The sequence below is a fragment of the Somniosus microcephalus genome, chromosome 22, assembly GCF_052327205.1.
Source record: "Somniosus microcephalus isolate GS21.2 chromosome 22, FLI_Smic_1.0, whole genome shotgun sequence".
In the NCBI taxonomy this organism is placed as follows: Eukaryota; Metazoa; Chordata; class Chondrichthyes; order Squaliformes; family Somniosidae; genus Somniosus; species Somniosus microcephalus.
In genome coordinates this window covers 4,614,710-4,872,056 of record NC_141008.1, presented here as the reverse complement: position 1 = coordinate 4,872,056, position 257,347 = coordinate 4,614,710, and the positions used below count along the sequence as shown (strand labels likewise).

General features: G+C 47.7%; 3 protein-coding genes, 1 long non-coding RNA gene and 1 pseudogene across 4 annotated transcripts; 1 reads left to right on the top strand and 4 right to left on the bottom strand.

The window, feature by feature from the left end:
* Positions 1 to 26,293: 26,293 nt before the first annotated feature.
* LOC147102000 (uncharacterized) lies at positions 26,294 to 28,350 on the bottom strand. Its single transcript, XR_015073194.1, has 3 exons — positions 27,519 to 28,350; positions 27,274 to 27,372; positions 26,294 to 26,490 (listed from the first exon to the last, which is right to left on the bottom strand). It is a non-coding gene; the product is annotated as an uncharacterized LOC147102000 (long non-coding RNA).
* A 27,303-nt stretch (positions 28,351 to 55,653) lies between these two features.
* Positions 55,654 to 60,517, bottom strand: LOC147101999 (uncharacterized). Its single transcript, XM_085964128.1, has 2 exons — positions 60,441 to 60,517; positions 55,654 to 60,281 (listed from the first exon to the last, which is right to left on the bottom strand). The coding sequence occupies exons 1-2, from the start codon at positions 60,502 to 60,504 to the stop codon at positions 59,311 to 59,313; spliced, it is 1,035 nt and encodes a 344-aa protein (XP_085820254.1). The 5' UTR covers positions 60,505 to 60,517; the 3' UTR covers positions 55,654 to 59,310.
* Positions 60,518 to 64,999: 4,482 nt separating this feature from the next.
* LOC147101998 (5S ribosomal RNA) lies at positions 65,000 to 65,118 on the bottom strand (annotated as a pseudogene).
* A 471-nt stretch (positions 65,119 to 65,589) lies between these two features.
* LOC147101997 (aurora kinase C-like) lies at positions 65,590 to 94,599 on the top strand. Its single transcript, XM_085964130.1, has 8 exons — positions 65,590 to 65,732; positions 66,555 to 66,696; positions 78,525 to 78,582; positions 79,740 to 79,928; positions 81,239 to 81,377; positions 82,568 to 82,716; positions 92,964 to 93,138; positions 94,114 to 94,599. The coding sequence occupies exons 1-8, from the start codon at positions 65,682 to 65,684 to the stop codon at positions 94,303 to 94,305; spliced, it is 1,095 nt and encodes a 364-aa protein (XP_085820256.1). The 5' UTR covers positions 65,590 to 65,681; the 3' UTR covers positions 94,306 to 94,599.
* A 20,220-nt stretch (positions 94,600 to 114,819) lies between these two features.
* On the bottom strand, positions 114,820 to 234,201 carry rabep1 (rabaptin, RAB GTPase binding effector protein 1). Its single transcript, XM_085964129.1, has 17 exons — positions 234,046 to 234,201; positions 224,878 to 225,081; positions 222,198 to 222,358; positions 221,772 to 221,891; positions 220,610 to 220,745; positions 217,275 to 217,453; positions 210,690 to 210,827; positions 209,433 to 209,891; positions 206,345 to 206,449; positions 191,714 to 191,830; positions 172,379 to 172,477; positions 171,283 to 171,423; positions 169,507 to 169,696; positions 137,504 to 137,559; positions 133,292 to 133,390; positions 125,867 to 125,983; positions 114,820 to 117,301 (listed from the first exon to the last, which is right to left on the bottom strand). Exons 2-17 carry the CDS (start codon positions 225,008 to 225,010, stop codon positions 117,200 to 117,202), a joined length of 2,352 nt encoding a protein of 783 aa, XP_085820255.1. The 5' UTR covers positions 225,011 to 225,081; positions 234,046 to 234,201; the 3' UTR covers positions 114,820 to 117,199.
* Positions 234,202 to 257,347: the final 23,146 nt, after the last annotated feature.

The following is a 257,347-nucleotide window of genomic DNA, read 5'->3' as shown; positions in this document are numbered from 1 at the left end:
CACCCTCTCGACCAGGGGGTCCGTTTTATGGGCCCTCACGTGTTTCCGCAGCCAGACCGGCCCCGGGGCGGTCAGCCAGGTTGGTAGAGTGGTTCCTGTAGTCGACTTCCTGGGGAAAACGAACATTCGTTCATGGGGGGTGGTGTTAGTGGCCGTGCAAAGTAATGACCGGATGGAGTGCAGCGCTGTCGGGAGGACTTCTTGCCAGCGGGAGGTTGGGAGGCCCTTAGACTTTAAGGCTAAGAGGACGGCCTTCCATACCGTCGCGTTCTCTCTTTCCACCTGACCATTACCTCTGGGGTTGTAGCTGGTGGTCCTGCTTGCTGCAATACCTCTCTCTAGGAGGAATTGCCGGAGTTCCTCGCTCATGAAGGAGGAGCCCCGGTCGCTGTGTATATAGTTCGGGAACCCGAACAAGGCGAAGAGGGCATTCAGGCACTTAATGACCGTGCTACTGGTCATGTCGGGGCAGGGGAAGGCAAAGGGGAAACGGGAGTACTCATCAACGATGTTGAGGAAGTACACATTACGGTCAGAGGACGGGAGGGGCCCCTTAAAGTCGATGCTCAGGCGCTCGAAGGGGCGGGTGGCCTTGATCAGGCTTGCTCGGTCCAGCCTATAGAAGTGCGGTTTGCACTCCGCACAGGTCTGGCAGTTCCTGGTCATGGTCCTGACCTCCTCGATGGAGTAGGTCAGGTTGCGGGCCTTAATGAAATGGTAGAGTCTGGTGACTCCGGGGTGGCAGAGCTGGTCGTGGAGGGTCTGAAGCCTATCGATGGTGGCATAGTGTAACCACTATTGCCTCACAGCGCCAGGGACCCGGGTTCGAATCCGGCCTCGGGCGACTGTCTGTGTGGAGTTTGCACATTCTCCCCGTGTTTGCGTGGGTTTACTCCGGGTGCTCCGGTTTCCTCCCACAGTCCAAAGATGTGCAGGTTAGGTTGATTGGCTATGATAAATTGACCCTTAGTGTTAGGGGGATTAAATACGTGGGGTTACGGGGATAGGGTGGGATATGTGTTGGTGTAGGGGTTATGGGGATCGGGTGGGATATGTGTCGGTGCAGGCTCGATGGGCCAAAATGGCCTCTATCTGCACTGTGGGGTTTCTGTGATTCTGTGATATGCACGCTGGCGCATGTCATTCGTGAAAGGGCATCAGGGGATTCGTTCAGCTTGCCTGGCCGGTACAAGATCTCATAATCGTAGGTGGAGAGCTCGATTCTCCATCTCAAAATCTTGTCATTCTTGATTTTGCCCTTCAGCTTGTTATTAAACATGAAAGCCACCGAACGCTGGTCGGTGAGGAGGGTAAATCGTTTGCCTGCCAGGTAGTGCCTCCAGCGCCGTACTGCCTCCACGATCGCCTGGGCCTCTTTCTCGACCGACGAATGTCGGATCTCGGGGCCCTGTAGGGTCCTTGAGAAGAAGGCCACTGGCCTCCCCTCCTGGTTTAGGGTGGCGGCTAAGGCGAAGTCGGATGCGTCGCTCTCCACCTGGAAGGGGATGGACTCGTCCACTGCGTGCATCGTGGCCTTGGCTATGTCTCCCTTAATGAGGGAGAAGGCCACGCACGCCTCCTCCGTGAGGGGGAAGGAAGTGGCTTTCAGGAGGGGTCTGGCTTTGTCCGCGTAATTGGGTACCCATTGGGCATAGTAGGCGAAAAGCCCCAGGGTTCTCCTAAGTGCTTTAGGGCAGTGGGGGAGGGGTAGCTCCATGAGGGGGCGCATTCTTTCTGGGTCGGGGCCGATGATTCCGTTCTCCACTACGCAGCCGAGGATGGCAAGGCGCGTGGTGTTAAACACACATTTCTCCTTATTGTAGGTGAGGTTCAGCCGTTGGGCCGTACGGAGGAATTTCTCCAGATTCGCGTCATGTTCCTGCCGGTCGCGGCCGCAGATAGTGACGTTATCTAGGTAGGGGAATGTAGCCTGCAGTTCGTTCTGGTCAACCATCTGGTCCATCTCCCTTTGGAAGACCGAAACCCCATTAGTGACACCGAAGGGGACCCTAAGGAAGTGGTATAGGCGCCCATTCGCCTCGAAGGCGGTATACTGGCGGTCCTCAGGGTGGATAGGGAGTTGGTGGTAGGCCGACTTCAGGTCGATGGTCGAGAATACTTTATACTGTGCAATCTGATTGACCATGTCAGATATGCGGGGGAGGGGGTATGCGTCCAGCTGGGTATATCTGTTTATGGTCTGGCTGTAGTCGATGACCAGGCGGTTTTTATCGCCAGTCTTTACGACTACGACCTGGGCACGCCAGGGGCTGCTGCTCCCCTCGATAATGCCCTCTTTCAGGAGGCGCCGCACCTCAGAGCTAATGAAGGATCTGTCCCCGGCGCTATACCGCCTGCTCTTGGTAGCGACGGGTTTGCAGTCAGGGGTAAGGTTAGCAAACAGAGAGGGTGGCGGGACCTTGAGGGTGGAGAGGCTGCAGGTGTTACGCGGTGGGCGGTTTAACGTTTGCTGGTTGTTGACTGTGAGTGGGGGGAGGGGTCCACCGTATGCTAGGGTTACGCTTTGGAGGTGGGATTGGAAGTCCAGCCCTAGTAGGACGGCAGCGCAGAGATGGGGGAGGACGAGGAGTTTAAAGTTTTTACACTCCGTGCCCTTAACCGACAGGGTCACGACACAGTAGCCGCTGATGTCCGTGGCGTGGGACCTCGATGCCATCGAGATTCGGCTGCGCGTTGGTAGGACAGAGAGGGAGTAGTGGCTCACCGTGTCTGGGTGGATGAAGCTCTCCGTGCTTCCGCTGTCGAACGGGCAGGTCGTGGCGTGGCCGTTCACTTTGATGTCCATCATTGACTTGGACAGATGGTGCGGGCGGGCTTGGTCCAGGGTGACGGAAGCTAGTGTGTAGCTGAGTGAGTCGTTGTCATCTGCGGGCGAGGCGGTCGGGCGTGGTGAGTAAAATGGCGTCTCCCACGAGGTAGGGCAAAATGACGGAGAAGATGGCTGCCCCCGTAGCTCACATGAGGCACTATTGGGGTCGGTTGCCTTAATCAAAGATGGCCGCCCCATGACTCATGTGTGGGGATGCTGGCCTCAGTTGCCCTAAACAAAGATGGCCGCCCCCATGACTCATGTGTGGGGATGCTGGCCTCAGTTGCCCTAAACGAAGATGGCCGCCCCCATAGTTCGCATGCGGCACTGCTGGCCTCTGAGGATCCGCTCCTGCAGGCCTTGGAGAAGTGGCCTTTCTTCAGGCAGGTTTTGCATATGGAGTTCTTGGCTAGGCAGCGCGACCTCGGATGCTTCTCCTGGCCACAAAAAAAACAGCCGGCGGCCCGATCGCGGATGCCCGATGTCGGGGCCGGTGCCGGGGGTGGCGGGGCCGGTCGGGTCCGGGACGCCGACGCAGAGGTAGGTCCCGGGGGTGGCGCTGGGAAGGGTGCTGTGGTAGGGGTCGGGCCCGAGTCCCAGGGTCGCGAGCAGTACCTGGTGAATGCTTCCTGATCTTGGTGGGCCACTTCCAGGGAGATAGCGAGGGCTTCAGCTTTTTCCATGCTGAGGTCTTTAGCTTCCAGCAGTCTTTGCCGTGAGTACTCGGACCGTAGGCCTTTCAGGAATGCGTCGCGGATATTATCTTCAGTATTTTCGGCTGCCGACACCGATTTAAAGTCACAGTTCCTGGCGAGTGCATATAGCGCCTGTGAGAATTCGGCTACTGATTCTCCTGGCTGTTGCGGCCGTGATCTTAGGAGGTGCCTAGCGTACATGTAGTTTACCGGGGTCCGGTACTTCTGTTTCAGCAGGTTGATGGCGGTCTCGTAGGTAGTCATGTCCTCGATGAGAGTGTATACTCTCGGGCTCAGTTGTGCCTGCAGGACACTTAGTTTGGATGCCTGAGGGACGCTGGATTCTCTCAGGTATGATTCGAAGCAGACCAGCCAGTGTTTAAAGTCTGCGGCTGAGTTTGCTGCTCGTGGGTTCAGGTCCAGGTACGGCGGTCTGAGGGCTCGCAGCCAAGCTGGCTGGTGTGGCTGTGCTCCTGGGAGCTGCGCTGGTGGCTCCTCCGCCGGTTGTGACTCGTTGTCGGACATCATTAAATTTAGTCAATAAAATTGATATACCTATCAATTCCTCCAATAAAAGGCGAAGAGTTACGAAGGTGACTAAAGGTTTTTATTGACTAAATAACAGAGCCCACTCTCGTGGGTGATCCGATCCAAGCAGGAGGAACACCAGCCAGTCGCTCACCTTTATACCTGGCCTGGTGGGTGGAGCCAAGGCGGAGTCGGCAGTGGTCATCCCAGGTATAGCAGTGTGGCAAGAGGCGACCTCGTACCGTGATACAATAGTGGTCAGTGATACAGTTATAACGAACAGTGGTGAACAGTGCTAACTACTAACAGTGATACGATAGTGAACGTGGTTTACCACACCCCCCCAGTTTGCTCAAAGTAGTGTCCAGATTAATCTTTAATTCCTGCAGACTCCAGGACCCGATTTGACTTTCACTACATCTCCTCAAAGCATCTCTTCCCTCTCCAGCCAACAACTTCTCACCGACGCCACTGCGCAGACCAAAAGCCTAGACGTGCGCATGCGTGCTGGCGTCACGGGGGCTGCGCAACTGGGGGCCTCTTCTCTCCGAGCCGCGCCCCCCCCCCGGCCGAGAGCCCCGCTCTCCGGGCCCCGCCCCCCCCGGCCGAGAGCCCCGCTCTCCGAGCCCCGCCCCCCCCCCGGCCGAGAGCCCCGCTCTCCGAGCCCCGCCCCCCCCCCGGCCGCCCCGCCCCCCCATGTCGAGAGCCCCGCTCTCCAAGCACCAGCCGCCCCACCCCGCTCTCCGAGCCCCGCCCCCTCCCCCCCCGCCACCCCGGCCGAGCCGGCTTGAATTCCGCTGATTGCGGCTCTGGTTGCCGGGGTAACCCTTCCCGCTCACCAAGGCCAAGATCCGACGCCGCGTCTCACCTGCTCCTGCTGCGCGCGCACCCTGACCCTCGTGGCTGACGCCGTTGCCCCGGGTAACGTGACGGGGGGTGGGGGGTGAGGAGCTTAGCAGAAGCCCTAGCTCGGGCCTGGCTGGGCAAGAAAGTCCCAGGCTTTCAGGCCTAACAAAAAAACGGGAAAAGGTAGGAAAAAGAATGTTCAGTTTACAAAAAATATTTACAAATGAATGAAGTTTTTTTTAAAACAATTTAATAAATTCAATTTTATTTTGCTGGAAATGTATATTTGAAAAGAAAGACGCAGAAAGCAGGAAAAAGAATGGAAGCAAGATGGCGGCCACTCACCTCGGTTCAGAAGGATAAGGCCCGCCCACACACGCACCGATTGGTCGACCGGTCAGGTCACCGAAGCGTAGGATTGGTGAATCGTCGAGTCACTCGACACTCAACTGTAGGATGGCACGCGCCAGGAACCCGCCGTCCTCGACGTCACACGGTCGCTAATGAGATGCTAATGAGCGGAACGCTGAACGTTTTTCGGATACCGCGGGCGCGATTTTTGTCCGGCCGAAACGTAAATACGCCTATGACCGGTCCGGAATCGCAAGCTTTCTTTTGAGGCGACGCGCGCGTCGGTACGCTCTATAACTTTCAAACGTATAGAACACGGACAGACAGACAGACAGACAGATAGAAGAGCCGCTTTATATATATAAAGGGCAAGAGGGTAACCAGGGAAAGAGTAGGGCCCATTCGGGACCAAAGTGGCAATCTGTGTGTAGAGCCGGAAGATGTGGGTGAGGTTTTAAATGAATATTTTGCATCTGTGTTCACTATGGAGAAGGACAATGTAGGCATAGAAATCAGGCAGGGGGATTGTGATATACTTGAACAAATTAGTATTGAGAGGGAGGAGGTACTAGTGGTTTTAGTGGGCTTAAAAGTGGATAAATCCCCAGGCCCAGACGAGATGTATCCCAGGCTGCTGTGTGAGGCAAGGAAGGAGATTGCAGGGGTTCTGACACAAATTTTCAGTTCCTCTCTGGCCACAGTGGAGGTGCCAGAGGACTGGAGGACAGCTAACGTCGTACCATTATTCCAGAAGGGTAGTAGGGATAAACCAGGGAATTACAGGCCAGTGCGCCTAACATCAGTGGTAGGGAAATTATTGGAAAAAATTCTGAGGGACAGAATTAGTCTCCACTTGGAGAGGAAAGGATTAATCAAGGATAATCAGCATGGCTTTGTCAGGGGGAGATCATGTCTAACCAATTTGATTGAATTTTTCGAGGGGGTGACTAGGTGCATGGATGAGGGTAGTGCAGTTGATGTAGTCTACATGGACTTCAGTAAGACTTTTGACAAAGTCCCACATGGGGGACTGGTCAAGAAGGTAAGAGCCCATGGGATCCAGGGCAATTTGGCACATTGGATCCAAAATTGGCTTAGTGGCAGGAGGCAGAGGGTGATGGTCGAAGGTTCTTTTTGTGACTGGAAGCCTGGGCCCAGTGGTGTACTGCAGGGATCCGAGACCGAGACCGGAGAAGCAGCGGACCTGCGCGGGAGCAGCCCGAGGCGGCTGAGTATAAGAGGGAGCAATCAGAGGCACCGAGGCCCACAGCCCCAAGACCGGAGAAGCAGCGGACCTGCGCGGGAGCAGCCCGAGGCGGCGGAGTATAAGAGGGAGCAACCAGAGGCACCGAGGCCCACAGCCCCAAGACCGGAGAAGCAGCGGACCTGCGCGGGAGGAGCCCGAGGCGGCTGAGTATAAGAGGGAGCAGTCAGAGGCACCGAGACCCACAGCCCCGAGACCAGAGAAGCAGCGGACCTGCGCGGGAGCAGCCCGAGGCGGCTGAGTATAAGAGGGAGCAGTCAGAGGCACCGAGGCCCACAGCCCCGAGACCGGAGAAGCAGCGGACCTGCGCGGGAGCAGCCCGAGGCGGCTGAGTATAAGAGGGAGCAGTCAGAGGCACCGAGGCCCACAGCCCCGAGACCGGAAAAGCAGCGGACCTGCACGGGAGCAGCCCGAGGCGGCTGAGTATAAGAGGGAGCAGTCAGAGGCATACCAATCCAGGTTGCGGGAGAGAGGTAAAAAGTAATCCAAGTGTGATGTCAGCAGGAAGCAGGTAAGTGATTGGTTGGTGAGTATTTCTCTCTTTTCAAGACAAGCTTGAATTCTGTGGTGTTAAATTTCTAGGGTCTCTGTGTTGTAGTGGGGACAGTTGTTAATAAAGCGCCCTAGAGTATACCTGTAACTGGGGTGTTGAATAAATTTTTTAATTAATTAAAGGAGTAAGTAATGGCAGGAGAGCTCAGACCCATGTTCTGCTCCTCTTGCTCCATGTGGGAAGTCAGGGACGCTGCCAGTGTCCCTGACGACCATGTGTGCGGGAAATGCATCCAGCTGCAGCTACTTGTAGACCGCATTGCGGCGCTCGAGCTGCGGGTGGATGAGTTTTGGAGCATGCGCGATGCTGAGAGGGTCGTGGATAGCACGTTTAGCGAGTTGTTCACGCCTCAGGGTAGGGCTGCACAGGCAGAAAGAAAGTGGGTGACCATCAGGCGGAGCAACAGAGGCAGGCAGGAAGTGCAGGGAACCCCTGCGGACATCCCCCTTTCAAACAGGTATACCAAGCTGGATACTGTTGAGGGGGATGACTCACCAGGGGAAGGCAGCAGCGGCCAGCTTCCTGGCACCAGGGACGCGTCTGCTGCTCAGAAAGGGGGGAAAAAGAGTGGGAGAGCAATAGTGGTAGGGGATTCTATCGTAAGGGGAACAGATAGGCGTTTCTGTGGCCGCAAACGTGACTCCAGGATGGTTTGTTGCCTCCCTGGGGCCAGGGTCATGGATGTCACTGAGCGGCTACAGGGCATTCTTAAGGGGGAGGGTGAGCAGGCAGAGGTCGTGGTCCACATTGGGACCAACGAAATAGGCAGGAAGGGGGATGAGGTCCTGCATCAAGAATTTAGGGAGCTAGGTAACAGATTAAAGAGCAGGACCTCAAAGGTTGTAATCTCTGGATTACTCCCAGTGCCACGTGCTAGTGAGTATAGGAATAGGAGGATAGAGCAGATGAATGCGTGGCTAAAGAGTTGGTGTAGGAGGGAGGGTTCTACTTTCCTGGATCACTGGGCCTGCTTCTGGGAAAGGTGGGACTTGTACAAGTCGGACGGGTTGCACCTGAACCAGAGCGGGACAAATATCCTTGCGGGGAGGTTTGCTAGCACTGTTAGGGGGGGGGGGGGGTTTAAACTAACTTGGCAGGGGGATGGGATACAGAGGGGAGCTGAAATAGGGGGTGATGTGCTGCCAATTATAGAGAAAAAAACAAGTCAGCTTGGTAGACAGGGCAAATATATAAGGGCAAGGCTGGATGGCATCTATTTTAATGAAAGGAGTCTTGCAAATAAGGTGGATGAACTGAAGGTGTTGATAAACACATGGGAGTATGATATTGTTGCTATCACGGAGACATGGTTGAGGGAGGGGCAAGACTGGCAGCTCAATATTCCGGGGTACAGAATCTTCAGGCGAGACAGAGGGGGAGGTATAAGAGGAGGGGGTGTCGCAATATTAATTAAGGAGTCAATTACTGCAGTAAGGAGGGATGATATATTAGCAGGTTCCTCTAATGAGGCCATATGGGTGGAGCTTAAAAACAAAAAGGGGGCAAGCAATTTGCTGGGAGTGTACTATAGGCCTCCAAACAGTCAGGGGGAGATAGAGGAACAGATATGTAGGCAAATCTCAGAGAAATGTGCAAATAATAGGGTAATAATAATGGGGGATTTCAACTTCCCCAATATTAACTGGGATAGTCAGAGTGTGAAAGGCTCAGAGGGTGTAGAATTCTTAACGTGCATCCAGGAGAGCTTTTTGAGCCAGCATGTAGAAAGTCCTACAAGAGAGAGGGCGGTACTGGACCTAATTCTAGGGAATGTGGCCGGCCAAGTGGAAAAAGTGCTAGTAGGTGAGCACTTTGGTGACAGTGACCATAATAGAATCATAGAGTCATAGAGTAATACAGCACGGATAGAGGCCCTTCGGCCCATCGTGTCCGCGCCGGCCATCAAGCCCTGTCTAATCTAATCCCATATTCCAGCATTTGGTCCGTAGCCTTGTATGCTATGGCATTTCAAGTGCTCATCCAAATGCTTCTTATATGTTGTGAGGGTTCCTGCCTCCACAACCCTTTCAGGCAGTGAGTTCCAGACTCCAACCACCCTCTGGGTGAGAAAGTTCTTTCTCAAATCCCCTCTAAACCTCCCGCCCTTTACCTTGAATCTATGCCCCCTAGTTATTGACCCCTCTACTAAGGGAAAAAGCTCCTCAGCATCCATCCTATCTATGCCCCTCATAATTTTGTACACCTCAATCATGTCCCCCCTCAGCCTCCTCTGCTCCAAGGAAAACAAACCCAATCTGCCCAGTCTCTCATCATAGCTGAAGCGCTCCAGCCCTGGTAACATCCTGGTGAACCTCCTCTGCACCCTCTCTAACGCGATCACATCCTTCCTGTAGTGTGGCGACCAGAACTGCACACAGTATTCCAGCTGTGGCCTAACCAGTGTTTTATACAGCTCCATCATAACCTACTACCCTTCTTGAATAATGGTACTACATTAGCGGTTCTCCAGTCCTCTGGCACATCCCCTGTGGCCAGAGAGGTCCTGAATATATGTGTTAGAGACCCCGCAATCTCTTCCTTTGCCTCACACAGCAGCCTGGGATACATTTCATCCGGGCCTGGGGATTTATCCATTTTTAGGCCAGCTAAAACCGCCAATACCTCCTCCCTCTCGATGTTAATATGTTCGAGCATATCACAGTCCCCCCGCCCTATTTCTATGTCTACATCGTCCTTCTCCATAGTGAAAACAGATGCAAAAAATTCATTTAGAACCCCTCCTACATCTTCCGGCTCCACACACAGATTGCCACTTTTGTCCCTAATGGGCCCTATTTTTTCCCTAGTTATCCTCTTACCCTTAATATACTTATAAAACATCTTAGGATTTTCCTTTATTTTGCTCGCCAGTGTTATTTCATGGCCCTTCCTTGATCTCCTAATTTCTTTTTTAAGTATCCCCCTGCACTTTTTGTACTCCTCTAGGGCTTCCTCCATCTTTAGCCTTTTGTATCTACCAAAAGCCCTCCTTTTTTTCCTAATCCATTCTCGTATATCCCCTGACATCCAAGGTTCCCTGTGGTTTTTGGAACCACCCTTGACCTTTACGGGAACATGTTGCCATTGTATGATCTCAATCTCCCTTCTGAAAGCCTCCCATTGCTCCGATGCGGATTTTCCGACAAGTAGCTGATCCCAGTCCATTATGGCCAGATCCTGCCTTATCCTATTAAAATCGGCCTTCCCCCAATTTAGAACCTTTATTTCCGGCCCATCCCTGTCCTTTTCCATGACCACCTTAAATCTTACCATATTATGGTCACTATCACCAAAGTGCTCACCTACTAGCACTTTTTCCACTTGGCCGGCCACATTCCCTAGAATTAGGTCCAGTACCGCCCCCTCTCTTGTAGGACTTTCTACATGCTGGCTCAAAAAGCTCTCCTGGATGCACTTTAAGAATTCTACACCCTCTGAGCCTTTCACTCTCTGACTATCCCAGTTAATATTGGGGAAGTTGAAATCCCCCATTATTATTACCCTATTATTTGCACATTTCTCTGAGATTTGCCTACATATCTGTTCCTCTATCTCCCCCTGACTGTTTGGAGGCCTATAGTACACTCCCAGCAAAGTGCTTGCCCCCTTTTTGTTTTTAAGCTCCACCCATATGGCCTCATTAGAGGAACCTGCTAATATATCATCCCTCCTTACTGCAGTAATTGACTCCTTAATTAATATTGCGACACCCCCTCCTCTTATACCTCCCCCTCTGTCTCGCCTGAAGGTTCTGTACCCCGGAATATTGAGCTGCCAGTCTTGCCCCTCCCTCAACCATGTCTCCGTGACAGCAACAATATCATACTCCCATGTGTTTATCAACACCTTCAGTTCATCCACCTTATTTGCAAGACTCCTTGCATTAAAATAGATGCCATCCAGCCTTGCCCTTATATATTTGCCCTGTCTACCAAGCTGACTTGTTTTTTTTCTCTATAATTGGCAGCACATCACCCCCTATTTCAGCTCCCCTCTGTATCCCATCCCCCTGCCAAGTTAGTTTAAACCCCCCCCAACAGTGCTAGCAAACCTCCCCGCAAGGATATTTGTCCCGCTCTGGTTCAGGTGCAACCCGTCCAACTTGTACAAGTCCCACCTTTCCCAGAAGCAGGCCCAGTGATCCAGGAAAGTAAAACCCTCCCCCCTACACCAACTCTTTAGCCACGCATTCATCTGCTCTATCCTCCCATTCCTATACTTACTTGCACGTGGCACTGGGAGTAATCCAGAGATTACAACCTTCGAGGTCCTGCTCTTTAATCTGTTACCTAGCTCCCTAAATTCTTGATGCAGGACCTCATCCCCCTTCCTTCCTATGTCGTTGGTCCCAATGTGGACCACGACCTCTGCCTGCTCACCCTCCCCCTTAAGAATGCCCTGTAGCCGCTCAGTGACATCCCAGACCCTGGCCCCAGGGAGGCAACAAACCATCCTGGAGTCACGTTTGCGGCCACAGAAACGCCTATCTGTTCCCCTTACGATAGAATCCCCTACCACTATTGCTCTCCCACTCTTTTTCCTCCCTTTCTGAGCAGCAGAAGCGTCCCTGGTGCCAGGAAGCTGGCAGCTGCTGCCTTCCCCTGGTGAGTCATCCCCCTCAACAGTATCCAACTTGGTATCCTTGTTTGAAAGGGGGATGTCCACAGGGGTTCCCTGCACTTCCTGCCTGCCTCTGTTGCTCCGCCTGATGGTCACCCCCTGTCACCATAATATGGCGAGATTTAAGGTGGTCATGGAAAAGGACAGGGATGCGCCGGAAATAAAGGTTCTAAATTGGGGGAAGGCCGATTTTAATAGGATAAGGCAGGATCTGGCCAAAATGGACTGGGATCAGCTACTTGTAGGAAAATCCGCATCAGAGCAATGGGAGGCTTTCAGAAGGGAGATTGAGATCATACAATGGTAACATGTTCCCGTAAAGGTCAAGGGTGGTTCCAAAAACCACAGGGAACCATGGATGTCAGGGGACATAAGAGAATGGATTAGGAAAAAAGGGAGGGCTTTTGGCAGATACAAAAGGCTAAAGACGGAGGAAGCCCTAGAGGAGTACAAAAAGTGCAGGGGGATACTTAAAAAAGAAATTAGGAGATCAAGGAGGGGCCATGAAATAACACTGGCGAGCAAAATAAAGGAAAATCCTAAGATGTTTTATAAGTATATTAAGGGTAAGAGGATAACTAGGGAAAAAATAGGGCCCATTAGGGACAAAAGTGGCAATCTGTGTGTGGAGCCGGAAGATGTAGGAGGGGTTCTAAATGAATTTTTTGCATCTGTTTTCACTATGGAGAAGGACGATGTAGACATAGAAATAGGGCGGGGGGACTGTGATATGCTCGAACATATTAACATCGAGAGGGAGGAGGTATTGGCGGTTTTAGCAGGCCTAAAAATGGATAAATCCCCGTGCCCGGACGAAATGAATCCCAGGCTGCTGTGTGAGGCAAAGGAAGAGATTGCGGGGGCTCTAACACATATATTCAGGACCTCTCTGGCCACAGGGGATGTGCCAGAGGACTGGAGAACCGCTAATGTAGTACCATTATTCAAGAAGGGAAGTAGGGAAAAACTGGTGAACTACAGGCCAGTGAGCCTAACATCAGTGGTAGGAAAATTATTGGAAAAAATTCTGAAGGACAAAATTAGTCTCCACTTGGAGAGGCAAGGATTAATCAGGGATAGTCAACATGGCTTTGTCAAGGGAAGATCATGTCTGACTAATTTGATTGAATTTTTTGAGGGGGTGGCTAGGTGTGTGGATGAGGGTAACGCAGTGGATGTGGTATACATGGATTTCAGTAAGGCCTTCGATAAAGTCCCGCACAGGAGACTGGTCAAGAAGGTAAGAGCCCATGGAATCCAGGGTGCCTTGGCACATTGGATACAAAACTGGCTTAGTGGCAGAAGGCAGAGGGTGATGGTCGAAGGTTGTTTTTGTGACTGGAAGCCTGTGGCCAGTGGGGTGCCACAGGGATCGGTGCTGGGTCCCTTGCTGTTTGTGGTCTACATTAATGACTTGGATATGAATGTAAAAGGTATGATCATTAAGTTCGCGGATGATACAAAAATTGGTAGGGTGGTAAATAGCGAGGAGGGTAGCCTCAGTCTGCAGGACGATGTAGATGGGTTGGTCAGAACAGTGGCAAATGGAATTTAACTCGGAAAAGTGCGAGGTGATGCACTTTGGGGGGACTAACAAGGCAAGGGAATACACAATGAATGGTAAGACCCTAGGCAAGACGGAGGGTCAGAGGGATCTGGGTGTGCAAGTACACAGATCCCTGAAGCCGGCGGAACAGGTGGATAAGGTGGTAAAAAAGGCATATGGGATACTTGCCTTCATTAGCTGAGGCATAGAATATAAGAGCAAGGAGGTTATGATGGAGCTGTATAAAACACTGGTTAGGCCACAGCTGGAATACTGTGTGCAGTTCTGGTCGCCACACTACAGGAAGAATGTGATCGCTTTGGAGAGGGTGCAGAGGAGATTCACCAGGATGTTACCAGGGCTGGAGCGCTTCAGCTATGAAGAGAGACTGGGCAGATTGGGTTTGTTTTCCTTGGAGCAGAGGAGGCTGAGGGGGGACATGATTGAGGTGTACAAAATTATGAGGGGCATGGATAGGATGGATACTGAGGAGCTTTTTCCCTTAGTAGAAGGGTCAATAACTAGGGGGCATAGATTCAAGGTAAAGGGCGGGAGGTTTAGAGGGGATTTGAGAAAGAACTTTTTCACCCAGAGGGTGGCTGGAGTCTGGAACTCACTGCCTGAAAGGGTTGTGGGGGCAGGAACCCTCACAACATTTAAGAAGCATTTGGATGAGCACTTGAAATGCCATAGCATACAAGGCTACGGACCAAATGCTGGAATATGGGATTAGATTAGACAGGGATTGATGGCCGGCGCGGACACGATGGGCCGAAGGGCCTCTATCCGTGCTGTTTAACTCTATGACTCTGTGACTCTATGGGTCCTTTGCTCTTTGTAGTGTATATTAATGATTTAGATATGAATGTAGGAGGTATGATCAGTAAGTTCGCAGATGACACGAAAATTGTTGGAGTGGTAAATAGCGAGGAGGGAAGCCTCAGGCTACAGGACAATATAGACGGGTTGGTCAGATGAGCAGAACAGTGGCAAATGGAATTTAACCCTGAAAAGTGTGAGGTGATGCATTTTGGCAGGACTAACAAGGCAAGGGAATACACAATGAATGGTCGGACCCTAGGAAGGACAGAGGATCAGAGGGACCTATGTACATACATAGATCCCTGAAGGCAGCAGGACAGGTAGATAAGGTGGTTAAGAAGGCATATGGGATACTTGCCTTCATTAGCAAGTAAGAGCAGGGAGGTTATGATGGAGCTGTACAAACGCTAGTTAGGCCACAGCTGGAATACTGTGCAGTTTTGGTCGCCACACTATAGGAGGGATGTGATTGCATTGGAGAGGGTGCAGAGGAGATTCACCAGGATGTTACCTGGGCTGGAGCGCTTCAGCTATGAAGAGAGACTGAACAGGCTGGGGTTGTTTTCCTTAGAGCAGAGAAGGCTGAGGGAGGACCTGATTGAGGTGTACCAAATTATGAGGGGCATAGATAGGGTAGATAGAAAGGAACTTTTCCCCTTAGTAAAGGGGTCAATAACCAGGGGGCATTGTTTCAAGGTAAGGGGCAGGAGGTTTAGAGGGGATTTGAGGAAAAACTTTTTCACCCAGAGGGTGGTTGGAATCTGAAACTCACTGCCTGAAAGGATGGAAGAGGCAGGAACCCTCACAACATTCAAGAAGCATTTAGATTAGCACTTGAAATGCCATAGCATACAAGGCTACGGACCAAGTGCTGGAAAATGGGATTAGAATAGATAGTGCTTGATGGCTGGCGCAGACTCGATGGGCCGAAGGGCCTCTTTCTGTGCTGTATAACTCTATGACTCTATGCCTTTGCATGGATGAGGGTTTCAGCAGCAGATGAGCTGAGGCAGGGGCAGAGTCGGGCAATGTTATGGAGATGGAAATAGGTGGTCTTGGTGTTGGCGCGGATATATGGCTGGAAACTCATCTTGGGCTCAAATATAACATCAAGGTTACAAACAGTCTGGTTGAGCCTCACAGTTGCCAGGGGGAGGGATGGAGTCGGTGGGGAGAGAACGGAGTTTGTGGCGACCTCCTAGTTCACCATAGCTTTGGCAAAGTTCTTGGTAAACACCGAGGCAACGTACTCAGATTGAAGCGAGAAAACAAGAACATAAGAACTCGGAGCAGGAGTCAGCCATGTGGACATTCGAGCCTGCTCCGCCATTCAGTAAGATCATGGCTGATCTTCGACCTCAACTCCACTTTCCTGCCCGATCTCCATAGCCCTTGATTCCCCTAGAGTCCAAAAAGCTATCTATCTCCGCCTTGAATCTTATATATATATAAAGCGATGCTTCTGTCTGCCTGTCCTTCTGTCCTTCTGTCTGTCTATCCTCACGTGTGCGTCTGTCAGGCTATGCGCTCGAAAGTTACAGAGCGTACCTACGCGTGCGTTACGTCGAAAGAAAGCTTACCTTTCCAAAACGGTCTTAAGCGTATTTACGTTTCGGCCGGGCTAAAATCGCGCCCGCGGTATCCGAAAAACCTTCAACATTCCGCTCATTAGCATCTCATTATCCACTCATTAGCAACAGAGTGACCTCGAGGTCGACCAGCGTGCGGCCGGGCCCTCCTACGGTCGAGTGACGGGACGATTGACCAATCCTACGCTTTGGTCACCCGACGGTCGACCAATCGGTGCGTGTGTGGGCGGGCCTTATCGTTCTGAACCGAGGTGAGTCGCCGCCATCTTGATTCCAAACTTTTCCTTTCTTTTTCCCGCTTTCTGCGTCTTTAAAAAAAACGTTGCTTTTAAAACACATATTGTTTTAAAAAAAAAAGATTTACAAAGTAATTAACTTATCTAATCTCATTAATTTTCCTATCTTTCCCCGTTTTTCCAGGTAGGCTGGCGGGGCTGGGCTCTCGGGAGTGCTGATCTCGGGTGGGGCTTGGAGAGCGGGAAGGGTTACCCCGGCAACCGGGCCCGCCGGCCGTCTCTCAGCCGCAATCGGCGCTCTTCAAGCCAGCTCGGGAGGGCGGGGCCATGTCAGTGCGTGGGGGGGCACGGAGCTCCGTGGAGACATCGCCGGCGCTGGGCTCGGGTGCTTTGTGGCCTGCGGACGAACAGCGGCTGCGGACCTCCAGTTGACCGGGGCGCTGGACTCGGCTGGGCCATGTCTTTGCCTCACGGCCAACGGCATCAGGGTGATGGCCGAGGGAACGCGTTCATCCAGGTGCCGAGGCCCGGGCCCCGGGGCGGAAAGAGGGATTGGAGCGGGGGATGAGGGCTCGGGCAGGGGAGGGGGAGGAAGGGGGGAGGAGAGGGAGGAAGGGGGTGTGGGGGGGAGGAGAGGGAGGAGGAGGGTGTAGGGAGGTGGTGAGAGGGAGGAGAGAGAGGAGGGGAGAGGGAGGAGAGAGAGGAGGGGAGGGGGAGGAGAGAGGGTGAGGGGAGGGGGAGGAGAGAGAGGAGGGGAGGGGGAGGAGCGAGAGAGGGTGGGGGAGCGAGAGAGGGTGGGGGGAGTGAGAGAGGGTGGGGGGAGCGAGAGAGGGTGGGGGGAGCGAGAGAGGGTGGGGAGAGGGGGGGAGCGAGAGAGGGTGGGGAGAGGGGGGGAGCGAGAGAGGGTGGGGAGAGGGGGGGAGCGAGAGAGGGTGGGGAGAGGGGGGGAGCGAGAGAGGGTGGGGAGAGGGGGGGAGCGAGAGAGGGTTGGGGAGAGGGGGGGAGGGCAGGGAGAGGGAGAGAGGGGGGGAGAGGGAGAGAAGGGAGGGGAGAGGGAGAGAGTGTAAAGCAGGGAGAGACAGGGGGAGGGAGAGAGAGAGGGTGAGGAAGGGAGAGAGTGAAGGGGTGGGACACGGAGGGAAAGAGTGAGGGGGTGGGAGAGCTTACAGGGGTCCATCGGGCCACCTTCCACCCCCGTCGCGCTCTCTCTCTTTCCCCCCCCCAGTCGCGCTCTCTCTTCCCCCCCCAGTCGCGCTCTCTCTTCCCCCCCCCAGTCGCGCTCTCTCTTCTCCCCCCCGCCAGTCACTCTCTCTCTTCCCCCCCCCGCCAGTCGCTCTCTCTCTTCCCCCCCCGCCAGCCGCTCTCTCTCTTCCAACAACAACATGCCCTCGAAAAAGCCGCAACACCGCCGGGCACTTCAGCTAGTATCTATATATATAACTCGGTCCTTCTGTCTGTCCTTCTGTCTGTCCTTCTGTCTGTCCTTCTGTCCTTCTGTCTGTCCTTCTGTCTGTCTGTCTGCAGGTGTGCGTCTGGGCGGCTATGCGCTCGAAAGTTACAGGGCGTACCTACGCGTGCGTTACGTCGAAAGAAAGCTTACCTTTCCAAAACGGTTTTAAGCGTATTTACGTTTCGGCCGGCCTAAAATTGCGCCCGCGGTATCCGAAAAACCTTAACATTCCACTCATTAGCATCTCATTATCCGCTCATTAGCGACAGAGTGACCTCGAGAGCTCGACCAATCGTACGCCGGGTTGCTGGCGTGTGCCGGGCTCGCAGCCGAGAAGCATCTGTTCCGCGGGGGGGTGGTGGGGGAGTCCGGGGAGGGAGGTGCGGGCAGGCGGCCGGCGGGAAAGCGGCCGGCCGCCGCTCCACCTTTATGCGCCGGCGCAAAGTCGTGTAAGACTCTGTTGCCAGAGTCTTAGTTGCGGCTGCCACGGGCGAGGCGGCCGCAACTGAATTTCGGCGCTGGGGCCCGTCACCACGGCAACCGGGATGCTGCGCACACCGATGACGTCATCGGTGCCGGCGCAGCGCCACCGGTGTAATGCCGATGTTGGGCCCTAGTCAATTTCAAAACCAGCTGTAAGTCCAGCGCAATGCCCTCTAGCGCCGCAAAATGGGCGCTAAGCCCACTCAATTTCTAGGCCATATTGTTTTAAAAAAAAATGATTTAGAAAGTAATTAACTTATCTAATCTCATTAATTTTCCTACCTTTCCCCGTTTTTCCAGGTAGGCCTCGAAGCCTCGGCCTCACCTCCGCACCCACGCCCGAGCTAGGCACCTCCCGGCCCCACTCAAAGGCTGGAGGGGCGGGCCTCAGCCCAGCGCCGCTACCTTACTAAAGGGTGCGCGCACAGCAGGAGCAGCTGAGACGCGGCGTCTCTCTCTCTGGCTCGGCCGGGGGGTGGGGCTTGGTGAGCGTCAAGGGTTACCCTGGCAACCGGGCCCGCCGGCCGTCTCGCACAGCCACAATCTTGAAGCCAGCTCGGGAGGCTGGTGCTCGGAAGATCGCGCCTCCGGAGTTCGGTGCTTGGTTGGTGGGGGGGGCGAGCCTCGGGGGTGGGGGGCGAGTCTCGGGGGGGCCAACCAGGGGGCTCGGGAGTTTGGGGGGACGGGGATCAGGGGGCTCGGGGACTCTTCCCCTCCCCTCCCCCCCTCCATCCTCTCTCCCCCCCTCTCCTCCTCTCTCCTCCCCTCCCTCCCCCCGCCCATCCCTCCCCCCCCTGCTCTCTCCTCCTCCCTCCTCCCCTCCCTCCCCCCGCCCCTCCCTCCCCTCCCCCGCCCTCCCCTCCCCTCCCCCTCCCTCTCTCTCTTCCCTCCCCTCCCCTCCCTCCCCTCCCCTCCCTCTCTTCCCTCCCCTCCCCTCCCTCTCTTCCCTCCCCTCCCCTCCCCTCTCTTCCCCCCAGTCGCTCTCTCTCTTCCCCCCAGTCGCTCTCTCTCTTCCCCCCAGTCGCTCTCTCTCTTCCCCCCAGTCGCTCTCTCTCTTCCCCCCAGTCGCTCTCTCTCTTCCCCCCAGTCGCTCTCTCTCTCTCTCTCTCTCTCTCTCCCCCCCCCCCAGTCGCTCTCTCTCTCTCTCTCTTCCAACAGCAACATGCCCTCGAAAAAGCCTCGGCACCGCCGGGCACTTCAGCTAGTCTATCTATATATATAAAGCGATGCTTCTGTCTGTCCTTCTGTCCTTCTGTCTGTCTATCCTCACGTGTGCATCTGTCGGGCTATGCGCTCGAAAGTTACAGAGCGTACCTACGCGTGCGTTACGTCGAAAGAAAGCTTACCTTTTCAAAACGGTCTTAAGCGTATTTACGTTTCGGCCGGGCTAAAATCACGCCCGCGGTATCCGAAAAACCTTCAAAATTCCACTCATTACCATCTCATTATCCGCTCATAGCGACAGAGTGACCTCGAGGTCGACCAATCGTACGCCGGCTTGCTGCCACGTGCGGCCGGGCCCTCCTACGGTCGAGTGACGGGACGATTGACCAATCCTACGCTTTGGTCACCTGACGGTGTGTGGGCGGGCCTTATTGTTCTGAACTGAGGTGAGTAGCCGCCATCTTGCTTCCATTCTTTTTCCTGCTTTCTGCGTCTTTCTTTTCAAATATACATTTCCAGCAAAATAAAATTGAATTTATTAAATTGTTTTAAAAAAAATCACTCATTTGTAAATATTTTCTCTAACCTGAAGATTCTTTTTCCTACCTTTCCCCGTTTTTTGCTTAGGCCTGAAAGCCTGGGCCTTTCTTGCCCAGCCAGGCCCGAGCTAGGTAATTGGGCTTCTGCTAAGCTCCTCACCCCCCCCCCGTGTCACATTACCCGGGGCAACGGCGTCAGCCACGAGGGTCAGGGTGCGCGCGCAGCAGGAGCAGGTGAGACACGGCGTCTCTCTCTGTTCCGCGCTCGGCTCGGGCAGGCGGGGGCGGGGCTCTCGAGAGTGCGGATCTCGGCCTTGGTGAGCGGGAAGGGTTACCCCGGCAACCGGGCCCGCCGGCCGTCTCTCAAAGCCGCAATCGGCGGACTTCAAGCCGGCTCGGCCGGGGGGGCGGGGCTCGGAGCTCTCGGGAGTGCGGGGCGGGGCGGCTGGGGCTTGGAGAGCGGGGCTCTTGGCCAGGGGGGGCGGGTCTCGGAGAGCGGGGCGGCTGGGGCTTGGATAGCGGGGCTCTCGGGAGTGCGGGGCTCGGAGAGCGGGGCTCTCGGGAGTGCGGGGCGGGGCGGCACGGCAGGGTTACCCCGGCAACCGGGCGTGACCGTGGCCGTCTCTCAGCCTCAAGCCCTCCCTTCCTCCCTCCCCCCTGCCCTCCTTCCCCTCCCCCTTCCCCTTCCCCCCCTTCCCCCCTTACCGCCCTCCCTCCCCCCCCGCCCTCCCTTCCCCCCCACCCGCCCTCTCTTCCCCCCAACCGCGCTCTCTTCCCCCCGCCCGCGCGCTCTCTTTCTCTCTCTCTCTCTCTCTTCTCTTTCCCCCCCCCGCCCCCGCCGCAGTCGCTCTCTCTCTCTCTCTCTCTTCCAACAACAACATGCCCTCAAAAAAGCCTCGGCACCGCCGGGCACTTCAGCTAGTACTCAATAACTGAGCATCCACAGCTGTTTGGGGCAGAGAATTACAAAGATTCACAACTCTGTGAAAAAATTCCTCATCTCAGTCTTAAATGGCCTACTCCTTATCCTGAGACTATGCCACCAAGTCCTAGACTCTCCAGCCAGGGGAAACAACCTCTCAGCATCTACCCTGTCAATCCCCCTCAATCTTACATGTTTCAATGAGGTCACCTCTCACTCATCTAATCGCGATCTACTCAATCTCTCCTCGTAGGACAACCCTCTCATCCCAGGGATCAACCTCGTGACCCTTTGTTGCACCGCCTCGAAGGCATATATGTCCTTTCTCAGATAAGGAGACCAAAACTGTGCACAGTACTCCAGGCATGGTCTCACCAAAGCTCTATACAACTGTAGCAAGACTTACTCTTCAACCCCCTTGCAATAAAGGCCAAGACACCATTTGCCTTCCTAATTGCTTGCTGTCCCTGCATGCTAACCTTGTGTTTCTTGTACGAGGACACCTACATCTCTCGGAACACCAACATTTAGTCGTTTCTCACCATTTAAAAAATATTCTGTTTTTCTATTCTTCCTACCAAAGTGAATAACCTCACATTTCCTCACGTGATACTCCTTCTTCCACCTTACTGCCCACTCACTTAACCGGTCTATTTCCTTTTGCAGGCTCTTTGTCCTCTTGGCAGCTTACTGTCCCACCTAGCTTTGTATCATCAGCAAACCTGGATCCATTGCACTCGGTCCCTTCATCTAAGTCATTAATATGGATTATAAATAGCTGAGGCCTAAGCACTGATCCTTGAGGCACCCCGCTAGTTACAGCCTGCCAACCTGAAAGTGACCTGTTTATCCCTACTCTCTGTTTTCTGTCCATTAATTAATTCTCTATCTATGCTAATATATTACCCCCAACGCCATGAGCCCTTATCTTGCATAGTAACCTTTTACGTGGCACCTTATCGAATGTCTTTTGGAAATCCAAATATACTACATCCACTGGTTCCCCTTTCATAAAACCATGTTGACTCTGTCTAATTATTGTATGATTTTCTAAGTGCTCCGTTACCACTTCCTTAACAATGGATTCCAGCATTTTCCCCATGACTGATATCAGGTTAACTGGGCTGTAGTTCTGATTTCTCTCGTCCTTCTTTCTTGAATAGCGGAGTTACATTTGTTACCTTCCAATCTGCTGGGACCATTAGAGAAACTAGGGAATTTTGGAAGATCACAACCAATGCACCCACTATCTCTGCAGCCACCTCTTTTAGAACCCTAGGATGTAGGCCATCAGGTCCAGGGGGATTTGTTGGCTTTTAGTTCCATTAGTTTCTCAGTACTTTTTCTCTACTGATATTAATTACTTTAAGATCCTCACTCTTATTAGATCCTTGGTTCTCCACCATTTTTAGTATGCTTTTTGTGTCTTCTACTGTGAAGACAGATACAAAATATTTGTTTAAAGTCTCTGCCATTTCCTTATTCCCCATTATAATTTCCCCTGTCTCAGCCTCTAAGGGACCAACGCTTACTTTTGCTACTCTCTTCCTTTTTACATACATGTAGAAGCTCTGACAATCTGTTTTTATATTTCTTGCTAGTTTACTCATTCTATTTTTTCCCTTATCAATTTTTTGGTCATCCTTTGCTGGTTCCCAAAGCTCTCCCAATCCTCAGGCTTACTACTATTCTTTAACATTAGAAGCCTCTTCTTTTAATCTAATGCTATCCTTAACTTCTTTAGTGAGCCACGGATGGATCACTTTTCCTGTGGAGTTTTTGTTTCTCAATGGAATGTATATTCGTTGAGAATTTTGGAATATTTCTTTAAATGTTTGCCATTGTTTATCTACTGTCATACTTTTTAATCTAATTTCCCAATCTACCTTTGCTAACTTGCCCCTCATATTTATGTAATTGGCTTTATTCAAGTTTAAGACTCTTGTTTCCGACTGAAGCATTTCACTTTCAAACTCAATGTGAAATTTTATCATATGATCATTCTTCCCCAGAGGATCCTTTACTATGAGATTACTAATTAACCCCGTCTCATTACACAATACAAGATCTAAAATAGCCTGTTCCCTGGTTGGTTCCACAGTTCTCGGAAACTGTCCCGAATGCATTCCATGAATGGGTCCTCCAGACTACCTTTGCCGATTTGATTTGCCCAGTCTATATGAAGATTAAAGTCCCCCATGATTATTGCATTACCTTTGTTACAGTTATAGCACCTTTCATGACCTCAGGACGCCCCAAAGTGCTTTTCGAAGTGTAGTCACTGTTGTAATGTAGAAAATGCAGCAGCCAACTTGCGCACAGCAAGCTCCCACAAACAGCAATATGATAATGACCTGATCATCTGTTTTTTTTAGTGATGTTGGTTGAGAGATAATTACTGCTGTGCTAAACGAGGATGCGTAATGTTTTTACATCGCGGTTCCATTCCTTTTTTCACAGCCTATTGACATTTATCTCCTCTGAAAACAGGATGTGCTTCTGTGCTGTAAACCGCTTAGTCTGGGCTCAGTGGGTAGCACGCTCGCCTCCGAGTCAGAAGCTTGGTGGTTCCCAGACCCAGTCCTGAGACTTGAGCCCAGAACCCAAGCTGAAACTCCAGTGCAGTAGTGAGGGTGTGCTGCACTGTTGGAGGTGTCGATTGCCAGGGCCCTGTCTGCCTGATCAGGTGGATGCACTATTTGAAGAGGAGCAGGGGAGTTCTCCTGGTGTCCTGGCCAATATTTATCCTTCAACCAACACTATTCAAACATGGTGGGAGAGGAAATATTAAGGGGTTTAGCACCTTTGAAAGTTGATAAATCGCCAGGCTCGGATGAAATGTATCCCAGGCTGTTAAGAGAAGCAAGGGAGGAAATGGTGGAGGTGCCGACCATCATTTTTCAAACCTCTCTGGCTACAGGTGCTGGAAGATTGAGGACTGCTAATGTGGTACCGTTGTTTAAAAAGGGAAAAAGGGATAGACCAAGTAATTACAGGCCAGTCAGCCTAACCTCAGTGGTGGCAAATTATTGGAAAAAATTCTGAGGGACAGTATTAATCGTCATTTAGAAAGACACAGATTAATCAAGGACAGTCAGCATGGATTTGTTAAAGGAAGGTCGTGTCTGACTAACTTGACTGAATTTTTTGAGGAGGTGACAGGGAAGGTCGATGAGGGTAGCACATTTGATGTAGTCTACATGGATTTTAGCTCATGGTAGACTGGTCAGAAAAGTGAAAGCCCAAGGGATCCAAGGGAAAGTGGCAAGTTGGATCCAAAATTGGCACAGTGGCAGGAAGCAAAGGGTAATAGTCAACTGAAAGGCTGTTTCCAGTGGATTTCGCAGGGTCAGTATGAGGGCGCTTGCTTTTTGTGGTGGATATCAATGATACAAAAATCCGCTGTGTGGTTGACAGTGAGGAAGATAGCTGTAGACTGCAGGAAGATATCAATGGGTGGGCTGAAAAGTGGCAAATGGAATTCAATCTGGAGAAGTGTGAGGTAATGCATTTGGGGAGGGCTAACAAGGCAAGGGAATACACAATAAATGGTAGGATACTGTGAAGTGTAGAGGAACAGAGGGACCTTGGGGAGCATGTCCACAGATCCCTGAAGGTAGCAGGACAGGTAGATAAGGTGGTTAAGAAGACATACGGAATGCTTACCTTTATTAGCCGAGGCATAGAATATAAGAGCAGAGAGGTTATGCTTGAACTGTATAAAACACTAGTTAGGCCACAGCTAGAATACTGTGTACAGTTCTGGTCACCACATTACAGGAAAGGTGTGATTGCACTAGAAGGACAAGGGCAGCAGGCGCATGGGAACACCATCACCTCCAAGTTCCCCTCCAAGTCACACACCATCCTGACTTGGAAATATATCGCCGTTCCTTCATCGTCGCTGGGTCAAAATCCTGGAGCTCCCTCCCTAACAGCACTATGGGAGTACCTTCACCGCACAGACTGCAACAGTTCAAGGTGGCGGCTCACCACCACCTTCTCGAGGGCAATTAGGGATGGACAATAAATGCTGGCCTTGCCGGCGACGCCCACATCCCATGAACAAATAATTAAAAAAATTATGAGGGGCCGAGATAGAGTGGATAGGAAGGTCCTATTTTCCTTAGCAGAGAGGTCAATAACCAGGGGGCATAGATTTAAAGTAATTGGTAGAAGGATTTGAGGGGAGTTGAGGAGAACTTTTTTCACCCAGAAAGGGTGGTAGAGGCAGAGACCCTTATCACATTTAAAAAGTACTTGGATATGCACTTGAGGTGCCATAACCTGCAGGGCTACGGACCAAGAGCTGGAAAGCTCTTTCTCGGCTGGTACAGAGATGATGGGCCGAATGGCCTCTTTCTGTGCTGTAAATTTCTAGAATCCTAGAATGGTTACAGCACAGAAGGAAGCCATTTGGCCCATTGAGCCCGTGCTGGCTCTCTGCAAGAGCGCTTCAGCTCGTCCCACTCCCCTGTCCTTTCCCCGTAACCCTGCACATTGTTTTCCTTCAGGTAATTATCCAATTCCCTTTTGAAAGCCACGATTGAATCTGCCTCCACCGCCCTTGCAGGCAGTAAGTTCCAGATCATAACCACTGGCTGAGTAAAAAAGATTTTCCTCATGTCGACTTTGGTTCTTCTGCCAATCACCTTGTGATTCTATGAAAATCTTGCGTACCAATTGGCTGCCACACTTGAACATTGGAACAGTAATGACTCCACTGCAACTGGCTGTGAAGCAGTCGGGATGTCTGGAGGATCTGCGAAGCACTATATAAAGTAAAGCTCTCTTCTCGTTCAAACTTCTTCCTCCCCCTCATAGCATGCTTTGTAATTGATTAGGTGCAGCCCATCTGCTGCTGGTTCATTTAAGTTTCAGGCCCCATGGACACTCAAATCTGTGCCCAGCCAATCAGAAACAGGTCGAGTGCTTCCTTAGCTTGTCTGAGGTTCACAGCTGAGAGACAGCAGGATTAACCCTTTCCTTCCCCGTCATTCTTCATGTGGGAGTGTTTATATCTACAATTCTTCGAGGTTCTATGATCACACAGAATTTGGTTTAACTGAATCCTAGGATCTACTTTACACAAAACTCAGTCAAACTTACAACTAAATCATGATTACCCACCATAAGGTAGGATTGCCCAGCCTTATTACCACCCCCTCACCGAGTCAGGGTCGGTGCGTGGCAGAGACCAACCATGTAAAAGGAACAAACTTGCATTTCCAAAGCACCTTTCACGGCCTCAGGACGTCTCAAAGCGCTTTACAGCCAATGAAGTACTTTTTGAAGTGTAGTGACTGTTGTAATGTAGGAAACGCGGCAGCCAATGTGCGCACAGCAAGCTCCCACAAACAGCAAGGAGATAATGACCAGATAATCTGTTTCAGTGGATGTTGGTTGAGGGATAAATATCGGCCAGAGAGAACTCCTTTGCTCTTTGAATTGTTCCACGGGATCTTTTACGTTCACCTTAGAGGGAAGCCTAGGTTTAACGTCTCATCTGAAAGACGGCACCTCAGACAGTGCAGAACTCCCTCAGTATTGCACTTGAGTGTCAGCCTGGATTTTGTGCTCAAGTCTCTGGAGTAGCCCAATCTACACAATCTCTCATCATAGGACAGCCCTCTCACCCCAGGATCCCACTATCTATTTTACTTGCTGTGAAGAGCAGGCAGCTGGTTAAAGGCACAGTCTGCAACACTCAATATCAGCAAACAGTTGTATACTTAACGCAAGATGTTTACTCGTTAATATGCGCAGTACCGGTTTCCTACCAACAAATGGCGCTCATTCATCTTTAAAATACCAACATTTTCAGATTGCTGCAATATGTTTGAATGCAAAAGATTAAACCGGCACTTTAAACTATTCCCAATCATGCTTATGGGTTGGATTGAACAATCCTGGTAACTAAGGGATGGCAGTCAATTACAGAGCACATTACTGAACTGAGCAGCCAGCTGGTAGGAATCGACTCACCAACATTATTCAGGCAGCCAGAACTCAGCCCGATTCTACAAGTACAAGAATGTTCCCGGGTAATACACTGGAGAATGAAATAAAGGATTGGATTGAAGGGTGAACTGGATCCAATTGGCTCATACAAAGCTTCACTACAAACTAACTTCTTCTGCCCGCTAATTGCAGAGACTTTGGAAAAGACAAGATGACTAGATTCAACAGGCCAGGATCATTGGAAGTGGCAGCTCAATTTTACACTGAGCATGGAAGTTGGAAACTATTTTGCCAGGACACTGGGAAAACTCCCCTGCTCTTCCTCGAATAGCAGCATGAGATCTTTATGTTTACCGACAGGGAAGACAGGGCCTTGGTTTAATGTCTCATCTGAAAGACGGCACCTCAGACAGTGCAGCGCTCCCTCAGTACTGCACTGCAGTGTCAGCCTGGATTACCTGTTCAAGATTCTGGCGTGAGACTTGAACCTGTGGCCTGACAGAATGAAGTGCTGGCAATGTTGATATCACTTTTATTCTTTCCTAGTTTTAACCGCTGCAGAAGAGTTGCAGGGGATTCACAGAGGTTCTAACTGGTCCCAGATTGGCAGGATTAAGGTCAGTTGTTCTGAAAACTGAGCGGATAATCAGATCTAGCCACCAGAAGAAAAGCCTTTAAACACCCACACACAGAAAGAGGTTGTCTGGTGTCCAGGCCATCAATGAAAGGTGTGCCATGGGTAAACACACATCCACCTTAAACAGATTGCTGTATTGGGCAGTGGCAGCCAGAAAGAACCGTGGCCCAGGAAGGGAGTCACCAGCTCAACCCCAACATTGGGCTCCTTTTGGATTGACGGAGCTCGAGTTCTCACCTTTGCAGTACCCTCTATCTTCAGTTGTTCTTGCAAGCTGTTCTTCACTTCTTCAAGGTTCTCCAGATGCTTGGTCTGCTCTTGCAATCTGACCTCCAGCTGAAAACAAAAGCTTTTTTCTTTAAACGGGCTCAGAATATTGTGTGTGTGAAATTTCCTCCTGTACTTTCCACCAGTAAAGAACTAGTAGTGAAGAGGGAGATAAAAAGGGAATTGAAAATAAAAGTACCAACAGCAAGTTGTACCTGTGGTTTAGTGTCTGGAGTGAGGTTTCTCCCCACTGGATGAAGAGACGAGGTTAAAACACGCTTTGAAGAGCGCGCCGTCCCCGTGACATCCTTCCAACTGTGGATCTGTGAACAGCTGCAGGTCACATTGAGGACAATAGCCAGTGGAGCGTGTGCTGCTTAACTGGGCTTTGGAGCTGGTGTTGGCAAACCAGCCGTCTCCCGTGCACCATTCAAATTGCTGGAAAGCACCATTTACACTATTTGAGCCACAGAAGTGTGCATCATGTGCTAACCTGTCTGTGTGCTGTGCATTTAATGAGAAACACACTCACAATATGAATCCAAGTCATTTGCCAAAGTCATAATGTTTCAAACACACTGCTGGTGAGTGGAGAGATTCACAATAGCTTCTTAAATTACATTTTATAGTAAGGTGGTAACAGTTTCGGGAGGAGAAGCCCTTCAGCCCATCAAGCCCACCTATCCACAGTGTTCTCGGTGCATTTCTAATAATCCTCAAACCCCTTTGGTTGACAAGAACCAGCCTGGCTTCTTCTTGAAACCCATGAAGGTTTCCTGTTCCACCACCCGTGCCAGTAATGTGTTCCACATGCCACAAAAGTTTACTTGGATGCAAACCCTGCTTGATGTTAATAGCTTATACCCTCAGCCTCCTGCACAGGGTGAGCCGCATTCTCAGCTAGGAACCCCCGCCCAGGGGCTGCTCCATGAACAGGGCAAAGGCTCAGAATGAGTCAAGACCAACAACACCAGCTTTCCTAGTTCCAAGGCCATTTTAGTGAGAAGCATTCACACGACAGTTACCAGTCTAAACTCAGCAGTAGAGGAACATTGAACAAAAAGAATCCCACCTGATGATCTTCACCTTTCACTCGCTCCAATTCTGTTTTTAAACTAGAAAAATATACTGAAAGACAAAAGAATAAAGAGATCATTTAATATTTACAAAGATTTTGCACTGAGGAATGGCACATTTTACTTTGAGTGTTGGACAGCAGCAAACATTTCATGCTAAGCAGTGTGAACATAATGGAGGAAGAATGCAATTCAAATGGTAGCTCAGGTTTGTGGGAGCTTGCTGTGCACGAATTGGCTGCCGTGTTTCCTACATTACAACAGTGACCACACTTCAAAAGTACTTCATTGGCTGTGAAGCGCTTTGGGACGACCTGAGGTTGCGAAAGACGCTATAGAAATGCAAGTTATTTTTCCAGGTGTCTTAGTGTAATATGACTAATGACGATGAAGTGGCCCATCAGCAGGTTTTACTGTCTCAACCCATCAGCAGGCTGAGGGAAAACCTGAAACACTGACTGCGTTATTCTCTTCAGATACCGACGGAGCTTGCTTTTATTTTAGATTACCAGCATTCAGAGGTTCTTATTTGATTAATATCATTCTTGTATGATTTTGATAAATGCAAACCAACTTAAGTACAGAATGACTGAGGTTACGTTGTCTGGATGGAGACGGGGGTGGGGGAGCAAGGTCACCTTTTGGCCAGTGGCCGAGCTGTGTTTGGCCGACTTGGCCAGAAGAGGACGGAGCCAGCTAGGATTAACTTGAATTGAGACCAGCTTCCTGTGAGGAATCAGGACAACATTCATAGTTTAGAATTCGTGGATCTTTTGGGAACTAGTGACTATGATTCAAACTTGGGATATCTCGCAACTGGGTTCCTGTAAAGAACAGGACAAAAATATATGACTTTCGAAAGGCAGAAAGCGAAGAAAGAAGGGCCAAAATAGGAACGGCAGCAGAGGAAAGACAGCAACATACAAAGTAAGTATATAACAGAGAAAAATAAACACTAATTAAACAGGGCAATTAAAGTGGAAATAGGACAAAACAAAACAATATCAAAATACATCAGAAAAAAGGAGGGGCTAGTGTTAAATTATATTAAAACAGGCTGAAAGAGATCAGGGATGCAAAAAGGACTCTAGTGCTGAAAATAGCTAAAGACATTAAGGCCTAGAAATTCAGTTGCGTTCGCCAGCCGTTAACGCCATAAGAGGGGTATATTTCCAGCGCTAGGCACTTAGCGCCCGGGCGCAGACCGATCTGCGCCTACGCCCAAATTCAGTTGACATTTAGCGCCGGCGCAAAGTGTTTGTGCCCGCTCAGCTGCGCGCGCAGCTTACGATGTCATTTCGTCGTGCAATGCTGTTTGTGCGCCCCAAACCGGAAATTCAGTGGCGCCCGCCCAATGTGGGCGTGGCGCTGTTAAGAACTGTGAAGTGGAACGCAACAGAGGCCCTGTGGGCCTCGGGGAGCGCTAATTAAAGGGCACTTACACTGACCTATAAAGCCCAGCCATTTTGCTGCAATGACTTTACTGCTTTGGATTTCTGGACAGAGACCAAGGAACAGAGCTTACTGATTTGGGACAACATAGGAGAGGTATTTTTGGCTTCTGGCCAGAGCTTTGACATTTGAATCATTGTGATTTCACTGTTTGCAAGTTTATTATGGGGGCTGTATGGGGTTCCAACCCTCAGTTGCAGCATTATGTGTGAAGGGCTCGCAGACGCTGTGTGAGAGGGCCAGCCATGCCTAGACGCAGAGGGGCCATCAGGCGTCGGCAACGTAGGCCTTACCCACTCAGGCAATACCGGCAGCAGGTGTCCTATCTCACCATGACTGCGGCGCATTGTGTTAAGAGGCTGCGCTTCAGAAGGGAGGTGGTTGCAGAGATCTGCCAGCTGCTTCACAGAGATCTGCGTCCACAGCTGATGTGCAGGACGTCTCTCTCGGTGGAAGTGAAGGTCACGGTGGCTCTGAACTTTTATGCAAGCGGCTCCTTCCAAGCCGCTGCTGGGGACATAGCGAACATCTCCCAGTTCGCCGCACATCGCTGCATCCGGCAGGTCACCGATGCACTTTTCGCGAGGAGACGCCAATTCATCTCCTTCCCCATGACCCTAGAGAGGCAGGAGCAGTGTGCAGTCGGATTTGGCAGGATCGCGGACTTCCCCATGGTGCAGGGCGCCATTGACTGCACGCATGTGGCTATGCGGGCACCTATCGACAATGCCGAGGATTACCACAACCGGAAGGGCTACCATTCCCTCAATGTACAGCTGGTGTGTGACCACAGGCAGCGCATCCTAGCTGTCAATGCCCGCTTTCCAGGAAGCAGCCACGATGCATTTATCCTGCGCCAGACTACTGTGGCTGACATGTTCGAGGCACAGCCTCCACCAAGGGGATGGCTTATTGGGGACAAGGGCTACCCTTTGTGTACATGGCTCATGACCCCGCTCCGCGCGCCCAGGACCCCAGCGGAGGAGGCATACAACGAAAGCCATCAAGCCACAAGGAACATCATAGAGCAAACGATTGGCGTCCTCAAGCAACGGTTCCGCTGCCTGGATCGTTCCGGCGGATCTCTACAGTATTCGCCGGATAGAGTCTCCCAGTTTGTCGTCGTGTGCTGCATGCTGCACAACCTGGCTATCCGCAGGACTCAGGCACTGCCACCTGACGTTGCACCACCACCTCAGGAGGACGAGCATGAGGACCTTGAGGAGGAGGAGGAGGAGGAGGAGGAGGAGTACCAGCCCAGAAGGGAGCCATAAGGTCCAAGGGCCGTCCGCCGGCGGCTTATTGAACGCCACTTCTAGGCCCCCTGTCAGGGAATGGCCTGTGGCAATGAACGCACCTGAATGCAGCCACTCCGCAAGCCCTCAGCCGGTTAACGCAACAACCACTTGAAACATGACACCTGGACATGCTGAATAAATAAAAAGCTTTATTTTACAAACTCAGGGCCCTTCCCACATGAAACAGAAAAACAGACAAGACCCCCAAAAAACAGTCAAAAACATCTGTCACTCCCACAACCTGGGGAGGAATAACAAAACTTGCCCACCCAATTGGCCTTCATCATCGGCCTTACAAAAATAAGCCCCCCCTCCACAACACAAACACCCCCATATAAAAAAAACCGCTATCACCACACTCTACTGGGTGTGCCGAGAGGGCGAGTCCTTATGCAGGCTTCTCCGGCCCCTGCCCGACCTGTTGCTCCGCCTCAACCTGGGCCCTGTGGGTGTGGCAAGGCTGGGGGAAGGCTCATGAGGGCCACAATGCGTGACGGCAGATGCCCTTGGGGGTCGGCCTAGACGAGGCCCGGCCCGGGAGGGGCCGGCTGCTGACTGCTGCAGCTGTGGCTGGCCAGCATCAGTCTCAGCAGCAGCTCGTCGCACCTTGGCTGGGGGAGTGGCAGTGTCGGCTGCACCAATGGGGGCAAGCTGGCTGATGCCAGGCGCGCGCTGTTCACCAGAGACACTGGCACTCGGCCGGGCTGGCAGTGCAGCAAGCACAGCAATCTGGTGGAGGCCAGACCGCTGTGCTGCAGCAGGGCGGCGGGTGCCCTGGCGATGCTTCCGCGCCACAGCGAGTGTGGCAGAAGTGAGTGCCCGAACTGCCCTGGTATGTGCCCGCATCAGATCTGCCAGTGTCTGGACGGCACCACTCATGGACTCGCGACTCGCGTCCTGCGCTGCCGCGAGTTGCTGGACACCCCTGTCCTGCGCTGCCGCGAGTTGCTGGACACCCCTGTCCTGCGCTGCCGCGAGTTGCTGGACACCCCTGTCGTGTGCTGCCGCGAGTTGCTCGACCCCCCTGGCCTGTGATTCCCCGAAAGCGACCACACTATGAGCCAGGGACTCAATGGCCTGAGGCAACTGTCCCACAACCCCCATGAACTCCTTGTGGCGCCGCTCCGACGCCGCGGACATCTCATCAAGGAGGCGCACCTCCTGGGCGAGGACCGTCTCCGGACTGGAGGGTGGACTCTCCCTCAGGGGAGAAGGCCGCCGAGCTGCCCGACCCTTCCCGCGTGCCTCGACCCCACTGGGCCCAGGAACTGCCCTCCCCTGCAACACTTCCCCCCTCTGGGGAGAAGGCCGCCGTGCTGCCCGACCCTTCCCGCGTGCCTTGACCCCACTGGGCCCAGGAGCTACACCCCCCTGCAACACTTCCCCCTGGCTCTCCTCCAGGCCAGACGTCTCCCCTCCATTGCCATCCCCTGGCGTGGATGAGGGTTCCCCCGATGTGCCGCCTTCCTCCTGGTCCTCGTCGTCCTCCTCCTCCAAGGGCCTGGCACTCTGAGCTTCAGGGACCACCTCCTCCTCACCAGCTGAAAGCAGGAAGGCACAAGAGTAGCTTTAGAGTGAGGATAGGGCGTCAGCGAGGGAGGCATGAGTGGTGGCATTATGCGCATTGGTCGGACAGTGGGAAAGGATGTAGATCTGAAGCGCAAGGGCAACGAGAGAGGTCCAACCGGTCATGTCCTTACCAGTGGGTCCCAGTACAGGGTCCGCATCTCCAATGGCAACAGGGCCAGTCACCCGGCCACGCATGAGTCGAGCCACGCTCTCCTCCAGCTCACTGAGCGCCTGGTACTGGGACGGCCTCCCCCGGTGGCAGACTGGCTCCTCAAATTCTGCGCCAGCTTGGCCTGCAAGAGAAAGGACGGCCTCTAAGTACAGTGTGGTGCCCTGCTGCTGTGTGCACTGCCTCCCATGGTCGAATAGCTTGGCCAGTGTGGTGCCCTGTTGCTGTGTGCACTGCCTCCCATGGTCGAATAGCTTGGCCAGTGTGGTGCCCTGTTGCTGTGTGCACTGCCTCCCATGGTCGAATAGCTTGGCCAGTGTGTTAAGTGCAGAAAGTGCTATTGATGATCATGCCAGTGCCATAGCTGCGGGAGGAGGGCTGCCCATTAGGCCTTTGAGGTCCCTTTGCCCATAATGTGAGGTGCACATGCAAGGATGAGGAGGACACTGGAAAGGGTACTCACCCTGACCAACCGAGTGAGGTCGTTGTACTTCTTGCGGCATTGGTCACCAGTCCTGGGGACATCGCTGTGGGCGATTTTCTTCCAGGCTCTCCTGTACTGCCTCCTGGGAGCCTTCTTGCCACTGTCCGGGCACAAGATCTCTCTTTTCTTTTCCACACCATTAACCAGCACCCTCAAAGCATGCTCTGAGAAGCGCTGCGCTCGTTCACGGGCCTTCTCCATGGCTTCAGGCGCTATTTGGGTCCACCAGCAGTGTTGAGGCCTAGCTGCAGGGCTCCACTATGCAGGGCGTGGCAGCAGTCAAAGTCGACCCTTCCCCCTTTAAGAGCTGGCCGGCGTCAGGGTGTCTGCTGTCAATCAAAACATGACCGCACCTGCGCTGCGCCCGGCCTCGGCGTTATCAGACCGCATCGCCGGCTTAGCAACGCCAGTTTCAGCGCTCGCCCAAACTCTTGGCCAAATCTACTGAATTTCGGCGAAGTGGCCTACACTTTCCGGCGGGCGCTAACTTTAGCGAACGCCCGACTTTACCGCCCCAAAAGTGGCCAGACTGAATTTCTAGGCCTAAATGTTAAAACACTCCGCCAGCACTGTGACAGAAAGAGGAAGTTGGAGTTTAAAAAAATCAAAGTTACAGCAAAGTTGAAGATAAAAAATCATCGAATGTTAAATATTTTCTTTAATTATTCACTAAAGAGGTCAGTACTAATTTGATAATCAGTTAATCCGGCACATCAAATATTCCAGAGGACTGAAATATCAGTGAGGCAGGGATTTTTAAAAATTCATTCTTAGGATGTATTGTCCATCCCTAATTGCCCTCGAGAAGGTGAGCCGCTTTCTTGAACCACTGCAGTCCGTGTGGTGAAGGTACTTGACGTAATAAAACTCACTACGCACTTGGTTCGAGTATAAAGCAAGGCTTTAATCAACTTGTTTCTAAACATGGAGGTATAGTTGTACTTCACTAGTTCCTGTCTTACAAAAAGTCCCAGGGCAAGCTGGGCCCACGCCCGAGTATTTATACTCCTTGGACGGCGCCACCAGCTGGCCGTCCAGTGTTATTTAATGAGTCGTTTCTTCATGATGATGAGATTTATAACATTCTTCCTACCTAAAAGATTTGGGCATCCGACAACTTCCTCCTAACGGATTAGGCAGACCACGAATAGCCGCAGTCTTTTAGATCTTTGTTTATAGCTGGAAGGTACGTCTCCCCGGACCGTGTCTTGGTCCCTGGGCCGCTTGATCCATACTGGTAGATCGACAGGGCCCGTGTCGCCTTGATCGACCTGAGGGAGACTGGGGAGATCGTGACTCCGGGTGCGGGTCCCCACAGGCGCAGAGCTGGCTTCATCTTGTTTGATAGCTGGGGATTGACCGGCGTTCTGGCTTCAGGCAGCCATCCCACGGGGAGCGCTCAGCTCCCTGAGTGGATCTGGTGGGGTAGCCGGTAGATCTCTTGATGTCCCAGGTAGGGCATCATCTTCAAAGGAGCGCAGAGTGTCAGCATCATTACTATGGGTCCCTCTATCAGTTAGGTCCATGCGACCAGCTGGACAGGGAGCCAGATCTCGGAGCGAAACGGTGGACTCCCGGCCATCAGGGTACCGCACGTGCGCGTACGTGGGATTAACGTCCGTGAGTTCCACCTCGTCGACGAGGGGATTGTTTTTGGAAGATTGGACGAATCTTCGGAACAGCACGGGGCCGGGAGCTGCCAACCATGACGGTAGGGATGTCCCATGAGTGGAGCGACGCTGAAACCTGAAGAATCGCTCGTGAGGCGTGACATTGGTGGACGTAGAAAGAAGAGACCTGATGGAATGCAACACATCAGGGAGCATAGTTCCCACTGCTGGTCTGGTAGGTTGCGTGACCTCAGTGCAAGACGAAGAGCATTCCAAATGATAGCGTTGTATCTCTCAACCTGTCCGTTACCGATGGGGTGGTACAGTGTCGTTTTACTTGTGGCGATTCCCCGTTGGGAAAGATAACTTTTGAGTTTGTGTGATAAATCCATGTAGGGAGACAAGGAACTCAAAGAGGCAAGGTATGAGTTTTAATATGAGTGCTTTATTGAATGACTGCGAGACAACCAGGCAGGCCTGCTTCCAGGCATTGCACCTTTGCTGACCTTAGCAGGAAGCTAACCCCTGACCTTAACAGGAAGCAACCCCTGACCTTAGCAGCAGCATTGGCTACAGCACCACCTGGTGGATAACCTTAATCATAACATCCCAGATTACTATATCCCTCCCCCCTTAAGATTTCAGTATGAATTTCTTAACAAACAACCATTCCTAAGGGTCACATAAGAAGTCTTCATTCACCATGTTCCATCCTTGACGAATCTAACAGGTCAGTATCAATCTCTCTGGTGGCTTGCGAGGCCTTTGTGAACATCTGACAGTAAAGTCCCTGCTTGTTTGTGGTGAAGCCACCAGCTGCTCCTGAGCAGTGCTCGGAGTATCTGACTCTGCAACGATGGTTTCCTCTTGACGAATGGGTTCCTGTGGAATGGTCTCTGTCCCTGGTGGTGGTACCACAGATGCACTTGGATAACTGGGGGCAAACCTGTCCTCAGCCATTGCATCTGGAACCTTCATTTCAATTTCCCCTTGTCTGGTAAGTATCTGATCTACATGTCTGCGTACTACCCTACCATCACCCAACATGACCTTGTATGATACGGGACCGGTCATTGAGTCTATGAAGCCAGGAATCCACTTGGGTCCATAACTGAAATTCCTGGTAAGGACCGCATCTCCTTCTCCAAAACTTCGGCTCTTTGTTCTTTTGTCATGGTTCTCTTTTTGTTTGTTTTGTCTGTTTTCCATTTTCCTTTTTAGGTCTGGGTGGACAAGGTCAAGAGTGGAGCGTAGTCTACGACCTAATAACATCTCAGCAGGAGAGAGTCCTGTGGTGGATTGAGGTGTTATTCTGTAGCTGTGTGTAACCTGTGACACTTTGGCTGCTAAACTCCCTTCACAGAATCACAGAATCACAGAAACCCCACAGTGCAGATAGAGGCCATTTCGGCCCATCGAGCCTGCACCGACACATATCCCACCCGATCCCCGTAACCCCACGTATTTAATCCCCCTAACACTAAGGGTCAATTTTATCATAGCCAATCAACCTAACCCGCACATCTTTGGACTGTGGGAGGAAACCGGAGCACCCGGAGAAAACCCACGCAAACACGGGGAGAATGTGCAAACTCCACACAGACAGTCACCCGAGGCCGGATTCGAACCCGGGTCCCTGGCGCTGTGAGGCAACAGTGCTAACCACTATGCCACCGTGCTGCACTTTTTTTCATCATCTCTTTAAATGTTTGTATGGCTCTCTCCGCAAGTCCATTTGAGGACGGATGATATGGGGCCGAGGTCACCTGCACTATGCCATTTTTTCTCAAGAACTCTTTTGTCTCTGTACTCACAAAACAAGTGGCATTGTCAATTACCATGATCTCCGGTAGCCTTTGATTACTGAAGCTCTGATGCAGGCAGTCTATAGTAGTAGTGGTGGAAGCAGAATTTACAGGATAAACATCCATCCATTTGGAATGTGCATCAATGATTATGAGGAACATCTTCCTCATGAATGGTCCCGCATAATCACAGAATCACAGAATCACAGAAACCCCACATTGCAGATAGAGGCCATTTCGGCCCATCGAGCCTGCACCGACACATATCCCACCCGATCCCCGTAACCCCTACACCAACACATATCCCACCCTATCCCTGTAACCCCACGTATTTAATCCCCCTAACACTAAGGGTCAATTTATCATAGCCAATCAACCTAACCCACACATCTTTGGACGGGTCTAAGTGCAATCTTCTCCATGGTTTATCCGGCCACTCCCAGGGGTGGAGAGGAGCCGCTGCTGGTGCCTTCCGGTGTTCCTGACAAGTGCTGCATGTCTTGACTAGATTTTCTATCTCCTCATCTAGCTTTGGCCACCACAAGTAACTCCTAGCCAAGGCTTTCATACGCGAGACCCCAGGATGACACTGATGTAGTTGCTCTAGGATAGACTGTCATGCTGGCTGTGGAATAATCACTCATGCTCCCCACAACATGCAACCATCCTGCACACTCAGCTCTGTTTTCCTGACACTGTAGGGTGTGAAGTCAGCCCCTTCTGGATGCTGTGGCCATCCCCTCACCACATATTCTCGATCTCTAGACAGTACTGGATCTTTACCTGTCCATGTTCTTACTTGCTCTGCAGTCACAAGTGCTGTGTCAGTGTCCTCCAACATCAACACTCTGTCCTCTGGAGCTGCACGGATTGGTGTGCCTGGCAGTGGAAGACAGCTCAAGGCATCTGCGTTCCCATGGTACTTGCCCGCCTTGTAGACGATGACATACTCATATGCCCTCAACGTCATGGCCCACCTCTGGATCCGGGGTGACACCATCTGTGGAACTGCTTTCATTTCATTGAAAAGAGAGATAAGAGGTTTAAGATCGGTGCATATGGTGAACTTCCTGCCATATATGTACTTGTGGAACCTCTGTAACCCAAACATTACTGCTAACCCCTCTTTGTCTAACTGGGAATAGTTTTTTCTGCTGGTGTTAGAGTTCGGGACATAAACCCTATTGGTCTTTCAGTTCCATCTTCCATGCAGTGTGAAAGAACTGTCCCCACCCCGTAAGGTGAAGCGTCACAAGAGAGAATGATGTCTTTCTCTGCATTGTAGTGAACCAGCACATCCGACGACAGCATCAGTTTCTTGGACTGTTCAAATGAAACCCCCTGCTCCTCTCCCCACTGCCACTGTGTCTCCTTGCGCAGTAGTTTGTGAAGAGGTGCTAACACAGTTGACAAGTTTGGTAAAAACCTGTTATAATAGTTCAGCCATCCCAGGTAAGCTTTTAACTCAGCCACATTTGTAGGAGCAGGGGCGTCCTGCAGTGCTTGTACCTTCTCCTTGAGTGGATGGAGCCCAGTGGAGTCCACTCTGTGTCCCAGGAACACTGCCTCATTCCCCAGGAAAGTACACTTACTGCTCTTGAGCCGGAACCCTGCCCTCTCCAATCTCTGTAGTACCTTTCTCAGAGTGCTCAGATGCTCCTGGTCGGTTCTTCCCATCACCAGAATGTCATCCAGATAGATGGAAACATGTGGAATCCCTTGCAGTACACCTTCGATTGTCCTCTGGAAGATAGCTGGACTAGATGAGACACCTAACGGTAAGCGGTTATATGTAAACAAGCCCTTGTGTGTATTTATGGTGACATACTTCTTTGATTCGTCATCCAGTGTAATCTGCAAGTAGGCATGACTCATATCCAACTTTGTGAATTTCTTTCCTCCAGCCAGGTTTGCAGAGAGATCCTTTGTTTTGGGAATAGGACACTGCTCTAGTTTGGACACCCGATTGACTGTCAATTTATAGTCTCCACAGAGTCTTACCAAATTGTCCAGTTTTAAAACAGGTACTATGGGAGCTGCCCATTCCGAACATTTCACTGGCTCCAGTATGTTCTCTCTCAATAGACGGTCAAGCTCAGCCTCTACCTTTGGCTTCATGGCATAAGGCACAGGTCGTTGTTTAAAAAACCTTGGTGGTGCCTCCTTGTCTACATAAATCTTAGCTGGGGGGCCATTAAATGTGCCAAGTTCCTCCTTGAACACACTCTCATGTTCACTCAACACTTCTTGCAAAGTCAACTGTTTGCCCGCATCTATTTTATGTACTGCTCCCCAGTCTAATTTAAGTTCTTTTATCCAGCCCCGACCTAACAGGTTTGGTCCGGTACCCGATACTATAACTACAGGTAGCTGTTCCACTGTGTTGCACAGTTACCTTAGCTGTACCTAATGTCACTACTCATTCACCTGTATATGTTTTAAGATGCAGGGAGCAAGGCTTTAACTCTGGAACTTTTGCACGGTTCCACAATTTTGAGTACTCTGCCTTGTTCATTATGGTTACGCCGCACCCTGTATCCACTTCAAAGTTCACCTTAGAGTCATTTACTGTCAGTTGCAATGTGATAGGAGCCACTTTTGGAATGTTCTCTAACATGCCATACATTATGAACATGTCCTCTTCTTCCTCAGCTTCCCCGCTGATGTGGTGTGCTCCATGTTTTTTCACTTCTCTCCCTTGGTTTTGCTGCCCTCCCCCTTTTGGTTTGGATTCCTCCACAGGTGATTTCACTCTGCAAGCTCATTTTATGTGTCCTTGTTTCCCACACTTGTAGCACTTTTCCTCCAGAAACCAGCATTCACTCGCCAGGTGATCACCCTTGCATCTATCACATGCCTTCAGATGCTCACGTTGTGGTTTCTGACACCTGTTCAACTTGTGCACAACAACCTGACCTGCAGCTTGCATAGCATTAGCACTGTCTGAACCCTGTATTTCTTTTACATCTCGGTTCGCTGTCTATATGGCTTGAGCAAGTTCCAATGCTTTTTCATAAGTAAGCCCTGTCTCAGATAATAATCTGCGCTGCATTCGGTCGTCCATTATTCCATAAACTAGCCTATCTCTCAGCATTTCCTTCAGGTTGTTCCCATAATTGCAATCTTGTGCCAATTTACGCAACACCGCTACATAGTCCATTACACTCTCTTCCTCTTTCCTGTTCCTTGAATTAAACTTGAACCGCTGTACAATCTCACTAGGCTTAGGGTTGAAATGTTCTTTTAGCATGGCCACTAATTCAACAAATGATTTGTCTCCAGGCTTTTCAGGACTGAGCAGATTCTTCATCAAACTGTAGGTTTGGCTTCCCACTGAACTAAGCAGAATGGCTTTCCTTTTTCCGGCATCATTTATTTCATTTGCTTCGAAAAAATAACCCAACACTTCACAGTATTCCTCCCAAGTTTGTGCTTGAATATCAAAAGCGGAGACCGTTCCTATCGTGGCAGCCATGCTCTCTTCCAACTGGTAGCTAACTGCAGCTCGTGATTTTGTTGTTTAAATGTCCTGGCAGACTTCTCTTATTCAGGGTCCTGTTTTACCTCATCGCCAAATTTGATAAATCCATGTAGGGAGACAAGGAACTCGAAGAGGCGAGGTATGAGGATTAATACGAGTGCTTTATTGAAAGACTGCAAGACAACCAGGCAGGCCTGCTTCCAGGCATTGCACCTTTGCTGGCGTTAGCAGGAAGCTAACCCCTGACCTTAACAGGAAGCAATCCCTGACCTTAGCAGCAGCATTGGCTACAGCACCACCTGGTGGATAACCTTAATCATACCATCCCAGACTACTATAGTTTGCTTGACATGAAGGAGGGACCCTGATCAGAGTGGATGAAATTGGCTGTAACGCAAAAGGAAAAGACTTGATCAAGACATTTGATCACACACACACAGAAACCCCACAGTGCAGATAGAGGCCATTTCGGCCCATCGAGCCTGCACCGACACTGTGGAAGTAAACATATTGGGACAGGGGAAAGCAAAGGGAAAGCATGAATATTCGTCCACCATAGTAAGTAAGTAGGTGTTTCGCATTGAGGAAGGAATTGGCCCTTTAAAGTCAATACTGAGTCGCTGCATAGGCTGCATAGCATGTATCAGCGAGCCATCCGATGGACGGAAGAATTGCGGTTTTAATTCTGGCCAAATTCTACAGGAGGAGCATATTCTTTTCACATCTTCCGTAGAAAATGGGAGATTTTTAGATCGCACAAAGTGCAACATATGGGTAATGCCAGGATGGCATAAGTCAGTATGAAGATCCACAAGAGTTGAAGTTGACATAGAAGAGCAGAATGCCCGTGTGAGGGTATCTGGGGCCACATTCTCTTTGCCGGGTCGATAATGTATGGTGTATCCAAAGGCGGCCAATTCCATCCTCCAGAGTTGTATTTTGTTATTCTTGATCTTAGTGCGTTTCCGGTTATCCAGCATAAAGGCCACGGAGCGCTGATCGGTTATAAGTGTGAAATGGCGACGAGTGAGAAAATGACTCCATTTACGTACAGCTTCGATGATGGCCATAGCCTCCTTCTCGACAGGCGGATACTCGCTACCCTGCAAAGTTCTGGACAGAAATGCAACGGGTCGACCACCTTGATTCAATGTAGCAGAGATCGCCACCTCCGATGCATCGCACTCGACCACGAAAGGAAGATTTTCATCAATGGAACGAAGCGTGGCTTTTTCCAGTTGTCGCTTGAGGAGGTAGAAAGCTGAAATAGCCGTTGACTCAAATGGAAATGACTTCGCGTGAAGCAGGGGCTGGATCTTGTCAGAGAAGTGGGGTATCCACTTCGCATAATAGGCGAACATGCCGAGTGCCCGACGAAGAGAGCCGAGATTCGAAGGGGAAGGGAGCTCCTGAAGTGGACGAAGTCATTCCGGATCCAGTTTGATGACACCGTTGCCCACCCAGTAGCCAAGGATGTTGACTGATGGTACTGATTTCACAGATTTGGACTCATTTAAGGTTAAGTTGCAATGACGGAGAACGTCAAAAAATTTCTGGAGATTGGCATCATGCTCCTTCTGGTCATGACCAGCAATGGTGATATTATCTAGATATGGAAAAGTGTCCGTTAAGTTCTCCTGTTTGACTAGGCTATCCATTGCCCGTTGAAAGATGGCCACCCCATTGGTGACCCCAAATGGAAGGCGACAAAACTGATAAAGCCGGCCATTGGCCTCAAAGGCTGGATACTTTTAGTCAGAGTCCTTTAACGGTACTTGATAATATGCGCTCTTTAAATCAAAAGTTGAAAATACCTTGTAGTTGGCAAGTTATTGACCATGTCATCGATGCGTGGTAGTGGGTAGGCATCCAGGTCAGTATACTGATTAATAGTTTGTGAGTAATCAATGCAATGACGTTTCTTGTGTTGCTTCAGACGACGACTTGAGCCCACCAGGAAGATGAACATGGCTCAATGATACCGTCAGCTAGAAGGCGAGAGATTTCTGCCTCGATAAAGGATTGATCATCTTGGCTGAAACATCGTGACTTAGTGACTATGGGCTTACATCGGGGGGAAAGATTGGCAAACAAGGAGGGCTCGTCGAGTGAAGCCGGCGAAAGCGCACAAAACGGTACTTTGGAAATAGTAAGCTCCGGCTTTGGCCCTCCAAACTCGAAAGTGAGTCTTTTGTGTTATTTCTGGAAATCCTGTCCCAGGAGCACGTCACTGCATAGGTTTTTGAGCACCCCGAGCCGGGTGGAGAAATAAGTGCGGCCATTGAGAATAAGGTCGACATGACAAAAGCCGGAAGAGTTGGTGGTCAGTGTCGTCAGCGCCATTGCAATTTCCCTGTCTGAGGGGTAAATACGCAGTTTTAACTTACTGACAGCCCGCTCACTAATGAAGCTGTCAGAGCTGCATGAGTCGATTAGTGCGCTCAAAATGTGTCCATTTACTGAAACCTTTGTGGCTGCATGGGACAGACTTTGGGGAAAAATAGCTGTGATGGGAGGAGGAGCAGTTTTGCCCTTGACAGCTATAACCTTAGTAGTGGTTCTTGGGGGGAAGCAGTTTCATAGATAGCAGCTGTAACCTTAGTAGTGGCTCTTGGGGGAGGAGCAGTTTTATAGATAGTAGCTGCAAAACTAACAGGAGCTCTTGACGTGTATACCTTAGAAAAGTGGCCTTTCTTACTAACAAAGGCTCTTGACTGGCATACTAAGGTATGACCTTTCTTGCTGCAATGATTGCAGGTTGCGTTATGAGCAGGACAAAATTTCCTATAATGGAACGCACCTCCACAGAAGAAACACTTCCTTCCAGATTGCCAAGATGCCACTAGGGCAGGGTCGTCATCAGTGAAGGCTTCTGGGGTAGGGTTGTCATCCGTTAGGTTAGAGTCATCATCAGTGAGGGCTTCCACCCGAGCCCTATCGAAGGAGTCATTAAAAGTGATAGCAGCAGCCCGTGTACGAGGTAAAAGGTAGGTATCTGCATTCCTCTTTGCTAAGTTCAGTGAACATGCCTGGTCATAGGCAGCCTGTAACTCGAGGGTTTTATTCTCCAACATATGCTGGCGTATGAAGGGAGACGCAATCCCATTAATAAAGGAATCACGAATTAACTCCTTGATCCAGGAAGGATGTTTCTGATGGCCGGGGAGTCCAGAACCAGTTGTCATAGTCTAAGGATAAGGGGTAAGCCATTTAGGACTGAGATGAGGAGGAATTTCATCACCCAGAGAGTGGTGAACCTGTGGAATTCTCTGCCACAGAGGGTGGTGGAGGCCAGTTCATTAAATATATTCAAGAAGGAGTTGGATATATTTCTTAAGGCTAAAGGGATCAAGGGATATGGGGAGAAAGCAGGGACAGGGTACTGAATTTGGATGATCAGCCATGATCTCATTGAATGGTGGAGCAGGCTCGAGGGGCCGAATGGCCTACTCCTGCTCCTATCTTCTATGTTTCTATGTTTCTATGCACTGCTCAGCTGTGATAGCTTTAAGATTACAATCCTTGCTGAGCCTGCAGAGTTTCAGAAGGAATTCATCAAGTGATTCCCCGGGTTGTAGTCGAGTTGTGGCCAGTAGATGCCGAGCAAAAATTTAGTTTGGGGCCTTAACATATAGTCGCTGTAATATTAGGATAGCGGAGTCATAGTCTACACAGTCTTCGATATAGTCAAACACATGAGGAGATACATAATTGGCAAGTATCTCTAATTTATCAGGAACATTCTCACCACACACCCTGAGGAAGTTGCTGAAGGTACTATACCAGTGTTTCCATACCTTAGCAGTTGTAGGTGAATTCGGGTCAAGGTCAAGATGGGTGGGTCTGAGTAGTTTGTCCATGATGGATTGATTACTATGCCGGAGTTCCCTTCTGCAGTTGAAGTCATAGCTAGCTGTTCCCGAAATCACTCAGAGCGTGGAGTCGATATCAACTTGATTAAATTGACGTAATAAAACTCACTACGCACTTGGTTCGAGTATAAAGCAAGGCTTTAATCAACTTGTTTCTAAACATGGAGGTCTAGTTGTACTTCACTAGTTCCTGTCTTACAAAATGTCCCAGGGCAAGCTGGGCTCACGCCCGAGTATTTATACTCCTTGGACAGCGCCACCAGCTTGCCATCCAGTGTTATTTCATGAGTCGTTTCTTAATGATGATGAGATTTATAACAGGGGGCATGATTAATAAGTTTGCAGATGATTAAAAAAATTGGCCGTGTGGTTGATAGTGAGGGAGAAAACTGTAGACTGCAGGAAGATATCAATGGACTGGTCAGATGGGCAGAAAAGTGGCAAATGGAATTCACTCCAGAGAAGTGTGAGGTAAAGCATTTGGGGAGGGCTAACAAGGCAAGGGAATACACAATAAATGGTAAGATACTGAGAAGTGCAGAGGAACCTTGGAGTGGATGTCCACAGATCCCTGAAAGTAGCAGGATGGGTAGATAAGGTGGTTAAGAAGGCATACGGGATACTTGCCTTTATTAAACATAGAAACATAGAAGATAGGAGCAGGAGTAGGCCATTCGGCCCTTCGAGCCTGCTCCACCATTCAATTAGATCATGGCTGATCATCCAAATTCAGTACCCGGTCCCTGCCTTCTCCCCATATCCCTTGAAGATTTGTATATCTTTAGTCTCATTTTTTTATCCATTTTTTAAAATTCATTTTTTAAACTCGGCACAGAAGGAGGCCCATCGAGCTTGTGCCGGCTCTTTGAAAGAGCTCTCCAATTAGTCCCACTCCCCCCTGCTCATTCCCAAGAGCCCTGCAAATTTTCCCCGTTCGAGTATTTATCCAATTCCCTTTTGAAAGTTACTATTGAATCTGCTTCCACCGCTCTTTCAGGCAGCGTGTTCCAGATCACAACAACTCGCTGTGTACCACTGGAAACAGTTTCTCTTTATTCTATCAAAACCCTTCATGATTTCGAACACCTCTATTAAATCTCCCCTTACCTTTCTCTGCTCTAAGGAGAACAACTGCAGCTTCTCCACACTCATCCCTGATACCATTCTGGTAAATCTCTTCTGCACCCTCTCCAAGGTCTTGACATCCATCCTAAAGTGCGGTGCCCAGAATTGAACACAACACTCCAGCTGAGGCCTAACCAGTGTTGTAAAAAGGTTTAGCACAACTTCCTTGTTTTTGTACTCTATGCCTCTATTTACAAAGCCAAGGATCACATTTGCTTTTTTAACAGCCTTCTAACTTGTCCTGCCACCTTCAAAGATTTGTGTCCAGACACCCCCAGGCCTCTCTGTTCCTGCACCCCCTTTAACATTGTACCATTTAGTTTATATTCCCTCTCATCATTCTTCCTACCAAAATGTATTACTTCACACTTAGTGCCATGTCTCTGCCCATTTCACCAGTCTCTGTTTTCTACAAGTCTTTTACTATCCTCCTCACTGTTTACTGCATTTGAGTTTTGTGTCATCTACAAACTTTGAAATTATGCTCTGTATGTCCAAGTTATTAATGTACATCAAAAATATATACTTTTGAATCTAGTTAGTTCCTCCCTTTGATTTATATTTACTTTTCCTTGTATCTCTGGTACTTTGACATTTTTCACTGTGAAGTAAGTATTTAGCAAGTCTGCCATTTCCTGATTTTCAATTACAATATCACCTGTGTTTATCTTTAAAAGGCCCACATTACTCTTAGCCACTCTTTCTTTTAATATACTTGTAAAAACCTTTTGTGTTGTCCTTGGTATCCCTTGCAAGATTTTTCTCATTGCCATTTTGCAGCTCTTCTTTGTATACGCCCTTGCTTTTCGTTTTATACTATCTCTCCCTTCTCTTGTTGGCCAAGGTTGTTTAATTACACAAATAGAGCTCTGGTCCTTTAGGGGTATTCTACTAAATACTTCCTTGAACACCTCCCACTGTTCATCTGTGGTTTTATCCGTTAATAGTTCTGCCCAGTCTATTGCGGTCAATTTCTGCCTCATTTCTCCAAAGTCAGCCTTGGTTGATGACTCGCCCTCCTCCCTCTCAAACCTAATATTGAATTCCATCACATTATGGTCACTGTGGGCTCGGTGTTCCCTTACTGTTAGATTATTGACAAATTCAGGCTCATTACATATCATGAAATCTAAGATGGCCTGTTCTCTTGTTGGTTCAAGAACAGATTGTTCCAGAAAACACTTCAGAAATTCACTGCTTTTGGTACTTGAGCTGTTCTGCTTCTTGCTGTCTGTGAAAATTGAAGTCTCCCATTATAACCACTCTGAGTTAACTTCTGTATCAGACTGCTTGTGGGGAACAAATGACACCTCTGGACCAAGAATGTATCTATTGCAGATCGGAATATCCAATCTGCAGTTAAACTAACCTCTTGTACAAGTTCAGCGTTGCCTCCTTGTTTTTATAATCTTTGTCTCTGGCAACAAAGCCTGGGTTCTTTGCTTTTTCATGTCTTTACTTACAGCCAACTCTAAAGCCCCGTGTATCTGCACACCAAGGTCTCTCTGCTCCATTTAAAATCGTACAATTTAAAGGTGTGTTTTCTTATTGCTCCCAAAATGTATTACAGCACGCTTTGCTACATTGAACTGCATCTGCCACCTGTCTGCCCATCCTGCTCAAGTATATATGTCCTCCTACAGTCTTCCACAGTTCCTGTTACATTTTGCCACTTTAGTGTCACCAGCAAATTTTTTGTGCAATTTCATATGGTCGAACAAGCACGCCAGGGCCAGTCAGCATAGATTTCTTTGTCTGTGGTTGAGATGAATGTCACTCATGTTTAAGTGGTAAATATTGACAGCACCAATGCTAAGGACACGCTCTTGTGACTGGACTGAAACTGATGTTACTTTGAGCTACAAGGACAGGAGACGCATCTAGGGGAAGAAAAATGGGGGAGGAATGCATTAACCCCTCAATGTTTGCTAATGTACCATCACTTCAGATCTAATTTGTTCTAATCCTACTTTAACATTTTTTTTTTACTGATCTCTGGTTTCTACCAGTGATCTTAATTGGTATCCAAAAATCACCTGTATTCCACTTTTCCACAGCTGTCCCCAGTGCTGCTCCAAGATAAATGGAGTTAAGATATAAATCAGCCATGATCTAACGGAACGGCAGAATAGAGTTGAGGGGCTGAATGGTCTACTCCTGTTCCTATAAACTGAGCTCCTTTAAATTGTTTTAATAGTCTTAATTTTCCTTTTCAGGAGCGACCGTATAGCTGAAATGGTGAAGAAGATTAACGACATCCGAACTCATGTCAACTTTTAAGTCCTGAACTTTTCTATTTTGTCCTCTGGTGACAAGTTATTTTTCAAGATGCAATGTTTGATATGGGGGTGCGGGGGAGAGACGACGACGATTCCTCTGAAAGAACATTGAGCTCAAGCAAAACGACAGCATTTCAAGCACTGCCGATCTCATTCCAGTTGCCAGTTTTGATGGTATTTTGTACAAGAGGGAATGGATTTTATTCTGGGTATAATTTCACTAGGTTTTCTATTTGTAGGATGCATAAAGACCCAAATTGTTTTAACCTTGCATCTCTCTAATTGATATAGTTTTGCTATTATTATGCACTTCTTCAGTTATAAAAATTCACTGAGAGGTACTAGTGCTGCACCAAAAAGTAGTGGAAATATACCCATCGACTACAGATTATTAAACTAGTTTTTTGTATACTATGTTTCATTAATTCCAAATTACTAACTAGTGATAACCCATCTCTTGCTGGACTAAATGAGGCCAGCTCCCTTCAAAAGAACAGGATATTTTCTTTTCTGCTCCTCACTGAAGTCCCTGACCCGTGCCATGTAGTTTCACCCTTTGCCTATTCTTCATGTTCAAGCTTAGAGATTGGCGTCAGCAGGCAATTCAGGCCCACGGCCTCATCCAAGAATTGTGTGTTGGTTTAAAACAGCAAAATATTCAATTGGGGCGATGGATAAACATTCCCTCCTGCTCCCGGCGCCGCTCTGAACCAGGCCTCTGGCATTTCCTTTTCCTGCTCTTGCAGTGTTGGTGCTTCAATCCGGTTTCAACAGAGGAAGATGATGGCTATAAATCCGGCTCTCACCACCACTCGGCACAATTCTTTGGTGCTTAGTCATGCTGCTGATTTTAGGCTTTTTAAATCAATCATTGCTTGTGAGATGCTTTTTAATATATAACAGAAACTAGTATTTTTGCTGAACTGGTTTAGAAGGCCCAGCCCAGAGTAACTATATCCTTTGACATGGCTTGGAACTTCAACAGTCAGCACACTGTTTGATTAGAGGAAGTTGTCTGATTATATCTCCAGAGTCCCTGCCTGGATGGCTGTAGCAGCACACCTGGTTTTACTGCCTCCGGTCAGCTGAGCGGGAAAACCAGCCACATTTCCCACTCTGGATTGCTGTCCAGTGACTCCTGTGGGAAAGTGTGTTCATGATATTTTTTTTAAGTAATATTTAGACATTTGACCCAAAGTATACAAGAAAATGATTAAGATCCTTTTTTAAAAAGTAGATTGATTTGTAATTTTGTGTACTTTATATATACTTTTACATGTCTGAATAAATGCTTTTATACGGTACATCAGGTTGTCTTGTTCATGAAACTGGATAAAATGGCTTAGGCTATGTGCCTAACTCATAGGAGGTCATACAGTAGGGCTGAGGGTGTTGCATCGCATCCATTTCTCAAGTAGAGGCATGGGGAATGAAAAAAGAAAATGCTGCAAATACTCAGCAGGCCAGGTCGCACCTGTGGAGAGACAAAGGGTTAACGTTTCAGGTCAATGGCCTTTTGTCAGAACTGGAAAAAGTTAGCAATGTAACAGGTTTCATCTGAGGGTAGGAAGGGCACAGAACGTACTCCGGATGGGGGACTGCAATGTCCATCACCAAGAGTGGCTCGGTAGCACCACTACTGACTAAGCTGGCCGATTCCTGAAGGACATAGTTGCCAGACTGGGCCTGCGACAGGTGGTGAGAACACCAACATGAGGAAATAACCTACTTGACCTCGTCCTCACCAATCTACCTGTCGCAGATGCATCTGTCCATGACAGCATTGGTAGCAGTGACCACCGCACAGTCACTGTGGAGACGAAGTCCCGTCTTCACACTGAGGACACCCTCCATCGTGTGGTGTGGCACTACCACCGTGCTAAATGGGATAGATTCAGAACAGATCCAGCAGCTCAAAACTGGGCATCCTTGAGGCATTATTCAAGAAGGGTAGTAGGGATAAACCAGGGAATTACAGGCCAGTGAGCCTAACATCAGTGGTAGGGAAATTATTGGAAAAAATTCTGAGGGACAGAATTAGTCTCCACTTGGAGAGGCAAGGATTAATCAAGGATAGTTAGCATGGCTTTGTCAGAGGGCGAGCATGTTTAACCAATTTGATTGAATTTTTCGAGGGGGTGACTGGGTGTGTGGATGAGGGTAGTGCAGTTGATGTAGTCTACATGGACTTCAGCAAGGCTTTTGACAAAGTCCCGCATGGGAGACTGATCAAGAAGGTAAGAACCCATGGGATCCAGGGTAATTTGGCACATTGGATCCAAAATTGGCTTAGTGGCAGGAGGCAGAGGGTGATGGTCAAAGGTTATTTTTGTGACTGGAAGCCTTTGTCCAGTGGTGTACTGCAGGGATCGGTGCTGGGTCCCTTGCTGTTTGTAGTGTACATTAATGATTTAGATATGAATGTAGGAGGTATGATCAGTAAGTTTGCAGATGACACGAAAATTGGTGGAGTGGTAAATAGCAAGGAGGGAAGCCTCAGTCTACAGGACGATATAGACGGGTTGGTCAGATGGGCAGAATAGTGGGAAATGGAATTTAACCCTGAAAAGTGTGAGGTGATGCCTTTTGGGAGGACTAACAAGGCAAGGGAATGCACAATGAATGGTCAGACCCTAGGAAGGACAGAGGATCAGAGGGACCTTGGTGTGCATGTACATAGATCCCTGAAGGCAGCAGGGCAGGTAGATAAGGTGGTTAAGAAGGCATATGGGATACTTGCCTTCATTAGCCGATGCATAGAATATAAGAGCAGGGAGGTTATGATGGAGCTGTACAAAAGGCTAGTTAGGCCACAGCTGGAATACTGTGTTCAGTTCTGGTCGCCACACTATAGGAAGGATGTGATTGCATTAGAGAGGGTGCAGAGGAGATTCACCAGGATGTTACCAGGGCTGGAGCGTTTCAGCTATGAAGAGAGACTGGACAGGCTGGGGTTGTTTTCCTTAGAGCAGAGAAGGCTGAGGGGGGACCTGATTGAGGTGTACAAAATTATGAGGGACATAGATAGGGTAGATAGAAAGGGACTTTTCCCCTTAGTAGAGGAGTCAATAACCAGGGGGCATAGTTTCAAGGCAAGGGGCAGGAGGTTTAGAGGGGATTTGAGGAAAAACTTTTTCACCCAGAGGGTGGTTGGAATCTGGAACTAAATGCCTGAAAGGATGGTAGAGGCAGGAACCCTCACAACATTCAAGAAGTGATGGGCCTTCAATAACCACAAAACTAGAAGTTATAGACTTAAACAAGTTGGCTTTTAATCACTAAGATCAGAGCTAACATCTCAACACGCCGACTGGTTCACAGGAATGAGTCATACAGATCCTGGGATCTTTATGTAAGAGAAGTCGGGGCGGAGCCAAGACCTGGAACCTCCCAGGTTAGTCGGGAAAGAGGAAGTGAAACTATACACAGTGGGGGAGGGTAATATACATGAGTGCAAAACGAATACAGGATCAAGACAAACAGATTTCATTACATTCACCCCTTCTATAGATTTAGTCCATCGGGGTGATGTTCCTTAAAAGTTGGTATAAGTGAGTCTGTCAGGAGGTTTTGCAGTTCTCAGTGATCGGCGCAAAGCCGGTTGGGGTGCCTCTAGGGGAGTGGATTCTGGTTCCTCCGCTGTCTGGGCCTCCGCAGTGTCTTCCAGGTTATCTGCAGTGTCCTCCAGGTTAAAGTTGGGTATTGATACCTCTGGGCGTCCTGTCTCTTTGTAGTGCAGGTCTTCATCGGGTAGTCTCCCATCATTCTCTCCGCTCCCCGAGGGAGCGAGGTCTTTTATGGAAGCAGTGTCCTCTCGCCCGTCAGAGTATTCGATATCGGCGTACTTAGGGTTTGCATGGAGGAGCTGTACCTTTTCCACAAGGGGGTCCGTTTTATGGCCTCTCACGTGCTTCCGCAATAGTACTGTCCCCGGAGACGTCAGCCACGCGGGCAGAGATATGCCCGAGGTGGATTTCCGGGGGAAAACTAACATCTTTTCGTGAGGGGTAGCGTTAGTGGAAGTACATAACAGAGACCTTATGGAGTGGAGCGCGTCTGGGAGGACTTCCTGCCAGCGGGAGGTCGGAAGGCCTTTTGACTTTAAGGCTAACGTGACAGCCTTCCAAACAGTAGCATTCTCCCTTTCCACTTGCCCATTACCCCGGGGGTTGTAGCTAGTGGTTCTGCTAGTGGCTATCCCCTTCGAGAGCAAGAACTGGCGCAGCTCGTCACTCATGAATGACGTCCCCCTATCGCTGTGTATGTAGTTCGGCATGCCAAACATGCAGAATAGATTACAGAGACACTTGATGACCGTGGCACTGGTCATGTCTGGGCAGGGAATGGCAAAGGGGAAGCGGGAATATTCATCAATGATATTGAGGAAGTATACGTTACGGTCGGCAGAGGGAAGGGGTCCCTTGAAGTCCAGACTTAGGCGCTCGAATGGCCGTGTGGCTTTGATAAGGTGTGCACGGTCAGGCCTGTAGAAACGAGGCTTGCATTCCGCACAGATGCAGCAGGCTCTGGTCATTGCCCTGACCTCCTCGATGGAGTGGGGCAGATTGCGGGACTTTATAAAATGGTATAGTCCGGTGACCCCTGGGTGACAAGGTCGTTGTGGAGACCCTGTAATTTGTCCGTATGAATGCTGGTACACATTCCCCGCGATAGGGCGTCTGGGGGTTCATTAAGGGCTCCCGGCCTGTACATAATGGGCCAGAAATTCCAGAACGGGGCTTGCAGCGCGTGCAAGCCCCGTATTTGCACTTACCCCGCGCTCCTGCCGATCAGCTCCAGGGACGCCTGCACTTCCAGAAACTGAAGCAAGAATCCCGGGCAGCGTATGACGTCACGCCGCCCAGGAGCGCAGCCAGCGCGGACCCAGGAGCGTGCAGTGTAAGTGAGACACGCCCCTTGAGGTCTCAGTTTCACTGGACACGCCCCCAATGTTTCTGTCAAGCTGCTTTGCTTTTTTACATGCAAAGCAGCAGTTTAAATAGGTTTTTGGAAGTTTTTTGAAGATTTTGGTAACTTTTATAAACTTTTTAAAATGTTTACATTATTTTGAGTAATCTGAAGTAGTTTTAAAGAGAATTAAAGTAATTTAAAGACTTTTAAAAGCCCTAAAAGAATTTTTTTAATTCCATTTATTTATTTAGCAATGTCGTCGTCATACGTGTCTTCACACTGTTCCCTTTGGGGAACTGTATGAAGTGGTGGAAGGATTTATGGCCGTGATTAACGCTCATTCCGTGACCGTAACCATCTTTGAACCAGCCATTAGGGCGGTTAGTCCTATGGCGGGAGGGTTTTACGGGCTCCCACAAGCTATACAAGGAGGGGGGGCCACCCACACCCACAAATATCCCACTGGATGTCAACCCAGAATTTAGAGCCGGAGCTCCGACTCCACTTGCCGGGACTGTCTGGAGCGGGGTTCGAAACCCTACCCTGATCTGGCCCAGCGGCAGGGATCCTACCGCTATGACAAAGGCCCAATCCGATTAGCAACGTGAAATGGCAGCATAGGGCTCCAGTCACGGGGAGGGAAAAGGCGCAGGAAACGTATGGGTGTCACCTTTTGTGCGGAGTGTGCCTTTTGCGTAGCAGTAACCATCCCCGCCGCTGGGCCAGAAGGAGTAGGGTTTTGAACCCCACTCCAGACAGTCCCGGCAAGTGGAGTCGGAGCTCCAACTTTAAATTCTGGGTGGACATCCAGCGGGATACTTGCGTCCGTGGGTGTTGGTGGCCGCCCCCCCCCCCCTCAGATGGGTTGTGGGAGCCCGTAAAACCCTCCCGCCATAGGACTAACCACCCTAATGGCTGGTTCAAAGATGGTTACGGTCACGGAATGAGCGTTAATCACGGCCATAAATCCTTCCACCACTTCATACAGTTCCCCAAAGGGAACAGTGTGAGGATACGTCCGATGATGACCTCTTGCGCAATGCACCTCCTTGGACCCTCAGTCGCAGGTGCGAGGGGGCAAGTGGTGCAAGTGTTAAATTTTTTATTTTATTGACATGTAAAATGTTGGCCCAATAATTCCCTTCCAAATGCGCTAGTATGGTCGGGGTACTTACGCATCTGGCCGGATGAAATGCCGGTTTTCAGCATGCACAGTGCATGTGGGGAAAACCGGCATTTCCTGTCCTCTGAACGAAGGGGTTCAGAGGCAGAACGCGTGCGACTGCACATGCAGCGCGTGCGCAGTATAATTCGCCGCTTTCATTAATGCTTTCAGTGAGGTCCAGTCATTACAACTTACACATGAAAAAAGCATGGGTACAGTTGCTACAGAGGCTGCGGAGGAAGATATTTCTTATCGTGGAGCTTCTGAAAGTATGTATGTCTGTATATATTCCTTTGCGTGTTATGTATATATTCCTTTACTTATGTGTATGAATGTATTATTTAATTATGACTTTCAGAGAAAGTAACTTATTGGAAAATCATAATTAAAAACATACATTCATAGTAAAGGAATATAAAACATACATACATATACGTAAAGGAATATATGTGGACATACATACATAACTCATTCTCACATTCCATTCACACAGCCACAATTGCTCCTTCTACCTACCGTTCTGAAAACACTTCAAAAAAAAAAAAAAATTTAACTTTAAAACTTACTTAAAATAACTTCCCTCCCTTTCCCAAACAAAAATATTGCATTTCAAAAGCTCCACGATAAAATATATCTTCCTCCGCAGCCAATGAACCACTTTACACTTGCTTTTTTTCAGTGTAAGTTCTGAGGACTTACCCTCACGGATTTCATGAATGAAATCCACGAAGTTCACTGCGCAAGCGCTGCCTGTGCAGTCGCACGCGCTCGAGGTCTGGAAATGCCGGCGTTCCCCGCATGCGCTGTTCCTGCTGAACGCCGGCATTTCCAACGGCCAGAAGCGTGAGTACCCCGAGCGCACTCACGCTTCTGGCCTGGAATTTCTGGCCCATTATCATAGTCGAACGTGGATAGTTCGATCCTCCACCTGAGTATTTTGTCATTCTTGATTTTCCCCCTTTGTTTGTTATTAAACATGAAAGCCACCGACCGCTGGTCGGTGAGCAGGGTGAAACGTTTGCCGGCTAGGTAGTGTCTCCAGTGCCGCACTGCCTCCACTATAGCCTGTGCCTCCTTCTCGACAGAAGAGTGCCTGATTTCAGGTCCCTGAAGGGTTCGGGAGAAGAAGGCCACAGGTCTCCCAGCCTGATTGAGGGTCGCAGCTAAGGCAAAGTCTGACGCATCGCTTTCGACTTGAAAGGGAGTGCATTCGTCCACTGCACACAGTGCAGCCCTTTCAATGTCCTGTTTAATACTGGTGAAAGCCTCCCGAGCTTCAGCTGATAGTGGGAAGGACGTCGATTTAATGAGGGGTCGGGCCTTATCAGAGTAATTGGGCACCCATTGGGCATAATACGAAAAAAATCCCAGGCACCTTTTTAAAGCTTTGGGATTGTGTGGCAGGGGCAGTTCCTTTAGGGGGCGTAATCGGTCAGGGTCCGGTCCAATTACCCCATCTTCCACCACACAGCCGAGGATACAGAGACGGGTTGTGTTGAAGACACATTTGTCTTCGTTGTAGGTTTTTAAAAATCTCGCAAGATTTAGATCGTGGTCTTGCTGGTTGTGCCCGCAGATAGTGACATTGTCCAGATAGGGGTAGGTAGCTTGTAGTTTATTCTCGTCAACCATGCGGTCCATCTCACGTTGGAAGACCGAGACCCCATTTGTTACTCCGAAGGGCACTCTGAGAAAATGGTAGAGGCACCCGTTCGCCTCGAAGGCAGTGTATGGGCGGTCCTCCGTTCTAATGGGGAGCTGGTGATACGCAGATTTGAGGTCGATAGTCGAGAAGACTCGGTATTGCGCAATCTGGTTGACCATTTCTGATATGCGGGGTAAAGGGTAGGCGTCCAGCTGGGTATAAATATTAACAGTCTGGCTGTAGTCAATTACCATCCATTTCTTTTCGCTATTTTTAACTATGACTACTTGGGCACGCCACAGGCTGGTACTGCATTCAATAATGCCTTCCCGCAGGAGTCTGTCCACTTCCGCCTTGATAAAGTGTCTGTCTTCCAGACTCTACCGTCTACTTTTGGTCGCTATGGGCCTACAGTTCGGAGCGAGATTAGCCAATAAAGAGGGCGGGCTGATTTTTAAGGTTGATAAGCCACAGACTGTGAGTGGCGGCTGGGACCCGCCATATGCTAGCGTGACACTTTCGTGGTGGCACTGGAAGTCCAGGCCCAAGATTACATTAACACAGAAGTTCTGGCATCACGAGTTTAAAATCCTTGTAGTCCGTGCCTTTTACAGTCAGTGTTACCACACAGTAGCCCAAAATGTCCGAAGTGTGGGGCTTAGCAGCCATAGCAATTCTGCTCCATGTAGGGGTTACCGTTAATGAGTGCCGCCGTACCAGGCTAGGGTGGATAAAACTCTCGGTACTCCCACAGTCAATTAAACATTTCGTTAAATTCCCGTTTACCTGTATATCCATCATGGATTTTGTCAACGGGTGTGGCCTGATCCACCGTGATCGAAGCCACTGTTGGGCCCTGGGCGGCCGTTGAGTCGGGAAAAGATGGTGGATCCCAAGATGGCTGCCCGCATGGCACGCACGAGGCGGTGACGGAGTTAGAAATCGGATTCCCCCTGCAGACTTTGCTAAAATGCCCCTTTTTCTTACATTTGAAGCATGTAGCGTCCTTCGCTGGGCATCGTTGTCTGGGGTGCTTGGCCTGGCCGCAGAAGTAGCATTTCGGGTCTCGAGACATTGCCGCTGTAGTAGGACTCCTGGGTGAACTTCTGTGTGGGGACTCCGGCAGCGTAAAGCTGGTCTGAGACCTGGATGGGGAAGATGGCTGATTCCAAGATGGCGGCCCCCTCGGCGCGCACGAGGCGGTGAGGGCCGCATGGCCGGAAGAATAAGAGTCAGAGTTTTTCTGGGCCACGTCCAGCGATCGCGCAGTGGCCACTGCCTTTTTTAAGTCCAGGACCTCCTTCTCCAGCAGTCTCTGCCGGATATAATTCCATTTGAGGCCCGTGATGAAGGAATCGTGGACCAATTCGTCAGAGTACGCGTTGGCCATCACGGCCTTGCAGTTACAGTCCCGGACCAGGTCCTTTAGGCCCTGTAAGAAATCGTCCATTGATTCCTCTGGTCGCTGCCTGCGTGTAGCCAGCAGATGTCTGGCGTACACTTCGTTTACCGGCCTCTGGTATTGGGCCTTCAGGATAGTGATGGCCTCCGTGTAAGAGGTGGCGTCCCGGATGAACGAATAAATCCGATGACTTACGCGAGTAGTCAGTAGACTCAGTTTATCTACCTCGCTAGCGGATGAGGCCCCCGCGAAGAGTTCGAAGCATTTGAGCCAGTGTCCAAATTGATTCGATGCTTCAGCAGAATGTGGATCCAAGTCCAGACGCTCTGGTTTTAGGAGTTGATCCATCCTAGTATTCTTTAGTGATTAAAATTGATGGGCCTTCAATAACCACAAAACTAGAAGTTATAGACTTAAACAAGTTGGCTTTTAATCACTAAGATCAGAGCTAACATCTCAACACGCCGACTGGTTCACAGGAATGAGTCATACAGATCCTGGGATCTTTATGTAAGAGAAGTCAGGGGCGGAGCCAAGAGCCAAGACCTGGAACCTCACAGGTTAGTCGGGAAAGAGGAAGTGAAACTATACACAGTGGGGGAGGGTAATATACATGAGTGCAAAACGAATACAGGATCAAGACAAACAGATTTCATTACAAGAAGCATTTAGATGAGCACTTGAAACGCCATAGCATACAAGGCTACGGACCAAGTGCTGCAAAATGGGATTAGAATAGATAGTGCTTGATGGCTGGCGCAGACTCGATGGGCCGAACGGTCTCTTTCTGTGCTGTATAACTCTATGACTGTGACTCACTGCAGGCCATCAGCAGCAGCAGAATTGTATTCCACCACAATCTGTAACCTCATGGCCCGGCATATCACTCACTCTACTATTACCATCAAGCCAAGTGGCCAACCCTGGTTCAATGAGGAGTGCAGAAGGGTGTGCCTGGAACTGCACCAGGCATACCTAAAAATGAGGTGCCAAACTAGTGAAGCTACAACACGGGACTATACACATGCTAAACAACAGAAGCAATATGTTATAGACGGAGCTAAGCCTTCATAAAAAACAAACACAACATCCTCGGCCTTCATAACAAACAGAAACAACATCCTCGGCCTTCATAAAAAACAGAAACAACATCCTCGGCCTTCATAACAAACAGAAACAACATCCTCGGCCTTCATAAAAAACAGAAACAACATCCTCGGCTTCATAAAAAACAGAAACAACATCCTCGGCTTCATAAAAAACAGAAACAACATCCTCGGCCTTCATAACAAACAGAAACAACATCCTCGACCTTCATAAAAAACAGAAACAACATCCTCGGCCTTCATAAAAAACAGAAGCAACATCCTCGGCCTTCATAACAAACAGAAACAACATCCTCGGCCTTCATAACAAACAGAAACAACATCCTCGGCTTCATAAAAAACAGAAACAACATCCTCGGCCTTCATAAAAAACAGAAACAACATCCTCGGCCTTCATAAAAAACAGAAACAACATCCTCGGCCTTCATAAAAAACAGAAGCAACATCCTTGGCTTCATAAAAAACAGAAACAACATCCTCGGCTTCATAACAAACAGAAACAACATCCTTGGCTTCATAACAAACAGAAACAACATCCTCGGCTTCATAAAAAACAGAAACAACATCCTCGGCTTCATAAAAAACAGAAACAACATCCTCGGCTTCATAAAAAACAGAAACAACATCCTCGGCCTACATAAAAAACAGAAACAACATCCTCGGCCTTCATAAAAAACAGAAACAACATCCTCGGCCTTCATAACAAACAGAAACAACATCCTCGGCCTTCATAACAAACAGAAACAACATCCTCGGCCTTCATAACAAACAGAAACAACATCCTCGGCTTCATAAAAAACAGAAACAACATCCTCGGCTTCATAAAAAACAGAAACAACATCCTCGGCCTTCATAAAAAACAGAAACAACATCCTCGGCCTTCATAACAAACAGAAACAACATCCTCGGCCTTCATAACAAACAGAAACAACATCCTCGGCCTTCATAACAAACAGAAACAACATCCTCGGCTTCATAAAAAACAGAAACAACATCCTTGTCTTCATAGAAAACAGAAACAACATCCTCGGCTTCATAAAAAACAGAAACAACATCCTCGGCCTTCATAACAAACAGAAACAACATCCTCGGCCTTCATAACAAACAGAAACAACATCCTCGGCTTCATAAAAAACAGAAACAACATCCTCGGCTTCATAAAAAACAGAAACAACATCCTCGGCTTCATAAAAAACAGAAACAACATCCTCGGCCTTCATAACAAACAGAAACAACATCCTCGGCTTCATAAAAAACAGAAACAACATCCTCGGCTTCATAAAAAACAGAAACAACATCCTCGGCCTTCATAACAAACAGAAACAACATCCTCGGCCTTCATAACAAACAGAAACAACATCCTCGGCTTCATAAAAAACAGAAACAACATCCTCGGCCTTCATAACAAACAGAAACAACATCCTCGGCCTTCATAAAAAACAAACACAACATCCTCGGCCTTCATAACAAACAGAAACAACATCCTCGGCCTTCATAACAAACGGAAACAACATCCTCGGCCTTCATAAAAAACAAACACAACATTTTGCCACACCTCCTACTTTTCGGTCTGCGAGGGTGATCTGCCTCGCTTACGAGATTGGCCCCTTCCCGCCCTGCAGCTCCTCTGCAATGGGACCCCAGTGGTTGTAGCAAGGCTGGGGGAAGGCTGCTGAGGGTCAGATAGTGAATCGGCAGATGTCCTTGGGGGATGGCCTGGATCAGCTCTGGGCCTGGAGGGCCCGGCTGCTGACTGCTCCAACTCTGCTTGGGCGGCAGCAGTCTGTCCTACGGATGGTGGCAGCTGCAGTGGAGGAGTGACAGTGTTGGCAGCAGGAATGCTGCCAACCTGACAGAGCACAGGCACTCCCTGGTCGGACGAGACACTGGCACTCGCATGGGCCAGCACTGAAGCATGCGCAGCATTCCTGGCTGATCCAGCGAGTATGGCAGCAGTTAGTGCTCGTGTTGCCCTGATCTGTGTCTGCATCAGACCAGCCAGTGACTGCATGGCACGACTAAGCACTTGGCTGGAAGCCGCATGTGCTGCACCGAAGTCCTGCAGACTCCTGGCCTGTGCTGCCCCAAAGTTCTGCAGACTTCTGGCCTGTGCTGCCCCGAATTCCTGTACTCTCCTGGCCAGTGATTCTATGGAGTCAGGCATCCTTGCCACTGCAGCCATGAGCTCAATGTGCCTGCGCTCAGCCTGGGCACCCATTTCACCAAGGAGCCGCACCTCCTCTGCGCTCACTGTAGCAGGACTGGAGGCCGCACTCACCCTCCGGGGAGAAGGCCGCCAAGCTTCCCTACCCCTCCCGCGTTGCTGCAGCCCACTGGGCCCCGGAGCTTCACTCTCCTCAGACCCTTCCCCCCTGCTCCCCTCCAGGGAAGACGTGTCCCCATCATGGCCATGGGCTGCCTGGGCTGAGGGTGGCACTGATGGTCCGGCTTCCTCTTCTTCCTCCTCGCCTTCCGATTCACTCACAGTGCAAGCTTGCGGGCCCACCGCCTCTCCTGGCGAATCAGCATCTGAAAGCAGAGAGGCACAAGAGTTGCTTTAGAGTGAGGACAGGGCGGCAGCAAGGGAGGCATGAGTGCTGCTATGCACTGCATTGGTTCGAGAGTGGCAAATGATGCTGGTGTGAGGCACAAGTGGAAAGAGAGAGGTCAAAAAGGTGATGACCTTACCACTGGTACCCAGAACGGGGTCGGCATCTCCAGTGGTGACGGGGCCAATCAGCCGGCCTGCCATAATCCGCTCCACTCGCTGCTCCAGGTCGCTGAGGTCTTTAAGTTCAGCACGGCCTCCCCCGGTCCGTTGCTGCTGCCTCCTACTGTGGGCCAGCTTGCCCTGCAAGAGAAAGGACGGGCTCTCAGTACAGTGTCAAGCCCTGATCTTGCCTGCACTGCCTCCCATGGTGGAATAGCCTTGAGAGTGTCAAGCCCTCATCTTGCCTGCACTGCCTCCCATGGTGGAATAGCCCTGACAGTGTGAAGCTCTCATCTTGCCTGCACTGCCTCCCATGGTGGAATAGCCCTGACAGTGTCAAGCACTCATCTTGCCTGCACTGCCTCCCATGGTGGAATAGCCCTGACAGTGTGAAGCCCTCATCTTGCCTGCAGTGCCTCCCATGGTCGAATAGCCCTGACAGTGTGTAAAGTGGTGAATGTACATGTGATTTTCATGAGAGTCCCATAGGTGTTGGATGAGGGCTGGGCATTGCGGCTTTCAGGACCCTTTGTCCATAAAGTGAGGTGCACACGCAGGGATGAAGAGGATACTGGAAAGGGTACTCACCCTGATAACCCGAGTGAGGTCGTTGAACTTCTTTCTACATTGCGTTGGTGTCCTGGGGACCATGCTGCTGGAGGTCACTCTGTGTACCACCTTCCTCCAAGCTTTTCTATACTCGCTGGGCAGCGGCCTCCTGCCACTGTCCGGAAAGAGGATAGGTCGCCTGCGCTCCACTGCGCCAAGCAGAACCTTCAGGGCACTCTCGCTTGCGCTTGCTCCCTGGCCTTCTCCATGGTCGTGGGCGTAGCGTTGTCGAAGCAGGTCTGTCCAGGCCTAGAATCAGAGCTCCAGTGTGTAGGGCGTGGCAGCAAACCAAATCGACCCTCCGCCTTTAAAAGCTGACCGGCGCCAACGTGTCTGCCTGCAATCGATAACTCGCCGCACCTGTGCTGCGCCCGCCCTCGGTGGTAGCGCCTCGGCTCGCCGGCTTAGCGCCTTATGATAGTCGTGCACCACCTGCTTTAGCGCAGCAGCAACCTCTTGGGGCGATGCAACTCAATTTCGGCGAAGGTGGTGCTAAATTACACCCGGCGCTAAATTTAGTGAACGCCCGGCTGTAGCGCCCTAAACGTGGCGATACTGATTTTCTAGGTCTGAGTGTCTCGGCTTCCACCACTTCCGTTGGCAGCGAGTTCCAGGTCCTCACCACTCGCTGCATAAAAAAGGTTTTCCTCACGTCCCCCCTGTATCTCTTGCCCAAAACCTTAAATCTGTGTCCCCTAGTCCTTGTACCATCAACTAGTGGGAACAGCCTTTCACGGTCTAGCCTATCCAAACCTGTCATCATCTTGTACACCTCTATCAAATCACCCCTAAACCTCCTTTGCTCTAATGAAAACAAATCCAGTTTCTCCAACCTGTCCTTGTAGCTAAGATCCCCCATCCCCAGAACCATTCTGGTAAATCTCCTCTGCACCCTCTCAAGGGCCTTCACATCCTTCCTAAAGTGTGGTGACCAGAACTGGACGCAATTCTCCAGTTGTGGCCTAACCAGTACTTTATAAAGGTTCTGCATAACTTGTCTACTTTTGTACTCAATACCTCTATTTATGAAGCCCAAGATCCCATATGCGTTGCTAACCACTCTCTCAATATGTCCTGCCAACTTCAGGGACTTATGCACCTTAACTCCCAGGTCCCTCCGTCCCTGCACACTCTTTAAAACTGTGCCATTAAGTGTATATTGCCTCTCCCTGCTCCTTCTGCCAAAATGCATCACCTCACACTTCTCTGTATTAAATTCCATCTGCCACTTGTCTGCCCATTCTGCTAGCCTTTCTATGTCCTGTTGCAGGATCAGATCAAAGCTCTGCAGTCCTGCCACATCCAGTCACGAATGCTGGTGGACAATTAGACAGCACAGAAGAATTTATATCTTTTTCCTTTCCTGTCCTTCCCCACTTTACTCTCTTTCTCTCTTGCCACTCTGCCTCCCACACAAACTACAAGCCCTACCCTTCAATGCCTTGCCTCAAGCTTCAAAAGTACCTTTGCTTCACCACTCACTCGCCCCATGACTCCTTTACTCTTCCCCCCTCACGCCCTCTCTCTCTTCCCCACCCCATCACTCCCTCTCTCTCTTCCCCACCTCTCACTCCCTCTCTTCCCCACCCCATCACTCCCTCTCTCTTCCCCACCCCATCACTCCCTCTCTCTTCCCCCTCACTCCCCCTCTCTCATCCCCACCCCATCACTCCCTCTCTTCCCCCTCACTCCCCCTCTCTCTTCCCCACCCCATCACTCCCTCTCTCTCTTCCCCACCCCATCACTCCCTCTCTCTTCCCCACCCCATCACTCCCTCTCTCTCTTCCCCACCTCTCACTCCCTCTTCCCCACCCCATCACTCCCTCTCTCTTCCCCACCCCATCACTCCCTCTCTCTTCCCCACCCCATCACTCCCTCTCTCTTCCCCCTCACTCCCCCTCTCTCTTCCCCACCCCATCACTCCCTCTCTCTTCCCCATCACTCCCTCTTCCCCAACCACTCCCTCTCTCCCCATCACTCCCTCTCTCTCCCCATCACTCCCTCTCTCCCCCTCACTCCTCCCCCTCACTCCTCCCCCCACTCTTCCTCCACCCCTCCTCCTCCCTTAGAAACATAGAAGATAGGAGCAGGAGTAGGCCATTCGGCCCCTCGAGCCTGCTCCGCCATTCAATGCGATCATGGCTGATCATCCAAATTCAGTACCCTGTCCCTGCTTTCTCCCCATATCCCTCGATCCCTTTAGCCTTAAGAAATATATCCAACTCCTTCTTGAATATATTTAATGAATTGGCCTCTACTGCCTTCTGTGGTAGAGAATTTCACAGGTTCACCACTCTCTGAGTGAAGAAATTCCTCCTAATTTCTGTCCTAAATGGCCTACCCCTTATCCTTAGACTGTGACCCCTGGTTCTGGACTCCCCGACCATTGGGAACATCCTTCCTGCATCTAGTCTGTCCAGTCCTGTCAGAACTTTATAAGTTTCAGTGAGATCCCCTCTCATTCTTCTAAACTCCAGCGAGTACAAGCCCAATCGATCCAATCTCTCCTCATACGTCATTCCTGCCATCCCAGGTATCAGCCTGGTGAATCTTCGCTGAACTCCTTCCATGGCAAGAACATCCTTCCTCAGATAAGGCGACCAAAACTGCACACAATACTCAAGATGTGGTCTCACCAAGGCCTTGTACAACTGCAGCAAGACATCCTTGTTCCTGTACTCAAACCCTCTCGCTACGAAGGCCAACATACCATTTGCCTTCTTAACCGCCTGCTGCACCTGCATGCTTACCTTCAGCGACTGGTGCACAAGGACACCCAGGTCTCGTTGCACTTCCCCTTCTCCCAATCTATTGCCATTCAAATAATAATCCGCCTTCCTGTTTTTGACACCAAAGTGGATAACCTCGCATTTATCCACGTTATATTGCATCTGCCATGCTTCTGCCCAATCACCCAACCTGTCCAAATCATCCTGGAGTTTCTCGGCATCCTCCTCACAGCACACATGCCCACCCAGCTTTGTGTCATTTGCAAACTTGGAGATATTACATCTAGTTCCCTTGTCTAGATCATTCATATATATTGTCAATAGCTGGGGTCCAAGGACCAATCCCTGAGGTACCCCACTAGTCACTGCCTGCCACTCAGAAAAAGACCCGTTTATTCCAACTCTGTGCTTTCTGTCTGCCAACCAGTTCTCTATCCAAGTCAATACCTTGCCCCCAATCCCATGTGCCTTAACTTTACACGCTAATCTCTTATGCGGGACCTTATCGAAAGCCTTCAATCCCATCAATTTCCCTAACACCATTTCCCTACAAATACTGATTTCTTTCAGTTCCTCCCTCTCATTAGACCCTATGTCCCCCGACATCTCTGGGAGGTTATTTGTGTCCTCCTTTGTGAAGACAGAACAAAAGTATGTATTTAATTGGTCAGCCGTTTCTTTGTTCCCCATTATAAATTCCCCTGATCTGACTGCAAGGGACCTACGCTTGTCTTCACCAATCTTTTTCTCTTCACATATCTATAAAAGCTTTTAGTCAGTTTTTATGTTCCCTGCAAGCTTAGTCTCATATTCTATTTTTGAATGTTTGCCATTGCCTAGCCACTGCCAACCCTTTGAGTGACATTCCGCACTCTTCCTCTCCCCCCACTCTTCCTCTCCCCTTCCCCCCTCCTTCTCCTCCCCTTCCTCCCCCCTCTCCTCCTCACCTCCCTCCCATCCCCTCTCCTCCCCTCCCCCTCACCTCCCTCCCATCCCCTCTCCTCCCCTCTCCTCCCCCCTCTCCTTCCTCCCCCTCCTCCATTATGCATTGAGTAAGATAATGGCTGCTGAATGTGCAGCGGAGAAATGGTGAAAGGAAAGCTAGAGTGAGAAGAGAGAGTGAGTGGAACCAATGTGTTGTTGATTGATTAGCGGCAGTGTGAGTGTGGAGAGCTGTGAGCAGCCACTGGAGCAGCAAAAGCCTACTGCACCTGGTATTCCCAGGCAGTCTCCCATCCAAGTACTAACCAGGCCTAACGCTGCTTAACTTCCGAAATCAGACGAGATCGGGCGTTTTCAGATTAGTGTGGCTGTAGGCATTTGTCGTCTCACTTTGACTTGACTTAAAGGCGCGCAGTCCTGTCGCTGCTTCTTTTTCACCAGCCGAAACATTCCGAGACACAGACAGCACAGATCGAGCTGGAGTTTTCTCCTTCCACCCCTATTTCCCACACTTTCTCGCTCCCCCCTGTCCATCCCCGGCAATTGTCGCGGGTTTGCCCCGCCCCGCAGTCACCGGCCGGCCGACAGAGCTCCCTGCCCCCGAGGCCCGGGCACAGGCCGCGCCAGCGGCCTCCTGCCATCCCCATAACAACCCCGTCCTCAGCCAATCCCCGGCTCGGTTGCATTTGCTAATCGCATGCGCCCTTGCATATCTCTCAGCCAATCACATACGCTACGGCTTCGCCAATCAGCCAATCCTGTGTGTTGAGTATTTTCAATCAGCCAATTGTGAGCTTTACCAATGGCCTGTGCTGTTAGATGTAGCCAATCCTGTGCGCTGTTTCATTTGCCAAAGAGCCAATCAGCGAGCGGCTGTCAGAGTTTGAAGCGGGCGGGAGCCAGAGCCGTTAGTGGAGTTCCAGAGAGCTTTGTCCCGGAATGAGCACCGAGGAGAATTGGGAGCCGACCCGCCTGGGGAGCAGCAAGAAGGTGAGGGCTGAGCGGGCCATGATTGGGCAGGTTAAAGGGGGCATTAAGGGCTGGCTAGGGTTAGGGAGAGGGCTGGAGGGGCTGCTGAGATTGGCAAGTGTGCTGCTTCTACACCCTGTGCTTCCAGGATGTTCCCAATGATGGGTGAAACTAGAACTAGGGGGCATAATCTTAAAATAAGGGGCTGCTCTTTCAAAACTGAGATGAGGAGAAACTTCTTCACTCAGAGGGTGGTAGGTTTGTGGAATTTGCTGCCCCAGAAAGCTGTGGAAGCTACATCATTAAATAAATTTAAAACAGAAATAGATAGTTTCCTAGAAGTAAAGGGAATTAAGGGTTACGGGGAGCGGGCAGGAAATTGGACATGAGTCTAGGTTTGGAATGGTCATGGCCCTGTGGATAGTGGAGTGGGCCCAGGGGCCATGTAGCCTGGTTCTGCTCCTACTTCTTGTGTTCTAATTCTGTGTTAGATTTCAGGAGATGGTTTTATTCCTGTTCCTGGCTGGGGTGGAGATCGCCTTTACAGAAGGTAAGTACTGTAGAAAATATAGGGACAGAGTGATCTCCTGGAAGAGTTTCGACCGCCTAGATGGGTCGGAGAGGAATTTCCCAGATTTTTTTCTCCCAAATTGGCCATTGGGTCTCTTATCTGGTTTTTCGCCTCTCCTGGGAGATCACATGGGTTCGGGTGGATGGAGAGTGATCGAAGATTTGAGGTTAGGATCAGATCAGCCATGATCTTATTGAATGGTGGAGCAGGCTCGAGGGGCCGATTGGCCTACTCCTGCTCCTATTTCTTATGTTCTTATGTTCTTTCCACAGCCACTAACTCCAACTCGCTTGGCCGGCCCCAAGTCTGGTCTGAAGAAGCAGCTGAGTGGATCCTCCATCCCTGCCTCACCCACTTCCCTCTTGTCCTTAAGAAACATGACTAAAGTTGCCACCGTTGTACCACAAGCGACAGGTACAGTGTCAGATTTGCCTGCTTCACCACCCAGACATTTGCTGAATCTATAAATTATCTTGATACTGGCTTCAAGAGGTTTAGTAATAATGGAATGCTGTGTATTCACAACATCAAAGCAGGATATTCCACAGATTGGTAGATAAAGGAGTGTCCATGGATGTTATTTATATGGACTTCCAGAAGGCTTTTGATAATGTTCCACTTGGAGGCTATTAATGAAATTGAGAGCACATGGAATTGGAGGAAACCTATTGATGTGGGTCGGGAATTGGTGAGGAGCTGGAATAATGGGCATGTACTGCAATTGTCAGGATGTGACTAGTGGTGACACCCAGGGATCTGTACCGTGGCCTCAGCTTTTCACTGATTTTATAAAATATACTTGGATGAAGGAATAGAGAGCTGTATATCCAAGTTTGCTGATGACACTAAGTTAAATGGCACAGTAAATAGTGTAGATGGGAGCAGAAAGTTGCAAAGGGACATTGATTGATAGATTAAGTGAGTGGGGAAAAACTGTGGCAGATGGAGTTCAGTGTGGGGAAGTGTGAGGTCATCCACTTTGGACCCTAGAAAGATAGATCAGAGTATTATCTAAATGGTAACAAACTAGGAACTGGAGGAGCAGAGAGATTTAGGGGCCCTAGCACAGAAATCACTAAACGCTAGTGGACAGGTACAAAAAAAAATCATAAAGGCTAATGGAATGTTGTCCTTTATCTCAAGGGGCTGGAATACAAGGGGTGGAAGTGATGCTCCAGCTGTTCAGAGCTCTGGTTAGAGCCCACCTCAAGTACGGGGTTCAGTTCTGGGCCCCGTATCTCAGGAAGGACACATTGGTCTTGGAGGAGGTGCAGCACAGATTCAACAGAATGATACTGGGGCTAATGCGGTTAAATTATGAGGACAGGTTGCATAGACTAGGCTTATAGTCCCTTGAATATAAAAGATTAAGGGGTGACCTAATTGAGGTGTTCAAGATGATTTAAAGGATTTGATTGGATAGATGGAGAATCGATTTCCCCTGGTGGGGAAGTCCAGAACAAGGGGGCATAACCTCAAAATTAGAGCAAGGCCGTTCAGGGGTGATGTCGGGAAGCAATTAAATCATGGATCCAAGGCAGGCAGATGCAGATCAGCCACGATCTAATTGAATGGTGGAACAGGCTTGAGGGGCTGAATGGCTGCCTCCTGTTCCTATGTTGAATGTAAAACTACCATTTTGTGACTGGGTGCAAGAGCTGGCCTGGCAGTCCATTGTAGGTACATTGAATGGAGCGCCGCCGGGCTACACTGTCCTGATTTGTATGTATAATTTAATGTATTCGGTTCTGAGATTGTGTTGTTGAAAATGTCTGTCCTGCCTGTGTCTTTGTTTTCTTGAAATGGAATGAGGAGTGGTTTAGACATTTAACTGTAAGTGACTGCTTTTCAGGCACTGCTGGTGTAAGGCAGGCCTGGGACCATGTTGTGGAGAGACCATGTGATAAGTGCCACTGTGACTGTTTTGATGTGACCACCATCTACAAGGCACAAGTAAGGAGTGTGATGGAATACTCTCCACTTGCCTGGATGAGTGCAGCTCCAATGACACTCGAAGCTCGACACCATCCAGGACAAAGCAGCCCGCTTGATTGGCACCCCATCCACCCCCTTTAAACATTCACTCCCTCCACCACCGGTGCACCGTGACTGCAGTGTGTACCATCCACAAGAGGCACTGCAGCAACTCGCTGAGGCTTCTTCGGCAGCACCTCCCAAACCCGTGACCTCTTCCACCTAGAAGGACAAGGGCAGCAGGCGCATGGGAACACCACCACCTCCATGTTCCCCTCCAAGTCACACACCATCCTGACTTAGAAATATATCGCCGATCCTTCATCGTCGCTGGGTCAAAATCCTGGAACTCCCTCCCTAACAGCACTGTGGGAGTACCTTCACCACACGGACTGCAGCGGTTCAAGAAGGTGGCTTACCACCACCTTCTCAAGGACAACTAGGGATGGGCAATAAATGCTGCCCTTGCTGGTGACGCCCACATCCCATGAATGGAAAAAAACTCACTGGTGCCAATGGCCCATGTAATACCTTCCTATGAAGCAGAAGTGTGTGTTGGAATGATTGTTCCAGCTTGTCATGAGTCAAACTATGTCCTACTTGATCATTTTGTACACTGCAGTCATTTTGTTTAATTAACCATTTCTATTTTTTAGATTAATAGTTTTAGATTTAAATTCCAGTGTTTTTTTTTGGGCATTCTGTTTTTCAATGCTGTTCTGTGGTATGAAATCCTGCCCATGTAGAGGCAGCTTGGAGAACCAATCAATGCACAGCATAGGTACACATCGGGCACATGAATTGTACTCCCAATGATGCCTACCCCTGGCAGTGATAATCATTTTAAGCACTGCCGCTACACGTTTACTGTTGCTAACTGACGCAATAAGTTTGTGTGCTTCCGTCTTTCCAAAACCTTACGCAATAGAGTGCCACGTTTACTGGAAACATAGAAAACTAGGAGCAGGAGTCAGCCATTCAGCCCCTCGAGCCTGCCCCGCCATTCAGCCCCTCGAGCCTGCCCCGCCATTCAGCCCCTCGAGCCTGCCCCGCCATTCAATACCATCATGGCCGATCATCCATCCCAACACCAAATTCCTGCTCTCTTCCCATACCCCATACCCCCCCCCCCCCCCCCCCCCCCAAATGTCCTTTGTGTCTAGAAATATATCCATCTCCTTCCTAAACACATTCAGTGACCTGGCCTCCACAGCCCTTTGTGGTAGAGAATTCCACAGGCTCACTACCCCCTGAGCAAAGAAATTCCTCCTCATCTCAGTCCCAAATGTTCCACCCTGAGACTGTGACTCCTCATTCCAGACCCCCCAGCCAGGGGAAACATCCCCCCTGCACCCAGTCTGTCCAGCCCTGTCAGAATTCCAGACGTTCCATGTTTCTTGGCACCAGTATTGGGACATGAAGGAACTGTACCTTTGGGACGGGCTCCACCTGAACTGGTCTGGGACCAGGATCCTAGTGGAAAGGATAAATAGGGCGGTCACAAGGACTTTAAACTAATAAATGGGGGGGAGGCTCGGGGGAATTGCCGTACAAACAATAGTTCAAAAACAAACGAAAGGGAAGAGAGTAGAGTAACTGTCAGAAATTGTGCTTTAGGCTGTACAGGTAAAGGGAAAACTAAAAAATGTAAAGCAATTTAAACCAGGAGAGAGAAATAAACATGTGAATAAAGCATCAGAGCTGAAGGACAGGCTAGAGGGTGTGGCCCAAATAAGTGTTCTTTATACAAACACACGGAGTATAAGGAATAAATTGATGAACTGCAGGCACAAATTCAAATTGGAGGGTATGACATGGTAGTCATTACAGAGACATGGCTGCAAGATGGTCAGGACTGGGAACTAAATGTACCAGGTTATAAGGTCCACAGGAAAGATAGGGAAAATGCCAGAGGGGGAGGAGTAGCCTTGGTGATTGAGAGGATATAATGAGAGGTAAGCAGACAGTGGAGACTTTATGGGTAGACTTAAGAAATGGGAAAAGATTTAAGACTGCAGTGGGAGTTGTGTATAGGCTCCCTGGTATCAGCTGTGAAGTGTTGGATTGTGTAAATGCAGAGATTAGACAAGCGTGTAGCAAAGGCAGTGTGGTTTTAATGGGAGATTTTAACTTTCATATAGATTGGGATAAGCAGACTTGCACCTGTCGAAGGCCGTGAATTTCGAGTGTGTCCGGGATAGTTTTCTACAACAATATGTCCTAGCGGCAACAAGGGGGCAAGACATATTAGATTTAATAATGTGCAATGAGCCAGATTTAGTTAACAGCCTAACTGTGTGAACATTTATCCAATAGTGATCATAACATGATTGAATTCAGTGTCGTGTTTGAAAGGGAGAAACGCGAAACAGCTACTAAGATTCTAGATTTCAACGGGATGAGATGGAAACTGCCCACAGTAAGCTGGGCAAACCTGTTAATGGGTAAAATGACAGAAGATCAGTGGGAGATGTTTAAAAAAGAATTAAACGTGATCCAGGACCAGTTTATACTCCTGAGGGGCAAGAGCCCTACTTACCAAAAAAACTAGAGGTAGGGGACAGCATAAAACTAAAGGACAGGGCATACAAAAATGCAAAAAATAGCACAGATCCTAGCGAATGGGAAAGATACAAAGAACAGCAAAGGGTAACAAAACAGAACTACAAAAAGAAAGAGTGCCGTTGAGTGTTTGGGTAAGTGAGAGAGTTAGGGTAAGTGGGGTGGTAGGTGCTGGTTTTGTTTTTCCTGCCAGTCTCAGGATTAGCAGGCAGCGAGGCGAGGCCCAGTCAAGGCAGCTGGAGGCAGCAGCGGGTGTCGAGTCGAGCCGGAGCGGTGAGGTAGCCTAAACGGGCAACATTCCAAAGGGAGGTCAGAATTCAAAAGTGACATCACAGCCAAGCTGGTAGGTGATTGGCTGGTTGGTGAGTACTTTTCCTTCCCTTTTATAAATCTTCATAATGTGGTAAGTTCAATTAAATAGAGGTGTGATATTCATCATTTAGAATCGGGGCAGAGGGTATTTAGAAATAATAATTTTAATTAATTACATAGAATGGGAGAGCAGGTGATGTGTTACTGCTGCAATATGTGGGAGCTGGTGAACACCATTGATGTTCACAGTGATCAGATTTGCTGTAGGTTTTGGCTGCTCGAGGAACTCCGGCTCCGTGTTGATGAGCTGGAATCTGAGCTTCAAACACTGCGATACATCAGGGAAGGGGAGAGTTATCTGGACTCTGTGTTCCAGGAAGTAGTCACACCAATTAGATTAACTAATTCAGATGTATCCCGTGGTCAGGGACAGGAAGGTGTGACCTGAGTGAGGCAGGTACGGGGATCCAGGAGGTAGTGTTGGAGGAGCCGCAGCCCTTGGACAAGAGTCCAACAGGTTCGAGGCTCTTGCTCCCTGTGAGGACGGGAACAGGGACTGCAGGGAGGATGAGCAACCTGGCCACAGCACCGTGGAACGAGGGGCCAGTCAAGTGGGGGGAGTAAAAAGAAATGTTGTAGTGGTATGGGATAGTATCATTAGGGGGATAGATAGGGTTCTTTGCAGCCGAGAGCAAGAGTCCTGAAGGCTGTGTTGCCTGCCCAGTGCCAGGGTTAAGGACATCTCCTCTGGGCTGGAGAGAAACTTGGAGTGGGAAGGGGAGGATCCAGTTGTCATGGTCCATGTTGGTACCAACGACATAGATAGGACAAGGAAAGAGATTCTGCTGAGGGAGTATGAGCAGTTAGGGGCTAAATTTAAAAAGCAGAACCACAAGGGTAATAATCTCTGGATTACTACCTGAGCCACGAGCAAATTTGGCTAGGGTAAATAAAATCAGAGTTAAATGTGTGGCTCAAAGACTGGTGTGGGAGAAATGGGTTTTGCTTCTTGGGACACTGGCACCAGTACTGGGACAGGAGAGAGCTGTTCCGTTGGGACGGACTTCACTTGGCCAGTGCTGGGACTAGAATCCTGGCGAATCAAATAACTAGGGCTGTAGAGAGGGCTTTAAACTAATTAGTGTGGGGGAGGTTTCAAGAGAGCGAAAAATAAAAATGTCAGTGGAGAAGGCAATAGAGCAAGGTAGCAGTGGGGGAATTAAAAACCAGAGCGTGTCAGGAAGGGACAGAATGTATAAAGGTAGAGTAGTAAAAGGGGTAAAAGCAGGAATAAATTGTCACAAAACATATTTAAAAGTTCTTTATCTGAATGCACGCAGCATTCGTAACAAAATAGACGAGTTGACGGTACAAATAACTACACATGAGTATGATCTAGTGGCCATTACAGAAACATGGCTGCAAGGTGACCATGACTGGGAACTAAACATCCAGGGGTATTTGACAATTAGGAAGGACAGGCAGGAAGGAAAGGGAGGTGGGGTGGCTATGTTAATAAAGGATGGAATCACTGCAATAGTGAGTAATGATATTGGGTCAAAGGATCAGGATAGTGAAACAGTTTGGGTGGAGGTAAGGAATAATAAGGGGAAAAAGCCACTAGTGGGCGTAGTCTATAGGCCTCCTAACTATAGTTGCAACTCTGTTGGTCGGAGCATAAATCAGGAAATAGTTGGGGCTTGTAATAAGGGAACAGCTATAATCATGGGAGATTTTAACTTTCATATTGACTGGACAAATCAAATTGGGCAGGGCAACCTTGAGGAAGAGTTCATAGAGTGCATTAGGGATGGGTTCCTTGAGCAGTATGTAACTGAACCAACCAGGGGGCAGGCAAGCTTAGATCTGGTCCTGTGTAATGAGACAGGATTAATAAAAAATGTCCTAGTAAAGGATCCCCTTGGAACGAGTGACCATAACATGGTTGAATTCCAACTTCAGTTGGAGGGTGAGAGTTGGATCTCAAACCAGCGTACTAAGCTTAAATAAAGGAGACTATGAAGGTATGAGAGCAGAGTTGACTAAAGTGGACTGGGAAAATAGATTAAAGTGTAAGACTTTACATGAGCAGTGGTGTACATTCAAGGAGATATTTCACAGCTTTCAAGAAAAATATATTCCAGTGAGGAAAAAGGGGCGTAAAAGAAAAGACAGCCATCCGTGGCTAAGTAAAGTAATAAAAGATAGTATCCGACTGAAAACAATGGCATATAAAGTAGCCAAATCTAGTGGGAGGGTAGAAGATTGGGGAGCATTTAAAAGCCAGCAAAGAATAACTAAAAGATTAATTAAGAAAGGGAAGATAGATTATGAAAGTAAACTAGCAAAAAATATAAAAACAGATAGCAAGAGTTTCTACAGTTATATATAAAAAGAAAAAGGGTGGCTAAAGTGATGTTGGTCCCTTAGAGGACGAGACCAGGAAATTAGTAGTGGGGAACATGGAGATGGCAGAAACGCTGAACAAATATTTTGTATGAGTCTTTACTTTAGAGGACACTAAAAATATCCCAACACTGGACAAACAGGGGGAAACAGGGGGTTATGGGGGGGAGGAGCTAAACAGGATTAAAATCACTAAGGAGGTGGTACTCGGTAAGATAATGGGACTAAAGGCAGATAAATCCCCTGGACCTGATGGCTTACATCCTAGGGTCTTGAGAGAAATAGCGGTAGGGATTGTGGATGCATTGGTGGTAGTTTTCCAAAACTCCCTGGATTCAGGAAAGGTCCCAGCAGATTGGAAAAGGGAGGCAGACGGCAGACAAAAGGCTGGAAACTATAGACCAGTTAGCCTAACATCTGTGGTTGGTAAAATGTTGGAGTCCATTATTAAGGAAGCAGTAAGAGGACATTTGAATAAGCATAATTTAATCGGACAGAGTCAGCATGGTTTTACGAAGGGGAAGTCGTGTTTGACAAATTTGCTCGAATTCTTTGAGGACGTAACAAACGGTGGATAAAGGGGAACCAGTGGATGTGGTGTATATGGACTTCCAAAAGGCATTTGACAAGGTGCCACACACAAGATTACTGCACAAGATAAAAAATCATGGGATTGGGGGCAATGTACTGGCATGGGTGGAGGATTGGCTATCTAATAGACAGTTGGGATAAATGGTTCATTCTCTAGTTGGCAATCAGTAACTAGTGGTGTTCCGCAGGGGTCGGTGCTGGGACCCCAACTCTTTACAATCTATATTAACGATTTGGAGGAAGGGACCGAGTGCAACGTATCCAAGTTTGCCGACGATACAAAGATGGGAGGGAAAGCAGTGAGTGAGGAGGACATAAAAAACCTGCAAAAGGACATAGACAGGCTAAGTGAGTGGGCAAAAATTTGGCAGATGGAATATAATGTTGGAAAGTGTGAGGTTATGCACTTTGGCAGAAAAAATCAAAGAGCAAGTTATTATCTAAATGGAGAGAAACTGCAAAGTGTTACAGTACAAAGGGATCTGGGGATCCTGGTGCATGAAACACAGAAGGTTAGTATGCAGGTACAGCAGGTGATCAGGAAGGCCAATGGAATCTTGGCTTTTATTGCAAGGGGGATGGAGTATAAAAGCAGGGAAGTCTTGCTGCAGTTATACAGGGTACTGGTGAGGCCACACCTGGAATACTGCGTACAGTTTTGGTTTCCATATTTAAGAAAAGATATACTTGCTCTCGAGGCAGTTCAGAGAAGGTTCACTCGGTTGATTCCGGAGATGAGGGGGTTGACTTATGAGGAAAGGTTGAGTAGGTTGGGCCTCTACTCATTGGAATTCAGAAGAATGAGAGGCGATCTTATCGAAACATATAAGATTGTGAGGGGGCTTGATCGGGTGGATGCGGTGAGGATGTTTCCACTGATGGGTGAGACTAGAACTAGGGGGCATAATCTTAGAATAAGTGGCTGCCCTTTCAAAACTGAGATGAGGAGAAACTTCTTCACTCAGGGTGGTAAATCTATGGAATTTACTACCTCAGAGCTGTGGAAGCTGCGACATTAAATAAATTTAAAACGGAGATAGACAGTTTCCTAGCTGATAAGGGAATTAGGGGTTACGGGGAGAGGGCAGGGAAGTGGACGTGTGTCTAAGTTCGGATCAGCCATGATCATATTGAATGGCGGAGCAGGCCCGAGGGGCCGTATGGCCTACTCCTGCTCTTACTTCTTATGTTCTTATGTAAAAGAAACTTGCAAGGATATCAAAAATAAGAATTTTTACACTTGCATTAGGAAAAAGAGATGGTCAGGAGCAATGTTGTTCCCTTAAACTGGAAGTGGTGGTATTGTCAATGACAATGGGGAAATGGCGGACATGTTGAATAATTACTTTGCGTCAGTATTTACAGTAGAGGAAGAGGGTGGCATGCCAGCAATCTCAAAGAAACTAATATTGAATCAGGGACAGGGACTCAATAAAATAACAGTAATGAAGAAAATAATGGCACTAAAGAGTGATGGATCCCCAGATGGTTTCCATCCCAGGGTTTTAAAGGAAGTCGGTGAGCACACTGCAGCTGCCCTAACTATAATCTTCCAAAGTTCTCTTGATTCAGGAACCGTCCCTTTAGATTGGAAAATTGCGCATGTCACTCCATATTTAAGAATGGCAAGAGGGAAACCAGGGAATTCTAGACCAGTTAGCCTAACATCTGTTGTCGGGGAATTGCTCGAGTCTATAGTTGAGGATAGGGTGACTGAACACCTCGCAAATTTTCAATTGATCAGTGAGAGCCAGCATGGATTTGTGAAAGGTAGGTCATGCCTGACCAACCTGATTGAATGTCTATGGATGTTATTTACTGTATATGGACATGCAGAAGACATTTGATACAGTCCCACATAAGAGACTGTTAACTAAGGTAGAAACTCACGGAATTGAGGGCAAATTATTGACCTGGTTAAGAAATTGGCTGAGCGGTAGGGATAATGGGTAAGTACTCAAATTGGCAGGAAGTGACTCGTGGTGTCTCGCAGGGATCTGTCTTTGGGCCTGAACTATTCAGTGTTTATTAATGACTTAGATGATGGCTGAAAGTCATATATCCAAATTTGCCGACAACACATAGATAGGTGGCATTGTAGGCAGTGTAGATGGAAGCATAAAATTACACAGGGATATTAATAGATTAAGTGAATGGGCAAAACTGTGGCAAATGGATTTCAAAGTGAGGTCATCCAGTTTGGACCTAAAAAGGATAGAACAGCTAAAAACAGTGGAGGTCCAAAGAGACTTGGGGGTCCAGGTACATCGATCATTAAAATGTCATGAACAGGTACAGAAAATAATGAAAAAGGCTAATGCAATGCTGGCCTTTATATCTCGAGTACAAAGGGGTAGAAGTTATGCTGCAGCGATACAAACCCTGGTTGGACCACACCTGGAGCACTGTGAGCAGTTCTGGACACCGCACCATAGGAAGGATATATTGGCCTTGGAGGGAGGGCAGCGTAGGTTTACAGAATGATGCCCAGACTTCAAGGGTTAAGTTACGAGGAGAGATTACACAAATTAGGGTTATATTCCCTACAATTTAGAAGGCTAAGGGGTGATCTGATCAAAGTTTTCAGGATATTAAGGGGAACTGATAGGGTAGAGAGAGACACTATTTCCACTGATTGGGGATTCTAGGATGAGGGGCAGTCTAAAAATTAGAGCCAGACCTCTTCAGGAGTGAAATTAGGAAACCCTTCTACACACAGAGTGGTATCACAGAAACCCCACAGTGCAGATAGAGGCCATTTCGGCCCATCGAGCCTGCACCGACACATATCCCACCCGATCCCCGTAACCCCTACACCAACACATATCTCACCCTATCCCCGTAACCCCACGTATTTAATCCCCCCTAACACTAAGGGTCAATTTATCATAGCTAATCAACCTAACCCGCACATCTTTGGACTGTGGGAGGAAACCGGAGCACCCGGAGGAAACCCACGCAAACACGGGGCGAATGTGCAAACTCCACACAAACAGTCGCCCGAGGCTGGATTCGAACCCGGGTCCCTGGCGCTGTGAGGCAACAGTGCTAACCACTATGCCACCGTGCTCTCTTCCATAAATGGCAATTGATGCTAGATCAATTATTAATTTTAAATCAGAGATTGATCGCTTTTTGTGAACTTTAGGGATATGGGGCAAGGGCGGGTATGTGGAGTTGGGTCACAGATCAGCCATGATCTCATTGAATGACAACAAGCTCGAGGGGCTGAATGGCCTCCTTTTTCCTGTGTTCCCAGGACCATTCGGACTACTTGCAGTCTATGTTCTTGTTGCAGGAGAAATACTGTACAAGGTCATTCAAGCGCTTGGTGCGGTCTTGGATTGTCTAAAGTAGGTTCCACCTGCACAGTAATGAGACAAATCAGCCCCACTATATCTGCACGTGTTGGCCCTCGCTTAAGAAAACCTTCCGCTCTGACTATATTCTGTAAGAGGCAGTGGGACACGCTTTACATTACCTTGGTACCAACTGACGCCACGGCCTGTGCTTTGAGGCTCTAGGTTGGCACAAGCTGGCTAAGAATTTTTCTCAGCTTGTCACCGCTCTGCAGCTTGAGCCATGGTGTGAAACCTTGGCACGCAACCGTGCTGCGACTCTGATTGAGAAACCCGTTTTGGTTTTGGCGGGCACCACCAGCCCTGGATCATGTTATAAGGCCTCGGGTGCTGTGCAGTCTCTTGCCACGTTACGCTGCTTCCAGGTGGGCCGTGGATGTTGGACCTTCTCTTCGCCCTACAGCCTGGGGGTAACTCAGTCGTATCAGACCCCTACTTTACTGCTGAGATGGGATTCTGAGCTCCTTACTAGTGTATTACAAGCCGGGGTCTCTGCACACTGTCAAGGAACAAATATGACCCTACAAGGTAGGTAGTCTTTTCCGTTAATTAATGTTGAAATGCATTAACTTTTTTGAAAACTGAAATGAACTTATTGTGCCACTGAAATGAACTTATTGTGCCACAGGTTGTCCATGTACAGATTATCAATTTCATAGAAACATAGAAGATAGGAGCAGGAGTAGACCATTCGGCCCTTCGAGCCTGCTCCGCCATTCAACGAGATCATGGCTGATCATCCAAACCCTAACACCCGGTCCCTACACCGACAGCCATCCCACCCAAGCCCTATCCCCGTAACCCCACGTATTTAATCCCCCCTAACACTAAGGGTCATCATTTTATTAAAAAAAAAAAAAAAAAAAATTTTTAAATCATGGCCAATCAACCTAACCCGCACATCTTTGGACTGTGGGAGGAAACCGGAGCACCCGGAGGAAACCCACGCAAACACGGGGAGAATGTGTAAACTTTCCTTTTTAAACAAGTGCTAAATGGAAAATGACCCCACGTATATGCTTTCAATCTTTTCTGTAGCTCTGGGATCTGGAGTTCCAAGAGTTGGGGCAGAACCAGAGAGACCGCAGTTAATTAAGTAAGTGTCTTTCATTTGTTCAATGTGCCAATTCTGCTAATCCTTTGGGAGGGTTATGGTTAATTAATCTCTGCTGGATCTGCAGCCACATTTGGCTACTGAACAACAGTTACTGCGCTTCTTCAAAAAGCAACAAATTGGCCGTGACTTGCTTTGGGATGTCCTAAAGACGTGATGTAAGAAGTCACACAACACCAGGTTACAGTCGACCTGACGAAGGAGCAGCGCTCCGAAAGCTTGTGATTTCAAATAAAGCTGTTGGACTATAACCTGGTGTTGTGTGACTTCTTACATTTGTCCGCCCCAGTCCAACACTGGCATCTCCACATCATGGAGAGTTTTCCTCTCGCTAGGCCAAAAGTGCGGAGATCAGCTAAAAAATTGGAAGCTGACACTGCTTTTAACAACAGGGAACAGCGATACATTCATGGATATGGACAGCCATAGGATTGGGCATCATGTGGCAGGTGGATCTGAATGAGATGGGACAAGTAGGCAGCCTGGTCAGATCGGTCTCCCCGCTAGAGCCAGTTGTTTAGAGCTCTTAAGACCAGTCTGAAGTGACTTCTGTCCATTTTCACCCCTGGAAGTAGTTTGCCTTGTTACCCCCACGCCCCCACTTTCAATTGTCTGGGTGATCCCAAACATTAGCAGGGGGAAGGTTAATATGCTAAAGTCTTCGCTCATGATGAATTCTCTTCCACTTTTTTAAAATGAAGTATCTTCTTGCGTTAAACCCAGATTGTGACTATTAATCAGTGATGTTGATCATTCTCACTCTAGCTTCAGACAGAATGTGGAGACATTCCGAATATACAGGCACCCCTGTAGATCCAGAGTATCGCAGAATAAGAAACGGCCACTGACTACCTGCAGTAGTCCTGACGTTGTATGTCGTGTATCTCTAGGTCTCAGTAGATTACCAAATCAAAACCTCTGGAGGTTTAAATGATAAAAATCGAAGTTCTGTCCATACATGAGAAACAAATCCTGGAATACAGGAGTGTATATAAAAATGTGCTGTGTCCCCTGTTTGAGTCCTTGCTTTTACTTTCAGGTTCCTTCATTTCTTTTTCTCCACTGTTGCAATCTGAGTCTCAGTAAGTTTGAGTTTTACATTTGTATTCAGACTAAAGGAATGTTGTTTTTGAAATCAGAAAGTGGTCCATTGACAACTTTGACATCGGACGCCCTCTTGGAAAAGGCAAATTTGGAAATGTGTACCTGGCTCGCGAACGGGATTCACAGTTTATCCTGGCACTGAAAGTGCTTTTCAAGTCTCAGCTTGAGAAAGAGAATGTTGAGCATCAACTGCGACGAGAGATTGAAATTCAGTCTCACCTCAAGTAAGTAATGGTCTTTTTTACCCATGCCCACCTCTCTGCTGCTTAGCGGGAAAGTCCTTCCTGGAGAAATAATTTTCACTCCTTATTTCACATGTACTTTTTGGGAATATTTGGGACTTGGAGGTAGCCTTGTGACATGGGTTGGGAGGCAGGAGAGTAATAGGAACAGGAGGAGGCCATTCAGCCGCTCGAGCCTGTTCCGCCATTCAATTCGATCATGGCTGATCTGTATCTTAACTTGATCTTCCCGCTGTGGTTCCATATTTTAATTGGCCCAGCCACGACAGCTTTTTAGGGGTGAGAATTCCAGATTTCCACTCCCCTTTGTGTGAAAAGCTGCTTCCTACCCTGTTGCTCACCATCCCAGGTGCTTGCGATGTTCACTCCTGAATGGCCTCACTCTAATTAAGGTTCGGCCCCCTTGTTCTGGACTCTCCCACCAGAGGAAATAGTTTTTGTTGGATACTGTGCTTTCTGACAATGTACTGTCATTCCAATGTCTTCTTGCATGGCCTCATGCGGAGCGGAGCGCAGGTCATTGTCTGGTGCTTGTATCGCTCTGTCCTCTTCCAAAAGGAAGAGAACTTGCATTAAAAGCTGCACATCACAAAATGTCCCATCTCTTTTGATCAGCCAAAAGCTGATCTAATTCCTCCCACACACAGCTGGGAGAGTCAGGAGACGGGCACTGGAGTCTGGGACAGGTGCATGTGCAGTGAGTGTTGAAACCCATTACTAGGCTGCAGTCTGAGTGTTTCATATTACACTTCAAACAAGCACCAAACCTGTGTCTCTTATCAGTGTACATTGTAAATTCCTTTGTGGACAGAAACAGAAATCACTCCTAGTGGATTCGAATGCTGTCCTTCGGTTCTGGGGCTTGGTTTTGAATCTGGCTCAAATTGATGTCAAAAGTGCCCGTTAGCTGTAGGATCCGAAGTGAATTTGGACAGCTTCATCCTAGTTCCCAGCAGAGACCTCAATAGTCTCATTTGACAACCGCAGTGGTATGAGAAGAAGGAAAATTCACATTGTTGGGGTAGTGGCTTGCTTTTTTTTCTCGGTAGGGTTCCTGTACACTGAGTGTTTCATTGTATCTGAATATGCGAGCCTCCTTTCCCCTAAAATCGTCCAAAAAGTTTTGCCCAAAATACACTCCCCTGAGTAGGTTTGCTTTGCAATCTTGACCGAGTTTGATCCACAGTGAGCTGACCAGTGAATCCCACCTGAGGGCAGAAGGTTCCAGGCGTGTGGTGGTTGGTCGTTTGTTGCCAAGAGCACCCCGTGATACACTACTCTTTAACTTTCAGGCATCCAAACATCTTGAGGCTTTACAACTATTTCTTTGATCGGACAAGAATTTACCTAATGTTAGAATATGCCCCTGGAGGAGAACTGTACAAAGAGCTGCAGAAATCTGGCTGCTTCACTGAACAGAAGACAGCCACTGTGAGTGAGGATCAGTAAATGATATCTGTTCATTGCAAACTGTAAAGTGATGGTTAATTCTGTTCTGGTGTCATTATTTCTATCCTGTGTCATCTTGTGTTTTGCACCTTCTGTAACCTCCATTAACAATGCCGTTTACTCTGTTGCTGGGAGGCGAGCGAGTACCAGTGGTCGGAGGTGACTGACTTCCAATGTCTCCCTGTGAAGTGCCTAACCTGCAGCAGCGTGTTTGAGATTGTAAACCTGGCATGTGAGGAACCATAGGTGCAAATTGCACACTGCTTGTCTGGGCCTGGACTCGTGCTGGCTGCAGCCATCAGCCAGAGATCAGTCGTTGTCTTGTAAATACTGTCCGCAGTATGTGGCCAGTTCCCCAGCTGCCTTGATGTTTGTGAAAAGGGCTGTTTGTTTATTCTGAGTGGTGTGTTCGGGTGATAATACTGGAGGTGGCCTGTTGAACTGCTGAATTGACTGGGATTTCTGTAATTCCTCCACACAGCACATTGTGTCATTGAGATTTTAAATTATAATTTCAATTCTTTATTGGTGATCTCATTCATTCTACTGTCAATCCCTGGTAATTCAAAGTGTTTTCTGTGATTAAAATCCTTGGATTAACTACCAATTTAAATTGAGGAACATAAATAGCATGGGAAAGTGGGAATTTAATGCTTGAAAAATAAATGTGAATTAAGATGAGTGGAGTGTATTGTGCCCAAAATATAATTGCAAAGTCTAACTGGCTTGTTGGATCAGTAAAGTTTGTAACGGTGAGGATGTGCCTGTTATGATGGAGCGAGGAATCTGTTTGGATTACCAGTCGTGCATTGTCCCCTTCCATGGACACAACTTCTGATTGAAGCCCATTACATTCTCTCTAATGCTGTGTTTTAGTCACCAAGTTACTGACTCTCAAATTCAACTCCTTCCATAAATTCTTTTCCATACGGTGGCCCTGATGGTGCCTCTGGACTGCAGTGTTATTTCATTCTTACCAAAGCAAAATACTGCGGATGCTGGAAATCTGAAATAAAACCAGAAAAAGCTGGGAACACTCAGCAGGTCAGGCAGCATCTGTGGCGAGAGAGACAAGAGTTAACGTTTCAGGTCGATGACGCTGCGTTCATTCTTGTCTTTAAAGAGCAGAATGTGGAGTGATGCTGAACCTATTTTTTGTTTGAATACTACAGTACATTTTGGAGCTGGCAGACGCATTGCAGTATTGTCATTTAAAGAAGGTGATTCACAGAGACATCAAACCAGAGAACCTGCTGCTGGGCCTGCGCGGGGAGCTGAAAATAGCTGACTTTGGGTGGTCTGTGCACGCTCCGTCATCAAGGTTTGTGAGAATCTTCATTTGCAGCCACCTGTTTGTAAAAGTCCAGGACCCTTCTGATGGTCGTTGTAATCTCCTGTCTGGGATCGTTGACTCGAGCAGATTGGGTTGAAACTTTGTCTTTAGCTGGAAAAGGACAAATTGAAGGGAGCTTTGGGTACAAAGTTCAGATCTAATAATACAATTGTGAATTAGTCGATCTTTAGTATACTTGTCTATGGAAGTTTTAAAGTGTCTTAAAATGGGCAATATGAAATCCCACCATCGTGACCCCGGAACTTGAATCCATGTTGACTCCTTGTCTAGAGGGGGGTCCTATCTCTAGTTGGCAGCCTATGTCTCTCGCTGTAGATGAGTATAGTCTTAATGCGAGGAGCATTTGTAATAAGGTGGATGAATTGGCTGCGCAAATAGAAGTAAACAAATACGATTTGGTTGGGATTATGGAAACGTGGCTCAAGGAAGGCCAGGACTGGGAACTCAACATCCAGGGGTATTCGATATTCAGGAAAGATAGGCAAAAAGGAAAGGGAGGTGGGGTAGCATTACTGGTTAAAGAAGGGATTAACACAATTGTAATGAAGGATATTAGCTCTGATGAGGTGGAATCTGTATGGGTAGAATTGAGAAATACTAAGGGGAAAAAAACGTTAGTGGGAGTGATTTATAGACCTCCAAACAGTAAGGCGGAGGTTGGGGATGGCATTAAATTGGAAATTAAAGAAGCGTGCAATAAGGGCACAGCAGTCATCATGGGTGACTTTAATCTACATATAGATTGGGCCAACCAAATTAGTAACAATACTGTGGAGGAGGAATTCCTGGAGTGTTTACGGGATGGTTTCCTGGACCAATATGTCGAGGAACCAACCAGAGATCAGGCCATCTTAGACTGGGTATTATGTAATGAGAAAGGATTAATTAGCAATCTTGTTGTACAAGGCCCCTTGGGTCGGAGCGATCATAATATGATCGAATTCTTCATTAAGATGGAGAATGAAGTAGTTGACTCGGAGACTAGGGTCCTCAATTTAAATAAAGGAAACTACGATGGTCTGAGGAGCGAGTTGGGTAGGATTGATTGGGGAATGGCACTCAAAGGGTTGACGGTGGATAGGCAATGGCAAACATTCAAAGACCGAATGGATGAACTACAGAATTTGTTCATCCCAGTTTGGCATAAAAATTAAACAAAAAAGGTGACCCAACCGTGGCTAACAAGGGAAATTAGGGATAGCATAAGGTCCAAGGAGGGCATATAAATTGGCCAGAAAAAGCAATAATCCTGAGGATTGGGAGCAGTTTAGGATTCAACAAAGGAGGACAAAGGGATTAATTAAGAAAGGGAAAATAGAATATGAGAGTAAGCTTTCAGGGAACATAAAAACTGACTGTAAAAGCTTTTATAGATATGTGAAGAGAAAAAGATTGGTGAAGTCAAACGTAGGTCCCTTGCAGTCAGAATCGGGGGAAATTATAACGGGGAACAAAGAAATGGAAGATCAACTAAATACATATTTTGGTTCTGTCTTCACAAAGGAGGACACAAATAACCTCCCAGAGATGCCGGGGAACATAGGGTCTGATGAAAGGGTGGAACTGAAAGAAATCAGTATTTGCAGGGAAATGGTGTTAGGAAAATTGATGGGACTGAAGGCTGATAAATCCCCAGGGCCTGATAATCTACATCCCAGGGTACTTAAGGAAGTGGCCCTAGAAATAGTAGATGCATTGCTGGTCATCTTCCAGAACTCGATAGACTCTGGAACGGTACCCATGGATTGGCAGGTAGCTAATGTTACCCCACTATTCAAAAAAGATGGTAGAGAAAAGGCGGGGAATTATAGACCGGTAAGCTTGACATCAGTAGTGGGGAAAATGCTAGAGTCCATTATAAAAGATGTAATAGCAGAGCACTTGGAAAGCAGTGACAGGATCGGACAAAGTCAACATGGATTTACAAAAGGTAAATCATGCTTGACTAATCTACTGGAATTTTTTGAGGATGTAACTGGTAAAATAGATGAGGGCGAACCAGTGGATGTGGTGTAATTGGACTTTCAGAAGGCTTTCGATAAGGTCCTGCATAAGAGATTAGCGTGCAAAATTAAGGCACATGGGATTGGGGGCAAGGTATTGACTTGGATAGAGAACTGGCTGGCAGACAGAAAGCAAAGAGTTGGAATAAACGGGTCATTTTCCGAGTGGCAGGCAGTGACTAGTGGGGTACCGCAAGGATCGGTCCTAGGACCCCAGCTGTTCGCAATATATATTAATGATCTGGACAAGGGAATTGGATGTAATATCTCCAAATTTGCAGACGACACAAAGCTGGGTGGGAGAGTATGCTGTGAGGAGGATGTCGTGAAACTCCAGTACGATTTGGACAGGTTGGGTGATTGGGCAGAAACATGGCAAATGCACTATAATGTGGATAAATGTGAGGTTATCCACTTTGGTGGCAAAAACAGGAAGGCAGATTATTATTTGAATGGCAATAGATTGGGAGAAGGGGAAGTGCAACGAGACCTGGGTGTCCTTGTGCACCAGTCGATGAAGGTAAGCATGCAGGTGCAGCAGGCAGTTAAGGCAAATGGTATGTTGGCCTTCATAGCGAGAGGGTTCGAGTACAAGAATAAGGATGTCTTGCTGCAGTTGTACAGGGCCTTGGTAAGACCACACCTTGAGTATTGTGTGCAGTTTTGGTCGCCTTACCTGAGGAAGGACGTTCTTGCCATGGAAGGAGTGCAGCGAAGATTCACCAGGCTGATACCTGGGATGGCAGGAATGACGTATGAGGAGAAAGTGTGTCGATTGGGCTTATACTCACTGGAGTTTAGAAGATTGAGAGGGGATCTCATCGAAACCTATAAAATTCTGTCAGGCCTGGACAGACTAGATGCAGGAAGGATGTTTCTGATGGCCGGGGAGTCCAGAACCAGGGGTCATAGTCTAAGGATAAGGGGTAAGCCATTTAGGACTGAAATGAGGAGGAATTTATTCACCCAGAGAGTGGTGAACCTGTGGAATTCTCTGCCACAGAGGGCGGTGGAGGCCAGTTCATTAAGTATATTCAAGAAAGAGTTGGATATATTTCTTAAGGCTAAAGGGATCAAGGAATATGGGGAGAAGGCAGGGACAGGGTACTGAATTTGGATGATCAGCCATGATCTCATTGAATGGCGGAGCAGGCTCGAAGGGCTGAATGGCCTACTCCTATCTTCTATGTTTAGTTTGACCTTCAGCGTGGCCACTAAACGGTGAATCAAGGGGCTCATGGGGTTGGAGGTAATATGTTAGCATGGATAGTGGATAATAACGACAACAACAACAACTTCTATTTATATAGTACCTTTAATGTAGTAAACGTCCCAAGGTGCTTCACCGGTATTATAAGACAAAAAAAATTGACACTAAGCCACATAAGGAGAAATTAGGGCAGATGACCAAATGCTTGGTCAAAGAGGTAGGTTTTAAGGAGTGTCTTAAAGGAGGAAAGAGCTGTAGAGGCAGAGAGTTTTAGGGAAGGAATTCCAGAGCTTGGGGCCCAGACCGCTGAAGGCACGGCCACCAATGTTTGAGGGCAGAATTGGAGGAGCGCAGCTATTTCAGGATGGGGAAGGAGGCGGCTGGAGGAGATTAGATAGGGAGGAGCGAGGCTATGGAGTGATTTGAAAACGAGGATAAGAATTTTAAAATTGAGCTGTCTAACCAGGAGCCAATATAGGTCAGTAGGCACAGGGGTGATGGGTGAACGAGCATTGCGGCGAGTTAGAACACGGGCAGCAGAATTTTAGATGACCTCCAGTTTACGTAGGGTAGAACGTGGGAGGCCAGCCAGGAGTGCGTTCGAATAGTCAAGTCTCGAGGTTACAAAGGCATGGATGAGGGTTTCAGCAGCGGATGAGCTGAGGAAGGGGCGGAGACGGGCGATGCTGAGGAGGTGGAAATGGGCGGTCTTGGTTATGGTGCGGATATGTGGTCGGAAGCTCATTTCAGGGTCAAATATGGCACCAAAGCTGCAAACAGTGTGGTTCAGCCTCGGGACAGATGCTAGGGAGAGGGATGGAGTCGGTGGCTAGGGAACGGGTTTTGTGGCGGAGACTGAAGACAATGGCTTCGGTTTTCCCAGTGTTTAATTGGAAAAAAATTCTGCTCATCCAGTTCTGGAAGTTGGACAAGCAGTCTGACAATTTAGAGACCGTGGAGAGGTTGAGAAGTGGTAGTGAGGTAGAGCTAGGTGCCGTTTCAGTACTGTGGCAGGGGCGGAAACCTGATTGGAGGGATTCAAACATGGAGTTCCGGGAAAGATGGGCACGGATTTGGGAGACGACAACACGTTCAAGGAATTTGGAAGAGGAAAGGGAGGTTGGAGATGGGGCAGTAGTCTGCAAGGACAGAGGGGTCAAGGGTTTTTTTTATTGAGGAGATTTGAAGGCGAGGGGGACAGTACCTGAGGAGAGAGAACAGTTAACAGTGTCAGCTAACATGGGAGCCAGCAAAGGAAGTTGGGTGGTCAGTTTAATGGGAATAGGGTCGAGGGAGCAGGAATTGGGTCCCTTGGACAAGATGAGCACGGCGAGGTCAAGAGAGGAGATTGGAGAGAAACTGGAGAGAGATGAGAGTTCAGGGCTAGTGCCGGGTTGAATGGAAGATAATTTATACAAGGAATTACAGGAAACTTTCTTTTATCCGGCATGGACGGGACTGACGTGGTGCCGGTTCATCAAAAATTCCGGATAACCGAACGCTATAGTAAAAGATACGGAGCTGAGAGCTCCGTATAAAGCAACAAACCCTGTGGTTCAAAACAATGGCCACAAGTTGCAAGTGTCTCTGTAGCTTAGCAACAGCTGCAGCCACACCCTTGCACAGCAACACATGGAGCAGGGCAAGTAATAAAAGTTACCTGAACCTACTCCTGAATTTTGCCGGTTAACCGACATTTCCGGTTATTTAGGTGCCGGTTAATCGAAAGTTTCCTGTAAGTCGGAATAAATCTCTCATTTTCAGGTTGGCAGGATATTACTAGTGGGATGCTGCAAGGATCAGTGCTCGGGCCTCAGCTATTTACAATCTATATTAATGACTTAGATGAAGGGAGCGAGTCTAATACATCCAAGATTGCTGACAATACAAAGCTAGGTGGCAAAGTAAGCTGTGAGGATGACGCACAGAGCCTGCAAAGGAATATAGACCGGTTAAGTGAGTGGGCAATAAGGTAGCAGATGGAATATAATGTGGAGAAATGTGAAGTTATTCACTTTGGTAGGAAGAATAGAAAACCAGAATATTTTTTAAATGGTATGAAACTATTAAATGTTGGTGTTCAGAGGGATTTGTGTGTCCTACACTAAACACAAAGTTAACGGCCCAGAAATTAGGTTCGGGGGCTTGCCGCGCATGCAAGCCCCCGATGTGCACTCACCCGGCGCGCCGACATCTGAAGCCTGGGTCTGCTTGGAATTCCTGTCACTGGTGCGGTTCAGATGTCGGGGCGCTCTGCTTACCTGATCCAGCGGCGTAGTTAGTTCGATGTGCCGGCTGGGATCAGGTGAGCACTGTGCAGCCAATCAGGGGAGGGGAAACTTCATTCATGAGTTTGATAGTAAGAGCTGTCAAACTCATGAAAGGTACTGGCGCCCAAAAGACTACTTTTAACTTTAAATAAAATTTTAAAAAACATCCCAATAATTAAATAAACTATAAATAACTTTAAAAAACTATTTTAAACAATTCATCAAATTTTTGGAAAAAATCATTTTTTTTAAATCAGGTCTAAAACTACACTTGCCTTACTGTAAAGTCCTTAAAAACAATAAAGCTGTGGAAAAAATGTTATAATTTTAAGTAATAGACCACTTACCTTAAAGAATGAAGTCCTTGCGTCTCCTTTTTACATTCAAGAGGCCCTTACACACGCGCAAACCTGTCAAAAAGAAGGAAGTTCAACGTGTGCGCGCAGAGTCCTGCGTACACGCGTTGGACCTCTGAACCCCTTGGAGGAAATGCCGGTTTCCCGCGCATGCGTTGTGCATGCTGAAATCCGGCACTTCCAACGGGCCCACGCGTGAGTACCCCGTCCGTACTCACGCGTTGGGACTGGAATTACTGGCCCAACATGTTTCATAAGAACATAGCCGGAGTCGGCCATTCGGCCCCTTGAGCCAGCTCGGCCATTCAATAAGATCATGGCTGATCTACCTCAACTCCACTTTCCTGCAATATCCCCATAGCCCTTGATTCTCAAAATCCCAAACTCTCGATCTCTGTCTAGAATATACTCAACAATTGAGCCCTCTGGGGTAGAGAATTCCAAAGATTCACCACCCTCTGAGTGAAGAAATTTCTCCTCATCTCCGTCTTAAATGGTCGACCCCTTATTCTGAGACTGTGGCCCCTAGCCAGGGGAAACCTCCTCCCTACATCTACCCCGTCAAGCCCGGTAAGAATTTTGTATGCTTCAATGAGATCACCTCTCATTCTTCTAAACTCTAGAGAATGTAGGCCGAGTCTACTCCATCTCTCCTCATGGGACAGTCCCCCCCCCGTCCCAGGAATCAGTCTGGTGAGCCTCTGTTGCAAGTATATCCTTCCTTGGGTAAGGAGACCAAAACTACCCAATACTCCAGGTGTGGTCTCTCCAGGGCCCGGCATAATTGCAGTAAAACCTCTTTACTCTTGTACTCGGCTCCTCTTGTAATAAAGGCCAACATACCATTTGCTTTCCTCATTGCTTGCTGCACCTGCATGTTAACTTTGTGATTCGTGTACAAGAACACCCAGGTCCCTCCGAACACCAACATTTCCCAATCTCTCACCATTTTTAAAAATACTCCGCTTTTCTATTTTTCCTACCAACGTGGATAACTTCACATTTCTCCACATTATATTCCATTTGCCATGTTCTTGCTCACTCACTTAGCCTGGCTATACCCCCTTGAAGCCTCTTTGCATCCTCCTCACAACTTGCATTCCCACCCAGCTTTGTATCATCAGCAAACCTGGATATATTACATTTGGTCCCCTCATCCAAATCATTGATATAGATTGTGAATAACTGAGGCACTGATCCCTTTGGTACCCCACTAGTCACTGCCTGCCACCCTGAAAAGGACCCATTTATTCCTACTCTCTGGTTCCTGTCTATTAACTAATTTTCAATCCATGCCAGTATATTACCCCCAATCCCATGTGCTTTAATTTTGCACTCTTATGTGGGACTTTATCAAAGGCCTTCTGAAATTCCAAATACACCACATCCACTGGTTCTCCCTTATCTATTCTACCAGTTACATCCTCAAAAAACTCCAGTAGGTTTGTCAAACACAATTTCCCTTTCATAAATCCATGTTGATTTCATCTAATCCTGTTGATATTTTCTCCATGTCCTCTTATCACATCCTTTAATAGACTCTAGCATTTTCCCTACTATTGATGTTAGGCTAACTGGTCTGTAGTTCCCTGTTTTCTCTCCCTTTTTTAAATCGTGGGGTTACATTTGCCACTCTCCATCCAATCTGCAGGAACTGTTCCATAATCTATAGAATTTTTGAAGATGACAACCAATGCATCCACTATTTCCATGGCTACCTCTTTTAGTACTCTGGGATGCAGATTATCAGGCCCTGGGGATTTTTCAGCTTTCAGTCCCATTAATTTCTGCAGCACTATATTTTTTACTAATATTAATTTCCTTTAATTCCTCCTTCTCACTAGACCCTTGGTTCCCTAGCATTTCTCCACTATTGTGCGAAGATTTTTTGCTGCTGTCCGTGAAGACAGACACACAGTATTTGTTTAATTTCTTGGCCATTTCTTTATTCCCCATTACAATTTCTCCTGTCTCAGCCTGTAAGGGACCCACATTTACTTTCGCAAATCTTTTCCTTTTTACATACCTATAGGAGCTTCTACAGTCTTTTTATGTCTCTTGCTAGTTTACTCTCATTTATTCTATTTTCCCTTTCTTTATCTTGGTCCTCCTTTTGCTGAATTCTAAAATTCTCCCAATCCTCAGGCTTGCTGCTCTTTTTGGCAACATTATAAGCCCCTTCCTTTGATCTAATACTATCTTTAACTTCTCTTGTTAGCCACGGATGGGCCACTTTTCCATGGGGTTTTTGTGCCTTAAAAGAATGTATATTTGTTGTAAATTATGTATTAATTCTTCAAATGCTAGCCATTGCTTCTTTACTGTCATACCTTTTAATCTAGCTTCCCCATCTACCTTGGCCAACTCGCCCCTCATACCTACGTAGTTTGCTTTGTTTAGAAGATTTAAGACCCTAGTTTTCGATTTAACTAAATCACTTTCAAACTTAATATAAAATTCTATCATTATGGTCATTCTTTCCTAAGGGCCCCTTTACGACAAGGTTATTAATGAACCCTTTCTCATTGCACAATACTAGATCTAAAATAGCCTGTTCACTAGTTGGTTCCTCGACATACTGATCTAGAAAACTATCTTGCATACATTCCATGAATTCGTCCTCCACACTATTATTGCAAGCAGTTAGGAAGGCAAATGACATGTTGGCCTTTATGTAAGGGGGTTGGAGTCCAAGAGTAAGGAAGTCTTGCTCCAATTGTACAGGGCCTTGGTGAGCCCACACCTGGAGTACTGTGCACAGTTTTGGTCTCTACCTAAGGAAGGATATACTTGCCTTGGAGGCGGTGCAACAAAGGTTCACTAGATTGATTGCTGGGATCAGAGGGCTGTCCTATGAGGGGAGATTGAGTAGAATGGGCTTATACTCTCTGCAGTTTAGAAGAATGAGAGGTGAGCTCATTGAAACACAAGATTCTGGGATGGCTTGATAGGGTAGAAGCTGAGAGGTTGTTTCCCCTGGCTGGAGAGTCTAAAACTAGGGGGCACAGTCTCTGAATAAGGGGTCGGCCATTTAAGACCGAGATGAGGAGGAATTTCTTCAGTCCGAGGGTTGTGAATCTTTGGAGTTCTCTACCCCCGAGGGCTGTGCATGCTGAGTCTTTGAGTATATTCAAGGCTGATCGATAGATTTTTGGACTCTCGAGGAATCAAGGGATACGGGGATCGGGTGGGAAAGTGGAGTTGAGGTTGAAGATCAGCCATGGTCTTATTGCAGGCTCAAGGGGCCGTATGGCCTACTCCTGCTCCTAATTCTTAGGTTCTTGCATATTCCTCATGAGAAAAATGCCAGCCTCCTGAGCCCCAACTTGTGCCCTATCTCCTGCTGAGTACTAGTGCAGTTTGCTAGCTGGTGATTTGGGGGAATTTCTTCAGGCAAGAGCTGTCTTCACTGGAGGAAGGGGGAACAAATAAGTTGTACCTTCCGCCAGCTTAATGTTGGTAAAAGGAGATCCATCTTCTTTGTTTCGCGGCAACATCTCCATGCCGATTATGTGGACCTGAATCCTCGGTGCTCTGTTTGGCACTGAGCTGAGCTTCCAACCCCACATCTGATTTGTCACCGAGATCACTGCCATCCAACTCCCAAATACTGCTTCCTTCTCCACCACCTTGTCCAGACCCTAATCCAAGTCTTCAGTGCCTCCAGTGTTAGACAATTGCTCATCACTGCCTGCTCCCTCCACAAACTACCTTATCCAGAACACCACAGCCCGTGTCCTCTCCTGTACATCGACCCACATCCCCATTATCCCTGTTTGTCAAGCTCCACTGGGCACCTGTATCCCAACAATGAAAATCTTCATCCTCGTGTTCAAATCCTTTCAGGGCTTTGCCCCACAGTCCCGCTGTGATCACCGCTGGCCATGCACAAGTCTGCTTGTTCGCTGCCCTACTATCGGCATTTTGTGCAATCGTTATGCCCTCACCATCTGGAACTTGCTCAATCTCTGCCTTGTCATCTCCCTTTGCTGATTTCCAAAGCCTCTGATTTCCTCCCCTGCCGCTCGGTGCCATGTGTAGCGGTCGGTCCAGGCGGGGCTTTAAATGTGCCTCTTTGGGTATTGCAGCCTGTGGTGAAAGGACATCTGAAGCTTTTTGCTCAGCACGATGTTTAATCTGGGAGAGTGATCTGGTGGGGCTGGGAAAATCTGTCTCTGCCAGTAGCCTCCTCCCACCAGTGGTTCAGAGGAACATGGGAATGGGTTCAGTCATTGGGACACTGTCATACTTCAGTGAACCAGACATTGGGTCTTCCTGGTACCAATACTGGGGGGTGGGGGGAACTCTGTCTCCATGCTGTCAGGTTTTATCTGACCTCTGTTCTAACCTTGTACTGTAAATCTAATCCCTGCAGAAGGAAGACTTTGTGTGGCACTTTGGATTACCTGCCTCCAGAGATGGTTGAAGGGCGGATGCATGATGAGAAAGTGGACTTGTGGTGTCTGGGAATTCTGTGCTACGAATTCCTGGTTGGACACCCTCCGTTCGAATCTGCGTCTCACCAGGAGACGTACAGGAGGATCTGTAAGGTGAGCAGCTGTAGTTAGAATTGTCATAGAATCATAGAAATTTATGGCACAGAAGGAGGCCATTCGGCCCATTGTGTCTGTGCTGGCCAAAAACGAGCTCTCCCGCCTAATCCCACTTCCCAGCTCCTGATCCGTAGCCCTGTAGGTTACGGCACCTCAAGTGAATATCCAAGTACTTTTTAAATGTGATGAGGGTTTCTGCCTCTACCACCCTTTCAGACAGTAAGTTCCAGACTCCCACCACCCTCTGGGTAAAACAAGTTCTCCTCAACTTCCCTCTAATCCTTCTCCCAATTACTTTAAAGCTATGCCCCCTGGTTATTGATCTCTCTTAGTGTCAGTAGGTCCTTCCTATCCACTCTATCTAGGCCCCTCATAATTTATACACCTCAATAAGGTCTCTCCTCAGCCTCCTCTGTTCCAAAGAAAACAGACCCAGACTATCCAGTCTTTCCTCAGAGCTAAGATTCTCTACTCCCAGCAACATCCTTGTAAATCTCCTCTGTACCCTCTCTAGTGCAATCACATCTTTCCTGTAATGTGGTGACCAGAACTGCACGCAGTACTCTAGCTGAGGCCTAACTAGTGTTTTACAATTGAAGCATGACCCCCCTGCTCTTGTATTCTATGCCACGGCTAATAAAGGCAAGTATTCCGTATGCCTTAACCACCTTATCTACCTGGCCGGCTACCTTCAGGGATCTGTGGACATGCACTCCAAGGTCCCTCTGATCCTCTGCACAAAATGAACGCTGGCCTGCCTCCCAGAGGCCTGTGTGAGCAGCCTGTGTCCTGTGGCTCTGTCAGGCATTTGGATCCACAATGGTCTAAATTGTGAAGGGTAACCATCATAAGCCTGTCATCAGTAAGGCTAGTTTAGTACTTTCTTTCAGTTTGCTCATGACAAACTCCGTACTAATGTATCGTCAACTGTTCCTCAAATTGAGACAAATCTGCAACATTTGAATTTTTTAGGTTGATACTCAGTTTCCAGCCAGCATGTCGGATGGTGCCAAGAGTTTAATCGGCCAATTGCTTCGACATAATCCGATACTGAGACTGCCCCTGAAGGGAGTGATTGAACATCCATGGGTGAAATCCAACGCCCGTAGGCTCCTTCCACCGGAATGTACAGCCAGCGGCGAGAACCAAGGACCACCTCACTAGCTCTGAGATCGCTGGCCTGTATACAAGACCTGCACTTAGCAATCCTCAGGTCTACAATGCACAAACTCTACACCCAGTTAAATGTTTTTTGTACTTCCTATCTCTTCCTCCATCCCTGATCCTGTACTGTTGCGCTCCTGGCTGTTTCTGTCTTTTTGTAAACTGTTGGAACTCTGTCCTACCAGAATTCTGTTTTTAAAAAAATAATTCAGTTCCTATTTCAAGTTGGAGTTCAGCTTGTCGAGTGTCTGAGCACTCTGTTGTAAATCATGTTCTCTCGACCTGTGCTTCAATTTTGGTCAGCTTTAGTGTATTTGTCACAAGGTGGCTGTGACCACGGAGAATGATTCAGTCTGGTTCTGAAGCCTCTCTATTGGATATGGGACAATTATTTGAACCCTCAGCACTGCCTGCTTCTTCACCAAAGGAACTGACTCTGAAATCTGGCACAGCTTAACTGTTTCAGCAATTGGTTATTTTTGCCACATGCCTCCATTTTATAAGCCTCCCATTGTTTGTAATTCTGAATTACTTCAGAGGTGTTAATGTTTGTAGTCAAAAGCAGTTGGTATGTCTGTGGGAACGTCCTTCTGAAAACAAACACCATATTATAATAGTCCTCTACTTTCTGCTGTTTATTTGCAAATAAAAATAGTTTACAAGTCCTGAAATTGCTTGCCTTTGTAAACTGATCCGTGGCAGTACTGCTGAAAGTACAGGTGTGTGAAGAGCAGAATGAGCTGGGCTTCTTGGTGTAGGGTCAGAGTGATGTAATGCATGTCTGTTACATAAGCTGTCCTGAATATAGATTGTGTGTTACAGCTGGACCTGTAGTATGAAAGACAGCGGTAATAAATTGAAAGGTTGACTTTGTGCTCAGCTTATAAAGCAAATGTTTTTGCACGCTCCCTGTGCAATCCTGTAACTGGGACTCTCCCGCCCCACTCCCTCCCCCAGCAGCCTTGTGTTAGTAGGTTGACCACTACATATTAGGATAGATTGCCATTCAGACACTGCTATTGGTTGCAACTAACTCCCTTCACACCACCCCCTCCAAAAGCCAGCTTGAGCAACCTTGAGCTGTTTCTGGGAGTTGTAGTCTTGGACTGAGCGTGGTGCACTCTGGGAGCTGTAGTCTATTTGGATGAGCCTCCAAGTCAGGACAGAAGCTGATCAAAGGCACCTATTTAGTTTTCATGACAAAATGGACCAAGTTGCAGAGTTTGATCCCCAGAACACTGATGCAATCCCATGTTACAAAAAGCAGAATTTGACATCTAAACTGTATATATGTTCAACGGATGAGTATGGAACCACAAAATGTACAAAACCACTTGGCCTGGTCTGCCCCCCAACCCCCTGGTATGACTCTTGCCACCACTTGTCTTCTGTCACCATGTTTGAACATGTGGAACCTTGTCCTCGAGTCTTTCAAGTTTCTGGGTCTCGGCAACAACAACTTGCATTTATATATAGTGCTTTGAACAGTGAAATGTCCCAAGGTGCTTCACAGGAGGGTTATCAAACAGAAGTTGACACCGACCCAAAGAAGGAGACATTGGGATAGGTGACCAAACATTTGGTCAAAGAGGTAGGTATTAAGCAGTGTTTTAAATGAAAGACTGAGGCGGAGAGGTTTGGGGAGGGAATTCCAGAGCTTAGGGCCTCGGCAGCTGAAGATGAAGAAAGTGGGGGATGCACAATAAACCAAAATTGGAGGGGTGCAGAGTTCTTGGAGGGATGTAGGGCTGGAGGAGGTTAGAGATAGGGAGGAGAGCAAGTCCATGGAGGGATTTGAACCTGAGGATGAGAATTTTAAAATTGAGGCGTTGGTGAGCGAATGCAGGTCAGGGAGCACAGGGGTTTACATCGGATATACGGCACATAAACAGGCCATTCGGCCCAACCACTTTATGCTCCACTCGAGCCTCCTCCTGTCTTTCCTCATCTAAATCTATCAGCATTCCCCTCTTCCCTTCTCCCCCATGTGCTTGTTCAGCCTCCCCTTAAATGTGTTTATACTATTTGCCTCAACCACTCCCTGTGGTAGCGAGTTCCACATTCTCCCCACTCTGGGTAAAGACGTTCCTTCTGAATTCTCTGATTTCTTGGTGACTATCTTATATTGATGGCCTCGAGTTTTGCTCTTGCCCACAAGTGGAAACATTCTGTATTTACTCGACCAAAACCTTTCATCATTTGCCCCTCAGCCTTTTTTTCCAAGCGAAAGGAGACCCCGCCTGTTCATCCTTTCCTGATAGGTCTACCCTCACATTTCTGCCATCATCCTTGGCAATCTTTCTTCACCCTCCAGTGCCTCTATATTCTTGCTATAATATGGTGACCAGAATTGTATGCAGTAATCCAAGTGTGATCTACAAGGTGCGATACAGTTTGAGCATAACTTCACTACTTTTCAATGGGGCAATGGATGGATGGGACTTTGTGCAAGTTAGGATACTGGCAGCATTGGAATACTTGAGTGGAGTTAACAAAAGCATAGATTTCAGCAGCAGATGGGCTGAGGTGGGGCAGAGATGAGATAATGGAGGAACATCGGAGTAGGCCATTCAACCCCTCGAGCCTGTTTCACCAGTCAGTTATATCATGATTGATTTGCATCTTAATTCCATTTACCTGCCTTGGTTGCATATCCCTTAATCATACAATGGTACAGTACAGAAGGAGGCCATTTGGCCCATCAAGTCTGTACTGGCTCCTTTGAAGAGTAACCCACTCCCCTGCTCTTTCCCATATGCCTGCAATTTTTTCTCTAAGTATTTATCCAATTCCCTTTTGAAGGCTACTATTGAGTCTGTATCCACCATCCTATCCGGCAGTGAATTCCAAATCCTAACCACTTGTTGCATTAAAAAGTTTTTCCTCATCTCACCTCTGATTCTTTTGCCAGTCACCTTAAATCTGTGCCCTCTGGTTATTGACCCTTCAGCCATTGGAAACAGTTTCTCTTTATTTACTCTATCGAAACCTCTCATGATTTTAAACGCCTCCATCAAATCTCCTTTTAGCCTTCTCTGCTCTAAGATCAACCCCAGCTTCTCTAGTCTCTCCATGTAACTGTAATTCCTCATCCCTGGAACCCGGGAGTAAATCTCTTTTGTAACTTCTCCAAAGACTTCACAACCTTCCTGAAGTGTGGTGCCCAGAATTGGACACAATACCCTGGCTGGGGCTGAGCTGGTGCTTTATACAGGTTTAGCATCATTTCCTGACTATTGTACTTTCTGCCTCTAAAGCCCAGGATCCCATATGCGTTATTAAATGCTTCGTTAACCTGCCCTGCCACCGTCAAAAATTTGCACAAGCCCCCCCCCCCCAGGTTCTTGCACCCCATTTAAAATTGTACCATTTAGTGTGTATGGTTTCCTCATTCTTCCTTCAAAATGTATCACCTCACATTTCTCTGCATTGAATTTCATCTGCCATGTGTCTGCTGATTCCACCAGCCTGTCTCTGTCCTCTTGCAGTCTATCACTATCTTCCTCACTATTTACTACACTTCCAAGTTTCATGTCATCTGCAAATTTTGAAATTGTGCCCTGTACCCCCAAGTCCATGTCATTAATGTATATCAAAAACAGCAGTGGTCCTAGTACTGAACCTTGGGGAATGCCACTGTATACCTCCCTCCAGACCGAAAAACAGCTATTCACCACAACTCTCTGTTTTCTATCCCCTCTGCTACTGCCCTTTTATCCCATGGGCTTCCAGTTTGCTAATAAGCCTAATAATGGGCACTTTATCAAACGCCTTTTGAAGTCCATATACACAACATCAACTGCACTGCCCTCACCCACCCTCTCTGTTACCTCATCAAAAAACTCAATCAAGTTGGTCAAACATGATTTGCCCTTAACAAATCCATGCTGGTAGTCCATGCTTGTCCAAGTGGCTGTTAATTTTCTCCCAGATTATTGTTTCTAAAAGCTTCCCCATCACCAACGTTAAATTGACTGGCCTGTAATTGCCTGGTTTATCCTTCGCCCCTTTTTTGAACAAGGGTGTAACATTTGCAATCCTCCAGTCTGTGGCACCACTCCTGTATCTAAGGAGGATTGGCAGATTGTGGTCAGCACCTCTGCAATTTCTACCGTTACTCCCTTCAGCAACCTAAGATGCATCCCATCCGGACCGGGTGACTTAACCACTTTAAGTACTGCCAACCTTTCTAGTACCTCTTTATCTATTTTTTATCTCATGCAGTATCCTGGCAACAACAGCTTGTATTTATATAGCGCCTTTAACGTAGTAAAATATTCCACGGCGCCTCACACGCATTATCAAACAAAATTTGACATCGAGCCACACGAGATAACTAGGGCGGAAAAGAGAGGTTTTTAAGGAGCGTCTTAAAGGAGGAAAGAGAGGTAGTGAGGCGGAGAGGTTTAGGGTGGAAATTCCAGCGCTTAGGGTCCAGGCAGCTGAAGGCACGGCCACCAATGGTAGAGCAATTAAAATTGGAGATGCTCAAGGAGCCAGAATTAGAGGAGTGCAGATATTTCGGAGGATTGTGGGCTGGAGGAGATTACAGAGCTAGGGAGGGGTGAGGCCATGGAGGGATTTGAAAACCAGAATGATAATTTGCTTAACTGGGAGACAATGTAGATCACTGAGCACAGGGGTGATGGATGAACGGAACTTGGTGCAAGTTAGGACACAGGCAGCTGAGTTTTGGATGACCTCCGGTTTATGGAGGGTACATCGTGGGAGGCCAGCCAGGAGTGTGTTGGAATAGTCAAGTCTAGAGGGATAGACTCACCGGCTGCATCAGCAGCGAGAGCGGGCCTGGGTGGAGCCTGAGCGAGGACACCGAGGATTTAAGCAGTGGGAGAGCGAGTGAGGCCCAGACTCACCGGCAGCAGCAGTGGCCCTTGGGTGGAGCCCCGAGTGTGGTTTAAACAGAGTGCTGCGAGTTGGGAATTGGTTCTTACTTTACACCAAAGAAAGAGTCCGAGAGCGGGAGCAGTCAAACAACAACTGCGAAACCGCTAAAGCAACGTCACAACCAGGGAAGGAGCTGATTGGTAAGTAGGACCTGGTGAGTATTTCTACAGTCCAGTCGTTGAAGTAAAAGTAAGGTCTCTAGTTTAGAGTAAGTAGCGTTTAAAGGGAAGTATGGTCTCTAGTGTATTTAATATTCTTTAATTTAAGGAAGGGAGTAAATTTAAGGGTAGTGAATGGCAGGGTAGCATGGAGTGCTCCACCTGTGCAATGTGTGAAGTCAGGGATACTTTAGGTGCCCAGGACGAACACGTGCAGGAAGTGTCTCCAGCTGCAGCTACTCGAAATCCGCGTTTATGAGCTGGAGCTGCGGCTGGAGTCGCTGGAGCATCCGCGAAGCTGAGATCTTCGTGGATAGCACGTTTAACGAGGTGGTCACACCGCAGATAAAGAGTGCACAGGCAGACAAGGAATGGGTGACCGCCAGACAGAGTAAAAGAACTAGGAAGGTAGTGCAGGAGTCCTCTGGGTCTATCTCCCTCCAACAGATTTTCCGTTTTGGATACTGATGGGGGGAGATGTTTCTGATAAGAATGCAGCAAGAGCCAAGTTCGAGGTACTACGAGTGGCTCAGCTGCACAGGAGGGGAGGAAAAAGAGTGGGAGAGCAATAGTGATAGGGGATTCTATCATAAGGGGAATAGATGGACGTTTCTGTGGCCGCAGACATGACTCGAGGATGGTATGTTGCCTCCCTGGTGCCAGGGTCAAGGATGTCACTGAACGGCTGCAAGGTATTCTGAAGAGGGAGAGCGAACAGTCAGCGGTCATGGTTCACACTGGTACCAACGACATGGGTAGAAAGAGGGATGAGGTCCTGCAACAAGAATTTAGGGAGCTAGGTAGCAGATTAAAAAGCAGAACCTCAAAGGTTGTAATTTCTAGATTACTCATGGTGCCACGTGCTAGTAAGTATTGGAATAGGAGGATAGACCAGATGAATGCGTGGCTAAAGATTCGGTGCAGGAGGGAGGGCTTTCGTTTCCTGGATCACTGGGTCTGCTTCTGGGGAAGGTGGGACCTGTACAAGTCGGACGGGTTGCACCTGAACCGGAACGGGACCAATATCCTTGCGGGGAGGTTTGCTAGTGCTGTTGGGGAGGGTTTTAAACTAACTTGACGGGGTTGGGATACGGAGTGGAGCTATAGTAGGGGGTGATGCACAGCCAAATATAGAGGAAAAAATAAGTCAGCCTGGAAGGCAGAGCAAATATGTAACGGCACAAGGGAGTATGGCAAGGCTGGATGGCATTTATTTTAATGCAAGGAGTCTTGCAAGTAAGGCAGATGAATTGAAGGTGTTGATGAACACATGGGAGTATGATATTGTTACTATCACAGAGACATGGTTGAGGGAGGGGCAGGACTGGCAGCTCAATATTCCAGGGTATAGAATCTTCAGGCGAGACAGAGCGGGGTGTAAAAGAGGAGGGGGTGTCGCAATATTAATCAAGGATTCAATTACTGCTGTAAGGAGGAATGATATCTTAGCAGATTCCTCTAATGAGGCCATATGGGTAGAACACAAAAACAGAAAGGGGGCAAACGCTTTGCTGGGAGAGTACTATAGGCCCCCAAACAGTCAGGGGGAGATAGAGGAACAGATATGTAGGCAAATGTTATAGAAGTGTAGAAATAATAGGGTATTAATAGTAGGTGATTTCAACTTCCCCAATAATAACTGGGATAGTCAGAGCGTGAAAGGTTTAGAGGGTGCGGAATTCTTAAAGTGCATTCAGGTAAGCTTCTTGAGCCAGCATGTAGAAAGTCTTACAAAAGAGGGGGTGGTACTGGACCTAATTCTAGGGAATGTAGCCGGGCAAGTGGTAGAAGTGTCAGTAGGAAAGCATTTTGGTGACTGACCATAATTCGGTGAGATTTAAGGTAGTCATGGAAAAGGACAAAGATGGACCGGAAATAAAGTTTCTAAATTGGGGGAAGGCCGATTTTAATATAAGGCAGGATCTGGCCAAAGTGGACTGGGATCAGCTACTTGTAGGAAAATCCACATCAGAGCAGTGGGAGTCTTTCAGAAAGGAAATAGAGTACAACGCCAACATGTTCCCGTAAAGGTCAAGGGTGGGACCAACAAGCCCAGGGAACTCTGGATGTCAAGGGATATACAAGAATGGATTAGGAAAAAAGGGAGGCTTTTGGCAGATACAAAGGTCCAAAAACAGTGGAAGCCTTAGGAGTATAGAAAGTGCAGGAGGTACTTAAGAAAGAAATTAGGAGAGTGAAAATGTGGCATGAAAAAACACTGGTGGGCAAAATAAAAGGAAAATCCCAAGGTGTTTTATAAGTATATTAAGGGCAAGAGGATAACCAGGGAAAGAGTAGGGCCCATTAAGGACCAAAGTGGCAATCTGTGTGTAGAGCCGGAAGGTGTGGGTGAGGTTTTAAATGAATATTTTGCATCTGTGTTCACTATGGAGAAGGACAATGTAGGTATAGAAATCAGGCAGGGGGATTGTGATCTACTTGAACAAATGAGTATTGAGAGGGAGGAGGTACTAGCGGTTTTAGTGGGCTTAAAAGTGGATAAATCCCCAGGCCCAGACGAGATGTATCCCAGGCTGCTGTGTGAGGCAAGAGAGAAGATTGCAGGGGTTCTGACACAAATTTTCAGAACCTCTCTGGCCACAGGGGAGGTACCAGAGGACTGGAGGACAGCTAACGTAGTACCATTATTCAAGAAGGGTAGTAGGGATAAACCAGGGAATTACAGGCCAGTGAGCCTAACATCAGTGGTAGGAAAATTATTGGAAAAAATTCTGAGGGACAGAATTAGTCTCCACTTGGAAAGACAAGGATTAATCAAGGATAATCAGCATGGCTTTGTCAGGGGGAAATCATGTCTAACCAATTTGATTGAATTTTTCAAGGGGGTGACTAGGTGCATGGATGAGGGTAGTGCAGTTGATGTAGTCTACATGGACTTCAGTAAGGTTTTTGACAAAGTCCCGCATGGGAGACTGGTCAAGAAGGTAAGAGCCCATGGGATCCAGGGCAATTTGGCACATTGGATCCAAAATTGGCTTAGTGGCAGGAAGCAGAGGGTGATGGTCAAAGGTTGTTTTTATGACCGGAAGCCTGGGTCCAGTGGGGTACCGCAGGGATCGGTACTGGGTCCCTTGTCATAGAGTCATAGAGTAATACAGCACGGATAGAGGCCCTTCGGCCCATCGTGTCCGCGCCGGCCATCAAGCCCTGTCTAATCTAATCCCATATTCCAGCATTTGGCCCGTAGCCTTGTATGCTATGGCATTTCAAGTGCACATCCAAATGCTTCTTAAATGTTGTGAGGGTTTCTGCCTCCACAACCCTTTCAGGCAGTGAGTTCCAGACTCCAACCACCCTCTGGGTGAAAAAGTTCTTTCTCAAATCCCCTCTAAACCTCCCGCCCTTTACCTTGAATCTATGCCCCCTAGTTATTGACCCCTCTACTAAGGGAAAAAGCTCCTCAGCATCCATCCTATCTATGCCCCTCATAATTTTGTACACCTCAATCATGTCCCCCCTCAGCCTCCTCAGCTCCAAGGAAAACAAACCCAACCTGCCCAGTCTCTCTTCATAGCTGAAGCGCTCCAGCCCTGGTAACATCCTGGTGAACCTCCTCTGCACCCTCTCTAACGCGATCACATCCTTCCTGTAGTGTGGCGACCAGAACTGCACACAATATTCCAGCTGTGGCCTAACCAGTGTTTTATACAGCTCCATCATAACCTCCTTGCTCTTATATTCAATGCCTCGGCTAATGAAGGCAAGTATCCCATATGCCTTTTTTACCACCTTATCCACCTGTTCCGCCGCCTTCAGGGATCTGTGTACTTGCACACCCAGATCCCTCTGACCCTCCGTCTTGCCTAGGGTCTTTCCATTCATTGTGTATTCCTTTGCCTTGTTAGTCCCCCCCAAAGTGCATCACCTCGCACTTTTCCGGGTTAAATTCCATTTGCCACTGTTCCGCCCATCTGACCAACCCATCTATATCGTCCTGCAGACTGAGGCTACCCTCCTCGCTATTTACCACCCTACCAATTTTTGTATCATCCGCGAACTTACTGATCATACCCTTTACATTCATATCCAAGTCATTAATGTAGACCACAAACAGCAAGGGACCCAGCACCGATCCCTGTGGTACCCCACTGGCCACAGGCTTCCAGTCACAAAAACAACCTTCGACCATCACCCTCTGCCTTCTGCCACTAAGCCAGTTTTGTATCCAATGTGCCAAGGCACCCTGGATTCCATGGGCTCTTACCTTCTTGACCAGTCTCCTGTGCGGGACTTTATCGAAGGCCTTACTGAAATCCATGTATACCACATCCACTGCGTTACCCTCATCCACACACCTAGTCACCCCCTCAAAAAATTCAATCAAATTAGTCAGACATGATCTTCCCTTGACAAAGCCATGTTGACTATCCCTGATTAATCCTTGCCTCTCCAAGTGGAGACAAATTTTGTCCCTCAGGATTTTTTCCAATAATTTTCCTACCACTGATGTTAGGCTCACTGGCCTGTAGTTCCCCGGTTTTTCCCTACTACCCTTCTTGAATAATGGTACTACATTAGCGGTTCTCCAGTCCTCTGGCACATCCCCTGTGGCCAGAGAGGTCCTGAATATATGTGTTAGAGCCCCCGCAATCTCCTCCTTTGCCTCACACAGCAGCCTGGGATACATTTCATCCGGGCCTGGGGATTTATCCATTTTTAGGCCAGCTAAAACCGCCAATACCTCCTCCCGCTCGATGTTAATATGTTCGAGCATATCACAGTCCCCCCGCCCTATTTCTATGTCTACATCGTCCTTCTCCATAGTGAAAACAGATGCAAAAAATTCATTTAGAACCCCTCCTACATCTTCCGGCTCCACACACAGATTGCCACTTTTGTCCCTAATGGGCCCTATTTTTTCCCTAGTTATCCTCTTACCCTTAATATACTTATAAAACATCTTCGGATTTTCCTTTATTTTGCTTGCCAGTGTTATTTCATGGCCCCTCCTTGATCTCCTAATTTCTTTTTTAAGTATCCCCCTGCACTTTTTGTACTCCTCTAGGGCTTCCTCCGTCTTTAGCCTTTTGTATCTACCAAAAGCCCTCCTTTTTTTCCTAATCCATTCTCGTATATCCTGTTTGTAGTGTACATTAATGGTTTAGATATGAATGTAGGAGGTATGATCAGTAAGTTTGCAGATGACACGAAAATTGGTGGAGTGGTAAATAGTGAGGAGGGAAGCCTCAGGCTACAGGACAATATAGACGAGTTGGTCAGATGGGCAGAACAGTGGCAAATGGAATTTAACCCTGAAAAGTGTGAGGTGATGCATTTTGGGAGGGCTAACAAGGCAAGGGAATGCACAAGGAATGGTAGGATCCTAGGAAGGACAGAGGATCAGAGGGACCTTGGTGTGCATGTACATAGATCCCTGAAGGCAGCAGGACAGGTAGATAAGGTGGTTAAGAAGGCATATGGGATATTTGCCTTCATTAGCCGAGGCATAGAATATAAGAGCAGGGAGGTTATGATGGAGCTGTACAAAACGCTAGTTAGGCCACAGCTGGAATATTGTGTGCAGTTCTGGTTGCCACACCGTAGGTGGGATGTGATTGCAATGGAGAGGGTGCAGAGGAGATTCACCAGGATGTTACCTGGGCTGGAGCGCTTCAGCTATGAAGAGAGACTGGACAGGCTGGAGTTGTTTTCCTTAGAGCAGAGAAGGCTGAGGGGGGACCTGATTGAGGTGTACCAAATTATGAGGGACATAGATAGGGTAGATAGAAAGGAACTTTTCCCCTTAGTAGAGGGGTCAATAACCAGGGGGAATAGTTTCAAGGTAAGCGGCAGGAGGTTTAGAGGGGATTTGAGGAAAAACTTTTTCACCCAGAGGGTGGTTGGAATCTGAAACTCACTGAATGAAAGGATGGTAGAGGCAGGAACCCTCACAACATTCAACAAGCATTTAGATGAGCACTTGAAACGCCATAGCATACAAGGCTACGGACCAAGTGCTGGAAAATGGGATTAGAATAGATAAGACTTGATGGCTGGCGCAGACTCGATGGGCCGAAGGGCCTCTTTCTGTGCTGTATTACTCTATGACTATGTAACAAAGGCATGGATGAGGGTTTCAGCAGCAGATGAGCTGAGGCAGGGGCAGAGTCGGGCAATGTTATGGAGATGGAAATAGGTGGTCTTGGTGTTGGTGCGGATATGTGGCTGGAAACTCATCTTGGGCTCAAATATAACATCAAGGTTACAAACAGTCTGGTTGAGCCTCACAGTTGCCAGGGGGAGGGATGGAGTCGGTGGCGAGAGAACGGAGTTGGTGGCGAACTCCTAGTTCACCATAGCTTTGGCAAAGTTCTTGGTGAACACCGAGGCAAAGTACTCATTTAGTACCTCAGCTATGCCTTCTGCCTCCGCCAATAGATCTCTCTTTTGGTCTTAGTACCCATAATACCCTTAGCTAACATCTACCTATCTCAGTTTTGAAATTTTCTGTTGACCCAGCCTCAAAAGATTTTTTGGAAGAGTCCCAGATTTCCACTCCCCTTTGTGTGAAGAGGTGCTTCCTGACGTCACCCGAGTGGTAAATCTGGTGAATCTGCGCTGCACCCCCTCCAAGGCCAATACTTCCTTCCTGAGGTGCGGAGCCCAGAACTGAACGCACTGTTCCAGATGGGGTCTAACCAGAGCTTTATACAACTGGAGCATAAATTTGTGTTCCAGCTCCTCTTGGGGTCGGAAGCTCAGTTTAAGGTCAAATAGGATGCTGAGGTCACGAGCAGTCTGATTCAGCCTGATACAGTGGTCAGGCAGGGGATGGAATCAGTTGCTCGGGAATGTAGATTGTGGCTTCAATCTTTAATTGGAGGAAATTTCTGCTCATCCAAAATTGGATGTGGGACAGGCAGCCTGAAAACCGAGGCAGTGGAGGGGTTACATAGAGGGGACAGCACACATGCAGGCCATTCAATCCAAGTCCTCTATGCTTGTGTTTATGCTCTACATCTAACCCAATCAGTTGATCCTATTCCTTTCTCCTACATGTGTTTATTTAGCTTCCCCTTAAATGCATCTATGCTATTCGCCTCAACCACTCCTTATGGTAGTGAGTTCCACGTTCTTAACACTGGGTAAAAAAGTTTCTCCTGAATTCCATATTGGATTTATTACTGACTATTATATTTATTGTAGTGTATGTGCTTTAAGTCAGAACTACTTTTTACAGCTCCTGTATACTGTAGTACCGGCAGTAACCGCACCGGTATATAAGCTGTGCGCATGCCTCTGTATTCCAGTCTAGAGATGACCCTCCTCCAGTAAAGACCTGTTGTTTGTTTATGTACAGCATCCGTGTAATTCTTTATCCACTGAACCACGGATCTAACAGTGGCGACGAGTGTTGATGCGAATCTACCTGCAACATTAAACAAAAAAAAGTCGAGTCCAGGAACACGGGCATCGACCGCAAGCAACCGCCCAGCAGTCAGGCAGAGATCCAACTTCGCTAGGGAGGCTGTGGAGAGCCGGGCTTGGTTCCCCAGCCACAACGAGCAGTAAGAGACCGACGACGGGTCCTGAGCAGACCCTTCCCGAGCAGCGGCGGCTGGAGCCGACCGACGGCAGAGAGAGCCGGGCAGCGTCGACGGGGTAAGAAAGAGGGTGAAGAGGGCAGGGCGCAGCCGGGGATTGATCACCGAGCGGTGTCGAGGGAAAATACTGCAAACCGGAGAGGGTAAGAAACAGCCGGGTTCTAGACTGAGCGGCGTCGACAAATATCAAAAGAACGCGCAGAGCACAGCCAGGGATCACGGGCTGATCAGGGTCCGCGGGGCGAAGCAAGGGGAGGCGCCATTGAGCCGCGGAGAAGCAGGGAGAGCGCGGGAGGCGCCATTGAGCCGCGGAGAAGGAAGAGCGCCATTTTGCGAAGCCGCAGCGGAGAAGCCGGGCGAGCGCGGGAAGGAAGGAAAGCGCGGGAGACGCCATTTTGTGCCAGCGGAGAAGAAGGGGAAGCGTGGGAGGTGCCATTGGGGATAGTTAACGCACAACCAAGGATGTCGAAGAGTGGCAGTATCTCTACGTTCGACAATGAAGTCGAAGATTGGGCGACATATGTGGAACGCATTGAGGTGTACTGCAGGGTGAATGAAGTGCCAGATGCTAATAAAGCACTGGTTCTGTTAAATTCCATGGGGGCAAAAACTTATGGGTTACTGCGAAATCTAATAACCCCAGAGAAGCCGGTAAACAAGGATTTTAGAAGCATAGTAGAAATCCTACAGGACCACTTAAACCCCACACCGCTGCTGATAGCAGAACGATTTAAGTTCCATAAAAGGAACCAACACAAAGACGAAAGCAATGCTGAGTACCTAACGGAACTGCGCAAGCTATCGAAATACTGCCAGTTTGGAGCGGGACTAGCAGACACGTTAAGGGACAAGTTTGTGTGTGGGCTACAAAGTGAAGGAACCCAGAAACGGCTTCTATCAGAAAAGGACCTTACGCTGGACAAAGCTTTCAATATGGCAGTATCACACGAAGCAGCCGCAAGGGGCGCTGCAGAGATACAACGGAGACCGCAAGAATACGGCACCAACGAAATGACCTATGGAACAGGAAAGTGCTATCGCTGCGGCAGAACAACACATGACCAGAAAGATTGTTGGTTCAAGGACCAAGTGTGCAGACAGTGTGGGAAAGCAGGACACATAGCAAGAGTCTGCAGGTCTGGGAAGAAAACCAACAGTAAGAAATCTCCACAGAAGTACAAAAAGGTACACCAGGTGATGGACAGTGGTTCAGACGAACAGAAAAGTGACACAGACTCCGGAAGCAAGGAGCTGGGTTGTCTGAAACTACATAATGTAACCGAAATAGAGGATCACCAGACTATCTGGGTTACACTCAAGATAGACGGAGTCCAAGTGGAAATGGAATTGGACACAGGGTCAGCTCTAACAGTCATAAATCAAAGAGACTACAAGCGGCTATTTTCACACATACCCTTGAAAGCTACAGAGATTGTCTTGAAGATGTATACGGGGCAAAAAGTCTACCCCAAAGGAAAAATAAGGGTGAAAGTGACATATAAAGGTCAGGAAATACCTAAGATGGATATATATGTATTGCCAAATGGAGGACCAACACTGCTAGGACGTGAGTGGATCCGGAAGATACATTTAGATTGGCATTCCATACAGGCACTGAAGGTGGAGGCCAAAAAGGATGACGACGTCACACCTGGACGACTGTCAAAAATGCTAACTGACGCAAAAGTGTTCCAGGAGGGACTAGGAACACTAAATGGAATAACAACAATTAAAATAGAGGATAATGCAAGCCCAAAGTTTCTGAAGGCCAGACTAGTGCCTTATGCAATCAGACCAACGGTTGAAGCAGAGCTGGAAGGGTTGGAACGTTCAGGAGTACTGTCCAAAGTGGACTGGAGCGAGTGGGCTCCACCCATCATCCCTGTAATGAAGAGGTCGTTGAGTAATACGCCTGGGGAACCAAAGAAGATCCGCATCTGTGGGGATTTTAAGGTGACAGTGAACCCAGTCCTTCACACGGTGCAATATCCGCTTCCACGAATTGAGGATATTTTCGCCTCGCTATCTGGTGGTAAACGCTTCACCAAAATTGATCTAGCCCAGGCGTACTTGCAAATGGAGGTAGAAGAAGCTTCAAAACATTACCTTACGATCAACACCCATAAAGGCCTCCATCAATACAACCGGCTGGCGTTTGGAGTAGCCTCGGCTCCGGCTATCTGACAAAGGGCGATGGATCAGGTCCTGCAAGGGATTCCAGGGACCCAGTGTTATTTGGACGACATCTTGGTCACGGGTGAAAATTACGGTGATCACCTCGCTAACTTGGAGAAGGTGCTCGCCAGATTAAAAGGAATATGGGCTACGAGCTAATTGCCACAAGTGCGAGTTTTTCCAGAAACAGATCTCGTATTGCGGCCACGTCATCGATGAAGAGGGGTTACATAAGTCCCCTGACAAGATTGAGGCAGTAGTCAAGGCTCCAACTGTCACAACTGAGGTCGTTCCTCGGGCTGGTAAACTATTACCACAAGTTCTTACCAAATTTGTCTACGGTACTACACCCGCTGAACACCCTACTGCAAACAGGGGTACCATGGAAGTGGGATGACGAATGTAGACGAGCTTTCCAGAAGTGTAAAGAATTGATCACATCAAAAGAGGTGTTGGCCCATTTCAACCCAGCACTACGAATTCGTTCGGCATGTGATGCATCACCCTACAGCATTGGAGCGGTGCTGTCGCACAAATTCCCAGACTGGTTGGAGAGGCCAGTGGCCTTTGCGTCTCGGTCACTAACCTCAGCCGAGCGCAACTACACCCAGATTGACAGGGAGGCCCTTAGCCTAGTATGGGGAGTAAAAAAATTCAACCACTTTCTGCATGAGCAGAAGTTCACCTTGCTGACTGACCACCAACCACTTGTCTCCATCTTTAATCCTAAGAAGGGCGTGCCAGTAATGACTGCACAGCGGTTACAAAGATGGTCCCTGTTTCTAGGGGCGAATCAATATGAAATAGAATATAAAGGCACGAAACAGCATGGGAATGCTGATGGGCTATCGCGCCTGCCACTGCCTACGGTGGAGGAAGCACCAGCAGTGGACCCTATCGAGATATTTTATTCGTCGATAATTGAACGATTGACAGTAACAAACGCGGATATAGAGAAGGAGACCCGCAATGATCCGACGCTGTCACGGGTATATGAATTGACGGTGAGGGGATGGCCAACACATGGCGACTCACTGTTGCCAGCATTCTCATCCAGAAGAGAACTGCTGTCAGTATGCCAGGGGACAGTGATGCGTGGATCCAGAGTGGTGATTCCACCCAAGTTAAGGGAGAGAGTGCTAAAGGAGCTACATGAAGGTCATCTGGGGGGAGTGAAAATGAAAAGCCTTGCTAGGGCTTGTGTGGTGGCCGGGAATCGATCAACAAATTGAAGACCTAACTAAGAGCTGCTTAGGATGCCAGAAGGTCCAAAATGCACCACCACATGCCCCTCTACACCCATGGGAGTGGCCCTCCTCTCCATGGCAACGGGTGCACATTGATTTTGCTGGTCCATTCATGGACTCAATGTTCTTAATAGCAGTGGATGCTCATTCAAAGTGGCCTGAGGTGATAGAGATGTCTTCAACCACTACAGAGAAAATGATTGCAGTCCTACGGACCATATTTGCCAGAAACGGTTTGCCCGAGCAGATCTGCTCTGATAATGGACCACAGTTTGTGTCCGACGAGTTCCAAAAATTCATGAAAAGGAATGGGGTAAGGTATTACACATCCGCCCCGTATCATCCAGCCACCAATGGATTGGCTGAGAGGTTCGTACAAACCTTTAAGAAGGCGATAAAGGCCATGTGCGACGAGGAAATTCCACTACAGCATAAGATGGACAATTTCTTATTAGCCTACCGAAACGCGACACATGCAGTTACCAACCAGACCCCGGCCATGATGTTCTTTAACCGAAGGTTGAGATCTCGTCTGGACTTGCTCAGACCAAATGTGCGAAGAAATGTTGAGGACAAACAATTCCAGCACATCAACGAGAAGCCGACAAGGAGCTTCAATGTAGGGCAACCAGTCTTGGCCCGTGACTATCGAACAGAGAAGTGGCAACCCGGAACGAAGTGTACAAGGCAGGGGCCATTAATGTACACAGTGGATGTCGGGGAGAACATTGTGAGACGCCACGTCGTTCAGATCTTAGCGTCACAGGAAGGCATCAACCCCATGTCTCGAGTACCTGGGGATGAACCCGACATACCGGTAGCATCTACTTCAGACCCAGTAGCAGTGGAACCCGATGAAAAGGGGTCAGAATCGCCTCTGCACCAAGAACAAGAACCTCCAGAAAGGCGCTATCCCGAAAGGGTCAGGAAGCCGCCCCAAAGACTGAATCTATAAATGGACTTTTTGTTATTGAATGTACATGTAAAAATGTAATTGTTATTTGAATATTAAGGGGGTATTATTAATCTAAAAAGGGAGGAATTGTAGTGTATGTGCTTTAAGTCAGAACTACTTTTTACAGCTCCTGTATACTGTAGTACCGGCAGTAACCACACCGGTATATAAGCTGTGCACATGCCTCTGTACTCCAGTCTAGAGATGACCCTCCTCCAGTAAAGACCTGTTGTTTGTTTATGTACAGCATCCGTGCAATTCTTTATCCACTGAACCACGGATCTAACATTTATGACCTCTAGTTTTGGACTCCCCTCCAAATGGAAACATTTTCTTTAAGATTATGAAATTGTTTCATGGAGGCCTCTACGTCTATTCTATCAGGTCACTCCTCCACCTCACTTCAAAAGTACTTCATTGGTTGTAAAGCACTTTGGGTTGTCCTGAGGTCGTGGAAGGTGCTATATAAACACAAGTCTGTCTTTCTTTGCTCTGAAGCCCAAACATATCACTAGGTTGATTTGCGTAAGAAAAAGATTGAAGCGAGACAACAAGAACATAAGAATTCGGAGCAGGAGTCGGCCATGTGGCCCTTCGAGCCTGCTCCGCCATTCAATAAGATCATGGCTGATCTTCGACCTCAACTCCACTTTCCTGCCCGATCTCCATAGCCCTTGATTCCCCTAGAGTCCAAAAAGCTATCTATCTCAGCCTTGAATATACTCAATAACTGAGCATCCACAGCTGTTTGGGGCAGAGAATTCCAAAGATTCACAACTCTGTGAAAAAATTCCTCATCTCAGTCTTAAATGGCCTACTCCTTATCCTGAGACTGCCACCTCGTCCTAGACTCTCCAGCCAGGGGAAACAACCTCTCGGCATCTACCCTGTCAATCCCCCTCAATCTTACATGTTTCAATGAGATCACCTCTCACTCATCTAAACGCAATCTACTCAATCTCTCCTCGTAGGGCAACCCTCTCATCCCAGGGATCAACCTCGTGACCCTTTGTTGCACCGCCTCGAAGGCATGTATGTCCTTTCTCCGATAAGACCAAAACTGTGCACAGTACTCCAGGCATGGTCTCACCAAAGCTCTATACAATTGTAGCAAGACTTACTCTTCAACCCCCTTGCAATAAAGGCCAAGACACCATTTGCCTTCCTAATTGCTTGCTGTCCCAGCATGCTAACCTTGTGTTTCCTGTACGAGGACACCAACATTTAGTCGTTTCTCACCATTTAAAAAAGATTCTGTTTTTCTATTCTTCCTACCAAATTGAGTAACCACACATTTCCTCACGTGATACTCCTTCTTCCACCTTACTGCCCACTCACTTAACCGGTCTATGTCCTTTTGCAGGCTCTTTGTCCTCTTGGCAGCTTACTGTCCCACCTAGCTTTGTATCGTCAGCAAACCTGGATCCATTGCACTCGGTCCCTTCATCTAAATCATTAATATGGATTATAAATAGCTGAGGCCCAAGCACTGATCCTTGAGACACCCCACTAGTTACAGCCTGCCAACCTGAAAGTGACCTGTTTATCCCTACTCTCTGTTTTCTGTCCATTAACTAATTCTCTATCTATGCTAATATATTACCTCCAACCCCATGAGCCCTTATCTTGCATAGTAACCTTTTACATGACACCTTATCGAATGTCTTTTGGAAATCCAAACATACTACATCCACTGGTTCCCCATGACTTTCCTTTCATAAACCATGTTGACTGTCTAATTATTGTATGATTTTCTAAGTGCTCCGTTACCACTTCCTTAACAATGGATTCCAGCATTTTCCCCATGACTGATATCAGGTTAACTGGGCTGTAGTTCTGATTTCTCTCTTCCTCCTTTCTTGAATAGCGGGGTTACATTTGCTACCTTCCAATCTGCTGGGACCATTAGAGAAACTAGGGAATTTTGGAAGATCACAACCAATGCACCCACTATCTCTGCAGCCACCTCGTTTAGAACCCTAGGATGTAGGCCATCAGGTCCAGGGGGATTTGTTGGCTTTTAGTCCCATTAGTTTCTCAGTACTTTTTCTCTACTGATATTAATTACTTTAAGATCCTCACTCTTATTAGATCCTTGGTTCTCCACCATTTTTAGTATGCTTTTTGTGTCTTCTACTGTGAAGACAGATACAAAATATTTGTTTAAAGTCTCTGCCATTTCCTTATTCCCCATTATAATTTCCCCTGTCTCAGCCTCTAAGGGATCAATGCTTACTTTTGCTACTCTCTTCCTTTTTACATACATGTAGAAGCTCTGACAATCTGTTTTTATATTTCTTGCTAGTTTACTCATTCTATTTTCTCCCTTTATCATCAATTTTTTGGTCATCCTTTGCTGGTTCCCAAAGCTCTCCCAATCCTCAGGCTTACTACTATTCTTTGTAACATTATAAGCCTCTTCTTTTAATCTTATGCGATCCTTAACTTCTTTAGTGAGCCACGGATGGATCACTTTTCTTGTGGAGTTTTTGTTTCTCAATGGAATGTATATTCATTAAGAATTTTGGAATATTTCTTGAAATGTTTGCCATTGTTTATCTACTGTCATACTTATTAATCTAATTTCCCAATCTACCTTTGCTAACTCACCCCTCATATTTATGTAATTGGCTTTATTCAAGTTTAAGACTCTCGTTTCCGACTGAAGTATTTCACTTTCAAACTCAATGTGAAATTTTATCATATGATCATTCTTCCCCAGAGGATCCTTTACTATGAGATTACTAATTAACCCCGTCTCATTACACAATACAAGATCTAAAATAGCCTGTTCCCTGGTTGGTTCCACAGTTCTAGGAAACTGTCCCGAATGCATTCCATGAATGGGTCCTCCAGACTCCCTTTGCCAATTTGATTTGCCCAGTCTATATGAAGATTAAAGTCCCCCATGATTATTGCATTACCTTTGTTACAAGCTCCTGTTAATTGTTGATTAATATTCTGTTCTACAGTATAGCCACTGCTCCCACCAGTGTTTTCTGCCCCTTGTTATTTCTCATCTCCACCCATACTGATTCTACTTCCTGATCTTCCGAGCCAAGATCCTTTCTCATTACTGTTCTGGTCTCATCCTTTATTATCAGGGCTACCCCCCTCCTTTTCCATTCTGCCTGTCTTTCTGCAGAAAGGTTGAACAAGAGCAAGATCCCAAATGATTCTGGCATCAGGTCCGCACAACTACAGGGCAGAACCAGAAAAAACATGTCAAATCCACATGCCCCTCAGAATAAATGTTACAAACTCTAGAGCAACAGATATAAAAAGAATGAAGAAAGTAATAAACTGTGGGTCATCCTTAGCAAGCTGCCAGTGCTCGCAATATAGCAAAAGTGGAAGACAGCGTAACACACATGCTCAGGAGGAAAGGAGCTGCAGACCAGGTGATTGACACCCCCAACTTTGCTGCTTTTGTCAAGATCTCAAACAGAAGTGATTAGATGTCAGGATGAAGTGATTTATTGTTTTGTACATCACGCTACACACAACTGTTTACTCCAGCAGCTTTTATTTTATTTAAACACTTTCTTCATAAAGACACCTTCAGTATAGTTAAATTGGTTACATTTTAAATCTGTAAACAGCAGAATTGTACATCCACACTTGCACAGGACACTGATGGCTTGTGTCAGTAAGACGTGGCTCTTCTATCAAAGTGCCAGAGGAACTTCTTATTGGGAGGTGTAGGCAGTTAAAATGTGGTTACACCACTGGACTAAATAAATACAGACATGCTATTATAAAGGGAAACTGCACATGAAAGTCCCAACACTGGACAAGGGAACACGTGAAACATCAGCCCTTACCTCTGCCTTCTTGTACTGTACTTAGTCGCCGGATTTAGATATTGCTAAATCAGTCATGTCTGATCAAAGCTTTAAAGTCAATTCATGTAAGAGGAACTATTAATATATATACATAGATATATATAAAAAAACTGCAGAGAGCATCTTCTGGTTCCTCTAGCCAGTCAGGTCACACATCCACCATGTTTAAATCAGGGCTGTAATGGAAAGGACTGAAGCATCATGCTTTTAATACTGTACCATGTTTCTACTTAAAGCAAGTGCTGAGGGACTCGGAGTAAAGGGACTGAAGTTATGGCAAGTTCAATTTTAAAAGGCTTAAAGGAAAAGTTCATGTGTACGAGTGGTAAAACAATGCATAATTATTTCCTTGAATAAACAGCCATCTTCTACAAATATTTTGGGGGGAATAAAATGCCTTGTTTTGCTCAAAATGGATTTGAAATTGCAAACCATCTTTCATAGATCGGCCTATTGTTCCTTTCACGTCTCCCCAGAACTTCGCACCATGATTCACTGAGATTATTATGTGCCACCTCATTTCTCTGCATTCACAGCTGCCGATACACTCTGCTGTGAAAGCACAATGGATTATTTCATGCCATTTCTAAACGTTACCAATACTCATTTTAAAATGCCATTCTGTGCCGTGATCTTTAACAGCTTACAATTCTAGAACGTCTTAGCCCAGACACCACAAATTCAGCACCACGCTTAAACAGCTGTTCCCAGCTAGTGGTGTGAAGTCACCATTCTCCGAATACTGCAGTGTTGCTAAAGTTAAAAGTTCAGCAGCTTTCCTCATCGTGCTGCAGTTCAAATTGAATGTTTGGGGCACGGAAATGATTCGCAGTCCAAGGTAACAGGTGACCATGTGGACAGAATCCTAGGCCGGGTCTTGGTTGAGGTTCAAACTTTAATTGCCTGAACGTTTCCTTTTAAATGCGAGCGGATAAGAAGTGTTAGAAACGGTTAAATGAGCTGTCAGGTACATAAAGCACGAGGACAATGAGTGTATAAAATCTGCAGGGCAGTCCAAGTGTTGTGAATTGATCACTCCAAGCCTCCAGTTTCACACTCCAAAGCCAGTAAGGAACGGCTCAATCATGTGAGGTTACATCATCATTTTACATCCCATCCTAAAACAGCTTCATACCTTTAGACACCAACTATATTCTCAACATCACCAGCTCACAGCAACAATCCCATGCCGACTATGGTTTCAAATGCTAATATTTAGTTCCAAGATAAAGCTCAATGAAAATGTAATGAATCTTGAGAATTATAATTACATTTAAAACAGGTCAACCAAAAGTTCTTTCTTATTAAAAAAAACAATTGGATCAATTGCTTGTGCCCCGTCTCCAGAGCCAGTCAGCAGCTACTCTTCAATGGCGGCTGCCTAAGCAGGTGTTTGTTTTAAATTTCCTTTTAATGTTACTTGTTGTGCAGGGAGTTAGACTATATGGAGTTCACTAATGCAAAACTGGCACAATAAATACAGATTCTAATGAAGCTTTGACTGATGGGAGGAGTTGGCAGGACTGCGGGAAGATGAGCCATTTCAAAAAAGAAACCAGACTGGTTAAACCAAAATGTTCACACTTCTGTGAGCACTAAAGATTGAAATTTCACAAGTAAACGAGTGAGCTAGAAGTTCTGACTGTCGGATGCTGCTTTAGTGTATGTACAGGAAAGGACTGAATCAATGGTATGAATAGCAGAGCAATAGATTAGACATGTCTACTCCAGCCAGACTGGGAATTCTTGTATCAATGATTTTTCAAAGTTTAAGCACGGCATACATCTCTTCTCATCATATGTGTTAACTTTAACATTTCAGTAGTGTTCCCCTGTTGCAATTTCACTTGGGTTGGGAAGCTCTAACTGCAGTCAGGCGCCCTGTACAAAGTCAATCTAGAAACATTTACACCTCAGTTACTGCGCTCTATTAATCCACCGGCTCTGCCCCCTCAGAGTTAAAGAAGAATTAACATGTTTCTACAAAGACAAGTGTCTGATTGAGTAAAAACCGTTGTAGCCTCGAAATCTCCAGGGTCTAACGTCATGTCTCCGGGAGCTGGTTAATATCTGTCAGTTTCGTGTCATTCAGGATTATGCGAACATTTTCCAGAGATTCCGCCTGACGAATCCGCTCTAACTGCACCTATTGGGGACGGGAAGAGGAAATGACCATTGGTAATTTATACTGTGCCCACGCTAAAGACTCACACAGACTTCTTCGTAACTACGAGCACAAACATGATGGAAATGAACTTAACTGCACCCCATCAACTAAACCCCAGGGCAATCCTTCAATAATTTGTCAGAAGCCTAGTTTGCATCTGTGGCTCCACAAACGTCAGGTTTGTAATATAACAAAACGTGTTGTAATATTACAAGACGTTTGTAATATTACAAGACGTTTGTAATATTACAACACGTTACACTGGCATACAGGGAAGAGCTGAAACCAGTATTTAATAAGCACAGTCCTGATTTATATTCCGCCCGCTCTGTAAAACAAATTCGCGTGGGCTCTTGATGGATACAGATTATGGTATCTCACCCAGGTGGTCATTCTTCATGTGCAAACATTAGGCTATTTGACTGTGAGGAGAATCGCTTCCAGCAAGGGTTACTGGATAATGATCTGGGGTAGTGTGACCAAATTGTAGCTCTCCTGCCCATCGTGGGGACAAACTGACACAGGGCAGACCCAGCACTGACTGTGGGGCTGTCCTGGTTTGTGTAACACAGCAGACAGTGTGTTCACTCACTGAACCGTCTATCTATAACTGTGTAAGTAGATGAGAAATCGAGGAGTGCCGTAGTGGTTAGGTGACAGCAAGCTTGGCTTTTAAACAGCTCTTGGAGGAAGACTGAAGGAGGCAAGCAATTCCAGTTTGGAGATCCTGGGAAAGAGTAGGAACTGGCTCTGAATTTTGATTTCAACACAGCGAAGATGCAGAGGTGAAAAAGCAGATCAGACAGTGTACTTGTAGTCTAGGAGCAATAAGAAAAGGAAGCTCAGGAGCAAAGACTCTCGTACTATTGATAAAACAAGGTCAAGAAAGGAGGGGCTGTAGGGTAGACAAGAAAAAAAGTTCACCTATTGGAAGACAATTCAGAGGTTGCCTTGGGTTTCAACACAAAAATCCTACAAGTTGCTATAGCTGGGGACAAGTCAACAAGGAGTTAAATGCTTCCAGTTTAAAATTCCTAATGTAATCCCTAGTGAGGGGCATCGCTTGGAGCACTGGAAGTCTCAACTAGCTGTAGTAAACTAATATTCAATAACAACTTGTATTTATATAGCGCCTTCAACATAGTAAAACATCCCAAGGTGCTTCACAGGAGCAATTATCAAACAAAATTTGACAGAGCCACATAATGAGATATTAGAGAAGATGAACGAGGTAGGTTTTAAGGAGCATCTTAAAGGAGGAAAGAGAGGCGGAGAGGTTTAGGAGGGAATTCCATCCGTCTCCATCTCGGGGATAGGTTATTGACCGACATTCACTACAAGCCCACTGACTCCCACAGCTACCTGGACTACACTTCCTCCCACCCCGCCTCCTGTAAGGACTCTATTCCATTCTCTCAGTTTCTCCGACTCCGCCACATCTGCTCCGACGATGTCACCTTCCACACCAGTGCTTCCGACATGTCTTCCTTTTTCCTCAACCGAGGATTCCCCTCTACCGTGGTTGACATGGCCCTCGACCGTGTCCGTTCTATCTCCCGCACTTCTGCCCTCACCCCTGCCCCTCCCTCCCGGAACCACGATAGGGTTCCCCTTGTCCTCACCTTTCACCCCACCAGCCTTCACATTCAACAGATCATCCTCCGCCATTTCCGCCACCTCCAACGTGATCCCACCACCAAACGCATCTTCCCCTCCCCTCCCCCTTCAGCATTCCGTAGGGACCGCTCCCTCCGAGACACCCTAGTCCACTCCTCTATCACCCCCAGCACCCCTTCGACTGGCACCTTCCCGTGCAAGCGCAGGAGATGCAACACCTGCCCTTATACCTCCCCTCTTCCCACTGTCCAGGGCCCCAAACACCCCTTCCAGGTGAAACAGCGATTTACTTGTACTTCTTGCAACCTAGTGTACGGTATTCGCTGCTCACGATGTGGTCTCCTCTACACTGGGGAGACCAAACGCAGATTGGGTGACCGCTTTGTGGAACACCTCCGTTCAGTCCGTAAGGGTGACCCCGAGCTTCCGGTCGCCTGTCATTTTAATTCACCGCCCCATTCCCACTCAGACCTCACCATACTCGGGCTTTTGCATTGTTCCACGGAAGCTCAGCGTAAGCTGGAGGAACAGCACCTCATCTTCCGATTAGGCACTTCACAGCCTTCCGGACTCAATATCGAGTTCAACAATTTCAGATCATAACCTCGGCCCCCATTACATTTTTACTTATATTTTTTATCCACACCTTTGTTTTGGCCCCCCCCTTTTTTCTCTCCCACATGGCAGCTGTCTCCCATTCTGCCAGCGCATTTCACACCTAATCCAGAGCCGTCTTTTGTCTCCACTAGTCCTATCACCATCTCGTCTCATTTTGAATACCTCTTAATGGCCCAGTAATTCCGTTCCAAACGCGTGAGTACGGTCGGGGTACTCACGCGTCTGGCCGGAGGAAATGCCGGTTTTCAGCATGCACAGCGCATGCGGAGAAAACCGGCATTTCCTGTCCTCTGAACGAAGGGGTTCAGAGGCACAGCGCGTGCGACTGCACAGGCAGCACGTGCGCAGTGAACTTCGTCGATTTCATTCATGGATTCAGTGAGGTTAAGCCCTTACAACTTACACATGAAAAAAGCATGTGTAAAGTTGCTCCAGAGGCTGCGGAGGAAGATATATTTTATCGTGGAGCTTCTGAAAGGCAATATTTTTGTTTGGGAAAGGGAGGAAAGTTATTTTAAGAAATGATGAGGTAAGTTTTAAAGTTAAATTTTTTTTAAATTTTTTTTTTTTTAAATGGGTTTTCAGTACTGTAGGTAGAAGGAGCAATTGTGGCTGTGTGAATTGAATTTGCTGTGTTTATTAAATGTGAAAATGACTGTTCTAAAATGAGTAATGTAACATTTCCAACATTTTTAAGAAAAAAACTTTTCATCAGTAATATATTCTTTTAAGTAATTATGTATGTATGTCCGTATATATTCCTTTACGTATCTATATATATATATAAAGCGGCTCTTCTGTCTGTCCCGATGTCTGTCTGTCTGTCTGTCCGTCCGCCTGGTCTCTATACGTTTGGAAGTTACAGAGCGTACCGACGCGCGCATCGCCTCAAAAGAAAGCTTGCGATTCCGGACCGGTCATAGGCGTATTTACGTTTCGGCCGGACAAAAATCCCGCCCGCGGTATCCCAAAAACGTTCAGCGTTCCGCTCATTAGCATCTCATTAGCGACCGTGTGACGTCGAGGTCTTCCTACAGTTGAGTGTCGAGTGACTCGATGATTGACCAATCCTACGCTTCGGTGACCTGACCGGTCGACCAATCGGTGCGTGTGTGGGCGGGCCTTATCCTTCTGAACCGAGGTGAGTGGCCGCCATCTTGATTTTCCACGATTTTTTCCCCCACACTTTGTGTGTGTTAGGGAACTAAGGTAAATATTTCAATTATGTGTTAGGCAATTAATTAACAATTTATTTGAGTTTTATATTGTGTTTAGCAACCCCCCCCCCTCCTCCTCACCCTCGCGCAGGGGGGACTCGGGGCCTGAAGCTGAAACAATTTCTCTCTCTCTTTCTTCCCTCTCTCTCCTTCTCTTTCTTCCCTCTCTCTCCTTCTCCTCTTCCCTCTCTCTCCTTCTCCTCTTCCCTCTCTCTCCTTCTCCTCTTCCCTCTCTCTCCTTCTCCTCTTCCCTCTCTCTCCTTCTCCTCTTCCCTCTCTCTCCTTCTCCTCTTCCCTCTCTCTCCTTCTCCTCTTCCCTCTCTCTCCTTCTCCTCTTCCCTCTCTCTCCTTCTCCTCTTCCCTCTCTCTCCTTCTCCTCTTCCCTCTCTCTCCTTCTCCTCTTCCCTCTCTCTCCTTCTCCTCTTCCCTCTCTCTCCTTCTCCTCTTCCCTCTCTCTCCTTCTCCTCTTCCCTCTCTCTCCTTCTCCTCTTCCCTCTCTCTCCTTCTCCTCTTCCCTCTCTCTCCTTCTCCTCTTCCCTCTCTCTCCTTCTCCTCTTCCCTCTCTCTCCTTCTCCTCTTCCCTCTCTCTCCTTCTCCTCTTCCCTCTCTCTCCTTCTCCTCTTCCCTCTCTCTCCTTCTCCTCTTCCCTCTCTCTCCTTCTCCTCTTCCCTCTCTCTCCTTCTCCTCTTCCCTCTCTCTCCTTCTCCTCTTCCCTCTCTCTCCTTCTCCTCTTCCCTCTCTCTCCTTCTCCTCTTCCCTCTCTCTCCTTCTCCTCTTCCCTCTCTCTCCTTCTCCTCTTCCCTCTCTCTCCTTCTCCTCTTCCTTCTCCTCTTCCCTCTCTCTCCTTCTCCTCTTCCCTCTCTCTCCTTCTCCTCTTCCCTCTCTCCTTCTCCTCTTCCCTCTCTCCTTCTCCTCTTCCCTCTCTCTCCTTCTCCTCTTCCCTCTCTCTCCTTCTCCTCTTCCCTCTCTCTCCTTCTCCTCTTCCCTCTCTCTCCTTCTCCTCTTCCCTCTCTCTCCTTCTCCTCTTCCCTCTCTCTCCTTCTCCTCTTCCCTCTCTCTCCTTCTCCTCTTCCCTCTCTCTCCTTCTCCTCTTCCCTCTCTCTCCTTCTCCTCTTCCCTCTCTCTCCTTCTCCTCTTCCCTCTCTCTCCTTCTCCTCTTCCCTCTCTGTCTCTCTCTACTTCCCCCTCTCGGGTGTCGCGGACGGAGCGCGGGCGCGCCGCCCGAAGTTTCCCGCTCGCTAACGGCCTTGCCGGCTCCCGCGGGCCGCTCGCACTGACCGCGCATGCGCCGCCCGCACTCACCGCGCATGCGCCGCCCACACGCCGCCCGCAGCGGCCGTCCATCAGCCGCGCGATACGCGGGGGACCTCAGCAACGGCACCGGACCTCAGGCGCTAGGCAGGGGGAGGGGCCGGAGAGAGGGACAGAGGGGAGTGGGGGAGGGGAGGGGTGGGGGGGGAGGGGAGAGGGAGACAGGGGAGGGGAGGGAGAAAGAGGGGAGGGGAGGGAGAGAGAGGGGAGGGGAGGGAGGGATAGGACAGGGAGAGGACATGACAGGGAGAGGGGGGACACACAGGGGCAGGGAGACCAAACGCCCCAAAATTGCCCTCGCAATGCGGGGCTCCCCAGCTAGTATGTATATATTCCTTTACTTATGTGTATGAATGTATGTATTTAATTATGATTTTCCAATAAGTTACTTTCTCTGAAAGTCATAATTAAATACATACATTCATACACATAAGTAAAGGAATATATACATACATATACGCAAAGGAATATATACAGACATACATACATAATTACTTAAAAGAATATATTACTGATGAAAAGTTTCTTTCTTAAAAATGTTGGAGTCATTTTCACATTTAATAAACACAGCAAATTCAATTCACATAGCCACAATTGCTCCTTCTACCTACAGTACTGAAAACCCGTTTTAAAAAACAAAAATAAACTTTAAAACTTACCTCAGCATTTCTTAAAATAACTTTCCTCCCTTTCCCAAACAAAAATATTGCCTTTCAGAAGCTCCAGGATAAAAGATATCTTCCTCCGCAGCCTCTGGAGCAACTGTACTCATGCTTTTTTCATGTGTAAGTTGTAAGGACTTAACCTCACTGAAAGCATGAATGAAACCGGCGAATTTTACTGCGCACGCGCTGCCTGTGCAGTCGCACGCGTTCTGCCTCTGAACCCCTTCGTTCAGAGGACAGGAAATGCCGGTTTTACCCGCATGCGCTGTGCATGCTGAAAACCGGCATTTCCTCCGGCCAGACGCGTGAGTACCCCGACCGTACTCGCGCGTTTGGAACGGAATTACTGGGCCAACATTTCACATGTCAATAAAATGAAAAATTTAACAAATGCACGATTTGCCCCCTCGCATCTGCGACTGAGGGTCCAAGGAGGTGCATTGCGCAAGAGGTCATCGGCGTACGTATCCTCACACTGTTCCCTTTCGGGAACTGTATGAAGTGGTGGAAGGATTTCTGGCCACGTTAACGCTCCTTCCGTGACCATAACCATCTTCGTACCAGCCATTAGGGTGGTTAGTCCTATGGCGTGAGGGTTTTACAGGCTCCCACAACCCATCTGAGGGGGGGGGGGGGGGAGCCACCCACACCCGCGGACGCAAGTATCCCGCTGGATGTCCACCCAGAATTTATAGTTGGAGCTCCGACTCCACTTGCCGGGACTGTTTGGAGCGGGGTTCGAAACCCTACTCCTTCTGGCCCAGCGGCGGGGATGCTTACCGTTACGCAAAAGGCCCACTCCGCGCAAAAGGTGACACCCATACGTTTCCTGCGCCTTTTCCCTCCCCGTGACTGGAGCCCTATGCTGCCACTTGAAAGACCAAGCTATCATCTGTCCTTTTTGCGGCGCCTTTGACTTCTCATTACCAATGATGAGCAGGCGCTGCGCCTCCACCTCGTTGAGGAGATTGCTGAGGACATCATCAGTTCAATTGTGAGTTCTTTTAATGCCGTGAATTGTGCTCATTCCAGCCATTTCACGTTGCTAATCGGAGTGGGCCTTTGGCGTAGCGGTAGGATCCCCGCCGCTGGGCCAGACGGGGTAGGGTTTCGAACCCCGCTCCAGACAGTCCCGGCAAGTGGAGTCGGAGCTCCGGCTCTGGCTCTAAATTCTGGGTTGACATCCAGTGGGATATTTGCGTCCGTGGATGTGGGTGGCCCCCCCTCCTCGTATAGCTTGTGGGAGTCCGTAAAACCCTCCCGCCATAGGACTAACCACCCTAATGGCTGGTTCAAAGATGGTTACGGTCACGGAAGGAGCGTTAATCACGGCCATAAATCCTTCCACCACTTCATACAGTTCCCCAAAGGGAACAGTGTGAAGACACGTACGACGACGACGTTGCTAATTAAATAAATGGAATGAAAAAAATGCTTTCAGGGCTTTTAAAATTCTTTAAATTGCTTTAATTCTGTTTAAAACTACTTCAGATTCTTCAAAATAATGTAAAAAGTTTATAAAAGTTACCAAAAGCTTCATAAAAATACCAAAAACCTATTTGAAATGCTGCTCTCCATGTAAAAATGCTTTGCAGCTTGTGAGAAACATTGGGGGCGTGTCCTATTAAACTGAGACCTCAAGGGGCGTGTCTCAATTGCACAGCGCGCTCCAGGCTTCATGCTGGCTGCACTCCTGGGTGGCATGATGTCAGACGCTGCCCGGGATTCTTCTCTTTCAAAAAGGAATTCCAGGCGTCCCTGGAGGTGAACGGCAGGCGCGTCGGGTAAGTGCAGATCGGGGGCTTGCACGCGCGGCAAGCCCCCGACCCGAATTTCTGCCCCAATGTCTCTTCACTTCTCTTTTGTTCTCTCCCAGCCTCCAAACTGGCCTTTTAATTTGTTTCATTTCCTGTGCTTTTTCAGTCTTGACAAAGGGTTTTGACCTGAAACGTTGACTCTATTTCTCTCTCCACGGATGTTGCCTGGCCTGCTGAGTTTTTCCAGCATTTTCTGTTGTTATTCCAGAGCTTAGGGCCTCGGCAGCTGAAGGCACGGCCGCCAATGGTTGAGTGATTAAAATCGGGGGGTGCTCAAGAGGCGAGAATTGGAGGAGCGCCGATATCTCGGGGGGTTGGGTGTAGGGCTGGAGGAGATTACAGAGATAGGGAGGGTGAGACTATGGAGGGATTTGAAAACAAGGATGAGAATTTTAAAATCGAACCGGGAGCCAATGTAGGTCAGTGAGCACAGGGCTGATGTGTGAACGGGACTTAGTGCGAGTTAGGACACGGGCAGCAGAGTTTTAGATGACCTCAAGTTTACGGAGGACAGAACATGGGAGGCCGGCCAGGAGTGTGTTGGAATAGTCAAGGTAACAAAGGCATGGATGAGCAGTGGCGGGGCGGAGTCAGGCGATGTTACGGAGGTGGAAGTAGGCGGTTATGTGGTTGGAAGCTTATCACAGGGTCAAATCGGACACCAAGGTTGCAAACAGACTAGTTCAGCCTCAGACAGTTGGCAGGGAGAGGGAGAGAGTCGGTGGCGGGAACTGAAGACAATGGCTTTAGTCTTCCCAATATTTAGTTGGAGAAAATTTCTGCTCATCCAATACTGGATGTCGGACAAGCAGTGTTACAATTTAGAGACCGTGGAGGGGTTGAGACAGGTGGTGGTGAGGTAAAGCTGGGTGTACATGTGGAACCTGGTGTGTTGTCGGATGATGTCGCTGAGGGGCAGCATGTATTTGATAAATAGGAGGGGGCCAAGGATTAGATCCTTGGGGGACACCAGAAGTAACGGTGCGGGAGTGGGAAGAGAGGCCATTGCAGGTGATTCTCTGGCTATGATTAGATAAGAATAGAACCAGGCAAATTCAGTCCCACCCAGCTGGACGACGGTGGAGAGGTGTTGGAGGAGGATGGAGTGGTCAACCGTGACAACGGCTGCAGGACAGGTCGAGAAGAACGAGGTGGGATAAAGTTTACCTTTGCCACAGGCACACAGGATGTGATTTGAGACATTCAAAGCTAGACGACATGCACGGGATGGATTTAGCCCACGTACAGCCTTAGCTCAGACCTGGTGCATTTCTACACCTGTAATCCAGGGTTCCTTACCTGCAAAGTCTGGGAGAGTTTAACAAAATCTCTCTGCACCTGCTCACTGACGTCAAGCTCAGTCTGTAACCTCTGACCTTTATTCTTCTCCTCGTACAGCAGCTGTTCCAGGCTCGTCTGAAACACGAGTAAGAAAAACTTTGTTTTATTTTAAACTCTAAATATTATTGCCCTGTGTGTTTCAGAACTACTCCCGCTGGTGGGCCCTGGCCGTCAGTGTCGCAGAGAATGTTATTTGTCCAGCTATCTGGGTAAATTCATAATGTGTCCTCTTGCTACTGTCTTTAAATCACACAATCCTTCTGGTCTTTGAACAGCAGAACAATGTACGCTGGACTGTTAGTCTTTCACTGCTAAACATTAAAAAAAGCAAATTATTTAAATGGAGACACACTACAAAATGCTGAGGTACAAAGGCTGCCACACTTGAACATTGGAACAGTAATGACTCCACTGCAACTGGCTGTGAAGCAGTCGGGATGTCTGGAGGATCTGCGAAGCACTATATAAAGTAAAGCTCTCTTCTCGTTCAAACTTCTTCCTCCCCCTCATAGCATGCTTTGTAATTGATTAGGTTCAGCCCATCTGCTGCTGGTTCATTTAAGTTTCGGGCCCCATGGACACTCAAATCTGTGCCCAGCCAATCAGAAACAGGTCGAGTGCTTCCTTAGCTTGTCTGAGGGTCACAGCTGAGAGACAGCAGGATTAACCCTTTCCTTCCCCGTCATTCTTCATGTGGGAGTGTTTATATCTACAATTCTTCGAGGTTCTATGATCACACAGAATTTGGTTTAACTGAATCCTAGGATCTACTTTACACAAAACTCAGTCAAACTTACAACTAAATCATGATTACCCATCAGTTATAAGGTAGGATTGCCCAGCCTTATTACCACCCCCTCACCGAGTCAGGGTCGGTGCGTGGCAGAGACCAACCATGTAAAAGGAACAAACTTGCATTTCCAAAGCACCTTACACGGCCTCAGGACGTCTCAAAGCGCTTTACAGCCAATGAAGTACTTTTTGAAGTGTAGTGGCTGTTGTAATGTAGGAAACGTGGCAGCCAATGTGCGCACAGCAAGCTCCCACAAACAGCAAGGAGATAATGACCAGATAATCTGTTTCAGTGGATGTTGGTTGAGGGATAAATATCGGCCAGAGAGAACTCCTTTGCTCTTTGAATTGTTCCACAGTGTAGTGTATGTGCCTTTAAGAGCCCCCTGTGTACTATAATGCCGGTAATGGCCACTCGGGCTATATAAGCCTGTATATTGTGTTGTATCAGTTAGTTCACCTCCAGACTTTGTTCAGTAAACACCTGTGAAACCAACTCCTGCCTTCAGTGTCTCTATTAACACACGGATACAACAGTGGCGACGAATTGGAAACGGACTTACCTGCAATTCGGCAGTACCTCAAGGACATCGATTCCTCAGACGTCCAAAGTCGAAGAAAAGCAAGAAGAAAAAAAAAAACTGTGGTTTCACCAGCTAGCCGAGCTGGTGGCAGGTACTGCACTAATCCTTCCTGGGCGGGCTGGGGCTCCATCGGCTGGCTCTGCGGCGAGGCCAAGCAGCGAAGGCGGAGGCAAGCAAAAACAGACGGGGGGAGCACTCGGGAGACGGCCGGCGCTGCAAAGCAGGTCGGCGTTCGGACCTAGCAGAGGGGGGGGAAAAGTCCCAGAGAGTCCGGCGGGAACGAGTCTCCACCTGTAAATATTTTTTTTTTTTTTAAAAACGCAGAAAACAGCGTTGTCAGCAGCAGCAGTGGCGGGAAAGCGTCATATCTTTTCTGCAGGAAAGAAAGAAAAGCGCAGGAAGCGCCATTTATTTCCCAGGATGCCTAAGGCTGGCAATATTGATGCTTTTGATAACGTTATAGAGGATTGGACCACATATGTGGAAAGAGTGGAGGTATATTGCACAGCAAATGGAATAGAAAATGATAAAAAGGCGTCAGTACTTCTAAATCTAATGGGCGCAAAGACATACGGGCTGTTACGAAACTTAATCACTCTAGCCAAACCAAAGGACAAGAATTTTAAGGAAATTGTTGATACCCTACAGGAGCACTTAAACCCAACACCGCTGCTGACAGAGGAACGATTCAAATTCTTCAAGAGGAATCAGCACAAGAATGAAAGGAACGCTGATTACCTCACCGAATTAAGAAAGCTATCAAAGCACTGCCAATTCGGGGCAGGACTGGCAGATTCTCTTCGAGACAAATTCGTCTGCGGTCTCCTATGTGAAGGAACACAGAAAAGGCTGCTTTCCGAGAAAGATTTGACACTGGACAAGGCTTTCAGTATGGCTGTATCATACGAAGCAGCCGCAAGAGGAGCTGCAGAGCTACAGCAAAAGACACAGGACTTCGGCACCCATGAAATGACACAGGGTTTCGAGAGATGTTATCGCTGCGGCAGATCCGCCCATGACCAGAGGGACTGCTGGTTCAAGGACAAAGCATGCAGGCAATGCAGAAAGATTGGACACATTGCACGGGTATGCCGATCTGGACAAAAAAAATCCACGGACAGGAAAAAAAAAATCAATAAAGAAAAGTACAGAAAGGTACAAATGATGACGGACAGTAGCTCCGAAGACCAGAAGAGCGATAGCGACTCCGGAAACAAGAGACTAAGCTCTCTCAAATTACATAATGTAATTGCCAAAGAAGATTACCAGACCATTTGGGTTACCCTCACGATAGCAGGGTCCCCAGTTAAAATGGAGCTAGATACAGGATCAGCTCTGACCATCATAAATCGACGGGATTACGAGCGGCTATTTCCGCATATAACTTTAAAAGACACATCCATTATCTTGAAAACATATACGGGGCAGAAAGTATACCCCAAAGGAAAAATAAGGGTGCCTGTTGTATACAACGGCAAGGAAATACAGAAGTTGTATTTATACGTTCTACAAGATGGTGGTCCACCGCTGTTGGGACGTGAATGGATCAGGAAGATACGTTTAGACTGGCACTCCATTCAGGCACTGATGGTGACCAGTAAGAAAAGAAATGATGACGACGTCATACCCGAACGATTAAAAGACATCTTGGCCAACGCCAAGGAAGTGTTTCAAGAGAAACTAGGAACCTTGAAAGGCATCACCGCCTCAATAAAAGTGGAAGATGCGGCAATTCCCAAGTTTTTTAAGGCAAGGCCGGTGCCATACGCAATTCGTCCAGCAGTCGAGGCAGAGCTGGAGAATTTGGATAAGGCAGGCGTATTATCCAAGATAGATTGGAGCGAGTGGGCAACACCCATCGTCCCGGTCATGAAGAAAACGTTGAATAATGATAAATCTGAAGAACAGAGAAAAATTCGCATCTGTGGAGACTTCAAGGTGACTGTAAACCTGGTCCTTCACATGGTACAGTATCCTCTTCCGAGGATAGAAGATATTTTCGCCTCACTATCCGGAGGGAAACGTTTCACCAAAATTGACTTGGCACAGGCATATCTGCAGATGGAGGTTGAAGAGGCCTCTAGAAAGTATCTCACGATAAATACACACAAAGGCCTGTACCAGTACAATCGACTGGTTTTCGGAGTAGCATCAGCTCCAGCTATCTGGCAAAGAGCTATGGAGCAAGTCCTCCAAGGGATTCCGGGGACTCAATGCTACCTAGACGGCATCCTTGTAACAGGAAAAAACGACAACGAGCACCGTGCCAATTTGGAGCAGGTGCTCACTAGGCTGAGAGAACGGGGCCTACGAGCAAATCGCCCCAAGTGCGAATTTTTCCAGAAACAAATATCATATTGTGGCCACATAATTAATAAGGAAGGGTTGCATAAGTCACCTGAAAAAATTGAAGCGGTCATAAAAGCCCCAGCACCTGAAAATGTTTCACAATTAAGGTCGTTCCTGGGATTGCTAAATTACTATCATAAATTTTTACCGAACTTATCAACTCTTCTGCACCCTCTTAATGAACTGCTACAAACAGGAGTAATTTGGAAATTGAGCGAAGACTGTAAACGTGCCTTCCATAAATGCAAAGACTTAATCACGTCCAAGGAAGTTTTGGCTCATTACAACCCATCACTGCCAATCAGACTGGCGTGCGATGCATCCCCTTACGGCGTAGGAGCGGTATTATCGCACAGATTCCCTGATGGCTCGGAACGGCCGATAGCTTTTGCATCACGCTCATTGAACTCAGCTGAGCGTAACTATGCCCAAATCGACAGGGAAGCACTCAGCCTGGTATGGGGAGTGAAGAAATTCAACCATTACCTAAACGGACAAAAATTTACCTTGTTGACTGACCATCAACCCCTCATCTCCATATTCAACCCTAAAAAGGGTGTTCCCATTATGACAGCGCAAAGGCTACAGAAGTGGTCCCTTTTTCTAGGGGCACACCAATATGACATAGAATACAAAGGATCAAAACAGGATGGGAATGCTGACGGTTTATCGCGCCTACCGTTGCCAACGGTAGAAGAGGCACCTACAGTAGACCCAGTGGAGATGTTCCACTCTACCATAGTCGAATGTCTACCAGTAACAAATTCTGCCATTGAAAGGGAAACGAGAAATGACCCGACTCTCTCACGAGTCTACGATTTAACAGTGAAGGGATGGCCAGCACATGGCGAACCACTGTTGCCAGCATTCTCGCAAAGAAGAGAACAGCTGTCAGTGTGCCGAGGAACCTTGATGTGTGGATCCAGAGTGGTGATTCCACTCAAACTCCAGGATAAAGTGCTAAAGGAGCTTCACGAGGGGCATCTGGGTGGAGTAAAAATGAAGAACCTAGCCAGGGCGTTTGTATGGTGGCCAGGTATCGATGGAGACATCGAAGAAATGACCAAGAGCTGCCTAGGATGCCAGAAGGTCCAAAACGCTCCACCACAAGCCCCTCTACATCCATGGGAGTGGCCCTCATCTCCGTGGCAAAGGGTACACATCGACTTTGCTGGTCCATTTATGGACTCAATGTTCTTAATCGCGGTTGATGCACACTCCAAGTGGCCGGAGGTAATAAAGATGTCCTCCACCACCACGGAAAAAACCATCACAGTATTAAGGACCATATTTGCCAGGAATGGGCTGCCTGAACAGATCTGTTCTGATAATGGACTGCAATTTGTGTCCGAAGAATTCAGGAAGTTCTTAAAAAAACAATGGGGTTAAGCACTACACGTCCGCCCCATACCATCCCGCCACCAATGGATTGGCTGAAAGGTTTGTTCAGACCTTCAAGAAGGCCATAAAGGCCATGGGTAATGAAGACATAAAACTTCAGCATAAGGTAGATAACTTCTTGTTTGCATACAGGAATGCAACACATATGGTTACAAACCAAACTCCCGCCATGATGTTCTTCAATAGAAGCCTAAGATGCCGGCTGGATTTGATCAAGCCAAACATCAGAAGGGACGTGGAGAACCGGCAATTTCAAGGCATGAATGAAAGGCCAACTAGAACCTTCCAGATAGGTCAACAAGTTTTGGCCTGGGACTACCGTACCGAGAAATGGCAGCCTGGAACTATTTGCACACGACTAGGACCGCTGATGTATACCGTGGACATTGGAGAAAGCATAATAAGGCGCCATGCTGACCAGATCATAGAGTCATCCGAAAAGGGACAACCGACACCACAACTCTATATGCCTAATGATGAAGCAGAGATACCCATAGTATCTACCTCCGATCCGGTGATACTGGAACAAGATGAACCCGACACTGGCATTCAAGCCGAATCAGCCTTGCCAAAAGAACCTACTACACCACCGAGGCGTTATCCAGACCGAGTCAGGAAGCCTCCAGAGAGACTGACTTATAATTGATTAACTGCAGCAATGTGTAGATTATTGTTCTTGTAACATGTAATTAATGATTACTTAAAATATTATGTACTGGTTGGCTAAAAGGGGAGGAATTGTAGTGTATGTGCCTTTAAGAGCCCCCTGTGTACTGTAATGCCGGTAATGGCCACTCGAGCTATATAAGCCTGTATATTGTGTTGTATCAGTTAGTTCACCTCCAGACTTTGTTCAGTAAACACCTGCCTTAACACACGGATACAACACACGGGATCTTTTACGTTCACCTTAGAGGGAAGCCTAGGTTTAACGTCTCATCTGAAAGACGGCACCTCAGACAGTGCAGAACTCCCTCAGTATTGCACTGGAGTGTCAGCCTGGATTTGTGCTCAAGTCTCTGGAGTAGCCCAATCTACACAATCTCTCATCATAGGACAGCCCTCTCACCCCAGGATCCCACTATCTATTTTACTTGCTGTGAAGAGCAGGCAGCTGGTTAAAGGCACAGTCTGCAACACTCAATATCAGCAAACAGTTGTATACTTAACGCAAGATGTTTACTTGTTAATATGCGCAGTACCGGTTTCCTACCAACAAATGGCGCTCATTCATCTTTAAAATACCAACATTTTCAGATTGCTGCAATATGTTTGAATGCAAAAGATTAAACCGGCACTTTAAACTATTCCCAATCATGCTTATGGGTTGGATTGAACAATCCTGGTAACTAAGGGATGGCAGTCAATTACAGAGCACATTACTGAACTGAGCAGCCAGCTGGTAGGAATCGACTCACCAACATTATTCAGGCAGCCAGAACTCAGCCCGATTCTACAAGTACAAGAATGTTCCCGGGTAATACACTGGAGAATTAAATAAAGGATTGGATTGAAGGGTGAACTGGATCCAATTGGCTCATACAAAGCTTCACTACAAACTAACTTCTTCTGCCCGCTAATTGCAGAGACTTTGGAAAAGACAAGATGGCTAGATTCAACAGGCCAGGATCATTGGAAGTGGCAGCTCAATTTTACACTGAGCATGGAAGTTGGAAACTATTTTGGGAAAACTCCCCTGCTCTTCCTCGAATAGCAGCACGAGATCTTTATGTTCACCGAGAGGGAAGACAGGGCCTTGGTTTAATGTCTCATCTGAAAGACGGCACCTCAGACAGTGCAGCGCTCCCTCAGTACTGCACTGCAGTGTCAGCCTGGATTACCTGTTCAAGATTCTGGCGTGAGACTTGAACCTGTGGCCTGACAGAATGAAGTGCTGGCAATGTTGATATCACTTTTATTCTTTCCTAGTTTTAACCGCTGCAGAAGAGTTGCAGGGGATTCACAGAGGTTCTAACTGGTCCCAGATTGGCAGGATTAAGGTCAGTTGTTCTGAAAACTGAGCGGATAATCAGATCTAGCCACCAGAAGAAAAGCCTTTAAACACCCACACACAGAAAGAGGTTGTCTGGTGTCCAGGCCATCAATGAAAGGTGTGCCATGGGTAAACACACATCCACCTTAAACAGATTGCTGTATTGGGCAGTGGCAGCCAGAAAGAACCGTGGCCCAGGAAGGGAGTCACCAGCTCAACCCCAACATTGGGCTCCTTTTGGATTGACGGAGCTCGAGTTCTCACCTTTGCAGTACCCTCTATCTTCAGTTGTTCTTGCAAGCTGTTCTTCACTTCTTCAAGGTTCTCCAGATGCTTGGTCTGCTCTTGCAATCTGACCTCCAGCTGAAAACAAAGGCTTTTTTCTTTAAACGGGCTCAGAATATTGTGTGTGTGAAATTTCCTCCTGTACTTTCCACCAGTAAAGAACTAGTAGTGAAGAGGGAGATAAAAAGGGAATTGAAAATAAAAGTACCAACAGCAAGTTGTACCTGTGGTTTAGTGTCTGGAGTGAGGTTTCTCCCCACTTCACACACAGCACATGTCTGCTGGATGAAGAGACGAGGTTAAAACACGCTTTGAAGAGCGCGCCGTCCCCGTGACATCCTTCCAACTGTGGATCTGTGAACAGCTGCAGGTCACATTGAGGACAATAGCCAGTGGAGCGTGTGCTGCTTAACTGGGCTTTGGAGCTGGTGTTGGCAAACCAGCCGTCTCCCGTGCACCATTTAAATTGCTGCAAAGCACCATTTACACTATTTGAGCCACAAAAGTGAGCATCATGTGCTACCCTGTCTGTGTGCCGTGCATGTAATGAGAAACACACTCACAATATGAATCAAAGTCATTTGCCAAAGTCATAATGTTTCAAACACACTGCTGGTGAGTGGAGAGATTCACAATAGCTTCTTAAATTACATTTTATAGTAAGATGGTAACAGTTTCGGGAGGAGAAGCTCTTCAGCCCATCAAGCCCACCTATCCACAGTGTTCTCGGTGCATTTCTAATAATCCTCAAACCCCTTTGGTTGACAAGAACCAGTCTGGCTTCTTCTTGAAGCCCATGAAGGTTTCCTGTTCCACCACCTGTGCCAGCAATAAGAACATAAGAACATAAGAAGTAGGAGCAGAAGTAGGCCATACGGCCCCTCGGGCCTGCTCCGCCATTCAATAGGATCATGGCTGATCCGAACCTAGACTCACGTCCACTTCCCTGCCCTCTCCCCGTAACTCCTAATTCCCTTATCAGCTAGGAAACTGTCTATCTCCGTTTTAAATTTATTTAATGTCGCAGCTTTCACAGCTCTCTGAGGTAGTAAATTCCATAGATTTACTACCCTCTGAGTGAAGAAGTTTCTCCTCATCTCAGTCCTGAAACGGCAGCCCCTTATTCTAAGATTATGCCCCCTAGTTCTAGTCTCACCCATCAGTGGAAACATCCTCCCCGCATCCACCCGATCAAGCCCCCTCGCAATCTTATATGTTTCGATAAGATCGCCTCTCATTCTTCTGAACTCCAATGAGTATAGGCCCAACCTACTCAACCTTTCCTCATAAGTCAACCCCCTCATCTCCGGAATCAACCGAGTGAACCTTCTCTGAACTACCTCGAGAGCAAGTATATCTTTTCTTAAATATGGAAACCAAAACTGCACGCAGTATTCCAGGTGTGGCCTCACCAGTACCCTGTATAACTGCAGCAAGACTTCCCTGTTTTTATACTCCAGCCCCCTTGCAATAAAAACCAAGATTCCATTGGCCTTCCTGATCACCTGCTGTACCTGCATACTAACCTTCTGTGTTTCATGCACCAGGACCCCCAGATCCCTTTGTACTGTAGCACTTTGCAGTTTCTCTCCATTTAGATAATAACTTGCTCTTTGACTTTTTCTGCCAAAGTGCATAACCTCACTTTCCAACATTATATTCCATCTGCCAAATTTCTGCCCACTCACTTAGCCTGTATGTCCTTTTGCAGGTTTTTTATGTCCTCCCCCCTCCCATCTTTGTATCGTCAGCAAACTTGGATATGTTGCACTTGGTCCCCTCCTCCAAATCGTTAATATAGATTGTAAAGAGTTGGGGTCCCAGCACTGACCCCTGCAGAACACGACTAGTTACTGATTGCCAACCAGAGAATGAACCATTTATCCCAACTCTGTTTTCTGTTAGATAGCCAATCTTCCACCCATGCCAGTATATTACCCGCAATCCCATGATTTTTTATCTTGTGCAGTAATCTTTTGTGTGGCACCTTGTCAAATGCCTTTTGGAAGTCCAAATACACCACATCTACTGGTTCCCCTTTATCCACCCTGTTTGTTACATCCTCAAAGAATTCGAGCAAATTTGTCAAACATGACTTCCCCTTCATAAAACCATGCTGACTCTGTCCGATTAAATTATGCTTATCCAAATGTCCTGTTACTGCTTCCTTAATAATGGACTCCAACATTTTACCAACCACAGATGTTAGACTAACTGGTCTATAGTTTCCAGCCTTTTGTCTATCTCCCTTTTTAAATAAGGGCGTTACATTAGCAGTTTTCGAATCTGCTGGGACCGTTCCTGAATCCAGGGAGTTCTGGAAAATTACCACCAATGCATCCGCAATCCCTACCGCTACTTCTCTCAAGACCCTAGGATGCAAGCCATCAGGGTCCAGGGGATTTATCCGCCTTAAGTCCCATTATCTTACGGAGTACCATCTCCTTAGTGATTTTAATCGTGTTTAGCTCCTCCCTCCCATAGCCCCCTGTTTGTCCAGTGTTGGGATATTTTTAGTGTCCTCTACTGTAAAGACCGATACAAAATATTTGTTCAGCGTTTTTGCCATCTCCATGTTCCCCACTACTAATTTCCCGGTCTCGTCCTCTAAGGGACCAACATTCACTTTAGCCACCCTTTTTCTTTTTATATATAACTGTAGAAACTCTTGCTATCTGTTTTTATATTTTTTGCTAGTTTACTTTCATAATCTATCTTCCCTTTCTTAATTAATCTTTTAGTTATTCTTTGCTGGCTTTTAAATGCTTCCCAATCTTCTATCCTCCCACTAGATTTGGCTACTTTATATGCCCTTTTTTTCCAGTCGGATACTATCCTTTATTACTTTACTTAGCCACGGATGGCTGTCTTTTCTTTTACGCCCCTTTTTCCTCACTGGAATATATTTTTCTTGAAAGTTGTGAAATATCTCCTTGAAAGTACACCACTGCTCATGTACCGTCTTACACCTTAATCTATTTTCCCAGTCCACTTTAGTCAACTCTGCTCTCATACCTTCATAGTCTCCTTTATTTAAGCATAGTATGCTGGTTTGAGATCCAACTCTCACCTTCCAACTGAATTTGGAATTCAACCATGTTATGGTCACTCATTCCAAGGGGCTCCTTTACTAGGACATTTTTTATTAATCATGTTTCATTACACAGGACCAGATCCAAGATTGCCTGCCCCCTGGTTGGTTCAGTAACATACTTCTCAAGGAACCCGTCCCTAATGCACTTTATGAACTCTTCCTCAAGACTGCCCTGCCCAATTTGATTTGTCCAGTCAATATGAAAGTTAAAATCCCCCATGATTATAGCTGTTCCCTTATTGCAAGCCCCAACTATTTCCTGATTTATACTCCGACCAATAGAGTTGCAACTGTTAGGAAGCCTATAGACTACGCCCACTAGTGACTTTTTCCCCTTATTATTCCTTATCTCCACCCAAACTGTTTCACTATCCTGATCCTTTGACCCAATATCATTGATCCATCCTTTATTAACATAGTCACCCCACCTCCCTTTCCTTCCTGTCTGTCCTTCCTAATTGTCAAATACCCCTGGATGTTTAGTTCCCAGTCATGGTCACCTTGCAGCCATGTTTCTGTAATGGCCACCAGATCATACCCATGTGTAGTTATTTGTACCGTCAACTCGTCTATTTTGTTACGAATGCTGCGTGCATTCAGATAAAGAAGTTTTAAATATGTTTTGTGACAATTTATTCCTGCTTTTACCCCTTTTACTACTCTACCTTTATACATTCTGTCCCTTCCTGACACGCTCTGGTTTTTAATTCCCCCACTGCTACCTTGCTCTCCGCTGACATTTTTATTTTTCGCTCTCTTGAAACCTCCCCCCCACTAATTAGTTTAAAGCCCTCTCTACAGCCCTAGTTATTCGATTCGCCACAATGTGTTCCACATGCCACAAAAGTTCACTTGAATGCAAACCTTTCTTGATGTTAATAGCTTATACCCTCAGCCTCCTGCACAGGGTGAGCCGCATTCTCAGCTAGGAACCCCCGCCCAGGGGCTGCTCCATGAACAGGGCAAAGGCTCAGAATGAGTCAAGACCAACAACACCAGCTTTCCTAGTTCCAAGGCCATTTTAGTGAGAAGCATTCACACGACAGTTACCAGTCTGAACTCAGCAGTAGAGAAACATTGAACAAAAAGAATCCCACCTGATGATCTTCACCTTTCACTCGCTCCAATTCAGTTTTTAAACTAGAAAAAGATGCTGAAAGACAAAAGAATAAAGAGATCATTTAATATTTACAAAGATTTTGCACTGAGGAATGGCACATTTTACTTTGAGTGTTGGACAGCAGCAAACATTTCATGCTAAGCAGTGTGAACATAATGGAGGAAGAATGCAATTCAAATGGTAGCTCAGGTTTGTGGGAGCTTGCTGTGCACGAATTGGCTGCCGCGTTTCCTACATTACAACAGTGACCACACTTCAAAAGTACTTCATTGGCTGTGAAGCGTTTTGGGACGTCCTGAGGTTGCGAAAGGCGCTATAGAAATGCAAGTTATTTTTCCAGGTGTCTTAGTGTAATATGACTAATGACGATGAAGTGGCCCATCAGCAGGTTTTACTGTCTCAACCCATCAGCAGGCTGAGGGAAAACCTGAAACAGTTATTCTCTTCCGATACCAACCGAGCTTGCTTTTATTTTAGATTACCAGCATTCAGAGATTCTTATTTGATTAATATCATTCTTGTATGATTTTGATAAATGCAAACCAACTTAAGTACAGAATGACTGAGGTTACGTTGTCTGGATGGAGACGGGGGTGGGGGAGCAAGGTCACCTTTTGGCCAGTGGCCGAGCTGTGTTTGGCCGACTTGGCCAGAAGAGGACGGAGCCAGCTAGGATTAACTTGAATTGAGACCAGCTTCCTGTGAGGAATCAGGACAACATTCATAGTTTAGAATTCGTGGATCTTTTGGGAACTAGTGACTATGATTCAAACTTGGGATATCTCGCAACTGGGTTCCTGTAAAGAACAGGACAAAAATATATGACTTTCGAAAGGCAGAAAGCGAAGAAAGAAGGGCCAAAATAGGAACGGCAGCAGAGGAAAGACAGCAACATACAAAGTAAGTATATAACAGAGAAAAATAAACACTAATTAAACAGGGCAATTAAAGTGGAAATAGGACAAAACAAAACAATATCAAAATACATCAGAAAAAAGGAGGGGCTAGTGTTAAATTATTTTAAAACAGGCTGAAAGAGATCAGGGATGCAAAAAGGACTCTCGTGCTGAAAATAGCTAAAGACATTAAATGTTAAAACATTCCGCCAGCACCGTGACAGAAAGAGGAAGTTGGAGTTTAAAAAAATCAAAGTTACAGCAAAGTTGAAGATAAAAATCATCGAACGTTAAATGTTTTCTTTAATTATTCACTAAAGAGGTCAGTACTAATTTGATAATCAGTGAATCCGGCACATCAAATATTCTAGAGGACTGAGCTATCAGTGTAGCAGCAATTTAAAAAAATTCATTCTTAGGATGTATTGTCCATCCCTAGTTGCCCTCGAGAAGGTGAGCCGCTTTCTTGAACCACTGCAGTCTGTGTGGTGAAGGGACTTCCACAGTGCGGTTAGGGAGGGAGTTCCAGGATTTTGACCCAGCGACGATGAAGGATCGGCGATATACTTCTAAGTCAGGATGGTGTGTGACTTGCAGGTGGTGGTGGTCCCATGCGCCTGCTGCCCTTGTCTTTCTAGGTGGAAGAGGTCGCGGGTTTGGGAGGTGTTGCCGAAGAAGCCTTGGCAAGTTGCTGCAGTGCATCTTGTAGATGGTACACATTGCAGCCACGGTACGCCGGTGGAGGGAGTGAATGTTTAAGGATACTGGACAAAGCAAATGAACTGAAGACAAATAAATGTCCTGGACCAGACAGCACATATCCTGGGATATCTAAGGAAATGAGGAAGGAACTGGTCATCGTAATAGAGGAGTCACGGGACACCGACATGGCTCTGTGACATAACAAGGTAGATTCTGTGGGAAATCTATTCAAGGTTTCAAAGTGCCTCAAACTCAAATTTACAAAAATTAAATGTTGTATAAAATGGGGCTCAACTAGTGACTTTCACAGAATCACAGAAACCCCAGAGTGCAGATAGAGGCCATTTCGGCCCATCGAGCCTGCACCGACACATATCCCACCCGATCCCTGTAACCCCACATATTTAATCCCCCTAACACTAAGGGTCAATTTATCATAGCCAATCAACCTAACCCACACATTTTTGGACTGTGGGAGGAAACCGGAGCACCCGGAGGAAACCCACGCAAACACGGGGAGAATGTGCAAACTCCACACAGACAGTCACCCGAGGCCGGATTCGAACCCGGGTCCTTGGCGTTCAGAAAAAACAAAATATTTTTAAACTGTTCGCACCACGTGTTGTTCGAGCATTTCTCAATCGCTGCCACTGAACACCTGGCTTTCTCGGATGGTTCGCCTGGCCATGTGACCACGGCGGCAGGCAACCAATAAGATACCTGGTGGTCAGAGTCTGAACAGTTTCAATTTTCTGATCCCTTTTGATTTCCAGATCATTAATTCCCAAGCTGAAACTGTACTCAGACTTTGCACAAGGGAGTTGAGATCAATGGGGTTCTATAATCACCAGGCATTTCACACCCTGAACATTACATGTGGGAGTAACGAGCAAAGTAGGCACTGGTCCCAATGGCATTATCATGGAGGGGGAAAAACACCAATTTTAAAGGGTGTGCAGGAACAGACAGACCTGGAGGTGTATGTACACAAATCTTTGAAGGTGGCAGGACAAGTTGAGAAGGCTGTTAAAAAAGCACACGGGATCCTTGGCTTTATTAATAGAGGCAGAGTACAAAACCTAGGAAGTTAAGATGAACCTTTATAAATCACTGGTTAGGCCTCAGCTGGAGTGTTGTGTCCTAGTCTGGGCACCGCACTTTAAGAAGGATGTCAAGACCTTGGAGAGGGTGCAGAAGAGATTTACCAGAATGGTTCCAGGGATGAGGGACTTCAGTTATGTGGAGAGACTGGAGAAGCTGTGGTTGTTCTCCTCAGAGCAGAGAAGGTTAGAGGTGGCATAGTGGTTAGCACTGTTGCCTCACAGCGCCAGGGACCCGGGTTCGAATCCGGCCTCGGGTGACTGTGTGGAGTTTGCACATTCTCCCCGTGTTTGCGTGGGTTTCCTCCGGGTGCTCCGGTTTCCTCCCACAGTCCAAAGATGTGCGGGTTAGGATGATTGGCTATGATAAATTGACCCTTAGTGTTAGGGGGATTAAATACGTGGGGTTACGGGGATAGGGTGGGATATGTGTTGATGACGGGGATCGGGTGGGATATGTGTTGGTGCAGGCTCGATGGGCCGAAATGGCCTCTATCTGCACTGTGGGGTTTCTGTGATTCTGTGTTCAAAATGATGAGGTTTTGATAAAGTAAATAAAGAGAAACTGTTTCCAGTGGCAGAAGGGTCTGTAACCAGAGGGCACAGGTTTAAGACGATTGACAAAAGAACCAGAGGCTGATCCCACTAGTTGATGGTACAAGGACTAGGGGGACACAGATTTAAGGTTTTGGGCAAGAGATACAGGTGGGATGTGAGGAAAAACTTTTTTATGCAGTGAGTGGCGAGGACCTGGAATTCGCTGCCGACGGAAGTGGTGGAAGCCGAGACACTCAATGTTTTCAAGGGGAGACTGGATAGGCATTTGAGCGAAATAAACTTGCAGGGCTACGGGGATAGAGCGGGGAATGGGACTGACTACATTGCTCTACAGAGAACCGGCATGGACTCGATGGGCCGAATGGCCTCCTTCTATGACTCTGATTTTTAACAGCATCAAAATTTCACAGCATGTTCTATGGCTGCGTGGCACTATGGACCCTGCATCTATTCAAAAAGTGCTGTAAATCTGATCCAAGCAACCACAGGCTGATTAGCCCAATATCAGTTCAGAGAAGGGAATCCATTATAAGGAGTAGGCTGGAGGAGTGCCTGTGGGGCAGTAGCTGCCTCGCCAGTGTTGTTAGAAGGGAAAGATCCTACCCCACAAAAATTCTTCACTCCTTTGAGGATGTAATACGTGAAACAGACAGTGGAATTCCCCAGTTTATTTGAACTTCAGAATGCTTTCTAAAAAGTTCCACATGAAAGACTTTGAATTCAACCAAAAGACAAAAATAGGGAAGCGGGTCGTAGTGAAAGAAGTGATACTAGACTTGGGGAGTGTTGAATGGAGTTCCACAGGAGTCACTGCTTAGTGTCAGCCAGTGGCTCAGTGGGCAGCACCCTCGCCTCTGAGTCAGAAGGTTGTGGGTTTAAGTCCCACTCCAAGACTTGAGCACAAAAATCTAGGCTGACAGTGCAGCACTCCCTCGGTACTGCACTGAAATGTCGGAGGTGCCGTCTTTCTGATGAGACGTTAAACCGAGGCCCTGTCTGTGCTCTTGGGTGGACGTAAAAGATTATGTGGTTAAACCTTGGAGTGGGGGCTTGAACCTTCTATTCAGAAGCAAGAGTGCTTCCACTGAGAAAAGTGGAAATGTCTCTGCTGGGATTTATAGCCAGTACACAACTCTACTGAGGTTATGCTATTGCTTTACAATGTACTGGCCAGACCTCATCTGGAGTACAAGGCACAAGCTACAAAAAGATTCACAGGCATTGGAGACAGTAAAAAAAAAAATCACAAGTGTTATGAAGTATAAGTAATAAATGGTTTAGATAGGATAAACCCCGAACCCAAGTTATAGCCAGTTTAAACTAGTGAGCAGTAAATTTAAAACACAAGAACTTTTTCACAAAGGTTTACAGATGTCTAGAATAATCTTCCAGGCCGGGCAAGAGAACTGAAAACTTTGTGCACTTAGCTGCTAGGCCGGGAGGGCCAGCTCCTCCAGCTCAGGGGCCTTTCATTGACCAAGGACTGTTTTTATGTTAAAAGTACCTCCAAATAAAATTGCTTAAATGAAGATAAGACCAGTTGATATCACATGGCATTGCTCACGCACAAAACAAAAAACTGTATTTCATTCCAACTTTAATTCTTTGTCTCTCTCTTGCTCTATCTTTGCATTTTGTTCTTCCCATGGCATTGCCACACATTCTCATTACCTCTGTACTTCTTGATCTATCTCCAACTCTGTTCCTCACTTTGTCTCCCTTCTCTTGTGTGTGTTTTCCATTGTACCTGTGTTACTGTGCATATCCCATACATATATAGCTGGCTAGAGAGGAGTATCTGAGCTGGGACTGGGTGAGGAAAGGCCATTTGGGGAATGCTGCGACACATGGATATAAGAGGAATTTCAGTCCAGCCTGATTGACGGGGCACGGCTTCAGAAAGAGCAGCGGTCGGGCCCGGGGGTCTGGGCCTGGGCCCGGGAGGGAGCGGGGGTCTGGGCCCGGGAGGGAGCGGGGGTCTGGGCCCGGGAGGGAGCGGGGGTCTGGGCCCGGGAGGGAGCGGGGGTCTGGGCCCGGGAGGGAGCGGGGGTCTGGGCCCGGGAGGGAGCGGGGGTCTGGGCCCGGGAGGGAGCGGGGGTCTGGGCCCGGGAGGGAGCGGGGGTCTGGGCCCGGGAGGGAGCGGGGGTCTGGGCCCGGGCCCGGGAGGGAGCGGGGGTCTGGGCCCGGGCCCGGGAGGGAGCGGGGGTCTGGGCCCGGGCCCGGGAGGGAGCGGGGGTCTGGGCCCGGGCCCGGGAGGGAGCGGGGGTCTGGGCCCGGGCCCGGGAGGGAGCGGGGGTCTGGGCCCGGGCCCGGGAGGGAGCGGGGGTCTGGGCCCGGGCCCGGGAGGGAGCGGGGGTCTGGGCCCGGGCCCGGGAGGGAGCGGGGGTCTGGGCCCGGGCCCGGGAGGGAGCGGGGGTCTGGGCCCGGGCCCGGGAGGGAGCGGGGGTCTGGGCCCGGGCCCGGGAGGGAGCGGGGGTCTGGGCCCGGGAGGGAGCGGGGGGTCTGGGCCCGGGAGGGAGCGGGGGGTCTGGGCCCGGGAGGGAGCGGGGGGTCTGGGCCCGGGAGGGAGCGGGGGGTCTGGGCCCGGGAGGGAGCGGGGGGTCTGGGCCCGGGAGGGAGCGGGGGGTCTGGGCCCGGGAGGGAGCGGGGGGTCTGGGCCTGGGAGGGAGCGGGGGGGGGGGGGTCTGGGCCTGGGAGGGAGCGGGGGGGGGGGTCTGGGCCTGGGAGGGAGCGGGGGGGTCTGGGCCTGGGAGGGAGCGGGGGGGTCTGGGCCTGGGAGGGAGCGGGGGGGTCTGGGCCTGGGAGGGAGCGGGGGGGTCTGGGCCTGGGAGGGAGCGGGGGGGTCTGGGCCTGGGAGGTGTGGTAAACCACTGTTTGTATTCCACTGTGTACATGCCTGGACATGCCTCGGCTGACTCCTCCCACAAGTCCTAGTATAAAAGGTGACTGCTCCCCAGCCCTTTGTATTTCTGGACCGGTCGACCACTCGAGGCAGACCTTCATTCTTTTGTTAATAAAAGCCTTTAGTTACTCTCTTAACTCTCAGTCTTTTATGAGTAATTGATAGCGCATCAATTTTATTAACAAAATTTTTATAATGGAGAAGATCCTCACACTAGCATGCCTGGACTTAGATCATCGGGAGACGGACTCATCCACCAAGTTTACTCACTGGCTTAAGTGTTTCGAAAAATTCCTGACCGCCTCCGCAGCAATCAAATCGGACGAGGACAAACTGGATGTCCTGACCTCCAAAGTGAACCACCGAGTGTACTCGGTCATCCAAGACGCGACCTCGTACGTGGACGCTATCAAGCTCCTCAAGGACCAGTACACGCGCCCAGTGAACGAAGTGTACGCCAGGCACCTTCTGGGGAGTCGTAAACAACAACCTGGGGAATCGACCGTGGAATACCTTCAGGCACTGTCTGTGCTTGGCCGGGCCTGTGGTTGTAAGGATGTAAAGGCCGCCGTGTACACAGAGGAACTTATCCGGGACGCTTTTGTAGCGGGCCACAGATCCAATTACACCCGACAGCGACTGTTGGAGCAGAGTGACCTCGACCTCAACAAGGCCTCTGAACTCGCACTATCATTGGATGCAGCCTACTGGGGCATGGATGCCTACTCCTCTGCACCGTGGACGCCGCGGGGAATGACAGCCTGGGACACGGTAGGACCACCTCATAGCGCCGTGCCACCCCAGCCACGGCCCAACTACCGCAGCAGTGTCCCAAGGCCAGACAGCAGTGCCCCAAGGCCAGAAATGCTACTTCTGTGGCCAGGCAAAACACCCCAGAGCGCGCTGCCCAGCGAAAAACGCGATCTGCTCGGGCTGCGGGAAGAAGGGACACTACGCTAACGTCTGCAGGGCCAAAGCCACCCCGAACCCCAGCAGCGCCGCGTGTGGGCCATGCGGGCCGCCATCTTGGGCCTCCCCGGCCATGTGCGAACCACCGGTACAGCAGCCATTTTGGACGCCCCCAGCCACATGGGGATCATGGACGCCGCCATCTTGGACGACAGCCGGAACGCAGCAGGCCCCCAACACCGCCTCATCTGATACCCGCAGCGACACACCGACCCCTACGCTGGCATCCGTTACACTGGACCAAGCGAGACCGCACCAGCTGGCCAGTTCCACAATGGACATTAAGGTAAATGGCCACGATACAATCTGCCTTTTTGACTCTGGGAGCACGGAGAGCTTCATCCACCCCGACACGGTGCGGCGTTGCTCTCTCCCAGTCCTGCCTGCGCACCAGCGGATTTCTATGGCCTCCGAGTCCCAGTCGGCGGACATCGGCGGCTACTGCGTAGTGACACTCGTAGTAGACGGGACCGTGTACGATCATTTTAAACTTGTGGTCCTGCCCGACCTCTGCGCTGCCGTCCTGCTGGGGTTAGATTTTCAGTGCCACCTTAAAAGTGTTACGATGGCATACGGTGGACCCCTACCCCCACTCACAGTCCGCAGCCAGCAGCTCCCAAATTGCCCGCCGCGCACCAGGTGCAACCTCTCCACACTCAGAGTCACCCCCCCCCCCCCACTGTTTGCTAACCTCACCCCCGACTGTAAGCCCATCGCCACAAAGAGCAGGCGATACAGTGCCGGGGACAGGGTTTTCATTAAAACCGAAGTGGAGCGGCTCCTGAAGGAAGGGATTATTGAGGGCAGCACCAGCCCCTGGCGAGCCCAGGTTGTGGTCGTTAAGACCGGCGAGAAGCAGCGCCTGGTCATCGACTACAGCCAGACAATAAATCGCTACACCCTGCTGGATGCCTACCCACTCCCCCGCATAGCTGATACGGTCAACCAGATCGCGCAGTACCGCGTCTTCTCGACCACTGACCTGAAATCAGCGTACCACCAGCTCCCTATCCGCCCTGAGGACCGCCAGTATACTGCCTTTGAGGCAAACGGCCGCCTCTACCACTTCCTTAGGGTTCCCTTTGGCGTCACCAACGGGGTCTCCGTCTTCCAAAGGGAGATGGACCGGATGGTAGATCAAAATGCGTTGCAGGCCACTTTCCCATATCTGGACAATGTGACCATCTGCGGCCGTGACTTGCAGGACCATGACGCAAACCTCGAAAAATTCCTCCGCACCGCCCAACTCCTGCACCTGACATATAACGAGAAGTGCATATTCTGCACAAACCGCCTCGCCATCCTTGGCTGTGTTGTGGAACACGGAGTCATCGGCCCTGACCCCGACCGGATGCGTCCCCTTATGGAACTCCCACTGCCCCAAGGCCCTGAAGAGGTGCCTAGGGTTTTTCTCCTATTATGCCCAGTGGGTCCCCTACTATGCGGACAAGGCCCATCCGCTGATCAAGTCCACCTCTTTTCCCTTGACGGCAGAGGCCCGCTTAGCCTTCTACCGTATCAAGGAAGACATTGCCAAAGCCACCATGCACGCAGTGGACGAATCCATCCCCTTCCAGGTGGAAAGCGACGCGTCCGACTTTGCCCTGGCCGCTACCCTCAATCAGGCGGGGAGACCCGTGGCCTTCTTTTCACGAACCCTCCAAGGCCCGGAGACCAGACACTCCGCTGTTGAGAAGGAGGCCCAGGCGATTGTGGAGGCTGTGCGTCATTGGAGGCACTACCTGGCCGGAAAACGATTTACCCTGCTCACTGACCAACGTTCAGTTGCTTTCATGTTTAACAACAAGCAGAGGGGCAAAATCAAAAATGACAAGATCTTGAGGTGGAGAATCGAACTTTCCACCTACAATTACGAGATCTTGTACCGGCCCGGGAAGCTCAATGAACCCCCGGATGCGCTATCGCGTGGCACCTGCGCCAGCGTGCAGATCGATAGACTGCGGGCCCTCCACAATGACCTCTGCCACCCAGGGGTCACCAGGTTCTTCCACTTCATCAAGGCCCGCAACCTGCCTTACTCTATTGAGGAGGTCAGGACCATGACCAGGAACTGCCAAGTCTGCGCTGAGTGCAAACCGCACTTTTATAGACCAGACAGGGCCCACCTGATAAAAGCCACTCGCCCCTTCGAGCGCCTGAGCGTTGATTTTAAAGGGCCTCTCCCCTCCTCCGACCGCAATGTGTACTTCCTCAATATTATTGATGAGTACTCCCGTTTCCCGTTCGCCATCCCCTGCCCGGACATGACCAGTGCCACGGTCATTAAATGTCTGAACGACCTCTTCACCCTGTTCGGTTTCCCCAGCTATATCCATAGCGACCGGGGCTCATCGTTTATGAGCGACGAACTCCATCAGTACCTGCTAACTAGGGGTATTGCCACAAGCAGGACCACCAGTTACAACCCCCGGGGGAACGGACAGGTGGAAAGAGAAAATGCGACAGTTTGGAAGGCCGCCCTGCTAGCCTTAAAGTCTAGGGGCCTTCCAACCTCCCGCTGGCAGGATGTGCTCCCCGATGCGCTCCACTCTATTCGGTCACTGCTCTGCACTGCCACTAACGCCACCCCTCATGAGAAAATGTTTGTCTTCCCAAGGAAGTCCACATCAGGGACATCGCTACCGCCATGGCTGACGTCCCCAGGGCCGGTCCTACTGAGAAGGCACGTGAGGACCCATAAAACGGACCCCCTGGTCGAGAGGGTCGACCTCCTCCACGCCAACCCCCAGTATGCTTACATTGCATACCCGGACGGGCGGGAGGACACAGTCTCCATAAGAGACCTTGCACCCTCGGGGGCCGCAGTAACCCACTACCACCCCCCCCCCCACGATCCGATATCCAGCCCCAGCAGACGGCAGGCCTGGGCCCCGCTCGACATCTACGAGGACGACACGCCTGTGCCACAGCCCACGCAGGACTTGACGCCGGAAGCTCCACTACCCCTGCCGTCGCCACGCCGATCACAGCGCCAGACAAGACCTCCGGAGAGACTCCAATACACTAACTTTTAATACACTTCACCCCGCCGGACTCAATTTTAAACAAGGGGTGAATGTGGTAAACCACTGTTTGTATTCCACTGTGCACATGCCTGGACATGCCTCGGCTGACTCCTCCCACAAGTCCTAGTATAAAGGTGACTGCTCCCCAGCCCTTTGTATTTCTGGACCGGTCGACCACTCGAGGCAGACCTTCATTCTTTTGTTAATAAAAGCCTTTAGTTACTCTCTTAACTCTCAGCCTTTTATGAGTAATTGATAGCGCATCAGGAGGGAGCGGGGGGTCTGGGCCTGGGAGGGAGCGGGGGGTCTGGGCCTGGAAAGGGAGCGGGGGGTCTGGGCCTGGAAAGGGAGCGGGGGGGTCTGGGCCTGGGAAGGGAGCGGGGGGTCTGGGCCTGGAAAGGGAGCGGGGGGTCTGGGCCTGGGAAGGGAGCGGGGGGTCTGGGCCTGGGGAGGGAGCGGGGGGTCTGGGCGGCTGGGGAGGGAGCGGGGGGTCTGGGCCTGGGGAGGGAGCGGGGGGTCTGGGCCTGGGGAGGGAGCGGGGGGTCTGGGCCTGGGGAGGGAGCGGGGGGTCTGGGCCTGGGAAGGGAGCGGGGGGTCTGGGCCTGGGGAGGGAGCGGGGGGTCTGGGCCTGGGGAGGGAGCGGGGGGTCTGGGCCTGGGGAGGGAGCGGGGGGTCTGGGCCTGGGGAGGGAGCGGGGGGTCTGGGCCTGGGAAGGGAGCGGGGGGTCTGGGCCTGGGAAGGGAGCGGGGGGTCTGGGCCTGGGAAGGGAGCGGGGGGTCTGGGCCTGGGAAGGGAGCGGGGGGTCTGGGCCTGGGAAGGGAGCGGGGGGGTCTGGGCCTGGGAAGGGAGCGGGGGGTCTGGGCCTGGGAAGGGAGCGGGGGGTCTGGGCCTGGGAAGGGAGCGGGGGGGTCTGGGCCTGGGAAGGGAGCGGGGGGTCTGGGCCTGGGAAGGGAGCGGGGGGTCTGGGCCTGGGAAGGGAGCGGGGGGTCTGGGCCTGGGAAGGGAGCGGGGGGTCTGGGCCTGGGAAGGGAGCGGGGGGTCTGGGCCTGGGAAGGGAGCGGGGGGTCTGGGCCTGGGAAGGGAGCGGGGGGTCTGGGCCTGGGAAGGGAGCGGGGGGTCTGGGCCTGGGAAGGGAGCGGGGGGTCTGGGCCTGGGAAGGGAGCGGGGGGTCTGGGCCTGGGAAGGGAGCGGGGGGTCTGGGCCTGGGAAGGGAGCGGGGGGGTCTGGGCCTGGGAAGGGAGCGGGGGGTCTGGGCCTGGGAAGGGAGCGGGGGGTCTGGGCCTGGGAAGGGAGCGGGGGGTCTGGGCCTGGGAAGGGAGCGGGGGGTCTGGGCCTGGGAAGGGAGCGGGGGGTCTGGGCCTGGGAAGGGAGCGGGGGGTCTGGGCCTGGGAAGGGAGCGGGGGGTCTGGGCCTGGGAAGGGAGCGGGGGGTCTGGGCCTGGGAAGGGAGCGGGGGGTCTGGGCCTGGGAAGGGAGCGGGGGGTCTGGGCCTGGGAAGGGAGCGGGGGGTCTGGGCCTGGGAAGGGAGCGGGGGGTCTGGGCCTGGGAAGGGAGCGGGGGGTCTGGGCCTGGGAAGGGAGCGGGGGGTCTGGGCCTGGGAAGGGAGCGGGGGGTCTGGGCCTGGGAAGGGAGCGGGGGGTCTGGGCCTGGGAAGGGAGCGGGGGGTCTGGGCCTGGGAAGGGAGCGGGGGGTCTGGGCCTGGGAAGGGAGCGGGGGGTCTGGGCCTGGGAAGGGAGCGGGGGGTCTGGGCCTGGGAAGGGAGCGGGGGGTCTGGGCCTGGGAAGGGAGCGGGGGGTCTGGGCCTGGGAAGGGAGCGGGGGGGTCTGGGACTGGGAGGGAGCGGGGGGTCTGGGCTTGGGCCTGGGAGGGAGCGGGGGGTCTGGGCCTGGGCCTGGGAGGGAGCGGGGGGTCTGGGCCTGGGCCTGGGAGGGAGCGGGGGGTGGGGGTCTGGGCCTGGGCCTGAGCGGGGGGGTCTGGGCCTGGGCCTGGGAGGGAGCGGGGGGTCGGGGTCTGGGCCTGGGAGGGAGCGGGGGGGTCTGGGCCTGGGAGGGAGCGGGGGGTCTGGGCCTGGGAGGGAGCGAGTGACGCTGAAGATGTGTTGCTGAATTTTTAGTGTTTTTAGTGTCTAAAATGGGGAAAAAAGTTTCATTTCAAGTTCTAAAAGGTTTTAAAGTTAAATTTACTTTTAGTTAAGATAGTTTAGTTTAGTTTAGTTTAAGTTTAAGTTTAGACTAGTTTAGAGTAAGGAAGGAAAAGCCGACTGAAAAAAAAAAATCAGTGAAAAACAGCAGAAAGAAACAAAGCAAAGGGACAGAATAAGGAAAGTAATAAACTTGGGGAAAAACCGGGAGAACGAGACACCGAGCGGCGACCACAGTCCAGGGCCCGAGAGGCAGCTGGGATTCAGCCCGAGCGGCGACCGCAGTCCAGGGCCAGAGAGGCGGCTGGGATTCAGCCCGAGCGGCGACCACAGTCCAGGGCCAGAGAGGCGGCTGGGATTCAGCCCGAGCGGCGACCGCAGTCCAGGGCCCGAGAGGCGGCTGGGATTCAGCCCGAGCGGCGACCACAGTCCAGCACCCGAGAGGCGGCTGGGATTCAGCCCGAGCGGCGACCACAGTCCAGGGCCAGAGAGGCGGCTGGGATTCAGCCCGAGCGGCGACCGCAGTCCAGCACCTGAGAGGCGGCTGGGATTCAGCCCGAGCGGCGACCGCAGTCCAGGGCTAGAGAGGCGGCTGGGATTCAGCCCGAGCGGCGACCACAGTCCAGGGCCAGAGAGGCGGCTGGGATTCAGCCCGAGCGGCGACCACAGTCCAGGGCCAGCGAGGCGGCTGGGATTCAGCCAGAGCGGCGACCGCAGTCCAGCACCCGAGAGGCGGCTGGGATTCAGCCCGAGCGGCGACCGCAGTCCAGCACCCGAGAGGCGGCTAGGATTCAGAGGGAGACTGAATCCCGGCAACCGGCACAGCCGAGAGGACTCGGGCCGCAGCCCAGCAATCGGCACAGCCGAGGGGACTCGGGCCGCAGCCCAGCAACCGGCACAGCCGAGGGGACTCGGGCCGCAGCCCAGCAACCGGCACAGCCGAGGGGACTCGGGCCGCAGCCCAACAATCCAGCACGGGAAAGGCCCGAGGAGCCAGGCCATCAGGCACAGAGACCTCTGAGGAGAAGGGGAGCAACCAGAAGGCTCGCAACCAAGACCGTGAGTACAGGGCCCAGGGAGGGAGGCCCAGGGAAAGGTCCGAGGAGCCAGGCCGAGACAGAGGCCCAGAGACCTCTGAGGGGGAGGGGAACAGCCCGAAGGCACCGGGAAACAGCGGCTCACAGACTCAGACCTGAGAAGGGTGAACCCAGGAGCCGAGGCCCAGGGACCACGGGGTCGGAGAGGGGGACCGGGAAAGGTCGCGAACAGGGAGAGGGAAACACCAAACCCGTGCCCCAGAAAAGCTTATTCTAAGATCAACAATACTTTACCAAAAATTAGCGAATCAGAAGATCCACAACAGCCCCCGAGGGACACGGAGAGCAACCGCTTCCAGATTCCCCCCAACACCGCAAAAAAGGCTATAAAAGCGATCAAGCATGATCAGATGAGAGAAAAACCAGAAACTCTTTTTGCTGACTGGTACAACAATGGGACAAAAAGTAACCTCATTTTCTACTCAGATCAGCCAGCGGCTTGGATCACAGCAATAAAATCACACTATACCAGTGTTAAGCTAGAAAATACCGCAAATGGGTCCAAAATGATAATTAACACACCAGGAGACAGGGCAACCACGACTGTCAACGCGTACAATACCGGAACAATATTAGTGCAAGGCAACCTCGGCAAATTTGCAACGGCCTTCAGGATTAACTAAGAGGGGAAGGAACAGCCCCAGAGTGGCCCGCACTCCCCCCAACATTGACAACTTATCAGGAGTAAATCTGCCTGGTCAGGAGGTGAACGAGCCACACAGTTCAAACCAGACACTAACCCCGGGGACCCACAGCCACACGATACAACTGACAAACCCCAGCATAACTACCAGGGAGGAGGAAGCCACACATAGTCCCCCTACCAATCCCAGCTCACCAAGAGAAGAGCAGCATAGCCAGGAAGTGAGTGAGCCTTCCAGGGCCGACCAGACACATACCCCGGGATCACACAGCCAGATACAACTAAAAGATAAATTTAATCAATTAGAGATAGAGATGGTTAAACTTAGAGAGGAGTTCCTCAAAATGAATCACGAACAAAAGCAGGAGAGGGAGAGACACAAGAGAGAGCTGAATCTACTTGAGAACCAGGTGAATCTACTTAAGAATCAGGTGAAAGAGCTGCAGGAAAAAGAAGAGAGCCATAGAGGAGAGATAACACCATTAGACCAGCAACCAGAGGCTAGAGATAAGACAAGACAGAGCCGGACGGAACGGCTGCACTCCCACATGGAACAAAAGCAACAAACACACAATACAAGGGGTGCCACACAGACCGACCAGCATACTGATTCTCAATCTTCCCCCACCACCGTGGAACCACAAACGAGCCGCTCACAAGAGGTACGCACACACCAGACACCCCAGCCCACACACTGAGTCCAGACGAAAGCCACCAGACAGTAAACACAAACAAGGCTGACATCGTAATACTCAGACTCAAATGGGAAATTTCTATGGGAGAAAAAGCTCTTCCCTAGAAGTAAAGTAGAAAAGGTCTGGTGCCCAACAACAGACAGAGCCATGGGATGGCTGACCAAAGCCAGATTAGGCTCCCCCCAACACATAATAATACACACGGGCACAAATGACCTAAAGGCCCAACAGAAAGAGGTAGCAACATCGCTCAGAGCAATGATTAGGAAGGCAAGCAATACATTTCCAAACACTAGAATCACTGTTTCCACAATATTGCCGAGAACAGACTTCAACAACAACACAATTCATGAGATAAACGCCAGCATAGCAAGAGACTGCGAATCAAAACACAACGTGCACCTGGCCCAACACCCCACCCTCGATGAGGAATGTCTTTACGACCACGTCCACATCCAAAGGAAAAGAATATCGATCTTTGCGAAAGCCCTGAAGGACGTCGCTTTTAACCGGGTCCATACCCAGACTCCAAGAGGACCCCCCCCCCGACCACCAGAGATCAGCGGGGTACATATCAGGACCACGACAAAGACCACCACCACACCAACCGAGACCATAGAGGATCCCCATGCAAAACATCAATATCAGACCTGCACCACTCCTGTCCCACAGGGGAACAGGACCGCTCCCAGCCAGACAGAGGGAGAGATGCACAGGACGTACGCAATACCTCAGACAGAAACAATCCATTAAAAGACAATAAGCAGATGTGCAGCAGCATCTACTTCCGCCTTATGGGTCAAGGACTAATTAATAGAAAGAACTGTAACCAAATAGTATTAACTTTTATAGACAACTGAAGTGATCTTTTTTTCCCACACTTAGACACGACAAACACGTACCACTCTTTAACCTATCATAGTAAAAGATCAAACTTAACATGAAATCCTTATATATTTCGACCTGGAATATCCAAGGTCTACGCTCTTCGACGCTAGACGTGAAGAGTAGGACCCCAGAGTTCATAGATGAAACTAAAGATCCAGATATTATCATTTTACAGGAAACTTGGTATAAAGGAAAAGGACACACTGGCTGTCCCCAAGGGTACACTGAGCTGGTGGTCCCCTCCAATAAATTACCAAGTGTAACCCAAGGCAGAGACTCCGGAGGCATACTGATCTGGTTTAAAACAGAACTTAAGAATTACATCAAATTTATAAAAAAGGGCGAAAACCACATGTGGCTCAAACTTGAGAGGGAGATTACCTCAAACACCCAAGATGTTTACATTTGCGCACTTTATATCCCTCCAATTGATTCCCCGTACTTTAAAGAGGACACCTTCTCCAACATGGAGGGGGAAATTATCCAATACCAGGCCCAGGGGAACGTGTTGATCTGTGGGGACCTCAACTCAAGAACGGGCGAAGAACCAGACTTCACCAATAATCAGGGAAACAATTACGTATTCGGGAATAACCACTTTGACATCCCTTCCCTTCCATACAGGCATAACTGCGACAAGCAGTCAAATACCAACGGAAAACAGCTACTACAGCTCTGTCGAAACCTGGGTCTGTACATTGTCAATGGTAGGTTCATAGGAGACCTCCTAGGAAGATCGACCTATTGCTCACCTCTTGGCTGCAGCACAGTAGACTATATGATTACAGATTTAGACCCATCCTCTTTCAGAGCATTCACAGTCAAACCACAAACACTGTCAGATCACAGTCAAATTACTATGTATCTCAAAAAGACAGAAACAAACAACACAGAAACACAACCCAGTAAACTGTACAACACCAAAAAATCGTACAGATGGGCCAAAAACGACACGGAAAAATACCAGAAAACAATTAGCAATGCATCAACTCAAGCTCTCTTGGACACCTTTCTGGATAACATATACACTCACAATAAAGAAGGCGTAAACCGGGCAGTTATTAACCTAAACAATATTTTTGATAATTTGGCAACAAGTGCAAACTTGAAAGCTCGCAAGAACAAACCCAAAACAAAAAACTATGAAAAATGGTTTGACCCAGATTGCCATAACATGAGGAAAAAACTTAGAAAAATATCAAACCAAAAACACAGACATCCAGAAAACGAGGAATTACACCTTACTTATTGTCAGACACTAACACAATACAGAAACACACTCAGAACCAAAAAAGAGCAATATATTAAGAATGCACTCAGCTCCATGGAGGAATCCATTGATTCCAATTGTTTCTGGGACAACTTGAATACACTACACAAAAAACAACACGACGATTTGGCCATTCAAAATGGGGACACATGGGTAAACCACTTTGAAAAATTATACCAGAAAAACACACTAAGACCAGAGCAACACCAAATATGCAAAAAACTGGAAAAGCTAGAAATGGCCATAAAAGATAACCAAAACCCGCTAGACGCCATAATAACAGAAAAAGAACTTCTTGAAAAACTCAAGGACCTGCGACCAGGAAAAGCTTGCGGGACAGACGGCATACTAAACGAGATGATTAAACACACAGACGACAAAATGAAACTGGCTATCCTAAAACTCTTCAACTTGGTTCTGAGTGTCGGTTATTTCCCTGATATCTGGAACAAAGGACTCATAACGCCCATATACAAAAGTGGGGACAAAATCAACCCAAACAACTATCGAGGCATCTGTGTAAACAGTAACCTGGGGAAGGTATTCTGTAGCATCATAAACAAAAGACTTATAAACTTCCTTGAGGAGCACAATGTCTTGAGTAAAAGCCAAATTGGATTCCTGCCAAACTATAGAACATCCGATCATATCTTCACCCTACAGACCCTAATTGACAAACACGTTCACCATAACAAAAGCAAAATCTACGCATGCTTTGTAGATTTCCAGAAGGCTTTCGACTCCATCTGGCATGACGGATTATTCCTGAAACTTATCGAAAGCGGGGTAGGAGGGAAAACATATGATGTAATTAAATCAATGTATACAAACAACAAATGTGCAGTTAAAATTGGAGACAAACAAACAAAATACTTCCCACAGGGGCGGGGGTGACGCAGGGCTCGCCAATCTCACCGACACTCTTTAATATTTACATAAATGGATTGGCAAAACTACTTGAACAATCCGGCCTCACCCTATATGAATCCAAGGTTAAATTCCTCCTCTATGCAGACGACCTGGTTCTGCTGTCACCAACTAAGGAGGGTCTACAGCAGAACCTGGACCTGCTGGAGTCGTACTGCCAGACTTGGGCCCTGACAATAAATCCCCAAAAAACCAAAGTCCTTGTGTTCCAGCAAAGATCCAAACATCAGGGACCCAAAATAAATTTCACAGTAGGAACAACCAAAATTGAACAAACCACTAACTACACATACTTGGGCTTAAAAATCAGTTCTACGGGAAACTTCAAACTGGCTGTGAATGAACTGAAAGAGAAAGCAAGAAGGGCTTTCTATGCCATCAAAAAATCAATCCAAATAGAAATCCCAATTAGCATTTGGCTCAAAATTTTCAAATCAGTAATTGAACCAATTGCACTCTATGGCAGTGAGGTATGGGGACCGCTAACTCAACAAGAATTTGCAAAATGGGACAAACACCCAATTGAGAGCCTACATGCAGAATTCTGTAAAAGTATCCTCCGGACTCAAAGGAAAACAGTAAACAATGCATGCAGGGCGGAACTAGGCCAATATCCATTAATAATCACTATCCAAAAAAGAGCCACCAAATTTTGGAATCACCTACAAATGAGCAACCCCCAATGCTATCACTACGACGCCCTGAAATGCCAAGAGCTGACCATAAAGAAGAATACCCTCAGTCAACTAGTCCTGGGACTCAGTGAAGTAACTACTAACAATACTAACAACAACCAGCCCCAGGACAGTGACAGGGTAACACAAAGAATTCGACCCAACACAATCGTCGCTAAGCAAAAGTAAAAATATCTGACATATTGGGCAGAAACAACAAAAACCCAAAGCAAACTCAATTGCTACTTGGCCCTAAACAGACAATACAACATAGCTGATTACCTGACCATGGTAAAGGATAACAAACTGAGAAGAACCTTGACAAGGTACAGACTTAGCGAACATAGCCTAGCGATCGAAAAAGGCAGACACAGGCTGCCAAGAGAAGACAGGATATGCGCTCACTGCAGTCAGGGAGTAGTAGAGACAGAGATGCACTTCCTCACAGCCTGTGGAAAATATCAGGGCATCAGGGAGAATTTCTACCAAAAATTCTCACAAATATGCCCTGAATTCAGAAATCTGAATGACAACCAAAAACTCCCTTTCCTACTGGGGGAGGAGAGAAGCTGTGTAACACTGGCGGCACACTATGTTGCAGCTTGCCATGAACAGAGGGACAACCAGTAAACTAAGAAAAGAGTATATATAAACAAGGCGAATGTATATTTATACACTCAGGGATATACCTGTTTATACACTGTATGAATAGAACTGCGTTTATGTGTTCAACCATGAATGTATTTTGATGCTTTGGCAACATAAGATGTACCTTATCATGCCAATAAAGCGATTTGAATTTGAAAAAAAATTTGAGCGGGGGGTCTGGGCCTGGGCCTGGGAGGGAGCGGGGGGGGTCTGGGCCTGGGAGGGAGCGGGGGGGGGGGCCTGGGCCTGGGAGGGAGCGGGGGGGGGGGGGGGGGGCCTGGGAGGGAGCGGGAGGCCTGGGCCTGGGCCTGGGAGGGAGCGGGAGGCCTGGGCCTGGGCGGGAGCGGGGGGGGCCTGGGCGGGAGCGGGGGGGCCTGGGCCTGGGAGGGAGCGGGGGGGGGCCTGGGCCTGGGAGGGAGCGGGGGGGGGCCTGGGCCTGGGAGGGAGCGGGGGGGGGCCTGGGCCTGGGAGGGAGCGGGGGGGGGGGCCTGGGCCTGGGAGGGAGCGGGGGGGGGGCCTGGGCCTGGGAGGGAGCGGGGGGGGGCCTGGGCCTGGGAGGGAGCGGGGGGGGGCCTGGGCCTGGGAGGGAGCGGGGGGGGGCCTGGGCCTGGGAGGGAGCGGGGGGGGGCCTGGGCCTGGGAGGGAGCGGGGGGGGGCCTGGGCCTGGGAGGGAGCGGGGGGGGGCCTGGGCCTGGGAGGGAGCGGGGGGGGGCCTGGGCCTGGGAGGGAGCGGGGGGGGGGCCTGGGCCTGGGAGGGAGCGGGGGGGGGCCTGGGCCTGGGAGGGAGCGGGGGGGGGCCTGGGCCTGGGAGGGAGCGGGGGGGGGCCTGGGCCTGGGAGGGAGCGGGGGGGGGCCTGGGCCTGGGAGGGAGCGGGGGGGGGGCCTGGGCCTGGGAGGGAGCGGGGGGGGGCCTGGGCCTGGGAGGGAGCGGGGGGGGGCCTGGGCCTGGGAGGGAGCGGGGGGGGGCCTGGGCCTGGGAGGGAGGGAGCGGGGGGGGGGCCTGGGCCTGGGAGGGAGCGGGGGGGGGCCTGGGCCTGGGAGGGAGCGGGGGGGGGCCTGGGCCTGGGAGGGAGCGGGGGGGGGGCCTGGGCCTGGGAGGGAGCGGGGGGGGGTCTGGGCCTGGGAGGGCGCGGGGGGGGGGGGGGGGGGGGGTCTGGGCCTGGGAGGGCGCGGGGGGGGGGGGGGGGGCGGGGTCTGGGCCTGGGAGGGAGCGGGGGGGTCTGGGCCTGGGAGGGAGCGGGGGGGTCTGGGCCTGGGAGGGAGCGGGGGGGTCTGGGCCTGGGAGGGAGCGGGGGGGTCTGGAATCACCGCCTTGTAACCCCGGGCCAGATGGTCTTGTTGTTGAGGTCATGGTGGATCCTGAACTGCATCTCTAAGTGTTACTGCTACATCCAGGAACCCCTGCTGCACATGTGGGTGAGAGAGAGAGAGCGAGAGAGAGAGAAAAACTGAGGTTACCCGCCTAGGCAGGAACAAGTGAAGGGGCTCAAGACAGACTAGAACTGGAAGTGAGTGCAGCAGGGACCGCAGGGCAAAAAGGTGTAAGGCAAGCAGGCTGGGTTGGAGGGCGGGGTGTTCAGTGCGAATTGTCTGTGTTTGGGGGTAAGGGGTGTTGGCTGTTACAGATCAGCATTTTATGACACACATACACCCCCACGCAGTTAATGTAGGACGAACAGGTCAGCTGATTTCCTGAGTGCTTTCTTTTTTAGTCGCAGCTGCAGGACTTACCAAGCCTCTGTACCCACATAAACCTCTCACTTCCCATTGTGGTGCCTGATGTGGGAGCGAGACCTCTGGTGAGAGGGGGGAGGGAGGCAGCAGAGGTCGAGTAGAGCCCAGCCCGGGGCAGAGCAGAGGTCAGAGTGGGTAAAACACTCGATACAGGTGCTTGACTGAGGGGAAAAAGGGCAACTATCATGGCAGTCAAGAATGGGTTGAAATGGTTCTCCCCCAGCAACCTAATTGGTCCATGCTAACCACATGACACCACGAACCAATCAGATTGTTACAGGCCCCACGCAGGCCGCTCACCAGCTGATCCACTGGAAGAGATGCCGCGCAGCAAATTTAAAGGGACCGCGACAAAAAGAAAATTAGAGGGAACACTGGTTACAGGTTCACTGGAAGCAGACAATACCGGTCACAGAGACAGACAAAATCTTTAGTATCGATGGTTCAGTGAGGTGTTGGAATTTCTGTTCTACAGACCTTGATCTAAGCTAGTTTTAAGAACACTGGCTTTTAAATCAATGTTTAATGACAACTGCCTTGGTGAATCACATCAGTTCTCTGCAATAATTTAATCTGAATTAGTGAGGGCAGTCAGCCTGTCTGAATCTTACGCTGCTTTGCTTTAAGTCACTAGTATCATAATGCAATAGCAGAGACTAACAACTCAAATTCAGGTGCCTCTGCAAAATAAACCAACTCAAGCTGAGCAAAGGCTGTCTGAAGGGACATTAGTTCCACACCAAGCAGGATGTACTGTTCCTGGCAAATACACGGCAGAGCTCCCAGCATTATCCAAATCACAACTGCTCGTCCTTGGAATAAGTTCGATGCCCGTTTCATTGGCAATGGACATACAATATATTTTACTCTCAATACTGTGCATCACTTTGAGCCAAGGGGAATCGCTGCTAATCTGCTCCCAAGCGTCTACCAAACCTGCCCTGAAACTAGCCGTTAGTCACTGCAGAAGGACTTGGGGGTGTACTTGGCCTACAGTTCTGACCTGATGGCAGCACGGCCGGGGTTGTGTGATGGAACCTGTAGGCATGAAGGCTTGCATCACCAGTCTGTGCAACCACTTATCACTGATCAAAAGGCAGCAGGGCTGTCACTGTCAGATGGCCTTGGATTACTACCTGACCTTCATACAATTTAACTCCTGACTTCCAACTGCTACTGTCAGTGAAAACAAGAGCCCGAGAGGAAACCACTGCTGGGAATAAACCTAGCAGGATAACCAGGAGATCAAGACATGTAGTAGTGTCGGTGGGTCCATTTTTAAACTTATGATCCTCCATTAGTCAAGGAGATATTCCATTTTAATCTTAACACTACTTTAATGGCATGACAGCATATATTGTGCATCATGTATTTTGATTTTACTCGGAAGGGACAAGACACTGCCGAGGTTGAACAGAATCAGTGATTACGTGACGTCCAAGCCCCAGAGATTTCGGGAAGATGCAGTTGAGGGAGGGAAGCAGAATGGGGAACAAGTTCGTTTAAAAAGCTGCAGAAAGAGGCTCGACTACAGCATGGTGAAGACTTGGAGCAGGTGAAGAGTATGTGAGACGGTTGTTTGAAGCTTAGAACGAATGAGAAGGAAGTTGAGTGAAGCACTTAACATGCTATCAGAGAGCGGGGTAAGATGACAATGAGAGAAAGACTAGAGGGATTGCCTGTTTGGTACAAATTCAATGTCCAAAGAAGCTTTCTTCTGGTCTTGGAATCCACCTTGTGCTGTCTGAGTATTATGCTTTATAATGAAGATGACAACAGCAGTGTGACCTTCATGGATTTTACACACGGTATCATGCCCTGTTAACTCTGGTCAGTGAGCCAGCTAAGCACATCTTCAGCAGGCTGACAGATAAAGTGAAAGGCAGCATTCACAGGCTTCATACCTTCCAAGATGTCTGGGAGTCGAGAGAGTCAACAATAAGGAACAGGTACAGGAAAAATATTAGAGACAAAAACACAAAACACAAACTAACAACAGAAGAGATTAAGTAATTAAAAAAAAAAAATCACATTTGCTTTTTGAGGCTCATGTTTAATATCGAATCCATTTCCTATCTAAAGGCTGTAGAAACCAGTCTTGCCTTTATTAGAAGGTCTTCATTTGTTACATTCCACTGGATTATTAGCTGCAGGACCGGTGTACGTTTGGCTAAAGTCAATGGATCCCTCACCTCTGCAGGCGACAAGACAGCATTTCACTTCCGGTCCCCCAATCCCCTCTGTCTGCTCTTGACACCGTGACTCGTCAAGTGGTCAATTGGAGCCATGTGAGGACACCCCAGGTAAGACCAGAGTTTCTCTCCCAGTCAGGGAGGGCTCAGCCCCTTGACAAAGGGAGTAGGGAAAAGGAGAGAGAGATGGGAGGCGGGGGGGAAGAGAGAGAGAGGAAGGGGGCAGGGAGAAAGGGAGAGGGGGGGTGGGGGGGGGGAGTACTGAGAAGAGGAGAGAGGGGGCAAGGAGAGAGGGGGATGGGGAAGGAAAGAAAGAGCAAGAGGTGAGAGCACAAGGGTAAAGGTGGGGGCGAGAGAGAGAGGGGGCGAGAGAGAGAGGGGGCGAGAGAGAGAGGGGGCGAGAGAGAGAGGGGGCGAGAGAGAGAGGGGGCGAGAGAGAGAGGGGGCGAGAGAGAGAGGGGGCGAGAGAGAGAGGGGGCGAGAGAGAGAGGGGGCGAGAGAGAGAGGGGGCGAGAGAGAGAGGGGGCGAGAGAGAGAGGGCGAGAGAGAGGAGGGGGGAGAGCGAGAGAGAGAGAGGGGGGAGAGAGAGAGAGCGAGAGAGAGAGCGCGAGAGGGGGGGAGAGAGAGAGAGAGCGCGAGAGGGGGGGAGAGAGAGAGAGCGAGCGAGCGAGAGAGAGAGAGAGAGGGGGGAGGGGGGAGAGCGAGAGGATGGGCGGAGGAGGAAAAAGTTTTTTTTTTTTTAATTATTTCTTTTAATGGTTTTATTAACCTGCATTGCTTTTAGTGAATTGCGTGTCTGTACCTGTATCACATTGAGACTCTTCTTTTCCAAGGAGTATGTGGCCTCCTCATTATTCCTACCAAAATACACCACTAAATGTAATGGATTTAGATGACGTTTTGTCATGCTGTTAAAGATACATTCACTTCCAGCATGAGCTGTATCTTTAACATGGCATAACCTCATCTAAATCCACGACATTTAGTGGTGCAGGTTGGGTAGGAATAATGAGGCGGCCACATACTCCTTGGAAATTGATCCCTGGAATTTGTTGCCCCTTTACCTACTGCCATGCACTCCCATTACATTTTAAAACATGATTTCACTCCTTCACACTCTTCCTTGCACTCTGCTCCCATTATCTATCTTCTATCTATCTATATAAAAGGATATGTCTCTCTGTCTGTCTCTCTGTCCGGCTATACAATCAAAAGTTAGAGCGTACCTACACATGTGTTATATCAAAAGAAAGCTCATCATTAGGGGACGGTGATGCAGCACGGTGGCATAGTGGTTAGCACTGTTGCCTCACAGCGCCAGGGACCCGGGTTCAAATCCGGCCTCGGGTGACTGTCTGTGTGGAGTTTGCACATTCTTCCCGTGTTTGCGTGGGTTTCCTCCGGGTGCTCCGGTTTCCTCCCACAGTCCAAAGATGTGCGGGTTAGGTTGATTGGCCATGATAAAAATTGACCCTTAGTGTTAGGGGGGATTAAATACGTGGGGTTACGGGGATAGGGCTTGGGTGGGATGGCTGTCGGTGTAGGGACCGGGTGCTAGGGTTTGGATGATCAGCCATGATCTCGTTGAATGGCGGAGCAGGCTCGAAAGGCCGAATGGCCTACTCCTGCTCCTATCTTCTATGTTTCTATGACTCTTGTAGGCGTATTTACTTTTTGGTCGGACAAAAATTGTTCGCACATTATACAAAAAACCTTCAAAATTCCACTCAATATCCACTCATTAGCATTGACTGACGTCAAGGTCGACCAATCCTGTGCCATCATGATTGATCAATCCTACAGTTCAGTCACCTGATGGTTGACCAATCGGTGTGTGTGTGGGCGGGACTAATCGTTTTCATCTCAGGGATCTGTCAGCCATTATACAGCAGCCAGGGCAGCTCAAAACTTTGGTAATCCAGGTCAGTTTCTTTTTAAAAAAAAATAACATTTACCAAAAATGTTTTATAAGTACTTTATCTTTCATCTTTGAAGGTATTAAAAGCTAGACATGTTTAGGTTAAAAAACAGTGCAAAACGGGCCTAGGCTTCTCCAACTGCCGACATCCCAAATCCAGTCACAGGCTCCCGGCCCACACATCCACCAGCCCAAAAAATTGCCCTGCAACGCAGGGCTCCCCTGCTAGTATTAAATAAATCATTCCCTGGCTGGACTCCCACTCCCCTCTCCATCCTGCTGCAGTCCTGTCCCCTTTCTCACTCCACTGCCCTCTCCAGCCTGTCCCACCTCTTGCCCCACTCCCCTCTCTAGCCTGCCCCAATCCTGACCTCTTCCTCTTGCCCCGCTCCCCTCTTTCCATTAGCTCTGGCTTGCTGTTGTCGGTGGTCCTTTATCCCAAACTCCTAGATCTCCTTTTCGTTTACATGTGTAAACATGGCAGCCCCAGATTAAATTTCACCCTGGCCCAATGTTTTACAACCCAATATAACCTCCGATCCCACTTCATGCACTTTCATCTCTGCTCTTCCCACAGCCCCAATCCCCTCCTAGGACCTCCTCTGCCACTTTCCCACTACATTAAAAAAAGTGTTCCCCCAATCCCAGCCCCTCTTCCCCATTTATTTACACCTGACTGTGCACAGCTTCACCTTACATGCAGAATAATGGATTCTACATTACAATGCATACACTCCTGCCCTTACAAAACAGCGCTTCACCCAATTTACCTCGAGCAACATCACGGAAGATCATATATTAAAAAATGGACCCAGCACTGACCCCCGGACTGCACCACTTCCAAACCTTATCCAATCTAAGCAGTACCCATAACCCTAAAATCTGTTTCCTATCTGACAACCAGTTTTCTATCCATACAGCTACGCTTCCTCTTGTCCTTGGCCACTGTCTCAAACCAGACTGTTCGGAACCTTGGTGTCCTAGTTGACCCTGAGCTGACCTTCCAACCCACATCTGCTCCATCACCAAGACCGCCTACTTCCAGCTCGGTAACATCGCCTGCCTCTGCCCCGCCTCAGCTCATCTGCTGCTAAAACCCTCATCCATGGCTTTGTTACCTCTAGACGTCTATTCCAACGCACTCCTGGCTGGCCTCCCATCTTGTACCCTCCGTAAACTTCAGCTCATCCAAAACTCTGCTGCCTGTGTCCTAATTTGCACCAAGTCGCGTTCACCCATCAGCCCTGTGCTCGCTGACCCGGTTAAGCAACACCTCGATTTTATAATTCTCATCCTTATTTTCAAATCCCTCCATGGCCTAAGCCTCCCCCTAGCTCTGTATCCTCCTCCAGCCCTACAACCCTCCGAGGTATCCGCACTCCTCTAATTCTAGCCAGATGGCTTGCAGCCCAGGTTGCTAAGGGAATTGGGGGAGGAGATAGCAGAAGGGCTTGCCATAATTTTCCAATCTTCCCTAGGTTGGGTAGGATTGATTGGGGAATGGCACTCAAAGGGTTGACGGTGGATAGGCAATGGCAAACATTCAAAGACCGAATGGATGAACTACAGAAGTTGTTCATCCCAGTTTGGCATAAAAATAAAACAAAAAAGGTGACTGAACCGCGGCTAACAAGGTAAATTAGGGATAGCATAAGATCCAAGGAGAGGACATACAAATTGGCCAGAAAAAGCAATAATCCTGAGGATTGGGAGCAGTTTAGGATTCAGCAAAGGAGGACAAAGGGATTAATTAAGAAAGGGAAAATAGAATACGAGAGTAAGCTTGCAGGGAACATAAAAACTGACTGTAAAAGCTTTTATAGACATGTAAAGAGAAAAAGATTGGTGAAGTCAAGCGTAGGTCCCTTGTAGTCAGAATCGGGGGAATTTATAATGGGGAGCAAAGAAATGGCAGACCAACTAAATACATATTTTGGTTCTGTCTTCACAAAGGAGGACACAAATAACCTCCCAGAGATGCCGGGGAACATAGGGTCTGATGAAAGGGTGGAACTGAAAGAAATCAGTATTTGTAGGGAAATGGTGTTAGGAAAATTGATGGGACTGAAGGCCGATAAATCCCCAGGGCCTGATAATCTACATCCCAGGGTACTTAAGGAAGTGGCCCTAGAAATAGTAGATGCATTGCTGGTCATCTTCCAGAACTCGATAGACTCTGGAACAGTACCCATGGATTGGAGGGTAGCTAATGTTACCCCACTATTCAAAAAAGGTGGCAGAGAAAAAGCAGGGAATTATAGACCGGTAAGCCTGACATCGGTAGTGGGGAAAATGCTAGAGTCCATTATAAAAGATGTAATAGCAGAGCACTTGGAAAGCAGCGACAGGATCGGACAAAGTCAACATGGATTTACAAAAGGTAAATCATGCTTGACTAATCTACTGGAATTTTTTGAGGATGTAACTGGTAAAATAGAGAAGGGAGAACCAGTGGATGTGGTGTATTTGGACTTTCAGAAGGCTTTCGATAAGGTCCCGCATAAGAGATTAGCGTGCAAAATTAAGGCACATGGGATTGGGGGCAAGGTATTGACTTGGATAGAGAACTGGTTGGCGGACAGAAAGCAAAGAGTTGGAATAAACGGGTCGTTTTCCGAGTGGCAAGCAGTGACTAGTGGGGTACCGCAAGGATCGGTCCTAGGACTCCAGCTGTTCACAATATATATTAATGATCTGGACGAGGGAATTGGATGTAATATCTCCAAATTTGCAGACGACACAAAGCTAGGTGGGAGGGTATGCTGTGAGGAGGATGTCATGAAACTCCAGTACGATTTGGACAGGTTGGGTGATTGGGCAGAAACATGGCAAATGCACTATAATGTGGATAAATGTGAGGTTATCCACTTTGGTGGCAAAAACAGGAAGGCAGATTATTATTTGAATGGCAATAGATTGGGAGAAGGGGAAGTGCAAAGAGACCTGGGTGTTCTTGTGCACCAGTCGCTGAAGGTAAGCATGCAGGTGCAGCAGGCGGTTAAGGCGGCAAATGGTATGTTGGCCTTCGTAGCAAGAGGGTTCGAGTACAAGAACAAGGATGTCTTGCTGCAGTTGTATAGGGCCTTGGTGAGACCGCACCTTGAGTATTGTGTGCAGTTTTGGTCACCTTACCTAAGGACGTTCTTGCCATGGAGGGAGTGCAGCAAAGATTCACCAGGCTGATACCTGGGATGGCAGGAATGACGTATGAGGAGAGATTGTGTCGATTGGGCTTATACTCACTGGAGTTTAGAAGATTGAGAGGGGATCTCATCGAAACCTATAAAATTCTGTCAGGTCTGGACAGACTAGATGCAGAAAGGATGTTTCTGATGGCCGGGGAGTCCAGAACCAGGGGTCATAGTCTAAGAATAAGGGGTAAGCCATTTAGGACTGAAATGAGGAGGAATTTCTTCACCCAGAGAGTGGTGAACCTGTGGAATTCTCTGCCACAGAGGGCAGTGGAGGCCAATTCATTAAATATATTCAAGAAAGAGTTGGATATATTTCTTGAGGCTAAAGGGATCAAGGGATATGGGGAGAAGGCAGGGACAGGGTACTGAATTTGGATGATCAGCCATGATCTCATTGAATGGCGGAGCAGGCTCGAAGGGCCGAATGGCCTACTCCTGCTCCTATCTTCTATGTTTCTATGTAAATGCAGGGGCGGTGCCTAAGGATTGGAAAGTGGCAAATGTGACACCATTGTTCAAGAAAGGGTGTAAGGACAATCCTAGTAACTACAGGCCGGTCAGTTTAACATTAGTGGTGGGTAAACTTTTAGAAACAATAATCAAGGAAAAAATTAACGGGCACTTGGAGAGGTTTAAGCTAATTAAGGAGAGCCAGTACAGATTTGGAAAAGGCAGATCGTGTTTGACTAATCTAATTGAATTTTTTGATGAAGTAACAGGGAGAATTGATGAAGGGAATGCAATGGATGTTGTCTACATGGATTTTCGGAAGGCGTTTGATAAAGTACATCATAGAAGGCTGGTTAACAAAATTGAGGCTCATGGAATAGGTGGGTCAGTGGCAGCTTGGATAAGGAATTGGCTTAAGGACAGAAAACAGCAAGTTGTGGTAAATGGCTGTTTTTCAGACTGGAGGATGGTAGACAGTGGTGTTCCCCAAGGGTCTGTGCTGGGGCCACTGCTTTTTTTGATATATATAATTGACCTGGATATAGGAATACAAAGTAGTATTTCTAAATTTGCCGATGACACCAAACTTGGGGGTGTGGCAAACAGCGAGGATGATACCAATCAACTGCAACATGACATAGAAAGGCTAGCAGAATGGGCAGACAAGTGGCAGATGGAATTTAATAGAGGAGTGTGGGGTGATGCATTTTGGCAGAAGGAACAGGGAGAGGCAATATACACTTAATGGCACAGTTTTAAAGAGTGTGCAGGGACAGAGGGACCTGGGAGTTAAGGTGCATAAGTCCCTGAAGTTGGCAGGACATATTGAGAGAGTGGTTAGCAACGCATATGGGATCTTGGGCTTCATAAATAGAGGTATTGAGTACAAAAGTAGAGAAGTTATGCTGAACCTTTATAAAAACCGCTGGTTAGGCCACAACTGGAGAATTGTGTCCAGTTCTGGTCACCACACTTTAGGAAGGATGTGAAGGCAATTGAGAGGGCGCAGAGGAGATTTACCAGAATGGTTCCGGGGATGGGGGATCTTAGCTACAAGGACAGGTTTTCATTAGAGCAAAGGAGGTTGAGGGTGATTTGATAGAGGTGTACAAGATTATGACGGGTTTGGATCAGCTAGACGAGGAAATGCTGTTCCCACTAGTTGATGGTACAAGGACTAGGGGGACACAGATTTAAGGTTTTGGGCAAGAGATACAGGGGGGATGTGAGGAAAAACTTTTTACGCAGCGAGTGGTGAGGACTTGGAACTCGCTGCAGACGGAAGTGGTGGAAGAGGAGACGCTCAACGTTTTCAATGGGAGACTGGATAGGTACTTGAGGGAAATAAACTTGCAGGGCTACGGGGATAGAGCGGGGGAGTGGGACTGACTGGATTGCTCTACAGAGAGCCGGCACGGACTCGATGGACCGAATGGCCTTCTGTGCCGTTATGACTCTAGCACATCCCCGATTTTCATTGCTCCACCATTGGTGGCCTTGCCTTCAGCTGCCTAGGCCTAAGCTCTGGAATTTCCTCTCTCCCCTCCTTTAAGACGCTCTTTATAACCTGACTCTTTGACCAAGCTTTTCGTCACCGGTCACAATATCCCATGTGGCTCGGTGCCAATTCCCCCCCGATAATCGGTCCTGTGAAGTGCCTTGGGATGTTTTACGTTAAAGGCGCTATATAAATACAAGTTGTTGTATGGCTGAAAGGTCATTGACCTGAAACATTTACTGTTTCTCTCTCCACAGATACTGCCTGATCTGTTGAGTATTTCCAGCAGTTTCCGTTTTTATTACTGAGAATCTATATATGTTATATCTACTGCATTCCCATTATCTACCTAATCAGTCACTTTTTCAAAAATAACATTTGTCAAACACAACTTGCCTTCAATAAATCCATGCCAACTCCTTGATTATCTCAGATATTTCTAAATATTCCTTAATTTGATCTGAAATTTGGATTTGAAGAGGTTGCCCACAATGAACTGACCTAGTTACCTGGTTCATCATTCGCTGCCTTCTTGTACAGAAAAGTTACATTTTGCATATCCAAGAAGGATTTTAAAGAGAGGCCTGACCCAGTATACGACAATCATGGTTTCGATAGCCTGGACCCAACTGTGCAAACAGATTGTAAGAGACAAACGCAGGCTGGACCATTCACTTCTCACTGCTTGTTGACCAGTGCTGCGAGCTGCAAACAGACTTCCTACTATGCAGTACCACATGAATTTAACCTACCATCTTGGCTCTGATTCTACAGCAACAGATCATGTGTTAGAAGACACAGGCAGAGTCAGCAAATCAGTCACTCCATCACCCAATGTATTCCATGGTGTGGTGAGGTTACATCACTTCAACCCACATCTGGAGAAAGCAGTCACTCCACAACAGATTATAACTGATCATCTGCAACACGAGATTCTAGACTCACTAACTCCAGGAGCCAAACGAAAATCCTAAAATCAAACTGGAGTCAATCGCCTTTAAAAATCTACTCCTGGTAACTGAACATAAAAGGGCCCAAGAACTGCTCGGTATTGGTGCCTATTCCCAACTGTCTGTCAAAGGAAACGTACATTATCATCGTAGAAGTTTACAGCACAGGAGGCCATTCGGCCCACCGTGTCTGTGCCTTCTGAACAAGAGCTATCCAGCCAAATCCCACGTTCCAGCTCCTGGTTCGTAGCCTTGTAGGTTACAGCACTTCAAGTGCAGATCCAAGAACTTGGAGTTGAGCGTTTCTGCCTCTACCACCCTTTCAGGCAGTGAGTTCCAGACCCCCACCACCCTCTGGGTGAAGAAAGTTCACAACTCCCCTCTAAGCCTTCTACCAATTACTTGAAATCAATGCCCCCTGGTTACTGATCTCTCTGCTAAGGGAAATAGGTCCTCCCTATCCACTATCGAGGCCCCTCCTAATTTCACACACCTCAATTAAATCTCCCGTCTCCTCTGTTCCAAACAAAACAACCCCAGCCTATCCAATCTGTCCTCATAGCTAAAATTCCCCAGCCCAGGCAACATCCTCGTAAACATCCTGTATATAAAGAAGGTTGATTTTAAACTGAGGAGTCCAGATTAAAGAAAGATTGATGCTTAAACTGCCCAAAATAAATAGAAAGAATTTAAATAAATCTAAATATTGTTTGTATGTCAGTGCTTATCCAAGGGAGTTTAAAATTAAGCACTTGACAAACCCACATTCCAAATATAGTCATTGCTGCATTAGATTACAATGAACATAAAAGATCCGTCTGCAAACTATGGATCCACCCAGGTAATAGACATTGCAAGTACTGATTATTTTTTTAGTGATACACGGCACATTTTCTTTCTTCTCACTTACCAATCTCCTCTTTGCAATGATCTATTTCCAGCTGCAGCGTTTCTTCAATGTTCTCCTTTAGACACTGTTCAGCCTGAATCTGCTCCTTCAGGAATAGGATTTCTGCCTTTAGTTTCTCCTCTAGGTGATCGGCTGCTGTCCGCACACTGATGATATCTTCACGGTACTTCTGCACTAGTTTGTGCAGTTCCTGAATCAAAGTGGCAAACACCATTAAAGCAGTGCTTACTGGCACATCCCATCAGCAAAGCACACAGGGCTGAGCAGGCCGAGTGGACCTGCTACCAGTCCTCCCCTACTCCGAGGCGGCCACCATCGTCACATGCCAAGCAGCTTGGAGAAAACGTTCCCTGCTTTCACGTGACGAAGTGCTTGTCTGCACCGGGTGCCTCTCCACAGCAGCACACCCGAGACTGGAACCTGAACTGGAACCTCAAACCTCTGCGCCATCCGATTCCCCCAATCTTTCTGCTGCAATGCAGCTTGGGGAGGAAACAGCAAGGCATTTCCCCTCAAGATAATTGGCAAAAGAACACGAGGGGAGAGGAGCAAAATATATATTTTTTAAAAACATAGCGAGTTATGATGATCTGTAATGCACTGCCTGAAAGGGTGGAGGAAGCAGATTCAATAATAAATTTCAAAAGAGAATTGGATAAATACTTGAAAGGGAAAAATCTGCAGGGCTCTGGAGAAAGAGCAGGGGGAGTGGGACTAACTGGACAGCTCTTTCACAGGGTCAGCACAGGCAGGATGGGCTGAATGGCCTCCTTCTGTGCTGTATGATTTGATATTTCCCCTCAAGAGACCGACATTTAAAAAAACACAAGACAGCATGCCATCCAGGCGTATTTTCATGCAATTCCTTGATATTTACTCAGTGTTACTGCAGAAATTTAGAAACAGTGAAGGTGCCAGCTCAGTCACAGAACGGTGCATGGGGCCATTTTCCTTTTTTAATTTGGAAGAGGAAGGACAGAAGCTACAAACTCCATCGGATAAGCAACAGGAGGAACACTGCACTCCAGCTTAAAAGTTTGAGTTGGGAGAAAGGGAATGTCTGGGCCAGTAGATATTGCAGAGTCACTCTACTAAGGAATCCGTAATCTTTTGGCAGCTGACCAAATGGGCCATCAGATAGCAAGAGGTCGCTCTGCCTGCGCTTCAGTTACACATGGAAGCAGAGCAATTTCCTGCACCAATTTTCACAGCTTGTTTTACAATCTACCAGTGATACCAGAACCCCCGAAGACTTCCGCCTACAGTGGATGAAATGTGGACTTCCTCAGAAGGTGGAGGTGGCAAAAGTGTGAATTCTCAGGTGCTGGGACCATAATATTGGGCACGGTGGCCAAGCTGCTCCATGCCACCATCAACTGCCATGTGCCTCATACTACCCTTGAAGAACTTCAGAATGGTAACCAGTGAAGAAGAATTTATCAAGATGATGTGCATGTGATTGAGCATTGTGCATTGCCATTTGGGTTTTAGCTCCGGAGATAAACATCAGAGAGCTGGTAAGCTGCGAAAAGCCTCAAACTGCCAGGAGAGTGAGCACAAGTCTGCCCTGACTACAGCACTTGATCAAACAGCAGGAGCTCCAGGAGAGCGGAGCAGACAGGACACAGAATGGATATGGTAGCTGGAATAAACTCTCTACAACTTAGGTCTTGCAGCCCATTTCACCAGAACCAAGCAGCTCACTCCCACCTCTCACTTTCACAAATATCAAAAATAAGTCAACAGACTGAATTGTGATTTTACAGTTTCATTCACCTCCACAGTGTCTGGTGGAATGAAGTTCTCTCCTTGAAGAACAGACGAGTGCAGACTATGCTTCCCCTGAAGACTCTCATTTTCCTTCTGCAGCCTCATCAGTTCCTCAGATACTTGCTCCCGTGACCGTATCAGCACCGCCTTTAGGAGAGAAGACAGTTGAGAGACAAAACAAAAACAATCTATTGAGCACCAGCTTTTTAAAGTGTATTTTTTAGCACAGTAAAACCTTTTAAGAAGTCAACTTTCAAATAGAATCAAATTTGTTTAAAGTGTCTTAAACTCCCCACCCTTCCCTTCCCCCCTCGTTCCTTCCCCCTTTCCCTTTAGGCCGCACTCCAACCCCCCACATTCCTCAGCTGACAGGACATGATACAAAGTCACATGTAGATCTCAGGAAGGCTGTTTGTGTAGCAAGAGGGGAGATGGGTGCACACAAACCCCTCTTAAAAACATTCACAGATTCCAAGCTAAGGCCGTCATGAAGTTGCTGAATATTTGATGGCCGTGGTACCCAGTATTGGACAGTTATATATTCAATTTAGATTTTAAGTTCAGATGATGGATCAACATAAATAAGAAACCTGATGTAAATCTGTAACTCAAAGAAGGTGAAAACAAATGAACAATGTACAGCTGCGTCACGGAGCTAGTGGGCTGTTGAAAGTCCCAATCTACCCCAACTATAGCAAATTGACAGTGCTACTTCACAGACGATTTTATTAAACAGAATATGACTACTTGATTTGGGGGAAAAAAAAACCATGCCTGTTTACGCCACCATGTTTGCAGCACCATGTTTGCAGCTCGCTGCACGGCACTGAAGTAGCTCGCGTTATGCTGCTTTATTAGCATAATATAAACAAATGATTTCAGTTAGGTGACGCCCTTCCATGTTCACGAGCTATGAATCGTTAAGTTAGAATAGAAATGCCTTTTCAGCTAACTTGCAGAACTATAAACTGTACTCAACCTGTACGAGAACCATTAATTCCCAGTGAAACTACCAATATTCCTCGACTGGGTAACTCCGTGCTCCATTGTCATGTGTACAGCCAAAACATACGAGGTTGCCCCTTGACCTGGTGTGACATACCATTTGCTCCTGGGTGTTTCGTTTGGCTTGGGAAAACGACTGTTGCATGTTGGTGAGTAAGCGCTCAGCCTCTTGGGCTCGCTGCAACAGTCTAGCCACCTGGGAGAATAGAAACACAAGAGATGAGGCGTGTAGGAGCAAGGAATACACTGCAATAAAACAGGCCATTAATACATCTAACCACAGATTCCATCTGGGGCTTCGGTTTAAAATGCTTCAGAAAATATTTTACATTTTTTTAATAAACATTCTTACTAAATTAATTGCATTTAATTAAATGCACACATCATTTACAGAATGCCCTAGAAATTCAGAGTTCTATTTCAAAAGAGAGATGTATAGATTAATGCTGTACAGGGTTGTAGGGACCTCCAGACTCTCTCGAGTCTACGAGGTTCCTGAAGTCATGTATTTCGCCGTATTTTCTGGTTTACCAGCAGATTATTTCTGTTGCCGTAATCCAGCAAAACCTGTTTCCTGCATCGATAGCATGGTTTCCCTTTGGGTAGCTGCTGCAGTCTTTCAGATTAACACAGGGAATGTGTCAACAGAGAAACATTTGAAAATCAGTGGTCTACGGTGTTGTCGCTGAGGTACAGATTATACCAGTGGGATTTAATACTCTTTTATAAATAGGTAAGGCTCCCCTGATGGTTCAGTGAGTTTATCGAATGGAAGAACAAACTTACATTTATATAGTGCCCGTCACGACCCCAGGACGACCCAAAGCGCTTTACAGCCAATGAAACACTTTTGAAGTGTAGTCACTGTTGTAATGTAGGAAACCTGACAGCCAATATTTACACAGCAAGGTCCCACAAACAGCAATGAGATACACAACCAATTCAACTGTTTATGGTGATGTTGGTTGGGAGACAAATGTTGAACTCCCCTGCTCTTCTTCAAATAGTGCCATTCACCAGAGAGAGCAGGCGGGACCTGAATTAAAGGTCTCATTGGAAATAAGCCATCTCCAACAGTGCACCGCGCTCTCAGTACTGCACTGAAGTGCCAGCCTAGATTTTGTGCTGAAGGAGTGGGACTTGAACCCACAACCTTCTGACTCAGGCGAGTGCGCTACCCACTGACCCACAGCTGACACAACAAGGTTCCAGGGGCAATCTCTTATCTGTGGCAAGTTAGCTGATTCGGACTGCTAGTCGGTATCCCTGTGTTAAGTGAAAGGAATATCAATTGGCCAGAGTTTCTGCTCCTGATCACCATGTGATGAGCTCTGCCGGAAGCACAAATGTCGCTGTTGCTTTAGGAAAGGACTGGGCTTGGATGCCATGCCCGCCATGGTTAAATAGCCTGCCAACTCTCACTGCTGACATTCGATTATGAATAACGAGCAAGGAACAGCCAATGGTCTGAAACTGTAGCCCAGGAAGGAACCAGCGCTTTCCGGAGAGGAAGAAAAGGGAGGAAAATGATGAGAGAAAAAAATAAACACACTAGTAGCTGCCTTGGGCAATTTGCACCTGCGGCTCAGCCCCGACACAGGCTCCTAATCTCAGCTGTATTGTCAGCAAGAGCCAGTGAATGGAAACCCAGCACCACGGGACAGGGAAGGAATGCTAAAGATGCTCCACCTGCTTTTGCATGCTTCCTTGCAGTTACAAAGCAGCATTTGCAGGCGGCAGAGAACATTGAATCGTGCACGGTACATGGAGACATCATCAAAAGTAAGGTGATCCCCAAAATAGCCAGTTGGGTAATATAAAGCAGCAAATAGATTGATTGCAAGAGCAGGTGTCAATACCAGTCAAAACCATGAACTCTTCGATCAGAAGCAAACTATTCGAGTGCATTCCAACTCTGACTACTGTGGTGTATGTGCCTTTAAGAGCAATTATGGTGTATGTGCCTTTAAGAACAGATTCAAGGTAAAGGGCGGGAGGTTTAGAGGGGATTTGAGAAAGAACTTTTTCACCCAGAGGGTGGTTGGAGTCTGGAACTCACTGCCCGGAAGGGTTGTGGAGGCTGGAACCCTCAACATTCAAGACGCATTTGGATGAGCACTTGAAATGCCATAGCATATAAGGCTACGGACCAAATGCTGGAATATGGGATTAGATTAGACAGGGCGCGATGGCTGGCGCGGACACGATGGGCCGAAGGGCCTCTATCCGTGCTGTATAACTCTATGACTCTATAAGAGCCCCAGGTGTGCGTAATGCCGGTAATTGCCACTTGGGCTATATAAGCCTGTGTATTGTGTATATCCTTTAGAAACCCCCCCCCCAGACTTGCTTAGTAAATACCTATGAACCAACTCCTGTCTTCAGTGTCTTTATCTACACACGGACACTACAGTGGCGACGAAGTGGAAACGGACTTACCTGCAATTCGGCAGCACCTCAAGGACATCGATTCCTCCAGCGTCCAGAAGACTCAAGGAAGTAAGAGAAACTGTGGTTTCACCAGCTGGCCAAGCTGGTGACAGGTATCACAGAATCACAGAAACCCCACAGTGCAGATAGAGGCCATTTCGGCCCATCGAGCCTGCACCGACACATATCCCACCCGATCCCCGTAACCCCTACACCAACACATATCCCACCCTATCCCCACGTATTTAATCCCCCTAATACTAAGGGTCAATTTATCATAGCCAATCAACCTAACCCGCACATCAGGTACTGCGCTAATCCTTCCTGGGCGTCAGGCTGGAGCTCCAGCGGCGGGCTCTACAGCTGAGACAGGCAGCGAAATCGGAGGCAAGCAATAACGGACTGGGAGGGTGCACTCGAGAGACGGCCGGCGCGGCAAGCAGGTCAGCGTTTAGACCTCCGTCGGGAACGAGTCTCCAACAGCGAATAAACGGAAACCACAGTAAAACAGCGTTGTTATCGGTAGCAGCGGCGGGAAAGCGCGGGAAGCGCCATATCTTTTCTGAAATGCCTAAATCTGGTAATATTGAGGCTTTTGATGGCAAAATAGAAGATTGGACCACATACGTGGAAAGAGTAGAGGTTTATTGCACTGCAAATGGAATAACAGATGAAAAAAAAGCTTCAGTACTTCTGAACTTAATGGGCGCGAAGACATACGGGCTGTTACGAAATTTAATCACTCCAGCCAAACCAAAGGACAAGACTTTTAAAGAAATTGTTGATACCCTGCAGGAGCATTTAAACCCAACACCGCTGCTGATAGCGGAACGATTCAAGTTCTTCAAGAGAAATCAACACAAGAATGAAAGTAACGCTGATTACCTAACCGAATTAAGAAAGCTATCAAAGTACTGCCAATTCGGAGCAGGACTATCGAATTATCTTCGAGACAAATTTGTTTGCGGTCTCTTAAGTGAAGGAACACAAAAAAGACTGCTTTCTGAAAAAGATTTAACATTGGACAAAGCTTTCAGTATGGCTGTGTCATACGAAGCAGCAGCAAAAGGAGCTGCAGAAATACAACGAGAGACACAGGACTTCGGCACCCATAAAATGACACAGGAGTTCGGAAGATGTTATCACTGCGGCAGATCCACCCATAACCAGAGGGACTGCTGGTTCAAGGGCAAAGCATGCAGGCAATGTGGTAAGATTGGACACATTGCACGGGTATGCCAATCTGGACAAAATAAATCCACTGACGGAAAACAAAAAATCAATAAAGAAAAGTACAGGAAGGTACAAATGATGACGGACAATAGCTCCGAAGACCAGAATAGCGATAGCGACTCCGGAAACAAGAGACTAAGCTGTCTCAAATTACATAATGTACTTGCCAAAGAGGATTACCAAACCATTTGGGTTACCCTCACAATAGCAGGGTCCCCAGTTAAAATGGAGCTAAATACAGGATCAGCTCTAACCGTAATAAATCGACGAGATTACGAGAGGCTATTTTCGCATATACCTCTAAAAGACACATCCATTATCTTAAAAACATATACGGGGCAGAAAGTCTACCCCAAAGGAAAAATAAGGGTGCCTGTGGTATACAACGGCAAAGAAATACAAAAGTTGTATTTATACATTCTACAAGATGGTGGTCCACCGTTGTTGGGACGTGAATGGATAAGGAAGATACGTTTAGACTGGCACTCCATTCAGGCACTGACGGTGACCAATAAGGAAAAAAAACAATGATGACATCATACCTGAACGATTAAAAGACATCTTGGCCAACGCCAAAGAAGTGTTTCAAGAGAAACTAGGAACCTTGAAAGGCATCACCGCCTCAATAAAAGTGGAAGATACAGCAATTCCAAAAAAATTTTAAGGCAAGACCGGTGCCATACGCAATACGTCCGGCAGTCGAGGCAGAGCTGAAGAATTTGGAAAAGGCAGGCGTATTATCCAAAATAGATTGGAGCGAATGGGCAACACCCATCGTTCCAGTCATGAAAAATACATTGAAAAATAACTCTGAGGAACAGAAAAAAATTCTCATCTGTGGGGACTTCAAGGTGACTGTAAACCCGGTCCTTCACATGGTACAGTGTCCTCTTCCAAGGATAGAAGATATTTTCGCCTCACTATCCGGAGGGAAACGTTTCACAAAAATTGACTTGGCACAGGCATATCTACAGATGGAGATTGAGGAGACCTCTAAAAAGTATCTCACAATAAACACACACAAAGGCCTGTGCCAGTACAATCGACTGGTTTTTGGAATAGCATCAGCTCCAGCTATCTGGCAAAGAGCTATGGAGCAAGTCCTGCAAGGGATTCCGGGGACTCAATGCTACCTAGACGACATCCTTATAACAGGAGAAAACGACAACGAGCACCTTGCCAATTTGGAGCAGGTGCTCACTAGGCTGAAAGAACGGGGCCTACGAGCAAATCGCCCCAAGTGCGAATTTTTCCAAAATCAGATATCATATTGTGGCCACATAATTAATAAGGAAGGGTTGCATAAGTCACCTGAAAAAATTGAAGCAGTTATAAAAGCCCCAGCACCTGAAAATGTTTCACAATTAAGGTCATTCCTGGGATTAATAAATTACTATCATAAATTTTTACCGAACTTATCAACTATTCTACACCCTCTTAATGATCTTCTACAGACAGGAGTGATTTGGAAATGGAACGAAGACTGTAAACGTGCCTTCCATAAATGTAAAGACTTAATCACATCCGAGAAAATTTTGGCTCATTACAACCCATCACTACCAATCAGACTGGCGTGCGATGCATCCCCTTATGGCACAGGAGCGGTATTGTCCCATAGATTCCCTGATGGCTCGGAACGGCCGATAGCTTTTGCGTCACGCTCATTGAACTCAGCTGAGCGTAACTATGCCCAGATAGACAGGGAAGCACTCAGCCTGGTATGGGGAGTGAAGAAATTCAACCATTACCTACACGGACAAAAATTTACCTTGCTGACTGGCCATCAACACCTCATCTCCATATTCAACCCTAAAAAAGGTGTCCCCATTATGACGGCACAAAGACTACAGAGGTGGTCCCTTTTTCTAGGGGCACACCAATACAACATTGAATACAAAGGGTCAAAACAGCATGGGAATGCTGACGGTTTATCACGCCTACCGTTGCCAACGATAGAAGAGGCACCTACAGTAGACCCAGTAGAGGTATTCCACTCTACCATAGTGGAATGTCTACCGGTGACAAATTCTGCCATTGAAAGGGAGACAAGAAATGACCCTACTCTCTCACGGGTCTACGATTTAACAGTGAAGGGATGGCCAGCACATGGCGAACCACTGTTGCCAGCATTCTCGCAAAGAAGAGAACAGCTGTCAGTGTGCCGAGGAACCTTGATGTGTGGATCCAGAGTGGTGATTCCACCCAAACTCCAGGATAAAGTGCTAAAGGAGCTTCACGAGGGGCATCTGGGTGGAGTGAAAATGAAGAACCTAGCTAGGGCGTTTGTATGGTGGCCAGGTATGGATGGAGACATCGAAGACATGACCAAGAGCTGCCTAGGATGCCAGAAGGTCCAAAATGCTCCGCCACAGGCCCCTCTACATCCATGGGAGTGGCCCTCATCTCCCTGGCAAAGGGTGCACATCGACTTTGCTGGTCCAGTTATGGACTCAATGTTCTTAATCGCAGTTGATGCACACTCCAAGTGGCCGGAGGTAATAAAGATGTCCTCCACCACCACGGAAAAAACCATCACAGTATTAAGGACCATATTTGCCAGGAATGGGCTGCCGGAGCAGATATGTTCTGATAATGGACCGCAATTTGTGTCCGAAGAATTCAGAAAGTTCTTAAAGAACAATGGGGTAAAGCACTACACGTCCGCCCCATACCATCCCGCCACCAATGGATTGGCTGAAAGGTTTGTCCAGACCTTCAAGAAGGCCATCAAGGCCATGGGTAATGAAGACATAAAACTTCAGCACAAGGTGGATAACTTCTTATTTGCATATAGGAATGCAACGCATATGGTTACTAACCAAACTCCCGCCATGATGTTCTACAATAGAAACCTAAGATGCCGGCTGGATTTGGTCAAGCCCAACATCCGAAGGGACGTGGAGAACCGGCAGTTTCAGGGCATGAATGAAAGGCCAACTAGGGCCTTCCAGATAGGCCAACCGGTTTTGGCCCGGGACTACCGTACCGAGAAATGGCAGCCTGGAACTATCTGCACACGATTAGGACCACTGATGTATACCGTGGACATCGGAGACAGCATAATAAGGCGCCATGCTGACCAAATCATCAGGTCATCCGAAAAGGGACAACCTACACCACCACTCTATACAGCTAACGATGAAGTAGAGATACCCATATCTACCTCCGATCCGGTGATACTGGAGCCCGATGAACCCGACACTGGCCTTCAAGCCGAATCAGCCTTGCCAGAAGAACCTACTACACCACCAGAAACTACTACACCCCCGAGGCGTTATCCGGACCGAGTCAGGAAGCCTCCTGAGAGACTAACTTATAATGAATTAATACAGCAATGTATATTATTTTGCATATAACATGTAATTAATAATTACTTAAAATATGATGTACTAGTTAGCTAGAAGGGGAGGAATTGTGGTGTATGTGCCTTTAAGAGCAATTATGGTGTATGTGCCTTTAAGAGCCCCAGGTGTGCGTAATGCCGGTAATTGCCACTTGGGCTATATAAGCCTGTGTATTGTGTATATCCTTCAGAAACCCCCCCCCAGACTTGCTTAGTAAATACCTATGAACCAACTCCTGTCTTCAGTGTCTTTATCTACACACGGACACTACAACTACCACATGGAACCATGGCAACCAGGTCAAGTTTACTGCACCATCCAGTAAAATGACTGGGATAAAACCCCGACACAAAATAATTATCACAAACAAAACACCAAAGCATTTTACAAGGAGGGGGGGCAAAGTAAGAACTAGGCATTCATGAGCGATCGTGCCTGATGCACTTATGGAAAGAAGTTTCACACGATACTGCTTCCTGGAGCAGATTCTCCATCCGATCATACATGTGTATTCACAGTGACACTTTCACTCTACCCGATTCATAGAGGGAAGGAGTCACGTAAATAAACAGCAATACACACCTTCCAGTCATTACTTTCTTCCTCCTAGCTGTTTCGTATGCCTCTGTTAGGAAGCACAATTAGTTGTGTGGTTGGGAGCAGAAGTTACCCATCTTAGACTGGGTATTATGTAACGAGAAAGGATTAATTAGCAATCTTGTTGTACTTGGGTCGGAGCGATCATAATATGATCGAATTCTTCATTAAGATGGAGAATGAAGTAGTTGGCTCAGAGACTAGGGTCCTCAATTTAAATAAAGGAAACTACGATGGTCTGAGGAGCGAGTTGGGTAGGATTGATTGGGGAATGGCACTCAAAGGGTTGACGGTGGATTGGCAATGGTAAACATTCAAAGACCGAATGGATGAACTACAGAATTTGTTCATCCCAGTTTGGCATAAAAATAAAACAAAAAAAGTGACTCAACCGTGGCTAATTAGGGATAGCATAAGATCCAAGGAGAGGACATATAAATTGGCCAGAAAAAGCAATAATCCTGAGGATTGGGAGCAGTTTAGGATTCAACAAAGGAGGACAAAGGGATTAATTAAGAAAGGCAACATCGACTATGAGAGTAAGCTTGCAGGGAACATAAAAACTGACGGTAAAAGCTTTTATAGATATGTGAAGAGAAAAAGATTGGTGAAGTCAAGCGTAGGTCCCTTGCAGTCAGAATCAGGGGAATTTATAATGGGGAACAAAGAAATGGCAGACCAACTAAATACATACTTTGGTTCTGTCTTCACAAAGGAGGACACAAATAACCTCCCAGAGATGCCGGGGAACATGGGGTCTGATGAAAGGATGGAACTGAAAGAAATCAGTATTTGTAGGGAAATGGTGTTAGGAAAATTGACGGGACTGAAGGCTGATAAATCCCCAGGGCCTGATAATCTACATCTCAGGGTACTTAAGGAAGGGGCCCTAGAAATAGTAGATGCATTGCTGGTCATCTTCCAGAACTCGATAGACTCTAGAACAGTACCCATGGATTGGAGAGTAGCTAATGTTACCCCACTATTCAAAAAAGGTGGTAGAGAAAGAGCGGGGAATTATAGACCGGTAAGCCTGACATCAGTAGTGGGGAAAATGCTAGAGTCCATTATAAAAGATGCAATAGCAGAGCACTTGGAAAGCAGTGACAGGATCGGACAAAGTCAACATGGATTTACAAAAGGTAAATCATGCTTGACTAATCTACTGGAATTTTTTGAGGATGTAACTGGTAAAATAGATAAGGGAGAACCAGTGGATGTGGTGTATTTGGACTTTCAGAAGGCTTTCGATAAGGTCCCGCATAAGAGATTAGCATGCAAAATTAAGGCACATGGGATTGGGGGCAAGGTATCGACTTGGATAGAGAACTGGTTGGCGGACAGAAAGCAAAGAGTTGGAATAAACGGGTCGTTTTCTGAGTGGCAGGCAGTGACTAGTGGGGTGCCGCAAGGATCAGTCCTAGGACCCCAGCTGTTCACAATATATATTAATAATCTGGACGAGGGAATTGGATGTAATATCTCCAAATTTGCAGACGACACAAAGCTGGGTGGGAGGGTATGCTGTGAGGAGGATGTCGTGAAACTCCAGTACGATTTGGACAGGTTGGGTGGTTGGGCAGAAACATGGCAAATGCACTATAATGTGGATAAATGTGAGGTTATCCACTTTGGTGGCAAAAAACAGGAAGGCAGATTATTTTTTGAATGGTAATAGATTGGGAGAAGGGGAAGTGCAAAGAGACCTGGGTGTTCTTGTGCACCAGTTGCTGAAGGTAAGCATGCAGGTGCAGCAGGCGGTTAAGAAGGCAAATGGTATGTTGGCCTTCGTAGCAAGAGGGTTCGAGTACAGGAACAAGGATGTCTTGCTGCAGTTGTACAGGGCCTTGGTGAGACCGCACCTTGAGTATTGTGTGCAGTTTTGGTCGCCTTATCTGAGGAAGGACGTTCTTGCCATGGAAGGAGTGCAGCGAAGATTCACCAGGCTAATACCTGGGATGGCAGGAATGACGTATGAGGAGAGATCGTGTCGATTGGGCTTATACTCACTGGAGTTTAGAAGATTGAGAGGGGATCTCATCGAAACCTATAAAATTCTGTCAGGCCTGGACAGACTAGATGCAGGAGGGATGTTTCTGATGGCCGGGGAGTCCAGAACCAGGGGTCATAGCCTAAGGATAAGGGGTATGCCATTTAGGACTGAAATGAGGAGGAATTTCTTCACCCAGAGAGTGGTGAACCTGTGGAATTCTCTGCCACAGAGGGCGGTGGAGGCCAGTTCATTAAATATATTCAAGAAGGAGTTGGATATATTTCTTAAGGCTAAAGGGATCAAGGGATATGGGGAGAAAGCAGGGACAGGGTACTGAGTTTGGATGATCAGCCATGATCTCATTGAATGGCGGAGCAGGCTCGAAGGGCCGAATGGCCTACTCCTGCTCCTATCTTCTATGTTTCTATGTTACAAAGGTACATAGATAGATAAAGTGAGTCAGCAAAACTATGGCAGATGGAGTTCAATGTGGGGAAATGTCTTGATCCAAGACAATCGGAATATTTTCTAAATAGTCCCATCTCAAAGCTCCCTTTCTCTCCAAAGTCCCTGAACGTGTTAATGCCTCCCAAATCTGTGCCCATCTTTCCCGCAACGCCACGCTTGTACCTGCCCAATCAGGTTTTTACCCTGACAGTACAGAAATGGCCCTCATCAGAATCACAAATTACATCCTGTGACTGTGATCATGGTGCACTATCCCTCCTCATCCTTCTCGACCTGTCTGCAGCCTTTGACACGGTTGACTACACCATCCTCCTCCAATGCCTTCCTCCGTTGTTCAGCTGGGTGGGACTGCCCTCACCTGGTTCCATTCTTATCTATCCAGTCGTAGCCAGAGAATCTCCTACAATGGCTTCTCTACCCGCTCCTGCACAGTTATCCCTGGGGTCCCCCAAGGAGTCCTTGGCCCCCTCTTATTTCCCATCTACATGCTGCCCCTCAGCAACATCATCCGAAAACATGTCAGATTCCACATGTACAGACACCCAGCTCTTCCTCACCACCACCTCTCTCAACCCCACCAATGCCTCTGATTTGTCACCCTGCTTCTCCAACATCCAGTACTGGATGAGCAGAGGTTTCCTCCAACTAAATATTGGGAAGACTGAAGCCATCGTCTTCAGCCACACCACAAACTCTTCCTTTGCCACTGACACCATTACCCTCCCTGGCCGCTGTCTGAGGCTAAAACAGACTGTTCGCAACCTCAGCATCCTATCTGACCCGGAGCGGAGTTCCCAACCCAATTTACCATCCTAATCATCACAAGTAACGCCTACTTCCATCTCTGTAACATCGCCCGACTCTGCCCCTTCCACAGCTCGTCTGCTGCTGAAACCTTCATGCACGTAGCATTAGAAACACAACAGATGAACTGAAAGCGCAAATAGAAATAGAAATAAATAAGTACAATCTGATAGCCATTACAGGAACGTGGCTGCAGGATGACGTAGATTGGGACCTGAATATTGAAGGGTGCATGACATTTAGGAAGGACAGGAAGCTAGGAAAAGGTGGAGGGGTGGCTCTGTTAATTAATGATGGTATTAGCACAATAGAGAGGGATGACCTAAGTTCAGGTAACCAGGATGTAGAAGCAGTTTGGGTAGAGAGGAGAAATGATAAAGTCAAGAAGTCACTTGTGGGAGTGGTGTTCAGGCCTCCTAACAGTAACCACATGGTGCGATGGAGTACAAAGGAAGAAATAATGGGAGCTTGTCAGAAAGGTACGACAATAATCATGGGGGATTTTAATCTACATATAGACTGGAAAAATCAGATGGGCAAAGGTAGCCTAGATGAGGAGTTCATGGAATGTTTTGAGAGCAGGCTATACTAGACCTGGTATTGTGCAACGAGATAGGATTAATTAATGACCTCATAGTGAAGGCGCCCCTAGGTAGCAGCGATCATAATATGATTGAATTTTACATTCAGTTTGATGGAGAGAAGAGTGGGTCCAAGACTAGTATTTTAAACTTAAATAAGGGCAATTATGAGGGCATGAAAGCAGAGCTAGCTAAAGGAAACTGGCAAATTAGGTTAAGGGATAAGTCAATAGAGTTGCAGTGGCAGACATTTAAGGGGATATTTCAGAATACACAGAATATATACATTCCAACGAGAAAGAACAATTCCATGGTTAACTAAAAAATTTAGAGATAGCATCAAACTTAAAGAAAAAGCATATATTTGTGCAAAGATGGGTGGCAGGTCAGAAAATTGAGCAGAATATAAAAAAACAGCGAAGAATGAGGAGAGAAAAATTAGAGTACGAGCGAAAGCTAGCTAAAAATATAAAAACAGATAGTAAGAGTTTCTATAGATATTTTAAAAAGAAAAAAGAGTTAACAAAGTGAGCGTTGGTCCTATAAAAAAATAAGTCTGGGGAATTAATAATGGAAAATAAGGAGATGGCGGTTGAATTGAACAGGTATTTTGCATCGGTCTTCACTACAGAGGATACAAGTAACATCCCAGAAATAGCTGTAAATCAGGAAATGGAAGGGAGGGAGGAACTCAAGAAAATTACAATCACCAGGGAAGTGGTACTGAGCAAATTGTTGGAGCTGCGGGCTGACAAGTCCCCGGGTCCTGATGGACTTCATCCTAGGGTCTTAAAAGTGGTGGCTAGTGAGATAGTTGATGCGTTGGTTTTAATTTTCCAAAATTCCCTAGATTCGGGGAAGGTTCCATTAGATTGGAAAATAGCGAATGTAACGCCTTTATTCAAAAAGGGAAGACAGAAAGCAGGAAACTACAGGCCAGTTAGCTTAACGTCTGTCATAGGGAAGGTGTTAGAAGCTATTATTAAAGATGTTATAGCAGGGCACTTAGAAAAGTTCACGGTAATCAGGCAGAGTCAACATGGTTTCGTGAAAGGGAAATCATGTTTAACCAATTTATTGGAGTTCTTTGAGGAAATAACATGTGCTGTGGATAAAGGGGAACCGGTGGACATACTGTACAGGAAACTTTGTGCTATCCGGCACCCATGGGACCGAGCTACTACCGTTTTTTTAAAAGCTCTGGATAGACCAGCGTCAATGTTATCAGATAGGAGCTTTTCATCGCAGTATCTGACCACAAACACTGTTGCTCAGCAACAGCTTGTAAACACTCGGCCCGTGGCTTGGAAGCGTCTCTGAAGCTGTTGCTAAGCGACAAAGGCGCTTTCCAGAGCCTGCCTGTGAAAAGCAGAAAAAAAAACCTAACCAAAACGGCTGCTGATTTCTGCCGTTAGATCAAAGTTGCCGGACATTCAACTTCCGGATAGCACAAAGTTTCCTGTACTTAGATTTCCAGAAGGCATTTGATAAGGTGCCACATCAAAGGTTATTGCGGAAAATAAAAGCTCATGGTGTAGGGGGTAACATATTGGCATGGATAGGAGATTGGCTAGCTAACAGGAAAGAGAGAGTAGGCATAAATGGGTCATTTTCTGGTTGGCAAGATGTAACGAATGGTGTGCCACAGGGATCAGTGCTGGGGCCTCAACTTTTTACAATTTATATAAATGACTTGGATGAAGGGACCGAAGGTATAGTTGCTAAATTTGCTGATGACACAGATAGGTAGGAAAGTAAATTGTGAAGAGGACATAAGGAGGATACAAAGGGATATAGATATAGTTAAGTGAGTGGGCAAAGATCTGGCAAATGGAGTATAATGTGGGAAAATGTGAAATTGTCCATTTTGGCAGGAAGAATAAAAAAGCAGATTATCTAACTGGTGAGAGATTGCAGAGCTCTGAGATGCAGAGGGATCTGGGTGTCCTAGTGCATGAATCGCAAAAGGTTAGTATGAAGGTACAGCAAGTAATTAGGAAAGCTAATAGAATGTTATCGTTTATTGCGAGGGGAATTGAATACAAAAGTGGGGAGGTTATGCTTCAGTTATACAGGGCATTGGTGAGACCACATCTGGAGTACTGTGTACAGTATCGGTCTCCTTATTTAAGGAAGGATGTAAATGCGTTGGAAGCAGTTCAGAGAAGGTTTACTAGACTAATACCTGGAATGGGCAGGTTGTCTTATGAGGAAAGGTTGGACAGGCTAGGCTTGTACCCGCTGGAGTTTAGAAGAGTAAGAGGTGACTTGACTGAAACATAAGATCCTGAAGGGTCTTAACAGGGTGGATGTGGAGAGGATGTTTCCTCTTGTGGGGGTCACTGTTTAAAAATAATGGATTGCCCATGTAAGACAGAGATGAGGAGAAATTCTTTCACAGAGAGTCGTGAGTCTTTGGAACTCTCTTCCTCAGAGGGCAGTGGAAGCAGAGTCTTCGAATATTTTTAAGGCAGAGGTAGATAGATTCTGGATAAGCAAGGGGGTGAAAGGTTATCGGGGGAGGCGGGAATGTGCAGTAATCAGATCAGCCATGATCTTATTAAATGGCGGAGCAGGCTCGAGCAGCCAAGTGGCCGACTCCTGCTCCTAATTCATATGTTCGTATGTATGCTTTTGTTACCTCCAGAATCCACTATTCCAATGCTCTCCTGCCCAACCTCCCATCTTCACCCTTCATAAATTTAAGCTTATCCAAAACTCTGTTGGCCATATCCTATTCTACACCAAGTCCCATTCATCCATCACCCCTGTGCTTGCGGACCTATATTGGCTCCCGGGGGTCCAGCAACACCTCAAATTTAAAATTCACATTCTTGTGTTCAAAACCCCTCACGGCCTCGTCCCTCCCCATCGCTGTAACCTCCTCCAGCCCTAAACCCCTCCAAGATCTCTGCATTCCTGCAATTTTGACATCTTGTGCATCCCCAATTTCCTTCGCCCCACCATTGCCGGCTGTGCCTTCATCCATCTAGGACCTAAACTCTGGAAATTTCTCCCTAAACCTCTCCGCCTCTCACCTTTAAGACGCTCCTTAAAGCCTACCTCTTTGACCAAGCGTTTGTTCACCTGCCCATATATATCCTTATGTGACTCGGTGTCAAATTTTGTCTGATAACGATTCCCGTGAAGGGTTTTGGGAGGTTTTACTATGTTAAAGGCGCTATATAAATACAAGTTGTTGTAAATGGCGAGAGACTAGGAACAGTGGAGGAGCAGAGGGATTTGCATGTCTAGGTTCACAGATCACTAAAAGCTCGTGCACGGGTAACAAAAAGTAATCGAACAGGCTAATTGAATGCTGGCCTTTTTCTCAAGGGGACTGCAATACAAAAGTGAGATACTTCAGTTGTGTACAGCCGTGGTCAGACCCTGTCTGAAATACTGCGTTCAGTACGGCACCTCAAAGGACACATTGGCCTTGGAGCGGGTACAGCACAGATTCACCAGAATACCAGGGCTTAGAGGGTTACATTGCAAATACAAGTTGAATAAACTTGGTTTCTATTCCCTTGAGTTTAGAGGGTTGAGGGGTGATCTAACTGAGGTGATAAAAGAATTCGATAGGGTAGGTACAGAGAAACTATTTCCTCTGGTGGGAGAATCCAGAACAAGAGCACAACCTAAAAATTAGAACTAGGCCATCTAGGCGTGCTCTCAGGAAGCACTTCTTCCCCCACACAAAGGATATTGGAAATCTGGAAAACTCTCCCCCAGAAATGCTGCAGATGCTGGGGGTCAGTTGAAATTTGAAGACTGAGATAAACAGGTTTTTTTGTGGTAAGGGTATCAAGGGATATGGAGTAAAGGCGGGTAAATGGGGTTGAAGTACAAATCAGCCATGTGAAGAGAAAAAGATTGGTGAAGTCAAGCGTAGGTCCCTTGCAGTCAGAATCAGGGGAATTTATAATGGGGAACAAAGAAATGGCAGACCAACTAAATACATACTTTGGTTCTGTCTTCACAAAGGAGGACACAAATAACCTCCCAGAGATGTCGGGGAACATAGGGTCTGATGAAAGGGAGGAACTGAAAGAAATCAGTATTTGTAGGGAAATGGTGTTAGGGAAATTGATGGGATTGAAGGCCGAGGGCCTGATAATCTACATCCTAGGGTACTTAAGGAAGTGGCCCTAGAAATAGTAGATGCATTGCTGATCATCTTCCAAAATTCGATGGAATCTGGAACAGTACCCATGGATTGGAGGGTAGCTAATGTTACCCCACTATTCAAAAAAGGTGGTAGAGAGAAAACGGGGAATTATAGATCAGTAAACCTGACATCGGTATTGGGGAAAATGCTAGAGTCCATTATAAAAGATGTAATAGCAGAGCACTTGAAAAACAGTGACAGGATCGGACAAAGTCAACATGGATTTACAAAAGGTAAATCGTGCTTGACTAATCTACTGGAATTTTTTGAGGATGTAACTGGTAAAATAGATAAGGGAGAACCAGTGGATGTGGTGTATCTGGACTTTCAGAAGGCCTTCGATAAGGTCCCGCATAAGAGATTAGCGTGTAAAGTTAAGGCACATGGGATTGGGGGCAAGGTATTGACTTGGATAGAGAACTGGTTGGCAGACAGAAAGCAAAGAGTTGGAATAAACGGGTCCTTTTCCAAGTGGCAGGCAGTGACTAGTGGGGTATCGCAGGGATCGGTCCTTCGACCCCAGCTATTCACAATATATATTAATGATCTAGACGAGGGAACTAGATGCAATATCTCCAAATTTGCAGACGACACAAAGCTGGGTGGGCGTGTGTGCTGTGAGGAGGATGTCGGGAAACTCCAGTACGATTTGGACAGGTTGGGTGATTGGGCAGAAACATGGCAGATGCAATATAACGTGGATAAATGTGAGGTTGTCCACTTTGGTGGCAAAAACAGGAAGGCAGATTATCTAAATGGCAATAGATTGGGAGAAGGGGAAGTGCACAGAGACCTGGGTGTTCTTGTGCACCATTCGCTGAAGGTAAGCATGCAGGTGTAGCAGGCGGTTAAGAAGGCAAATGGTATGTTGGCCTTCATAGCGAGAGGGTTTGAGTACAGGAACAAGGATGTCTTGCTGCAGTTGTACAGGGCCTTGGTGAGACCACATCTTGAGTATTGTGTGCAGTTTTGGTCGCCTTATCTGAGGAAGGATGTTCTTGCCATGGAAGGAGTTCAGCGAAGATTCACCAGGCTGATACCTGGGATGGCAGGAATGATGTATGAGGAGAGATTGGGTCGATTGGGCTTGTACTTGCTGGAGTTTAGAAGAATGAGAGGTGATCTCATTGAAACTTATAAAATTCTGACAGGACTGGACAGACTAGATACAGGAAGGATGTTCCCGATGGTCGGGGAGTCCAGAACCAGGGATCACAGTCTAAGGATAAGGGGTAGGCCATTTAGGACAGAAATGAGGAGGAATTTCTTCACCCAGAGAGTGGTGAACCTGTGGAATTCTCTACCACAGAAGGCAGCAGAGGCCAATTCATTAAATATATTCAAGAAAGAGTTGGATATATTTCTTAAGGCTAAAGGGATCAAGGGGTATGGGGAGAAAGCAGGGACCGGGTACTGAATTTGGATGATCAGCCATGATCGCATTGAATGGCGGAGTAGGCTCGAGGGGCCAAATGGCCTACTCCTGCTCCTATCTTCTATGTTTCTATCTGATTAAATTTGAGGGGCTGAATGGCCTACTCCTATTGTTTCACTTTTTATTGATCCTGTTCCCACCAGCCTGCTCTTCTCCAAGGCTCTAGTTCTCATTCCTTGGCTTTTCCTGAAACTGTGCAGCTGAACTGGAAGAACCCTTCTGTGTGCTAAGTGTGATAAAGTTACAAACCCACTCGTTGAAAAGGGTTAGATCTGGTGCACAAAAGAAACCTTCCATTACCTGGAGCAGCAATAACCCCCCATAGCAAAGTGAAGATTAGCCCCTGTACATGGACCAAACGTAGACTCCTCCAGTCAGCACTGAGCCGTATCAAAACTACAGCCACAAAGTGAGCAAAAACAAACTGACGTATTAAAGAACTTAATTCAATTGTAGAAATCTTAAGAATGCCTCATGTAAATAAAACACACAGTTCAGCATGAATCAATATCAAGGCCGCTCTGGAGTTCCACATCATTCCTTTTACTTTCCAAACACCGGAGTCACGTTGCATAAACTGAACAAAAACTGCTGCCTGAATTTCCAGAAACAGAGTAAATAACTAAATTACGTTTTTATTTTATTCATTCTTGGGCTGTGGGCATCGCTGGCAAGGCAGGGGTTTATTGCCCATCACTAGTGGCTCAGAGGTGGTGGTTGTGGGCCTTCTTTGCAGCAGTTTGATACAACGGAGTGGCTTGCTAGGGCAGGCAAGAGCCAGCCATGTTGCTGTGGGACTGCAGACATGTAGGCCAGACTGGGTAAGGACGGCAAATTTCCTTCCCTAAAGGACATTAGTGAACCAGTTGGGTTTTTACGGCAATCCGATAGTTTCATGGTCACTTTTACTAATACCAGCTTTTTATTTCCAGCATTTAATAAAAAACTGACTTCAAATGTTCAAACTGGGATTTGAACTGACGTTCTCTGGCTTACTAGTCGGGAACGGTAGTGTCGTGGTAACGTGACTGGGCTAATAATCCAGAGGCCTGGACTAATGATCCAGAGACATGAGTTCAAATCCCACCACGGGGACCTGGAATAAAAAGCTGACTCTGAACTGCCCTAGCAAGCCACTCAGTTGTAACAGAATTGTATTCCACCACAATCTGTAACCTCATGGCCTGGCATATCCTTCACTCTACCATTTACTATGTTAAAGGTGCTATATAAATACAAGTTGTTGTTTCATTTTCTCTAACTTTTGCATTTATTGAACCAGGCTAAAACCCGTCAATATTATTATAAAATTGATCCAGTCAACAATACACTGGAATTTCTGTACGTCTGTAAATCAGTTTTATTAAGATACTACAAACGCAACTATTTTGAATATTTTGACAATCTTACAAATAGATTTGTAGTGAGACATGATTTAAAGGCTGGTAGCTTCCCCAACTTCATGCTAATATACAGTGAAGCAAGATGGACAAGTAAAAGCAGATCTCATTCTATGGTCTGCTACTACTTTGGAGCAATTTTTGCAGTAAGACTGCCAACCAAATCTAAAAACGTACGGTAAGGATGAGCAAAGCACATGAAATGTCAGGGTGCTGTTACATGAATCTGCCTTGATGATTCGGACTCCTGTCCTTACTGTGGGCTTTGTGCTGTTACATTCATGTTGTTTCACTGGGGGGGAGATGATGTCGTCACATACTGCAAACTGAATTACTCACCTAATGGATCTTTTTAATTTATCTTGGACCACTTTACACAGCTCCACAACAATGGAAATTAGTGCCATCCTGCAATATTTCTTGTTGCCACTGGTTTGTTACCCCAGAATAGTTTGGTATTTGTAAAAGTGATGATCCAAGGACCCAAATATCTTTCTAGATTGTGCTCAATTATACTGCTTCAGTGCCACAGAAACCCAATCCAAAATAAACGCAAACTACGTAAACAGAGCTTTATCAGCAAGTCCCACATTCTAGGTGTAAGTGTATCTAATTACAAGTACAGGTAGACTATCCTTTATCCGAAAACCTCGGGACCAGCCGTGTTTCGGTTTTCGGAAAATTTCAGATTTCGGAAGGTATTTTATAAGACTGGGAAATTTGTCGGGGGTGGGTCGGTGGGGGTCCGCGGGGGGGTCGGGGGTGGGGGGGGGTCCGCGGGGGGTCGTCGGCAGGGGTCGGGGTCGTGCGCACAACTTTCGCTGACCCTCTGCTCAGCGTAAGTCGTGCGCCACTCTGGTCATGTCGTGCGCACGACTTACGCTGAACGAAAAAACCTTCGGTTTTTAGAGGTTTTCGGAAGTTCGGATAAAAGGTAGTCTACCTGTATTCAAAACGCTGTGCCTGCCCCAGGTACCTGGTTACTGGTGTCCTCAGAGCTCCTCTTGACATAATCCTCCAGCTCCTGTTTCTCCTTCATGGTTCTTTCCAGCTGTTCATTGGCCTGTCGTAGCATCACTTGTAGTTTCTTTACCTGCACAGTTATTAAGCAGATAGACACAACATCAGAAAGAGTCCAATGTGTAGAATCACTTTCAGCACAAGGCAACATGAGCTTTCAATTATTTTTATACTCAATGTCTTGCAGGGAACAGGGGGCGGTCACTGATCTAAGTGAATAGAAATACTTGATATTCTGATTGCATGGAAGAGAAAGTATGCAAGAGAGAGCGCATGAAGAGTGCGTGCGCGAGTGCAGAAGAGAGATTACGCACGAGAGTTAGAGATACTAAGTGACTGATGGAGAGTGAGAAAGACAAAGTGAAATGTGGTACCCTTGTTTAAAAAGGGAGAAAAGGATAGGCCGAGTAATTACAGGCCAGTCAGCCTAACCTCGGTTGTGGGAAAATTATTGGAAAGAATTCTGAAGGACAGGATAAATCTTCAGTTAGAAAGACACGGACTAATCAAGGATAGTCAGCATGGATTTGTTAAGGGAAGGTCGTGTCTGACAAACTTGATTGAAATTTTTGAGGAGGTAACAAGGAGGGTAGATGAGGGTAGTGCATTTAATGTAGTGTATATGGGCTTTAGCAAGGCTTTTGATGAGGTTCCACATGGCAGACTGGTCAGGAAGTTAAAAGCCCATGGGATCCAGGGCAAAGTGTCAAGTTGGATTCAAAACTGGCTCGGAGACAGGAAGCAGAGGGTAATGGTTGATGGGTGTTTTTGTGACTGGAAGGCTGTTTCCAGTGGGGCTCCGCAGGGCTCAGTAGTAGGTCCCTTGCTTTTTGTGGTATATATCAATGATGATCTAGACTTGAATATAGGGGGTATGATTAAGAAGTTTGCAGATGATACTAAAATCGGCTGTGTGGTTGATACTGAAAAAGGAAGCTGTAGACTGCAGGAAGATATCAATAAATTGGTCAGGTGGGCAGAACAGTGGCAAATGGAATTCAATCCAGAGAAGTGTGAGGTAATGCATTTGGGGAGGGCTAACAAGGAAAGGGAATACACATTAAATGGTAGGACACTGAGTAGTGTAGAGGAACAAAGGGACCTTGGAGTGCATGTCCACAGATCCCTAAAGGTAGCAGGCCAGGTAGATTAAGATAGTTAAGAAGGCATACGGAATGCTTGCCTTTATTAGCTACAAGAGCAGGGGGGCTATGCTTCAAATGTATAAAACACTAGTTAGGCCTCAGCTAGAGTACTGCGTGCAGTTCTGGTCACATGACAGGAAAGATGTGATTGCACTAGAGAGGGTACAGAGGAGATTTACAAGGATGTTGCCGGGAGTGGAGAATCTTAGCTATGAGGAAAGACTGGATAGGCTGGGTCTGTTTTCCTTGGAACAGAGGAGGCTGAGGGGAGACCTTATTGAGGTGTTTAAAATTATGAGGGGGCCTAGATAAAGTGGATAGAAAGGACCTATTTCCCTTAGCAGAGGGGTCAAAAACCAGGGGGCATAGATTTAAAGTAATTGGGGGAAGGTTTAGAGGGGATTTGAGGGTAAATTTCTTCACCCAGTGGGTGGTGGGGGTCTGGAACTCTCTGCCTGAAAGGGTGGTAGAGGCAGGAACCCTAACCACATTTAAAAAGTACTTGGATGTGCACTTGGGATGCTCTAACCTGCAGGGCTACGGACCAAGAGCTGGGAAGTGGGATTAGGCTGGATAGCTCTGTTGGCCGGCGTGGACATGATGGGCCGAAATGGCCTCCTTCCGTGCTGTAACTTTCTATGATTCTATGAAATACAGAGCTGAAAAAAGGTCCTCATCCTAAACATTAACTTGTCAATCAGCATTTGTGGAGGGAACAGCAATGTCTCTCTAGCATTTTTGCTTCAAATGAATGCAAAGCTTTGCCAAGTTTTGTCCTGCATGCATTGAGCAGTATGCGTTTTTTATTGGGTTGTATAGCTGGTCAACAAACCATATTCATGTTGTATAATTAGGTGTTAATTTGTGCCCTTATCTCTCAGACAGGAATTACAATGACTTATCTATCACATGACTACCAGCATGGTGCCTCCACATGCTTTTCTCTCACTTTTTACATTCAGTATTAGTTCAGTTGGTTCAGTCGCTAAAGGAACGGAGACAAACTTAACACCAAAACCTTTAACACACAAAACCTCAGGGAGCTTGTTGGTTTACATTTCCAGAAAGAAGAACCACAGCAAAGCACAAGGATCTCACTGGCACCGGCTTCAGTGTCGAGAAGCATCAATCGACAAGATGCTGCAAAGATTAGAACCGTGTGAAACTTACTGTAAACCTATAGATTTCTCGGCAGTTTACATTTACCACAAAATATGAGATATCTGGCACACTTTCTTGCAGAGTTTATAAGAACACAAGAAATAGGAGAAGGCTCCTCGAGCCTGCTCCACCATTCAATAAGATCATGGCTGATCATCGACCTCAACTCCAGTATCACCATATCTGTCGAAGCCCAAAAATCACTTTTTAAATTAGTTTTTTTTAATGGGATCAGGACGTCGCTGGCAATGCCAGCATTTATTGCCCATCCCTAGTTGCCCTCGAGAAGGTGGTGGTGAGCCGCCTTCTTGAACCGCTGCTGTCCGTGTGGTGAAGGTACCATCCAGGACAAAGCATCCCACTTGATTGGCACCCCATCCACCACCTTAAACATTCACTCCCTCCACCACCGGCGTACCATAGCTGCAGTGTGTACCATCTACAAGATGCACTGCAGCAACTCGCCAAGGCTTCTTCGGCAGCACCTCCCAAACCCGCGACCTCTTCCACCTAGAAGGACAAGGGCAGCAGGCGCATGGGAATACCACCACCTCCAAGTTCCCCTCCAAGTCACACCCCATCCTGACTTAGAAGTATATCACTGATCCTTCATCATCGCTGGGTCAAAATCCTGGAACTCCCTCCCTAACAGCACTGTGGGAGCACCTTCACCACATGGACTGCAGTGGTTCAAGAAGGCGGCTCACCACCACCTTCTCAAGGGCAACTAGGGATGGGCAATAAATGCTGGCATTGCCAGCGACGCCTACATCCCATACACAATTTTTTTTAAAAATCCAATGGAGAAATCAGGAGAAACTTCTTTACCCAGAGAGTGGTTAGAATGTGGAACTCGCTACCACAGGGAGTGGTTGAGGCGAATAGCGTGGATGCATTTAAGAGGAAGCTGGATAAACACGAGGGAGAAAGGAATAGAAGGGAATGCTGATGGGTTGCGATGAAGAGGAGTGGGAGGAGGCTGGTGTGGAGCGTAAACACCGGCATAGACCTGCTGGGCCCAATGGCCTGTTTCGGTGCTGTGAATTCCAGGTAATTCTATGCTAACATTATCTGATAATATGTTTACAGAACATAATGGACCTCTCAAAACATCCATTAAAATCTTGAGAAAAAGGCTTGTACATCATTAAAAAATCCTCTTCTCAACACACTGGTTGGCACATTCCTTCAACTCTATCAGAGCCATTCCTCCTACCACAAACACTTGTACATCAAGAGGACATCCTGGTCACTGATGGACTGGAGAGAAAAGACAGCAACAGCAAAGCATCAGATACAGTGCCTAAAATAAACCCACGAGTGGCACAGGAACAGAGCAATAAGGACTCATTAATAGATTCCACGTAGCCAGACTTGCTGGCAGTGGCGCGGCTTACGGAGTTAAACTCCGTAGAAGTTCACCTACAGGCAAAATACATCCACATATTAACGCAGTTGGAGACAGATAGCTGCAGACATAAGTGCAGCACCATGTCTGAGCTATCACAGTGGGTGCATTAGTTTGTCTTCGGTTTATGTTCAGCTTTAAGGTGTTCTTTCTCCTCCTTTCATTAGCCATCCTTAGAATTTTTAAAAGAAAAAATAAACTAATTTTATCGGAGCAGCACAACGACGGTTTAGGGCAACAACAGGCTTTTGGGACTTAATGCAAACAAAAGTCTAAATACGCACTTTGAGATGAGCACTAACATGGTGCGCTGGGTGTCTATATGGACCTCCAGAAGGCATTTGATATGGTTCCACACAAAAGATTAGCAAAAATAAAATTGCATGGAATTGGAGGTAACCTTGTGACATGGGTTGGGAGGTCGGAGAGGAATAGGAACAGGAGGAGGCCATTGTTCCACCATTTAATTTGATCACGGCTGATCTGTATCTTAACTATCTAGCCATCTTGGTTCCATATCCCTTAATACCCTTACATAATAAAAATCTAGAAAATCTCAGTTTTCAATTGATCCCCAGCCTCAACAGCTTTCTAGGTGAGTGAGTGAGTGAGTGAGTGAGTTCCAGATTTCCACTACCCAGTGTGTGAATAAGTGCTTCCTGACATCACCCCTGAATTGACTAGCTCTAATTTTAAAGGTTCTGCTCCCTTGTTCTGAACTCTCCCACCAGGGGAAATAGTTTCTCTCTTTCTAACCAATCAAATCCTTTAATCATCTTAAACACCTCAATCAGATCACCCCTTAATCTTCAATACGCCAGGGAATACAAGCCTAGTCTACACAACCTACCCTCATCATTTAATCCTTCTGGCCCCAGTAGCATTCTGGTGAATCTGCGCTGCACCCACTCCAAGGTCAATACATCCTTTGAGGTGCGGTGCCCAGAACTGAGCAGATGGAGTCTAACCAGAGCTCTGTACAGCTGTTGCATCATTTCCACCCCATAATTCCACTCCACTTGAGATAAAGGCCAACATTCCATTAGCCTGGTTAGTTATTTTTTGTACCTGTCCTCTAGCGTTTAGTGATTTCTATACTTGGCCCCCTAAATCTCTGTTTCTCCACAGTTCCTAGCTTCTCGCCATTTAGAAAATACTCCCGATCTATCTTTAAGTCCAAAGTGACAACCTCACACTTCCCCACATTAAACTGCATTTGCCAGTTTTGCCCACGCAAACTATCATTTTTTTTGCAACTTTCTGCTCCGATTTACTGTACCACCTAACTTGGTGTCATCAGAGAGTAGGAATAATGGGCACGCACTCTGATTAGCGAGATGTGACAAGTGATGTTCCCCAGGGGTCTGTACTGGGGCCTCAGCTTTACACCATATGTATCAATGACCTGGGTGGAGGAACACAGTTGTATATCCAAGTTTGCAGATGACATCAAGTTAGGAGGCACAGTAAGTTGTGCAGATGGGAGCAGGAAGTTGCAAAGCAACATAGACAGGTTATTTGAGTGGGCAAAACTGTGGCAGATGTAGTTCAATGTGGGGAGAGTGAGGTTATTCATTTTGGATTCAAGAAAGTCTATTTGGAATATTTTCTAAATGGCGATAGATTAGGAACTGTGATGATTTGGGTGTCCAGGTACACAAATCACTAAAGCTAGTGCACTGGTACAAAAAGGCTAATGGAATGTTGGCCTTCTCAAGGAAGCTGGAATACAAAGGGGAGGAACATGTGCTTCAGTTGTACAGGGCTGTCATCAGACCCCATCTGGAGTACTGCGTTCAGTTCTGGGCCCCACATCTCAGGAAGGATATATTGGCCTTGGAGGGGGTGCAGTGTACATTCATCAGAATTATACTGAGGTTAATGGGGTTAAATTATGAGGACAGGTTGAATAAACTTGGCTTGCATTCCCTGAGTTTAGAAGATTGAGGGGTGAATTAATCAGGGTGCTTAAAATGATAAAGGGATTTGATAGGGTAGATACAGAGAAACTATTTCCTCGGTGGGGGAATCCAGAACAAGGGGCACAATCTTAAAATTAGAGCTGGGCTATTTAGGAGTGAACTCAGGAAGCACTTCTTCACACAAAGGCTAGTGGAAATCGGGAACTCTCGGCTGTGGATGATGGGTCAATTAAAATTTTCAAGATCGACATCAATAGCAGCAGCAGCGGCAGTGCGGACCTGGGAGGAGCGGCGATGCGGTACCAACTCAGCACCGGCAGAATTTTCAAAGAGTGATGTCAGAAGTCAAAAGTGACGTTGGCACAAGGGGTGGGGAGGGGGGGGGGGGGGGAGCTGATTGAGGCCAGTGTCGGGAGCGGAGAGAGCGGCGGTACAGCGAGTACTTAAACTCACTTTCGCGGGCTTTTTTAGAGGCTTACCAATCTCACAGACCGGCGGCGGCGTTCCGGAGCCACGTCACAATTCAAAAAGTAACACGGGCAAGAGGAAGCAGCTGGATGGGTGAGTACTGCCAGCTGAGTATTTATACTACTCTATAGTTTGACAGTTAAGATTAATATTTCATAAAATTTAGACGGTCTTAATTTTTGTGCTTATAGTTTCTAAGGTCTCTTGTGCATCGGGGAGTGCCAATAACCAAGGGCCCTTGAGCATATCATTTAATTGTAGTGTAATTGGTGGGATTGCTTTGATTTAAATTAATTTAAAATTAATTAAAGGGTAAGTCATGGCAGCACATGGCATGCTCCTCCTGCGCTATGTGGGAAATCAGGGACATTTCCTGTGTCCCTGACGACCACGTATGCGGGAAGTGTATCCAGCTGCAGCTACTGACAGCTGCAGCTACTGACAGACCGCATTGCGGCGCTGGAGCTGCGAATGGATACATACTGGAGCATTCGCGATGCTGAGGACATCGTGGATAGCACGTTTAGGGAGTTGGTCACACCACAGGTAAAGGCTGCACAGGCAGGAAGGGAATGGGTGACCACCAGGCAGAGTAGTAGGCGCAGGCAGGTAGTGCAGGGGTCCCCCGTGGCCACCCCCCTTTCAAATAGATATACCACTTTAGATATTGTTGAGGGAGATGACTTATCGGAGGAAGGCAGCAGCAGCCAACTTCCTGGCACAATGAGTGGTCCTGCTGCACAGGACGGGAGGAAAAAGAGCGGGAGAGCTATAGTGATAGGAGATTCTATTGTAAGGGCAATAGATAGGCGTTTCAGCGGCCGCAAACGAGACTCCAGGGTGGTGTGTTGCCTCCCTGGTGCAAGGGTCAAGGATGTCTCGGAGCGGTTGCAGGGCATTCTGGAGGGGGAGGGTGAACAGCCAGTTGTCGTGGTGCATATAGGTACCAACAATATAGGTAAAAAATGGGATGAGGTCCTAAAAGCTGAATATAGGGAGTTAGGAGGTAAATTAAAAAATAGGACCTCAAAAGGTAGTAATCTCAGGATTGCTACCAGTGCCACGTGCTAGTCAGAGTAGAAATAGAAGGATATTTCAGATGAATACGTGGCTAGAGGAATGGTGCAAGGGGAAGGGATTCAAAATCCAGGGACATCGGAACCGGCTCTGGGGGAGGTGGGACCAGTACAAACTGGCCGGTTTGCACCTGGGCGGGACCGGAACCGATGTCCAAGTTTGCTAGTGCTGTTGTGGAGGGTTTAAACTAAAATGGCAGGGGGTTGGAGACAGAGGAAAGGGAAGCAAGGATAGAAACAAAAGACAGGAAGGAGAAAAGCAATAGTGGAAGGCAGAGAAATCAAGGGTATAAATCAAACAGGGCCACAGTAAATAAGAATTCTAAAAGGACTAAGAGTGTTAAAAAATCAACCCTGAAAGCTGTGTGTCTTAATGCGAGGAGCATTAGTAATAAGGTGGATGAATTAGCTGCACAAATAAATGTAAACGGATATGATATAATTGGGATTACAGAGACATGGTTCCAGGGTGACCAAGGCTGGGAATTCAACATCCAGGGGTATTCAATATTCAGGAAGGACAGGCAAAAAGGAAAAGGAGGTGGGGTAGCATTGCTGGTTAAAGAGGAGATTAACACAATATTAAGGAAGGCGATTAGCTCTGATGATGTGGAATCTGTATGGGTAGAGCTGAGAAATACCAAGGGGCAGAAAACGTTAGTGGAAGTTGTATACAGACCCCCCAAAGAGTAATGCGGAGGTTGGGGATGGCATTAAATGGGAAATTAGAGACGCGTGCAAAAAGGGCACAGCAGTTATCATGGGTGACTTTAATCTACATATAGATTGGGCTAACCAAATTAGTAACAATACTGTGGAGGAGGAATTCCTAGAGTGTATACGGGATGGTTTCCTGGACCAATATGTCGAGGAACCAACTAGAGATCAGGCCATCTTAGACTGGGTATTGCGTAATGAGAAAGGATTAATTAGCAATGTTGTTGTGCGAGGCCCCTTGGGGAGGAGCGATCATATTATGATAGAATTCTTCATTAAGATGGAGAGTGAAGTAGTTGACTCAGAGACTAGGGTCCTGAATTTAAATAAAGGAATCTACGATGGTATGAGGCGCGAGTTGGCTAGGATGGATTGGGGAACGTTACTTAAAGGGTTGACGGTGGATAGGCAATGGCAAACATTTAAAGATCGCATGGATGAACTACAGAATTTGTTCATCCCTGTCTGGCATAAAAATAAAACAAAAAAGATGGCGCAACCGTGGCTAACAAGGGAAATTAAGGATAGCATAAGATCCAAGGAGAGGACATATAAATTGGCCAGAAAAAGCAGCAAACCTGAGGATTGGGAGCAGTTTAGGATACAGCAAAGAAGGACAGGAGGATTAATTAAGAGGGGGGAAATAGAGTATGAGAGTAATCTTGCAGGGAACATAAAAACTGACTAAAAGCTTCTATAGATATGTGAAGAGAAAAAGATTGGTGAAGTCAAACGTAGGTCCCTTGCAGTCAGAATCAGGGGAATTTATAATGGGGAACAAAGAAATGGCAGACCAATTAAATACATACTTTGGTTCTGTCTTCACAAAGGAGGACACAAATAACCTCCCAGAGATGTCGGGGAACGTAGGGTCTAATGAGAGGGAGGGACTGAATGAAATCAGTATTTGTAGGAAAATTGGCGCCGATAAATCCCCAGGGCCCGATAATCTACATCCTAGGGCACTTAAGGAAGTGGCCCTAGAAATAGTAGATGCATTGCTGGTCATCTTCCAACATTCTATAGACTCTGGCACAGTTCCCATGGGTTGGAGGCTAGCTAATGTAACCCCACTATTTAAAAAAGGTGGTAGAGAGAAACGGGCAATTATAGACCGGTAAGCCTGACATCGGTAGTGGGAAAAATGCTAGAGTCTATTATAAAAGTTGTAATAGTAGAGCACTTGGAAAACAGTGACAGGATCAGACAAAGTCAACATGGATTTACAAAAGGTAAATCGTGCTTGACTAATCTACTGAAATTTTTTGATGAGGTAACTAGTAGAATAGATAAGGGAGTACCAGTGGATGTGGTGTTTTTGGACTTTAAGATGACTTTCAGTAAGGTCCCGCATAAGAGATTAGCGTGTAAAGTTAAAGCACATGGGATTGGGGGTAAGGTACTGAAGGGTTGGGATTTGAGCCAGTTGAATGTTGCAGTCAAACGACACAGCATGACAGCCTAGTTTCGGTTGAAACTAGTTGAAACCACAAATGGAACAGATGGTCAGAAACTGAACTACAAAAGTGATTAAGCATGTGGAGATATGAGAAGCTGCAATAACAAGGTTAACATTTGCAGAACAATCGGGTTACGAAGTAACAACTGTCACGTGGATGTGTGTAAGGTATATTTCATTAACCTTTGAGCCATGTCCAATCACAAGTCACTGACTCAGACCGGCCGAAGCCACGATGAAGCAAGAATGGACCCTGCGATCCAGATAACTGGACAAACTTAGATAAAAGACAGAACTGAAAGAAGGGGCTTAGCTAACGATGTAAAGTTATAATTAGGTTGTTTTTGAAGGAATATAATTGGGCCGAATTGGCCAAGGAATAAGTAATGTAATAACGGCTATCGGTGTGCTGTCTTGTACTGTATATAAGCTTGTGAATTTTGTTGATCGGAGAGAAGGTGCTCGCACAGACCGCGGGGTCTGAGACACTTCTCCCAGAGCTCTGTTTTCAATAAACTGCACCTTTTACTTTACCACAGATTAGATGTGAATTTATTTTCACCCAACAGTACTGACTTGGATAGAGAACTGGTTGGCAGACAGGAAATGCAGTGGGGAAAGAGTTAAACTGACATCACTGGCAGTTTCACTGAATGGTGTAATAAAGACCATACTTTGCAGTAGTAAGCTTTTTCAAAATGGCTGAATTAGCAGTTGAGATAACACAGCTGGACGTGGAAACCATAAGAGGCCTAAGTGGATGCAAGTTCTGTTCTGGCAGGAAAGTAAAACAATGAGTTGGAAGTAAAAGAGGCCTAGAGAGGCAGGAAAGGAGGACAACGAGTCAGAAGTACACTGTTGATGAGACCCATCTGGCATAGACAAAGGTCATAGGTGCAACAACAGCTTGTGGGAGAACAGCCGATAATAAAGATGGTACTTTAATGTAACACGGCATAGGCAACCAATCAGTGAAGATGCATGCGGGCCAAGGTCCAATCAGGTGGCAGGAATGAATTTTGACGTGTGTATTGTAATGTATAAAAATGTAGTGTTTGCTGTACCAATTTGGAAAGGTCTGGCTAAGACAGAGCAGACTGTTTCCCCACCGGTGCAATAAAGACAACTTGACTATCGATCTAAAACCTGGTGTCGAATGTTGGTTTAAAATACTCCACAACAGGAAACAAAGAGTTGGAATAAACAGCTCTTTTTCCGAGTGGCAGGCAGTGACTAGTGGGGTACCGCAGGGATCGGTCCTAGGACCCCAGCTAGTCACAATATATATTAATGATCTAGATGAGGGGACTAGATGTACTATCTCCAAGTTTGCAGACGACACAAAGCTGGGTGGGCATGTGTGCTGTGAGGAGGATGCAGAGAAACTCCAGTATGATTGGGACAGGTTGGGTGATTGGGCAGATGCAGTGTAATGTGGATAAATGCGAGATTATCCACTTTGGTGGCAAAAACAGGAAGGCAGATTATTATCTGAACGGCAACGGGTTGGGAGAAGGGGAAGTGCAACGTGCACCAGTCGCTGAAGGTAAGCATGCAGGTGCAGCAGGCGGTTAAGAAGGCAAATGGTATGTTGGCCTTCATAGCGAGAGAATTCGAGTACAGGAGCAAGGATGTCTTGCTGCAGTTGTACAGGGCCTTGGTGAGACCGCACCTTGAGTATTGTGTGCAGTTTTGGTCGCCTTATCTGAGGAAGGATGTTCTTGCCATGGAGGGAGTGCAGCGAAGATTCACCAGACTGATACCTGGGATGGCAGGAATGACGTATGAGGAGAGATTGGGTCGGTTGGGCTTATATTCGCTGGAGTTTAGAAGAATGAGAGGGGATCTCATTGAAACTTATAAAATTCTAACAGGACTAGACAGACTATATGCAGGAAGGATGTTCCCGGTGGCGGGGGAGTCCAGAACCAGGGGTCACAGTCTAAGGATAAGGGGTAAGCCATTTAGGACAGAGACTAAGAGGAAGTTCTTCACCCAGAGAGTGGTGAACCTGTGGAATTCCCTACCACAGAAGGCAGTAGAGGCCAATTCATTAAATATATTCAAGAAGGAGTTGGATATATTTCTTGAGGCTAAAGGGATCAAGGGATATGGGGAGAAGGCAGGGACAGGGTACTGAATTTGGATGATCAGCCATGATCTCATTGAATGGCGGACCAGGCTCGAGGGGCCGAATGGCCTACTCCTGCTCCTATCTTCTATGTTTCTATCTCTCCTAATGTGGCTCAATGTTAAATGTTGTTTTAAACGCTCCTGTGAAGCACCTTGGGGCATTTTACTACGTTAAAAGGTGCTATATTGTTGTTCATAAAATTTTTAATTATAAATTTCTTAATTTTTTTTCATACTTCACCTTTGTCCCTTTTTTCTCTCTCTCTCTTAATCCAATCTTTCTTTCCCTCTCTTTATTTCTCTCAATCTAATTTGACTCTAATTCACCCTATTTCCTTCTCTGTCGTTCCCGCTGTTTCTTTCTCTATCCTTAAATGTCATTGGTTAAGGAGACAGACCATCGGAGGCGATGTTCAGGATGCCCCATTGGCCTCACTGTTACCAGTTCGCACGCCCAGCATTTTGTGACACAAAAATATAATCTGAAGGGTGTGGTAAAAAAAATCCAATTCACGGCACTCGCTGCAAGATGGTCACTCCAGCAATTTCTCGGCCAATATATTATACAGATAGATTCAAATGAAAAGTAATTGACCCCACAAAAATGCAACTTGCTGCCTTCCTATAGAGAGGATTAAAAATAGACAGTGGTGCGATTAAAACTTTCCATTGCCATGACTCCTGTTGCATTAGCTAATTAACTTTTATTGTCCTATTGGATCAATTCCAAATTGTAGAGAGGATTGGAGAAATTGTGGTGCATATAGGAGCTGTTAATTCAGGCCAGTGGTGTTATTTTACAGTATGTCATTAAATATGTATCATTTATTTTTAACTGCAGAGCAAGCAGAGAACCACAGAATGGGAGCCTTCACTGATCTAAAAATGCAGAATTTTGCACTGTGAAATATTTTGTTTGTACAACTGAGTGTTTGATATTTTCCCCTGTTTTGTGGTTGCTGATAAAGACTGACAAGCTTTTGCTTGTTTGGAGCAAATCAAATCAAAAGTAGAATTATTGGTAACTACCAACACGCAGACCCTTTAGCAAGGGTCAGAGAAGAAAGAGAGTGCCCTAAGGAATGTTGATGAAACTGTATACATTGCTTTATAGCAGCTCCACCAGATTATTCCCATTGTATAAAGAAGAAGCCATAATCGCAAGAAAAGCACTTGATATATAAAGGGAGAGATCAGAAGAAACTTCTTCCAAAGCTGCAACAAGCACATAATTGATCTGGTCTGTCATGTTTGAAATAGGTATCCATTTTTCTCTCTCTTTCACACACATACCCATAGCCTTTCCATTTAAAGAAACATTACATATAAATTTTACTGGAAGAATTTTTTTTACACTTTTCCATTAGCTATTTCACTTTTCCATTAGCCATTAGGGAGGGAGTGCAGCGAAGATTCACCAGGCTGATACCTGGGATGGCAGGAATGACATATGAGGAGAGATTGGGTCGATTGGGCTTATACTCGCTGGAGTTTAGAAGAATGAGAGGGGATCTCATTGAAACTTATAAAATTCTAACAGGACTAGACAGACTAGATGCAGGAAGGATGTTCCCGATGGCTGGGGAGTCCAGAACCAGGGGTCACAGACTAAGGATAAGGGGTAAGCCATTTAGGACAGAGATGAGGAATTTCTTCACCCAGAGAGTGGTGAACCTGTGGAATTCTCTACCACAGAAGGCAGTGGAGGCCAATTCATTAAATATATTCAAGAAGGAGTTGGATATATTTCTTAAGGCTAAAGGGATCAAGGGATATGGGGAGAAGGCAGGGACAGGTACTGAAATTGGATGATCAGCCATGATCTCATTGAATGGTGGAGCAGGCTCGAGGGGCCGAATGGCCTACTCCTGCTCCTATCTTCTATGTTTCTATGTAACTCAAACACTGCCAGTTTCCCCCTCCCTAGCCAAGGGGTGCCAGGGCCATTCCAGCTCTTTCTCCCCTTTAGCTCTTGTAATATTTTCTCAGCAACAACTTGCATTTATATAGCGTATTGAACACAGTAAAATGCCCCAAGGTGCTTCACAAGAGCGTCATCAGAGAGAATTTGACACCGAGCCAAGGAGATATTAGGACAGGGTTCAAAGAAGTCGGTTTTAAGGAGTGTCTTACAGGAGGAGAGGCAGAGAGGTTTAAGGAGGGCATTCCAGAGCTTAGGGTCTAGGCAGCTGAAGGCACAGCTGCCAATGGAGGGGTGAAGGAAGTGGGCGATGCACAACAGGCCAGAATTGGAGGAAGGCAGAGTTCTCGGAGGGTTGTAGCGCTGGAGGAAGATAGAGAGATAGGGAGAGTCAAGACCATGGAGGGATTTGGACGCAAGGATGAGAATTTTAAAATCGAGGCGTTGCCGGACTGAGAGCCAATGTAGATCAGCGAGTACAGGGGTGATGGGTTAATGGGACTTGGTGCAAGTTAGGATACGGGCGGCAGAGTTTTGGATGAGCTGAAGTTTATGGAGAGCGAGATGGGAGGCCGGCCCGGAGAGCAATAGAATTGTCAACAGAAAATGCTGGAAAAACTCAGCAGGCCAGGCAACATCCGTGGAGAGAGAATAGAGTCAAGGCTAAAGATGCACAGGAAATGAAATAGATTAAGAGGCCAGAATTGTCAAGTCTGGAGGTAACGGAAGCATGGATGAGGGTTTGTCTGCAACATTAATAGTTAAGGCAGGCCTCCAGAAGTGTTTGTATTTGGGAGGGGGGGGGGGGGGGGGGGGGGGTTAAGCTAGCTGGGTGTCAATCATGACGTTTGGGTAGAGAGGGGTTTGGGTGATTCTGGGATCCAGGATGTTAAAGAGGTTCAGTGCAGCAGAGCGGGGGGGGGGCTGTTTGTGGAAGAGGGGGGAATGTGACTGGAGTGAAGTTTGAGAGTTTTTTTGATATGAATTATTTTGATTTATGGGATAAGTAACTGGCAATGTGATGAAGTGTCATAGCACTGTGGCTCAGGGAAGTTATGTGAAGGTATGCGATTGGGTAGAATGCGACTGTGCAGACTTTTTCTTTTTGGATGAGGAGCAGGAGATTTTGTTTGTATTGCGGAGAACTAATTAAATAGCCAACAACAGTCAGTCTCACCTGGTCCCGGGTCTCTGCCTCCTGTACTTGGATTCCTTGGAGCTGCTTCTCATAATTCGAGCACATATCACAGCGGCGACCCAGCTTGTTTCCAGCATTCTGCACCTGAGGGGAAATAGTACACAATGAAAAAAGGGCTGAAAGTAAACAGTACAGCGTGTAAATACAGGCAGAACTGAACCACTCCAGCAAGTGTCAAAATATGTTGCCGATTCCCATTCAGAAAGGTGGATTCACCTTAGTGAAGAAAACACTTTTATTCCCTTTTCCCACGAGTGCTGACATCAACGTCTTCCATAGCTCAGGAAACGGACCAGTGAGGCGCTAGCCTTTCCAAAGTCCTAGAACCAGCTATAGGATATCTCCAAAGTGGCTCCGGGCGACAATCCTTTGATTTTATCCCCATTCCCCACCGCCTTGGGCAACAGCTGGCTTCTGCCCCATCACCTCACTGCAGAGATCAATAACTCACTGTGCGGAGTCGCTGACACTCACCCTGTTTCCTTACCTTGGGCGAGCTCCACTTCTCTGTAGTGTGATGCTGAGTTCAGAAAATTCGTGCAGTAAAATTCTTAAGCCTTCAAATAGATTCTTGAATTTATATAAAGGAAATCACCAACAACAGCATGTTCTCCTTTAATGGAGTCAACATTGACTTCAAGTCATACTGGTTCAGTAGGGAATGCATAACAGGGCAGCCCATTTACAAACATTCACTCCTCTTGTCCCAAAGTTTTATTTTGGGGGTAGGAGGGCAGAGGAGGGGAGGGGAGAAGAAATTGGGGACAAAATTCCATCAATGATTTATTGGAGATCTAAACCAGAGTGTAATCTACAAACATATACTAGTTGCATCATGTGAACGATCATTCTTACATCTCCAGCAGCAGAATTAGGTACTTTTCAGGAAGACTGATTTTGAGGATACTCAAATACTGGAATACTGGTGTTAAAAATACTCACTCCAGTACTATACTATATACGATCACTGAAACGTTAAATACAGCGTCAACAGTCATTGGTTGCTGGATTTGTCTCGGTTTCATACTGTACCTAGAATGTATTTAAATCTACACCCAATGTACTTATTACAAGAATTCTTGGTACATTTTAGTGTAGTTTCTTTTAATTCCAATTAGATATTTTTTTTAGATGACAGAATTCCTATGAAATTATTTTTAATAAGTCACTGTGATGGATACACAGCTCCACCACACTCCCAACAGGAAAACGTGCGAGTGCGTATTCTAAAAAGACAGACCAATGCGATTTAAAAAAAATAGCTGGCCAAAACCAATTTTTAAAGAGTTATTCTATCTTTGTGGGGATAAAAACAATCTGTGGAACTTTGACCCGAAGGCTGGCCTGCAGTGATGTTGATGCAGATATTCAAAAATTAACTGCAGCAGAAAATGACCTCATGTCATTGAAATAATGATTTGAAATGTTCTCGAGAGCTAATTCACAAGAACTCAATGACAGTCTCAAAATTGATAAACCGCCTGTTGGGAAGAATTTGATCTCAAGAGGAAACTTGCCTTTGGAACCCCAGAAAACCAGTAAAGCTGGGAAGGAGGAGGGGTTTCCCGGAGGACTTCAGTTCCCGGTTTTGATTGGCTACTTCCAGCTGAGGAGGTGAGGAGGGGTTCATTGCTCACATAACGTTTTGGCACAGACACAGTCAAAAAGGATTCTGGAAAGAACCACGGTGATTTTGGACACACTGATTTTTTGGAACAGTTTAAGTATTGCGTAAGATAAGCATTGTACTGTGGGTCTACAGCTTCCATGTAGCTATTTCATTTGTAAATATATTTCAGAGTGGACAGGAGTGTGTGGTAGACAGACTTGGTTAGTCTTGGGGCTATCCCATTCAAGTCACACATAAGGTTGTGTGGCTCAGTTTGCAGGAGGTATGGGTCAACTTCTAGAAACTGCCTTTTTGCTTTGTCCATAAGATTAAAGTGTTGGAAGATAGGTCGAATAGTAACAGTCATTACAACCGCTATCAGCCAGCAGTATTTATACCGAGGCTTTGTTCTCAACTCAGCAGTGTCAGTTGTGAAGAGGATGTGAAGAGGTTTCAAGGGGATCTCGACAAGTTCAGTGAGTGGGCGAGAACATGGCAGATGGAATATAATGTGGATAAATGTGAAGTTATCCACTTTGGTAGAAAAACAGAAAGGCAGAGTATTTCCTAAATGGTGATGCAGATACTCAAAGAGACCTGGGTGCCCTTGCACATGAGTCACTGAAAGTGAATGTGCAGGTGCAGCAAGCCATTAGGAAGGTATGCTGGCCTTCATTACAAGAGGATTTGAGTACAGGAGTAAAGAAGTCTTACTCCAATTATATAGGGCCTTGGTGAGGCCACGCCTGGAGTATTGTGTACAATTTTGGTCTCCTTACCTAAGGAAGGATATACTTGCTATAGGAGTGCAACGAAGGTTCACGAGATTGATTCCTGGGATGGGGGGACTGTCGTATGAGAAGAGATTGAGTAAACTAGGCCTGTATTCTCTTGAATTCAGAAGAATGAGAGGGGATCTCATTGAAGCATACAAAATTATTACAGGGCTTGATAGGGTGGGTGCTGGGAGAATGTTTCCCTTGGCTGGGGAGTCTAGAACCAGGGGCCACAGCCTCAGGATAAAGGGTAGACCATTCAGGACTGAGATGAGAAGAAATGTCTTCACACAGAGGGTGGTGAATCTTTGGAATTCTCTACCCCAAAGGGCTGTGGAGGCTCAGTCATTGGGTATATTCAAAACAGAAGTCGATAGATTTCTGACTAGTAAAGGCATCAAGGGATATGGCGATAGGGCCGGTGAATGGAGTTGAGGCCGAAGATCAGCCATGATCTTATTGAATGGCGGAGCAGGCTCGAAGGGCCGAATGGCCAACTCCTGCTCCTATTTCTTATGTTCTTTTTAATGATTTTAAGCTCAAGGAAACACACCAATAAGTTTATTTGAGAACTTAAAAAACTTCACAACACAATTACAAACATGCTTTAAAGTGAAGTTGAAACCACTGCTCGAGTGTTTGACAGCTGTACAAGTGAAAGCTTCGCATTCCAAGTACTCACCTCCTGCTGCAGCAAATTCCATTCTTTCTCACTGACCATTCTGTAGCCACTGGGAGCACTGTCCACTACCTGTGTAAGACTCGACAAAAGGGAAGCAGTCTCCTCTTGCTCGGGTGTGAGTGCTTTAATTGCTTTTTCTTGATCTTTGGTCAGTATGAAGGAACCAGACACGTGGAAAGAGCCAATTGAAACTGTATCAAAGTTCTCAGAAATTGAGTCCGCTCCAACCAACGGCCCAAAGTCCGACTCATCCAGATTTCCCGCTGATTTTGCCTTGTGTCCGTAGCCCAAGCTCTTTGGCTGCAAGGAGCCTGAGGTACCCAGACTGTCAGTGGACTGTACTCTCCGTAGGCCTTCTCGAAACGGCTCACTGTCTTGTTTAGTAGCAGGACCTGCAATCGATGCCGACAGATCAGAATCCAAGGAGTGCAAAGAACCATGTAGGCTATTTCCACAAATCTAGGGGGAAAAAACAACGTTCATTTTTTCCAACTGACAGTCATGGCATTACCACAGCATCTTACCATTTTTGTCATTACTACAATGTCAATTTGGTGGACAATGTCTGCAGTTGCTCAAGAGATAACATCCATAACACACAAGATGTCAGCCGCAGCTCAGCGGCAGCACCCTCGCCTCGGAGTCAAGAGGTTGTGGGTTCAAGTCCCACTCCAGAGACTTGAATCTAGGCTGACATTTCAGTGCAGTGCTGAGGGAGTGCTGCACTGTCGGAGGTGCCGTCTTTTGGATGAGACATTAAACCGAGGCCCTGAAGATGGCGAGATGATTGGCCATGAATCCACAGCTATTGGGAGCCCTGTTACCTCAGCCTAAATGGGCATTCCTCAATGGTGAGCTTAGACTGTTGGGCCATGGCAGGTATCATAGCCGGCACCATGAGTGACCCAATTCTCAGCAAACATCCACACCTGCCATTCCAGCAGAATTTAATGGGCAGTGATCAGGAACCTGCACGATGATCAGGAAGCCTGACATATTTTCTGCCCTACCCTGAGAAGATTGAGCCTGATTTGAGTGCTCTCACTGTAGCTCTAGCCAACATCAGCTAACTCAACACACAGCAGGGACTGACCGGGGGCTTCCTGGCCTGTGTGAATCCACATCTCACCATGTGGTGTACTCGCCCACTGAGGGAGAGCAGGAGCTCGATATGCTCACCACGTGAATTCGCAGAATCACCTAGAAATGCCCGAAAATGCTACACAGCTATCTTTGTAGAATCGTTACAGAACTGACCTCTTCATTAGGTAACATGCCAAGAGATTTGGCAGGTGACTCCACACGTGACTGGGAGCTCATTACCGACCCTTCTTCCTCAGTCTCCGGCTGCTTCCTCTCCTTGACTTTGTTGAGGCTGCGCTGTTCATCATCTGCCTGAAACAGGAATATTTACTTCAGAACGCGGCTGCTCACAAGACACTTTTAACATGGTCACACCAAGTGGGCGCATTTCCACATTGCAGCTGGCAACCGCTAACAATGCGCAACTCCCTTACACTCAAGAACATAGCTCAGACCTCACAAACAACTGCCCCAGCACACACTTAGAGCCTCATCCGAGCAGGATTGCTGCACTAGTAGCTGAATTAGAGTGCAGCTTTAAAGCTCTGCATTCATGTTCGCACTAATTAGGCTGAGACTCAACAGAAAGAGAGAAACCGGCACCATTAACAATTCAAGGAAACAGAGTGATCAGTAGTTTATGTTTCAAAGCTTTCCAGGTAATTTTATGGCTCGACAAATCTGTACAGCAAATCCATTTTAAAATGTGCTAGAAATTTAGAGCCAGACCCCAGAAAGGAGTTACAGTTTTGTCTTTGTACAAGACCTTGGTCAGGCCTCAGTTGGAATACTATGTCCCGTTTTGGTCTCCCCATATGGTGGGTGATGAGGCGCTTTGGAAAGGGTGCAGAGAGCCACAAGATTAATTCCCAGTTTAAAGCATCTTAGTTAACCAGACAGACTCAGAGCTGGGTCTCTATGCTTCAGCTGATTTTATCAAGGTTTATAAGATGATGAAGGGACTAGATTCTGTGTGTAGATCAACTGTTTCAACTGAATAGGTTAAGGAGGACCCAGGGTGACTCTTACAAGTTATGCAAAGACAGAATGAGGTTAGATGTCATGGGGTGGTTCCTTCCCCAGAGAATCGTGGACCTGTGGAACAGACTGCCGGCTCATGTGGTGAACGCTGATTTGCTGAATTCCTTCCAGTGAGGGGCCTGGACTAATGATCCAGAGACCGGAGTTCAAATCCCACCACGGCAGCTGGGGAATTTAAATTCAGTTCATTAAATAAATCTGGAATAAAAAGCTCGTATCGGTAATGGTGACCATGAAACTACCGGATTGTCATTAAAACCCATCTGGTTCACTAATGTCCTTTAGGGAAGGAAATCTGCCACCCTTACCCGGTCTGGCCTATATGTAACACACAGCAATGTGGTTGACTCTTAACTGCCCTCTGAAATGGCCTAGCGAGTCACTCAGTTGTAACAAACTGCTACGAAACACAATAATAAGAATAAAACTGGACGGACCACCCGGCATCGATCTCGGCACCAGCTATGGGCACAACGGCACACCCAGCCCAGTCAACCCTGCAAAGTCATCCTCACCAACATCTGGGGACTTGTGCCAAAATTGGGAGAGCTGTCCCACAGACTAGTCAAGCAACAGCCTGACATAGTCACAGATTCATACCTTTCAGCCAATGTCCCAGACTACTCCATCACCATCTCTGGGTATGTCCTGTCCCACTGACAGGAGCGACCCACCAGGGGTGGCGGCAGTGGTATACAGTCGGGAAGGAGTGGCCCTGGAAGTCTTCAACATTGACTCCGGACCCCATGAAGTCTCATGGCTTCAAGTCAAGCATAGGCAAGGAAACCTCCTGCTGATTACCACCTACCACCCTCCCTCACCTGATGAATCAGTACTCCTCCAAGTTGAACACCATTTGTAAGAAGCACTGAGGGTAGCAAGGGCACAGAATGTACTCTGGGTGGGGGACTTCAATGTCCATCACCAAGAGTGGCTCGGTAACACCACTACTGACCAAGCTGGTCCAGTCCGGAAGGACATAGCTGCCAGTCTAGGCCTGTGACAGGTGGTGAGAGAACCAACACAAGGGAAAAACCTACTTGAGCTCGTCCTCACCAATCTACCTGTCGCAGATGCATCTGTCCATGACAGTATTGACCACCGCACAGTCATTGTGGAGACGAAGTCCCATCTTCATGCTGAAGACACCCTCCTTCATGTTGTGTGGCACTACCACCGTGCTAAATGGGACAGATTCAGAACAGATCTAGCAGCTCAAAACAGGACAAATCCCATCCGGCCAATTACCACCCCATTAGTCTACTCTCAATCATCAGCAAAGTGATGGTAGGTGTCATCGACAGTGCTGTCAAGCGGCACTTACTCACCAATAACCTGCTCACCGATACCCAGTTTGGGCTCTGCCAGGACCGCTCGGTTCCAGACCTCATTACAGCCTTGGTCCAAACATGGACAAAAGAGCTGAATTCCAGCGGTGAGGGGAGAGTGACTGCCCTTGACATCAAGGCAGCATTTGACCGAGTGTGGCATCAAGGAGCCCTAGTGAAACTGAAGTCAATGGGAATGGAAGGTGGAGGTGGAGGTAAGGAATAATAAGGGGAAAAAAACACTAGTGGGCGTAGTCTATAGGCCTCCGAACAGTTGCAGCTCTGTTGGACGGAGTATCAATCAGGAAATAGTTGAGGCTTGTAATAAGGGAGCATCTATAATTATGGGGGATTTTAACTATCATATTAATTGGACAAATCAAATTGGGCAGGGCTGCCTTGAGGATGAGTTCATTGAGTGTATTAGGGATGGGTTTCTTGAGCAGTATGTAACTGAACCGACCAGGGGGCAAGCAACCTTAGATCTGGTCCTGTGTAACGAGACAGGATTAATTAAAAATGTCCTAGTAAAGGATCCCCTTGGAATGAGTGACCATAACATGGTTGAATTCCATATTCAATTAGAGGGTGAGAAGGTTGGATCTCAAACAAGCGTGCTGAGCTTGAATAAAGGAGACTATGAAGGTATGAGAGTGGAATTGAGTAGAGTGGATTGGGAAAATAGATTAAAGGGTAAGATGATACATGATCAGTGGTGTACATTTAAGGAGTTATTTTACAACTTCCAAAAAATATATATTCCACTGAGAAGAAAAGGGTGTAAAAGAAAAGACAGCCATCCGTGGCTAAGTAAAGAAATTAAGGATAGTATTCGACTAAAAACAAGGGCATATAAGGTAGCCAAATCTAGGAGGATTGGGAAAACTTTAAAAGACAGCAAAAAATAACAAAAAGATTGATTAAGAAAGGGAAGATAGATTATGAAAGTAAATTAGCAAAAAATATAAAAACAGATAGTAAGAGTTATATAAAAAGAAAAAAAGGGTGGCTAAAGAAAATGTTGGTCCCTTAGAGGATGAGACCGGGAAATTAATGGTGGGAAATACGGAGATGGCAAAAACACTGAATGAATATTTTATATCAGTCTTTACAGTAGAAGACACTAAGAATATCCCAACACTGGACAAACAGGGGGCTATAGGGGGGGGGAGGAGCTAAACACGATCAAAATCACTAAGGAAGTGGTACTCGGTAAAATAATGGGACTCAAGGCGGATAAATCACCTGGACCTGATGGCTTACATCCTAGGGTCTTGAGGGAAATGGCGGTAGGGATTGTGGATGCATTGGTAATAATTTTCCAAAACTCCCTGGACTCAGCAAAGGTCCCGGCAGACTGGAAAGCTGCTAATGTAACGCCCTTATTTAAAAAGGGCAGTAGACAGAAGGCTGGAAACTATAGACCGGTTAGTCTAACATCTGTGGTAGGTAAAATATTGGAGTCCATTATTAAGGAGACAGTAACAGGACATTTGGATAATCATCATTTAATAGGACAAAGTCAGCATGGTTTTATGAAGGGGAAGTCATGTTTGACAAATTTGCTGGAGTTCTTTGAGGAAGTAACATATAGGGTGGATAAAGGGGAACCAGTGGACGTAGTGTATTTAGACTTCCAAAAGGCATTTGACAAGGTGCCACACAAAAGATTATTGCTTAAGATAAAAAATCACGGGATTGGGGGTAATATTCTGGCATGGATAGAGGGTTGGCTATCTAACAGAAGGCAGAGAGTTGGGTTAAATGGTTCATTCTCGGACTGGCAATCAGTGACTAGTGATGTTCCACAGGGGTCAGTGCTGGGTCCCCAACTCTTTACAATCTATATTAACGATTTGGAGGAGGGGACCGAGTGTAACATATCAAAGTTTGCAGATGATACTAAGATGGGAGGGAAAGTAGTGAGTGAGGAGGATATAAAAAAACCTGCAAGGGGACATAGACAGGCTAAGTAAGTGGGCAGAGATTTGGCAGATGGAATACAATACTGGAAAGTGTGAGGTTATGCACTTTGGCAGGAAAAATCGTAGAGCAAGTTATTATCTTAATGGCAAGAAACTGGAAAGTACTGAAGTACAAAGGGATCTGGGGGTCCTGGTGCACGGAACTCAAAAGGTTAGTATGCAGGTGCAGCAAGTGATTAAGAAGGTCAATGGAATGTTGGCTTTCATTGCTAGGGGGATAGAATATAAAAATAGGGAGGTATTGCTTCAGTTGTACAAGGTATTGGTGAGACCGCACCTGGAATACTGCATACAATTTTGGTGTCCATACTTAAGAAAAGACATGCTTGCTCTCGAGTCAGTACAAAGAAGGTTCACTCGGTTAATCCCGGGGATGAGGGGATGGACATATGAGGAAAGGTTGAGTAGATTGGGACTCTACTCATTGGAGTTCAGAAGAATGAGAGGCGATCTTATTGAAACATATAAGATTGTGAAGGGGTTGGATCGGGTGGATGCGGGGAGGATGTTCCCGATGATGGGTGAAACTAGAACTAGGGGGCATAGTCTTAGAATAAGGGGCTGCTCTTTCAAAACTGAGATGAGGAGGAACTACTTCACTCAGAGGGTGGTAGGTCCATGGAATATGCTGCCCCAAAAAGCTGTAGAAGCTACATCATTACATAAATTTAAAACAGAAATAGACAGTTTCCTAGAAGGGAATAAAGGGTTATGGGGAGCGGGTAGGAATTTGGACATGAGTCTAGGTTCCGATCGGTCATGGCCCTATGGGTAGCGGAGCGGGCCCAGGGGCCGTGTAGCCTGATCCTGCTCCTATTTCGTGTGTCTAATTCTGTTAGATTCAGGAGATGGTTCTGTGATAGTAGATTGACGGTTAGGATCAGATCAGCCATGATCTTATTGAATGGCAGAGCAGGTTCGAGGGGCTGATTGGCCTACTCCTGCTCCTATTTCTTATGTTCTTATGAATCGGGGGGAGGGGGGGAAACTCTCCACTGGCTGGAGTCATACCTAGTACAAAGGAAGATGGTTGTGGTGGTTGGAGGTCAATCATCACAGCCTGAGGACATCACTGCAGGAGTTCCTCAGGGCAGTGTCCTAGGCCCAACCATCTTCAGCTGCTTCAGCAATGACCTTCCCTCCATCATTCGGTCAGAAGAGGGGATGTTCGCTGATGACTGCACAGTGTTCGGTGCCATTCGCAACTCCTCAGATAATGAAGCAGTCCATGCCCGCATGCAGCAAGATCTGGGCGACATTCAAGCTTGGGCTGATGTGTGGCGTGAATGTTACCTGCCACTTAAGTGCCAAGTAATGACCATCTCCAACAAGTGAGCGTCTAACCACTGCCCCTTGACATTCAAAGGCATTACCATTGCAGAATCTCCCACCATCAATATCCTGGGGGGTCACCATTAACCAGAAACTTAACTGGACCAGCCACATAAATACTGTGGCAACAAGAGCAGGTCAGAGGCTGGGTATTCTGCGGCGAGTGTCTCACCTCCTGACTCCCCAAAATCTTTCCACCATCTACAAGGCACAAGTAAGGAGTGTGATGGAATACTCTCCACTTGCCTGGATGAGTGCAGCTCCAACATTCAAGAAGCTCGACACCATCCAGAACAAAGCAGCCCGCTTGATTGGCACCCCATCCACCACCTTAAACATTCAATCCCTCCACCACTGGTGTACCGTGGCTGCAGTGTGTACCATCTACAAGATGCACTGCAGCAACTTGCCAAGGCTTCTTCGGCAGCACCTCCCAAACCAGCATCTTTTCCAGTGGCAGCAGCTGGTGAGTGGCCTGCGCGGGACCTCCCAATTGCTACCCGGCCGAGCACCTTAGGGACAACATACCGTTGTGGGGACTGTATGAATTATGATGTACAAGACCTCACAATTATACGGGACAGGCTGGAAGGTCCCTGTCTTTTCTAATCTGTCATTTTTCTGATGTTCATAAAACAAAATTCATTCCAATGAGGTGAACAATTCAAGTGATGCTTTCTACCTTCACTGACACAACCACTCGACTGTCCCATAACATCTTTGGAAAGCAATGAACCACATCGTCAGACTAATTCTCTACTTGCAAGCTTAAATGATTACATCAGGGATACCAGTTTTAATTGAGGGCAGCAACTTGCTGAAGGACCACTCTCAGACCCCAGGAGGCCATTTCTCTGCTCCGTTTTATTAAAAATTGCAAACCCTTCAGTTCCTGCTCTTACAAAGAGTTTCCACATCTCGCTTTACACGATCGAGAAATCAGGATCACAGTAGGATAATCAAATGTTTCCAGAAGCTGATTCTTTTGCTATGAAACAGTCAGATCCCCGTCTGCCTCGTTCCTTCTGCCACTCACGTGAACATTAAAATCACAGATTTCAAGTCTTTCATACTTGCTCCTTCCTTTTCAGCTCTTCCACCTGTCGAAGCTGCTCTGAAGTGAGAACGTTTTCCATGCGCTGCATGTCCCTCATCAGGAGCCGCTGGGATTCTAGGAACTGGTCGTTGGCCCGTTGCCATGTGTATTTCAGCTGGTTGTGCTGCTGCCTCTCTTGTTCCAACAGATGACACACTGACGGAAACATTTAAACAAACCACATTCAACAAACCAGCTACAGCTACCCAATAGATTTCACAACCAATAAATTCTCATCAATTCAACTAGGCCACAGTTTTACAACAACTTCTTATATTTATATAGCCCCTTTAACGTAATAAAATGTCCCAAGGCACTTCACAGGAGCGATTACCAAACGAAATTCAACACCAAACCACATAAGGAGATATTTGGGCAGATGACCAAAGTTAGGTCTTAAGAGCATCTTAAAGGAGGAAAGGCGGGGTAGAGGCGCAGAGGTTTAGGGAGGGAATTCCAGAGTTTAGGGCCTAGGCAGCCGAAGGCACAGTCGCCAGAGGCCAGAATTAGAGGAGTGGAGATATCTGGGGGGGGGGGGGAAAGAGGTTGTAGAGCTGGAGGAGGTTACAGAGATTGGATGGGGCGAGGCCAAGGTGGGGAGGGGGGGGGGGTTTGAAAACAAGAATGAGAATTTTAAAAATCGAGGCATTATCAGAGCAGGATCCAATGTTGGTCTGCGAGCACAGGGATGATGGGTGAACGGGACTGGGTGTGAGTTAGGACACGGGGCAGTGAGCACGGGGGGTGATGGGTGAACGGGACTGGGTGCGAGTTAGGACACGGGGCAGTGAGCACAGGGATAATGGGTGAACGGGACTTGGTGTGAGTTAGGACACGGGGCAGTGAGCACAGGGGGTGATGGGTGAACGGGACTGGGTGTGAGTCAGGACACGGGGCAGTGAGCACAGGGGGTGATGGGTGAACGGGACTGGGTGTGAGTCAGGACACGGGGCAGTGAGCACAGGGGGTGATGGGTGAACGGGACTGGGTGTGAGTCAGGACACGGGGCAGTGAGCACAGGGGGTGATGGGTGAACGGGACTGGGTGCGAGTTAGGACACGGGGCAGTGAGCACAGGGATAATGGGTGAACGGGACTTGGTGTGAGTTAGGACACGGGGCAGTGAGCACAGGGGGTGATGGGTGAACGGGACTGGGTGTGAGTCAGGACACGGGGCAGTGAGCACAGGGGGTGATGGGTGAACGGGACTGGGTGTGAGTCAGGACACGGGGCAGTGAGCACAGGGGGTGATGGGTGAACGGGACTGGGTGCGAGTTAGGACACGGTGCAGTGAGCACAGGGGGTGATGGGTGAACGGGACTGGGTGCGAGTTAGGACACGGGGCAGTGAGCACAGGGGGTGATGGGTGAACGGGACTGGGTGCGAGTTAGGACACGGGGCAGTGAGCACAGGGGGAGATGGGTGAACGGGACTTGGTGCTAGTTAGGACACGGGGCAGTGAGCACAGGGGGTGATGGGTGAATGGGACTGGGTGTGAGTTAGGACACGGGGCAGTGAGCACAGGGGGTGATGGGTGAACGGGACTGGGTGCTAGTTAGGACACGGGGCAGTGAGCACAGGGGGTGATGGGTGAATGGGACTGGGTGTGAGTTAGGACACGGGGCAGTGAGCACAGGGGGTGATGGGTGAACGGGACTGGGTGTGAGTTAGGACACTGGGCAGTGAGCACAGGGGGTGATGGGTGAACGGGACTGGGTGCGAGTTAGGACACGGGGCAGTGAGCACAGGGGGTGATGGGTGAACGGGACTGGGTGTGAGTTAGGACACGGGGCAGTGAGCACAGGGGGTGATGGGTGAACGGGACTGGGTGCGAGTTAGGACACGGGGCAGCCGAGTTTTGGATGAGCTCAAGTTTACAGAGGGTAGAATGTGGGAGGCCGGCCAGGAGTGTGTTGCAATAGTCATGCCTAGAGGTAACAAAGGCATGGATGAGGGATTCAGCTGAGCCGAAGCAGGGGCGGAGATTGGCGATATTATGGAGGTGGAAATAGGCGGTCTTGGTGATGGAGTGGATACATGGTCGGAAGCTCATGTCGGGGTCAAATATGACACCAAGGCTGCGATCAGTCTGGTTTCAGCCTCAGACAGATGCTAGGGAGAGGGATGGAGTCGGTGGCTAGGGAACGGAGTTTGTGGAGGGGCCCGAAGACAATGGCTATGGTCTTCCCAACATTTAGCTGGAGGAAATTTCTGCTCATCCAGAACTGGATGTCAGACGAGCAGTGTGTCAATTTAGAGACCGTGGAGGGGTCGAGAGAGGTGGCGGTGAGGTAGAACTAGGTGTGGTCAGCGTACATGTGGAAACTGACGGTGCTTTCGGATGATGTCGCCGAGGGGCAGCATGTATATGAGAAATATGAGGAGGTCAAGGATAGATCCTTGGGGCACACCAGAGGTAACGATGCGGGAGTGGGAAGTGAAGCCGTTGCAGGTGATTCTCTGGGTATGACTGGATAGATAAGAATGGAACCAGACGAGTGCAGTCCCACCCAGCTGGACAACGGAGGAGAGGTGTTGGAGAAGGATGGAGTGGTCAACCGTGTCAAAGGTTGCAGACAGGTGGAGAAGGACGAAGAGGGCTAGTTTACCACGGTCATAGTCACGTAGGATGTGATTTGTCATTTTAATTGTGCTTCCAACATATAAACTTTCTGGGTTCAATGTCAGTTATCAATACCAACTCTTTCTTTAACTGTTTAACTTTTATCTTGTCTCAATAATGTAACACTTGAGGGAGAAGATACTGAAGCATTCAAGTGAAGATTCTAAATGAGATGAAACTGCAGAAATTTTAACTGCGAGTGAGAAAGGGAGACAGGTGGCAGAAAGTGGCAGTGCATTGGGGTGGTGCGACTTGGGTCTGTCCGTGCAATGCCAAATGGTGAGCTCCCATTCAGCTGTTGAGGAAAGCACGAAGCACTGGCCTTCAGCCTTGCTCTCTCCCCCCGCCCTCAAACAGAGCGAGTTACTCCAGCGCACCTTTCATTCATCGACAGTTACGGAACAGCTTTGACAAAGGCCTGGGAATAGGTTATTCCGTGGCCTGGGGCTAGGGGGAGACAGAGAGGAAGCTGGAGCAGACTAAAAAATATCAAATAAAATAGGAGCTGGAAAATAAAAACAACAACTATAGGGAAGTTGTCTTTTGAATTCAGTGTTTGAAATCCAGAAGTGCTTTCTCAAATTCGCTTTGGTCATTCTTAAGGCATCAATGATTCTTTTTAACTTCATTCTAACCCCAAAGATACATTTTCAGTTCAACAATTTATAGCTTTTTGATTCTTCCGATTACCTTCGTGCAGTTCTTTACGCAGTTTCTCTGCATCTTCCTGCAGCACACTTTTCTGAGTGTTGAGAACAGCAACGTACATTTCCAGGTCCGTCCTGCAGGATTTCTCCGTCTCCAGATAATGATTCAGCTCTTTAACCTGCTGAGCACATTAACCGCCTCAGTCTCTTTATATACACTGAAAACAGCCATTTAGATTTTACTGTCATTTCTAAATTATTGCAATACTTTTCAGTCCAGTTAGAAAAACAAACCTCGCTGATCCCACCCTATTGCAAGTGTCCAGCCTGCATCGCTGTATGCCTCCTGCCCATTCAAAATAGACTTGTATATTTGGGGAGGGATATGCTGTGTTCAAGTAGGAAGCATTCTGGCAAGTATTAAGCCTCCTTTTTCCGTGACATTTTTATTCGGGTAATCAAACAAATGTCACAAGTATGCTACACAGCGCATTTATTTGAGGAGTTGGTGGGGGCAGAAAAAGATAATAGGAATGGGGAAAAACGAGTGTTGCATGCTACAAAAATAAAACTCTTACGATAGAATGATACAGCCCAGGAGGCCCATTCAGCCCATCGTACCTATGCTGGCTCTTTGAAAGAGCTATCCAATTACTCCCACTCACCAGCTCTTTCCCAATAGCCCTGCAAATGTTTTCCCTTTCAATATATACATAATTCCCTTTTGAAAGCTACTACTGAATCTGCTTCCACCACCCTGTCAGGCAGCGTGCTCCAGATCACAACTCACTGCATAAAAAATATTCTCCCCTGCAATCTAGGTCTTTTTTCAATGATCTTAAATCTGACACCTCTAGTCACCGACCCTCCTGCCAGTGGAAATAATTTCCCCCTATACTTTATCAAAACCCCTCATCATTTTGAACGCCTCTATTAAATCTCACCTTGATCTTCTCTGCTCTAAGGAGAACAATCCCAGTTTCTCTAATCTCTCCACAATAACTGAAGTCCCTCATCCCTGGTATCATTCTAGTAAGTCTCCTCTGCACCCTCTCCAATGAAAAGAACAATCTTTATTCCAGACTTGAATTTATATAGCGCCTTTCACATCCACAGTAAATCACAAAGTGCTTCACATCCAATGAATCATTCTGAAGTGTAGTCACGGTTAGTACGTAGGCAAATCACAATATTTTAGGACTTACCTTTGAGGCTTCTAGTTCTTTGACCTTTTCCTCGGCTGTTGATAGCTTTTCTTTGAGAGCTGCTATCTCCTTCTCCATGGGCATGACCACTGACCGCAACTTCTCAGCATCTTCCTGAGCCTGTTCATTGAAATAAATATTTAATACAAGTAGGACTGCCTTTGCTTTGATATCTAATAAGCAAATGTACAAGGCTCCAAAATGCACTTCAGATAACCTCCAATAAAAGATCTCGCCTCACTGCCCAATTGATTTGGAAGATGTCTAATTGAAATGAAGTTCCTAACACATTGTTTATTGTCCTGCATGACCAAGAGTTAACTCCAGTTATTAGTTCCCACTCAACATTGATGCTCATCATTGACAAACAGGAAATCCTTCAGATCGTTTCAAAATTTACAATTGGGTAGAGCTCAGCATACTCACTTTCTTCATTTCATTTTCTAAGTTGTCCTCCTCTTGTCCTTCAGCCAGTTGCCTCCTTAGTTCAGCCAACTCGCGTTCCACTGCTTCCTTGTACTTCCCCCAATACTTGCGTTCCTCCTTCACCCGACTCTCAAACTGAGCCTCGTACTCTCTCACCGTTTCTGCAGCAGAGTTTAGAACACAGCTCAAAAGGCACCCATTACAAAATCAACCAACTTTTCTTTTTAAACAAGAAACCCTTAACTCGAGCTCGAGCAGCTGGAGGCACTTCCTGCATATGTGGTTATCCAGGACACATGAAGCGTCCTGGAGTTCCCACATGGCACAGGAATTGCAGGCAACAGGACTCCGCTGTCCCATCATTATTATAAGTCTATCTACTTACAATATGTAATACAAGATATAGATATCTCTTATGTTATATAGCAGGGTGAGATGAGGGAGAGCGAGAGAGATTTTAGCCTATTTGGCCTAGAAGGGATTTCAGGTTAACTTATAAAATGCTGCTGCTATAAAATTTAATTCAGGCCAAAAGAGTTATCAGCATCGTGTAAGCATTCTGGGAATGTGGATTAGGTTCATAAGGTGTGGGACTAGACAAAGTAGTTAACAAGATTGTGTCTGGCTGGAGTTTGGATTGGTCTACCACCACACCCAGAGTTTGGATTGGTCTACCACCACACCCAGAGTTTGGATTGGTCTACCACCACACCCAGAGTTTGGATTGGTCTACCACCACACCCAGAGTTTGGATTGGTCTACCACCACACCCAGAGTTTGGATTGGTCTACCACCACACCCAGAGTTTGGATTGGTCTACCACCACACCCAGAGTTTGGATTGGTCTACCACCACACCCAGAGTTTGGATTGGTCTACCACCACACCCAGAGTTTGGATTGGTCTACCACCACACCCAGAGTTTGGATTGGTCTACCACCACACCGAGTTTGGATTGGTCTACCACCACACCCAGAGTTTGGATTGGTCTACCACCACACCCAGAGTTTGGATTGGTCTACCACCACACCGAGTTTGGATTGGTCTACCACCACACCCAGAGTTTGGATTGGTCTACCACCACACCCAGAGTTTGGATTGGTCTACCACCACACCCAGAGTTTGGATTGGTCTACCACCACACCCAGAGTTTGGATTGGTCTACCACCACACCCAGAGTTTGGATTGGTCTACCACCACACCCAGAGTTTGGATTGGTCTACCACCACACCCAGAGTTTGGATTGGTCTGCCACCAGACCCAGAGTTTGGATTGGTCTGGCACCACATCTAGAGGGACAGAGGTTAAGCTTTTTGACTCTCCCTCGCAATGAAAAATTATAGTCTGCAGTAATTTTGAGTTTGAAACCGGCAGAATATTTTCTAACTCAGTACGAGTCATATCAGCAGTACTGACTAGTAAAGTGAAGGAATATATATACATCAAAGCATAGGTTGCATTATTTATTATTTTTTATGATATGAGGAGCAACTGGAAATACGTAACTCTTGCTATGATAACAGTACACTGCTCAGTCATGAACATTATGTAAAATAAGTGAGTTTGGTGGTACATAATTGGCCTCATCTCACTGGAGTGTTTATCTCTCTCTATCACCACACTTCTGTAAGCCGAGGCCCTTTCTGCTTGTTCAGGTGAATGTTAAAGATCCCGTGGCAGTCTGTTTGAAGAAGAGCAGGGAGCTCTCCCTTGTCTTGCACAGCATTTCTCCCTCACCCAACACAAATTCTGTCATTTGCTCATTTGTTAGAGACTTTGCTGTATGCAGTTGATTGCCACGTTTGCCTACAACTGCACTTCAACAGTGATCCATGGGTTGTGAAAGTCAGAACCTCCTGAGGACATGAAAGGAACTAATTAAATACAAGTTCTTTCTTTCTTACTAACATTCAGTCAAGGCTCTCATGAATAATGGGTGGGATGTGGGAGATGACCAGCCCACGTAGAACCCTGCTCATTAAGCGACTTGAGGGAAAAGGAAAACAACAACTTGTATTTATATAGCACCATAACATAGTAAAACATCCCAAGGCACTTCACAGGAGTATTATAAGACAAAAAATTTGACATCGAGCCACACAAGGCGAAATTAGGGCAGGTGACCAAAAGCTTGGTCAAAGAGGTAGCTTTTAAGGAGCGTCTTAAAGGAGGAAAGGGAGGTAGCGAGGCGGAGAGGTTTAGGCAGGGAATTCCAGAGCTTAGGGCCTAGAAAACAGAAGGCACGGCTACCGATGGTTGAGCGATTATAATCAGGGATGCTCAGTGAGCACAGGGGTGATGGGTGAACGGGACTTGGTGAGAGTTGGGACACAGGCAGCTGAGTTTTGGATGACCTCAAGTTTACGGAGGATAGAATAGGGGAGGGTTTCAGCAGCAGATGAGCTGAAGCAGTGCGGAGACGGGCGATGTTATGGAGGTGGAAATAGGCAGTCTTAATTATGCTGCAGATGTGTGGTCGGAAGCTCATTTCAGGGTCAAGTGTGAGACCAAGGTTGCGAACAGTGTGGTTCAGCCTCAGACAGATGTTAGGGAGAGGGATGAAGTCAGTGGCGAGGACTGATGATAATGGCTTCAATCTCCCAATATTTAATTGTAGAAAATTTCTGCTCATCCGGAACTGGATGTTGGACAAGCAGTCTGACAGGAATGTTGTTCATTACCTTTCATTATAGCCTGCATTGAAGCAACTTCTTCCTGCCATTGTTTCTTCACATCATCGACGGCCTCCTGTTTGGTGGTCTCAGAAACTGTAGCTACTGCTTTTATATTCTCCATGTCAGCATTTGCCTCCATGAGTTGGACCTGCAGCCGAGTAACATCACCTTCTGCCGACTGTAACGCAACATTCTGCCGCTTCAGCTCCTCTGAAAAACACCGATAAAACTTTACATTTTTGATTTTGAAACCTGAAAAAACCTCCATGGTGCTCGACAAGTCTGCAAGGACACATGAAACAAACTCAATTCAATTTCTGGGCCACCAGAATTTTGTTATTGCACACTCAGTGCTCAGGCTTATTAGTAACTATGGTGCTGTAATCATGGGAAGCATTGCTCTAGTAGGATTACCTAGATACGAAAACATTACCAATGTGGATAAGTGCATATCGGATCCAAGTACACAATTCCAATGTACTAGCCATTTATTCCGATCAAAGTTGAACATTTCACAAAGCTCATCGAGTTTATCGCAAAACAGTTCTAGTAAATCTCAAATACTAAGAAAGAGAAACAAAGTACACACGACTTTCATATTATCAGTGGGGCTCGAAAAAGCTCCTCAGTGATGATGAAATACTGTACTAAGTCATAACTCTTATGTTAGTACCATTATCATGGCTCTTTATTCTGTCAGCTGTGGCTCAGTGGTAGCACTGTCGCTTCGGAGTCAAAAAGTTGTGGGTTCAAGTCCCACTCCGGCGACTTAAGCACATAAAGCTAGGCTGACACTCCAGTGTAGTACTGAGGGAGTGCTGCACTGTCAGAGGTGCCGTCTTTCGGATGAGACGGCCCTGTCTGCTCTCTCAGGTGGACGCATATTTTGAAGAGGAGCAGGGGAGTTCTCCGGTGTCCTGGCCAATATCTATCCCTCAATCAACATCACTGGTCATTATCACATTGCTGTTTGTGGGGACTGGCTGCCAATTGGTTGCCGCGTGTCCGACATTACAACAGTGACTACACTCGAAGTACTTGGGGATGTGAAAGGCACTAGAGAAAAGCAAGTCTTGATTTATTTTGGTGATGCAATTCTAAGGGGTACAATCGGTCGATTTTAGATTAAGCAAAGTTAAAGGGGAAGGGGAAACATGAAGGGGAAAAAATTGCATGGCTGTGGGAAGAGCGGGACTAATTGGAGAGCTCGTTCAAAGAGCCGGCACAGGCACGATGGACCCAGTGGCCTCCTCCTGTGTTACACGATTCTATAAAGCCAAGAAATCTCCGTGTTCATCTAACGCTCGAACACAACTTTTCAATCAATTGATTATTGGCGTGCACCGATTAACACCGCCCACAGCCACTCTGCTCCAGGGGCAGCCATGAGATAAATGACCAGTTAAGTTGTCTGGCTGAAAGAGGGAATCTCCCTGCGTGTGATGGGTTCTTAACATCCACCTGAACAGGCAGACGGGGGCCTCAGTTTAACGTTGCACCCGAAAGACAGCATCTCTAAGAAATCATCAGTCCCTCGGTGCTGCCCTGAAAGCGTTAGTCTAGACATGGGCTGAAGTCAAGTCAACCTGGATTCACGACTGGAGAAGTGCTGGCAGGGTTGAGGTGAGTAGAGCTTGGCTCTGAAGATCAGTGAACTGCATCGGCCGCCCGACTGGTGCCCGCAGCTCGCTGAACTTATCCCAACCAAGGCCGAGGATAGTCCTCTCTCTGATGGCACACAAGACCGATGCACCAACTATTTTGATGAAATAAACATAGTGAGAGAGGAAGTATTAAGAGGTTCAGCAGCTTTAAAAGTGGATAAATCCCCAGGCCCGGATGAAATGTCCCAGGCTGTTAAGCGAAGCAGAAGAGGAAATAGCAGAGGCCCTGACCATCATTTTCCAATCCTGTGTGTCTTCAGGTGTGGTGCCGGAGGACTGGAGGACTGCTAATGTGATACCCTTGTTTAAAAAGGGAGAAAAGGATAGACAGAGTAATTATAGGTCACTCAGCCTCACCTCGGTGGTGGGAAAATTAGTGGAAAGAATTCTGAAGGACAGGATAAATCTTCATTTAGAAAGACACGGATTAATCAAGGATAGTCAGCACAGATTGTTAAGGGAAGGTCGTGTCTGACAAACTTGATTGAATTTTTTGAGGAGGTAACAAGGAGGATAGATGAGGGTAGTGCAATTGATGTAGTGTATATGGACTTTAGCAAGGCTTCTGATAAGGTTCCACATGGCAGACTGGTCAGGAAGTTAAAAGCCCATGGGATCCAGGGCAAAGTGTCAAGTTGGATTCAAAACTGGCTCGGAGATGGGAAGCAGAGGGTAATGGTTGATGGGTGTTTTTGTGACTGGAAGGCTGTTTCCAGTGGGGTTCCGCAGGGCTCAGTACTCGGTCCCTTGCTTTTTGTGGTATATATCAATGATCTAGACTTGAATATAGGGGGTATGATTAAGAAGTTTGCAGATTATACTAAAATCGGCTGTGTGGTTGATACTGAAGAAGGAAGCTGTAGACTGCAGGAAGATATCAATAAATTGGTCAGGTGGGCAGAACAGTGGCAAATGGAATTCAATCCAGAGAAGTGTGAGGTAATGTATTTGGGGAGGGCTAACAAGGAAAGGGAATACACATTAAATGGTAGGACACTGAATAGTGTAGAGGAACAAAGGGACCTTGGAGTACAGAATCTTAGCTATGAGCAAAGACTGGATAGGCTGGGTTTGTTTTCCTTGGAACAGAGGCGTCTGAGGGGAGACTTTATTGAGGTGTATAGAATTATGAGGGGCCTAGACAAAGTGGATAGAAAGGACCTATTTCCCTTAGCAGAGGGGTCAAAAACCAGGGGGCACAGATTTAAAGTAATTGGGGGAAGGTTTAGAGGGGATTTGAGGGTAAATTTCTTCACCCAGAGGGTTGTGGGGGTCTGGAACTCACTGCCTGAAAGGGTGGTCGAGGCAGGAACCCTAATCACATTTAAAAAGTACTTGGATGTGCTTTTGGGATGCTCCAACCTGCAGGGCCACGGACCTAGAGATGGGAAGTGGGATCAGGCTCGATAGCTCTTTGTTGGCCGGCGCGGACACGATGGGCCGAAATGGCCTCCTTCCGTGCTGTAACTTTCTATGATTCTATGTCAGTTATCAGGCACGATCAAATTCAGGCCCTTTGCTGTCCAGGCTAACACGAGACGAACTGGTGGCCAAGACAGCAGGAACTGCGAGCTTTAGGAGAAATTAGGATAAGGTAAAAGGGACAGGAAATTAAAAGGTATTTAGAATTTTTTGCTCTCCACGTGTCTCCCGGATTATTTGCCAGGAGTTGCCCCTATGCATTTTCCACTGATATTTTAGTCTGATATGCCATCACCAAGACCGCCTATTTCTCTGTCCGGATCATCGCCCAACTCCGCCCCTATCACAGAACATATCACAGAAACCCCACAGTGCAGATAGAGGCCATTTCGGCCCATCGAGCCTGCACCGACACATATCCCACTCTATCCCCATAACCCCTACACCAACACATGTCCCACCCTATCCCCACGTATTTAATCCCCCTAACACTAAGGGTCAATTTATCATAGCCAATCAACCTAACCGCACATCTTTGGACTGTGGGAGGAAACCGGAGCACTCGGAGGAAACCCACGCAAACACGGGGAGAATGTGCAAACTCCACACAGACGGTCACCCGAGGCCGGATTCGAACCCGGGTCCCTGGCGCTGTGAGGCAACAGTGCTAACCACTATGCCACCATGCTGCCTCAGCTCATCTGCTGAAACCCTCATCCATGCCTTTGTTACCTCTAGACTTGACTATTCCAACGCACTCCTGGCTGGCCTCCCACATTCTACCCTCCATAAACTTGAGGTCATCCCAAACTCGGCTGCCCGTGTCCTAACTCGCACCAAGTCCCGTTCACCCATCATCCCTGTGCTCACTGACCTACCCTGGCTCCCAATTAAGCAACGCCTCGATTTTAAAATTCTCATCCTTGTATTCAAATTCCTCCATGGCCTCGCCCCTCCCTATCTCTGGAAACTCCTCCAGCCCCACAACCCTCAGATATCTGCGCTCCTCTAATTCTGGCCTCAAACCTCCCCGATGTCAATCACTCCACCACCGACGGCCGTGCCTTCAGCTGCTAAGGCCCTAAGCTCTGGAATTCCCTCCCCAAACTTCTCCACCTCTCTACTCTTTCCTCCTTTAAGATGCACCTTAAAAACCACCTCTGACCAAGCTGCCCTATTAGCTCATGTGGCTCGGTGTCAAATTTTGTTTTTTTAACGCTCATGTGAAGCGCCGTGGGACATTTTACTACTTTAAAGGTGCTATATAGATACAAGTTGTTGTTGTGTGTGGCTCCGTATAGAAATGACAGCATGGAAATGTAGAGTTTGCTCGGATGATTGTTCAATCATTCATAACCACTTACGCACAAATCACAGGAATTGGAAATAAAATTTGTTAGTCATGCATCATGACCTAAATTTCTTTCACGGATCGGAGTGATCACTGTGAGGCTATTTCTTATACTCACAGTACTAACCTCGTGAATGGAAATAATTAGCAGTGACAAACATGCTAACACTCCTAAGTATGAGTATTAGAATGCTGGGAATAATTAAGTGAGATTGAAAACCATTCCTTTTAAACTAAGGATTATTCTTGCACAGCAGGATTCTCGCAAACTTTGGCATTACACAACACTGAAGAGGAATTTAATCAGCAGCTCATTCTTCTGCCAAAATGATTCAATGATAGCGTCCTCCAATTACCCATCTGAATGCAGGCGGACTAAGTGCGCCAGAACTTTAAGGAAAGCTACAACAAACAATATTACTGCTACCCATTAGCAGCAAGAGCCTGAGCAAGATTGCAGCTCACACCGACACAAACAAACACTTGCAGTAACTATACTATAGAACTAAAGTTAGATACATCTACAACAACTTGCATTTATATAGTGCCTTTAACGTTGTAAAATGTCCCATCGCTTCACATCAGCATATTCAGACAAAATTTAACACCGAGAGACAGATTAGGTCAGGTGACCAGAAGCTTGGTCAGAGGTAGGTTTTAAGGAGCATCTTAGAGGTAGAGAGGCGGAGAGGTTTAGGGAGGGAATTCCAGAGCTTAAGGCCTAGGTAGCTGAAGGACGGCCACCAATGGTGGGCAATGGAAATTGGGGATGCACAAGAGGCCAGAATTGGAGGAATGCAGATATCTTGGGGACAGGGGGGGGGGGGGGGGGGGGGGGAGGTTGTGGGGCTGGGGGAGGTTACAGAGATAGGGAGGGATAAGGCCACGGAGGGATTTGAACATAAGGATGGGAATTTTTTATTCGCCATGTTGCAGGTCCGGGAGCCAATGTAGGTCAGCAAGCACAGGGCTGATGGGTGAACGGGACTTGCTGCGAGTTATGACACGGGCAGCGAGCACAGGGCTGATGGGTGAACGGGACTTGCTGTGAGTTAGGACACGGGGCAGCGAGCACAGGGCTGATGGGTGAACGGGACTTGCTGTGAGTTAGGACACGGGGCAGCGAGCACAGGGCTGATGGGTGAACGGGACTTGCTGTGAGTTAGGACACGGGGCAGCGAGCACAGGGCTGATGGGTGAACGGGACTTGCTGTGAGTTAGGACACGGGGCAGCGAGCACAGGGCTGATGGGTGAACAGGACTTGCTGTGAGTTATGACACAGGGCAGCGAGCACAGGGGGTGATGGGTGAACGGGACTTGGTGCGAGTTATGACACGGGCAGTGAGCACAGGGGTGATGGGTGAACGGGACTGGGTGTGAGTTATGACACGGGGCAGTGAGCACAGGGGGTGATGGGTGAACGGGACTGGGTGCGAGTTAGGACACAGGGCAGTGAGCACAGGGGGTGATGGGTGAACGGGACTTGCTGCGAGTTAGGACACGGGGCAGCGAGCACAGGGCTGATGGGTGAACAGGACTTGCTGTGAGTTAGGACACGGGGCAGCGAGCACAGGGCTGATGGGTGAACAGGACTTGCTGTGAGTTAGGACACGGGGCAGCGAGCACAGGGCTGATGGGTGAACGGGACTTGCTGTGAGTTAGGACACGGGGCAGTGAGCACAGGGGGTGATGGGTGAGCGGGACTGGGTGTGAGTTAGCACAGGGGGTGATGGGTGAACAGGACTGGGTGTGAGTTAGGACACGGGGCAGTGAGCACAGGGGGTGATGGGTGAACAGGACTGGGTGTGAGTTAGGACATGGGGCAGTGAGCACAGGGGGTGATGGGTGAACGGGACTGGGTGTGAGTTAGGACACGGGGCAGTGAGCACAGGGGTGATGGGTGAACGGGACTGGGTGTGAGTTAGGACACGGGGCAGTGAGCACAGGGGCGATGGGTGAACGGGACTTGCTGTGAGTTAGGACACGGGGCAGCGAGCACGGGACTGGGTGTGAGTTAGGACACGGGGCAGCAGAGTTTTGGATGAGTTCAAATTTATAATATTAAAAACTTACGTAACTGCACAACCATGACCTGGTTGGAGGCTATAATTACAGCTCGAGAAGTTTGCATAGACAGGTTCCATCATAAATGTAGACAAAGGAATTTATATTGAAATCTAATAATAGGGATTGGATTAGGTTTGCACAAAATAACAAAACGCTGGAAAAACTCAGCAGGCCAGACAACATCCGTGGAGAGAGAAACAGTCAACGTTTCAGGTCGAAACCCTTCGTCAGGACTGAGAAAAAAAGCAGGAAATGAAAGAGATTAAAAGGCCAGTTTGGGGGCTGAGAAATGGGGGAGGGGACGAAAGAACAAAAGGGAAGGTCTGGGAGGTGAAGAGACATTAAGAGGTATTCAAGGCGAGACGAGATGGTAATAGGGCAAGTAAAGAGACAAAGAACGGCTCTAGATGAGGTGTGAAATGCGCTGGCAGAGAGACAGCTGCCATATGGGAGAGAGAAAGTGAAAAGGCACAAACCAAAGGTGTGAATAAAAAATATATAAAAATGATAGGGGCCGAGGTTATGATCTAAAATTGTTGAACTTGATATCGAGTCCGGAAGGCTGTAAAGTGCCTAATCGGAAGATGAGGTGCTGTTCCTCGAGCTTCCGTGGAACAATGCAAGAGGCCACGGATGGTGAGGTCTGAGTGGGAATGGGGCGGTGAATTAAAATGACAGGCGACCGGAAGCTCGGGGTCACCCTTACGGACTGAACGGAGGTGTTCCGCAAAGCGGTCACCCAACTGCATTTGGTCTCCCCGATGTAGAGACGGCCACAACGTGAGCAGCGAATACCGTACACTAGATTGCAAGTAGTACAAGTAAATCGCTGTTTCACCTGGAAGGGGTGTTTGGGGCCCTGGACAGTGGGAAGAGGGGAGGTATAAGGGCAGGTGTTGCATCTCCTGCGCTTGCACGGGAAGGTGCCGGGCGAAGGGGAAGGGGTGCTGGGGGTGATTGAGGAGTGGACTAGGGTGTCTCGGAGGGAGCGGTCCCTACGGAATGCTGAAAGGGGAGGGGAGGGGAAGATGCGTTTGGTGGTGGGATCACGTTGGAGGTGGCGGAAATGGCAGAGGATGATCCGTTGAATGTGAAGGCTGGTAGGGTGAAAGGTGAGGACAAGGGGAACCCTATCGTGGTTCCGGGAGGGAGGGGCAGGGGTGAGGGCAGAAGTGCGGGAGATAGAACGGACACGGTCGAGGGCCATGTCAACAACGGTAGAGGGGAATCCTCGGTTGAGGAAAAAGGAAGACATGTCGGAAGCACTGGTGTGGAAGGTGACATCGTCGGAGCAGATGTGGCGGAGTCGGAGAAACTGGGAGAATGGAATAGAGTCCTTACAGGAGGCGGGGTGGGAGGAAGTGTAGTCCAGGTAGCTGTGGGAGTCAGTGGGCTTGTAGTGAATGTTGGTCAATAACCTATCCCCAGAGATGGAGACGGAGACGTCGAGGAAGGGAAGGGAAGAGTCGGAGATGGACCAAGTGAAGGTGAGGGAAGGGTGGAAATTGGAGGCAAAGTGAATGAAATTGTCTAGTTCAGGGCGAGAGCAGGAAACAGCACCGATACAGTCATCAATGTACCGGAAAAAGAGGTGAGGGAGGGGACCCGAGTAGGACTGGAACAAAGAGTGTTCCACATATCCCACGAAAAGGCAGGCATAGCTAGGACCCATGCGGGTACCCATGGCAACACCTTTGATTTGGAGGAAATGAGTGGAGTCAAAGGAGAAGTTGTTCAATGTGAGAACAAGTTCAGCCAGGCGGAGGAGGGTAGTGGTGGATGGGGACTGGTTGGGCCTCTGTTCAAGGAAGAAGCGGAGCGCCCTCAGGCCATCCTGGTGGGGGATGGAGGTGTAGAGGGATTGTCCGTCCATGGTGAAAAGGAGGCGGCTGGGGCCAGGAAACTGGAAACTGTTAAAGTGGCGGAGGGCGTCAGAAGAGTCGCGGATGTAGGTGGGAAGAGACTGGACAAGGGGAGAAAAAATAGAGTTGAGATAGGAAGAGATAAGTTCCGTGGGGCAAGAACAGGCTGAAACGATGGGTCTACCAGGGCAGTCCTGTTTGTGGATCTTGGGAAGGAGGTAGAAGCAGGCTGTGCAGGATTGGGGAACTATGAGGTTGGCGGCCATGGGGGGGGGGGGGGGGGGGGGGGGGGAAGATCTCCAGAGGAGATGAGGTCAGTGACAGTCTTGGAAACGGTGGTTTGATGTTCGGTAGTGGGGTCATGGTCCAGGTGGAGGTAGGAGGAGGTGTTGGAGAGTTGGCGTTCAGCTTCCGCTAGGTAGAGGTCGGTTCGCCAAACAACAACAGCAGGTTTAATGACAATGTCGGGGTTGGATCTGAGAGAATGGAGTGCTGCAAGTTCAGAGGGAGGTAGGTTGGAGTGAGTGAGGGGAGCAGAGAAATGGAGACGGCCGATGTCACGGCAGCAGTTTGCAATGAAAAGATCTAGAGCAGGTAAGAGGCCAGAGGGAGGGGTCCAGGTAGAACAAGTGTACTACTACTTTACTAATTCTTCACAGCGGTCAACAGTACAGGGTTAAAAGTGTCAAGCTGTATCTGTTCCTCTTCACCGCCATTCAAATTTACCACTTGGGGCACTCTCGATCCCCTGTTAATTCACTGGGGTGAACACACAAGCCACTTGCCAAAACAAAAGTAACTTCTAACCTTCTTTTGCGAGGTACAGCTCCTTGAATTTTGCCCTCTTCTGATTAAACTCGAATTCCAGCTGCTGGTTGGTGTGCAAGAAATCAGCCTTGGCTTTTTCCAACTCGGCAAGGCGCTGCCGGAGCGCAGCCACTGGAAAAAAAACAGGACAGCCAGATTAAAGGACAACTATCGGCGAGAGCATGCAGGAACCCGACACTATGTACTTCACCACTTTCAAACTGGTTCTACTGAAACACACAGAATGCGATGCATCTCAAAAATATCAGAAGGGAGCTGGAATGGCCAGAGCGAATTTACTTCAACTGAAGATATACTTAGACAGGGTACAGTCTACAGATCGTTCTAAGATATACTTAGACAGGGTACAGTCTACAGATCACTCTAAGAAAGCTCACAAATTACAACAATGGTGAGAGACTGGATTGGGCAGGTGTTCCATGCTGTGAAAATATAAATGAAACCAATCCAAATCACCATCTCACAACAATAACAACATTTATGGAAGCAAAATATATCCTTTTAAACCAAGTACTCAAATATCAAAGCTTTTTTTTTTTTAAAACTGGTTTATGAAAGGAGGAAGCACTGCAAAAACTCCCCAAGTTCCTTTTTGCTCACAGCTTTAAAAGGAGCGGTGATATTTTTTGATTTTTCTATGAGCTCCTGGTGGCTAGTTCAAAGTCTGAACTGGAGCCGCAGAGTGCAGTGGATAACAAATGGGCACTGGGCAGGAGGGAGAGAAAGAAGTAGAGACATTCAGAGGGGCTAAAACATGGTCAAGGACTTCATGAAGCTTTTGAAGGGAAGGTGGTTGGTGGCAAGGAGGGTGTGGTGAGCAGGGACATAGTCATCTGAAGGAACAGCCTGTGGTCGTGGACAGCAGGACTGGGTAAGCCAGCATCGAAAGAGCAGAGGGGGGTACGTGCAGGTATGCAGAGCTAGAGGAGATCACAAATGTCAGGAGCGCCAAGTCAATGAGATTTGAAGGTAAGGACGAGAATCTTGAAGGTCGAGTCTCTGGGGCGCAGGGGCAACAAGGACTGGTGTGATGGGTGTACATGCCACAGTACAAGGTGAGAACTATGGCGCAGCACCCCAGATAGCTTGTCGTTTACCAAGGTGTAGCTGGGAACAAGCAGCAAGGAGAGCTTTAGAGAAATCAAGCCTAGAGGAGATAACGGCGTGAATTCGGGCTTTGATGGCAGAGTGGGATGAGGTATGGTGGAGGCAGGCTATGCTTTGGAGGTAAAAGTGGTGTCAATGACTGATTGGAGGTGTGGGAGGAAGCTGAGCTTGGGGTAAGGCAGGATGGTGAGGGTCCATACCCTCTGGGCTCAGCCCGCAGTCGATTCCAACAGACTCCTTGCTTGCCACTTCTGACTGAGCCCAGGAACCCGTAGGTGTGGTTGGGAGCTGAAGAGGATGACATTGGGTTTGTCTCCATTAAGCGGGAGAAGACTCTGCCTCATTCAGGTATTTGGAGAGGCAGTTAGGGAAAACACAAAAATTGGGTTTGTGGTTAACTGTGAAAAGGGCTGTACACGAGTTCAATAGGACAAACAGGTTAATAGACTGGGTGAGTAGATATCAAATGAATGTTAATACTGAGAAATGTGAGACGATATAATTTGAGAGGAAGAATAAGGAGGAAATGTACAATAAATGGTAAAACGTCAAAATGGGTAGAGGAGCATTTAAGGGTTAACATACACAACCTTTAATAACGGGAGAGCAATAGATGAGGCTGTAAAGAAAACCTAGGGGATCCTAGGTTTTATAAGTAGGAGTGTTGAGTGCAAAAGCAAAGAGGTAATGCTAAAATCAAAAGGAAATCTGGATGCTAAAAATCTGAAACAAAAACAGAAAATGTTGGAAATAAGCGGGCCAGTCAGCATCTGTAGAGAGAAGACAGGGTGACACTTCAGAGGTACACCCTTCATTAGACTGACAGTGGCGAGATGGTGTAATGCTAAACTGCTAAACCTCTAGAAATCATTGATTAGCCTGCAGTAGGAATATGGTGGCCAGTTTTGGCCACCTTAATGTCAAGGCCATGGAGAAGGGTGCAGAAGGGATTCACTAAGGCGATACCAGGGTTGAGGCTTAGTTACGTGAACAGACCAGTAATACCGGGGCTCTTTTCATTAGAGCAGGAAGAGGTTAAGAGGAGATCTGATAGAGGTTCTCAAAATGATGAAACGTTTTCATAAGGTAAATTGGAAAAAGCTATGTCCACTGGTCAGTAATTTAAGGGTAGAAAGTTAAGATCGTCACCAAATGAACAAACAAGTTGATTTTTTTTTTTTTTTATAAACGCAGAGGGTCGATGGGGCACAGAATGACCTCCCAAAAGCAGAATGCATGACAGGATTTAAAAGGGAAGTGGATAAATATTTGAAAGAATTTTTATTTTTAGAAACAGTACGGGGAACGGGTAGAGGAATGGGATTTGGTTGATGCTTTGAGAGAGCTGGCACAGGTGTGGTGGGCCGAATGGCCTCCTTTCTGTGCTGTAAAATTCTATTAATTTATGACAGAGTGGCAACATGAAGTTGACGGTGGAGCCAGCGAGGTGGAGCTAAATGTCATCAGCACAAATGTGGAAGCTGACCCCCGTGCTTCCAGATGATAGCGCCAACAGGCAGCAGGTAAATGGAGGAGCAGCTGGGGCAATGATGGTGCCCGGGGTACACCACAGGTAATTGTGGGCATGTGTCAATGAGGAGCCAATGAGCAATCAAACCACTCCATTTGTTTTCCAAAGCTACCAACCCTGAACTAGCAAGTAACAGAAACTGACCAATCAAATCGCAAAAATGGATTCACGCCATTACTGGCTGCCATTTTCCTTCTTTCCTCAGTGTGAGCGCACTTTCAAAACAAGAGCCAGAAGAGGAAATTGTATCTGATAACGATCCAAACGTATTCAGACTCCTTTGTTGCTGTAAAAGCTACGCCAAAAAAAAGCTCTGCGCTGCCTTCAGTTAGCTCCGTTAATTCAGGAGCACCTGGGGTTTCTTGGCTGGATTTGGGGTGGGGGGCGGGGAAAGGAGAATTAAAATTAATTGCATCTGAAACAAGTTTTCTAAATTGGTGAATAAATATTATATCTGTGAGGGCTGTATTTTTCAGTATACACAAGCTGTGTAATATCTTTTCCTGCAGTCAGTGATACATTACTGTCCCACAATGATTGATGAATGGCTACAATGGTTAGGTAGTAAACATCCATAGTCTAGATTACCTTTGAGCAACATTAACCATCATCTACAAGAATTAGCACAATAGTCCAATGTCATTCCTACTGACAGCTCCTGTTTTTTTGGGCTGGTTGCAGTTCCAACAGTAAAGTGTCAGAAAACAACCGTACTCTTTCTAGGGCTGCGAGTGCCAAAGACAGAGAAAAACAATTCTCTGAGCTACTCTTCGACTTGCTCCCTTTTTTTTTTAAACATTTATTGACTTAAGCACATCTGATATGCTGCGTTGCGAGCAAGATGAGCCTGTCTCAGTATCTGGGGAGTCCACATACTCTTGTTGATATCAGTGTCACTAATTCTACACCGCACATTGCTCAATGTTGACCCTGATTCCTGAAGACTTTGATGACCCGGGGTTACAGTGGATGGGAACTATTGCTCAACAAAACCCTCCTGCGCCTTGAGTGTAGGAGTCCTGCTATTGGACAAAAGCTGCTCCGCACAGTTTGCCTTTACACAGTCATATGAGCAGCAGCTGTTTGCGATGATTCATTAAACAGATGGGCATCTGACCGTGCCAAGGCAGCACCCCAGAGCTTTAGAATGGGACTTCAAACAAAGTTAACTTCTGCTTCTGAGGCACTCAGCTGTTGGACAAGATCAGGGTGGAATAAATCTCGGAAAAGTCTTGAGTATTTAATTACCAGCTTCTTCCACTTCACGGGCCACCTCAGCTCAGGCTGGAATCATTCTACTTTTCATAAGATATTAAAAGTGCTTTTTAAAAAAGGCAATTAAAAAAAAAAATCTGAATCAAGATTCAAAATAATTAATCAGTGAGAACTGGGTGTTTAGCACCATTGGAATAATTGATCAGTGTTCTCACCGAGAACGCAGCAAAAAGTATTACCGCAAAGTTCTCCCAATATATCCACTTGTCTGTGAAACACGTGCGGCGGTACAATCTCAGATTCTCTGTTTTGTGCTTAAATAAGAACATAAGAAAGCGGAGCAGGAGTCGGCCATTCAGCCCCTCGAGCCTGCTCCGCCATTCAATAAGATCATGGCTGATCATCGATCTCAATTCCACTTTCCCGCCCGATCCCCATATCCCTTGATTCCCCATCAGTCCAACAATTTATCGATCTCAGCCTTCTAACACTAGAGCAGATTACTGGTGGTGGGAGAGATGGAAGTAGTTTGAGGCGATGGATTACCAGTAGCAGGGAAGATGTGTACTGACTTAAGAGCAATTTCTCCTATATAACATACTGATACAAATACACTAAATGAGCCCCGTGATAACAATGGAATCCTTCCTACACACACACTGATATGATTGGGATTACGGAGACATGGCTCCAGGGTGACCAAGGCTGGGAATTCAACATCCAGGGGTATTCAATATTCAGGAAGGACAGGCGAAAAGGAGGTGGTTAAAGAGATTAACACAATAGTAAGGAAAGATATTAGCTCCGATGATGTGGAATCTGTATGGGTAGAGCTGAGAAATACCAAGGGGCAGAAAACGTTAGTGGGAGTTGTATACAGACCCCCAAACAGTAATGTTGAGGTTGGGGATGGCATTAAACGGGAAATCAGAGACACGTGCAATAAGGGCACAGCAGTTATCATGGGTGACTTTAATCTACATATAGATTGGGCTAACCAAATTGATAACAATACTGTGGAGGAGGAATTCCTAGAGTGTATACGGGATGGTTTCCTGGACCAATATGTCGAGGAACCAACTAGAGATCAGGCCATCTTAGACTGGGTATTATGTAATGAGAAAGGATTAATTAGCAATGTTGTTGTGCGAGGTCCCTTGGGGAGGAGCGATCATAATATGGTAGAATTCTTCATTAAGATGGAGAGTGAAGTAGTTGACTCAAGAGACTAGGGTCCTGAATTTAAATAAAGGAAACTACAATGGTATGAGGCGCGAGTTGGCTAGGATGGACTGGGGAACGTTACTTAAAGGGTTGACGGTGGATAGGCAATGGCAAACATTTAAAGATCGCATGGATGAACTACAGAATTTGTTCATCCCTGTTTGGCATAAAAATAAAACAAAAAAGGTGACTCAACCGTGGCTAACAAGGGATAGCATAAGATCCAAGGAGAGGACATATAAATTGGCCAGAAAAAGCAGCAAACCTGAGGATTGGGAGCAGTTGAGGATTCAGCAAAGGAGGACAAAGGGATTAATTAAGAGGGGGAAAATAGAGTATGAGAGTAAGCTTGCAGGGAACATAAAAACTGACTGTAAAATCTTCTATAGATATGTGAAGAGAAAAAGATTGGTGAAGTCAAGCATAGGTCCCTTGCAGTCAGAATCAGGGGAATTTATAACGGGGAACAAAGAAATGGCTGACCAATTAAATACATACTTTGGTTCTGTCTTCACAAAGGAGGACACAAATAACCTCCCAGAGATGTCAGGGAACATAGGGTCTGATGAGAGGGAGGAACTGAATGAAATCAGTGTTTGTAGGGAAATTGATGGGATTGAAGGCCGATAAATCCCCAGGGCCTGATAATCTACATCCTAGGGTACTTAAGGAAGTGGCCCTAGAAATAGTAGATGCATTGCTGGTCATCTTCCAAAATTCGATAGACTCGGGCACAGTTCCCATGGATTGGAGCGTAGCTAATGTAACCCCACTATTTAAAAAAGGTGGTAGAGAGAAAAGGGGAATTATAGACCGGTAAGCCTGATATCGGTAGTGGGGAAAATGCTAGAGTCCATTATAAAAGATGTAATAGCAGAGCACTTGGAAAACAGTGACAGGATCGGACAAAGTCAACATGGATTTACAAAAGGTAAATCGTGCTTGATTAATCTACTGGAATTTTTTGATGATGTAACTGGTAGAATAGATAAGGGAGAACCAGTGGATGTGGTGTATTTGGACTTTCAGAAGGCTTTTGATAAGGACCCGCATAAGAGATTAGCGTGTAAAGTTAAGGCACTTGGGATTGGGGGTAAGGTACTGACTTAGATAGAGAACTGGTTGGCAGACGGACGCAAAGAGTTGGAATAAATGGGTCTTTTTCCGAGTGGTAGGCAGTGACTAGTGGGGTACCGCAGGGATCGGTGCTAGGACCCCAACTATTCACAATATATATTAATGATCTAGACGAGGGAACTAGATGTAATATCTCCAAGTTTGCAGACGACACAAAGCTGGGTGGGCGTGTGCTGTGAGGAGGATGCAGAGATTTGGACAGGTTGGGTGATTGGGCAGATGCAGTATAATGTGAATAAATGCGAGGTTATCCACTTTAGTGGCAAAAACAGGAAGGCAGCTTATCTGAACGTCAATAGATTGGGAGAAGGGGAAGTGCAATGAGACCTGGGTGTCCTTGTGCACCAGTCGCTGAAGGTAAGCATGCAGGTGCAGCAGGCGGTTAAGAAGGCAAATGGTATGTTGGTCTTCATAGCGAGAGGATTTGAGTACAGGAGCAAGGATGTCTTGCTGCAGTTGTACAGGGCCTTGGTGAGACCACACCTTGAGTATTGTATGCAGTTTTGGTTGCCTTAACTGAGGAAGGATGTTCTTGCCATGGAGAGAGTGCAGCGAAGTTTCACCAGACTGATGCCTGGGATGGCAGGAATGACGTATGAGGAGAGATTGGGTCGATTGGGCTTATAATCACTGGAGTTTAGAAGAATGAGAGGGGATCTCATTGAAACTTATAAAATTCTAACAGGACTAGACAGACTAGATGCAGGAAGGATGTTCCCGATGGCGGGGGAGTCCAGAACCAGGGGTCACAGTCTAAGGATAAGGGGAAAGCCATTTAGGACTGAGATGAGGAGGAATTTCTTCACCCAGAGTGGTGAACCTGTGGAATTCTCTACCACAGAAGGCAGTAGAGGGCAACTCATTAAATATATTCAAGAAGGAGTTAGATATATTTCTTAAAGCTAAAGGGATCAAGGTATATCGGGAGAAAGCAGGGACAGGGTACTGAATTTGGATGATCAGCCATGATCTCATTGAATGGCGGAGCAGGCTCGAGGGGCCGAATGGCCTACTCCTGCTCCTATCTTCTATGCTTAAATGAAGCTGCAGTTCCACCATCAGTATCCCTCCGAGAAACCAAAATGCTCACAAGAAATAATGAATATCCTTTTATTTAAACAGCGATGCATATATCTGGAATGAACTGGCTGAATGGGTGTTGGAATTTTAAAAAGGGAATTGGATCAATACTTGAAGGGGAGAAATTTGCACGGCTCTGGGGAAAGAGCAGGGGAGTGGGACTCATTGGAGAGCAATTTCAAAGAGATGGCACAGGCACGGTGGCCTCCTTCTGTGCTGCATGATTCCATATGGGGACAATGGCTTGAAGCAGTTATTAGATCCGATAGGCTGAGGGTGAGGAAAATGGACCCGGAAACATGGTTAAAACATGAGCACTGAAGCACTCGTGGGTTAATCACCATCTCTTACTCACAGTTCAGTAGCTTCTCCTAGCCAGTCCCTTTGATGGCATTAGCACTCACTTTAAACCAAAATATTCTTCCCGTCACTCAAACGAGCCCACCCGATCATGCTTTAGTACAATTATATTTAAAAAAGACAGGATTTCTAAAGTTGCTAAAGAATGAACATAGCTACTAATAGAATACCTTTAGCTCAAAAAGCTTTAGGCCAAACTGATGCTAATAATAATCTCGGTACAGGGCTTCACCTGGAACAGCCCTTTCAAAACTCATTTCATCCAATGTCAAAATCACACCTGACTGAAGATTTTTAATTTCATCGAGTGCTTCACCTCAACTCGAGTCAGTGCCCTTTACCCCAATAAAACAATGTCACGCATAGAAAATGAAAATAGTCCCTCCCATTTGATACTGGGCATGCCACTGAATGTTACACAGCTAACAAATAGTAGTGACATTTTGTTCTTTGATATATGACCATACACCTAAATTAAATATCGACATGTTAACTCGTCTGGATATCAGTTCCGTGTCAGCATGGCTCAGTCGGTGGCACTCCTGTCTTGGAGTCAGGAGGTTGCAGATTCAAACGCCAACTCCAGGACTTGGGAGGCAATCGAAGCACTCCATTGAAGTACTGAATGAGTGCCTTCCGGCGACACATTAAACCAGCTCCTTCTCAAGTGGATATTAAAGAGGCCATGGTACTATTCGAGGACCAGCAGGGATTTCCTAGTGTGCGTTCCTCTCTCAACCAATACCAAAAATAGACCAAGTAATCATTCACCTCATTGATAGGTGTGGAATCTTACTACTGTACTTGTAAAATGGCTCTGTGAAGCACTGAGATCTTTCAGAAATTAAGGCACTCTATAAATACAAGCCTTTCATTCACACTTTTAGTTTTGACCATATCGAAGAAGACAGATGGATTACATCACCGTCATTAAAATCTGTTGAGATTCTAAAAAGAACTTCAAATACAGTTTAAAGTATTGTGCAAATTGATTATATTCTTTTTTGTGTAATTATAAATCTTGTAAATAAATTAGTCTGATAGTTTTAGCCTGAATGGTCCACTCTGACAGAGTGGTGCTTTGTGCCTTTCAGAGTGGACAGCAGTGCTTCGTGGCCAGCTTGTGTGGGAATATTGCGGTTAAAGGATGATCATTAATTCTGTGGCACACTATTCCATTCACGGTGTGGGCAAGAGTGTAAGCTTCGGGCTGTAGGAGGCACGGGTCTGCCCATGGAAAATTGCATTTTGTTGTGAGCACAAGGAAAGGGCTGAGAAAAAGCTCAGTTGGTATCAGGTAGATTTCTTTAGCTTCTAGGTTTAGGATTGTCAGCTTTGGCTCAGTGATGGCTTTCTCGCCCGACTCAGAAGGTCGCAGGTTTGAGCTCCACTCCAGGGACTTGAGCATATAATCTAGGCTGATGCTCTCGTGCAGTACTGAGGGAGTGCTGCACGGGTGGAAGTGCCGTCTTTTGAGTAAAGATATTAGACTGAGGCCCCATCTGCCTTCGCAGGTGGATGTAAAAAATCCCATGACATTATTCAAAGAAAAGCAGGGTTGTTCTCCTGGAGTTGGCTCAGAAGATCAAGACATAGAATCAGTTTGGGTGGAGAGAAGAAATAATAGGGGTAAGAAGTCACTGGTGGGAGTGGTCTACAGGCCCCCAAACAGTAGCCACACTGTAGGACAGAGTATAAATCAAGAAATAATAGAGGCTTATAAGGTACGGCTATAATCATGGGAGATTTTAATCTTCATATTGATTGGACAAAGCAAATTGGCAAAGGTAGACTTGAGGAAGAGTTCTTAGAGTGTATACGAGATGGTTTCTTGGAACAATATGTTGTGGAACCAACCAGGGAGAAGACTATTTTAGATCTAGTAATGTGTAACGAGGCTGGATTAATTAATGATCTCGAAGTGAAGGATCCTCTTGGGAAGAGTGATCATAGCATGGTAGAATTTCAAATTCAGTTTGAGGGTGAGAAAGCTAGGTCTCAAACTAGTGTCCTCAACTTAAACAAAGGTAATTACAAAGGTATGAAGGCAGACTTGGTTAAAGTGGACTGGGAAAATATATTACAGGGTAAGACTGTAGAAAAGCAGTGGCAAACATTTAAGGAGATATTTCATAACTCTCAGCAAAGATATATTCCAGTGAGAAAGAAAGACTCTAAGAGAAGGATGAACCATCCGTGGTTAACTAAGGAAGTAAAGGATGGTATCAAATTGAAAACAAAAGCATACATGTTGCGAAGAATAGTGGAAGGCCAGAGGATTGGGAAATTTTAAAAACCAGCAAAGGACAACTAAAAAGAGAAGATAGCACATGAGAGTAAACTAGCAAGGAATAAAAAAAGACAGCAAGAGCTTCTACAGGTATATAAAAAGGAAGAGAGTAGCTAAAGTAAACTTTGGTCCCCTAGATTATGAGTCTGGGGAATTAATAATGGGAAACGGAAATGGCGGAGACTTTGAACAAATATTTTGTATCGGTCTTCACGGTAGAAGACAATAAAAGCATCCCAATAATGGATAATCAAGGGGCTATTGTGGTGGGGAGGGTACTTAAAACAATCACTATCACTAGAGAGAAAGTACTAGGCAAATTAATGGGGCTAAAGGTGGACAAGTCCCCTGGACCCGATGGCCTGCATCCCAGGGTCTTAAGAGGTGGCTGCAGAGATAGTGGCTGCATTGGTTGTAATCCACCAAAATTCCCTGGACTCTGGAGAGGTCCCAGCGGACTGGAAAACCGCACATGTAACGCCCCTATTTAAGAAAGGAGGGAGACAGAAAGCAGGCAACTATCGACCAGTTAGCCTAACATCTGTAATTGGGAAAATGCTGGACTCCATCATTAAGGAAGTGGTAGCAGGACATTTAGAAAATCATAATATAGTCAAGCATAGTCAGCATGGTTTTATGAAAGAGAAATCATGTTTGACAAATTTGCTGGAATTCTTTGAGGATGTAACGAGCAGGGTGGATAAAGGGGAACCTGTAGATGTGGTGTATTTGGATTTCCAGAAGGCATTTGATAAGGTGCCACATAAAAGGTTACTGCACAAGATAAGAGCTCATGGGGTTGGGGGTAATATATTAGCATGGATAGAGGATTGGCTAACTAACAGAAAACAGAGTCAGGATAAATGGGTTATTTTCAGGTTGGCAAACTGTAACTAGTGGGGTGCCGCAGGGATCAGTGCTGGGGCCTCAACTATTTACAATCTACATTAATGACTTGGATGAAGGGACTGAGTGTATTGTAGCCAAATTTGCTGATGATACAAAGATAGGTGGGAAAGCAAGTTGTGTGGAGGATGCAAAGAATCTCCAAAGGGATATAGATAGGCTCAGTGAGTGGGCAAAAATCTGGCAGATGGAGTATAATGTGGGGAAAATGCAAGGTTATCCACTTTGGTAGGAAAAATAAAAAAGCAAATTATTTAAATGGGGAGAGATTACAAAATGCTGAGGTAGAGGGAGATCTGGGAGTTCTTATACATGAATCACAAAAAGTTAGCATGCAGGTACAGCAAATAATTAGGAAGGCAAATGGAATCTTGGCCTTTATTGCAAAGGGAATGGAGTATAAAAGTAGGGAAGTCCTGTTACAACTGTACAGGGCGTTGGTGAGACCACACCTGGAGTACTGCGTACAGTTTTGGTCTCCTTATTTAAGGAAGGATATACTTGCATTGGAGGCAGTTCAGAGAAGATTCACAAGGTTAATTCTGGAGATGAAGGGGTTTTCTTATGAGGAAAGGTTGGGTCTATACTCATTGGAGTTTAGAAGAATGAGAGGGGATCTTATTGAAACATATAAGATTCTGAGGTGGCTTGACAGGGTAGATGCAGAGCGGATGTTTCCCCTCGTGGGGGAATCTAGAACTAGGGGGCACAGTTTCAGGATAAGGGGTCGCCCATTTAAAACGGAGATGAGGAGGAATTTCTTCTCTCAGAGGGTTGTGAATCTTTGGAATTCTCTACCCCAGAGAGTTGTGGAGGCGGAGTCAGTGAATATATTAAGGTGGAGATAGACAGATTTTTGAACGATAAGGGAGTCGAGGGTTATGGGGAGCGGGCAGGGAAGTGGAGTTGAGGCCAAGATCAGATCAGCCATGATCTTATTGAATGGCGGAGCAGGTGGCCTACTCCTGCTCCTACGTCTTATATTCTGGCCAATATCTATCCTTCAAATAACATTACAAAAAAAAGTTATCTGGTCATTTATCTCATTACTGTTTGTGGGGCCTTGCTATGAACCATTTTGTGAAGCACTTCTGGAGACTGCTGGGAATATGAATAGATGCAAGTTCTTTCTTCCTTTAGGTGAATCTGCAGTTCAGCCATGATTGGGCTTCAACGCAGCAGTGAAAAATGGATCAGAAAGAAAAAACTCTGCTGTGGCCAACCGAGAGAAGAGCTTTTACAAAAAGATCCACGGTTATAAATGGTGGAATGAACAGCTTTGTTTCGAATTCTAATATGCAATTACAAAAGAACTCAAAGTCAGTTCAGTTAGCAGCGTTGTGAGGGAGCAGACTTAACTTGCTTCAATTACCAGGCTAATTTAACAGTGAATCGATGAAAAAAATTCAGGGACCGTTTAAAACCAGCAGACCCTAGCCTAAAAATAGAAACACACAAGGCCAGCTCCTAAAGTGAGGCCAGTAACCCTTTCTCCAACATCCGCATAACTTTTACTCAATATTTATATACTGATGTAAATAAGATGGATCATAGCTATGTCAGAAAAAGGTCAACGCCATTTACACCCAAAGAAGCAGACTCCTTTATCAGGCGAGGCTGTGGTGATGACAGCTTCTTAGCATGCATGTTTGATGCAGGAAATATATCCAACTCCAGAAAGCAAATCCCTCCCTGCTTTGAGCAAATACAAACTGTTCTCATCTCAATGTCAGCACCAATATCGCTTTAATTATCAACATTTGCCTTAAAGAAAGGCTACATTTCCATGTCTAGCGTTGCTACTCCTTCACTGAGCCAGTGGGCAGGTAACTCTGCTTGTAATGATCTCAGTGATCAAGGCAGTTCCTACAAGCTGACCTTGTGTAGCCTGGGTTTAACTCATTCTCCTTCCCAAATAGCTGATTGTCCATACTCAATACTACAACCTTTACCGTAAGGTAAATATGAGCATAATGTTTTTGCAACCATTTTAAGAATGAGCTTGTATTTATATACCCCTTGAGCGTGTCTTTAGGATATATAAAGCATCTCAGCCGATGAATTGTGTAGGCAAATATGACAGCCAATCTTGTGCAAAGCAAGGTCCCACAGACAGCAGATGTGATGAATGACCCAAGAATCTGTACTTGGTGGTGTCAGTTACAATATAAAAAAGGAAATACACGGCAAATAGGAGGAATACAATTTATCCCGCCAACATAGGGAGGCCCATGTCTGTGGAGTGACTGCAGTAATGAACGGATGCAGCAGTTCCCCAATGTCTACACCTGGGAGAACAGTGAACACCAGCGCTACAATTAGAATTAAGTGTCCAGACAAGACAAGTACATTTATTATCACCACACTACAAGTGAGGGCGTGATATACAGAAATATTACACTCCCAATCCCAGCAATTGCTTCTGCAGCAGCTGAAGCAAGTATTGGGTGAAAATTGCACAGGAATAAAGTTTACCATCCCAACTTTAGATCCTTTAGTGATTGCTAACAGCTTTTTTAAGTTCTGGCATTAAATAAGCAATAATGGAAGTGAGTGAGTGCTCAGTGGGCAGGTAGAATACGCAATCACTGGCTAATTGCAGTCTTGAAGCAGGCAGCCAGCTGCATTAGACTGATCGGGAGTGATGTGCATTTTAACTTAACCGCTTCTTCTGGGAATGCTCTTTCCACTAACAGTACAAGCACAGAGGAGGATCTGGCTCTGCAGGGAAGCTGTGTCACACCGCTGTTCCAGACTACTCGGATCTCAAGCATCTTTCCACGCTCACTGGGGAAAACTCTAATTCTGCCCAGCAACATCAACGGAAACCAAAAAGGGACAACCTTCACAGTGCAATGTGCCTCATCTCTTGCAGTTCAAAAATAATATTCTTTATTGTGGTCCCTAATTTAGGAGGAAAAAGGTGGGAAAGCCAAGGACGGAAAGGGGGAAGAGAAGGCGAGGAAGAGGGGAAGAGAAGGATAGAGAGGGGAAGAGAAGGAGAGGAAGAGGGGAAGAGAAGGAGAGAGAGGGGAAGAGAAGGAGAGGAAGAGAAGGAGAGGAAGAGGGGAAGAGAAGGAGAGGAAGAGGGGAAGAGAAGAAGAGGAAGAGGGGAAGAGAAGAAACATAGAAGATAGGAGGAGTAGGCCATTCAGCCCCTCGAGCCTGCTCCGCCATTCAATGCGATCATGGCTGATCATCCAAATTCAGTACCCTGTCCCTGCCTTTTCCCCATATCCCTTGATCCCTTCAGCCTCAAGAAACATATCCAACTCCTTCTTGAATATATTTAATGAACTGGCCTCCACCGCCCTCTGTGGCAGAGAATTCCACAGGTTCACCACTCCCTGGGTGAAGAAATTCCTCCTCATTTCAGTCCTAAATGGCTTACCCCTTATCCTTAGACTGTGACCCCTGGTTCTGGACTCCCCCGCCATCGGGAACATCCTTCCTGCATCTAGTCTGTCTAGTCCTGTTAGAATTTTATAAGTTTCAATGAGATCCCCTCTCATTCTTCTAAACTCCAGCGAGTATAAGCCCAATCGACCCAATCTCTCCTCATACGTCATTCCTGCCATCCCAGGCATCAGTCTGGTGAATCTTCGCTGCACTCCCTCCATGGCAAGAACATCCTTCCTCAGATAAGGTGACCAAAACTGCACACAATACTCAAGGTGTGGTCTCACCAAGGCCCTGTACAACTGCAGCAAGACATCCTTGTTCCTGTACTCGAACCCTCTTGCTATGAAGGCCAACATACCATTTGCCTTCTTCACCGCCTGCTGCACCTGCATGCTTACCTTCAGCGACTGGTGCACAAGGACACCCAGGTCTCGTTGCACTTCCCCTTCTCCCAATCTATTGCCGTTCAGATAATACTCTACCTTCCTTTTTTTGCCACCGAAGTGGATAACCTCGCATTTATCCACGTTATATTGCATCTGCCATGCTTCTGCCCAATCATCCAACCTGTCCAAATCATACTGGAGTTTCTCGGCATCCTCCTCACAGCACACATGCCCACCCAGCTTTGTGTCATCTGCAAACTTGGAGATATTACATCTAGTTCCCTCGTCTAGATCATTTATATATATTGTGAATAGCTGGGTCCTAGGACCGATCCCTGCGGTACCCCACTAGTCACTGCCTGCCACTCGGAAAAAGACCCGTTAATTCTTACTCTCTGCTTTCTGTCCGCCAACCAGTTCTCTATCCAAGTCAATACCTTGCCCCCAATCCCATGTGCCTTAACTTTACACGCTAATCTCTTATGCAGGACCTTATCGAAAGCCTTCTGAAAGTCCAAATACACCACATCCACTGGTTCTCCCTTATCTATTCTACCAGTTACATCCTCAAAAAATTCCAGTAGATTAGTCAAGCACGATTTACCTTTTGTAAATCCATGTTGACTTTGTCCGATCCTGTCACTGTTTTCCAAGTGCTCTGCTATTACATCTTTTATAATGGACTCTAGCATTTCCCCCACTACCGATGTCAGGCTGACCGGTCTATAATTCCCCGTTTTCTCTCTACCACCTTTTTTGAATAGTGGGATAACATTAGCTACCCTCCAATCCATTGGGATCTGTTCCAGAGTCTATCGAATTTTGGAAGATGACCAGCAATGCATCTACTATTTCTAGGGCCACTTCCTTAAGTACCCTAGGATGTAGATTATCAGGCCCTGGGGATTTATCAGCCTTCAATCCCATCAATTTCCCTAACACCATTTCCCTACAGATACTGATTTCTTTCAGTTCCTCGCTCTCATTAGACCCTATGTTCCCCGACATCTCTGGGAGGTTATTTGTGTCCTCCTTTGTGAAGACAGAACCAAAGTATGTATTTAATTGGTCTGCCATTTCTTTGTTCCCCATTATAAATTCCCCTGATACTGACTGCAAGGGACCTACGCTTGACTTCACCAATCTTTTTCTCTTCACATATCTATAAAAGCTTTTAGTCAGTTTTTATGTTCCCTGCAAGCTTACTCTCATACACTATTTTCCCACTCTTAATTAATCACTTTGTCCTCCTTTGCTGAATCCTAAACTGCTCCCAATCCTCAGGTTTACTGCTTTTTCTGGCCAATTTATGTCTTCTCCTTGGATCTTATGCTATCCCTAACTTCCCTTGTTAGCCATGGTCGAGTCACCTTTTTTGTTTTATTTTTATGCCAAACAGGGATGAACAAATTCTGTAGTTCATCCATGCGATCTTTGAATGTTTGCCATTGCCTATCCACCGTCAACCCTTTGAGTAACACTCCCCAATCAATCCTACCCAACTCGCGCCTCATACCATCATAGTTTCCTTTATTTAAATTCAGGACCCTAGTCTCTGAGTCAACTACTTCACTCTCCATCTTAATGAAGAATTCTATCATATTATGATCGCTCTGACCCAAGGGGCCTCGCACAAGATTGCTAATTAATCCTCTCATTAGATAATACCCAGTCTAAGATGGCCTGCTCTCTAGTTGGTTCCTTGACATATTGGTCCAGGAAACCATCTCGTATACACTCCAGGAATTCCTCCTCCACAGTATTGTTACTAATTTGGTTAGCCCAATCTATATGTAGATTAAAGTCACCCATGATAACTGCTGTGCCCTTATTGCACGCATCTCTAAATTCCGGTTTAATGCCATCCCCAACCTCCGCATTACTGTTTGGAGGTCTGTATACCACTCCCACTAAAGTTTTCTGCCCCATGGTATTTCTCAGTTCTACCCATACAGATTCCACATCATCAGAGCTAATATCCTTCCTTTCAATTGTGTTAATCCCCTCTTTAGCCAGCAATGCTACCCCACCTCCTTTTCCTTTTTGCCTATCTTTCCTGAATATTGAATACCCCGGATGTTGAGTTCCCAGCCTTGGTCACCCTGGAGCCATGTTTCCGTAATCCCAATCATATATCCGTTTACCTCTATTTGCGCAGCTAATTCATCCACCTTATTATGAATGCTCCTCGCATTAAGACACAAGGCCTTCAGGCTTGTTTTTTTTTAACACTCTTACACCTTTTAGAATTATTATTTACTGTGGCCATGTTTGATTTAAACCCTTGATTTCTCTGACTGCCACCTTTGCTTTTCTCCTTCCTTTCTTTTGCTTCTATCCTTGTTTCCCTTTCCTCTGTCTCCCTGCTCAGGTTCCCAACCCCCTGCCATTTTAGTTTAAACCCTCCCCCAGAGCACTAGCAAACACTCCCCCTAGGACATCGGTCCTGGTCCTGCCCAGGTGCAAACTGTCCGGTTTGCACCGGTTCCAACGTCCCAGGAATTTGAATCCCTCCCCCTGGCACCATTCCTCTAGCCACGTATTCATCTGAAATATTCTTCTATTTCTACTCTGACTAGCACGTGGCACTGGTAGCAATCCTGAGATTACTACCTTTCAGGTCCTATTTTCTAATTTACCTCCTAACTCCCTATATTCAGCTTTTAGGACCACATCCCGTTTTTTACCTATATTGTTGGTACCTATATGCACCACGACAACTGGCTGTTCACCCTCCCCTTCCAAAATGTTCTGCAGCCGTTCTGAGACATCCTTGACCCTTGCACCAGGGAGACAACATACCATCCTGGAGTCTCGTTTGCAGCCGCAGAAATGCCTATCTATTCTAGAAGGACAGAAAGGGGGAAGAGAAGGACGGAAAGGGGGGGGGAAAGAGAAGGACGGAAAGGGGGGGGAAGAGAAGGACGGAAAGGGGGGGGGAAGAGAAGGACGGAAAGGGGGGGGAAAGAGAAGGACGGAAAGGGGGGGGAAGAGAAGGACGGAAAGGGGGGGGAAGAGAAGGACGGAAAGGGGGGGGAAGAGAAGGACGGAAAGGGGGGGAAGAGAAGGACGGAAAGGGGGGGAAGAGAAGGACGGAAAGGGGGGGGGGAAGAGAAGGACGGAAAGGGGGGGGGGGAAGAGAAGGACGGAAAGGGGGGGAAGAGAAGGACGGAAAGGGGGGGAAGAGAAGGACGGAAAGGGGGGGAAGAGAAGGACGGAAAGGGGGGGAAGAGAAGGACGGAAAGGGGGGGAAGAGAAGGACGGAAAGGGGGGGAAGAGAAGGACGGAAAGGGGGGGAAGAGAAGGACGGAAAGGGGGGGAAGAGAAGGACGGAAAGGGGGGGAAGAGAAGGACGGAAAGGGGGGGAAGAGAAGGACGGAAAGGGGGGGAAGAGAAGGACGGAAAGGGGGGGAAGAGAAGGACGGAAAGGGGGGGGAAGAGAAGGACGGAAAGGGGGGGAAGAGAAGGACGGAAAGGGGGGAAGAGAAGGACGGAAAGGGGGGAAGAGAAGGACGGAAAGGGGGGGAAGAGAAGGACGGAAAGGGGGGGAAGAGAAGGACGGAAAGGGGGGGGAAGAGAAGGACGGAAAGGGGGGGGAAGAGAAGGACGGAAAGGGGGGGAAGAGAAGGACGGAAAGGGGGGGGGAAGAGAAGGACGGAAAGGGGGGGGAAGAGAAGGACGGAAAGGGGGGGAAGAGAAGGACGGAAAGGGGGGGAAGAGAAGGACGGAAAGGGGGGGAAGAGAAGGACGGAAAGGGGGGGAAGAGAAGGACGGAAAGGGGGGGAAGAGAAGGACGGAAAGGGGGGGAAGAGAAGGACGGAAAGGGGGGGAAGAGAAGGACGGAAAGGGGGGGGAAGAGAAGGACGGAAAGGGGGGGGAAGAGAAGGACGGAAAGGGGGGGGAAGAGAAGGACGGAAAGGGGGGGGAAGAGAAGGACGGAAAGGGGGGGAAGAGAAGGACGGAAAGGGGGGGAAGAGAAGGACGGAAAGGGGGGGGAAGAGAAGGACGGAAAGGGGGGGGAAGAGAAGGACGGAAAGGGGGGGGAAGAGAAGGACGGAAAGGGGGGGGAAGAGAAGGACGGAAAGGGGGGGGAAGAGAAGGACGGAAAGGGGGGGGGAAGAGAAGGACGGAAAGGGGGGGTGAAGAGAAGGACGGAAAGGGGGGTGAAGAGAAGGACGGAAAGGGGGAAGAGAAGGACGGAAAGGGGGAAGAGAAGGCCGGAAAGGGGGAAGAGAAGGCCGGAAAGGGGGAAGAGAAGGCCGGAAAGGGGGAAGAGAAGGCCGGAAAGGGGGAAGAGAAGGCCGGAAAGGGGGAAGAGAAGGCCGGAAAGGGGGAAGAGAAGGCCGGAAAGGGGGAAGAGAAGGCCGGAAAGGGGGAAGAGAAGGCCGGAAAGGGGGAAGAGAAGGCCGGAAAGGGGGAAGAGAAGGCCGGAAAGGGGGAAGAGAAGGCCGGAAAGGGGGAAGAGAAGGCCGGAAAGGGGGAAGAGAAGGCCGGAAAGGGGGAAGAGAAGGCCGGAAAGGGGGAAGAGAAGGCCGGAAAGGGGGAAGAGAAGGCCGGAAAGGGGGAAGAGAAGGCCGGAAAGGGGGAAGAGAAGGCCGGAAAGGGGGAAGAGAAGGCCGGAAAGGGGGAAGAGAAGGCCGGAAAGGGGGAAGAGAAGGCCGGAAAGGGGGAAGAGAAGGCCGGAAAGGGGGAAGAGAAGGCCGGAAAGGGGGAAGAGAAGGCCGGAAAGGGGGAAGAGAAGGCCGGAAAGGGGGAAGAGAAGGCCGGAAAGGGGGAAGAGAAGGCCGGAAAGGGGGAAGAGAAGGCCGGAAAGGGGGAAGAGAAGGCCGGAAAGGGGGAAGAGAAGGCCGGAAAGGGGGAAGAGAAGGCCGGAAAGGGGGAAGAGAAGGCCGGAAAGGGGGAAGAGAAGGCCGGAAAGGGGGAAGAGAAGGCCGGAAAGGGGGAAGAGAAGGCCGGAAAGGGGGAAGAGAAGGCCGGAAAGGGGGAAGAGAAGGCCGGAAAGGGGGAAGAGAAGGCCGGAAAGGGGGAAGAGAAGGCCGGAAAGGGGGAAGAGAAGGCCGGAAAGGGGGAAGAGAAGGCCGGAAAGGGGGAAGAGAAGGCCGGAAAGGGGGAAGAGAAGGCCGGAAAGGGGGAAGAGAAGGCCGGAAAGGGGGAAGAGAAGGCCGGAAAGGGGGAAGAGAAGGCCGGAAAGGGGGAAGAGAAGGCCGGAAAGGGGGAAGAGAAGGCCGGAAAGGGGGAAGAGAAGGCCGGAAAGGGGGAAGAGAAGGCCGGAAAGGGGGAAGAGAAGGCCGGAAAGGGGGAAGAGAAGGACGGAAAGGGGGAAGAGAAGGACGGAAAGGGGGAAGAGAAGGACGGAAAGGGGAAGAGAAGGACGGAAAGGGGGAAGAGAAGGACGGAAAGGGGGAAGAGAAGGACGGAAAGGGGGAAGAGAAGGACGGAAAGGGGGAAGAGAAGGACGGAAAGGGGGAAGAGAAGGACGGAAAGGGGGAAGAGAAGGACGGAAAGGGGGAAGAGAAGGACGGAAAGGGGGAAGAGAAGGACGGAAAGGGGGAAGAGAAGGACGGAAAGGGGGAAGAGAAGGACGGAAAGGGGGAAGAGAAGGACGGAAAGGGGGAAGAGAAGGACGGAAAGGGGGAAGAGAAGGACGGAAAGGGGGAAGAGAAGGACGGAAAGGGGGAAGAGAAGGACGGAAAGGGGGAAGAGAAGGACGGAAAGGGGGAAGAGAAGGACGGAAAGGGGGAAGAGAAGGACGGAAAGGGGGAAGAGAAGGACGGAAAGGGGGAAGAGAAGGACGGAAAGGGGGAAGAGAAGGACGGAAAGGGGGAAGAGAAGGACGGAAAGGGGGAAGAGAAGGACGGAAAGGGGGAAGAGAAGGACGGAAAGGGGGAAGAGAAGGACGGAAAGGGGGAAGAGAAGGACGGAAAGGGGGAAGAGAAGGACGGAAAGGGGGAAGAGAAGGACGGAAAGGGGGAAGAGAAGGACGGAAAGGGGGAAGAGAAGGACGGAAAGGGGGAAGAGAAGGACGGAAAGGGGGAAGAGAAGGACGGAAAGGGGGAAGAGAAGGACGGAAAGGGGGAAGAGAAGGACGGAAAGGGGGAAGAGAAGGACGGAAAGGGGGAAGAGAAGGACGGAAAGGGGGAAGAGAAGGACGGAAAGGGGGAAGAGAAGGACGGAAAGGGGGAAGAGAAGGACGGAAAGGGGGAAGAGAAGGACGGAAAGGGGGAAGAGAAGGACGGAAAGGGGGAAGAGAAGGACGGAAAGGGGGAAGAGAAGGACGGAAAGGGGGAAGAGAAGGACGGAAAGGGGGAAGAGAAGGACGGAAAGGGGGAAGAGAAGGACGGAAAGGGGGAAGAGAAGGACGGAAAGGGGGAAGAGAAGGACGGAAAGGGGGAAGAGAAGGACGGAAAGGGGGAAGAGAAGGACGGAAAGGGGGAAGAGAAGGACGGAAAGGGGGAAGAGAAGGACGGAAAGGGGGAAGAGAAGGACGGAAAGGGGGAAGAGAAGGACGGAAAGGGGGAAGAGAAGGACGGAAAGGGGGAAGAGAAGGACGGAAAGGGGGAAGAGAAGGACGGAAAGGGGGAAGAGAAGGACGGAAAGGGGGAAGAGAAGGACGGAAAGGGGGAAGAGAAGGACGGAAAGGGGGAAGAGAAGGACGGAAAGGGGGAAGAGAAGGACGGAAAGGGGGAAGAGAAGGACGGAAAGGGGGAAGAGAAGGACGGAAAGGGGGAAGAGAAGGACGGAAAGGGGGAAGAGAAGGACGGAAAGGGGGAAGAGAAGGACGGAAAGGGGGAAGAGAAGGACGGAAAGGGGGAAGAGAAGGACGGAAAGGGGGAAGAGAAGGACGGAAAGGGGGAAGAGAAGGACGGAAAGGGGGAAGAGAAGGACGGAAAGGGGGAAGAGAAGGACGGAAAGGGGGAAGAGAAGGACGGAAAGGGGGAAGAGAAGGACGGAAAGGGGGAAGAGAAGGACGGAAAGGGGGAAGAGAAGGACGGAAAGGGGGAAGAGAAGGACGGAAAGGGGGAAGAGAAGGACGGAAAGGGGGAAGAGAAGGACGGAAAGGGGGAAGAGAAGGACGGAAAGGGGGAAGAGAAGGACGGAAAGGGGGAAGAGAAGGACGGAAAGGGGGAAGAGAAGGACGGAAAGGGGTTTGTATTAGATATAACGTGTAAATATTTTATGTAATGTGTGCATTTGATGACTTTATTCCAGAAAAATTGTGTGTCATTTATTGAATGATAGGTTTGTCCAAGTGTCAGTTTGAATTGATGTTAGCGAGTGTGTCACCGCTGATGTGTCATAAGCCAGGAAATTGGGTCACAGTTTGTTATCCAAGTTTGAAGTTAGCTGTGTAATGGGCAGAGGGGAATTTCTGCTTAAAGGAGGTGTAAAGCATTAAGCAAGTTACCAGCATGACCATTATCTACAGGCAAGCTTTGAATATCATATAGTGCTCCACATTCTAAATGTACAATAATGAGTTTCTGTGTACAGTATGGTCAAACATGGTGCACAGTTAATATCATGTCCCGACACATCTCAGTGTACTCTCAAATAAAGAAAGACTTGCATTTATATAGCGCCTTTCACGACCATCGGATGTCCCAAAACACTTTACAGCCAATGAAGTACATTTTGAAGTGTAGTCACTGTTGTAATGTAGTGAACGCGGCAGCCAATTTGCACACAGCAAGCTCCCACAAACAGCAATCTGATAATGACCAGATCATGTTTTTAGTTTCCCCTAGACTCTAACAAATAAAACAGACATTTGGAAAGCAGAAATGCTGAAATCGAGTTTACCCGTCAACAAATACGCATTACAAAACACAAAGCTTACCCAACAGTTCAGGTGGTGAATAGACTGCCACATGCACACCAGGAAGGTGCCATGTCCAATTCCCAAGCTGTGCTGAGTTAACTGGGGCAGCAGTAGGGAAGTTAACAAGTGAGGCCAGCTGCACACCACCTCTGCCAATCCCTCCCAACGGTTGCCAACCACACGCCCTCTCCTTCGCTGGGCCAAAACCCCCTCTCCACCACACTCAGCGTTTTCTCATCAAGTCCATTACCGGTTCCTTCAATCCCTGCTGTTCCAGCTCCCACTTCACTTCCTCAGCTCCCCAACATCAAACTGTCCCGAACTCCTTCAAAACCACCATTATCACCCCACACCTCAAAAGCTCCAGCCTCAGGGCCCGACTGCTCTACCTCCCCTTTATCGACAAAGTGCTGGAATGTGTTCTTCTCTCACAGCTATGCTTCCAACCTTCACCAAAACTCATTTTACAAGACCTTCGAAACCAACTTCTGCCCAATACCAAGATGAACTTGTTCAAAGTCACAAACGGCATCCTGTGCAACTACAACCATGGTACACCATCTACTTATCCTTCTTGGCTTCGCTGTTGCTAGCAACAAAGTTTCTCCTCAGCCAGTCACTGCTCGCTCATGGCTTCAGTCCCACCTGTCAGCACATCTTCACCAATGATTTCTCTTGCCATGCCTAAACTATAGCCTCTGATGCACATCAGAGCTTCTACTTCAATCATCGTCTTCATCCTCCACATGCTGCCTCACTACGTAAGGATATACAAGGTCCACTTTGATACAAATGGCCATGACACGCAGCTTTACCTCCCTGTC

Bases quoted from the DNA above. Each gene is read 5' to 3' on its own strand.
- LOC147101999 (XM_085964128.1), bottom strand. From the start codon at position 60,504: ATGGCAGGCCGGCTGATTGGCCCCGTCACCACTGGAGATGCCGACCCC. The intron at 60,282-60,440 runs GTAAGGTCATCA...CTCTGCTTTCAG, and splicing joins CCCCGTTCTGGGTACCAGTG to ATGCTGATTCGCCAGGAGAG.
- LOC147101997 (XM_085964130.1), top strand. From the start codon at position 65,682: ATGAGCACCGAGGAGAATTGGGAGCCGACCCGCCTGGGGAGCAGCAAG. The intron at 78,583-79,739 runs GTAAGTGTCTTT...TTTTGAAATCAG, and splicing joins GAGAGACCGCAGTTAATTAA to AAAGTGGTCCATTGACAACT. The intron at 79,929-81,238 runs GTAAGTAATGGT...TTTAACTTTCAG, and splicing joins GAAATTCAGTCTCACCTCAA to GCATCCAAACATCTTGAGGC.
- rabep1 (XM_085964129.1), bottom strand. From the start codon at position 225,010: ATGGAGGCAAATGCTGACATGGAGAATATAAAAGCAGTAGCTACAGTT. The intron at 217,454-220,609 runs GTAATCGGAAGA...TGTTTCCGTCAG, and splicing joins GCGTAAAGAACTGCACGAAG to TGTGTCATCTGTTGGAACAA. The intron at 117,302-125,866 runs GTAAGGAACCCT...CGTCCCCAATAG, and splicing joins AACTCTCCCAGACTTTGCAG to GTGCAGTTAGAGCGGATTCG.